The following is a 288358-nucleotide window of genomic DNA, read 5'->3' on the forward strand; positions in this document are numbered from 1 at the left end:
CAGAGATCTTGAGAATCTTTACTGAGGAAACTATTGCGCCACCTGGAGGATTTCAAGAAATACTGGCATTCAAACAAAGAGCACCATCAAAGAATGTGAGTTCACCAAATGTAGTCTCTTTTGAAAGCGTGTAGTTTACATTATTTGGGTGTTTATTGTAAACATAGGCGTGTGGAGGCTCTTATCTGCAAATGTGTTCCAGTAAGAGGAGGCTCCCCAGCATGGGCTGCACTTCCAGGGACACAAAGCGTCCACAGGAAACAGAAATAAACACTCTCTGGGAGAACTGCCCTGGACCCTAAACAAAACATCTGCCTGGAAGAGAGAGAAAAACTGATGGACTGATAGAGGATTATACGGCGATTCTGTACATTTAAAGAGATAGTACACTCAAAAATGAGGATGAGTATATAATGGCAGAAGTGTAGTTATGGCTTTAGTATTTATATAAACGTTCATATGCTGAATTATTTAAAGACCCTTTGTTTTTTTTAACACTGTTTACATGTGACTCTAGTGTTTGTAATATGTCTAAAGACAAACAGTGTGTTAATTCTTCAGATAACGTAATTGTTAAACTGTTTAAAATGGAACTGAATAAGGCACAGGTGACAATAAACAGTAAACCAACGAGGGAACCAAGAAAAGCTTTGACTTGTCGTTCCTATTTTGGGACTTCAGCGAACTGGGACTTCTTTCTTGTATCTTCAGGATCCACGGTTCAGATTTAATTGTCTTCCTGTTGGCTCTGGCTGTGGTTAGTGCTTTGATTCTCATTTATCTACTTATCACTGCAGTTCCCACAGAGATTTCCAGCCTGAGTCAGCAGTGCTTCCAGGTTTGATTACTTCTGATAACAGACACGGTAACTTGCTGATTTTGCATTCATACAGTAAAATAAAGTGATACAGTAGTCAAAAAGTTACAAGATCTGTCATTATACACACACTGATGTTGGTGTTTTTTTACACAGTTCTTTGCTTATAACACAAATTAATAGTGACCTTTTTTGTCAAAAAGTATTAAATACAAAGCTTGAAACAAGTGGAAGAGTAATGTGAAGCTGCGCCTTCTAAAAAACAAAAAAGGACACTTTAGCATACTTTTAAAAATAGTAATTATTGGAGAATAAGTTGTTTTTGATAATTGAACTACATAATCATTGCAAATTTTAAATAACTAGTTAAAATAACTAGCTGAAACTTTTCCATCTCTTTACTTTTGTATGTAATTTTGCAAATACTTCTATTATATTTGAAACTCGTATCATGAAACATGCTACAACAAGTGTGCTGCTGAATGTGCTGACAAGCATTTAGAGTCAATTAAAATACACTAAAGTGTATTTAATACAGTAAAACGACCAAGTGTAAACACTAAGTGTATTTGATCTTTTGAAACTATTTAAATACATTTGTAATTATGAATTAGCTATTCAGTATATTTAAAATATATTAACTTAGGATTTATTTTTTTGAAAAGCATGCCGTAGTTAACATTATAATGAATGTTGCTCATATCACAGATGTCCAGTATGCTAGTCAACACATCAAAATAAGTGTACTTCAAAGCATGACAAAAGATTGTTAAATTATAATTATTTAAATTGTGATTAAACATGCACTCTCTTTCAATAAGTGCCCCTTCAATTAATATTATATTAATGCAGTTTTCTTAAGTTTGCTTTTAAGAATTCATTCCCTCTGTACAGTATACATTCAATACCGTTAAAGGCACTCGAGTACAAAAATGAAACAAAACTCAAATCTTGTAGCAGTGTAACATGATCGACAGAAATAAACCTGGCCACATATTTTACAATATAGGATATTCCTCAACTATTTCTTCCCTTGCGCTGTATTTTTTAACAGCTTTGTTCTCCAAAGCCACTTACAGTACATGCATTCAAGGTTCACGTTTGATCAGTTCATTCTCTGGGAATCGAATCGAAATTACAACACTATTAAATAAAGAGGGTAAGACTGCTGTGATGGACATGATGAGAAACAACTGTATCAAGGGGAGAATGAGAGAAAGAATGAACAGAGGTTTGTGATGAAACACTTCTCTGAGTATCTCACCCAATAACAGTAAACTCACCCGGGGAGCCATTCCTCAACACCTGACCATAAACATGTCATTGCTTCTGTTCGGCATGGCTCATCTCTCACAACGAACAGATGCGGGTCAGCACTCGCTTTAACCTTCCCGAATACTGGAGTTTATGGTGTGAAAACTGTGCTGAAGAAAACCTTTTATACGCACTAGAGAGTTCGATTCGCTTTCTCAGAAGTCCACCTGCTTCAAGAAATAGCTTCGGTTTAAAAAACATAATGCAAATCATTCAGATACTATCGTTTTATTTGAATGCTGCAGTATTTTGTCAGAGATTTCAGCTAGATAGAGTCTTGTATGTGACGTGGTGTATAATTCTGGCATTTATATAGCTAAACCATCTGCTGAATGTTTGAGTTACAGAGGCCTGTTGGGTGGCTGAAGGAAGCTGGTATTGTGCCCGCTTAGAGTCAGCTAGCAACAGATCTCCTGGCACACGCGCACACACACACACACACACACACTCTAGAATACACTGCCAAAAGTGTCCATGGTAACAGGAAGAGCTGGAAGCAAAATGACGAGACGTTTGTTGAGTAATCACATCGGGTTCCCATTTTGGTCCTGATCAAAAACAGGATACATTTTATATATATTTAAACACTTTGTATATAATTATTGTAAAACCATTATGTATGTATGTATGTATGTATGTATTTATCTGTCATGAAAAAATATATATATAATGATTTGCAAGAGAAATTTATAAGACATCCACGTGAAATTACTAGTATTGATCTGAAATGTAATTTTTATTTATTTATTTTTTTTGTATAAGATTTACTCAACTTTAAATACAAAAGTGGTTATATCACAATAAAAAAAAAAAAAATTGCAGAATCCTAATCATAGGTAAAATCATAAATGAAAAAAACTAAATGAATTAAGAAGAAACGAAGTAAACAAGGGTTTATTTCTTTCTTTTAGTACAGTTCAAACTGGCATTAACTGGAATAAGGGTATTTTTTTTTTTTTCAAAACTGAGATTTATACATCATCTGAATAAATATGCTTTTCACTGATGTATATTTAGGATACAACTATTTGAAAATCTGGAATCTGAAAATCACCTTTAAAGTTGTCTAAATGAAGTCCTAGCAATGCATATTACTACATTTACAAAATATCTTCATGGAACATGATCTTTACTTCATATCCTAATGATTTTTGGCATAAAGGAACAATCAATAATTTTGACCTATTCACTGTATTTATGGCTATTGCTACAAAAATACCTGTAAAACTCATGACTGCTTTTGTGCTCCAGGGACACATGTAGTTTTTACCTAGTCTTTGTACCTAGCTTTATATCGTTCTAGTTAATGATTTGATGCTTGGAGACATTTACAAATAAGGTGCACAGTGTTTCTGAACCACCCAAAACAATTGATTTCAACTGTGATGTTTAGTATCAGTCGCCAGGGGGCAGTAAATCATCAGAATCTCCCCTCTACAGAGACCCCACAACCAGTTGGTTTGAAATGTTCTCAGAAACAAACAATTTCCAACACTAAATAATAAAACCGTTATTTTAAAATGCATTTACGAAATGCATTTTATATATCAATTCTAAAGAACGAAACAAACAAAATCTATTCAAAACAAATTGAACTGTTTCCCCATTATCAGCTACTATAGCTTACGAAGTAATATATTAAATCTATTTACTGAGATAAATGTGCTCAAATGCACACGTGCTTCCTATTTATTATGAAAATACATGTTCTCAGCATTAATAGAACATTCATCAATAGCCTGAAGATTGCTTGAGTGAAGGGGGCGTGATACAGAGGGAGGGTGCACACACACACACACACACACACACGTTTCCCTTCTGCTCTCCATTGTTGGAAAACTAGCCTACACTCCACAGCCGCAAACACAGTCTCTGGCGCTCCGGGGGGCCATCTGAGCGAGAATGCTTATGTTTCTAAAATATCTCATTAACTTTTGAAAGAAAATATTTATAAGAGAGGAAAAGAGTGACCAACAAGCCCTTGCTTCACATTATTCAGGATTCATGACATCATTCGCTTTGACGGTCAGGATCGCGCTCTGTCCCGTCTGACACACTCAGACCGCGCGCCGCTTTGTGTGGAGCTGATCCGACTCGTTTCCGCGAATCGGTTCTTTTGAACAGTTCATTTAAATGTAGAGATTCAATGTAGAGATTCAAAAAATAATAACAATCATCATCATCATTATAGGTAATTTACGTCACACCCGACCCGTAGCATTTAACATTTGGAAATCTTTAATATATGCAATGCAATTATTTATTGTGTTTTAGCCTGCTGTTTTAGCCTTAATTCATCTACAGCATTTTTAAAAAAAAATGCGTTTTATAGTTCACACTAATCGAGATTACCATTAAGTCCTGTTTAATTTACTCTTCTTTGCAAATTTAAAATAGCACTGAGATACGTTGTTTCTTAACTCTACTCACTTACTCTGCGCCCCATTAATCAACACATCCGAAAACTCGAGCAATGAGGATCATGTTCAGCAGCTCTTGACTCAGTCAGCGTCGGACAGGACCGAAACAACAGTTCGGTGCTTTTGAGAACCGCTCCGACCGGATCAGACCAATTCGCTAAAGAAGCGATCAGTCCGATTGAAGAACCAGTTCAAAAGAACCGACTCACAAGAATCCTAAAGAGCGATCGGAGGAGGAGAGGCGCATCTGGAGACAATAGAAGGCGATGCGGAGCTGCGCTTTGTCGCTCTGATCGAGGGCTGTGCCGTCAAAACACAGACATATAGAGATGATGGAGCGCTGAATCTGGATATATCCCCCGTTATCTTGAACTGTGAGATCTAAGAGAAAAGATGAATTCTGCTGAAGCGGCGGAGGACGGACCCAATGATTCAGACACGGATGCCTTCTTCAAAACAGGTAGATGAGAGGAGAGATGGAGAGACCGTGAGCTCTTGTTTTATTTATCATCCCTTCTTCATGATGGTTAACTCCCAGTTACCTTCGCAATGTCGGCTATTCCTCTTGGATTTACCAAGTGCTCATTGTTTTTATTTTCATAGATATTTAGTCATATTTTATTACATTTATTGTTAATTATTCCATTTGTATTTCGTTTATTTGGCGCTTTTTTGGCTGTAGCTGTGTTTGTGGAGAACACTAAATTGAAACCTCATTGAGAATTAGATAGACCTTTAATGAACTCAAAATGAGGTTGAAGAAAAAGACTAAATTGAAACTAATGGTATAAATCATGGTTTGAGGATTCTGAGCTTTACTGTTGTCCTGTTGGGATTGACAGCTCCATTGCTCTGAAAGCCCAGCCCAGCCCATATCTCCTGAACAGCACTGACAGATAACTTCTCATGCATTATTTCTCAGGATTGTGTTTATCAGTTTGTATTCTGTAGTAGGCGACATAGCTGGTTCGTTGCCATATATTAAGTCTGTCTAAGTGTCAAATCACTGTCACTTTTGTGTATTTAACTGGGCTTCATGCTGGGCTCATGGGACAGTGATTGGGAAGGCGCTAATAACAAAAACACCTGTGTTTAATTGGTGTCATTTATCTAAAAGCTCATTGCTTGTGAGTGTTGAAAGTGCCACAGAGTTGTTGCTGGGATGCGTGCTTTACCCCAGTTTAAGAGAGGCTTTTATAGCTAAATTGCTTAAAAATCAGTCTCTTCTATGAGCTCTTGGTCTTTTAAAGATTAGTCAATGAAGTCAGGAGTTTACAGATTTTAGGTCTGGCGATTCTGTAATTGTTGCCACATGCCTATTTGTAACAAGCAAATTCCCGGTAATGTGTATTTCAGTCATTTATGTTGCTCTTATTGTCTTTGCAATGTGAACATAAATATTTATAATGTGTATGCTGAGTTGAGTGCAGTTGTCATATATTAGCAATGATGTCACAACAGTCCTTGACGTACGGGGTCAGAATAGAGGCAAGAGCTTGTATCGTGTGCAGTGTTTCTGGAGTTTACAGAGAGGAAATGGCTGGGAGAAATGCTAATGTTAAAGTAAGTGGTCCAGGCTGTAAGACCCCTGCTGAGGAGTGATGCATAAACCCTGCAGCTTTACACAGCGGGCTATAGGTCAGGATTCTGGTACACTACAATCACTCTCTCTCTCTCTTACACACACACACACACACAAGCAGAAAACACATCTACACACACTGCATAACACAAATCACAAACTTTTTTCCATTTGTTACCTCATCTACACAACTGTGCTGCATGCCTTCTGAATGTGAGCTTGGTTCAAGGTGAGGTTCTTTGGAGGAAGTGTGTGAAGTAGCTCAGTTTTAGAGCTGAAGGTCATATCTTCAAGAACAGGCTGATAAATAACAAAGAGTTTCAGAGAAAACCCGCAAACTACAGAAAGAATAATAGTTGGAACCCACGGACGTTGGGAGTGTGGAAATGTTGAGAGATTGAAACAGATTTGTTCATAATCTGAAGGTTCCCTTTCATGGTTTTGCAGAGCTTGCTGCCATAATAAAGCGCTGCCAGGGTGTTGTTTTGTGGTTGATAGTGTGTTCAAGGTGACCACAACAAAGTCTCTATAATATTCCATCCCTAATTCATGGGAAAACATAGCTATTTTATGAGGCACCAAAGTTGTAAGAATTTGTGCAATGTGAATCGTACGAAAAACATAAGGCATGAGGGTCCACCCCTAAAAATAACCACGACTGGGGTGTAAACTAGCCACCAATTCACCAAAATGTAAAATAGTTACAAATTGCCATGAGATGTGTTGGATATTCTGGCGTCCCTCCATCAATGTTAGTGGGATTATTATTTCATCTGCTTTGTATGTAAAACCAATCACAAAGTAATAGCAAACTTCCTCGACTAGCTGCACGATTTAAATATCGCTCATGTCTGTTGCACAATGGTTCAGATTCACAATTATTTTTTTAACAAAATGAGATTTAAGACAAATTAGAGATTAAATGTATCATTTTATTATTGCTTGGACAAACTACTGCATGTTTCTTTGTGAAATTGAAATATAACGCTATAATAATATACTAATATAGCACTTGCTTATCATTGCTCTTTTGTTGGTTTTGATTGCTTCTTTTGTCCTCATTTGTAAGTCGCTTTGGATAAAAGTGTCTACTAAATATCAAAATGTAAATAAAATGTAAATATAAATAACAAATTTGAATTTTAAAACAAGCCCCAAGTCAAATAAATAAGTAACACATATGAATTAAATATCTTCATATAAACAAAATAAGTTTTTTTTTTTCTGTGCTCTTTCTATTTAAAATTAAAAGCAACCACTGCATTTTATTCATGATCCAAACAAAGATGCTGTATGATGCAACAAGAGCAGTTTTTAATCTAAATTAGATTAAAATTTCAGTTTTGTGAAACCACAGTATACAAAAAAATTAAAAAAAAAAAATGTACATATATATTACCGCTGTAAACAAAGCAGCGCTGCACTTATGAACTTTAATATGCTTTATACAGAGGCAAGAGGAAAATAAAAAATACCATCTAAACTTTTCTAAAGACAGTAAGTTCCCCTCAGACATACATTCGTATAAACTCCTACACCTGACTGAATTGTGATTGTTTGGCATCTCAACCGATTTTTACATCATTTATTTATCGATTTACAACTCCTCCGGGGTTAACTGTTACATCTCTAGTTCCATAGCAATATAAAATAGGCTTTTTCTCACCTAGAGCAAGTAAAGAACAAAGCAGGCTATTTTTAAGCCTGATCATAAAGACATCGTTGAGTTGCGTAGAGCATTGGTTTTGAGATCTCCAGTACCAATGATCAGCAGATGTTTGGAGGTCTTGGTGAGGTTTCAAAGAGCAGAGGGTTTTTTACTGTGGTTTTACCCAGTGGAGGGGAGGACATCTGCCTGCAGAACACAGCCTATGGATATACAGATACATCCTGGCAGCCCGTGCCCCTGGGGCCAACAAAAAGACAGGAGGATATAATGGAGGAAGAGAGGACCGAGTGAATGGGACCTTAAATCCTCCCCCTTCTTGCCACATCCAGTTGTAGTGGGTGTTTGCCCTCCTAAAGAAAAGACGTTACGTGGCTGAGTGAACAGTAATCCATTCACAAGCACCACATTCAGCGATCTGAAGAGGGTTTTATACCTTCAGCAACATGTATTCAGTATTTCTGGTTAGATTAACCTCTATACAAGCACAGGATTATGTGCCCTTGTGAAAAATAAGCACACTTTTAAACAGAGTTTTTATCATGGAAATAAATTTAAAAGAATATACTTTATATTGGAATATATTACAACCAAATGAACATTCTATTTTGTGGTACTGATTTAAATTGGTTGCTATTCTTGGTATGAAGAGGTTAGCTGCTGAGAAATTAGAGAACGACCTCTCTCCTCTCAACTGTGTTGATTGTCATGTTTAGACCCCTCCTTTATCATTCTTCCTGTTATGAGCATGTACTTCCTTCTGAAGTCCTCTTTAGCACTGCTTATTAAGTGACTGTGTGAAACTGCCTCACAACATCAGATGAGGCGAATCATGCACTGATGAAAGGATTTTCGTTGTGAAGCTTTGTGTCCCCTCTAAAGCGTTTATTAATTAATTACATAATCAATCACCTGATTAATACATTGGTTGGAGGTAGGCCAGGCTTTAAGGGCCATGAAGAAGATTATTTAATAATCCAGTCCAGAAGTGCTGCATTGTTTTTGACAGGGTTTAATGATGGCTTTGTTCAGCAGGCAAAAATTTATTGGCGTTTCCAACTCACATACTTTTTGCTGTATGTGGTTTGGAATCCAATTAAAAAATAGATTTCTGGATTTTTGGAAGTAAACAGATGGTCCAAACTGTAACATCATAGTTAAAGTACATTAGTGCCTCATTTCATTCTTTTACACTCACATGTAGCTTTGACTGTGTAATGAATTGAGATTGAGTTCATATAAGCATGCATGCATGTTTAAATACAGATGCTTATGTTGCCTGATGTGCCTCTCTAGTTTATATCACATCTCTTGACATTGTACTGACGCTTATGTCATAACTAAGGCAACTGGTTATTGACTATATCTGAACAAATGATCTGATTTCATCAGTGCAGACAGTCAAAACTTGATTTGTGGTGAGACCTTTGATAACCTTCTGCAACAAATGACAACCCATTCTCACTCCAAAGGCGTCAAAAACCGAAGCATGGTCAAGCGCCCCTAGCGTCACTTTTATGACGCCAAATGTGCCTCTCGGCGTCGACTATCGAAGCACTACGACCTTCATTGCTTTCAGTGGGAAACTTTTGGCGTCAGAATTCGACACGAGGACATGAGATGTTTATCGCTATGAAATCACGTTCAAGAAGTCTCATTCAGCATACATCGCGCGATACTTGCTATCAGTTCCACAGTTTGGGTGAGTAGTCGTATATACGCTCTTTTAATGCCTTTTATCAAATGTATTCTGTCTTCTTTATTAATCAGATTAGTGCCATATGTTTAATCGCTGTATTATATCGGTCATCCGCGGCTGTCTTTGAGTTTCATTGCGTTTAAATAAATGAACACAGCTGCTAATTAGTGTGATTAAACTCTATCTGTCACGTGACGTGCCATAGACCTTCGATCCGTTTTATATTATTATTAATTTCAGGATCAATGATGTAAGTTGTATTTGTAGTAAAATCATGGTAATCACGACACAATAGTAATAAATGAAATGTGAAGTTAAAACAGTAAATGGGACATTAGTAACTGTAACTGTAGTTTTACTTTGATATATTAATAATCAATACAACAATACAATAATCACCAAACCAGCTATGTTTGTATCACTGTAATGTTAGTGTTTTTATGTGCTTTTATATGACAGATATCACAGTAATCATGTGTTCTGTACCATGCTTTTAATACCTTTTAATGTGAAATGTGAAAAATCAAATTAAAAATAAATAATAAAACATGTATTTTTCCATCTTGCAGTTCATTCATATCAGTTTATATATATATATATATATATATATATATATATATATATATATATATATATATATATATATATTTTGCTCACAGATCATTATTAACATTCTGTATATAATTCAATTTTATTTTCTCTCCCCTTTTTTATTATTTATATTTTTAGCTGAAAAGACGTAAAGGCAGTCAGCCCAGTGGTGTTTCTGGAGAGGGATTCCTTCAGAAATGGAGAAGACAGAAAGCTGCGGAGGCAGATATTTGCAGCAGTAAGTCTGTGATAGTTTGTCTCTTTTATCAAAAATTCCTGCTGTTATAATTTGTACAGCATTTGTTGTTTCTTAAACTGTTGCACTGTCCAAATACCCACACTTGCCATCTTTTCACTTGACCACTTGATTACTTATTTGAAGTCTTTCCTGTATTTGGCCTAGTGTTCGAGTGAGCATGATGACCACGAGTGTGTGTGTCGAACTTTTCATGACCTGATGACTGTGTTTCCCAATCCTGATCCTGGAGAACCCCAGCACTGCACGGTTTTGGTGTCTCTCTTATCTGCCTTGGAGTCTTCACTGATGAGCTGATGAGTTGAATCAGGTGTGTTTGATCAGGGAGACATCTCAAATGTGCAGTGTTGGGGTTCTCCAGGACCAGGATTGGGAGCCACTGCCTTATGGGACACTTATGTGTTTAAAGAGATTTTTAATATCTAATTATCAATATTTCACATACTGTACTAAACACATCACAGTCTTAATAATCCAGTTTAACACTTGTATGATATTGTACAAGCCCCAGGACGGTCTCATCTGACACTATCAAAAGAATTCATATGACTATAGCTTGTTATTAATTACTTGCTTTCAATAATGGATTCATTTAACATTTAATTTTACAGCATCTTTACAGAGGCTGCTTTTATGGTCTAAACAAAACACAGTGTAATGTATAAGTTGAATGTAATGTAATATTTCTGTTTTACAGGATTGTTTGAGGATAACGCTGTAGCTCCATCATACACAAGGACTCACCTCGTTAACTCTTTATCCCCCACACACACAGATATGGTCCCTGGATCAGTGATTAGACTTTGCAGTGGTTTGATTTTTGCAGAAGATGTAACTTTGTTTTATTTATAAGCTCATAATGAATACATTACAGAACCAGTGATGAAAACAATAGTTAAAAATAGTATTTTTCGTATTGATAAAGCATTTTGTTCTCTTTTTCAAGCTTCATACAGTGAACTTTTTAGACTTTAATTAAGAGTTTTAGTAAAGGAGATATTCATACACAGTCATCCCCTAGCTCCAGTCATGAAGTGAATTCATGATGTTATTGTCAAAGCTAGCAGGTGTTTGTTTTCCTGAACACTTTCTCTGTCTTCCATTGTTCAGACAATCAGTGTTTATTTGATGCTGTGCTGATTGAGTTTTATAGATGATATTGCACACTTGACATGCATGTCTTCATGGTGTTTTTTGTGAGTTTGAAACATTTACATTGTGTTGTATAACATTTTGGTCAATTTAATTTTTTTAATAAAATTGATCTTTTTCCAGTGTTCTCTGAAAGACATACTGTATTTACTGTTTTGTTTTTTAATAAAAGCATTTTCATTTGCATACTGAAAATAGTTAATGTTTACAACATAACTGCCTTTTTATTCTTTATGGTGGCAAAAACGAGCTTGGTGACAGAGGATGCAGTGTAGTAATTTGGGCATGTTGTCTTTAAATGAGTTTGACATATCAATAAATAATGGAAGATCCTTACAAAAATATGCATGTTTATTATGCTTTATGTATTTATTTGTTCATTCATTCATTCATTAATTTATAATTTCTGTTTTTATTCCTAGGGTTCAAATGGTAGAGAATGGTAAATCACAGAAACACAAATGTGAACAATTTTAACTTTAAAACACAATGTAATATACAATGTAAATTTTAGAAGCACGTCATTTGATTAGTAAATATATTTGTCTTTGGTCAAAAAAAAAATATACAAATCTTAAAAATGTGTCTTATATTTAATGAGAGGAATCTATCTGTTGGATACAACTGCGACTGCTGGGCATGTGCACATCAATATTGCCCAATTTTTGTCAAGCTGAACAACGGAGGAAGGTGAAGACGTTAATAAAACAGAATCTAATAAGTAGCAAGCTTAATCTATTGTTAACCGAATCTATCCCTTCAGCCGAAAAACGAAAGACATCTGTCATACATGGATAAGGAAGTGTGACGCTGCTGCTCAGCTTAGATGTCATTGGCTATGACTTTTCAGGACAGTATGTGGTTGGACTATCTTTTAACCCATATTAAACAGCGCATCATGTTAAAAAGTATGTTTTGCTGCTATCATCACATTAGTAATATATTAAGTCAACAATGAAGTGTTGCTATCTTGAGAAAAATGACATCTTTAGCGAGATCCTAATCCTAACCCTAAGCATAACTTCAATGAACTACAAAAACAGCCCCCTAGTGTTGCCTTTCTATAGACAGAACGACGGAGGCTTGTGGGTAATGTAGTTTAAAACTTTTTATTAACGAAACTAAATAAATTATTTATTTTAAGGTAAACTGGATATCTAAATATGTTTATTGTGCAAACCTCTATGATATATTTGAGAGGCAGGCTGAAATGTGGTATTTTACAGTGAGCAATATTTAAAATGCTTTTATGCCAGCTTTCCACTTATTTCTGAAAACTGAGCTCAACATTATTTTATCAGCATAGCATAAGTAATAATCCTGCCCATTTTCTCTTTGATATGTTAATTGGACTCTGATTTACAGCCATTTGAAATGTACAGTTTTGGGCTCTTCCGGGGGGTGCTACTGGGCCCCTGGGGGTAGCAGGGCAGTAAAACCTACATATATGTATTCTCCTCATCATGAACAACAAACTGAGCTGAGTCACATTTATATCTGACAGTTTTCACAGTCCTCTGTTTTCTATTCTATTCATCATGGCTATTATACCTTTTGACAGGACATTGTGAGGCCATCTGATGAAACATGGAAAAATTATAAAGAAATGATTTAATAATGAAAATAATAGATTATTTCTTTGATTTTTGAAGTAAATGGCAAGAAATATAATGGATGAACCTGCAACAACTTGCCATTATCTATTCCCCACTGTAAAGCAGTAATCAAGGACAATGTATACACATTGTGATACTTCACTATTACACAAGGACAAATTCATGCAGTGCTAAGAATATTAATTTATATATATATATATATATATATATATATATATATATATATATTAGCATTATATATAACTAATTAGCCGAAATCAGTGTAAAAATGTCCTCCTCACCCCCGTATCTTGCTCCTCAGGTGCTGGACATCAGTAATGTGCGTGCTCTTGGTTTTAATGCAGTACAAGATCCACGTTGATCATTCCTGCTACATTCTCAGTTATCCGTCAAGTGCTTGTAACAATAAAGCCCATGGCACCATCTTGTAATGCAGAATAATTAATCTTGTAACTCCCTGTATTTCACAAAAAATGTGCATATTTGTTACTAAAATATAAAAAAATTACTTTCTGGTGTACTGATGTCCCAGATGTTATTAATCCGATCAAAAATGTTCATGTCTTAAATAAAAAAATAATCCCAATAATTAATATGTCGTTTTTCCAAGTCTAAAATAAACACATATGAGCCTATCTAGTAAAATTATGTATTTACCAAGAATCTTCAGAACACAATATTCACCATTTTCATTTTATTGAAGCATAGACTATAAAGTTGATAAAGTAGCATCAAGACAAATAAGATTCAATGAAAATAATTATCATCAAAGATACATTAACCTCATATATAAATCAGTTCACACAGATGAGTGATGAAATGTCCTTAAAAGTCACACAGTCCCATCCAGTCAACTGTGATACAGATCATGTGATACATATAAGACATGTGATACTGTTTCAGAAAATAATGATTCCCATCATCACATCTAAACTGGTTTCATCTCCCCATCGTGATCTTCTTCTCTCGTGTCTGGAAACAGTTTGTGGTTGATGTCCAGCACTGATGAGGTGTAGCTTGTTCTCAGCCAGATGATCTCTCAGTCCTAAGATCCCAGACCTGGTCAAAGTGAAACAAACAATGCAGAAGAAGTTGTTTAATGGACAGAGAGCGCAGCTTATGTTCTGTGTGGTTTTAGCAGGGTGAGTAACTATGACCCTTGTAGTACTGTACACTTACCATTCTTCAAGCTGTTTTAAGATCTTTTGAGAAGCTTTTCTCTGAAGACAATTTACCACATCCTCTTCTTTCACTCCTTTCAAGAGCATCACTTGGTCAAAACCCCTCATTTGGCTGATAAGATCATCTGTACAAATAAAAATACTGCAATAAATATGTCATTCTGCAAGAATTAAGAAAAAGTTACAGAAGCAAAGGTCTTGCTCATGAGACATTAGCATGTGTAGTTCTCAGAGACTCTAGAATTCATCTGTTGTTGCAGTAAATGTGTTTTTTTCCTCTAGAATCTTTCTCCAAAGTTCCTGACTTCTCTCACAAATGTGTTTTAGTCTGTGCAGTGTAATGCCTGGCTTCAAACCAATCAACTATCAATTCACAATTAATAACATAACATTTACAAAACAATGAAATAATGTCAATTGGTGTTTATATCAACTAAACCAATTTCATGACACTTGTCTGCTAATAAAACAGGTGGTGTGTTTTTAAAAACATAATATTAAAAATGTCCAGTCACACTTTGCTAACATGCTGTAATTGTAATAGTAATCAAGGCTGACATGACCAGTTCTGTGAGAGATCATCATAAAATGTTGTATAACATTGCTTCAACACACACATACCAGAGGACTTCTGTTTGTTTGAGCTCAAGATGGCCATCTTCATTCCTCATCCTGAGCAAATCATATCCTTGGTCTTCCTTCTCTTCTGTGAAACAAGATAATCTCTACTTACTCTCTGTGCAATTAATATTGCTCATTAAACATAATTAAGTTAATTTAAAGTAAGATTCAGACCAGAGCATTTTTGGAGTAAACAAATGTACCTGGGAAGAGCTGATCATGGCAAGATTCGCTGAGACTCAGTAATAGCTCTTTTAGGTTTTAGGAAGGTTTGTGAGGGTTGGCTCTTAAAATAGCTGTTGAGCTCGATATTTTAGACCTGAAAAAGAAGAACAGCATTATCTGGAAAAAATCCTGTAAGACAGAAGGAAGGACATATTATTAATTACGTGCAGCTTGTACATTACACCTCTGTAAAGATGCTGTATAATTAAATGTTAAATGAATCCATTATTGAAAGCAAGTAATTAATAACAAGCTATAGTCATATGAATTCTTTGATAGTGTCAGATGAGACAGTCCTGGGGCTTGTACAATATCATACAAGTGTTAAACTGGATTATTAAGACTGTGATGTGTTTAGGGATCATTTTTAAGACTTTGACCCTGTCCAGATACCCACACTTGCAGTCTTGGCCACTTGAGAGTGTGTGTACGTGACAGTGTGTGCACAAGACTGTCCCCGGTCTTAATAATGCCAAAGCACAGCGTCCTTAACACACACTAAACCTCTCCAATACTGCTCTGGAGCGCTATACAAAGCTTAGTGTATCCCATCATGCATCATGTTTTGGAATAAATCGTCAGACTTTTTGCCGAGATCTCACAAGAGGTCATGGAAAGCTGTCCAATGTACAGTATGTGAAATATTGATAATTAGATATTAAAAATCTCTTTAAACACATAAGTGTCCCATAAGGCAGTGGCTCCCAATCCTGGTCCTGGAGAACCCCAACACTGCACATTTGAGATGTCTCCCTGATCAAACACACCTGATTCAACTCATCAGCTCATCAGTGAAGACTCCAAGGCAGATAAGAGAGACGCCAAAACCGTGCAGTGCTGGGGTTCTCCAGGATCAGGATTGGGAAACACAGTCATCAGGTCATGAAAAGTTCGACACACACTTGTGGTCATCATGCTCACTCGAACACTAGGCCAAATACAGGAAAGACTTCAAATAAGTAATCAAGTGGTCAAGTGAAAAGATGGCAAGTGTGGGTATTTGGACAGTGCAACAGTTTAAGAAACAACAAATGCTGTACAAATTATAACAGCAGGAATTTTTGATAAAAGAGACAAACTATCACAGACTTACTGCTGCAAATATCTGCCTCCGCAGCTTTCTGTCTTCTCCATTTCTGAAGGAATCCCTCTCCAGAAACACCACTGGGCTGACTGCCTTTACGTCTTTTCAGCTAAAAATATAAATAATAAAAAAGGGGAGAGAAAATAAAATTGAATTATATACAGAATGTTAATAATGATCTGTGAGCAAAATATATATATATATATATATATATATATATATATATATATATATATATATAAAAATAAATAAATATATATATATATATATATATATATATATATATATATATATATATATATATATATATATATATATATATAAACTGATATGAATGAACTGCAAGATGGAAAAATACATGTTTTATTTATTTTTTATTTTTATTTTTATTTTTTTTGGATTCACATTAAAAGGTATTAAAAGCATGGTACAGAACACATGATTACTGTGATATCTGTCATATAAAAGCACATAAAAACACTAACATTACAGTGATACAAACATAGCTGGTTTGGTGATTATTGTATTGTTGTATTGATTATTAATATATCATAGTAAAACTACAGTTACAGTTACTAATGTCCCATTTACTGTGTTTTAACTTCACATTTCATTTATTACTATTGTGTCGTGATTACCATGATTTTACTACAAATACAACTTACATCATTGATCCTGAAATTAATAATAATATAAAACGGATCGAAGGTCTATGGCACGTCACGTGACAGATAGAGTTTAATCACACTAATTAGCAGCTGTGTTCATTTATTTAAACGCAATGAAACTCAAAGACAGCCGCGGATGACCGATATAATACAGCGATTAAACATATGGCACTAATCTGATTAATAAAGAAGACAGAATACATTTGATAAAAGGCATTAAAAGAGCGTATATACGACTACTCACCCAAACTGTGGAACTGATAGCAAGTATCGCGCGATGTGTGCTGAATGAGACTTCTTGAACGTGATTTCAAAGCGATAAACATCTCATGTCCTCGTGTCGAATTCTGACGCCAAAAGTTTCCCACTGAAAGCAGTGAAGGTCGTAGTGCTTCGATAGTCGACGCCGAGAGGCACATTTGGCGTCATAAAAGTGACGCTAGGGGCGCTTGACCATGCTTCGATTTTTGACGCCTTTGGAGTGAGAATGGGTTGCAAATGAGCATTTTGGCATAACTGGCAATTTTTGGCCAAACGTTCCAGTAGCTGGAAAATGTTTTGACTGTGGCAGCAATGGACAAACAGTTGTTGTACTTTTTACTAAAGTAAAAATGATTATTGGAAAACCACAAAAAAGGTCACTTTCAAACAATAACTGTTCAGTCCAAAACATTTGGGAAATTTAGATTTAAAAATCGAATTGGATTTCTGTATAGTGTGAGCATAGTGCAAGAGCTTAGTTATGAGGGTGAGCTAATGAGAATTGATTTGGTCTTAAAGCATGAATCAGCCTTTATCCTCTAAATGTGATGCTGCACTGATGGTGCAGACCTGGTTTGGTTTTTGGCAGATCTGGATCTGTTTCCACTCAGTGAAGTCAGAAGGGAAAAGTGGAAACTGGCTTTGGCAAGTAAATAAAGCGTACTCGCCAGTTGGCCAGTCACTGTTATAATGCCGCTATTCGCTGTAAACATACAAGGGAAGAGTGGCAACATAATTCTCTTGAAATGTGATATACATTCCTATAATAAAGTGTGTATTGCAATTTTTTTTATGTTTTCAAAAGAAGTCTCTTATTCTCAATGTTTTTTTTTTTTTTTATTGTTAAAAAACAGTTAAAACAAAGTCATATTGGGAATATTATCACAATTTAAAAGAACGGTTTATTTTGATCAGCTGTTAGTTTTCATTGCCACATGATCCTTCATAAATCATATCAAGTCAAGAAACAGTTTTCATTATTATCATTGTTGAAAACAATATTGCAGCTTACCTTTGTAACTGAATGCATTTACTATTACTGAAATATATTTTAATTTAACATATTTACAAAAGGGACTTTTAAGTATTTTAAGAAACATTGTCATGAACATATACTCTCTTCAAGTGTATTTCATTTATATTTTTATTATAATCTTTGAGAGAGAAAGATAACAATTCAAACATCAGTTGTAATATACATGCTTTGCTTGAATGCTTCTATATGTGTTCATGTGTGCATGAGACAAGGCTGGAAACTGTAGATAAAATCCTACAATGCCACAGTCTGATTCAGCCTGATTAGACTGACACACAGCAAGAGACACGCACAGCCGGTGCTGGAAAAAGCCTTGGCTTCCTGCCAAAGTGTGTGTGTGTGTGTGTGAACACCCCCCTTTCCCCCACACCATGCTGTCTGTGCCCCGCTCTTAGGCTTCAGTGTGAGGAAGAACAATAGAGCCTGATGCTCCAGCATCAGCGTGCACACACACACACACACACACACACGCACACACACACACACACACACACACACACACACACAATACACTCCACTGACGGCCAGCATGTGTCTGTCTGTCTGCCACATCACCTCTTTTGCCTTTCATTTCTTGTGGTTTTCTCTGTTTTCCAGTTTGCATTTTCCATTCATTTAATCTCTTTACCTCTCCATCTCTCTCTTTCACACACACACTCTTGTCTAGCTAACACACTCTAGACTTCAATTGTTTTATATAAAGATCACTATTATTACTTCAGACTAACCGAACACAAACCCCACCCACATTTTTTTCTAAATCAGGACGTCCCCAAACTCACATCTGGGGACACATTTGTCCACAAACCATAGCTAAGGAATCAAACACACATTGCTAAGTAATTACACAGACATACACACGTTTGCCAAATGAGGATGTGTGTCCAAGATATTTTAATTTGCTTCTGGGGACAATTTGATCTTTTTTAGTTTTCTCTTAACTAGAGCTATAAGTAACACCTAACCCCAACAGACACACACACACACACACACACACACACACACACACACAGTGTGGCAGATGGCTAATTGGCTGGTTAGAGGCAGTGGGTGTATAGCGCGAGTGAGAGCAGATCTGAGTGGATTATAGAGTCATGATATGACGTTGAGGGAGTTGGGCTTTAGTGAGAGGGATCCCCATTTCCGCAGTCTGCTCCTGTGCTACGTAAGCGTGGACGGACACTTAGCACTGCAGGCTAATGGAGTCAGATCTCATTAGCTGATCCCCGGCTTTGAATGAGGCTTTTAGATGGATTGAGGCAACTATTCCCTCGAGGCATGTGAGTCTGCATCTGTGCTCCACTGATAAAGATGCTCCACTCGCCATTCCAACAGCTAATTCTGCTTATTCCTAGTGTGTGATGGCAGATTATTACACATGCACATTTCAACTACATGTCTCACCTTCAGGCCTTTAAAAGGCTCAACGATAAATCAGACCCAAGGTGATGTGTGCTGACAAAAGTTTTGACACATTTGAAATAGTTAACCCTTGAGTCATCCTAAACTGTGGGTTAACGTTATTTGCATATTTGTGGCGTCAACAGCCATAACTGGATGACTGCAGCACATGAGTGGTTTAAATAACCAGCTTGTGTTGCGCTTTTGCATCAGTGAGAAAAAATGTTGACACGCTGGCTGTTTTTCAGTGCAAAGGGTTTCTGTGACTGTACAAAGTTTGAGTTTTAAGGCATGCACTCCAGAGCAGGGCTTCATAACCCCAGGTTATGAATCACCCTTCTGAATTACAAAGGTAAAACACTTTACCCAAGGTTAAAAGCGACAGTAAACTGGGGTTAAATGCAGTGTGAAAAGCCCTATACAGTCCAAATCCTGCTTTGTGAAAAATATCAATTCTAGTCTAACAATTTTAGTCTAATTTTGCTGATATATTAAATAAATCTCATTTGTGATTATGGTTTTCTTATGGATAAGACCCTCTTCTTCTCGAGAAACACTTTTGGCTGTGTAAGGGTTGTTGTTGCATTGCATGCTCTTCAGATCAGCTTTTTGATGTCTGAACTGTGTAAAGCCTTGACTTTGTGCTTAGATTGAAGCTAGGAAATTAAACATTTCCTGTGGAAATTATAGGAAACTTGTTTTTTCGCTATGATATGTAAATGTGTCCTGTAGAACCCTTAGTTGTAGTTGGGACCTTTATTTAAAAAAAAAAGTATATATCTGCTGCTAAATAAAACAAAATCACTTAAATGCAGAAAACTATCTAGGGGTTCAGGTGGAAAAAGTAGAGTCTATTTTGGATGCATTTTACACTTCATCAGAACACCTGCTCTAGCTGTTTCTGCTGGATTTGACGTTTCGATTAATCTGTAGTCAATCAACTTTATAACAGAGAAGTTTGAGAACATCTCCACGCTTTCATGATTTATGTTGTTTAATGAAATGAGACACCCAGGCTTTTGAAACTGCTTCTCAGTTGCTCCCCATTGATCTTGAAAAGAAGCACAGTCCCGCAGATCTACTCCAAACATATGTGCAGTCAAATGATGTGTGAAATGCATTTTTTCTCCCCACTCTCCACCATAAGCTTCTCATAAGTTGATCTAGCATCTATCAGACATATGAAAACCATTCAAACATTTTAATTTGAACAGACACAGATATGTTATGTGCTCCGTTCTTTAGGTATTCGCTTTGTCTAAGATGTTTCTCCTTCAGTAAAAATATAAACAGACACAAATGAGGCAAATGTCGACATATAGTCAGAGTATACAATTAATATGAATAGGATCATTCAGATCACTTGATCTTGGAAGAATTTCATGAGAATAGGTCCTATTGAGATCTCTAGCTTTCATTAGGGAACTTTGATTGATAATGTCCAAATTTCAGTTTGAGACAGCGTTGAGATCTCTTCTGAAACACGAGAGCTGGTTACTAGGATTAAGAGATTATGAGAAAGTCTGAGAAAGAGTAGAATTGAATCAAAAGGCCTCCATTCATTAAATCTTCATGTCTAGTTGAAGCAGTTGAGATCTCATGTGAGATGTTTCTTTCTTATGGATGTCTGTGTCTGGCAGGTTTCTCTGAAGGTTGCACAGCTCTGATAGAAAGAGGAAATGAAAATACCTGACCTATTGAAACAGTTCCATTGGAAAGAACATGATTCCTTCTTTATTGTTTTCACCGGGTGGGGGGTGCCATGAGCTAACCTCACCTAGGCAGAATGCACACGCTCACATGCCCACAGGCTCCACGAGGATTCATGCAGGGAACCAGAGAGTACTCATGCATATTTAATCTACTGCTAACTGAGAGAGAGATGATTTCAGAGACAGAGACAAGGAGAACAAGAGAGTCGCTTGCAGTCAGCCATTAGTGGCATTTGCTTAGATATACCGTGCTTGAATTTGAACTGTGATTGATATAATGTTGACCCATTTATGATATAGACATAAAGGGCTCCTCAAATCATCAGTGATCAGACATACAGTTTGTAAATAAGTTTGCAAATGGGTGTTTGTGTAGTCAATACGTGAACCATTTTAGTTTCCCCAAGAAACTTTATGTGAACAGTTAAAAAAAAAAAACATTATTAAAAAAATACATTATGTTCTGGAAATCCTCAACACTCTCACCACCCGCTATGAAGAACCTTTTGTGCAATGGATGTTCTTCACAAAACCATCAATGTCAATAAAGAAACCATAGTTTTAAGTGTGTAGTAACCAACCACAACACCTTGCTGTTGATATAAGAAAGGGGCAGTGTTTAAGCAGACTACATGATCTGAGCATATGTCACCAGTCTCTCACTTCATCTGAAAATTGATCAATTTTCAATCAATTTTTTCACCATAAATAACATGCTTTTAAAAAGCTAGATTTTTATTTCATGCCAACTTTAAAACCATTCAGACCACTTTATGACTCCGTACCAATGTGCTGGAACTCTTAGCAACCCTCTCATCTTCTTAAGAACATGTAAAAATGCTATTTCTCTGATTTTACATATGGTAATTTCTTCACCCTGCAGTGCAATGCAGACTAGTTGTGTTCTTTCAGCTACAGTAGTGTTCAAGTGCTCTGTTGTTGAGATGAAATTGTGAGGAGTTCAGCACTGCAGGGCAGGAGACTGCTGTGTTCAGCACACACACACACGGACTCACTCTCACACACACACACACACACACGGACTCACACACAAGCATGAAAGTGTAGGGTAAGCCAGCTAAGGCGAACAGACTGTCTGATGCAAGAAGAGCTGCTTGGCTAATGCATTTAGAGCGTTATATTTCACTGGGAGAGAGGCGAGTGGACAGAGAGATATAAACACAGTGATGCTTGATGGAGGATGTCTGTGACAGAGAGCTCCAATCAGTGGCTGCTCCTGAAAAAGAAGTACTTTAGCATACTTTCAGAAAGAGTACTTAAAAATAATAAAATAATATGCCAAGCAAATAGAATGTTTTTTGCCACATATTTGTATGTTAACAGCAATTCAATGAAAATGTTTTATATTATATGCAATTAACTAAATTTACAGTGCTTTTTTACTCACTTAAGTATATCTTTATATGTAATAAGGGGAAGAGTTTTTGTGCAGGGGACAGAACCACACAGAACCTGTGGCTGGTTTACGATGGTCCAGCTGGTTTCTCAGCCTGGCCAAGCTGACAAGTGCCAGACCAGTTTGGAAGACCAGCTAACCAAGGTAGCAGAGTAAGCATGTTTTAATGTAAAGCATTGTGGCTTCAGTGTGCTGAGCTGGCATGGTTGTGCATATGTTTTTCTAGGGTCAACGCCCGCTCAGCTGAAGACGATAAACAATGACCGTAGCAGTGTGCGAGCATGTACTGTATGTGGACATGGATGACTATTTCTTGGCACTCTTCAGCAGCACACTGAAACTATAAACAGCCTGTGTTTATAAAATCCCAGAAAACAGAAAAACGTGCTGTCAGGAGTGAGTTTTTCAAATTTCCAACAATTATGATGTTTACAAAACATTATTTCCGTGACTCCAGTTATATATTCTGTGAAGTGCATTCAAACCCAGTCCTGAGATTCAGTGTGGTTTGACGAATCTCATGGATATCATGAAGTGAACATCATGAGACTGAAATGCAGTTTTTTTCTGTTTGTTTTTTCGTTACAGAGAGGGGTAGTAATATCTTTTCACATTGTAAAATACACCGGCCAATCAAGTGCCCAGAGCCACTTCTGTTACATACAACTACAGTACAACTTGGTGTCTCTAACTGTTGTTTAAGGTGTAATACTTTTTGCATTCTAACTCCAAGACAGTATCAACCAACATATCCTCTTGGCAATTCAAAGCTACTTTACATTTTGATGAATCAATGGCTAATTGTAGGAATTGTAATGTTTTGAAGAATAGCAGCTGGTTTAAGCTGGACCTGAGCTGGTCCTAACAAGGAGCAAGTTGCTTAGGACCAACTTAGGACCAGCACATGACCAGCTTATAACCTTATAACCAGCTTAGAACTTGCTCCTTTTGTTCTTGCATTTACTAACTGAGACTTGTCATAGCACTTACATATCATTTCTCTTTTGTTGATTTTGATTGCTTCCATTATTCTCATTTGTAAGTCGCTTTGGATAAAAGTGTCTGCTAAATGAATAAATGTAAATAAGCAGCTCAAACCAGCTGACATGCTCCAAAACAAACCAGCATATTGAATGTTTTATTTTATGTATTTATTTATTTATTTTTTTTTATCAGGGGATTTACAACTGCATGTTGCTTAGATGTGTAAGTGGGCAATTTTTGTGTCTAAATATGCTGCAATTTGTACTGACAGTTACAAAATTTTCTCAGTGCTTCCAAAGCACAAGAGTCAATCAACAAATCATGCAGGTATTACTATGCATTAGCTCTAAATGAGACATGAAGGCTCTACGCAGGTGGACTGATGTGTGCAGAGGGCTGTAAATCCCTGCTCCTTCTCTCAGGGCGTTATAAAACTCTGAGATGTGTTTGAGATGGTTTGCAATGATATCACCCTCCTCATGTCTGTCTAGAGAGAGAAATGCGCTCCCCATTGACAAACTCTTCCAAAACCCTCATATATTTCTGCTTTCTGGAAACATCTGGAAAAACTATCCATTCTAAGAGAGAGAGAGAAAGACCCTCTTGTTGAAATCCTGAGGGGAAAATGTCTTACAGATAAGTAACATGCAGCTGGTTTCCTACCAAAAACAAGTGTGTGATTGTGGAACATGGACCGCTGGAGAAGGCTTTCTGTGAGGTGCTGTTTCACTCCTGATTCGCTCTTCTTTAGAGAAGCAAAGAAAATGACCAGCGCTCTGGGTGGAAAATCCTCACTCAACTATAAGAGCACTCTGGCTGTCACTAGTGTAATCATTGATGGTTGAGTCGGACTGAGTCACTGGCATGGAGCACCCAGCCTTTATTTTTTACTCAGATGTGTGAATACTGTGTGTATTTGGGGGATTGTGCTGGAGTGGAGCACAGCTGGTATATTAATGAACTCACCGGGAGCTTTGGCACAGTAAACCATACGGCTGACTGCCAGTAAGAACTAACTGTAGTGTTTAAGAATGGAGAGAAAGACAAAGAAGCTGTCAGAGCCAGCTTCAAACAACCTGATCCGTGTCACTTTAGATATAGGGTTAGAAATGATTCAGTGCCCTTATGAAAGTTTTACATTGTTACTATTAGTAACCAAGTTCAGTAAGGTTTAGATCTACTATCTGTCAAAATAGTTAGTGGTGTCTGCCAAGGCAGCAGTTCACAATGACCAAATTCAGGTTTAGGGTTTGAATGTGCCAGTGCTTCCTCAGAGTTTCTACCTTTTTTAAGCCAAATAAGTAATTTAGTGTATGTGATTTTTTTTTGCAGTTCTTGCTTTGGTTCATAACTTAAGAGTATAGAAGGACATTGTAGTAATTATCAAGCCATATGTAGAGACCATGTGTATATTTCCAGTACAGCGCAGTTTAACTAGCTGCATGCTTAACCAGCATAGAACAATGTATAACTAGCTAGCACACAACTGTCTCCTGAACATAGTCTGATCTCCACCATTTTTACTATGTTGTATCAACAATATAGAATGTGCATTAATGACATCAGACAGACGTTTTGAAGTAGTAATATCTACTAATTAATTCTATTAATTAATCACACACATTATATGCTCTAATTAATCTGAGATAATGACTTATAATTCGCTATTTTTTTTTGTTCCCTGTCATTTTGCTTTATTTAATGATTGGATTCATCACAGTTTCCCTTTTACGGCATACCCCTGGGTTACACATTTGCACCCCTTTTCAAAAAGGGCTCCTATCATAGACACACCAAAATATATAGATTTTTTTTGTATTTTTAAATGGCGTGGATGATATAGATTGAACTATATCTTTATCTTGCTTATTGTGCCCAAGAGCATCATTTATTTAAACCCACATGTCTTACTAACAAGAAACTCTGTTTCTGGCGGCAAGTTGAGAACTGTAATTTCAACAATGTAAGTTTGCAATGCTATTTGCAAATGTTTGTTTGAACTGTGGTTTCAGGAAACACCGAATCATTGAACTATGTTGGTTATGATGGAACTTGTGACCATAGTTAGCTCACAATGCTTTTGGGAAATTCACCCCAGATTTTCATGGGCTCTTTTTATTCAGATAAGTAAGTCACCACCTAGCAACTAACCCTTACACCTTAGCAACCACCTATTATTGCGCTGGCAATCACTCTACTGTGGCAGGTTTTGCATCATTTACTTTTTCTTCTGAAAGTGAAAAACATAGTATTTCTCTTTTTTGTATTACACATGGCTGTAAACGGTTTAAAATATACCAGATTTTATATTATAGTAACAATAAATGTAGTAACTATGGCATTTTGGAGGACACAATGGTTGCTATGAACTGTAAGTATGTGAGAGAGTGTGTCATTGTATGAAGGCAGTAAGTGAACAGAGAGCAGACGGTTCATATAAACCACAAGAAACTGCAGTATTTGGAATCTGCTGTTTGATCGCACTCACATTGCACTTGGAAAACGTATAATATGACTAATTTGAGATTCTTAACATGATACATGTGTAGTGCCTTGAGCAAAGGAATAAAATCAATAAAACTAATAAATTGCATCTCACAAAAACAGAAGAAAAAAAAAACTGATAGTGTGTTGGTTGGTATATGTGGAAATAAATATACTAATGCAAACATTCAGACTGGCTACTGTGATGCATTTAACAATCTCCAGTGTCTGAAATGTTGGAATTTGCATCCTAAAAGTATGTGGTGAGGGAAATAAGAGCTCTGGATAGAGCGGCACTCCAGGACTGATTTCATATTGTACAGTCAGGCAAACGCACACATTCCTACCCCATCATAAAGGAACCGCTTATACAAAAATTGCCATTATTTCACCCCATGACTGCTGTTTTACTGTGGAACTAAAAAGGAGAAATGATTTGAATGATTTTTATTCAGCTCTTTTCCTTACAGCAGCAATTCACTGTGGCTACAATTGCAAAATGCAAAAATTGCAAAATAAAATGTGGTTATATGTGGCAATAAGATTGGGTAAATAATAACATAATTTTAGGTACACTGTTTCTTTAAGGAATAATGCTGAAGTCTGGGGTATGCTGGTTGTTTCATACTGAGGTTGGGATGGCAGACATGCATGTGTGTGTGTGTGTGTGTGTTCCTACTTTGAAAAAGTTTGGACATTTGGCATTCAACTTGGATGTAAAAGACCTGAAATGCTGACTTGTATTAAGATGACATGGGAAAGAATCTACTTTTGACAATGAATCAAGTCTAGTCATGTCTTATTGCGGTGGTCTGTAGCATTTGACTGCTGCTGCCCTACATTGTGTTGGCAAGCACTTGGCCAACTGAATTTTTCCACTTTCTTAACTAAAGGGAAATGATGGATTTCTCAACTCCATTGTGTTTTAACAAGCAGCCAAGTGCCCTTTAGTGTTTGAGCATTTTTAGCATGCATGTGTCTGGATTCTAAAAGTATATTTAAAAACAGATGCCACCAGCAATTAAAGCTCATTTTCTTATATGTGGCCGTCTCCAAGGCAACCACACCACATGCTCTGGATGCATTGAATGAGAAAGACCATTGAACCACAATTGACTAAACAGATTGTGCACACAGTACCACTGTATATTTTATTAGCAGAAGTTGGCTGAATGATTTTAAAGGTGCACTTAGTAAGTTTTATGTTCTCCAGGCACTTCTTCATCTCAGAGGTTTTGGACTTTGTACTGACACCTATTGGTGTGGATGCATGAGGTTTATAACTGTTCATGTTTTGTTACTGTTTCTCTCTGGTTTTATAAAGCACATATCCATTGAATATATACTTCCATCTATGGATGAACAATACTTTTGCCCTTTTTAAATGTCCGCTAATGGAGATCTATGTTATTTTAAGCCTGATGGTGTAGTTACAGCATCTACCACCCTGTTGAAAAAAAACAGCATATGTTGGCTAGGTATGTTTTGAAGCATGGCAGCTGGTTTGAGTTGGTTAAAGCTGGTCCTGAGCTGGTAATAATCTGTTTATGAGCAGGAGCTAGTTGCTTAGGACAAGCTTAAGACCAGCACATGACCAGTTTAAACCAGCTCATAACCAGCTGCCATGCTTCAAAACATACCTAACCAGCATATGCTGTTCCTCTTCAGGAACTCGAGCTGTGTCGGAGGATACTTTGGAAACGCTTTTCCGCGTGACCGATTCTGAGCCACGTGTGTAATCAGTCCAATAGATCCTGTGGAAGGAATGCAGACTGGCGAATCCCTATCTTCTTCCTCAACCATCAGATCCGGTGCCCGCCCTCACGGTTTTGGAAGTCTGCGCTGCGGTCCTTCCTCCCAGGGAGAGGGCACGACAGTCTGCCTGTCTTTCTCCAAGGACATTGATATGAAGGGTGTCAATGAGCTCGCCAGTTGCACAAGCATCAGTTGCACAAGCATCAGTTACACAAGCATATTATGCTTGATATTATAATGAGCAGCATTAACGGGGAGTGAAGCTCGTGCAGTCGGCTCTTGGGGGGCTGATTGTGCTTTTTTGTTTTAGGCTCAGCTCGCAGCTTCCAGTCTCTCAAGGTTGCTGAGACCATCCTCCAATCCAGAGATCCCTCCATGAGGTAACTGTATGCCTTGAGGTGGAAACTTTACACCTCCTGGTGCTGAGACCACCAGCTCGACCCAGTTAACTACCCGGGTGGTACAGTTCTGGAGTTCCTGCAGGCCCTTCTCTCTGCAGGGTTGACACACTCCATTCTGAGGGTCTACGTGGCAGCCATTGCAGCCTACCCCTTCTAGGTGGCAAGTCAGTGGGCAGACATGTTTCCTATGGAGTTCACTGAGGCTGAGGCCTCCCGGCCAGAAGAAGCTTATGCTAAGCGGTGGATTAGGATGCAATCCTGAAGCCTCGAATCTTCTGGTCTCCCCTCTCTTGGGGGTCAAGACTCACTCCTTCTGAAGTTTAACCATTGGGCGAGATGTCCCCGTTTACTTGTCAGGCTCCTGGATTCTCCTCTCGCTTTAGCTGTGCTCTTCTATACTAGGCAGAGATTTGAAAGTCTGGCAGCATGGGCATAGTCGTTCCCATAGCGTCCTCCGATGTAGCTCGAGTTCCTGAGGAGGAACGTCTCAGGTTACGCATGTAACCATGGTTCCTCGAGTGAACAAGATGCTGTGTTTCGGGGCCATACTTCTGGCATCCCTGTCGGTGCTAGCTTCATTTCTGGAGGCTGACGCAGGTTTCACTCCACTTGCTTTTAAGCTTCCTGTTCGCCATGTGATTACGCACGTGGTTCAGAGCCAGTCATGATGAAGGGCATTCCCAAAGCGTCCTCGGACACAGCATCTCATCCCCCAAGGAACCATGGTTACATGCGTAACCTGAGAATTTTTTTTTTTTTCCAACAGGGTAGCAGGGAATAACCAGATCAACCTTGACCCTTTTGGAAGAAACAGACTAAAATAGACCATATAAATAATCTGAATTGGATATCTTCAGCCTTTTTGCTGAACCATCAATATTGATTGTATGGATGTTGTTTGAAATGGTTTCTGCATATAATGTGTGTAAATTATATAATGAACTCATCACACTAATAATACTGACAATGTAAGCAGTGTGTGATGTTAGCTTTGATTAGAATTGATGACATAAACAGGCTGCACCAAGAATCGACCTAGCTGTGTCAATAACAATTATGGACAGAGTGAGAGTCGTGATTTTCAGGTCACTCATATTAGGTCATACAGTAGTGGTCAGGAGGTATTGACATTTGATGTGTATTAAAAATAGGCTATGATTTCGTAACTTTAGCAGCATACAGTATACTGATGATCAAAATGTTTTTGTTTAGTTCCCTCCAGCGGTGAAACTTATGTGGAATGATACTTTCTCTGCTGGATGCTGCATATGTATCACCGAAAGAAAACAAAATAACACTATTTTTGGAAGATAGGCCCTAAAATAGACTGCAGTTCTAAAATGATTGTGTGTATTGGGACATCATGACAAACCGTTATGTTGCAGCATTGTTTAAAAACTGCTTTGTAAGTCGTGAAAAAAGCATATATTGTGTGGTCCAAATCTCTCATTAGTGAGGTTTGCTAAAGCAAGTATTGCTATAAGCTATTTAGGGGGTTTTCAATTATTATATTTTGGACTGTAACTGATCCCACAGTGCTTGTGCTACAAAGTGCATGATACCGCAAATAACGTGATGTATTTGCTTCTTGACAATGCAAAGCTATATTGCAATTATGCCTTTATTAAAAAGAACAAAACAAAACAACAACATTATTTTAATAAATATATTTTTTTTTTATTAAAAACATAATTTCAAGAAATGTATGTAACAATATATTAATGGATTTATTTATTTGGTCTCATTTATTTCAATGTATTTTTTTTTTCTCTCCAATTTTCATATAACCTGTTCAGTTGTGCTTTAAATAGACGTTGGTTGTAGGATTCTTTAAGAATCAATAACTATAGGAGCTTTAACTAATATTCTTGTAAGAGTAGTATAATTATCTTATGCAGGTCCAAATGCCAAAGACCAGGTTTCAATGCTTAGATCCCAAATGCAAAGTTAAAACTGTGCTAAGATGCATTCACTGTGTCCTGTAGTACAGTATACTGAAAATTCATGATTGTAACCTTTATCTTCATATTGAAATCTTACCAGACAGCAATTCTTGTCTGACAAGAGTATACAGTGTAAAAACTTTTATGAATGAATAGAAAACAATGCATGAATAAATGAATAGTGCTCATAAACAGCTGTTGAGATCATATTCTGACTTGAAATGGACCAGAAGGTTGGACTTGGGAACAGGAGTTGAAACATAACGTCTCATCAAGAAGATATGGCAGACAGCTTAGGAACAGTCGCTAATGTGATCTTTACATATAGATTTGCATTTAAAAATCATATTTTAAATACTTTCATCGTCTTAAGTCTTTTTAATAAGTGTATGCTGAATTAATGCGTACAAAGTTTATCAGAAGTGTGTTTTCCAACCATTGTCTAACAATGACTCATGACATTTAGTGAGATAAATTGATTGTTATCTAATAAAGAAAAGCAGCAATCAGAAGCCTTTTTCCATCAATCATGTCTGTGAAAGCTATTCTCACTAAAGAGCCGCCTTCACTTCCTGATTATATTACCACTGGAGCCCTAAACTTTCTCTTGCATTCTGCAGTACACTTGAGATGCTATTAATAGCGTTATTTAAAGTCTTCCTGTTTCCTAGCCTAGTGTGCTTTAAGTGGTCTGGGTGCGTTTTGTGGGCTCTTTGTGTTCTAGAAATCTAGAACTGCGGTGAGGGAACGGCTGCTGACTCAGGCTGCTCTCTGTGACATCATCGGTAGCAGGCACTGAGGTCATCACTCCAGCCACAGCATTAGCTGAGTGAGTGAGAGTGGTTTAAGGATAATGGAATTATATCCCCGCCACAGAAAGGAGCTAGATATTGATGGCTTGCCTTTACTTACGACACATACTTACCTATGAGATTTGATGTCCTCTGGGACTGTGGAGACAAAAAGACCTGTTTGTTTTGTGTAGGTTGTGCTTGTGCAACACCATGTCTTTGTGTCTGCTGAAAAAGCTGCACATGGGGCTCAGAGTGGAGTGAAACACGTACTTGTCATCCTGTGGTAATGGAGGAGGGTTGGTCATTGCAAATACTGTAGCTGTGATTTATTTGATTTATTGTCCTCAGCTGTGTATCATTTGGTGTAATGGCAGGAAAGAGAGCTCTGCTAATGCCATGGAAACAATGGATTAGGTCTCTCACTTTAAAGCAATTATCCAAAAATGTACGCTATGCAAAGCCTGGGTGTACGCTACCAAAAATAGCCGGAGCTCATGGAGGTAAAACAATCACTCACTCTCTTACCACAGGAACCTACGGCCTCCAACTGCTGGTGCTGGAATCTGTTCCAAGACCTAGCTGCCTACCAAGACAGCATTTTGAGGTATTATCGTCCTCCTAACACAAAGATTGTTTCAAAAAGTTAGCAGTATAATTATTCTGGCTTTTAAGACACTTTATTTTGGTCAAATTTGGTGTAAGGTTGCAATTTAACTACACTGACTTCTTCACTATATTTTTAGAGTGACAGTAATTTAGCCTTTCCAGCAATGAGTTACTCTGTAAGTCAACATATAATCAAACCCAACAATTCATATATTCATGCCGTGGCTTGCAAAAGTATGCATTGTTTAAATTACCTTTTTTCACATCAATATATCCTTCATACATCATAATGATGAAGCAAAAACAGATCTGTGATAATTTTATTAAATATGAAAAAGATCCTGAAGTTAGTAGATTGCATAAGTATTCATCCCCTTGACTCAGTTCTTAGTTGAAGCCTCAAGTATTTTTGGGTATGATGCGACAAGCTTTGCACATCAGCATTTGGCAATTATCTGCCATTCTTCTCACATCTTTACCTATCAAGCTCGGTCAGGTTGGAAGGGGCACATTTTCAGGTTTCTCAAGAGATGTTTGATTGGGTTCGAGAACGAGAACGAGTCAGTCTTTCCTTCATTATCTACCTGGGCTCAGTGTTCATCTTCAGTTCTCTCTTCACAGCAGTTCAGTCAGTGTACTGTTTGAATAAATGAATTACTCCGGGATATTGGTTTGTTTTAACTTAGAAGGAGTGTCAGCCACATTAAAAAAGTTAACAGCTTAAGACATTTGTGGATTAATGCGTATTGGAGACACGAACCGTTTAAAACAATTCAGTTAGATTTGGTGAACTGTTTCAAAAAGATCTGGTTACATCGAATGATTCGTTTGCGAACCGGATATCACAAACTGCTTTGTTTTGAACTCTCTCTCACAACAGACACGGAAGAGAAGACAATGCTGAATAAAGTTGTAGTTTTTGCTATTTTTGGACCAAAATGTATTTCCGATGCTTCAAAATATTCTAACTGACCCTCTGATGTCACATGGACTTCTTTGAAGATGTTTTTCTTACCTTTCTGGACATGGACAGTATACCGTACACACAGTTTCAACGGAGGGACTGAGAGCTCTCGGACTAAATCTAAAATATCTTAAACTGTGTCCCGAAGATAAACTGAGGTCTCATAGGTTTGGAATGGCATGGAGGTGAGTTATTAATGACATCATTTTGATTATTGGGTGAACTAACCCTAACCCTAACATGGTAAAGTCAAAGTGTATATTTGTCAATGTGAATAATTTTTGGTCTCATTTTATTTAATTTTTTTATATTTTACTGGTTGTCGACTGTATAAAGTTTCTTTCATTTGGATAAACATTAAGGACACCGACAGCAGATAGTAAATTAAGCACAGTTACTTTAAGAGACAATGTATCATTATAATTATACACATCCAAATTCTTTGGCCACTGTTTACTTTCACTTTAGACATAGCTGCCAGTTATTTCAAGGATACTCTCCAAGACGGGTATTTTGACATAATTTTCTATGCATTTATCGTTACAAGAGCAAGAAGAGGCAAATTTCGGTGTTCAAGCACTTTAAGACGCATTTCTCTCTCTGTGCCCTCAAACTGCAAATTGTATTTGTTCGTTTAGGTGAAGGAGAGCTCGGTTCGGTGTCGCTGACTGTGAGACGTGGCTCTCTGTATGCGCAGCGAACACGGCGCACGAGTACTCAGTTTAGTTTTTCCACATCTTGTGTTTGAATGCTTTAAACTCTTTTGAATGTTTAAATGGGCAAGGCTTAAAAACATGTTTAAATGATAAGATTTTGTGACGATGCGCAGTCCATTAACTGTACTGTGGCCCCACCTCAGCTGTGGGCCCCTATAATCGTCACCTCCTTTCACCCCACTAGCGACAGCCCAGCTTCTGTGAACCTTCATTGTAGCATTTTTTTTTTCTGAACTCTTCTCCAGGTCTGTGGATTGACACAATCCTTTATCTGAGCTTTACCATCAGTTTTTGACCTCAAGGCTTGGTTTTTTGGCTGTTGTAAACTCCTGAATAAATTTCTTGAAAGTGACGTTACACCAACAGATTGTTCTTCGATTCCGCATGAAGTATATCTATGTAGGCATTGGACGGCAAGACAGCTCATTAGAGTTTGTGAATGCTGGAGGCTTTTCCAGAGGGCTGTGTATTAGAAAGGCAAATTCTGTGAAGAGCTTGGAGTTCCAGAGAGACAGAACTGATGTGATGTGACTATAGAAAGACTGTGGATGGGTTGTAATTTGCATTGCAGAGTCAATCTCAGATTACCTACATTATGCATGAACCCCCCAGTGGATGTGTGCAGCTGATATTCTTTGGCATTTTGAATGTGTGTGTGATCGTGCTTTGGATAGGCTTCAGTGAGTGTGTTCTCATTCATACTTCGGCCCAGAGCACTGCTAATGCCATTTATCCCTTTCAAGTGGCTCTGATGATGAAATTAGTCTATTTGGCATGTTTTAGACCTGGCCTGCTCTCAAGCCTCAAACATGAAAGACAGAAAGAGAGCGCGGGGCTGAACAAGAGATGTAAAAGTAATAATGAAGCTGTGTTTCCAAATTAGCTGCTGGTGAAAAGATGGAATTCTCATTTGGAGCTCCAGAAAGTCTGAAGGCCTCAGGCGGAGTGAAATGCCATCACCTGTCTGGCAGACATCTGCATTAGATCTCTTTCCTCATTTACAGAAAACACACCTCAGCTTCAGCCATCAGGACATCTGGAAATGAAGGAAACTTTCAGAGAGAAAAATAATGAAGACTGATGTGAATGAGCCCTGAACATTTGGGTGACAGTACTATAGCCCTCTCATTTAACTCTGCCTTGTTCTGTCTGTCGTAAACACTTTCATGTGCAGATGGTTTTGTAAAAGCATTAAAATCGAATTAGCAAAAGTAATATGAAATTCATTTAGGCAGTCTGCATTAACTATAACAGTTTCCTCTGTGCTGCAATAACTATAAAATTAGATTTTGAGACCTTTGAGAGCTGTCAACTCAGTGTGATGTTTTAATGCCATTTTTTTTTCAGTCATATTTCCTGAACAAATCCTCAGTCTGTTGCTGACCAGAAAAAGCAGAGACTCCTACCCCAAACTCATACCATTGGTTGTACCAATGTTACTACACCAAGCTGGGGTGCACTTCCCATACAACCAGACAACATGCTGATAACTAATACAGTACAAAGCAGCTGAATGAATTAACAAGCTCTAAACTGCATGTTTTTGTTTATTTATTTCTTTGTTTGTTTTGCTGAAGAGCATGCCCTTCACATTCTCATGTCATGCTAACAATAACTAGGCTAGTAACCACAGGTCAGGAGCTGTAGCTAACACCACACAACTTTGTGATGTTTGCAAATGTTTGTTGGAGCAATGGACTTGGGATACTCAGACATTGAAAAAAATGCAATATTTACTTAAAGTCGTCAGTGCATATCAAGCTGCGTGTTAATATTAGTATTAGTAATAAGTATTTTAACATCATAAAAATACATACAACACTTTTAAAGTATACTGTATCTTTAAATGCTTCCAGCATCTGCAATAAATATTACATCTCATTAACTTATACACTGATGTGTAGGCGTTCTCAATGCTTAATAAAATCTGAAGCATAAAGGATGACAAGGGTGAAAAATAATATAATAGTTTACTTGTAAACTTGTTTAAATGTTAATAAGACATTGGCTGAATCCAAGAAATAGTGTGTACCCCGGTGGTGATACAGTACTAAAAATGTCATCTCAATACCGCAGACATCTTCACAAACTGTTTGTGCTTGTAAAAAAGCTTAGCATCTAGGTAGCATTACCATTTATTGTACTAAAATGTATTATATAACTGTTAGGTTCAAAGATTTGAAAACGACTGTGGCAGCTTTGGCATCCTCACCATTTATTTTTTAAAAGTTTGTGGGCAATATTAGTCCAAAAATCATGCACGGTTGCCAACATCTAAAATCCTCTGGAAACCGTATACCATTCAAGAACTTTAATGTACTGTTTCCAGCACACTATGGCTTGGGACTCACTAATTCTAATTAATGTACTCACATACTAAGTTAGACAGATGTGAATTGGGATTTAGCCACAGGCTAAATGATGGATCCAGGCTAACTCTTTTTTAAAACAAAGACAGAATCAGTAACTCAATTCATTAATCATCCAGATTTGAGCTACTGCCGAGGGGCTGTCTGTGTCCTGACCTGAGATCAGGTCCAACTTGTCTCTTTTGTTTCCTCATTTAATCGTTAGGCTATTGAAGCTATTTGGCTTTCTGTCTACAGTGGAGAGGCTCGAGGAAGTGGCTTCTCAAACTTCTAAATTATTCTGGTGCAAATCTTGCTCCTGAAGAGCTACCATCCTTCAGAGTTCAGCTCCAATCCCAATCCGAAAGACTTGAACCAGTTAATCAAGCTGTTCAGGGTTACTTAAAATTACAGACAAGTGTGTTGGAGTAGGGTTAAAACTAGTCTCAGCCTCAGACATCACACCCACAGCTGTTGGCTAAACGTCTGATGCATGTGGGACACAAAAGTCCCTTCAGGAACACTTGTGTAGAAGTCGTCATAGGATTGGTTTAATTCTACAGGATTTCTGCGAGACGTGTGTGTCACACTTTAATGTTCCACCTTGAAACAAAGATAGCATGGTGCCAAACCCCCTCACGAAAGAAGAAACTGTGATGATGAGTTCTTATCAGGATCAATTAAGGGGGGGGGGGGTGAAATGCTATTTCATGCATACTGATTTTTTTACACTGTTAAAGAGTTGGATTCCCATGCTAAACATGGACAAAGTTTCAAAAATTAAGTTGTACGTTTGAAGGAGTATTTCTGTTCCAAAAATACTCCTTCCGGTTTGTCACAAGTTTCGGGAAGTTTTTTTCGAGTATGGCTCTGTGTGACGTTAGATGGAGCGGAATTTCCTTATATGGGTCCTGAGGCACTTCTGCCGGAAGAGCGCGCGCTCCCGTATAGCAGAGCACTGAGAGCACAACAGACTTCACTGATCAGAGCCAGAGCGTCGCGAAATGTCACAAAAGAAGTGTGTTTTTGGTTGCCAGGGCAAGACAACCCTGCACAGATTACCAAAAGAGAAAAAAACAGCATTAAGGGACCAGTGGATGGAGTTTATTTTTACAGAGCATCAACAGAGTTGTGCAAGTGTTTGTGTTCCCTGCATTTCGAAGATGCTTGTTTTACAAACAAGGCACAGTTTAACGCCGGATTTGCACATCGTTTATTTCTTAAGGATAATGCAGTCCCAACGAAAAAGGGTCACAATCGTGTGTTGGAACCGCGTGCGGTGAGTAAAACTGCTTCAAATATCTCTGTGTTGTTAACTTAGCTATCGGCGCGTAAGCACATCAAGTAAACAACATGCGATGTTGTCATCAAACTGCACTTTCCACATGTACAGCTTAAAAAAAAAAAAAAAAAAAAAAGACGACATAAAGTGAAACTTAGTCATTTTCCAAAACCGCTAAAGGCTGGTTCACACGGCAGGATAATTGGGCCGATTTTAGCCCCGATTCAGCCCTTCCGACAATCTTAGGATGCTCCGATTATCGTAAAATAATCTGATCAAATATTCCTGCCGTGTGTGGTGTGTTAAGACTAATCTCCTCTGCTCGGAAGAATGTCGGGACCGCTCCGATCTCAAATCGGGGATATCCAACATGTTGGATTTATTTTGCCCGATTTCTTCTCGTGTGTGGTGTCCCCCGAGGACAAACAATCACGCAGCCTGTGGACTGTGGCGTGTAGCCAATCAGAAAGCGAGGTGACGAGGCAGTGATAGTACCGGGAAACAAAATCAAAACAGCCGGCGTATATAATATAACAAATACAAATAAAGTCGATGGGCATAACTACATCCACAACTGCAGTCCACCAGAGTACATGGAAACTAATATATGAACGTTTATTTCAACGGTTATTAATCTGTGTAGTACGTAACAACATTTCTATGAGATAAAACAACAACTTATCTCCATATCATGATATAGCAAGTATAGTCCATGCTCGCGTCGTCTCCACCTCTTTGACCATCGCCTTTTCTTATTTTTCTTATGTTTTTTTCCCCGTTAAAAACAAAGCACAAACAATGGCCACTGCATCCTCTTTGTCCGCCATGAATGTTTACTCTAAAGTCACGTTTGATCTCGAGGGATTTTGCGAGATTTCCCGTCTGACCTGGGAATGCTCGGGAGTCAAATCGGTTCGTGTGTGATGTGTTGATATTGCCGTGTGGCTGCACACCACACACGGAGCGACCAAAACTGTTAGACCCGTGATTTTTTATCGCCGTGTGTGGGGTCTCTCAGGTTTGGAAAATCTGCCGACAATTTTAAAATCGTCCCGTGTGAACCAGGCCTAAGCAAATATATACATAGAGACATCATTGCTGATGCTGCTCATGTTAAATTTCAGCCTCTGTATCTGATTTTGGATCATAAATATACGCTGAATCTGACTGTTAGCCATGGTTTGTTTTGGATGATTTTTTTTTTCCCTCACGGTAATGTCACAGCTTCCAAACGCTATCAACGCAAAAGCCTATTTGCGCTTGTGATTCTTTAGCTCCGCCCACACGTCACGCCTCCAGGCGCTCGTGTTTTTCCGGGAAAACCGGTACAGACTATCTTTCTCTTATAAATATAATAAAACTAAAGACTTTTTGGAGTTATGAAGGATGCAGTACTACTCTGTAGGTACTCAAGATTAACAGGATATTGAGTGAAAATGAGCATTTCACCCCCCCCCCCCCCTTTAAACTCTGGATTTTCAAAAGTATGTGAAATATTTAAAGATTGTGCCATAGAATCTTTAAAATATGTCTGAGAGTTTTACACACGGTCTGTTATTGTGGTGACATTTCCAACCCTTGAAACGTGATGATGAATGAAACGAACTGTGATTTGTTGTTTGACATGTTGGTCAAACGACCTCAAGGGTGGGCATTAGGCAATGAAAGCTGCCTTGAATTACAGACCTTCAGCTGAAGGTCTGGCTACGTGAGAATAGTTTGGAACTGACATCTGCAGGTAATGCCCTTACAAAAATTAACCATGTTTTTACTAAAAAATGAAACCACAAAAAACATGGTTACTATAGTTAAACCATGGTAACCACAAATTAACAATGGCTGTGCTACAATGGTTTTGTAGTAAAACTGTGGTTAAACAAATGGTAAATAATAAGCCAAAAAATTAGTAGGGTACATAGTACTATGTGGTACTAATATGCACCCATTTGGGTTGATAAAGTACAGAGCTGTCCCTGTAAGGGAGGGATGCGCAAACCTGCAAAGTTTAGATGCAACCAACTCTAAGACACTTGCCTGAAAGTATATAGTGAGTCTGAAGACATTGAATAGCTGGTTCAAGGGTTGGAGCTAAACTCAGTGGTCCTCCAGGAACATGTTTGGACACCCCTGCCATAAGAGTTGGGGGATGCTGAAAAAGCTGATGACCTAGCAAGGTGATAATATGCTCCATCTGAAAGTTTAGGTGGGTTCACTCCTATTGAAATAACATTTAAGACCTCAATTAGGCCACATAAATCTTGCTCTTGATCCTATTTTGGAAACCTTGGCCTAGTGATTTTCTCTGGAACTGATCTTGTGTGGTTTTTATTTTTGTGGTGAAGAGGAGAGGTGCTTTTATTCCTTTTGGATTGAGGGCTGATATATGTAGGCTGTCTCTGTGGAGAAATTGAGAAAACATTTAGAAATATTTACATTTATTCATTTAGCTGACGCTTTTATCCAAAGCGACTTACAATTCCTATATATGTCAGAGGTCGGACACCTCTGGAGCATTTAGGGGTTAAGTGTCTTGCTCAGGGACACATTGGTGTCTCACAGTGGATTCAAACCCGGGTCTCTCACACCAGAGGCCACCCCTGTAAGAAATATGTTTAATCATATGTAATTATAAATGTAGATTATGCATTATTTCAAAATATCTACTGTTAGAGTTTATGTGTGACTAACGGAAGATGTTTGAAGATGAAGTTGTCCCACAGCTGTGGATGTCTGTCTTGGAGTCTCTGAGTTATTCTTCCTAGCTGATTCTGGGGGCGGCTCTGATACCCATCAGCCAGCTAAAGGACTGTGGTACAAGTGTCTTGGTGGCAGCTGAGAGACTGTTATCTGAGTGTGTTTCTGTCTGCGGTTCTCAGCAGCTGATACCCTGCACACAGAGGAAGTCTCTCAACGCGTGTCTCTGTCTTGCTGCTGGACGCCAGACTCTTTTTAAGAGTCCACATCTGACACAGGACCATTCACACGTGCCACTGTCAAGTTCAAGCGTGGGAGGAAATTAACAGCTGAAACTGTTAGACTTTTTATCTTTTCCGGATGGGACTGACTAAATTAGGTTATCATCTGTTCAGGCTTTTACAGTTTTTTATATCAACTGTGCACCAACTGCAATTAAACAGAGCATTACAATGAATTATAATTATGATTATTTCAAAACCATGGTTGGAAATTTGGTTCTCCATAACAGCTTCCACTCCTTTACCTTCGATTAAATGCTGGAACATAGCATTTGGGATTTGCTCATATTCAAGAGCATTAGTGAGGTCAAGAAGCGATGTTGGGTGATGGAGTCTGGCTCACAATTTCAATGCATCCCAAATGTGCTCAGTGGGCTCTATGCAAGGCCAATCATGTTTTCCATGCCAAAGTCAGTAAATATTTTTTCTAATGGACTTAACTTCTTACACAAGGGTATTGTCATGCTGAAATGGAGAGGCCAAACCAAGTCAGAAGGCACAATACTCTTAAATGCCAATGGGTTATTTACCTTTTATTTTAAGGATTATTTGCCACGATTACCTAGCATGCATATGACTAGAATCGTGGCTGTTAATTAATACTTATAAAGCACATATTAATGCCTTATTATACTGCATGAGCATATTTTAGATCCCCTGAGCCTAACCCATATCAAAACTTGCTGCTACCTTTCGAAATATTGATAAGTAGCAAATTAAGAGCTTAAAATGGAGATAAATGTTGTAGTTAGTGGTTTGTTAATAGCGAGAATTGGACCTTAAAATAAAGTTTGACCGAAAGTTTTTCACTCTAAAGACATCGAGTGTTAGAGTCAATTTAAGACCCAGGGACATGCTTTCCCTAAAATATCACTAGGTTAGAAATACATACAAGCCAACTAGACCTGTGTCAAAATGCACTCTCAACTTTGATTTAAATTGCTTCCTTAATCCAGAGCTCGGTGAAACGAATGTGTGTGTGTTGTGACGGGGAGGCCGAAACAGCAACTACAGCTGAATAAGCATGCAACACGCTGCACATGGTTTTGGTTTTCTTCATGTTGTGCTGTACCTTTTGAAATGTTTTGAGGTTAATGTCTTGGTCGAACAGGGGGGATTATATTTTAAATAAACAGATCAGTAACTCTAACAGCTTTAAATGTGTGCCTTGGGGAAATATGTAAAATGTTTATTTTTCATTTTCTTATTGAGAAATTTGAAGAACTGTTTGTGCTCGGGGCCGTTCCTCTAATGGCAGGCACAAATGCACACTGCTCAGAGTTTAATGGTCTGAGGTTGTTTTGGATTTGAGGTATTTTTGAGGTACCTGTTTAAGCATTCCGTGTTTTTGTTGCCCGCTGATTCTGAGCCTGTTAGCATAGTTGAGCTACAGCTCAATCTGAGACACTGGTGTAAAATTGTTATAATGGTAAATTCTAAAAGGACTGAAATAAATTTTAGACCCTGTAAGGTATTCAGAGTAACTCAGATATGGGAAAATATGCCGTTTTATAATGAGCTTTTAAACTTGATGCCTCGGGCCAGGCGTGCCTTATAGAGATATTACTTTCAAAAGCCTATAAACTCTTTAGAAAATGTTTGAAATACTTTCATGAAGCTCCATCTTTACCCTGTAAGTGAACATTTGCAATTGTAAACTTGGAAAGTTGGCTGAAAATAAGCATGCCTGCTTGGCTGATTAAGAAGTGTTACTTTTCCCTTTTTTAATAAATGGAACACCCTTGTCAATGAATCAAAGTCATTTTCTACTTGAAATGTTTTAGTGAATTTCAAATAAGTATTAAAAGAAATCAATGTCACTATCCTGCTGCACACGGTTATTGTCCACACTGCTTTGTAGAAAACTGCATCAAAATGGTTTGTCATGAATAAACCAAGCTTTCCATTGATGTATGGTTTATTAGAATCAGACAATATTTGGCTGAGATACAGCTATTTTAAATATTGTTTTGATATATTTATGGTAGGAAATGTACAAAATATCTTAATGGAACATGATCTTTACTTGATATTCGAATGATTTTTATGAGAAAAGAAAAATCATTAATTTTGAACCATACAGTGTATTTTGGCTATTGCTACAAACATACTGTACCTGTGTGGTCCAGGGTAACATTATTATTATTATTATTATTATTTTATATTATTGGATGGAATCATTTTGGAGAGTAGGGGTATTTATAGAAACCCTACAACCACATAAAATAAGAATCAAGCAAAGAAATGAACTGACCTTTCATTAGTCATAGTGAGGCATGTGCTGGTGTGGAGGCCTCTGTTCATCTAACACAGAGAAACTAGACCCTAGTGGATAGAAGGAGGGTCAAAGGTTGCCTGCCGCAGCTGTCACTCCTGCACCACAGCTCCCACCTGCCTGTCCTCCTGTCATTAATAAAGCCACATGTGACAACTGAGAACCATACAGTGATTGGGGTATGATATCTCTCAGTGACCAAGGGATGGAAATAACCACCTCTGTGACTCCAAGAGACAAAGTACTAAGGACAGGGATGTGGAGGCTCACATAATCATATCCATATATTCTATTGTCAGAGTTAGGAGAGTCAATCTCAAATATGTACAGAGAAGACATATATTGCTCAGGGGTTGCTTTTCATACACCCTTAAAACTAAAGGTGCTTAAAAGGTTCTTGACAGCAATGCCATGGAAGAACCATTTAGTCAAAGGTTATTTAAAGAACCATCTCTTTTTTACCATTTTATAATCTGAAGAACCTTCTTTCGCCACAAGGAAGCTTTTGTGAAACGGAAAGGTTCTTCAGATGTTAAAGGTTCTTTATGGAACCATTTAGTCCAAAAAGGTTCTTGTATGACATCGTGAAGCATCGTGAGTGTACAGTATATCAGGAGAGTCAAAGCAGGTTTTAGGTATGTTTCACAAGTTTGACTTAATGGTAAACAAACTTGGATTGCCGTTCTCAATGAAGGTTTGAACCCGAGGTTTGTCAAGCGAGGTTTTAATCTTCAAGTCTATTGAAATATTCCCATTTTATTAAAAATTTGTACTGCTTCACTACTGACAGAGATGAAAGCATTAAGTAGTTTTGGTTTGAGTTCTAATGTTTCCAGTGGGATCTTAAAAGATACTGACATCAGTAATGAGGGTGTAGAGCAGTGAGAATATACTTATATTAATCATAAATCAGTTGCCTGTATCACCCACTGTCTCTTGTTTGCTTCTGTGATCTGCTATTAATGAAGTTCTCATAAAACAACATCAAACAGCAGAAGTCTTTTGTTTTTCCGTCTTCTGTCGCAGTAGTCTGATCACTCAGAACGATGTCTTTGTGTTTTGTTCTTTTGTGGATTTTATTTGGAGCTGTTCATCTGTCAGAGCCCTTTGAGCTACTCTGTCTGGCTGATCTCTCATTTTCTTGAAAATGCTATTAAATTGGATAAATGTGTTACTAAAGGGATACTCCACCCAAAAATGAATATTCTCTCCTCATGTACTCACCCTCATGCCATCCCAGATGTATAGGACTTTCTATCTTCATGTAAAACTCAATTTCACTTAATTTGAGAAAAGGATCTCAAGTAGGTCACATCTTCTATCAACCGAGGTTAATTATAAAAATGTGCTTTCACTCCAGCTTCCATCTGAAATGAACAGCATTGGCAGTAAAAGACCAACAATGTTTATTACTTTTCCATTATGATTAGAGGATGAACTATTAATTCATAAAGAACTGTTTAAATACATATGTTGATGCTTGCATCACATAACAAGCTTAATCACTTAATCACTTACCCCCCAAACTTAGTTTGTCTTCTGAACACAATTTCAGATATTCTGGATGAAATCCGGGAGGCTTGTGACTGTCCCAAATAAACTACACTGTCAAGGTCCATAAAAGAATGAAAAGCATCGTCAGAATAGTCCATCTGCCATCAGTGATTCAACTTTAATGTTGCTTCATAATGTTACGGTTGAGAGTTTTTTTTTTTTTTTTTTGTTTTTTTTAAACAACTGACATTACAATTTTAGCACCATTAACACCCCACCCACCATTGATCTAGGATCTACAGTTTCAATGCGACTGTAAACTTCTGTGAAGTAATGTTCCGTGATGCTTATAAAAGACAAAGTTTTAAACCCTTATTGTAGTGTAATGGATGATTGACAGGTGGGCACTGTGGTCCAGAGTGCATCAGTACAGATTAGCATTTACCTTCCTGTCTACAGCAGAGATCTCGACTAATTATGGCATCCAAGGGTGAGAAGTAGTTATTTGATCTACATTTAGTACTTCATGCTTCTAAAACAGGAAGAACAGTACTCATACTACACCTAAAAAAGTGTAGAAAAATGCACATTTCAGTGTGGAAGCATATATGCATGTGTAGGCCTTATGAATATTTTAAGACGCGGTGCATCTGGGCTGCGATGGCTATTTCTTGTCACAAATGAATCAGAAGCCTCCTCTGAATCTGACATTTTACAGAACTTTTTCACGCTCTATGTGACATATCTGCATATTTCGTGGCAGTGATTATATGGTTGGGCAGCTGTGGCATTTATGAGACTGGCCATGTACGAACTGGATGAGAGTTCAACCGCATTCTCCGCATGAGACTGTCCAAACCGAGGCTACGCTCACACAGCAGGAGAACACGCTTGTCAGACTCGTTGTAGAGTGATACATTTGGTTACATTCTCACACGCCACTTGATGCTAATGTGTTTTTATTTTTTTATTTCAAATGGGGTTCTGGTAACTCTATGATATGGGAATATGAGTCATCTGAATGTTTCATATCCAGACGCTGTCATCTACCAGAACTGCTCCCATCATTTTTGTTTCCTGGCTATGAGACAAAAACTACACTCTACACTCGTTTTTAAAACCACTATCTAGTAATTACGATTTGACAAATAAACTTGTGCCCAGTAAGAGATAAACTGGTTAGAGATTTTCTCTCTAGGGGGTTTTATCAAGACACTAGTATTATAGCTCTAATAACTGTAATTACAGCACATCAGTGAGCGTTCTCTCATATATAAAACTGTGTTAGCATGACACATAATTCAAGTCTGAGGATATAGCAGTGTGCTGGACACATGATGTGATTCATTACAGAGAAAGATGTGAATTCAGCCATCTATTTAATTATCTATGTCTTCTATCTGTATCTGTACTATTTCAAATGATTCATTTATGAATTAACCTAATAAGTTTGTGAATGTGCAATAAGGGAATTGTGGGAAAACTCTTACTCTCACAATACTGTTCTGAAGGAAGGAAATATGTACAGTATTTGATAGAAGTATTATGCTCCCAAAAGATGCATTTATTTGTTTAAAAATCAGTATTTTTGTTGTTGTTGTTGTAACGTGTGATCAAAGCTGAATTTTTAGTGAATTATTTTTTTCATGAATCATTCTAATGTGCTGATTTTCTGCTATTTTTTTTAATTGTTGTTCAATTCAATTAAGTGTTCTTAGTATTATCAGTCTTAAAAACTGTGCTACATTTCTTTACATGATTCTATGATGAATAGAAAGTTAATTTATTTGAAAATGAATTTAGGATCTAAGTTGCTCTACAATGGATTCGTGACTGTTTTCCAGTCAGACTTTGTGGTCTAGACCTGCCTCTCTTTCTGTGTGTGTGTGTGTGTGTGTGTGTGTGTGTGTGTGTGTGTGTGTGTGTGTGTGTTATGGCACTCGTGTGTATGTGTGTATTCATGTTCTAACTATGAAAAATACTTCCCCTCAAATTCTGCCCCAAAGCAGAATTGTAGTTTACATCATTGGTAATACCATAGGATTTTAATATGGACCATGGTTTTGAATTATTACCACAGATATGAATCCTTGTATTTACATGGTACTCTTCAAAAGAATGCCAAAAAAATGTTAAATGTAATATCAAACATTTAATGTTATAATAAAGTACATTACATATGCTTTAGTAAGTTTTCAGTTGCTTACAAGCATTGTTGGATTCAGACAAAATGCATTCAATGACCACATTTCTCAAAATCCATGAACACTTTTGTCATTCGTACTACACAACTTGCAAAACACTTTTCAGCACAAAAGCACACACCAAATCTGCAAAACCTACACTAATTATCGGTTTACATAAAACACTTACAAAACACAAAACACAGATTATGCTTCATTTTGCAAGAGATGTTAGGCATTCTGCATTTTTTGTGTGCAATTCTTGAATTTGTGGGTAAAGATTTGAGAGAAGAAAAAAAAGATGCTAAGTTTTGAAATTGTGTGAAGCTGTTGAAAAAAAAAGCAGTTGGGTGGGAACCTGGTGGTCAGTTAATGAACAGAGATACCTTGATGGCTGTATTTAGGAACAAATTTATCATCAAGATTAGAAGTTGGGCTCATTTGGCTTGGGTCAGTAAGGAATAAGACACCCTATCAACCTACAAACCTCTCTGAACGCTGTAGCTGCCTCACAGAAAGCAGCCAGGACGTCCTAGCACACAGCGGCAAACAGCACTTCTTCAGAGAACGTGAGACTCTAGTTTAATCTGCAGCTTTATAATCTGATAGCCGTGTCTTTTTTCTCCCGTCTGATTGTGTTAATGTGTTCTGGGCTTCTATTGGTCTGGGACACTCACAGATGCATTAGGATAATTTAACTGCCAGAACAGGAAATAATACAATCTATCATTACACACACTGGTCGCTCAAAGCCTGTCTGAGAGCCTTTCTGAGTCGCGCGCGTGTGTGTGTGTGTGTGTCCTGAGGGACTGGAGGAGAGAAGACTCACGATCTGTCCATCCTTTTGTTTCCACACCGATCTTGTTCATTGGTGAATGGCTAAATGCCCCTCTATCGCTGTTCTTTACCCAGCATGCATCACTGTCACAGGTCTCGTTGGTGCACAAAGGCAAATGTGTACATGCATGTATCCCAGCATGCTCTCCTTGTCACTGCAGTGCTTGTAAACTATACTCTTTACAAGGTTCTGTCTGTTTATCTGTTTTGATTCATCTACATTTCTCTTTTCCTCTGTTTTCTGTCTATTTTGCGCTCTCTCTCTCTCTCTCTCTCTCTTTCTCTTGTTCGCTCTCTCTCCCCCTCTGAGCTTCAATAATGGAATAAATTGACCTATTTTGTCTTGATTATGTCTCTTAGCAACAGATCTCCATCAGTATGTTTCAGACAGGTGCAGAGACAGCAAGCAGCACTTAAGCAGCACTCCTGAATCATGTTAAGTTTCATTTCCACCTGTGTGTGTGTGTGTGTGTGCGTGTGTGTGTGTGTGAGTGATGCACTACTCTGAAGAAGTGTGTGTGTTTTGTGTGCATGAATACGAAATGGTTTGGATTTGGCTGGTGACACGCAAACTTTTTAAGCATTTCTATGACGCGGATTTTGGAAATTAAAATAGCTGTATCAGATTGATGTGTCCTCATGTAAATGAAAAATGAAATTGTATAATTTCTGTGCCCTAAGGGAATTTTTTTTTTTTGTTTTTTTTTGGACCTGAACATGTCCAGTTCATATTTCACCCCAAGTTCAAAATAAATTATACAAAATCTTTAAAGAAATATCATGTGAAACATTATTTATGTAATGTAAAACAATATAATATATTGTTTTAACTGAAATAATATTAATTCCAAAGCAATATGTAATATATATATATATATATATATATATATATATATATATATATATATATATATATATATATATATATATATATATATATATTGCTAGAAAAAGATAAGTTTAAAGTTATGGATCATTTTGATAAGATTTATATCTGTTAACCTTATTTTATACTGAAAATATAATAATGCTTAATGACTATTTTAGTTTTATTATTGGCTCATGCACCTCCAACATTCAAATAAGCTTTATAAAAATATTCAGGTGACTTAACTATTGTGCTATTTGTGATATCATCTAATCAATAAATCGATGAATAAGCGAAAAAAAAAAAAAAAAAAAAAACATGCATACATACATAAATACGTGAGACTGAATGAAACTTTAGCGGTTATAGCAACATGGTTTGTGTGTATCTGAGCAGTCATCTGTTGAATTCCTCTCAGTGTAAGTGCTGTATGATGATTTTATCTTCCGTGAGCTCTGGAGGTGAGACAGGTCAGTGTGGATCTTCTAGCTGAGCTAATGCAAACATCTCAGTCTTTCCACAGCGTGATGTGAGCTGAATGAACACAGCTCGACGGGGTTATGAAGGGTGGGATAATATTGTTGTAGCATATGCTGACACTCGTCTCTTTGCTTTCTTTTGGCCAGGGTGCATTCTGGGTTTCAGTTTAGCTTCCTTTGATATACTGTACAAGTGGCGTTTCGTGATGGCTAAACTTACCAGCACAGTCATTTCAGCTGAACATGTTTAATCTTCATTCATCCTCTGCAGAATTACATTTCACGTCTAGAATAAATCTCTGAACTGCTCTGCATGTAACATTATTATTGTTGAGCACAACACTGTTTAGAGTATAAATATAAGTATTTGATGACACAGTAACATTATCTGTGTGTAGAGCAGTGTGTGTGTGTGTGTGTGTGTGTGTGTGTGTGTGTGTGGCCTCACCTGGTATAGTCTGGTTTTGTTTGGCTAATGTGGGGTCAAACGATCCAGGAAGCACTGGTCACAGCTGTGGTCCACACACACACACACACACACACACACACACACACACAGACAGAGAGAGAGAGAGAGAGAGAGAGAGATTGAACCAAATTTCTCAACAATACTACATAGCAAAATATAACACACATCTGCCCTTTTACATTTGCTGACAATAACACAGATATTATTCCTGCATGTATTCAGACATGAACTTATTCTGTGCTGTGAAGATGTTCCACGTCTGAGATTTCAGATTCCAAAGCTCTCTTGTGTGCTGACAGTGATATTTGTTGTGCTTTCAGAGGTTCGGGATCATTTTAGTGTGGTGCTTTAGTACAAGCACGCTGTTATGCAAATGAGCTGTTACCTTGGTAATGAGTGACAGCGAATGACAGTGTTGCGGTCTGCATGTAAATGAGCAGAGTAGGCAGGGTTTGTTTGCATCTAATGGCACTAGCTTGCTCTCCTCACTGATCAAATGGATTTAAAGTGGTCAGATTCAAATGCATTGGGCATTCAAAACAGAGTTTCTGGAAAATGGATCAAACTACTAGGTCAGTCAACTACATGAACATTGTGTTACCAGTGCTAGTATTGGGAAAATATCATTTCAGTGTAGATGTATTATGGATGAGTGAAATAAGACAACGAATCTAATTTAAAACAACTTTTTTTAACATGAAATATGGTATTTGTTTAATGCTGGTTTTGTTTTATTTTTTAAAAAAAATCCTTAGTGGCATTTTGTACAAAAATATTATAAAGTATTGAAATGTTTTCTTGTTCCATCAACTTGAGTGTACAAAATGTGATCATTTAAAAATCTTTTTTTTTTAAATATAAATGTCACAAATATCATTTATTTTTGAGTCAGGAATACCATGGTTTTCTTAGGGTAAGTGCATTCGAAAGAGCTTGGCATATCCGATTATTATTATTTTTTTTTTTTATTTTTTTTTGTGGAGAACTGAATATCCTTGACACACATTCATTGTGTTTATTTCATGGTTTTCTTGTCATATGACAACTAAACATCTATTGAACATATGTTAAAACAAATCTATTCAGTACATTCTCCTCGCTATTTTTTAAGCCAGTCTAAGAGATTTTTTATGTGTTTTTTTTTTCTTTTTTTTTTTACAGTCTGAGAGGGTTAACAGACAGTTGCATTGTTACTTTGTTACAGAATATATCAAAGTTGTGTCCGTCAAACACGAGCTGTGCTATAAACCATTATATGGATATATCCGCCTCCCAATGGTGCATTATCAGAAATAAACAGTTTTGTTCTCAGTCATTTCATGTTGTCCTGCTTGCATTGTTAAGCAGAGGCCATTGTTTCATAGTTTCTGTCACTTCAGTGTTTAATCCAGAAAACAAGAATCTGCTCGTTCCTGCGTTTCTGCTTGTGTTCATCAGCAGAAGCACGCTGTGGCCATGTATTCTGCTGTTTGTGGTGGGGAAAACCCAGAGCCCTTGATTTAGATATTTCACGGTCACTGTATGCCATTTATCACTGCGTGTTTCCTGAAACTGATTCTAGGATGTGTCATGCATCTCCATTCTGCTATTCTTCATGGGCCTAATTAGTGGAGGGCTCTTTTGTTCTTCTGTGTGTTCATTGTGTGCAGAATGAGTGTAGAGTCACAGATGCTTTGTGTTGAATGCGAGGCTGAGGATTGTGTGAAGTTACTTGAATCCCAGTCTCAAAACAGAGTCATCTGCCTTCCCTTAATTGTACTGAATGTGCACTTGTAGTGTCCTTTAAAGCTTTAAAGTACAGGCTATATATTTTTACGGTTAGTATTCTGGCTGTGCAGGCAGCTCACTAGTGTTTGGAACAGAGCCAGCGTCCGTTAGCGTGAGAGTGAGGGTTAAATGAAACGTCTCCTGGATGACTGCTGCTCAGTATATGAGTGTATATGAGAGTGACACTACATCCTTCTCTCTCGGTCTGTCAGTGATGGAGAGATGATGACAGATGAGGTATTGAGCTCAGTGTCTGATGGAGTAGAAACATCTCTGCTTTCTCTGCAGCTCTTTCTGAAGAAAAGCTCCGCTCAAGTAGTTTACAGAGAGAAAATAAATGAACGGTCGACTGAATGTAGTCTGGGTTATAAAGTGCACCTTGAGCTGATGTATATGGATCCTGTTTCTGCCACCAAAGAAAAAAAAATCAAAAGGGCAATTGCGACTTTTTCTCTCACAAATCTGATTTTTTTCTTCTGCTTCTCAGAATTGCATGAAATTCAGAATTGTGATATATATTCTCAATTCGGATAAAATCATAATTCTGAGGAATAAAGTCAGAATTTCAAAACTTATTCTCACAAATTTAGTTTACATCTTTATATGAGTTAACATCTCACAATTCAGATTGTGAGATGTAAATTGCTACACAATTGCAAGGTATAATATTTTTTATATCTAGCGATTGTGTTTACATCTCTCAGTTATGAGAAAAATAGTCTGAATTGTTAGTTTAAATCATGCAATTCTGAAAAAAAAAGTCTGAATTGTGAAATGTAATATATATATATATATATATATATATATGTGTGTTTTCATTGTAAATACTGGGTGCAAAGCTTGTTATAAAAATGCTTCTCAGTCCAGACGGATGTGTAACATTCCTCCAGGATTTATAACTGGGATAAAAACACAAACAGAAGACTGAACTGAATGGCAAAGATTTTTAGTGAACCCCCAGACTCCTGGAGCATTGAGCGATAGAAAACAAACACTACTGCCCAGTGAGAGAGAGAGAGACAGGAGGGAAATAAAGTCATTATCCATAAAGTCTTCCCTGCTATGACAAGGCAATACACTTTGATGAGACATACACACTCAAACACACTGTTAAATCTCTAATAGGCTCTAATAAGTTCATGACAGGGACAAGTGTGAAATTTGCTCTAGGAATAGTGTGAATGGTTTAATTAAGATCATTAAAACTAATGAGATTTGGAAGAAAATGTGAGTTACACTGTGTAAAATTCACTTCCATATTCCCAGTGAGAAGTTTTCAGGTGTATGATTTGTTTACTGGGTTTACAGTATATTGGTGCAAAAACTGTTGTGTGTGTGTGTCTACTTTGGTGAATAAGTGTGTATTACTGTATGTGTTTTTAGGTTTTATTTTGCACAGAAGTACGCATTATGTAAATAATATCCTTAACTGCAGACTGAATGTTGTAATTTAGTACATTTAAGATATCAACTTTCAATATCAGGTAAAATTATAACTGACTTGTCATGGTTTAGTATGTTAGTCAGCACATCACAATAAGTATACTTCTTTTAAAGCATGACAAAAGATTATTAAAGCAATGATTTAAAATGCAAATATGATTAAAAACTCTAACCCACAGTATCACAGACCAAGCTTAAGCCTAGTCCCAGACTAAAATGCTTGTCTGAGCTGTTTTAATTGAAAGAAACTAGCACTGGTGTATCTTAAGATATGTCAGTGCCATTGGTTTGTCACTGATTCACACCAGTCAGTAATTCTGAACCCTAGCCCTGTATATTAAATCAGGCCTAAAACCTTTAATTTAACATTACAAAATGCACTTTATACGTATATAGTGTTAAAAGCTTTTTATACGTATTTTATCAATATTATATTATCTGCAATTAGAGCATTTTTAAGTATGCTTTTAAGATTTGAAGTACACTTTCATTGCAGTTAAGCACATCTTGTCACATAATGGGCAGGATTTGCTGTTTTGTGTTTACACGACTTTTAGAAGCAAGTTCATGAAAGCAACGCCATGATGGCAGACTGCTGTTAAAATAATACTGCTGATATGTTTGTGTGCAGATTGCATCAGACAGTTAGTGGATGTAATATGTGTAGTCTACGGCAGCCGCAGACATTTATTGCGGTGAAAAAATGTGAAGATTTCTCTTAAAGGAGGTTTAAGTTAAAGATCTGGTTAACCTCTTGGGACGTTTTCCCAGCATTATTGCCCGAAGTACGGCTAGGTTAGTAACACACATATGCTCATTTCTCATTAGAAGACACAGTCAGACCTCACAAGAGGATACAGGCCAGTGTGTGAAGAAATATGTCAGCGTTTAACACATTGAACTCCAAATCAGCAACGTGCTAATTTCCCAGCAACACCTCTTCATATGCTGTTGACCCCTTCCCCCTTTCCCCCAGTGGTTTTTCATGAGCTGTCTTTACATGGCTCAATCTGTGTGTCCTCTCTGTCTCTCTCTAAGTGTTGTGTGTGTTTTTCAGGTCTCGGCTGAGGTGCAGCGTCCTGGTTTTAAGGCTCTCTAAGGAAATCTGTCAGTGCTGTCATTAGATTGCCACTTCTTGGTTTCTGCTGCTCGCGTGCGCTTCATTCACTCTCAGCTTTCACAGCGTTCCTCTGTTTACAATCTCACTTCAGCAAAGATGGCGGTTGGGGATATTGCTCCCACGCTGACTCGCATCAACACGGCTCTCCTCTGTTGTTTTAAACAGATACAGCAGACGAGATTTTGAAAAGGGTCTTTTAGGGGGTTAATGGACATTCTTTGTTTCTCTGTGTGTAGTGTATGCAGTATATTGAGTATAAATGTATTTTTATGTACCTCAGCGGGTCAGATCACCCCACACTGTTTCACTAGCTGTGGTTCATTACTATTTAAATGAGTTTATTACTGTGGAAAATACAGCTTGACCGACCTGAACTCACTCACAGGACCCGATACATTTAATATGTCTCATCCATGATTCATGTATAGGGCCGACAACAGTGAGTGAATCTTACCTGCTTATGGATAGACTGTATCTTGCACATATTCTGTGGGCCTTCACCATGTTACAATAAGTCACTTTAATTGTATATTACATGCCATCATTAAGATACAACTGATACAAGCAGCGATTACCGCGGTGCAAGCACCTGAAGGCCTTCATGGCTTCTATGCTGTCAGGGGTCTCAGCTAAAGTCTAATTATATATTGAGAATATGATGACACACACACACAGAGAGAGAGAGAGAGAGAGAGAGTAATGAAAAGGTTGAACTATATTACTTAACACACACTCTATTACTTAATATAGACTAAGCGTGCTCACACATTATGTTGTAGATATAGATATTTGAAATAACTTACATGTTATAAATTGCTTACCACAAGTGTCCCCTTTTATAATATTTTGTCAGGTTTCAATTTAATCATAATGTGGCATATTTGTTAAAACTGATATTTATGTATAAATGAACTGGTAAACTGTGACTAAACGTAATTTAAAATGTAATAATAATGATGATTTTAAACAGATTTTTTTCAGCACTATGTGTAATAATGTAAAATGTTAAGATACAGTTGGATAAAGTTGAAGGAGATCTTGGGTTTGAGACTTTATTCTTTGCAACTTTACAGATCTTCTTTATGCACCAAGAGCTTGTAACACTCCAAAGAGAAAGAAGAAATTGAATCGAAATATATTGCCTTAAGATATTATAAAATATAGATTCTGCAACAATTTAGGCTAAATTTAACACAATAAATAAGCCTTTACAGAGTAAATTATCCTGTAAAATTACAGGATAAAGTTATGGCAGAAAGTTACCAGTACATTTTCTTTTCTTTTCTTTTATTTTCGTTTGAGTTAACAGTAACACAATAATAGTATATCAGTCAAATATTTGTTTATTAGGAATAGGAAACTGTTTTACTTGTAAAACACATCTACTAATTCTCATCTGCATCTCATTTAATCTTTGCACTTATTTAGCAAATGTTTTCATTTGTATTTATTTATTTAAAGTAACAAGAAAATGACTTTTTCATGATGGTTTTCATGAGATTTACACAAGTGGTTTTGAACTAAGTTTGTATGTTTCTTAATTATTGCTGTATCTTATTTGTGTAATTCAGTTAACAGCAGAAATTAGTTTCACATCTCTTTGGCTTCTTATGAACAAGACTTCAGACTTGCTACTCTGATCCAGTGTGTGTGTGTGTGTGTGTAATGTCTCTCATGCTGTACTGATGAGAAAGCTGTGTCTCGTGACCCTGAGATGTAGGAGTCTGGCTGGACCGCTGTGATGTAGCCGCAGTATTTGACGGTGAGGGTCGACTGCGGTCTCATCGTGACCAGGCTGTAATTAACACAAGGCTAAAAGACAATGAGGGACAGCAGACAGAAAAAGACCTCCATTCTTCACAGATAATTACAAAGCAGACAACAAACAAGCAGAAAGTTGACTTTGAACATTGTTTGTGATCTTACCCCACAATACAATGAATGTGCATCTGATGGTCTTCGGAGAGACTCAGAGACAGACAGATGTTTCCCATGAGCCCACAGACAGACCTTTACCCTTTGTCTTTTAACTTGCAACGGCATGAGGGCTGCAACAGTAAATGATTGTCATAAAGTCCATCTGTTTAGCATCAACATTATTCATTTGGCAATTGTGTTTTAAGAGATCTTCTGCTGAAGGAATAAAATATAACATAGACTAGAGTGCACTTTTGATATAAACATTAAAAGATAAGATCAGCTGTATCTAGTATTTGTGTTTGAGTGTGTTAGGAGCATTAGGAGATGTGTGCAGTAAGAGACCAGATGTGGAAACAAACAGATGTGCATCCGGGCCATACCCAAAGAGAAAATATAGAAAATATAGAGTCTGAATAAATCATTTTGGTCACACTTTATTTTAAGGTCCAGTTCTCACTATTAACAAACCATTAACTTGGTTAACCAAAGTTGAAGTATTGGGTAGGATTATGAATATAGAATATGCTCATGCAGAATATGTGCTTCTATAAGCACTAATAAACAGCCAACATGTTAATTATAGGCATGCTAATTAACAACTAGTTAATAGCAATGATTGTTCCCTATACTAAAGAGTTAGCTTCATTTTTGTAATAGTCTGCCAATCACAAAAAAGCCTTACCTCCGGACATATGTATGACTTTTTTTAATATAGTAAACTTGCTTGGTAGCCCACCTGGTGCAGCACTTGCAATGCAGTTCATTCAGGTACACGTCCAATGAAATCATGATAAAAGAGCTAAAATACTTGTAGAAGCAAGCTACAATGACATGGTTGTTTCAGCAAATGCATTTTTACCGCCACATTTGCTTTTCCTGACATTATCGTTTTGGTTTTGTCGCAGTGCATTCATGAACCGTGACAGGTTTATCATGCTTTTAGTGCCACTCACTCAATATTTCATTTTGAAAGTGTCACAAAATATGCAAGAAACAGCGTAATCACATTTAATCGCCCCAGGCATGTTTTTCTAAAGAGCTAGTGCCGATTCATTCTTGTGGTGGTGCTGTGGAAGCTGAACAGTTTAAATGTTAAATGCATGTCCAGGTCTTGTTTAGGGAATAGGGTAGTATTTTTCTTTCTCTGTTCTTTGTAGGCATCTCTCTTGAGAGCAGGTCACCCTGTGAGATGCAAAACATGTCTCAAATCTCAGTATGAACACCTTGCGAGTGCTTTGGAGGATTTTCTTAACAGATGTTTCTCAATAAATCCATCTTACAGCCATCCAGTAGCAGACCCACCTGTGCGATACAGAACTGGCAGAGAACCATCCAATCAGTTGATAGAAACGGAGCAGCTCTGCACGAGTTGGCACCAGGCTTTCGCTTCGATGTGTATGTGTGATGCCTTGGTATATGTGAAACACGCAGGATTCCCCCTGATCATCTTTAGAGCTCCATGTCTGTGTTAAATAAAGCAACACCTGCTGTCTTGTTGCAGTCATTTAACTCCCACGTTTGTCTCCGGGGATGGATAGGGCTGCTGGAGAGATCAATCGAGTCTCTTCTGTCGTAGGGAGGCTGCGAACAAGCGTTTAACCACCTGGCCACTCTCGGTAATTGCTATAACAGTATCAGTGCTTCAGCTGGGATGAATCCAGGATGTTGCATTTGATGTTTTCATATGTTGTCTACAACCATTACAAAACTCTGATTCAAATTTAGCTAATGATGCTTAACGTTACTCTGTTGTAGGGTTTGATAGTCAGTTAAATGAATCATTCACCCAAAGAGAATTCTTTCATTATATACATTTTGTGCAAAATCCGATTTACACAAACACACAAATACACTCACAAAATATTTAAGCTTACATAGAAGGTGTATGTATTTGAATTACATGTACAATAGACATTCATTTTAATTGTAATTAATTTGTAATTGTAATTGTTTTAAAGTAAATAATTAACTTTATGTGATGCATATTTGTTAGTCATGCATTCATGAAACAGGTAGAATTATTGCCCTAATAAAATGATGGCATAGTTAATTATTAACTATTTGCATTTTTTTAAAATAATCATATTTTTCAAAATGGATTTGCTTACATTTTGTTTATATATTACATAATGCATTTTACAATCCACTTACATTCCATGCTTACATATGTGTCCATGTTGCCATTTGTAAATATTGTAAAAAACAATAGTTTGGTGTCTTATATTTGTGAAGTAATTTAATAGTTCAGTGGCATTTTGTTAAGCAGCATTGAAAACATCAAAATAAAAACAGATTTGAGTACATATTTTGGCTTTAATAATAAGTGACATCTGTGCTTCAGCACCACCAGCTGCTACATTTCTATTCATAAAACCGTTTTATGTCACTAATGTCAAAAGTAATTGGTTGAGAATTTGCATTTTGGAAGAAATTATCCCAAAAGCTGGATTTTCCAAACTAAGGTCTGCTGCTTGCTGAAATTATTGAAATGTTAACAATTATTAAAATAAATGAATGAAAAAAACAAAAATGAAACATCAAGGAACCATGAATATGCAAACATGTTGTAAAATTACAGCAATCTCAAGGTTCTTCAAAGATGTAAGGTAGACACATTTTTAAGCATGGAAACCCTGCTTGCTATATGTTTACGTTAATCAAAAGCATTACTTTTGGTAATAATTAGTAAGTGCTAACAATAACATAAGCTTCACATTTCTGCTTTTAAACCCCTGAGAAAGCCTCATCTCACATATTTGAGGGACTAGTCAATGAGGGACTAAATTTATTTAAAAGTTTATCCATACTTAATGTACTCATGTAGCTATAGTAATAGAATGATATCTTTCAAGCATTTAGGCTCTAACATTATGCAGGGCATGCACGTGCTCTTACATCAGTGGCCAGCTCTCTCTGTTCACTGCTATATGATCTCAGAGTCAGGCTGCTCTCAGATCAGTGCCGGCTGTCTGGCAGCCGCTCGGCCAACAGATGGACGGCAGACTGAGTTTCACAGAGAACACGTGTGTGCTGGAGGGAGCGCGTCACGACAGAGCCAGATCCTGATCTCAGAGCAGGACTGTCACAACAGGGTTTGATTTTCAGTAATAGAGCAGAGGACTGTGATTATGCAAACCAGTGCCTGACAATGATGTCACACACACACACAACAGCTCGAAGCCATGTTGTTCATTGCTGATTGATTTAGAGTAAACTTTATTTTATTCAAGCACAACAGTGCGTCTTGCAGTATTTTGGATATTCGTGTTACGTCAAGTGTTCCATTACAAAATCGCTTACTTATGATCACCATAATTTCTAAGGATGAATGGACCACTGACTGCATTGCTTGCCAAATTGCAAAACATTCGGTCGGGTGCGACTAATGTTGTGAATGCTATATGGGTACTGATGCTCTGAATGGTTTTTACCACTGTGCCCCAGTAAAATATCACTCGTAAATTCGGTCACACTTTATTTTATGGTAAATTTTTGCTATTACTAAATAATTAACTATAATTTTTCCTCACTAATCTCCTTATTTACTGCTTATTAATAGTCAGTAATGGTACATTCACATGGCGCATTGGCATCGACGCTTGATAGAGGGCGTTTCTGAAGCTTGGTGCTGACGCAACCATCATAGTGCAAGAGCCAATCACATTAGTTTTCTGGTTCTGCATGATGGCGATTGGCTAGTGTCTGCACCAGGGTATTTACATGAGGCAAAGTGATTGGCTAACGCCTGTGTTGGCGGTTGAACATTTTTCAACATCTGCCCTGATCAATGGACCCAACGTGACGCGACAGACCCACAGTTCAGTTCGTCAAAGCTTGACGTTTACTGATTGTGATTAGGGATGCAGAATATCGTCATGCAGAATGTTTTATAAGTACTAATAAACAGTCTATATGTTAATAAAAGGCATGCTAATAAACAACTAGTTAATAGTGATAATTGGTCCCTATACTAAAGTTTTAGCATAATTTCTTGTCTGGCAATGGAGATGCCATACACTGACCTTAGAGCGTCATGCTCTTTTAAACTGTTGGAACATTTCTTTGTTAAATCTTGTTGTGAAGAAGGCTTGTCTGACTTGTTTAGTTCAGAATGGTTTGTAAGCTCTCTAACAGTGGATGGCAGGTGTCTTCTGTTAAGGATGAAGTCTTACAGTCTGGATCCAAGGTGGTGACCTACTGTCTGTGTTTCCTGTACACTTCCCCCTTCCTCAGTCGGTTAACTCCAACATCTCAAACTAAATTGGAAAGACATGTTACAGATGCTTATGAGCAAATTCTACAAGATAATGATCTGAATGACTAAGCATTTTCATCAAAAGCGATTTTCCAGAAAGACTCAACTCATAGCATAAATTATTCAGGCGTCTGACCTTCTGGACTGGCATTCTCTGACACGACAAGACTTTGACAATCCTCCTCCTCATCTGAATGGGGAAGACCACTGCTGTATCCATGGAGATTTCCAGTATTCCATGAAGTGGGAGGAATTGAAAGATGATTGACAGGTTGTGAACGCTCCGCTGCCCTGTTACCAGATGATTGACACAAATGGTGAAGGGCGTAGTGTGTTAAAATGGATTTTGTGAGGTGTGTGTGACATTTTTGAATTACACACACACACTGGCTCAATTTAACCATGCCCCATTTGCCATCTGAGATTTATCCTCTAGGGCAGTGAAGTTAAGTGTCAGTGTGGGTAAATACATGCTCTCTCTGCTTTAGAAAATGTTCTGCATGTGTCCTCTCCCTCTGTGTATGGTCAAGGCCCATTAACTCCAAACAGCAAAGAGGCTTCAATATGACATCGCCTGAATAACAATAGCATTGTGGCTCATGCCTCAATGTCAGCTATATTTAGACAGCTACCTTCAACCTCTCACAGGCGTTCATTCTCAGCTCTTTTTAAAGGTGTTTATAAATGGATAGTTCCAGCTGTAAAACCTGAATGGATGAACTATGTTGTGACATAGCACACCATAAAAGCTTACAGTTAGCCTATAGCGTTTAATTTTTTTTTCTCCAAAATATAACAGATATAACAAAATAAAACAATTTAAGTATCATGGATGGCAGTTAAAATGCATTGTTTTTATAGTAGTTTTGCTTTGGTTAACACTTACGGATATGTTTACAGTTGGGTTTTGGATTAGGTATATTATTTTCCAACATGATGGAACCTTTTAGAGGCACTCACTGGACATTTTAATTCTGAACTGCTGCAGTATATACTGTACGTAAAGCAGCGTTTTAAAAATGCAGCAATGCTTGCATGTACCAATGTAATAAGAATATGCCATGGACACGTTTATTTTGAAACTGTGTTGCAGAAATGTAACCAAAAAACACATTTTTAATGAACCTAGATTGACATTACTAGGTGTGGTTATTTGGTAGTTACATAGATATGGCTCTTTCGATGTAAATTTATCGAATTTGTAATCATTTTTAATCATATTCTAGATGAAATTTGCCAATCTGAATGCTTGAAAAAGTAGTAGAATATCTTTTTCAACCGGCCACCTACGGGGGCAGTTACACACCATAGTACAATACAGTTTTTATCATATAGACTTTACCATATTTAAAGTGGTCATAAGAATCACTTTTACATATTATTTGACCATAACGGTGTCTACACAACAACCCTATAATTATAAAAACCCAGTTTTTTTTTTTTAATTCCCAATAATCAAAAGCACTGTCATGCTGCTCCCAGGTTCTTAGCAGTGTGACATCACAAAGACCAGCCCCTCCCACAATTGTTGATTGACACTGACCACCCTGAGTGAGCTGTAAACAGTCCACAATAGTTTCTATGTTTCTAAAGTTCACAGTCTAGATAACTGCTCTTCATCCCATAGAAGAGAAGGCAGGGTAAGCAGAGCTCATTAGTATTTAAAGGGGCATTCACAGAAATGGGTCACTGTGAACAGAGCTGTTTTTGACAAGGTAAAAAGGGTGTTGTTTTGCGCTACCAATTTTTACCCAAAGCATGTTTTAGACTTTTCATGACGACCCTAAAGGATCATATTAACTTGTGGGAAATGGGCATCCAATGACCACTTTAAGGTGTTTTTAGACCTAGCAATACCCATCAGTCATGGTAAAATAAGCATAATGCATGGCCTCTCATGCTTGTTGATTCAGGAGTCTGTTTTGTGTCAGAGGTGTTGTGTTTTTGGCTGTACAGTGTTACTGCAAAATGACAAATGACTTCCTCTCTACTCTTGGGGGTTTTCACCCTTAGTCAGGACTGCTGCTGTCACACGTTTCATTATAACTATGGTCTAATGTCCTGAGAGGGCTGGTGAATCTGATTAGTGTCCAATTAGTTTTCATGAAGACAATGAAATTTTGCACATGTGTAATTCCAGTTGTCAGCTTTCCCCATTTCTCCAATGGGCATCGGCTCTTATTAGCATGACTACAAATGAGCTGAAATTTGCGTTAGTGGTCTTGTGGGCTACTTGGCAGCATTCCAGAACTCATTCCTTTAATCTCAGTGGCTGCCAGGGAAATCACCTGCATACTGCATATGTATAAATGAATGACGGCTCAGCGCTCAATGATTTTAGATGAGCGAAATTATATAAAGTTGTTTCCATCCCTTTTTTAGTATTAAATTTTTTGGTATTTATAAACAATATATTTTAAGCAGTGCTTCACTAACCAGGGAGGATTCACTAAAAATCCCTTGCACTGATTTAGTTCCCTATAGTAACTGCAACAGTAACTGCCACATTTTTTACAGCTTCCTCATTCGTGAAGTATTTATCCCATGTTCCTAATTTGTTTGCCGCTAGCTCCCAGTTGGTGTAACTTTATCTTTAGGATGTTGTTGATACAGTTCTGCAAAACAAAAAAAAAGATTGATGGCTTCAACAAAGGCATGCATTGATTAATAGTAGGTCTCACAGTAGGTCTGTCTTAAAGACTGGAATGAAATCATTAAAAAACAATTACTCTATGGAGAAAATGAAAAAAATGAAAAGGACTTTTAATTCTGGAACCCGGCTGTTGTGTGTTGTCTTCTAAATGAATTATGCAAATCAGTTGATGAAGAAAAGAAAATAAGCATGCAGTTCTCTTCAAATGTGTTTCTGCCCTTCGTAAGCAACAGAAGATACTTGCATGTTACGCGGAACACAAATTAAGTACAATTTACCTTAATCTTCAAATTCCAAAAGTTTTCATCGCCAGTTCTTAATTCATCTTGTTTCCTTCTGGAGCATCAGTGATAGTTTGAACCTTTTTTAATAATTGTGTTGGAGTGCCTCAATTGTCCTCAGTGTGAAAAGATGCATCTCAAAATCATACAGTCATTGCTGGAAAGGGTTCAAATATGCAAAGATGGTGGAAAACTGAAGAATCTGCAGGACCTTAAATATTTTTCTCAAGAGCAGTTCTCAGTTTAACTGTTCAGAACAAACAAGGGAGTCATGTACAACCATCACAAAACAGAAAGACAGTCGTGGATCATCCAGGTAACAGCACACAGTAAGAACCGTACTACATGTATTCAATAATAACATGTATTCCAATCATTTAGTATGATATCTCTTATTTTGTTAAAATTATTCAAATTTTCACAGATTCTGCAAAGGGTTGCCAAACTTTCGCATGCCACTGTATAGTTTTGCCACATAGCTAGAATCTAGTGAGAGTAAGTGTGGCCCCTGTGTTGATCAGAAATAAAATATAATGAGATACTAGGTAGAGCAGCCTTACTATCCTTTATCTTGAATACCAACATATTCTCAAAGCTTACAGATAGTGATAGATAAGAAAATAATTAAACTGGTGTAATTTATCTCGGTTGACATCAGTCAGCATTTCTTAAAGGGGTCATATGATGCGATTTCATTTTTTCCTTTCTCTTTGGAGTGTTTTGGTCCATAAAGAAGATCTGTAGAGATCTAAAATGTCCCCACATCTGTAGGTCACTGTGTGGGAAGATTTGCATAACACCGCTCAGATGTTCATGCAAAGAAAGAAGGCATACCTTTTATTCTCATTGTAGTGTTGGTGCTGCATGTCCTATAGACGCTGTGTGTTTCAGTGTGAATGCAAAACTACTTTGTTTAGCCTTCCAATAGAGGGCGATATCCGCTTCATCATGTCTGGAGCCAATCTGTGCTGGTCGCTGAAAAAATACATAAACTTTGCACTGTGGATCGCCGGATCGGCTTTCACCATGGATGCTCCAGCTGGACAAGACATCACAATATGTTAAGAGGTGTAACATTTCCATTACATGCTTGATGTATTTGGCCAATCACAATGCACTGGATAGCTGGCCAATCAGAGCACACCTCACTTTTCAGACTGATAAGCGTTTTAAATATCAATGCGTTTCAAAAGACTGGGCATAGAGGAGAAACAATAATGTACAGTGGAAAATAATGTTTTTTTTTTTTTTTTTTTACCTCAAACCTCATAAACACATTTCATTACACCAAATACACCAAATAAAAATTATTTTTAGCAGCATCATATGACCCCTATAATGAATAGTTGATATCTGGGAAACAGATAGTAGTGCAGTACAGCTAGATGGAATAGTTTAAGTCTGTGTGTGTGAGTGGGAGTATGTCAAGCCTCAGAAATGGTGTAGCACTAATGAGTGTTGACAGTGACTCGGATAACGAGCATTTCCCATGAGGCTGATTCCCACTTGGGATATCAGGCTCCCGCAGGTAGCAATCCACTCCTCACCAGCAGGAAAATCTAAAGACGTGCGATCCGGGATTAGCATAGCGTTCCATCTAATGTTGACAGTGCTGTACATGCATTCACATGGGAATCCCAATTTATTCAGAGTGCTACTGAAAACCAGCAGGACAGACTGAAGCTATTCATGACCATTGGCGACTCTTGGGTTTTAAAATAGAGGAGGCACACTTATTGTATTGGTCTGGGGATCCCTGCCGATTGTTATTATTATTATTATTATTTGCTTAACCACTTTAAAATGGCTTTTTGGTGGCTTTTAGTCAGAAAACGTAAAGAAAATATATTCAGTATCGCTACTCATCATAAATACTTGGTAAATTGTCAAATAATCAGCCCAGCTGCTACGGGAGATGTTCAAACTAATAGCACGTCGTTTACGTCTCTATGATGATTGGTTGATATACAAGACGGGAGGCTAGCCTCTTCTATGATGTTCCTTTTCTCAACACTCCTCAGCGCTGAAAGTGAACACTCAATGCTGATTAGCAATTTATTTATTTTTTTAACAATGGAGGCACGAGCACTCATCTCTTCCCCGGCCTCCCCCTCCCCTTCTCTATCACTTAATGGTTGTAATTACATCAGCAGATTCTTGGTTACTCTTGTGTTTTGTAGATTCGGCACATTCGCGATAGAAAACTCTAGATGTTCCCTGAAATTATTCTTGGAATATTATATTTTCTGTTGTGTAGTAGCTCTATGTATTTTTTTTTATTTTGTATTTATTTATACATCATCTGAAAGCTGAATAAACTTTTAATAGATGTATGGTTTATTAGTATAGGGCGATATTTGGCTGAACTATATGAAAATTTGGAATCTGAGAGCTCCAAAAAATCTAAACATTGAGAAAATTGCCTTTAAAGTTGCTCAAATGAAGTCCTTAGCAATGCATATTAATTTAAGTTTTGATATATTTTCAGTGGGAAATTTACTAAATATCTTCATGGAACATGATCTTTACTTAATATCCTAGTGATTTTTGGCATAAAAGGAAAATCAATATTTTTGACCCATACAATGTATTTTTGGCTTTTACTACAAATATAACCATGTGACTTAAGACTTAAGGTTTTTGTAAGGAGCTTGTAGCAGGCAATATGTGAACAGATTTTTGCATGAAGCCATCATAACCCTCTGAAGATCTGAAGGGAATATCAGATATCTTGTTTGGGGGTTTTGGTGCAACAGCTGCAGTGAACTAATTTATTTTTCCTGTGTTTCCTCTTGAGCGAGGAAGATTCCCTAAAACACAGGAGAACACGTGTCTGGCTAGTTCATCGACTGTGCTACTTAGTGTGTTTACACCTGCTAGAAACATCTATCCCAGGTGGTCCGATCCAAAATGGTCAGCAGAGACGGATTACAATTTACACCTGGTATTAACACACATCTCAAAGCCTGTCCATTGACCACTAGTGATTCAATTTGCTGGGGTCTTTACGCTGATGTCAGGCATTCTGGAGGTCTCTTGTGTTTTGTAGATGCATATGCATGCCCTTGGGAAAAAATAATTGTACTTAATTGTTCTGACTGTGCACTGGATGTGCTTCAAACAGTACTTAACAGCACACTTTTACTATATTTATAAGATAAGAAATTATATAGATTTGTGTGTACTTAAGGCCCACTAAAATGGGCGGAAAAAAGCACTCTAAAGTTTAGCTAACTGCATTAAATATACATTAAACATTTATTTTTTTTTCAAGTGGCCAAAATCATTAAATTTAGTTTGCACTTATGTATAGTATTTCCATAATAATTGCTATTTTTGAAAGCATGTTAAAGTGTATTTATTTTTTTTACAAGGATGGCCAAGATGTCAAAATATTACTTGTTGCAGCTTTACTAAGATTTTAGCTCTACACATTTTATAAACAGAGTTTCATTTTTGTTACATTTGTGTTTACAAATTTGTAAAGGGATAAAACAAATCAAGCTCAGTACCTTTATCCATAAATCTCCTTTTAAGACTACCTCAGCAATCCGTAACTGATGGCTAACTGTATCTTGGATGGTTTTCATGAAGAAAGGAAACACGGCTGTAGACGAAACATAAAGAGATCCAGCTGGAGATGTTGTGATGAAAACAATCAGAGAATTGACTGATTATTAATGAAAAGCATATGGATTTCTCCCTCATTCGGATAATAGCTTGCAGACTCGTGGGTATCCCTTTGTTTTGAAGTTCACATACAATATGTGGTTTTGTCATTTATAAATTGTCTCCTGTCGGTATAAGCGGTGTCTCTAATGGCAATAAAGGCTTTTTCGCTGCAAATCAAGATGAAATAAAATCATATCAAAGCCAGTGCACCGTTGTACAACTTTTTCCTCATTAATTAATAATTAACTGTGGTTTAAGTGCTGGAAGGAGAGTGTGTTCTGGCATAATGAGATGAACATTCTTTTTGTTCTTATTCGTTTGTGTGAATCAGTCCATGCCACTGGCCTGTGGTGCTCTGTTTGGGGAATGATGGGATCACCTGAAGTGTGTCTTTGGCAAAGACTTTGTTTGGATGTCTATTCAGGTCAGGAGTACTGTGATCTGCATTAGGATAAATGCATTTACACACAAACACGCACCTACAGTATTAATGCTGTCAGGTGATATCCACTCTAGCTTTGTTTAACTCAAATTTCATGTGCTTGAAAATGATTCCAGGCAACCCGTAACCCGTGTTTTTCCAGCCTTAAACCCGTGAAAGTGCACTGGAACGTCAAACCCGTCACACAGCACGCGAAACAACGATGGCAGCCACTACGAACAATATTGCCTACCGTGTTAATGCAAGTGGTACATGTTGAAAAAAATATATATTAGGACAATGTAACGTTGCAATAAAATTAATAATCTAGCTACAATTCCTTGCGCTTGAGGAAGTTTGGCGTGACTTGCCTGGAACGATACAAAGTCGTTAGTCTTGGTTTGAAATCGTGACTTACGAGCTCACAAACCTGACTGGAACGCAGCATCAGTATGGTGTGTGCATAAATTATTCAATTGCATTAAATTATCCTTTGGGATCTCATTAGTATTCCAATATGGTTGCATTAATATTCAAGAGATGTGGTGTGATTCTTGTGTGTATAATGTGTGTAATGCTGTTGTACTGGGTTTGTCATGTTGTTTTTTTCGGTGACATTAGTGAGGTTTGGTCATATTGGCAGTCCTGGTGGCACATTGATTCTCCTCTCAGCTTCTAATTAGCAGTGTGCCATGCATTCTCCATCAATAGTTCATTGATTTTTAAGTGTTTTTGCATGTGACGGGAATGTCATGAGGTTTTGGTTGGAAAACTTTCAGAGAGAAAAACAAGAAGCCATGTAATGAAAGGGTGAAGGTTGCATGTGATAACCGTTGCTGACATGCATATGGTGCAGCTCCGTGCATTTAGAGGATGTATGTTTGTGTGTGTGTGTGTGTGTGTGTGTGTGTGTGTATTTGCATCGTTTGTTAGATTGTTAGATAGCAGGAGTCAGTTATGAGTTAAAATTGCCAAGCTCACTTTTAATGATATTTGTATGTATATAGGCCTGAGGATAATCATTCCCTGATTTATTTTGGGTGTAAACATGCCTTTAATTAGTGCTGTTTTCTAAGGCTGTTGGATTTCAACTAACCATTAACCCTAAGTATTAAACCAACTCTAAGTCATGAATGATACTTCAGATCATACAGTTTATACTGTTTCTTTTCTAAATACAGGTTTTTTTTTTTTTGGTTTTTTTTTTTTGCCATGTTGAAGAAAAAAAATCTGATAGACTTGTTTCGAAAGTGGGGACCTGAATCATATTGAGAAGCCAGAAAATAACAGAGATTTTAAAGTGCGCGCTTTTGAGGTGGGCATTAAGCAACTTTCAAAAAAACCCTAACAACCACATTGTACCACCCTAGCAACCACCTAGAACTCATTAGCAACTGCACAGCAGCACACTAACAACAATATGAGATTATAGCAACAAAACGCTGAGAAACACCAAAAACACACTATCTTCTGTAGTTGTGCTGCCTTCTCTTACACAGAGCATGGAACAATCTGTGATCCGTCTTGTTGCGAGCTTTGATTTCTATTCATCTTCCTTCAGTACAAAAGCAGAACTCTTTAATTTGCTGTCTCAGCTCACTGACTGTACTTAGTAAACGTACTTAGTATCTTTGTGCTTATTATCAAAAAATACTTAAAAACAATAGTAAATAAAAGTAGGACTCAAGTACAATTTTATGTGCAATTTCAATATTACATCTGCTGTCTTTGAAATATTTTTTAATTCAATGTATGGCTACCTTAGTGTACCTGTAGCTCAATTGGTAGAGCATTGTGTTATCCAACGCAAGGTTGGGGGTTCGATTCCCCGGGAACACATGATAGGTCAAAAATTGTTAGCCTGAATGCACTGTAATTCGCTTTGGATAAAAGCATCTGCTAAATGCATAATTTTAATTTAATGTATAAATGCAACATTGAACAACAAATGCTTTAGTATGTTAGTCAACAAATCAAAACAAATTGACTTTTATTTTTTTTATTTTTATTAAGTCAACTTAAGTGTGTTAAGAAACATGAAAGTATGCTTTCTTAAGTACACTTAAGTGGCCTTTTATCAATATTATATTTAAAAAATATATTTTACAAATTATTATTATACATATCATACTAATTATTAACGAGTAACAAATTTGTTTAATGGGTTTATTGAGGCAAAAGTCAAATTTAATGGTATCTTAATGACGAGAATTGGACCTTAAAATAAAGTGTGACCAGCACATTCAGTACAATTAAGTGCACTTCTTTTTCACAGTGGAGAGCAGGAATGATCTTACAAACTCTCTATTTGTTTGTAATGTCTAAAAGATTTATGGCATTAGTCATCTTGATCCATAATCTCTTCCATTACAGAACATTAGCAAACATGTGTGTCATTGACCTAATAGATGTGCACTGAGGCATGCAGGCATATTTCAGACGTCAAGTACAGTACAGAGACCCCGTGTGTCCCCAACAGCTTGATTTACTGAGTCGATATGGAGATCCGTTTAAATGGGATTTGTGTTTTCTTTAATCCAATCTCTGGATTCTGTGTTATGGAGTACCTGGACCTCCTTTTTGCATTTCTCTCCAGGGAGAAACAAAGCATCTGATCAGCATATGGCCACTTGCCTACATCACTATAAGCCATATACTGAGATTGCTCTGAAGATATCAGTGTTTAAATGTGTGCGTGTTATAATAAATGTTTCAGCTGTACTAGAGTCATGCTGGAGAAAGCTTCTTTCAGTGGGTTGGGCTTGACCTGGTTTCTCTGTAGAAGAGTAGCTGGGGGTCACGGTGTCCTTAACAACAGGAGGTGGGGGTTCGAGCAGATTTCTGTGCTGCTACTGTTTGGTGTGAGTGTTTATTAGAGGTTTCTTGGCTCATTATCTCATAGTAACAAATACCCAGATTCTAGTGAAGACAACTCTTGGAGTTGGTATGTCAGTGTGCACGCAAGATCTGCTTACGCTGCTGTTGCAGAGCAAATTTGGAGACTTGCTACCAGTAGAAAAAAAAATCATACATGCTGCTTGTGCCCAGAAAAATAAAAAAAATAAATGTCTCCCCAGCAAAGAGTGTGTACATTTTAACATGTGCACATGGAAATACTAGTGCATTTCAGTCTGTCTATTTACTGCCATTTCTTTGATATTTATTATGAAATTTAATTGCAAGAGTCAAAATAGTTTTGTCTCCAAATTCTTTTTTTCAGTGTCACTATTAAAATAACATTAAGCATAAAATCTTCTGCAAACTGTGGTTTATTTCGTGACAAAGAGCTCATTGTTCTGCTTTCAGTTCTGTAGACGACTCTTAAGAAATGCTCTTTCCTCGCGATACACATTCAATATGGTGAAAACATTGACAGTAAATGCTTGACATTGATTCAGTGCTTGCCAGCTGTCTCTTAACAAAGAATACATCTATGCTGTGTTAAATAGATGAAAATGAGGCTCTATTCAAGACACAAAGCCGGATGATGTCACATTCACTTGATTCACTTTTTAAATAAGGAAATCTCAGGAAATCTTTACAGGGTCTGAGCTATTGCACGCAGTAGGATACTGCATTAAACTTCTCTGAGCACACTTTAAACTAATTTAATTATACTTCCGGTTTATTATTAGTGTATCGAAGACTATAGTGAAAAGGGAGTGAAGACGCTTTAAATGTCAGGGATGTCAGGAAGAATTACCGAAAGCACAAAAGACAGCGTTTGTCAAATAATGTCAGTCAGCACATACAGGCTGAATACTATTTGAAAAGTACAGCCAAAGTTATATAAAAGTTGTATAATATTTCAACACAAATGCTGAGATCATATTACAGTTTTTCACTTACACAGAGAAAAGTCCAACCACAGGAATTACAGTATGTTAGTATACTTGAAAGGTATCCCCACCTCAAAAGGACAATTTAGGCAAATTTAAAGCTCAGATAACACATTTTTACTAAATAATTTAGCCAAAATATCATGTTTCTGCTTTTAGAGTCCTTTATTGTACTTGGCCCATAGACTCTCAATGTAAGCGTGTTACTGTAAAGATGATAAAAATAAGGACAAGTCAAAGTTATTTTTCTGATGATTGATATTTTTCCACTAAAACATGTTGTCAATAGAGTTTAAGTTATGTAGCAAACTGCTTCATTAACACTATAGAATGAGGTGAGAAATGCGAAAGAGCAACTGAGAAGAAACACAAAAAAGGCTACTGATGTTCCTAGAAACATGATGAGGTGCTATGAAAACAGGGCTCTATTGATGACATATCAATGTCTTGCTCTGAATATCTAGAGAGAGAGAGAGAGAGAGAGAGAGAGGTACAGGAAAGTGCACTTCCCCTCTAGCCTTCATAAATTCTGCAGTCGCTCTGAAGGAGGACAGATAGTTTGAGCACTAATGCAGGTGTTTGAATGATCTGAGCGCAGACAGACGGCCGCTCTTTTATCTGATGCTGTCTCTCATTTTAATGGGGCTGAGCTTTAGTCTTCCTGTAATCCAATCCCTCATTTCTGCTCCATTACAGCTCTTCATCTCTCAGTCACATCCCTCACTTTTTCTCCTCATTTTCTCATCCACTCTTTCGTCCCACCTCTCAAACACCACTCACCCTGTTATTAGAGGTAGAAAGAGATGACTCTCACCTGATTTAGCAAGCATTTTCAGAAGTTAGGAGCCATGTACTAAAATAGTGTTGAGGTACTGTATGACACAGTATGCAGCAAAGTAAACATTTTAAACTGTAGCATTCATGTCATGTACATTTTAAATAAAAAACGTTATTTCACACTTTTTTTTAATGCAGTTTTTTTGTGTGTGTGTGAAAATGTTTTCAATGTAAAGGGTTAGTTCACCCAAAAATGAAAATTAGCCCATAAATTACTTATCCTCAACTCATCCTAGGTTTATATGACTTTTTCTTTCAGACGAATCCAGTAAGAATTATATTCAAAATTGCCTTTGATTAGCCAATGGCACTCAGTGGGTTTTGCACTGCTTTAGTCCAAAAGAAGTTAAATAAAAAGTGCCCATCCATAAAAAAAAAGTATCTCACAGGGCTCCAGGGGGTAAAAAAAAGTCCTCCTTTAGCGAATCATGTGTTTTTGTAAGAAAAATATAAATTTTTAAAATGTAATAATCACTTGAATCTAGCTTGTGCTCACTGTTGTACGTGGAAGCATTCCGGGGGAATGACAAATGAGATCGGTTTTGCACATGCACTGCTCAGAAGTGACGAACACAGAAACACAGAAACACAGAAACAAAGAGGAAAGATATAAACAAAATAATGGTCACTTATTAGAAGTACAAAACAAGGATTTTTAAAGAAGAATATCGGAGGATTTCGAAATAAGCCAAGAGGAGACTGTTTTTCCTTTGCAAAAGTAAGGAAACTTTGCTTCCTTTGCTCCTGTTAATGAACGTTGTTTTTCAGGAGACTCACCGGTGCATGCACAACGCTGACCTCATATGTCATCTGCCCAGAGCTTCTTCTGTGTACAACTGTTGGCGCAAGCTAGATTAAAGTGATTATTACATTTTGAATATGGATATATATTTCTTACAAAAACACATCAAAACTCTACAGGAGACCTTTGTTGCTACAGAGACACTTTTTTATGGATGGAATTTTATGGATTTTTTTAACTTATCTTGGACTCATGCAGTGCAACAACCAACGAGTGACGTTAAACAGTTTGAAAGATCAGAGACAATTTTTTATATAACTCCGACTGGATTCGTCTGAAAGAAGAAAGTCATGAACACCTAGGATGACTTGAGTGAGAGTAATTGATGGGCTAATTTAAATTTTGGGTGGACTAACCCTTAAAGCATCTGGTCAAATAACAGGGAAGAAAGAGATGCCAATGATGTCAACCATTAATGGACATTTGTGGTTTTGTGGTTTTTAGTCTATGTCTGTTAATCTAAAAAAAATACTGAGAGAAAGCATTTCACAGGCTTTTTCCTTCTGATAAAACAGATCAGAAACAGTGCCACAATTATATTACAATGCCTCTTGCAGATTGTGCACCAATTTCGAAGTGAAGCGTCCATTGGCATTTCTCTGAAACAGATAATTTGCATCAACAGATCAATGGAACAACATTGCATTATCGTGATACTCGGTCTACGTATCTTGGCAATTAGGAAATTTAATGTCCAGTGAATTGTGCTCAAATGTTAATAGTCATTTTGATTTGAAAATAACACACCACCTAAACTAACCTAACAGTTAACAAAAGCAAATTTGAGATAAAAATTAATTTGCAAAAGCAACCATGCAGTTTTAGTTTGCTTCTACAAGTTTTTATTTTTTATTTATATATATATATTTTTTTATTTTACTGTCATTCGAACCTGAGCACATTGCGCAGTGCTGTACAGGGTGAGGTACCAAGCAAGTTTACTAAGTAAGAAAAGCAACTCATATCCAGCTGGATATGTGATGCAAATTTCAATACAGTTTAGTTTGTTAATCATGCTCTAGAGTAATATTCTTTTGATGTCAAAATAGCATAGTATTGTGCAAATAACTGTATAGAAATAAGTCTTTATTACTCAATAGCCTGCCTTTGTAATAATATTTTTATGTTTTACTGAAACTAGCATTAATTTCAGTTTTAAAACTGCAGTGATAGACGGAGAGTTTTGCAAAAAATTATAGGTAGATGAATGTTTCCAATGAGCCTGATTCAAATGTGAATGTTACTCACCATTAATTATACTAATACTAGCTATAGCAAGTACCAAATCTTTGGTTGCGCTTAATTATCCATGTTCGAATGTTTCTAATCATCTGCTGAACTACATCTGCCTTTAATCTGATGCAATCTTCAAGCAGCTCTTACATGATCATGTTCCTCTCTGAACCTCGTTGATTAGCAGAGTCGCCAGCATGTCTTTGATGTGAAGAATCGGCAGCATTGATCCGCTCCTCAGGGAGGAGGAGTCTAGTACTGAGGAGACACCTCGCTTCAGACGGCTTCATCCTGAGTGTTTATGATGGCTCTTATCATCATGATAGTAAGATTAAAAAGTCCAGACTGAAAGAGAGAGGGGCTTGGCCATGATAAATGGAGATAAGGAGACAGAAAGAAGATTGTTTATTGTAGACCCAGTGGAACCTTTATTGCTGGGTTGTGTTTTCATAGCCCAGAAAACCTAATGGAGCTCTCAGTTATCTTTATGGTATCCTGATCTTAAGGATCAACTTAAATGTTTCATGCATGTCTCCCAAAATCCCTTAGAGGGGAAAAAAACCCTAATTGTTGTGCATTTTATAATTGCTTTATATTAAGTGAAACACTTCTGTTGAACTGATGTTTTTACATCATCAGTGTTACTGTATGATGACCAATCAACATCCAGAATCAGTGCTACAGTATACACATTATACTACAGGGTATGAGTGCTTCTCAATGAGAAAGTTGCATCCTAGTAGGGTCAAGCATCTGCGATACAATCAGCCACCATTATAGACTGTCTCAGTTTGAAGGATCCTATTTTGCATTTGCAATTATGCATATTTTGAAGCATACCATTGGTGATCCAATCACCCACAATCCACTGAACACTTTCCAATTAATAAAAAAGAAAATAAATAACTTGCAGCAGTAAATTCGTACTGAGCTTGTCCAATTTCATTTCAATGCAAGTTTTTCTCCTGTTTTAATCTAAATCACATAATATTAATTTGGCCATGATGGAAACCACTGGGAGGCCACCAATGGTTCTCAATTACTGCGTTGCATTAATAGAAAGTTGGTTAATATAAAGATTTTTAATATAACGAATTATAAATCTAATTAAACTTTATTTTACTTGTGCTTTATGTTACTTTTTCTTTTTTTTTTGTGCACAATGAAAATTTTTTATATGAAGCCTAAAATGTGTTTGATGAGCATCGTATGATCTTTGAATAATATCTGAATAATCACTAGGGTGTTTAATACTGTGGAAATGTAATGAGTGATGAGATTACAAATGAAAATAACATCACTTTTTCTTATCTTTCATTCTCAGGGTCTTTCAGAAGTGAAGGAATTAAAGCATCTGATGTCCTTCCTGTGCTGAGAGAAAAAGTAGCGTTTGTATCAGGTGAGTGTGAGATCTAAGAGATGTTTCGAGTGTGAGTGACAAAAAACCAGCACATTTCACTCTGGTTATTTGTTATTTCTGACACTGGGCCTTTCTCATTTGGCTCTGGTGTTTGGTGATCTGTAATGATCTGCTCTTAACTGACACTGATGTGATGGGCCTCTCCTCACTTCTATCAAACATCTGTCTGTCAGGGTGGGTGCAGAGGGGTTTTCTCGAAATTTCACAGATTTTAACCTGCGGCTGTTTCACATGTTAACAGCTGGCTGAATTTAGGGAGCTTGTTCAAGCATGCCATGCAGAAGTCAAAATATTGTATTTGAGGCACAGTGATTTGTGTGCTAGTTAATCTTGTGACATGTGAGATACAGCAGTCATCAAATGCCTACAATCCAACCACTGTCTGTCCGTCTGCAATCAAAGTTGAATGCTTTGTGATGTGAAACTGCCATAATGAGTATTATATGAGTTCTCTCTTACCTACATGTATCAATGAAATGTATCTCAAAATCAAGGTGTTCAGGACACTTTATTTAGGGGAAAAATGAGGGATGAATCTCTAGAGGTGTCAGCACAATCTCTACCGTTTGTTATCATGGTTCCTGTTCTCTAGTCACTATTTGCTATAACTGCTTCTAATGCTCTCATCTAATGATCTCATCCTCACTTTTCCTCAAAACCTGCTTGATTAGAGTTGTCCTTCATTTCTGTAGCACACAGAGTTAGTTATAAACGTTTAGTAAGCCTAAATAGAAGCAATGGTAATAGGTGAAATAGATAACCTGTTTGGTGATATCTTCTCAGTCTTATTTAGTCCAAAATAGTTGATGGTAAAAACAATTGTGGTGGCTAGAAATTAACCATGAAAAAAGTATAGTGAAAATGTTTTCAGTATTACAGCATGGCATAATGACGCCTGTATAAATCATAATTTATAACTAAATGTTTCATTACAGATAGCATTTGCTTTTCCTCCCACCTCATATTCTTTCCATCACAAAAGTCTACTCGAAGTTTCTCAGAGCAAGCTAAAGTCTTGGAAGTGAATGCAACATTTCTCAGGGGAACAGAAAGAGAGGATGCAGATGTTTTAAATAGTAATGTTTCAAAACATTAAAGTAATGACAAAAATAAGAAGAAACTGAACAATTTAAATTTAAATATATGTAATTTGTCACTCAGGGTCTTCTGGAAATCTCCTTTTACTATGTTTGACAATAAACAATACAGCGATTCATAGTTTGTACTTCCAGAACACAGAATAAAATTACATATTTGATACTATTTGCTTTTTTTTGTTTGTTTTGCAGGAGGTCGTGATAAGAGAGGTGGCCCCATCCTGACCTTCCCTGCCAGGAGTAACCATGACCGAATAAAACAGGAGGACCTGAGACGACTCGTCACGTACCTGTCCACTGTGCCCAGGTCAGCTTAATGTTCATGTGTGGATCAAACAATCTGCAGAGCATTATGGATGTAAATGTGTCTTTATTCTGTATAAACGGGTCTCTGCTCTGCCCTCCTGGGCTGTTTTCAGAGCAGAGAGTCTCAGCTCTTGCCTTACAAGAATCATACGGCATAGTACAATATTAGTCTGCATTATGTATCTTATTAAAGGATCTCAGTGTAAAATATTCACAGCACAGGAATTTGAATAAACTCTGCCATACTGTGGTTTTGTTCTCTAAGCTCCACACTAAGAGAATTATTCAAGAACAAGCATTTACATTCCCACAGTGCAAAGTTGTGTTTGCAGGATCGGGAGCTGAGTGGCGTGACTCTTGTTCGACATGCCTCTGATTAGCTGTGTTGCTGGGTAATTGCCATGAACTTATTTTATATATAATTATTAGAAATGCAGTTTTGATAAGCTCATAGCATCTAGTGTACTATTAGAAATTAATCTGTACAGTATTTGCAGGTTCTTATGTAAATGTATATTAAGGCCCAATCCCAATTCTATTTTCGACTTTTATTAAATTCAGTTTAAATACTGAATCGCTACATTATATTTTCCAGCAACGAGAGGATAAAATCGCTGTTTTTACGTAAACTCACTCTAAAAAGAGAAACGTGTATACACACAACTTCCATCTCTCTCTCTCTCTCTCTCTCTCTCTCTCTCTCTTTCTCTCGAATTGGCAATATTTGAGAAAAGGGTTTAGCGATTTCTAATTATTGGGGTGACTCGCCCCCCTCAATGTCTACGGTGGTTATCGCCCTGATCAGACATGAAAATATGTTGTGGTACTATCGTGCAGTCTATAATGATATGACGTTAGCAAATATTATTTATTTTTTCTTTGAGTAACATGACCGTTAATAACTTCAAACTATCTCAGGCTACAAACCATTAAACTTAAAACTTAATTAAACTCCTAAAACTTCTTTAACTTTTTAAACTTCATATTTTCTGGCCTGGCTTTCTCAAGCCAAATTAATTTCTATTTTAAACCATAACATTTTAAAGTTCTTGAAGGAGCCTGTCCTCCAACAAAAAAACGACCATATAGGTCGTTTGTGCAAGCATTTATTACGACCTATATTTACGTTCTAAAGTTAAGCGGCCTCTAGCATAAAAATAATGACAGCATTGCATTGCGTCTGTCATCATGAATTGATGTATAACATCATTACCAATCAAAACGCATGTTTATTTAAATGCAATGTGTGGCCGTTTTACACCGATCTCACAGTATTTCTACATATTTTACTACTGTAGGTGGCTTATTCGTTCGAATGACCACACCTAACCCCAGCCCTAAACCTAACCCTCACAGAAATCATGCTAAATTATGATTTATTGAGCATATACATTTTCGTGCATGTCTGTTCCCTGGGATCAAACCCATGATAGCATGATTACATATCAAGGTATAACGCAATAATCTACTAACTGAGCTACACGAATCACAAACCAGAGGGCGAATAAAAGAGTACAAAACATTAATATGAAAACGACCTTTTGCCGATAGGGGCACAATTGTAGTATACGCTCTGATGGGTCGTATTTCAGGGATTTGGACAAAAGACCTATACTGTACAAGCGTATTGGTTAGAGGACAGGTTGTCTTGAAGTTATGGTGTCCTAAAAAAATAAATATTTCTTTCTTTCTTTCTTTCTTTCTTTTTCTGTCTCTTTAAAATGATCTGAATTGCAGCCTGTAAATGATATTGACAACCTTAAATCCTTGAAAAGTCATGAATTACAAAAGAATTATGTCTTATTTATTTGGTTAGCTTGCTGAAGGTTAGCTTTTATCTCTTTAAAATGATTCACAAACCACTAGAAAAGGCATGACAGTTCATTGATCTGAAGGAGTTTGACCCCTGAATAGACTGAAAAAATAATGACATCTTGTCTTCTGCTGCGTTACTGCTGTGCTCTTTTGTAAAAGTGTATTACTTGGGTGTAAACCTGTCAACATTAATTGAAATATCTTGTTAGAATATTTAGATGAACTGGCTCCTTTGCATTAAATTGTCAGGTCTGGTATGGTGCCAGTGTGTTTCGGGCTGGTGTTATAAACCTCACTGGGCCACTGATCAGTGCTGTCACTGCCCTCAGATGTCAGCATCAAAGCCTGTGAGCTAAGCAGTGAACAATGATGGACTTGATGCAAGTTTAATTAGGAGAAAGAGAGAAAGAAACTGAAGAGAGGGAGAGCCCCATCTCTTTAAGCTTTTCCCACAAGCCATGATTCATCAGTGTTTTGATGTGTTTTGAGCTTCTGTCCCCTTTAGCTGTACTTTAACGCAAAACAGCTTTCAGCTCCACACAGATGAATTGAGAGAAGCGATGCTGGTTCTCTGAGAGGTATCGGTTACCCTGTTTCATGACGTCATGTGGTTAAGTGTCTTGAACTTGTGTGTTTAGTATAGGATCCCTTTGCATTAACTAGACCTTCCATTCTGTCAACCAAAAGATATCCTCATCAGCAAAGCAGAACAAGTCATCCACGTCCATTATGGGTGTATAAATATCACAGTAGACACAGTCCCGGCCCAGTTCGATTTCCGCTCGGGAGCAGCGCTTGCATCATCAGTGTCAGATGGATCAGCGTAAAGAAGTGCAGGCTGCTGGTTTGGTGAAGAGGGGGAATCAATGTTATTGAGTCAGCTTGCTAACCCCCTTCAGGCTATGATTCATGCCCTGTGCTTCCTGCGCTGGCATATGATATAGTGTTTGTGACACGCTCTTTTGATTCTTGTCTGCGTTCATGTTGGCCTTAAAATGAGTATTCTGTCATCGTTTGCTCACCATGATGCCGTCATGACTGACTGGAGAACAAAAATTGATTTTTTTAAAAGAATGTAGGCATATTTTAAAGCTTCAAAAGGACAAAAGGCATCATAAATGTCCATCCATCTTGTGCTCTACAAGTTCCAAACAGAACAAAATGATATGGGTTTGGAACAGTGGGTTTATTAGTGGCTAAGCTGGATTTGAAATGAACATTAAACATGATTTATAAATAAAACTGGACAGTTTGCCAAATATAAGATTGGAAAAATCAAATATGAAATACAAATTTCTCAAAGTTTGGTACAGAAATCATCACAAGCGAAAGAAAAATGAGATATAATGGCTGTGAATTAACAATTTTTTTACAATTTGTTTCAGCATTTTGGTTAAATCATGGCCACGTTTTAGTTCAGATCAAGTTTTAGGTGAATCGTGGCTATGTTGAACTAATTTGCTCCCTTGTTAATTTGGTTTAAACAAGTCCATGATTTACAAAGAAGCAAATTAGTCCAACCATTAGGCTGTGATTTAACAAAAGTGAGGGAACATACTGATAAGGTTGAACTGATGATAGATGGACATTTTGTTCTACAGTAGGTGTTCTGGAGGGACAGTGTCCTACAGATTTTAGCTCCAACCATCTCCAAAACTCACCCAGTAACAACTCTTCTAGTGCATCTAAAGACATTGATTAGCTGGTTCAGGTATGTTTAAGAAAGTTTGGAGTTAAATTCTGCAGGACAGTGGTCCTGGAACAGGTTTGGATATCTACATGCTCATACTGAAAACAACAAAATGTCTAACTATCATTCATTTATGTTTACCACAGACCTTATATTGGAGAATTAGTCTTTTGTGTTTGACCAAAGAGCTGCAGGACAATATATATTTTTCCCCACATATCATGTGCGTCTCTCCGTAAATAAACCAAGTTTTACTTTTTTTTTCTTGCATTTTCTGAGATTTAGATTAGCTTATTAAAATATTATTAAAATATTAGCTTGACTTAAATATGTACTTACATTTAAATTCATGATTTGGTACAATGCACTGATTGTGTACATACTTTTTATTTTTTTTTACATTGTACTTATATTTAAAAAAGAATGCTTGCATATAATTGATTTCTGTAATTAATTGTTTTTATATTATCACTGTTGACCCATCGCTTTCACCTTAACCCACCCTTAAACCTTCCCATAGCACCAAAGCTGTCCCTAACCTTACCCATATCCCACCTCAACAGCAACAAAAGTGTTTTACAGTACAATATGAACACAATAGTATAGTAGTTAAGACCACTTAATATAAAGTTTAACTGAAAAACAAAAGATGAAGAGGTCTGTGATGGCATTTGGTGAACGTGAAGTTCTTTGTTTTTCTTGAGTTAGTTTGTATGGGATGAAGACTGGAGGCGGTGTTAAGTGTTTATGTCCAGCTATTGAATTACTCAACACAGAGTCGACAGTGTGTCTTTGGCAGAAGTTCATCCCATCACAGGAGTAAAGTGTTTAAAATTTACGGCTGTTGTTTTTGACTTGATTCCCACACAGACCTCAGAATGGCAGGAACTGAAAGAGGTTTATGCGTGCGATTATGTAATTCCTAAACACACAGTGTTTTACCGACTTTCTGTCATCTTTATTTCCTCTTTGAGGCATACGGAAATCTTTGTGTTGTTAATTTTACCGTCACCGAAGCACTGGTGAGTTATTTTTATCTTCCAATCTCTGTGCGCTACTTCAAAAAGCATGAGCCAGAAATAGAAGCCGTGCTGTTTCCGCTTAAGCTGATGAGAACAAACCCTCGAGGAATGTTTTAAATGGTGTCCAAACAAATCACACTGTTGTGTTCCTAGATGATATTTTGTTGAAGAGATTCTGAGTGATTGCATTCACATGGGAATGCAAGAACCAAAGTGGCTCAAATGCAATAAAGAGGCCAAATGTGCAGCACTTTATGATCTGAAGGACACACTAGTACTCCTGTACTGTACACTCACTCCTCTCTCTCTTGCTCTCTGTGATTGTCCTTTTCTCTAGGTCAAGTGACTCATTTAATATGAGTCAGACAGGAAAACTGATCAAAAGTGGCCCACACTCTCATCATTTTGTATAAGAAGCTCATAGAAGACAACATTTCAGTTTTCAAAATCATGTCATTATCAGTTCCAAATTCTTTTATAAAGGCTTAAAACTATACATATACATGAGCAGGATATTATCAAAACCTAACCAATAAGTAGGCCTCAGGGAGTCACTAGGCCCCATCTGATATTGGGCAAACAGATTTTGCAGACACAGTCTATTTGTGTTTGAGGTTACTATTTTACTATTAAGTCTTTTTGCTGTGTTAAACTCTAGATGGCGCTGGCTGATGAGTTGTTAATGCAGATTGATGATATTCACTGCTACTTGGCATAAGCTGATTGGTTCATGTTTCATACACAGCTAATGAGCTTACTGCTTTATTTTAAATGGCTGGTTAGCATTCACTAGAGTTCCTCTGAAACCCTCCTCCTTCCCCAGCTCCACCTGTATAGATCTGCCATGGGGTTATTTGATATGCTATTTTTGCAACAGCAGTATATCTTAAATACTCACAGCAACATATCGGCTCATGTTGGCAGTAGCAAGTACCTATACTTGCTTTGTACTTTCTTACAGGACTAACACATTAGAGCATTGTTAAAGTGACTTTGTTTTGTAAGAAGTGACAGAATCAAAACTCATGTTATTGTGTTGCAACTCATGTAGCTCATGTGAAGGTTATCTAGTTACTGTGGAAATAAGGAGTCTGTTCTGCCCTTTTGGGGTTGTTTGGCATTCGGTAGATAGTCCCACAGAATCCATGGTTGGCCTGTTGGTTATGGGGTGTTGGATTATTTGTTAAATATAACAAACAAAAACAACAACAATGACAACAACAATAATAATAATTACTGAAAATGACTGAACATTTCTGCTTCTCTGTCTGTTTCAGTGAGGACGTGTGTAAGAGGGGTTTCACTGTGATTATTGATATGCGTGGCTCTAAGTGGGACCTGATAAAGCCATTACTGAAGACCCTGCAGGAAGCGTTTCCCGCTGAGATCTGCGTAGCTCTCATCATCAAACCAGACAACTTCTGGCAGAAACAGAAGACCAACTTTGGCAGTGCCAAGTTCACTTTTGAGGTACAAATGCAGTTATTGAGTAACCGTCTATCCTTCTGATCCACTTTCTCTCTTAGTGAACATACTGCAGACTGTTATAATTCATTTATTGCTCACATCAAACATCAGGCAGGCTGTCCTTACCTTCAGCCTAAACTGACATGTCTGTTTCTACCTTCTGGCTTACAGACTAGCATGGTATCCGTGGAGGGGTTGACCAAACTCGTGGACCCGTCTCAGTTAACAGAGGACTTTGAGGGATCTCTGGAATATAATCATGAGGAATGGATTGAGCTCCGTGTCGCTCTCGAGGAGTTCCTGGCCAGCGCCATTCACCTTCTCTCCCGCCTGGAAGATCTGCAGGAGATGCTGGCTAAGAAAGAGTTCCCGGTGGATGTGGAAGGCTCTCGGAGACTCATCGATGAGCACACTCAGCTGAAGAAGAAGGTGATGAAGGCTCCTGTGGAAGAGTTGGACCACGAGGGCCAGAGGCTCTTGCAGTGCATCCGCTCCAGCGATGGCTTCTCAGGGAGGAACTGTATTTCAGGAAGTGCCGACTTCCAGAGTGTGGTTCCCAAGATCGCCAGTCTGCTGGATAAACTCCACAGCACCAGACAGCACCTGCACCAGATGTGGCATCTCAGAAAACTGAAGCTGGATCAGTGTTTCCAGCTCCGATTGTTTGAACAAGACGCAGAGAAGGTAAGGGAGCACTGGTTTAACTTGGTATGAGTTGACAAAATTATGGCTGTTTACTGTGTATATCAGTGAGTGAGTGAGTAATTCAGTGGGTAAGTGAGTGAGTGATTAAATAAATAAATAAATAAATAAATAAATAACAAGTAGTGAAACTGAATAAGGGGACAGATACAGTTATGCTAAGGCATGTGTTGCCCCCCAAAACTGGTTTATTTCAATTCAATTAATTTAGTTTGTCTGTGTAATGAGACTGACATATGATGCAAGCTCTGTATTGTTGCTGATAAAATGAATATAAATAATAGTTGTCACTCTATATGTAACATTAATTTGTCTTAAAAAATATGATATTTAAATGCTTAGATTTATGGTCAAATCTCTTTTTTTTATTGTGAGGGCCAAAACATATAAAGCTTGATGTATAATATTTTATACTCAGATTCAATAAAAAAAAAATTGCTTTAGTGTAGTAAGTATTCAATTTGAGATATTACTAACAGTATAAAAGTTGTTCTTATATTCACTTTATAAAAATCATTGAAGATTTCACAGCCACAAGACAAATGTCTAAAGGGGACATTTTAAAATTATACTGAAATGCCTTTTTTTTTTTTTTTTTTTTTTGCTAAAACAATTTAATCAATCAGACGACAGAAGACGTAGCAGATTGTGGGCAACGATATTTCCAGAAAGGTTCTGATCATGTTGATAATTGCCTTAGAAATTAGCATGAAACTGTAGGTTTTATAAGGTTAAAAGTGTGACCTCACACTAACTCCACCCACTTCATGATAGCAGTGAGTTTGAGATTAACGTTCAGAGATAAGGTGAAGGACCGGAGGGGCCGCTCACAGGGGCCCGTCTGATGCTGAGTACACATAAGTGCTTTGTGTTGATGACTTCATTTCGTTCAAAGTGCAGGCGTTTATTTTTATCTCCCACACACAACCTTTCACTCATCGCCGGTGAACATGATTGAATATCATTTGTCTGTCAATGTGCCAGGCCTCCTTGTGTCAAAAGGCTAAGAGCGAGCAGTCATTATGCAAATTAATACCTCTGTCCAACTTCTCTTAGAACGAGCTCAGACCTATTAGATTAAAGCGGCCATTTAATGTAATAAGAATGCCGGCAGTCAAATACATGATCAGTTATGCTGTCTCTCAGCTCTTATCTTGATTACAGGTTCAAACTCTAATTAAATATTTATTTGGGACAGTTATTGGGTATTGGAGGATACATTGTTTATAACTCAGTGGAGGCCATGGCGGTGAAACATGTGGACAGAATTTTAATGACTTTGGTATTTGCATATTTGTTTATTATTCATTACGGTGCATTTCCATCTATTAATTAAATAATTCTTATGAATTAATTAATTCAACGCATAAAGCTCTGATGTGCAAAGTATGTACCGTTGCAACAGTATAAGATTTAGAATGGATTTGTGCATTAATTGGAAATAAAATTTGATTGTCTTATTGTTTGGGCTCCAGGTAAAAGAACTATTGTAGAAGATTTAGAATTTAGAATTTTCTGCATAAATTAAATTAAATAAAAAAAATAAATTAAATGTATGCATTTAGCAGATGCTTTTATCCAAAGCAACTTACAGTGTATTCAGGTTATCAATTTTTACCTATGATGTGTTCCTGGGGAATCAAACCCCCAACCTTGTGCTAGCTTGCTTGCTAACGCAACCCTTACCAGTTGAGCTACAGGAACACTAAATTGTTCCTGCAATTAATTAGTCTTAGTCTATATCTTTAATGGCAGAAATAATAATTTAATGGCTAAAATTACTACTACTAATAATGGTAAACCTTAAAAGGATCACATACCTTTTTTTTTTTTGCTCCTGTATGTAGCTTATATGATGTCACTGGTGGGAATGGCAAACACTGACATTGACATAAAACCATTTATGATGCAGATTGTGTTGCTAGATGAATGTTCTAGACAACATAATCCTTTAAAAGGTCCTACAACTGATATCTGTGCTTTAGCGCAGCACATTATCAACACGTGGATTAATCTAAATTAGACGGCCTGTCATGACAATATAGCAAACCCTGCTGATTGTACAAAATAATCCTTCATTTTTCCTACTAAAACTAAAACACTCTTATCTAAATGGATTCCTTATCGTCTGTTGAAACAAAATGGTTAAGATTTGTACACTTGTCATTCTGTTATCTGTTCTTAGGCTGTCGTGTGTTAGTCTGTGTGTTTTATTAATTATGCATGCTGTCAGGTTCATAACAAACCCCCAACTGTGGTGGTATGTAAACTTCATAAAGGAATGGTGCAGGATTGTGTGTAATGACCCTGTGTTCTCGTCTCTCTGTAGATGTTTGACTGGATCAGTCACAATAAGGAATTGTTTCTTCAGAGCCACACAGAGATCGGCGTGAGCTACCAGCATGCTATGGAGCTGCAGACTCAACACAACCACTTTGCCATGAACTCCATGGTATGTCATGCTGATGCTCGTGGAAGTCTTTTAACTTAATGTTCAGTGAATATGTATTTATACCAAATCGCCAATTCTCTAAATCATAAAATACACGACTTAAGAATTATTACAATAGTGTGACGTTTATACCATTTAAAGGGATAGTTCGGGGAAAGAAATATTCTGTCATCATTTAAGTCTTAAGACTCATTGAAACATGAACATCATATTTGTCTGTGCATTGCACACAGCCAAAATTTTCAAGCTTCAAAAAGTTAATATAAATACTCTGTAAAAGTAATGCAAATTAAACAAGTGGAATTATCCAAATCTTCAGAAGACACACAATCAATTTATTAATTTCAGCTTAAATGCACTTATGTGTAGAATCAAATATGTGTATCAAGCAAGCACATCATTTGGGCTTCTTTTTTATATATATTGGTACGTTCAATTCATGTAAGAAAGATATTGTAAAGCATGAGTTGAATGAACATGAACGTTACCACAAAATCATAATTATATGTATGAGTTTCTGAGTTGAATTCCCAAAAATTGCTTAAAAATTAAATATTTATTTTACTTTCATAATAAAAAATACATGTTCAAATTATATTAGTATTAGCATTGGAAAATTATGAGATATAAAGAATAAAGAATATATTCTTTATAAATAATAAAGTCAAACTACTACGATAATAAAGTCACAAATATTGTGAGAATAAATTCAAAGGGCCCTATTTTGATGATCTAAACACAAAGTGTAAAGCGCACGGTGCAAGTGCACTCAAGACGTGTCCAAATCCACTTTTGCTATTTTAATGACGGAAAAACGGTTAGTGCCCGGACACATGGTCTAAACAGGTTTTCCCTATTCTCTTAAAGAGTAATGGGTGTTTTTTGGGCATAACATTCGATAAACCAATCAGTCTCATCTTCCATTCCCTTTAAGACCCAGTTGCGCTCATGCCATGATGGACTTGCTATTTACACGGTGGAATTTGACAACCCCAAATACAGAAAGTATCTCCGAGATGAAACGGAGCTGCTTGTGTGCGAGCAAATAGATAAACTAATTCTGATGCATGCAATGACTATCCATTATGACATGTAGGCATTTATATATATATATATATATATATATACATATAAATTTTTGCAATCCTTTAATTTTTAATATTTGCCATATTTGTGTGCTGCTGTGCGTCCCTGTGTTTAATAAGCAGCATGTACGCTCTTTAAATAACAAAGAAGAAACCTTGATTTTAGACTTTAGACCAGGTTTGAGTTAGTCTATGGCACAGTCCATTTTCAGCTCCTTCAAATAGCAATGCGCCTGAACACACCTCTTTTTTAGACCAGCATGCTCATGGGCGCACGAATGGCTGCAAATGCATTTGCTAATTAAACGACGTGGCCCTGGACGGGAAAATGCGAACGGCGCCGGACTGAATCTAGCAAACACACTTGCTCTGCATCTTGCGTCCCATTGCGCTGGGTGTATTATAGTGCCCAAAATGTTTTGAAGATAAAGTCAAAATATTACAAGAATAAAGTCTAAATGTTTTGAGAATAAATTTAAATCTAAGATTTAAGTCATAATATTTTGAGAGTATATTCCAGCTTTTTGCACATGCAAATGACCCGGATTGGGAGCACTGGGAGATATTCCAAAATCTCAGTTTTCATTTTTTTTTTTTTTTTTTTTTTTTGCGGAATACACACAATATATTAAAATAAGTTTCCTGTTCTTTAATGTGGCACGACAGATCGCTGTATTCACTTCCGTTTAAGCAGCATGTGATTATTTTGATTATAAATTAAGCTATACTGTTTTGTCATGCCTTCCGATGTTTCTACACATTTATCTTGCAATAAACTTGAAATAAAGAGAAAAAACACATTTATAATTTGTATTCCGCGATAAAACTGTCAGAATTAGAAAGCTGAGCTGTGTTATATTAAAAGCAACAAAGCACAAAATTATTACTGTAATTCCTGGGTGGCTGGCGTGCTACAAATAATGAATGAAAGACTTTAAATATTATGTCCAATCATTTACTGTATTATACCATAAATAAAACAGCTTGTGATTCGTCACTTACATGTTATAGCCTACAGACGCCACAGACATTTTTACGGAGCAGGTGGTGGAATTTTAAAAAATTTTGAATTTTTGCATTTTGTCAAAGAAAACGGTAAACTATATTAAAGAGCTTGAAAAACACATTATTGGGACCCACTTTATATTAAGTGGCCTTAACTACTATGTACTTACATTTTAATTAATAATTTAGTACAATGTACTTATTGTGTACATACATGTTTTTACATTGTACTTATATTTGTAAAAAAACTACATGTAATTACATCTGTATTTAATTTCTGTAATTACATTTATAATTACACTGTTGACCCATACTTTACACCTTAACCCATCCTTAAACTTACCCATACCTCCAACCCTCTCCCTAACCTTACCCCTATCCCACCTCAATAGCAGCAAAAGTGTTTTACAATACAATATGAACACAGTAAGTACATTGTATTTATTTTCTTATGTAAGTACATAGTAGTTAAGGCCACCTAATATAAAGTGGGACCCATTATTGTAAAACACATTATTTGTGTTTCACTATAAAACTGATTTTGAAAGCTGAGACATTTAAAGTCGGCCTACCAAAAGCACAAAGCTATTGTTGCTGCAAAGCGCACTACAAAAAAATGAAAGACATAAAAAACATGAAATATTTATTTCACGTAATATTTCGACTTTATTATTGAAACATTTCAACTTTATTCTCAAAACTTTTGGACTTCATTCTCGTAATATTTTGACTTTATTCTCAAAATATTGCGACTTTAATCTAGTAACCTTAGATTTTTAAAAAAAAAAGTAAAATGGCACTAAAACGCTGTCGTACTATTGTGTCTCTTTTAAAAAAGGATTAAACGGTTTGATTCATATGGGTTACATTTACATTGTTTATATGAACATTTCAAATCTTTTTGGTTGTGTGAATTTTCAGTTGGATGGACAAAAGTGATGAGAGAATATAAAAAAATAGCATTATTTGTGGTCCAAAGATGAGTAAAAGTCGTATGAGTTTGAAACAACACTAGGGCGTGTAAACTATTATTATTATTTTTTTATTATTTATTTTTTTAGTTGATTTAACTGTCCCTTGGGGTGGCTGAGCTGGTCCACCAGTTTCCCAGAATCATAGCAAAGGTGGTCTACCAGCCTGTATGCAGTTTATTCAGCCTGATTGGTTCTCTGATGCTCACAGTATGTCGTGAAGCTCCTCGTTCAGAGAGCTGTCTTCTGCTCAGCTAGGATTCCTCCTACCACTTTCATCAACCTCCCAAACACACTCACGCTGCTCGTTCATCCTCCCCTTCTTTATCCCAGCATGACTGTTGTTTTATGCTTCATTAAGCTGTGATTCCAATATGAGTGTGTTTGTGTTCACAGTGTCATTAATCTGATCAGGTTAAATGAAAGGCTTGCTCTTTTGTTATTAACGCATTTGAATGGCTATAGTTCAGACTATAAATTATAATTGGATGAGAGGTGTTTGAAGCTATGTGCATACTGCCATTAAAAAGTTTAAGAAAATTTTTCATTTTTAATGTTTTTATTTGATAAAAAAAAAATACAGAAAAACAGTAATATTGTGAAATATTGCAATTTATTTCTGTAATGCAAAGCTGAATTGTCACATCTTTTTTAACAATACACACATAAAATAACTTCTGGTAACACTTTATTTAAAAGTGTCCCATGTTGCATGTACTTGCTAACATAATAACAATTAATAATGCATAAGTACATGCAAGTAACCCTAAAACAAACCCTAATCCCAACCCTAACAATATAGTAAGTACATGTAGTTAATTAATATTACTCAGTACTAAAATGTATAATTACACTGTTAAAAGGACACCTTACAAAAAGCGTAACCATACTTTTTTCTTTCATTTAAAGAAATTAATATTTATAATGTTTAATTGATAAAAAGTGATAGTAAAGACGTTTATTGTAAAGTAAATGCTGTTCTTTTTAACTTTTTGTTGATCAAAGAGTCCTGAGTATCACAGATTAATATTAAGCATCGCAACTGTTTCCATCATTGACAATAAATCAGCACATCAGAATGATTTCTGAAGGATCATGTGACACTGAAGTCTGGAGTAATGATAATACTGAAAAGTCAGGAATACATTTAATTTGAAAGTATATTCAAATGGATAAAACTTTATTTTAAATTGCTTATTTTAATGACATGCACACTGTAACATACAACCTCCAGTGATTTATTGCGTTATTCAAATACTCTGAAGTTGGATTCTCTCTAGTTTATATGACTTGCTCTTCTGCAGTGTTTGTTAATGTTCAGATGCTGTCTGATCTCATGTTTCCCAGAATGCATATGTGAACATAAACCGCATCATGTCGGTGGCATCGCGGCTGTCGGAAGCGGGTCACTACGCATCTCAGCAGATCAAACAGATCAGCACTCAACTCGATCAGGAGTGGAAGAGCTTCGCCGCTGCTCTCGATGAACGCAGCACCATCCTCGCCATGTCAGCCGTCTTCCATCAGAAATCCGAGCAGGTGCCTGATTTCTTATTTCTCATCTGTAGCTCTCAGATACACTGGTGGCCGTGGTGTTGTAGTTTCTAATGGCCTGTGTCTGTGCAGTTTCTGTCTGGTGTGGAAGCGTGGTGTAAGATGTGCAGTGAGGGCGGGCTCCCGTCAGAGATGCAGGATCTGGAATTGGCCATTCATCACCATCAGACACTATATGAACAAGTCACTCAAGCGTATACAGAGGTGAGAACTCAAATCTGCATGATATCCTGTATTTGAATTTACACCCGATTTAGGCTGTTTAGCAGATGCACTTCTTAGCATCTGATTTCCTTTTAGTAAACATGACATAAAAATGACAGAAAGTGGTTGAATGACACAAACAGAACTCATTCATTCATTTTTTGCCTGTTTTAATTTTTATTTCGATTTCAATAAATAAAATACTGGAATTCTTGGGAGAAAAGTGAATGAGTGTTACTTTAAAATATGTTGTATTTGAGAAGAATTTAGTATGTAAAACAGTTAATTAGTGAACCATAATTTGATGGTTAAAAACATAGACTACGTTTACAAGCTGTTAAAATTCGGGTTATGGTCGGGTTAAGGTCACTATTTGGGTTTCTGAAACATTTGGGATAACCCATTAACACGCGTGAGCAGAGAGAGTTACTCCTGTATACATGGAATGTGTAATCAGTCGCCAACATCCCGATGTAAACGGCGACGCACGGTTAGCGTCTGGACATACGGACAACATTCAACTTGTTTACTTCCGCTATACTGCACGCAGGGTTTTTTTATGTGTAGTCTCTACTCAAAAGACCAAGATTCCTTGCGAATAGAACATGCGCAGAACACACATTTTGATGGGGATATGCCGAAACGCGTTAACAAGACCAAATATGCGGGTTAGAAAAGGGGTACCCCAGGTATAATAAAATATGAGCATATCCGGGTTTTTGCCGGTGTTTACATGGCCGTGCGCGTCCGGGTTATTGCTAATATTCCGGTTTTGAACGGGTTATTGGCTGCATGTAAACATAGTCATAGTTAAACACCACTGTATTAAAGGGATAGTTCACCCAAAAAATGAAAATTATGTTGTTAATGCAAAAAAAATGATTTATATTGCATCCACTAATAATTTGATATAAATAAATAAATACAAAATACTGTACCAATGCAAATATGTTAGAAATTATGCATAGCGATATAAATGCCCACTGGAATCCAATGCACTACTTTTAAAATAACACTAATTTGAAAGGACAGTTAAAGGGATAGTTCACCCCAAAAATTTAAATGCTGCCATTAATTACTCCCCCTTGTGTCGTTCTAAACCCATAAGATCTTTGTTCATCTTCAGAAAACAAATTAAGATATTTTTTGATGAATTCTGAGAGGTTTTTGACCCTCCCATAGACAGCAAGTACACTACCACAGTCAAGGTCATCAGTAAAAAAAGTCCATGTGGCATCAGGGTTCTACTAATTCTACGAAGCATTTACAAGAATGCTTTTTTTGCGCAAAGAAAATAAAAATAAGGCTTTATTCAACAATTGGTCACTTCCCTGTGACCCTATAGCACCATTTTGGAGAGTATCAAATATGTAAACAACGTACGTACGCGAATACATTGTTTTAGTTCAGATCAAATCATAAATAACATAGACAACATATCTGTGTTTGCGTTCAGTGGATACTCTCCAAGGGAGGAGAAGGGAGTAGAATGATTTCTGGATAAAGTTGTTATTTTTGTTTTCTTTACGCACAAAAAACTATTCTCGTACCTTGGTAAAATCACAGTTGAATCCCTGATGACACATGGATTATTATACCAATGTCGTTTCTGCATTTCTGGACCTTGATTGTGGTCGAATGCTTGCTGTGTATGGGAGGGTCAGAGAGATCATAAATATTGTGTTCTGAAGATAAGCAAAGGTCTTACGTGTTTGAAATTACACGAGGGGGAGTAATTAATGACAGAATTTCCATTTTTGGGTGAACTATCCTTTTAACTGTCCTTTCAAATTGGTGCTTCATATCATTGATATAATATAATTTTTGTGTGGTAAGATTCACCTATTTGCATTGGTGCATCAGCAACAATGATGCAATGTTAAAATGTGCAATAAAAAAAGCTGGCATTTGTATCACAATGCATCAATTCTAACATATTTGTATAATCAAAATTTAAATCGGATTGCACTGCATCATAATAGGGGTGAATCACATCACGTGGGTAACTGCTATTATTTGTATGCTTTATTTTAAATGTTTAGTTATATTTTAATTGATTTCATCAACATAGAGCACAATTACTCAGGTGTGGGTCGTGTCTAAAACTGTTCAGTCATGATGGAAAGTCTCTGTGCTTATGTTACATAATCATCTTACAGATGTACTAATGTTGTTTGAACTCAAAGAAATGAGTGAACCAGCCCTAATTAATCTGAAGACACAACAGGAAAACAATGCCATGATGTTGTTGTACCTCTACCCCTCAAACTAAGATTGTCCTGTTCATCCTTGTGTTTCCAGGTCCTCAGTCGTTTACCCATGACTCTGTTTATTGATCTGACATTAGAGATTGTGCTCTGTTGTAGATCTCATTTAAAACATAGCGTCATTCACTGTCACACTGTCATATTGAGCTCAGTACACAATACAATATTAAGGTTAGTTTCACTCAATCAAATAAGCACTGGGTTTCTGCTGGTCTTTCAGTTTCCAACAAATGGCAGTGAGCAATGCTGAGTGAGTTATACGCTTATAAATCATTTTTTTTGTTAGGGGTTAGTTGTTTTACAGATCACAAACACAAGTAGTACTTGGCTAGTAATGCTTATCGCTTTAGTAGTTATGTTTATCTCATTAAACACTAACACCTTCAGTAATGAAAAGATGACTTAAATTAACTGTTGAAATTGTATTTTAATTGTTTATACTTATTTAGAGAATGACAGTGTTTTAGTGCTACTTAAAGAAAAAAATCAAATATTACAAGATTCAAATTGTAAAAAAAAATAGCAGACGCTTTTATCCAAAGCCACTTACACACACACACACACACACACACACACACACACACACACACACATATATATATATATATATAAAGAAATTAAGAGAATAAAATGAAAATATTTAGAGAATAAAGTCGTTTACCAGAATAAAGTTTAAATTATTCTCGTAATTTAGATTTTATTCTCAAAATAAGTCTCGTATTGATGTGACATTATTTTCATTATTTGGACTGTTTTCTAAAAATATTATGACTTTAATCTCGCAATCTTATATATATATATATATATTGTGACGAGTCAGCTGCCTCCTCCCTGATTGTCACCGGCACCCCGTCCTAAATCGCCGCCCTTCACCAGGCTCCCGACTGGAGTGGGTGTGTGAGAGGAGGGGCGCTGGACGAGTCAGGGCTGGCGGCGTGTGATGGGGCACACCTGAAGGGAATGGAGCCTCATCACCGCCGCTGTTTAAAAGCCCAACGCGCCTCTCCTCGGGAGACCGGTCTCTTCCCCGTGCATGCACGCTGGTGTCCTCGTGGGTCCAGGAAGGGTGCGTTGAGGGACTCCCGCGCCACAAGAGACGTGAGCTGCCGGACCCGCGATCCGGAAGAGAACCGCACCCGTTTACACGGCCGACGGGCCAGGATGCCGGGCCGTCCATCCCCTGCCAGCGCCGCGGCCAACGAGAGTGATGCGGCCGCTAGAGGAAGCCGCCGCCCCTCGCGCCCCGGACCGAGGAGGGGAGCGCGTGCGGCCACCGGACTCCGCCCCTTACCTGGACCCTTCCTCGATGAACACTGCCCGACCCACACAAACCCCGCAGCACGACGAGGACACCAGATTCCCTGTTTATTTTGGACACTCTTCCCCTTTGGCCACTTTTATCCCCTTGTTTTATTTGATTTTGTGTTAATAAAAGCCTCTCCGAGGCCTGACGCCACGCCCACTGTGTCTGTCTTGTGCTCCTCCCGTGACACTATATATATATATATATATATATATATATATAATTTTATCTTTTTTTTTACCATGGCACTAAAACGCCGCAGTATTATAAAGCAATCTTTGAATATGTGAAAATTACACACGCAAAAGACAGTATTTATACATTTGTGGCTCTGGAAAGAAAACAACAAATAGAGATTCTAGAGCTGATTCTTTAAAAATTAAGTTTGTTGTGAAATTAAATTATTTTAGACAGACACATTTAAAATAATAACAATAATAATAATAATAATTTGGTGCCATTTCTGTTTGGTCAACATGATTATAAAGATCTCTTAAGCCGTTTAAGACAAATACACTACAGTTCATAAGGTTAGGATCGGTAAGATTTTTAAAAACAAGTCTCTTATGCTCACCAAAGTTGCATTTATTTGAACAAAAAATACATGAAATATTGTGAAATGTTTTTCCAGCTTAAAATGTTTTGTGTAAGCCGTGATGCAGTTTTCAGGATTCTTTGAAGATTAGAAAGTTCAAAAGAACAACATGTTTCTGAAATAGGAACCACCTCTAACATTATGATTGATCTCCTTTGCTCAGGTTATCCCTGCTGATTGATAGTTCTCATTTCTTTCTCTCTCTGCAGGTGAGCCAGGATGGCAAGGCTTTGCTGGACGTTCTTCAGCGGCCGTTGAGTCCCGGTAACTCAGAGTCTCTGACTGCAACTGCTAACTACTCTAAAGCTGTGCACTGTATTCTGGACGTGGTCCATGAGGTCCTGCATCACCAGAGACGTCTGGAGAGCATCTGGCAGCACCGCAAAGTCCGTCTGCATCAGAGACTGCAGCTCTGTGTCTTTCAGCAGGACGTCCAACAGGTAGATAAATGTTCACATATGTCTAGACTCTCTCACTAACTTGGAACTTAGATGCAGCAGTTTTGCATTGCAATGTACAGCGAACACTAACTATAAATATGGTAAAGGCTCTGATATACTGTATCAGTATACCATGGTATTACCATCTGATGCCATAACTTTACCATGGTTCCACCCCAGTACTTAAAGGTGACACATCATGCAAATCTGATTAAAATGATATAATTGGGTCCCCGGTGCAGCTACCAACTCTAGAAAAAAATAAATAAAATAATGATAATTCCTTGCAATGTCTTTCCCAGCTGTTTACCTTCACAGACATAACTGTGTGTTTTTGTAACTTGCGTGTTTTTAACAAAAACTTGTGTGTATATGATAGTTTAAGAGCAATAAGATATGAAAGAGAAGTTAGTTTAGTACTCAAATGCCATGTGATAGCCACTTTCTGTGTGTGTGTTTTGGATGTGTGAACTCAGGAGACCGTCTATGGGTAAGAACGCATGATTTCAGCATGATAGACAGACAGAGTTTATTTTTTATTTTTTTTTAGCAGAGTATCTGAGGTACGAGACATTTAAAGAGACATGCACGAAAACAGCATGTTTCTGCTTCCGCTGAAAATAGGCATTTTCAAAATGATCTAATTAATTATCTGTGGGTATTTTGAGCTGAAACCTCACCTGGGACACCTGAGACTTACATTTTTTAAAAAGGGGCATAATAAGTCTCCTTTAATGAATGAAAAATAGTTTTCATCCATAATTTTAAAGTGCAGAATGCTGAATGAGGAAATTTGTCAACACTTCAGCATAAATTCAGAGATGTACAGTTTTCTGCTCAGCGTCTACTTTTTCTTCGAGTTTGTTCAGTGTTGGAAATTTGCCCAGAGGAGCAGTTAATATCTCTACATTAGCCTCTTTCAGCGGGTCTGTGGCAGCTCTGGGCCTGGATTCAGCTCAAGCTTTATCAGGCCAAATCAACATCTGAAGCAGAACCAAAGAGCTAAAGAGCCAATGAGGCCAAACCCAGCCCAAACAGGGGCCAGATTCAGGCCAGATGCAGGACAGAGAGCGGCACAGATGATACCCTTCATTACACTGACCATAAAACAGACATTACTGCACTCCTGTATCGTATGTCATTATGAGCACTGTATGTTTGGCTTTTAGTCCACTCTGTTCTCTCTTCTGAATCTTCTGACTCCAGAGTGATAAACTTTATGCACTTGTAGTGTACTTAAAATTTCAAAAGCATATATTCATAAAACATTCAAATAAAAAACTCTTAAGTGCACTTAAAGAGAACACACTTTTTTAAAACCATGCACTTTGTTATAATCTTAAATTAACTAAAATGAAGGTATTGAAAGTAAATATATTTCAAATGTACTAAACTGCAACTTTATCTTTACTAATGTGCAATTAAAAATATATGTGAATGTAAGAAAAAGTACACTTTAACCATATTTCAGAGGTAATAGTAGTAATTATGAAGTTATTTATAAAGATGTACTTAAGTTGGTTTAAAAAGTACTCTTAAATTCAGCTAATTGCATTTAATTTAAATTTAATTTACCCTACAAAACATTTACATTAATTGCAACGAACATCCAATGAAGTGTCCAAAAACATTAAGTTAATTTCAAACTTAATTATATTATTTTAGTAAGTTTGGTAAGTATATTGTTACCCATTCCTGCATAATAAAAATATTACTGACAAATATTTGTTTAAACATTATTGTAAAACATCTATGAAGTGATCAGAACCAGAACCCATGGATATAAGATAATATACAGTAAATGTTTTTGTCTGCACACGTTGTTTCAGATCTGTTCACCCACTGCTTTGTAGATTTATCATGGAAATAATGTAATTTTTCTACTGCGTTCGATGAGTGTTTAAAGTTGATCTGTCCTGCTGATTGGTTAAAGCATCAGATTTTCTGATATGTGTCGATTGGAGTTAGATTTCACCCTTCAAATGCTGATCAGGTGAAACACACTAAACACTTTAAACACAAGCATACAGCTCTGATAAACCTGGATCATTGATTTGAATGAGATATCAACATACTGGATGTTTTCTGAGAGACAGGTTGTTATTATTACCCATATTTGGTGATGTTAGTTTGCCTAACCTTGAAATGTTTGCAATTCTTGAGTAATGGAGGCTGAGAGGTGGCCAAATGTCTTGAAGTGTGCAGTTAAATACGGGTAATGAGTAGGTTGAGTTATTTAGAGTAAATGAACAGACCTCCCACGCTTGTACACATTCAAGCCCTGTTTGTGTACAAATGCTACTAGTTGCAGTTAAAGGAAAAGTTCACCACAAAAATGAGGACGTTCATCCTGAAAACCAAGCGGCAACCTCCTGCTCTCTCTCATGAATCCAACACAGAAGTGACTTGACTTAAACTGTAATTCGACAACTGACCACTAGATGATGGCTGCAAAAGGGAGTCAATCCCGCAGACTCCCCATGTTAAAATGCCCAACTTTACAGCAGAAAAAAAAAAACATGTTTACAGCCTGGTTCAAAAAATTATTTTGGTCTATATAGCTAATTCTGCCATTCATGACAACTCTAATAATTATTTATTTTTTTTAATTATTTTTTATAGTTCATCCATTTAAATTATATTATGCTTTAAAGTTCTGCATAATTAAGGGCGTGGCCGCTTGAGTGACAGGTGGATATGATGGCCCACTCTGCCCACTTTGCTCTTCAGAAAACTACGGGTGACGTCACGGACACTACATCCATGTTTTTATACAGTCTATGCTGAAAGTGTTCTTTTTTAGAGCTTGAGAGTCAACATTCTGCTAAACATTGGTCTTTATATTCTTTTAGGAGGAATGCTCATTTCTGCATGAGCTGTTTCTTTTTAAAACACTCTTGTGTCTGTTGGCATTCAACACACTGTTCCCTAGAGCTCTTCCTGTGCCCCAGTCTGTGCCCGTTGGGGTTAGTGGTGAATTGGCTGTGGTTAGAAGTGGGTCATGAGGTTATCAGCAGAACACACGAGTGCTCTTGACTCGATTACCTGGGAAACCATGATAACTGCTGTGAATGAGGGCTGTGAGTCATAGCGAGACAGACTGCTTTACACCCATGAGATCCTGGTCCACTGCTATCAGTCTGACATTATACATGTATATCTTAGAGTCGCTCTTTTATACACATACTTAAATTTTCCTGTGTTTTTCTGGTAGAGGTCAAAATGGTTTCTTGCCATTTATTTTAGACCAATGTGTCAGACAAGTTTCTTTATGAAAATGTCATCATTTACAACATTCAGTTGCAATTATTTGGGCAACCCCAAGGGTAAATTAGGTCTTCTTCTTCTGCTTAGTTTCAATTAAATAGATCAATTTAGTTATTTAGTTAGTTACAAATTTCAGGTTAGTATAACTATACATTTAGTTGAAGAGTCTTTCTGCTAATCTGAAATTGCTTTTATGCATCTACTGTACATCCCTAATCCTAACCTATACCTAATCAAATGAAAAATTAAAAAAAGTATTTTTATATCACAATTCTACGTTTATATCTTACAAATCTAAAAATTTTCCCCTCACAATTCTGAGAAAGAGAGAGAGAGAGAGAGAAAAAGAATTCCGAGATATTACAGAACTGCTAGATGTAAAGTCATAATTTTGAGAAAAATTTCAAAATAGTGAGATGCAAACTGCAAGTCAGAATTGTGAAATGTAAATTCCCAATTATGGGTTTGTAACTTAGAATTATGATATATAAGCTCAGAACTGTGAGGGAAAAAAAGTGGGAATTGTAAGATATTCCAAAAAAAGTCAGAAGAAATAAAAGGTTGCAACTATCTTTTTTATGTTGTATAAGTAAGCTATCATAATTTTAAACCAATTTTTTTACAAAGATTTTTCCTTATCATCATCTTGGACATCATTATTTGTTTTCCCCTAAAACAGGAGAAATTGTAGCAGTTCTGAATGTTTACTAAATACTCCAATCTGTTCAGTTTATTATGTATTTTCCTTGATTATTCCTAGTACTTGATTATTATCATAATTTTGATTTGCTTTATGTAAACAGCCATTACAAACACAATCAATAGTTCAATGAAGACAGCACAGATTTCTGGAGTCAATCATCTTGCAAGTCACAATGACTGATGGTCGTACACAAATGCCTGATTGTTATTGAATTATAAGTTTATTTATTTGGCCAAGCAGGTGTTTGGACTGATTGATGTAATGGGTGCCATCTGTGAACTTCAGACTGTTGCCTTGAGCAGCCGTATCCTGTGATGGACTCATCACGCAGAGCTATATTTATCTCATCAGTCTCTGTTAATGTGCGTGTGAAAGAAGGAAGCTGTTTTTAGAACATGTACTGGATGCTTTAATCAATTTAGCCGAAACAAGAACTCATTGACGCAATGAACACGCAAATACGCAAGTGTAGTAGAAGAACCACAGATACCATGACTGTAACTTGAAAAAGTGGTCAGATTCTTTGTGGTAATTCCTAAAGAAAAAAGAAAAAAGAAACTGTAGATACATATCGGTTTTATTATTTAACTAACCCATAAGAGCAGACCTTTTTGTTTATGTTTTACACCTAGGTACCTGCATAAAAAAAATAAATAAAAAAAAAACACTTATGAGATTAATTTGAAAGTTTCTCCCTAAACACCAATGAGAACAAATTGAGACTTTTACTTCTCAGATCTTTCTCTGGGAGGAAAATAGCCCACTAATATTGTCTCCTCTAGAGTTCAGGAGAAGGATTATAAAGTAAAGGATATCTATTTAGAGGTTTTACATTTAAATGTATTCATTTTGCTTTAGACATGCTAAATTGAGCAGCAATTGTTGGATCATCAGGATAGAATGAGAGGTAGAGTTGAGTCTCATTAGCATAGCAGTGATATGAAAAGCCATGTTTTTGAATGACAGAAACTAGTGATGCCATGTAGACAGAGAAGAGAAGTGGTCCAAGAACTGAGCCCTGAGGTACCCCAGTAGTTAGATGTTGTGACTTATATGCCTCACCCCTCCAAGTTACTGTACCTTAAGGGAATCTAGGAGAAATATAAAAGACAAAGTTGACATGTAACTTAATCTAAACTGACAACTGCATTATGTCTTCTTTTTATGCGTATATAAATACATACAGTATATACATAAATACACTAAAAGTAAACAGTTTGTTCTTTGATTATATATTTTCAACCTTTTCTCAGTGTTTAATTTGAGATTGGCAGCAGTACTGGAGCTCTACATGTTGATTGTGTTGTCTGATTGACAGTTGTCACTCTAATCAGAGGATGTTTTTGGAGTAATGTTCTTGGTAAAACACTGTCCTTAGGGATAAAGATAAAGCATCTTTAAATCACTTTTGGACAGAAGACCAATGCTGATTGATCACTCTCTCTTCATATACCACTGAGAGTATACGAGCAGTCACAGGAACTGAGCATTAGCCTGTTTGTGTGTTTTCCTAAATAACCGCCTTTCTATGTGTCACATCAGTATGTGTCTCTTTCAGCTCTGTGTTGTTGTTGTTGTTGTTTTTTTCACGCTCTGAATGGATTGTTTGTGTTTGTATGTTGCAGGTTATTGACTGGATAGAGAATCATGGAGAAGCTTTCCTCAGTAAACACACAGGTGTGGGCAAATCCCTGCACAGAGCCAGAGCACTGCAGAAACGCCACGATGACTTTGAGGAGGTGGCACAGGTGAGATATCAGCCGCATTTGATCAGATTCATCCAAACCAGACATATTCAAGGCAGTCATCATTCTCATCTAAACCACTTATTTTTAGATTGAAAGTCCTGACATTTGCCAAATATGGTAACCCATAATCAGATCTGGTGCTCTGCATTTAACACATCCAAGTGCACACACAGCAGTGAGTAGGGAACACACTGTGAACACAAACCTGGAGCAGTGGGCAGCTATAGATCCAGCGCCCGGAGAGCAACTGGGGGTTCAGTATCTTGCTCAAGGGCACTTCAGCCATGGGTATTGAGGGTGGAAGAGAGCACTGTTCATTAACTCCCCCCGCCCCAACTACAACTCATGCCATCACCGAGACTCAAACCTGTGACCTTTAGGTTGCAAGTCCAACTCTAACCATTAGGCCACCGCTGCCCCATCATTGTTAGATCCATCCAAAAACAGTCAAATACAGAGTTTATCAGACAATGTGTGCAGTACCAGCAGGCCTCAGTGGCACAGCAGCACATCCATTAAACAGGTTTAAAAAAGGATCTTCAAAACTTTCCATTGTCTATTATCAATAGTAGTGATGCACTGAAATGAATTTTTACACCAAACACCAAAAATGAAATAAATGTATCTGATTTTTATTTTTTATTTTTTATTTAATAGTCAATTAAGTAATCACGTTTATTTAACAGACAACCCTGAAATAACAAGTAAAAAGTAATATATAAATGTTTCAATTGAAATGAAAACTCAGATTAACATGGAAGAGACGTAATTTATCGCTTATCATGGTGTGCCTAGTTTAGTCACAGTCTAACAGTACAACTGGAATCAGATGCTGACAAATGTAAGCCTGAGTCTTATGTATCTCACTAGCACACATCTGCTGTGACTTCTGCCATTCAAATACATTGTTTCTATCATGAGCATTTCCCATACTGCATAAATCTCAAACAGACCCCACTAGCCACAAGAAGACAATCCTCTCGATAATTACAGGAAGAGTCTTTTAGTGTCTGTCCCTTTAGTGACATTTTCTCAAATTATGTTGTGAAGATGTCAGCATATGCAACGGTGGTAGCGCAGCGAACATAAGAGCTTCAGAGGACAGCACACACTTCAGCTCCATCAAAAGAGCTTCACAGATGGTTTCCTTTACTGGATGGGCCATGAGTTCAGAAGATATTGTATACTATGACTATAATACTAGTCGCTTTTTGGGTTTGCAAAAGAGATATGTATTTTCAGGCTGTTGCTTCTAAGTTGCACTCAAGACAAAGGCCAACTAAACCTATTTGAATGTTGATTTTATTGGTACAAGCCTCCCTAATTTTGTATTGTTGAACAAAGAAAGCAACTGGACTACTGGACTTGTTGATTCTCCTTTTTATGGCTAGTATAGCAGGATGATGCATTAAGGACATATTTCACACTATTCTATATTTTTAGTTCACTTATAATATTAGTCAAGGTTTATAGCACTAAAACAGCCGTAATTCAGTTAGTCATGACTATTATACACCACTTACTGACCCTAAGAATTAAAAAATCCTGTTTTTGCTGCTGTAACATTAAGACTTCTGTATGTAAACAATCTCTATTGTGATTGGATAACCTCGACGTTCTAGTGTCATTGTACTCTTTTGCAGTCAAGATCCCCAAGTCAAAATACATTCATTTTCTATGGTGAAACTGATTTTTAGTCTTTCAAAAGAGACTTACCATAAGCTATTAAATTAAATATTATTTGCCATCATATAAGTATTATTATCATTATTACATTTATTCAGTGAGGATGGATTAAATTGATCAAAAGAAACATCAAACATATTTTTAATGTTTTTTATTTTATTTTTATTTTTATTTGACATTGATTATAATAAAAAAATATATATATATATTGAGCTGCAATTAGAATCAATTGTAAAGGATCATGAAGACTGGAGTAATGATGCTGAACATTCAGCTTTAACATCACAGGAATAAATTACATTTCAAAATATTTTTAAAAAAATCGCTTTTTTTTTTTTTTTTTTTTTATTATAAATGCAGCCTTTGCGAGCATAAGAGACTTTGTTCACACATTAGTTTATGTGACTAATTCTCACTATTAACTATTAACCTATGACTTTTGCCTCAATAAACTTCGAGTTTGCTGCATATTAATAGTTAATACGATACTTTTAAGTCGTTAAGTTTAGGTATGGTTTAGGATTAATGGCACTAAAATATTGTCATGCAGAATAAATAATATGTGCTTTATAAGTGCTAATAAACAGCCAATATTCTAGTAATATGCATGCTAATAAGCAGCTAGTTAATAGTGAGAATTGGTCCCTAAACTAAAGTTTTACTGAGACAAATTGTAAGCCATGTTGACCAAATTACCAGTGAAGAACTACATAACCCATAATCTAAAATTAACCATTCGGGGTGTTTTCGCAACTTTAATTACAACTCTCAACTTGTAGTTAGAAGCACAGTTTGATGCGGACATCAAGAGATTATGCTTGATGACATGACATGATTAATTAGTAGAAGTTAATACTTCACCACATGTACATGCATAATATAATCAATCATAGTTCTATATTGTTGAACCGATGTGGTTTGAATGACAGAGATGTGACCATGTTCGGGAAAAAGTTATGACCAGCTAGTTAGTTTCTACAGCGATGCATCGTCCTACACTTGTTAAGCAGTAAATTACTTCATTGTACGGGAAACAGAAAATGTTAGAATCTTACTACTCAATGCTTCCATGTACAAACCTGACTCCAAAAAAGTTGGGACAGTGTACAAATTGTGAGTAAAAAAGGAATCAAATAATTTAGAAATCTCATAAAGTTATATTTTATTCACAATAGAATATAGATAACATATCAGATGTTGAAAGTAAGACATTTTGAAATGCCATGCCAAATATTGGATTATTTTGGATTTCATGAGAGCTACACATTCCTAAAAAGTTGAGACAGGTAGCAATAAGAGGCTGTAAAAGTTAAATGGGCTCAGGAATACTTCCAGAAAACATTGTTTCTGAACACAATCCACAGTGTCATTCACTGTTGCCGGCTAAAACTCTATAGGTCAATAAAGAAGCCATATCTAAACATGATCCAGAAGCACAGGTGTTTTCTCTGGGCCAAGGCTCATTTAAAATGGACTGTGGCAAAGTGGAAAACTGTTCTGTGGTCAGACGAATCAAAATTTGAAGTTCTTTTTGGAAAACTGGGATGCCATGTCATCTGGACTAAAGAGGACCAGGACAACCCAAGTTGTTATCAGCACTCAGTTCAGAAGCCTGCATCTCTGATGGTATGGGGTTGCATGAGTGCGTGACATGGGCAGCTTACACATCTGGAAATGCACCATCAATGCTGAAAGGTATTTCCAAGTTCTAGAACAACATATGCTCCCATCCAGACGTCATCTCCTTCAGGGAAGACCTTGCATTTTCCAACATGACAAACCAGGACCACATACTGCATCAATTACAACATCATGGCTGTGTAGAAGAAGGATCCGGGTACTGAAATGGCCAGACTGCAGTCCGGATCTTTCACCCATAGAAGACATTTGGTGCATCATAAAGAGGAAGATGCGACAAAGAAGACCTAAGACAGTTGAACAACTAGAAGCCTGTATTTGACAAGAATGGGACAACATTCCTATTCCTAAACTTGAGCAGCTTGTCTCCTCAGTCCCCAGACGTTTGCAAACTGTTATAAAAAGAAGAGAGGATGCCACACAGTGGTAAACATGGCCTTGTCCCAACTTTTTTGAGATGTGTTGATGCCATGAAATTTAAAATCAACTTATTTTTCCTTTAAAATAATAAATGTTCTCAGTTTAAACATTTGATATGTCATCTATGTTGTATTCTGAATAAAATATTGAAATTTGAAACTTCCACATCATTGCATTCTGTTTTTATTCACAGTTTGTACAGTGTCCCAAATTTTTTGGAATCGGGTTTGTACAAACTAGACAAATTTGAATAGATCTCACACTTTTTGTCATTTTAAATAGGATTAGATCCTGCTGAACTGATATTTTTTAAACAAAGTGGTGTTAAATATATAGCACGATATTAATCTGACAGCGCACCGAAGAGATGAAGATCACTGGACGCTAAGACCTGCCTCTCACATCCTCATAATTCCCCTGAGAATAATTCATAATATCCCAGATGACAGATCGTGAGTCTCAGTGTCATGAGAAGGGCTCGAGACAATCTGACTCCGTCTAAATAAGCCAAAGGGATTTGTTTTGGCTCAGCCATTATTGGAAACCAGCGAGACATATGCAGCTTTTGTTATTCTGACATAATATCCAAGAACAGACTGATGAAGATGAAGAGCTGAGACTAAAACACCTCTAGACATTTTCAGGCCAAATGCTGCTGGAGTGAGTGATTCATGTCTAATTTGTCTTAGTTATGTACGTGTGTTTGTGTGTGTGTCATCAAGAGGAAATCAGGAATGTTGCATATACTGTATAATAGATTTTTAGTGCTATTAACACCAAACCAATCCCTAGTGTATTTTAAAGCTGCAATATATCACTCGATGTGGAAAAAACAGTCGCTAGTTCTCAGCTTTTTTACTGTAATATTATTAGACAAGTTTATGGATTACTGTATGTACAGAAAACGAAGGAAAAATGAAGATTCACTTCATCAATCAACTTATCAAAGATGGTACAGAAAGAAGATAGCACTGACTCAGTAACACCTATATTACAGGATTAAAGGAGTTATGCAAATCTTCTAACATCGTGATGTAGACATGTGGGGGTGTGTTAGAATGAGCCGTTTTAGGAAGGTGTGGTTGACTCTTAACTTTTAAAAAATGTATAAAGTCTCTTTGGATTTGAGACTTTAGGCTTTGCAACTTTACAGATCTCACTCCATAAAGAAAGGAAAAATCGAAGTTAGGACTATGGTTAGGTTTAAGGTTACTTGTGTGCAATTATGCATAATTAATTACTATTATAATATTAAAGGCAGGGTAGGTAAAACATGTATAAAAAACTTTTTTTCCAAATGTGTTTAAACTTTATTTATATATCAATACATAATTAAAATGTAAGTACTCTGAAAAAGAAAGTATAAAAATCGAGTGTCTGTAGACCTCTAACGACTGTTTTAAAGACAGCTCATTATTTCCATTCACACCACCCCCTCCCTTCTGGGCGCCTTCTAAAGCCACGCCCCCAAAACACATGAACGCGCGACTCCGACCACTGAGCTGGAAGACGCATTATTTACCTGAGACGAGCGGAGAGGAAGGAGCAGAGTGCATGTAGTGAAATCATGTCAGAATCACATGTAATAAAAATAACTTTATAATTATGAAGATAAACAAACAAGATGTATTTTAGTACTCACTATCAAGCTAGCATATTGATATTGGTAAAGTTTAAAATATATATTTTTTGATTCGCTAATGAGCTAGTTATCTATAAGGCAAAGCTAAAAACAGGTTGCATGATACACGTTTTTCCATTACCATCATTTACACTGTGATGAAGATGAATTTCGTGTAAGATTCATAACATATACGTTGTTCTGCATGTAAGAGTTTCCATGATGAAAGCATTGTTGACTCTGATGAGGACTACACTCCAGAGGCAAGTACCGCATCGTCAGCTCGAGGACAGGTCCGGGGTCGAGGGCGAAGCAGAGGAGGTCGTGCAAGAGGCCGTGCAACTAGGGTCCGAGGAAGTAGAGGCCGAGGACGGGGTGGTCGAAGTGCAGGGCAGGGCAAGGAGCACTTGAGTTCCCTCAGTTCCAGCCATCGCTGGAAAGGCACGCCGATATTAACTCGCGTTTTATTTCTTTGTTTATCCAAAGACTTTTTGTTCATTGCCTTTTCTTGTACTGTTACTGTCTTCCTTTTTTTGCCTGGTTTGCCTTCACTAACTGCATAGGCCGGTACAGTGAATTTTGCTTGCTGTTTCTCTGCCATTGTTTTGGTATTCCTAGGATCCGTGCCTCTTGAATTCCTCAAATCAAACGTGCGTACGCAAGTGGGCAGGTCATGTGTGGAAAAAGGGTGGTTGCCATGGTTGCGAGAGAGTGACAGTCGCCTAAGCCAATCCTATGTTTCGTGCCGAAAGGAAATAATGAGCTGTGTTTAATACAGATTAAACGGTCTAGAGTCACTCGATTTTTATACTCTTTTTATCAGAGTACTTACATTTTAATTATGCATTGATATAAATAGAAAGTTTAAACAAATTTGGAAGAAAGTTGTTTATAAATTTCTTACCTACCCTGCCTTTAAGTACATGTAACATGTTACCAAAAACACTTATGTTATAAACTTGAGAGAAAATAACTCTGAACTATTATATCTGCAAGGCTGTATTCATGCGTACTCAGCTAATATTTGCCAGTGAAACAGATTCAATCTCTCACAAGAAATGAAATGTTGTAACTGTGTTTAATGAAGGATTGAAACCCTCTGGAGCTGTGAATGTGTTGCCGTTCTCCACAGTCACAGCAGGTGAATACATATGTTATTATCTCATGTTAATTAGCGACCTCTCCTGACAGCGCCTTACCTTGTGTCTCACAGAGAGGAACAGTGGGGTCTAGATGCTCCTTTTCCAGCAGCCAGTGCGCTTCTATGCCTCTGTTTTTGGCTGTGTTAGGGCCACAGGGTGATAATCCATGATAAATGCTAGTTCTGATGGGGTTCGTGCTGATTGTCCTTGTGAGGCATTAAATGTGTCTTGGCTTTTCGGCAATGCTGTAGCATAGGGACCAATTCTTACTATTAACTAGTTGCTTATTAGCATGCCAATTAATAATATAGTCGTTGTTTATTAGTACTTATAAGACACATATTCTGGATGACTGTATTCAACGTCCATAATCCTATTTAATATCCTATTTTAATGCCAGAAGGCTTTAATCTGGACATGTAGCTATATGTAAAAATTAAATTAAATTACAAATTTAATAAAATCTACGCATTTAGCAGACGCTTTTATCCAAAGCGACTTACAGTGCATTCAGGCTGTCAATTTTTAAATGTGTTCACGGGGAATCGAACCCCCAACCTTGCACTTGATAAAGCAATGCTCTACCAATTGAGCTACAGGAACACTGTATATGTATATGTACAGTTAGGTCAATACTCTGTATATATTTGGACACAAGCACAATTTTTATTATTTTAGCTGTTTGTCAAAACATATTCAAGGTATACAGTTGTATAATGAATATGAGCTTAATGTGATTAATAGAAAGTTTGAAAGAACAGCTTTCGTTGAAATACAATTTTGTATCAGTGAAAAAAAAAATATGAGTAAATTATTTTAATTACTGCAAGAACTTATGAGTAGGGCTGCACGATGTGTCGTTTAAGCATCGATATCGCGATGTACGAATCCACGATAGTCACATTGCAGGATGTGCGATGTAGGCTGTCGTAGTTGATCCGTTATTCATTAATTGTATGGGCAGCTGCTCCCCGGCCCTCGACGAATGTGATTCGCGGAGAGCGCGCGAGAGAGAGATCAGGAAAGAGAGAGAGCACGAAAGAGAGAGTGCGCGAGACAGCGAGCGCGAGAGAGAGAGAGAGAGGGAAAGAGAGAGAGAGAGAGAGAGCGCGACAAACAACAAGAGCGCTGTCTTGCTCTCTCTCCCTAGCATATATTAATCAATTGACACGATGGTGTCGAATCATTTAAAATGAGAATGTAAATCTGCTCATCCCATTTTTGTTTGTAAGAAAAAATTAGACTAGATTTCATATCGCAATATATATCGCAGAAAACAAAAATATTGCAATGTCATTTTTTCCCAATATCATGCAGCAATCTGCATTGTATAAAGCACTATCTAATGAAATGTATCTGTATCTGAATGTAAAGATTCATTGATCGAGTTTTGCCTTTTCTTCTCTCTCCCGGACCAGAACACCTACACTAATGCAGATAAACTCCTGGAGGCGGCCGAGCAGTTGGCCCAGACGGGCGAGTGTGACCCCGAGGAGATCTATAAGGCGGCGCGGCACCTGGAGGTCCGGATCCAGGACTTCGTCAGGAGAGTGGAACAAAGAAAACTCTTGCTGGACATGTCCGTCTCCTTCCACACGCACACTAAAGAGGTAAGACTGACACACATGCCAGGTGGATTACAGAGGAATGCTGGGAGGTTTTGCTGAGCAGTGCCAGATGTGCTAGAAGACCTATCCAGATGCCAATCAGGACCTTGTGTGAAATGTTAAATGCGTTTGCCATTACGTAATTCATGACATGTTTAAGGCACTTTGCTGAAGCAGTCAATAGCCGTGATTATTAGTGATTTATTATGCAGTAATGTGACATCACGCTACATCCATCACCTCATGCACCCTGCGTTTGAGAAGGACAGAGAGTGTAAATATGTTGGAGGGTTAAGTGGCACAATCCATCTTTCTGGGGGGGTTTGGTGCTGCGCTTGTCTCATGGAGCTCTAGCGTGAGCTATAGTTTTGTTGATGTATGGTGATCGTAGGAGTGTGTTTTTCTCACGACTGACTCTCATGTCCTGATATCACTCGCTCTCTCTGTGGAGACTAAGATCTTGTAAAACACTAATTTATTTCAAGGTGAATAACAACATGCTTAATGTATGCTTATGCATAAGCATCCTTACTGAATACAAGTTTTCCTCTCTATTAGAATTCATTCTAATATGCTGATTTGGTGCTCAAGAAATATGTCTTATTAAGGGTTCATTCTTTTATATTTTCATAATAGACTTAATGAAGTTCATTGATTTAGTTCTCACTCAGTAAGTATCAACTTTAGCCCTATTCAGATGGTAATTGTTCCTCATGTGGATGTCTGTAAAAATTAATTAACATGGCACCTCAGCTATAAAACTCAGTTTCTTATAAATATCAAACTTGGATTCAGTAACACAGTAAAGATGCAAGTTGTGTGATCCTATGAGGACTGCACTGCTCACGTGGCCAGTCACATTATTATCTGCTTTAATAAAAATATCATATGAAATAATGAGAATAAATGGATATTTAATAATATCCTATTAATTAATTAATTATACAATCTTCTGTTTAAAAAAATGAAAATAGATATGCTATAGTTAATGGTGAGAGAGAAACCCCAACATCCTTGATTCGGAGCGCAATAAAATCACAGAATAACTCCTGTAAATGTTAAAAATAGTTTGCATCCCCATGATAAACAATTACTGTCTGAATCGGGTTTTGTTTCTGAGTGCTCAGAGTGCTTATTTGTCATATGGTGTAGCATATGAAAATAGAAAGATAGTATTTGCCAGTTTTAATATTTATTTATCTTTTTACATTTTTATGTAATACATAAGTTATTACCTTATAATAAATCAAATAACTGTAGTTCTAGTAAGTGGTACACATGTAAGACTCGGCCTTGCTCATTAGCTGCTATCTGTTTGGATTTTTTTTGTTTGGTTAAATGTGTTACAGTAGTGTTTATACTCAACACATTCCATTTCACAGCTGTTTGTGTGTGTTGAGAGTAAAAAGCGCTACATTATATGAGCTGAGACTAACATCAGCGGTTCTTGGCTAAAAGAGGTTCTCCTGCAGGCCAAACATTTACAATGTTTCACACTGGCCTGGAGAGTTTCTCCACCGTCCTACTGAAAGAGGTCATAGCACAGGCCCTCAGAAGTGCTCAGGTTTAGCAGCATTCCAGAAACACTTCATTTCAGCCGGGAAACCCACACACATTCTTAAGATCAGTGTGAGGTGAAGGCAGACTCTGTAAATGGTTTAGACACAGAACAAACTCAGCAGGCATATTATACTTGAGCAGTTGTATAATATAGCTTGATAGTACACATACACTGTAAAAAATGACCATGGATTTAACAGTAAAAAGCTGTAAAAATGCTACAGTAAAAATCCGTTCAATGATTAACAGTAAATTTCCCTACTATTTATGGTGAAAAACTTTTTGGGAAATTACATGCTATTTTACAGTAGAATACCATTTTTGGAATTAAAAAATAATGTATAATTTACAGTAAATAACTGTAAATTTACATTCCCAGAGTTCCCTGCATTTCAAATTTGATGTTTGTTTTTTGTTTTTCTAATAACTGATTCTTCTTATTTTTATTTTATTTTATTTTATTTATTTTTCTCATCGGTTGACTACATTAGGGTTGTATGTTACATCTAATGTTGTTAAATGAATGTTTATTGCATTATTAAAGTTTCATGTGTGTCACCATGATGGTGTTCAGTGTTTGTGTGAATGACACTGTGCACCTTCTATATATTTTATTATTTAAAAGCTGCTTGTGATAGGCTGTGGTTCACCGTGTGACTCTCATCAGCACCTGGTTTTGGAGATTATTAGTGTATTACAAAGTTGCAAAACAGATTTCATTACTTCAGTAGATTGGTGTATTTACATTGTATCTGTTAATTAAATTATGGTATTTAACTGTAAATTTAAGGTAAAACCGTAAAACCAAAAATGTTGCTACCATACGTATATATATATATATATATATATATATATATATATATATATATATATATATATATATATATATATATATATATATATATATATATATATATATATTCTGGCAACCACTGCTGCCGTTTTTTTTTTTTTTTAACCCAAATTTAACATTTTTTTTACAGTGTACATATTTCAGGTTTATGCTAGATAGTTTTGTGTCTGAACAAAATATAATGATTTCATGTTCCTTAAAATGGGTCATGAACTAAGAAATCAAATCTCCCTTCATCTTTTATAACAGGTCATTGTAGTAAAACAGCTTATATTGAAGCCAGTCTTGCAAAATCACAGCTTGTGGAATGTGCCACTTTATGACTTAATAGTGTGGATAAACACCAGCTCCGCAGAGGAAGATCAGCGCCTGCTTCTACATCACTGCCTGTTTAGCCCCACCCACTAATTCGACATCACTGCCTGTTTAGCCCCACCCACCAATTCGAAATTACCGCCTGTTTAGCCCCACCCACCTATTCTACATCTATAACAATTATATATATATATATATATATATATATATATATATATATATATATATATATATATATATATATATATATATATATATATATACATTAGGTTTATAATTTCCAGCTGCAATGGAAATAACCCTTTTTTATCTTGTGGTTCTGCTTCAGTGGTCTCCTAGCAATCTGAAGTGTATTTTTAATTCATAATGTGACCAGATTGCCCACAGATACAGTTACTATGGAAACCACAGGGATGGCAACATCACATTCGTGCTTTTTAACTCTAGTAACCCTTTAAGAGAGGCATGCCATGTCAACTGTGTTTGAAACCAATGTAAAGAGAAATGAACTCTTGAAGTGGCATGCAGGCCATGTTTATTTCTGTAAGGAATCCCTGTATGTCCTTGCTGTGTGGTTTGATTTAATGTATCCATTGTGTTTAGCTTTACCCTTACGTGGGCGATTTCCTGCATTCTAAAGCTTGTCGTATGCATTGCTGTTCAGAGCTCTCGTGTGTGATTCACATGAAAAATATTCCTGCGTGTGTCTCAAGCCGCTGTTGGGGGAATCATCTATCATAAATATCACATCCTCCTGCAGAGCTGCTCTACGCCTGCAACATGTTAAAGCTAAACACGAACAGCCTCCTCACGGTAGATTTGGAAAGGCCTTATTCATCATTACAGGCTCTCGATCTGCATCTGGCAGAGCTGATGTTCCCACGCTCATGGAGAATCTGGGAATGTCAGGGATTGATCGGAAATTCTTAAAACATCATGAGAATTCTATACTCTTATCAAATAATCACGAGCGTCATGGCAATTCATTGTTCAAAGGTGTAAACACTGTGAAGGGAAATGTGTGTTTATCAAACATGCCTGTGTGACTGATATTCTCTGGTCCTGTTCAGTAACTCAATCCATTAGCAAGATTGGCTCCATGAGTTGTTTCTCATAAGTGAATTAATTGCGGGCAAAATTAATTCAAAGCATTTTAATTCCTCCTCATGGAACAGTGAGAATGTGTTAACAGAACCGTCAAAAGCAGCACAAAGGTGACATACGTTTATTTATAGGGGAACCCCAATCGTGGCACTCGCTGCATCAGTTCTGGCGGTTTTTGCTCATTCTTGATTTAAAAGAAAATGCACACAAATTGTCATGATATTGGCTCATGAAACTGTATATGTTATGATATGATTATTTGGACATTATTTGGAATTAAATGTAGGGGTCCCTTCTTTCTTCTTCACTTCTGCTTATCAAGGCTAAACATATTTATTTATTTATTTATTTATTTATTTATTTATTTAACCAAATACACCATTCAAATAGTTGGGGTTATTATGCATAAATAAATAAATAAATAAATAAATTATAACAAAACCAACAGGGTTTCATAAAATTGGTAAAATTGTAAATACTTGTATAGCGCTACATCACTGCTACATCATGACATCATTGAATCAAAAATGAACTGACTTTAACTGGAAAACTGACTTTTTTTTTTTTGTATTCTCTTTGTGTATTATCAGCACGATTGTTTCCTGTTTAAGGTAAAGGTGGCTTGACTTAAAAGCTTCAAAAGCTTTCTGCTTTAAATAAATACAATCTATTTCATTAAAACTGTTTCCAATATTATTAATAAAAATAACTATTATTAATAACTGAGCAACAATAACAATTGATAATAGTAGCAGTGCACCAAATGATTTCCGAAGGATCAAACCAGCAACCTTATGTGTCCTGCACTGACCTGGAAACACGACACAACACAGCACTCCAGTGTTTGAGGGAATTTGGTTCTGGTTTTTAATGAACTCTCTGAATCATTTCTATACTGTTTAATCTTTTAGACTGATATGTTAAAAATGGAAGCAGCTTGAGTAATGAGAGCGTATATTTCTGGCTGCTTTCTAATATTGGATTCAGGACAGATTATTGTTAGATGAGCGTTATAATCTGTGCAGACAGGTCACTCCATCTCTGTAGAGAAGTTTAGAAACTTTTTTTAGGTCTTTGCCGGCGTAAGTGTGTTTCTGTGCTTGTATTTGGGTCAGGTTTGGACTCCACTGTAGAGAATAAATGTTAAATAAAAAGACAACTAAATAAAATACTTAAGTCTCAATGAAAATATAAATGCGCATTATATTTAGGAGGAATATCATGAGGAAATACTGTCACTGAAAGCCTGTGCATGTGTTGATGTGTATATATGTGTGTTTCAGTTGTGGACGTGGATGGAAGACCTGCAGAAGGAGCTTCTGGAAGAAGTTTGCTCTGATTCAGTGGATTCGGTTCAGGAGCTGATCAAACAGTTTCAGCAGCAGCAGACGGCCACGCTCGAGGCCACACTCAACGTCATTAAAGAGGGAGAAGACCTAATGCAACAACTCAGGTATCAAACACACACAGTTTCACCCACGAGTTTACACACTTAAAAATACTTTTCAAAATCTCTCTTTAAAAGGCTTTCAAAAAATAGACAAAATAACTTATTTTACACAAATTATCCTGCTCAAATGTTTACATACCCTTGACATAAACCTGTAAAGGCAATGATCAGTATCAATAATCAAATGCGTCTAGACTTTTAAACAGAATTAAATATCTGCACTGTAAAAAAAATTAAGTCAGTACAACAATAAAAAACTTGGTACTAATTTCCCTAAGCTTTTTCTTGTTCACTCAACTTTTGTAAAAAAACAGTTATACTGACTGAAATTAAGTTGTCAGTCATACAAAAAATATTTAATTGGGTTAACTTAAGATTGTTAGTTTTGTGGAGAGGTGCAACTGTTTTTTTAACAAACCTTTTTAAGTTGAGCCAATTCAACATTTTTGGTCTGTAGAACTCAATGTCTGAAGTTGAGTGAACAAAAAAATACTATTGGAAATTGGTACCAACACTGTAAAATCTAATAAGTTGGGCTTACTTAAAAAAAGCATGCAAACCGATTGCCTTGAAAAAACTAAGTAAAGTGAAATAGGAATAGTATGTTGTACTGACAAATGCTTAGTTAGTATATTTAACTTACACAAGAGTTCTAGTAACTAAAAAAGAACTGTAGGGGGTACTTGATCCTTTCATTTAGGTTTACTCATGACTTAGTATAGATACTCACTGACTCCCAGAATGCATTGCGCAGAATAAATTATGCAGTTGCTTTGTTTTAAAGTTGTTGTTTTTATTTGCCAATTTTATTTGCTGTTTTGTGTCAGCAGTAGCACAACAAAAAGAGGAAATACAATGGCTATAGTTACAATTAATGAATATAAATTTAATTTAATTGTTACCATTGTTGTGATTCATGTGATGAATGTTTAAGTGTGTGTGTGGCTTCAGCATATTACCACTCACTATTTAAGGATTATATAAAAAGCATATCAAGTTATATATGAAAAGTAAAATCTAAAAAAGGTCATTATTAAACACACACAAAAAAAATGCTTTAGTTAAAATATAGGTCATTTTATGAAAGCAACCTATTTATTACTTTTAGTTGAAATCAAATAACTCTGATTTCATGATGCATTTCTCCATTAATAGAGAGAAAAGTTTAGTAACATAAATAAAGTTTCAAGTGCCCAACCAAAGGGGATGCTAATCACTATAATGGTGAGATAAAAACAAAAAAACGGCAATTAGCAACATATTAGTGCACTGCTGCCTCTCACTGGTTTATTAATGTCATTGGTTCCTTTGTGGCTACTTGAATATTTTAAGTAAGTGTCACTCAAAACAGTAAGTAAATTGTTTTATTTGCCTTGAAAGTAGCTGAAACTTAATAAAACCTAGCAAGTATAACAACTAAGTTAAGATAACTAATTTAATCTAAGTAAGGTAAATTATTGGATTTTACAGTGTACAGTAAGTAGCTTATTCTTCAGGGACTGAACTCTGCTGGTGCACTTTTCTCCCAATCCCCAATCAAAAACATGCTTCTAATTCTTTTTAAATGTATGTTTTATTTAAATGTAACACTTCAATAAAAAATAACTCTTCCCTAGGCTAATTGAGTTCTGTTTTGTCTGTACAGCGTATTATGCAAACTAGTGAGATGAGAGCATTGGCGCCCACACCTGTTGTTAAGGAACTTCACAGTAAAAGTCTTCCTCCAACAAATTAATGCTGCCTTCACGTGCTATACCAATTTTCCTCCCGCTTTTGAAATCGTGATTTTCACTTGAGAGGGCGTTCATTTTTTTTTTTTTTTAAATAAACTAGTATTTATCAGAATTCATCAGAATTTCCAGGGTTTACAATATACTGCTGTGCACAATATACTACTACTACTACTACTAATAATAATAATAATATAATAATAATAATAATCATACATTATTATTGTACATTATCTGTACAATATATTATTATTCATACAGTGGCCATGATTTAATTGATAATAATACTATTATTCAATTCAATTCAACTTATTTCCAGACTCAAGGTAAAAAAAATATATATATATATATAATATAATAATAATTATTATTATTATTAACTTTTACAGTTAAACATTAGGTTCATTTAAGTTATTTAAAAAAAAGTGGGAGGGAAGTTTCTAACTTAACTTAAATAAATTGGCAGACGTTTTTTAGGATGAACTTGCAAAACCTTGTTCACAAAACTAAACTTTTTAAGTTTATGGAAAGAAACTTGGTTTAGGTTGAATAAATGTATTAAACATAGTTATACTGACTTTTCCATAGATTTTTGCTGAGCCAACACAACAAAACCAGTAATTTGAACCTTTTTCAAGTTGGGTTTTTTACAGTGTGTAAGCTCAATTATATTTTGTCTTGTTGGATGTACAGGTATGTAAATATATGTAATAGCTTCATTCATACTTTTAAATGTACTTACTATACAGTAAATTATGCATAACTACTTATTAACATAGTTACTTAAAAAGTAACTAACCCTAAACCAAACCCTAGCACTAATCTTAACCCTATAGTATTTGTTTCTGTAATTACACTTGTAACCCAAGTTTAATGACCTTCTATTCATCAGAATATGTAACAGCTTTGAATGGCTGTCAAGAAATATTACTAAATGGTGTAGTTACAGCAGAAGCTTATTGAAATGTGCTCACCTGTCAAACATTGAGCCCTTGAACAACTAGTAAAGTGTATTTACACTTTACACCCGGCAGAAAATTTTATTTTTTAAGTGTGCAGCATTATGAAAAAAATTGTAAAACTTTATTTAAAGGTGTCTTTGTTACGCATGTTACATGAACTTACTAATAAAGTAACAGTAAATTATGCATAATTACATGCAATTAACCCTAAGCTGGACTCTAACCGTATAGTAAGTACATGTAGCTCATTAATATTACTCAGCACTTAAATGTATAATTACAATGTAACAACAACACCTTGTTATTACCCTTAACATGTATGCAACTGTAACACTGTTTTGACAGCATAGCCATATCAATAAAACATCCCATGATACTAGAGTGTCATTTACTAAAGCCATCTGCATTAAGTTACATTCAGGCTCACAGAAAATTCCAGTGATAAGAAGACAGATTGAAAAATAAATGTATGTAAAACTGCCCCAGTTTTTGCAATCAGTTGTAAGTGCATTAGTGCAAATTTGTTTCCAATTTAATTTTATCAAGTCTGTGCTATTTTTTTGTGTTTTACAAACTGTCATAGATATGATGTTAATGAATATTAAGTTGTGTATTTGCCAGAATATTTCTTTAGTATAAGCAAATTGTAATGGATGTAGATTCCCCTAACCACCTAACACACTCTTAACACAGAGATTCAGCGATGAGCAGTAATAAGATGCCTCACACCAGCTCTATCGCTCACATCGAGGGCGTCCTACAGCAGCTAGACGAGGCCCAGGGCCACATGGAGGAGCTCTTCCACGAGAGGAAGATCAAACTCGACATCTTCCTGCAGCTGCGCATCTTTGAGCAGTACACCATTGAGGTGAAGTGTGTGTGTGTGTGCGTGTGTTTGCATGCTAGATTAATCATTTCAATCGTTTTCCCCAGAGATTTAAGAAAAATTAACAAATAGCTCTTGATCTTGAATAAAAACAACTGACTCTGAGATAAAAAAAAAAATATATATATATATATATATATATAAGACCATTTTTAAAAGTGAATATAATACTTATCCCACAAAGCATTGTGAATGATGAAATGGACACGATAGAACCAACCTGTCCTCCAACCAATATGCTTGTATAGGTCTTTTGTCCAAATCCCTGAAATACGACCCATCAGAGTGTATACTACAACTGCGCCCCATCGGCAAAAGGTTGTTTATTAATGTTAATGTTTTGTACTCTTTTACTTACTCTCTGGTTTGCGTTTCGTGTAGCTCAGTTGGTAGATTATTGTGTTATACCTTGATATGTAATCATGCTATCATGGGTTCCATCCCAGCAAAAAGACGTGCACGAAAATGTATATGCTCAATAAAACATAATTTAGCATGATTTCTGTGAGGGTTAGGATTAGGGGTGGGGTTAGGTGTGGTCATTCGAACGAATAAGCCACCTACAGTAGTAAAATATGTAGAAATACTGCGAGATCGGTGTAAAAAGCCCACACATTGCATTTAAATAAACGTGCATTTTGATTGGTAATGATGTTATACGTCAATTCATGACGACAGACGCAACACAATACTATTATTAATTGTATGCCTGCTAGAGAGCGCTTCACTTTAAAATGTAAATATAGGTCGTAATAAGGTGCTTACACAAACGACCTATATGGTCGTTTTTTGTTGGAGGACAGGCTCGATAGAACTGTTGACGCTAAATATAAAATACTATAAATTTAAAGCCATAAAATTCTCAAATATTATCTAACATATAAGTAGTTTGAAAGATTAGCTATGTTTCCATTCACCTTTTCTTTATGCGCATTTTGGAAGATCGCATCAAACAATGCTGGATGGAAGCGTGAAGATGCTCAGAAAAATTCTAAAGATTTGCATTTAAAAAAAAATTATGTGCACAACTAAATGTGATAAAACTTTTTATGATAGAAACACATTTACAGAATAAATTGCACCATGCATATTGAAAATGTCATGTGTTTTAGTCGTTCTGAAATGACTGAGGAAAGTCTGTCATCAAAGTATTTCTTTATAATTACTTTCTTATATGACTGCGTTCCCAAACAGAAGGCATCCACCTCTAAAAGCAATGACCACATTTATTGTGTAATGTTTCCTAGTTTTCTTAGAGATAAGAAAAGTGCCAGTGCCAGTTTATCAGGAAGTGACGATTTTGTTCTCTTTGACTCATTGAAGCAGTGCTTTATTCACAAATGTTTTATGCAATATTTAAATTTTGTGCATAAGTTAAATTTGCATCTTTGGCTGGAAACGTAGCTAATGACAGTTAAAAACAAAACAAAACTGTGCTTACAGATCATATATTGATGAAACCACTTAACTGTACTTAAAGAAATGATACTGTACCTTCATGATTATGTTTTTTTTTTTTTAACACACTTAAGTATACTTGTAAAACGTACACTATGATGTAATAATGTGAAAGTGTCTCTCTAACTGTCTCTCCTGTCCTGCAGGTAACGGCGGAGTTAGACGCGTGGAATGAGGACCTGGTTCGTCAGGTAAATGAGTTTACCACAGAAGAGCCCAGTCTGGCTGAACAGAGACTCCAGCGGCACGCAGAGAGAAAACTGGCCATGAACAACATGACCTACGAGGTTATGCAGCAAGGTCAAGACCTGCATCAGTACATCATGGAGGTCCAAGCTTCAGGTGAGAGAGAGGTTCTCACCCACAGACCAACCACAGTGTGTTCCTGATGTATTTTGCACACAAAAATGCCCAGGGGCTGGATTCACAAACTTCTTCTTAAAGAAAGAAGTTAAGGGATTTCTTAGGATAAATTCCAAGAAGTTTGTAGTGTAATTCTTAAAAATTCCAAAAACATTAAAATAAAAAAATGTCACTCCACACTTAATCATGACTGTTTATTGTTTCTTTCATCGTATGATTTCCGAGCACTCTTGCACATCCCTAGTCAGAGTATCATGTATTATATATAGCTAGTGCAATGCTGCAATGCCTAATTTTAAGTTAATTTGAAACAAACCAATAAATTCATTAAACATCACATCAATGGAGACAAACTATAGGTTTTCCTGACTTTAAGAAGTTATTTACAGTAATCCTTCACAACTGTTTAATTACTGTTAACTAACTACTAACTGTGACATTCCCCTCAATAAACACCTAATTTGCTACTTATTAATAGTTAGTAAGGTAGTTATGTTTAGGTATGGTATTAAGGCATCAAAAATATGGTACTGCTGAATAAGGTATCCATGTGTATGCATGTGCTTTATAACATTATATATATATATATATTTATATTAGTGGCTTCAAATCACCCTTAAGTGATTCGATCAACTATAAATATCAACACATAAATATTTACATTTTTGTGAACTGGTTGCAAAATTGTGCATATTCATTTGCAAATCTGCTCACACCTCCTGAGGGTTAGATTTAGGGGTGGACCTTCAAGATGAGGTTTACCTACAAATATATATGCTTTCACACAAGTCAGATCATGCAGGTTTACATGAAATCATACACTCGTACAATACTCATGAACTCGGTTGATAGAGATATAGATGCAGAGGAGAGAGATGGAGACAGGAGAGTCAGGTGGCAGTGTGTCATTGATATATGGCAGTCCACAGAAACACAGCAAGATCAACCAATAGGATTCCGTCTCCTCTGTGCTGTGATCTCAAATGTGCGGCACTAATGATGCTCAGTACAAGCTTTCATTTCAGTGTAAAGAAGTGAGTTATTAAAATGAAATGAGACAAAATGTCACCCCTTTATTCAGGGCTGTGTCTGTCTTTAACCCACATTTTCTCTTCCTCTCTACTCTTATCTTCATACCGTCCCTACGTTCAGCCCTGTGTCTCACAGATATTTTTAACACTGGGAACAGACTTCCTCTCCTCAAACTGCTGACCCAGCTCTCACCCCCCTCTTTCTCACACATGGATCTTGGCCGAGGACACGCTCTTCTGTCCAGGCTTTGGACGCCGTCTGTTCCAGACATTACTGTGACAATCTCTCACACATGCCTGTGTGTCCGATGGCTGTGTCTGATTCTGCTGCTGGGACAACATTTACAATCACAGAAATCAAAGAAACTTTACTGGATGCTCTATATGCATATCAACTGTGATTCATTAATTCATACATTTATTCATTCCTAATTACTTAACTAATCATCCCAACTGTAGCTCTAGTAAGAAGTAAACATTTTAAATATAATTATAAATTCAAAAATTAGGCAATTAATTTATTTGAATTATTTTTCAGTAAAATATATATAAAAATGAAAGATAGATCCGATTAGGAAAGGTAGGTCTGATAAGGTTATGGTAGGGTAGGTTTGATTATGTTAGGTTAGGGTAGGCTAGGTTAAGTTAGGGTAGGGTATGTTCGATTAGGTTAGATTAGATTAGGTTAGGTTAGCGTAGGTTCGATTAGGTTAGGTAAGGTTAGGTTTGGTTAGGTTAGGGTAGGGAAGGCTAGGTTAAGTTAGGATATTGTTGGTTCGATTAGGTTAGGGTAGGCTTGGTTAAGTTAGGCTTGGGTAGGTCCGATTAGTTTAGGTTATGGTAGTGTAGGTTATTTTATGTTAGATTATTGTAGGCTAGGTTATGGTAGGGTAGGTTCGATTAGGTTAGGGTAGGATAGGCTAGGTTAAGTTAGGGTAGGTTAGGTTCGCGTAGTTTCAATTAGGTTAGGTTAGGGTAGGTTCGATTAGGTTAGGTTAGGTTAAGTTAGGGTAGGGTAGGCTAGGTTAAGTTAGGGTAGGGTAGGTTCGATTAGGTTAGGGTAGTCTAGGTTAAGTTAGGGTAGGGTAAGCTAGGTTAAATTAGGGTAGGTTCGATTATGTTAGGTTAGGGTAAGCTAGGTTAAGTTAGTTTTGGGTAATTTCGATTAGGTAAGGGTAGTCTAGATTAAGTTAGGGTAGGGTAGGTTTAAATAAGTTAGGTTAGGTCAGGGTAGGCTAGGTTAAGTTAGGGTAGGTTAGGTTCGATCAGGTTAGGTTTGGGTAGGTTCGATCAGGTTAGGTAAAGTTAGGTTAGGTAAGGTTAGTTTAGGTTCGGTGAGGTTAGGGTAGTTTAAGTTAGGTTAGGTTATGGTAGGGAAAGGTAGGGTAGGTTAGGTTAGGGTAATTTAGGTAGGTTTGATTAGGTTAGGTTAGGTATGTATTTTCTATTTTAGTTTATTTTTAAAGACATCTATGCACATTTAATTCTGAGTTTTAATTTATTGTTAATTCTCTGGTATACCTCATTCTGAATGATCAGTTGGATCATTCTGTTGTCAAATATGTTCTTAGATGTATATGTTTTAACTTATTTGTATATGTTTTTTTTTTTTTTTACTTGGTTATTCTCACATTCCTATATCACTTCACACACTTTGAGTTTTATTTTGCTGACTCTACATTGTCCCAAAATTAAATTAGCCTTGAATGTGAATATATGATATACTTTAGAATCTGAAAGAGGAGAGTGGATTTGAAGTGGATTTGAACTAGCTTCCACACTGCCACCCAGTGGTGATGAGCTATAAACGTGTTCAGACAATAACAATTCTACAGGAATATCAACAGAAATGTGTATTTGTGTGTGACATGCAGGTATTGAGCTGACTGGTGAGAAGGAGGTGGATCTAGCCACTCAAGTTCAGGAGCTGTTGGAGTTTCTTAATGAGAAACAGCATGAGCTGGACGTGAGCGCTGAACACACACAGAAACATCTGGAGCAGTGTGTGCAGCTGCGCCACCTACAGGCTGAGGTTAAACAGGTAACACACTGAATAATCAACACCCCGAATGACACTCAGAAACTTTAGAAAGGAGACAGAAGTCATGCACAGTCAGTGACTTCTATAGCAGCTCACTAAACACGTTCTCCAATATCTGCTTATCCTTCTCAATGCCAAAAGTGAAACTTTATCAATGGAAAATGCTTCTGCTGTTTGGCTACTCAAAGTTATATTTATTGTTCCGTTTTCTTCATATTCTTAGTGCAGTCTTGGGATAAAGTTCAATGTAAAAGTCTTTACTGTCACTTCAGTTTAATCTGCCCATTGCTTAATAAATAAATACATACTGTGCATATATACATACATAATTAATCATCCTGACCCCAGACTTTGGACAGTATTGTATGTGTGTTTTCCCTTTACCCATATGGCCACGGCTCTTTAAAGAGGACTCACCCTCATTGATCCATTTATCAAAAATAATAAAATATTGGTTGAATCTGAGGTTCCTCCTCTGCTCTCTCACGCTCTTGATGTATCACAGATCTGGGCTCTCGTTTGAGAGACATGCAGTGTGGCTTTCAGAGCTAATCTCAACCACAGGGCCAAAGTGCTGTCGCCAGGAACAGCCTTAAAGTGTCTGCCACTACACGAGTGCTAATGGAGAGAAATGAGCAGAGAGAGTTATGAATTCTGCTCAGTCTCCTCAGGATATCAGTCCACTCTGAGAGTCACATATTCAGATCAGACTGACAGACTGTAATATCATGCAGATGATCCAATCTAACTTCTCGCAAACACTTATTTCTGAGTGCACTTCAGATCAAATAGATAGATGAAAAAGTACTGCATGCACATGTGAAGTACTTCAATCAAGCAGCGTCTAGTGCATTATTTGACATTATATTTAAAGTCTATATATATATTAAAAGTACCAAATTGCAACTTCATCATTATACATGTGCAATAACAGATATGTTTAAATATATAACGTACAAGTTTAAATTGACATTAAAGTATGCTTAGTTAACCTTATATGTTTTTCAATACATTCAGCAGTACACCTTGACTTTATTCCCAGCACGGTCTCACTCCATCTAATTATTTTGATGCTTGGTCAGGACACCTTGTCGTCTCTTTTCGAAGCACAGGCTCATCCATTGTTTTCAGTTGTTTGTCTTAATTTCATGGTTTTCATGAATTGTATTAAATATAAATAATTTTATGTAAATGTATACTTTCAATATAAACAACATATAATATAAAACATGTAACAGAAAAATAAAAGTACAGTCACAGGTATTTCTTGCAAAAACCCACCAAAAACAAACTGTATAAAAGCATTACAAACATGTTGTGTTGCATTCCAAGTCTTCTGAAGCCATGTGATGCCTTTATGCGAAGATGAGAGTAAAACATAAGGTTTTAATTGCTTAAAATGATCCTGATCTATTAACACGCTCACATCACGTCTCATTCAAAAAGATACTCCTGTAGCATCATGCAGTCGGTCATGAAAGGATACACAAGAGCCGGTGGCTGACGAAGGCTTCTTCTGGCAGCATTTTCTGAATTTGCACACAGTTTCACGGCAGACTGAGATGCCGATCGTGTCTATTCCATTCACAAATCAATCGTTCTTCCTCAAAATACTTATTTTTGAATAAATCTTGACAGTAGTTGTATCTGCCCGTTATATATTGTGTCTTATTGACAAATGGTAGGTTAAGGGGCAGGGGTTGGGTTACATTTTAAAATCACACCACAACATATATGCAATAATGACAATATTATTGCCCAATATATAATTTAATCATGACGATAAGCCTTTTGCGTCAGCATATTGATGCTAAGAGTTTCTTATTTAAAGCAATGGAGGACCCTGCACGCTGAAAAATAGGGGAACCCTGTACGTCATAAGTGAAGCCAAAGTGTCCTGACCAAGCGTCAAAATGTGACAAGTTGGAGTGAGACTGTGTTGGTATTTCAAAAAAATTTGAATTATAAACTTGCATTTAAAGACATACTTAAGTCATGCGTATATATAAAAAAAAGAAAAAGAAAAAAACATGTTCAGCTCATTGCATATAATGTAAATGTCAAATGTAATACATTTTAATATATTTCACTTAATACTGCTTGCAACAAATGTACAAAAAACACTACATTTACTGTAGTAATTCACATGCATGCATATTCTTAGTATATTATATTATGTAAAGTATATGTTTCCGTACTCTTTACTCTTTTTAAAAGTATTTCAAATTGTAATTCTTTTTCACAAAGATTTGTTGATGTATTGAATAAGGGCATGTTTATATTGTGTGCTGTGTTTCAGTGCTAAAGTCGTGTGTGTTGTGATGTGTGTTAGGTTCTGGGTTGGATTCGTAATGGTGAGTCTATGTTGGATGCCAGTATGGTGAACGCAAGTTCACTGTCAGAGGCCGAACAACTACAGAGAGAACATGAGCAGTTCCAACTGGCCATAGAGGTAAACACACACACACACACACACACACACACACACACACACCACACATGAACACACAGGCTCTATCCCCCACTGTCTCGGTTTCTCTCTTTGTACATTCTGAACATTTTTTTTTTTTTTCGAAACTTTTATCTGTGAGACATCTATAGTATCAGTACTTCAGCCCTGACCCTTACATAGATGAGTAAAGTCCATTCAACCATCCTTCTCTCTCTCTCTCTCTCTCTCTCTCTCTCTCTCTCTCTCTCTTTCTTTCAATCTCTCTTGTTCTTTTTTTAAAGGGCATATGAAGGAAAAAGAAAAACAGGAGTAGTCTACTATATGCACATCTCCTCTCTTGAGTTTTAGTCCAAAACCTTCCTTCTCTGTGCCCTCGGCATACAGTTTAACACTGAGGGATGTATGGAAGTGATTACTCTGAGGATATTCCAAACAGATCCAGCAGGAATTGTTCATTCATAAAATTTAACACAGGGATCAAAAACATTCTCCTGAAGGATTTATGACCCACAGACAGTCTAGAGCGGCTCCACTGTTTTACTGTAATTCACGGCTTATTCTTTTGAGAGTGCTGTGTAAACTTGGTGATATAAGAGCAGATTCTGGCAGACAATATTCACTCTCAATCATTTTAGTGTTAAGATTTTTTTCAAGTAAAGCAAAGGTATGACTCATGCTTTATGCAATCAGTCTGTGTCTCTCAGTACAGTAGTCGTGTCATTCATCACAGGACTTGGCAGTGGTCTCTATTTCCTGCTTTGGACGAGGTTCTACCTGCACAGCTCTGCTAGTAAATGTCCATAGCTGACTATTAATATTTTCCTTCACCATGACAATGCCAGCAGACAAAACACAGGCCAACGTTTGACTGTAGAAAACCTAGTCAGCTGTCAGCCATCCGGAGTAGGAGGGCTGCTGGACGATGTCCCATAAAAGATGCTCAGATGATCTACTCTAATAGTTATTTACTTTTAATTATCTGTCTCCTTTAATTCTTGTGATTTAAGAGTTTATTCAATTTTATTTAAGTCAACTATTGTTTTATATATATGCTGCCTTAAAATGGGCTGGAAATGAAAAAAATAAATAATCACGATCAGAATTACTAGAGGCAACAGCAATAATCAAAAGTTTATTGTCAAGCAAGAACATATTGAAAAATACAAGACAAATTGCATTGGTAACACTTTAGAATAGGGAACACTTATTCACTATTAACTATGAATTTCCCCCCATAAATTCCTAATTTGCTGCTTATTAATAGTTAGGAAGGTAGTTGTTAAATTTAGGTATTTGGCAGGATAAGGGATGGAGAATAAGGTCACATAGAATAAGGCATTAATAAGTATTTAATTAGTACTAATAATTGGCTAATATTATATAATAGTAATATGCATGCTAATAAGCAACTAGTTAACTCAGCAGCAGCTTTATTTTGTTGGAGACAGTCTCAACCCAGCAGGTTGGGTAGAAAAAAATAACCCACCGTTAAAAACTACCCAGCACCTGCGAAAAAATATAAAAAATAACCTAATAAAATGACCCAACAGGCTGAACCCAGCATTTTTCAATGTACACAGTGAAAATCTGGGTATCTTGTGTGTGATCTAAAGTAATGATTCTGTGATATTTCATGAGAAATTGGTTATCTGAATCAATAATATGACCGTGGCGTGGTCAGTGCCACCTCCAGGCTAAGGTATATTTAACTTGCTGTTCTTTGTCTCTCTTCTCTCCCTGTAGTCTTTGTTCCACGCCAACTCTCTTCAGAAGACCCATCAGAGCGCACTGCAGGTGCAGCAGAAGGCCGAGATCTTGTTACAGGCCGGACACTTCGACCCGGAGGCCATCCGCAGCTGTGCTGAGAAGGTGGCAGTACATTGGCAGCAGCTCATGCTGAAGATGGAAGACAGACTCAAGCTGGTTAACGCCTCTGTAGCCTTCTACAAGACATCAGAACAGGTGATGAGAAACACACACACACACACACACACACATATCAGCTGATCCTCCTGGCTTCTGCATCACTTCACCATTGCTGATACAACCCTAGAAGACTTACAGTACTACAAAAGACAGCCAGGTGTCCCAAGATTAGTTTCAGTGGCACATTACCAATGTGAAAAAGTGGGTGCTTTATTTTGTTGAATACACATTACAGGTGTGGACATTTCTGCAGGTGATTTACGAACAATGCGCAAATTACAGAACACAGACGCAACATCTAATTTACATATCAACCAACGTAATATACCAAGCACAGCGCAAATTATCATAGTTGCGAATAGTGTTGTCACGGTACCAAAATTTCATTATTTGGTACCGACACCAGTGACAATCCACGGTTTTCGGTACCAATTTTCGGTACCAAAGCAAAACACAAAAATATGCTAATTAAAAAAAAAAAAAAAAAAAAACTTTTATCACTAAAAATAAAACCAACGATATTCTTTATACTAATATACAATTGTGTTTAAAGTTTTTCTACAAGTAATATTACGAAAAAAAGTAAACAAGTTTCACCCACATTTAATTTCTTTTAATTAATGAAATTTAAACACATTTAATTTTTTGTAAATAAAGGGGATTTGCTATTAAAATTAAAACATGGAAGACATATTGTGTGATTTATTTCTTTAAAAATAAAGTTTTATCAATTCTGTCAACAGTAGTAGCAGTATCACATACATTCTACTAAATAATAGTAATATTTCTAGCACAATGCCTTTATGTAAAAATGAACTTTTATTTGGACACTGGTTTTACTCAAATGAAACGGTAAAATGCTTGTGAAGTGACTCAGAACAGTTGTGGTGTTGTTTATGTATTTATGTCCTCATTGAGACAGCAGATGCTGAAATTACTGCAAGCATCACGCGCTTCAGTCTATGTAGCAAACAAACCTGCACATCTCTGCCATTCATTCATTCACACAGAGACGCCCAGAACATGGATTCATATTTCAACCAACCTTTGCGGCTTAACATTTACAGATACTGGTCCATATGGAGATTTGATTTGATTAATTTATGCTAACTTTGACAAATTCCATGACTGTCCATATTCATATGTAAGTTTAATTTTAATGACTGGATTTTGTGATTCTGTCCATGTTTTCTACTTCGCGAAAATCATAACGCTGTATGCGTTAAGAACCGGGTTCACCGGGTACTCTGTACCACCGGTACTTAAAGAAACCTGGTACCGTCACATTTTCATTTTTTTAGTACCGACTTGGTACCGAAGTACCGGGTATTTTGACAACACTAGTCGCGAATAAACAATAAAGAAATAAATAAACCACAATATGTACCAGAGGCCTAAAAATGAAGAATAGCTAGAAGTTTTGATTAAGCTGGTATTGCGTGATTCCTAGTTGAGGGTTCCAAGTCTTCTATTTCCTGAAGCAAATTAAAAATAACATGGCTTGGCAAATGATATGTTTGGACAATGTGTTCTTCTTGCTTTCTAAATAAATTAATACATGTGGAAAAAATCCTTTCCCTTCTACCACACGCTCTCTGTAACAACAATAATTGCAGCCGTTTCAAGCACAAAATAGAATTCTTCACTGCACATCTTTAGTAAAACCTGACTATTTTAATTCCAGAAGATGGTTTGCACTGGCACAAGCTTTTAGTTAAACTGGCCCTAACTTTCCAACAACTTTCCATTCAGATTGTACTTAAGTATATTCCTTCCAAGTATATTATCTCATACTAAGTACTCTTTTTAAAAGTATGCAAAAGTGTACTTATTTTCACATTTTGCTAGAAAATAAAGGCAGATTATGCATAGTAAGGGGACACTTGATGGTTCAAAAACTCTTCCATTAAGCAAGAACCATGCTGGGGTCTGGTCTCCAAAACAATTTCATAGTTTTATTATAAAAGATTCGATTTAAATTAGTTTTAAGGTGTCCTTGTTACACATATTTAATGTAATTACTATTATAATTACACTTAATTATGCTTAATTAGCTGCAAGTAACCCTAACCCTAACCCTAACCACATAGTAAGGTCAGAAACCTGCGTCATGCTAAATGTCATGCGAATGGCTTATTCACAGGTGTGCAGCGTGCTGGAGAGTCTGGAGCAGGAGTACCGCAGAGATGAGGACTGGTGTGGAGCCCATGATAAACTGGGATCTTCAGCAGAGATGGATCATGTGCTGCCGCTCATCAGCAAACACCTGGAGCAGAAAGAGGCTTTTCTCAAGGTCACCATTAAACTGAACTGAACTGATCTCTCAAAATCTCTATCAGTATCAGTCAGCACAAAGTTACCAACTTTAGAATGACAATCAATCACAAAAGAGTCTCTTGCATACTCCTGTTGATAAATCCAGCATGTTTTGAAGCATGAATGCTGGTCTAAGCTGGTCATGTGTTGGTCATGTGATGGTCCTGAGCTAGTTGCATAGGACTAGCTTAAACCAGCTCAAGCCAGCAGCCATGCTTCAAAACATACCTAACCAGCATATGCTTGATTTTTCAAGAACATTTAGATCAGAGGATCTCTAATGCAATAAAGGGGCTCTGTTTTAGATCTGTAAAGTCTGCTGTGTTCCTCAGGCATGTACTCTGGCCAGGCGAAATGCTGAGGTTTTTCTGAAATATATCCATCGGAATAATGTAAGCAGTCAGGGATCATCCAGCAACCCCCGCGGCCCTGAGCAACAGGTCAAAGGTCAGAGCTTCAAAGCCGATTAAATCACATTCTGATGAATATGTCTCCATCTTTTAATATTCTCTTTTTTCAGCTTAGAATTCTTTATTCTTGATATATCCAGTAATTCATTTATTAATGTTTATAATTTGTCATGTGTGATGTGTTGCGTTTGTACAGCCATCCTGAATGAACTGCTGCAGAGGGAAAACAGAGTTCTGCATTTCTGGACCATGAAGAAGCGGCGTCTGGATCAGTGTCAGCAGTATGTGGTGTTTGAACGCAGTGCCAAACAGGTGAAAACACTTCACTGTTTGTGTGTGTGTGTGTGTGTGTGTGTGTGTGTGTCTTTGCAGACTCTATACTGCACTTTTTTTAGTTTGTGTTTTTATCTTCATCTGCATGAATGAGTATGTGGTGTGCTTTTGTGAAGACATATAGAAGACACATTATTGACATCATTGTTAGACAGCATAGTATGGAGTTGTATTTCTGTGGAATGTACAACCAATGCTGTGAGACGCAAAGTGACACACTGGGTCAAATGATGTAGTTCAGATTTAAAAACTTCCATTGAGAACTTCTCTATTTTGTTGTGCTTCTTCTAGCTTTTTGTAAATGGTGACAAACAAAAATATTCTTCCTATTTATTATTATTTCCTATTTAAGATATTAAATGAGCTACAGTAAGTATTTAGCTTCTTAAGATATTTCATATCTTATATGAATAATTCATAAAAATAATGAAAAGTCAAGATTTAAAAAAATAAATAAAAATAAAAAGTTAGATTGAAGTCATTATAATATGTTCAATGTTCACTTTATTTATAGAGCACATATTAATACAACAGATGTTGACCACAGTGCTGTACATGAGACAATGCAGAATAACAATAAAAACACACTTTCAAGTACTATATCATAACAACACACAAACACAAATAAAACCTCAGACTCAATGGGCCAATTGGTAAAAACCAGTTTCACGACTAACACCGCTCTCATGTTGTCACACCCCTGGGGTCTCATTTATAAAACTCTCCATAGATGTCATCCTAAAAGTGTTTTAAACAATTTCAATAAAATTAAATGTATGCAGTTTTGCTGATGAACATCGTTTAGCTATTTTTAGTGGAAACAGATAGGCCCATATTTATTGTGTAAATACAATTGTCTGATTTGGCTCATCACTGACAAAGTATTTTAAAAAGGAAATGTGCAAATCTTACTTTTTTCTCCTAGTTATATCGTTCAAACATAGTGGTATTTCTCATTATGTTGTGGAGATGCCTTCACATGACATCAACACCTCTGTGCAGCTGCGGGTTTAGAATAAGCTATCATTGGTCCTTTACTGTACAATGGACCGTTCAACCTCTGAATCAAGCAATGTTTGCCATAATATCGAAGTAAGTGCGCATTATTGTTCTCCTCTGTCACGCTGTCAGTCTCTGTTTTCCTGGGTGTTCCCTAGTGAGCTCACTTCACCATAGGCACTTCAATTCCTCTAGTCTGGTTCTGTCTTCACAGTAATTGCACTCCAATTAAATCGCACAGGTGCTGACAATCCTTTGTCATTAGTCTCCCTATGTATAGCTGTCTTTCTCTGTCATCTGTATGGAGTCCTTACCCTATGTGCTTATGTTCTCGTCTCCCGAGACTTCCCCTTACCTTCTCGTTCCTCCGAGTTTCCTATCCGTTTCCCTCTTTTGTTTTGTTTTGTTTGTCTCTCAAGACAGTTTATTTTGTATTTAACCTTTTTATGCAATAAACCATACCTGCAATTGGATCCTACCCTCTCCTTGTGTTTTTCCCAAAACCCAACCGTCACAGAAGGACTCCATCCACAAGGATCCAGCGGTATGTCTTTTCATGTCTCCTCCCCAACCAGCATGGTGGAGCGGAGGGAGAAGTATTTAAGATTGACCTCCTTCCACCAAGAGGGCAATGACGTGGGAGTCATGGCACTGGTGTTCTGGTCCCTGGCCGAGGGCATGGGGTACAATGATGCGGCCCTGAAGGAATATTTTAACTTTGGACTGGATGACCCGGTTCCTCAGGAAGAACTGGATCAACTGGACACATTCGGGTTATGGGAGTTTGTGTGCTACTTGCAGCATCGGCTTCCGTGGGATACCCCAACCACTCCTGTATCTTCCGGTAGGATGGCCGCCAGCTCAGAGCCACTGCCCAAGTTGGTCACCAGCCCAGCACCACAGCACAAAATGGCCGCCAGCCCAGCGCCACAGCACAAGATGGCCGCCAGCTCAGAGCCACAGCACGAGATGGCCGACAGCCCAGCACCACAGCACAAGATGACCGCCAGCTCAGAGCCACAGCACAAGATGGCCGCCAGCCCAGCGCCACAGCACAAGATGGCCGACTCAACGCCTGAGTCTCCAGACAAGGTGCCACTGGCTCGCCATCGTAGAGGGCGGAGGAGGAGGAGACAGGTGTCTACCATTCCTCAAAGCCTGGAGGATGTTTCCGAGCGGGCCGCTGCTGTTCCGGAGGCCGAGGCGGTGCCCGCTGCTGTTCCGGAGGCCGAGGCGGTGCCCGATGCTGTTCCGGAGGCCGAGGCGGTGCCCGATGCTGTTCCGGAGGCCGAGGCGGTGCCCAAGGCAGTTCCCGAGGAGGTGCCCGATGCTGTTCCCGAGGCGGTGCCCGATGCTGTTCCAGAGGTCGAGGCGGTGCTCGATGCTGTTCCGGAGGCCGAGGCCATTCCCGAGGCGGTGCCCGCTTCTGTTCCGGAGGCCGAGGCCGTTCCCGAGGAGGTGCCCGATGCTGTTCCAGAGGTCGAGGTGGTGCTCGATGCTGTTCCGGAGGCCGAGGCGGTGCCCGCTGCTGTTCCGGAGGCCGATGCGGTGACCGAGGCCGTTCCCGATGCGGTGACCGAGGCGGTGCCCGAGGCCGTTCCAGAGGCGGTGCCCGAAGCAGAGGCGTCTCACGTCTCCACAGGCAGTGCAAAGTCAAGTCAGGTGCCCATTGACTGTTCAGAGTTGAGTCAGTTCCAGGTTGACCCTCTAGAGTCGAGTTAGGTGTTCATGGACCCTCCAGAGTCAGGGTTAGTCACCGTCGACCTTCCAGAGTCAGGGTTAGTGACCGTTGACCCTCCAGAGTCAGGGCTAGTTTCTGCTGACCATCCAGTGTCGAGTCATGTTCCAGTTGTTCCTCCTGAACCTAGTCAGATCCCTATTGATCTTCCCGAGTCAAGTCAGGTGCCCGTTGACTTTCCCGAGTTGAGTCAGTTTCTGGTTGACCCTCCAGAGTCGAGTCAGGTGTTCATGGACCCTCCAGAGTCAGGGTTAGTTACTGTTGACCCTCCAGAGTCAGGGCTAGTTCCTGTTGACCTTCCTGAATCGAGTCAGGTTCCCGTGAACTCTCCAGAGTCGAGTCAGGTTCCCGTGAACTCTCCAGAGTCGAGTCAGGTTCCCGTGAACCCTCCAGAGTCGAGTCAGGTTCCCGTGAACCCTCCAGAGTCGAGTCAGGTTCCCGTGAACCCTCCAGAGTCGAGTCAGGTTCCCGTGAACCCTCCAGAGTCGAGTCAGGTTCCCGTGAACCCTCCAGAGTCAGGGCTAGTCACTGATGACCTTCCTGAGTCAGGACTAGGTACCATGGACTTTCCAGAGACAAGGCTAGTCACCGGTGATCTTCAAGGACTGAGTCAAGTCACGGGTGATCTTCGTCCTCCCATTGGGCCAACCACAAAGACGTGGTGGTCTTCCGCTCCGCCCTGGGAGACTCAGGCTTCGACCACGAGGACGTGGTGGTCTTCTGCTCCGCCCTGGGGGACTCTGGCATTGACCACGAGGATGTGGTGGTCTTCCGCTCCGTCCTGGGGGGGCTTCTTCCTTGACCACATGGGTGTGATGGCCCTCTGTTCCGCCCGGGTGGGCATCACTTAATGTCCTCCAGGGACCCATGTTTTTGTGTTTTTGTTTTCATTTGTTTTTCCATTTATTTTCCTTCTTTGGACCTGGCCCTCCGTCCCTCCCCTTCATCCTCCGCCGGTCCACCACCCTCCTGGACTCCTTGTTTTGTGTTACACTTTCCTGTCTCTGCCTTTCCATCCCATCTGGTTGTTCCGTCTCTGTTTTTTCCATTTTACCTGGTTGTCCTGTCTTTGTCTCTCCATTCCACCTGGTTGTTTGTCTCTGTCTGTCCATTCTATCTGGTTCTCCTGTCCCTGTTTTCTGACCCTCCGTCCCTCCCCCTAGTCCGCCGCCGCTTCACCTCCCTCCTACCTCTTTTCTGTTGGGTTTTCCGGGGTTTCAGGTGGAGCATCTGGGAGCTGCTCCGTAGGGGAGGGGGTAATGTCACGCTGTCAGTCTCTGTTTTCCTGGGTGTTCCCTAGTGAGCTCACTTCTCCTTAGGCACTTCACCATAGGCACTTTAATTCCTCTAGTCTGGTTCTGTCTTCACAGTAATTGCACTCCAATTAAATCGCACAGGTGCTGACAATCCTTTGTCATTAGTCTCCCTATGTATAGCTGTCTTTCTCTGTCATCTGTATGGAGTCCTTACCCTATGTGCTTATGTTATCGTCTCCCGAGACTTCCCCTTACCTTCTCGTTCCTCCGAGTTTCCTATCCGTTTCATCCGGTTCCCTCTTTTGTTTTGTTTTGTTTGTCTCTCTAGACAGTTTATTTTGTATTTTACCTTTTTGTGCAATAAACCATACCTGCAATTGGATCCTACCCTCTCCTTGTGTTTTTCCCAAAACCCAACCGTCACATCCTCGCTGTCATTAAAGGGTTAGTTGGCCCAAATAGCAAAATTATGTCATTAATAACTTACCCTCATGTTGTTCCAAACCCCTTGTGAGACCTCTGTTTATCTTCGGAACACAGTTTAAGATATTTTAGATTTAGTCCGAGAGCTCTCAGTCCCTCCATTGAAGCTGTGTGAAGGGTATACTGTCGTGTTCATCTTCAGTTCTCTCTTCACAGCAGTTCAGTCAGTGTACTGTTTGAGTACATGAATTACTCCGGGATATTAGTTTATTTTGAACTCAGAGGGAGTGTCAGCCACATTAAAAAAGTTAACAGCTTAAGTCATTTGTGGATTAATGCTTATTGGACACACAAACCATTTAAAACAAATCAGTTCGATTTGGTGAACTGGTTCAAAAAGATCCGGTTACATCGAATGATTCGTTCACGAACCGGATATCACAAACTACTTTGTTTTGAACTCTCTCACAACAGACACAGAAGAGAAGACAATGCTGAATAAAGACGTAGTTTTTGCTATTTTTGGACCAAAATGTATTTTTGATGCTTTAAAAAATTCTAACTGACCCTCTGATGTCACACTACTTTGATGATGTATTTCTTACCTTTCTGGACATGGGCAGTATACCATTCAAAACCCCAGTCCATTCTGTTATTGTTTGTTGGTTCTTTAATGTCTTCCATGTGCTCTATAGTCTTGTGTAGCCAGACTTTAGACTGAAGGTCTGAAATTCATGGCAGCTTTCATTGGCTAAGGACCTCCAATGAGGCTGTTTGACTGACATTTCAAACAACCAATCACAGTTCGTTCCGTTTATCATCACGTTTCAAGGTGTGGAAATGTTGCCACAATAACAGACCAGTGTGTAAAACTCTTGGACGTATTTTAAAGATTCTGTGCCATGAACTTATTCTACTGGTAAGGTACTGGCAAGCTTCACCAACTACCTGGAGGTGTGATCTGTGCGCTCTACGATGGCAGTTTGAATATACAAACAGAGCACCATCGTCCAAGGAGGGTCCCTAAGCAAATTTCAGTGCCTTTGTGCCACTCCTGTCCCAGAGCCAAACCCACCATCTCCTCGCGGTACAGAGCATAAGCCCGATCCCACCAATGACCGAGACCCATTTCCCACTGCAATCCATAAGCCAGAGCAGAGCCAAGCTACTGAGCAGAGGATTGCCCCGGAAGTTGAGCCCAACCCGTCAGACCAGGTGCGGGAGCCAGTTACAGAGCCAACCATGCGAGAAAAAGCCACAGATGGTGTGAGCTCGGAGAGGAGCTCTGCCCCCTGCATAGCAGCTGAGGGTGAGCTGTGTATGGAGCGGTGTTGGTGCTAAAACCGGGAGGGGGATCTTATAGACTATGAGTATTAAATAGAGATCAAATTGCCCACTTTCCTCACTCCGTCGACTCCGCTGGTCCTGTTCAGCCTTGGTTCCCTCGTCCAGCCCTGAGGGGGCTTCCGGTCCTCCAGTGCCCTCTCCTCGAATGTGCCCTCCCGCTTCTGCCTCCTCCGCCGCTGTCATTTGGCAGCCCCTCTGCTCTCCCTCAGCCCACCATCATTGCAGTGTGAGCCCCACGTGACTTCTATCCTCTGCCAATATCTTGAGGAGAATATGTCGACTTAAGCTTGAGTACAACGTCTAAAAGCATGGATAAAGAAACGGGCTCAAAATCAGGCAGCACAGCAAGAGTTACAGTTATATCCATAGGCATATATGAACACTGTTGCATATTCTGTCGGATGTCTGACCTACGCCCTACAAAAAAAATCTAAAAGACTCACATAAACCCATAGGCATATCTCTAGGCACCTCAAATCTAGGATTCAAGAAGGAATCAATTGTTGAGAAAAGGACTCTTGAATTTTAAAGTTTATTCTCAATAAAATCTGAATAGTATGTAGACCATTATCACAGCCTCAAAATAATAGAATAAACTTGTTAAATTAATATACGTTAATATACATTAAGCTCTGATATATTTGGAAGAATAAAGGTGAAATGCTGGCAGAAATACTGTAGTTCCATTCCATTCAGATGATTTGTTCACACATTCACTTTGTTATAATATTAGAACATTCTTCATTGGGTTCTTTGGATTGGCCGAATGCTTGGTGTGTGTGAATCCCAGACCTCACAGGACACTTCAGCTGTACAGACTGATCTGTGTGTTGACTGGGATCATCTGATGGAGTCTGTCTCTCTCTGTCTCAGGCGTTAGAGTGGATCGAGGAGGCAGGAGAGGTGTATCTCGCCTCTCACACGTCCCCTGGAGACTCGGTGGAGAAAACTCAGGAACTGCTCAAAGAATATGAAGAAGTCCGCGTCTCTGCCAAGGTACAGAGACACAAACACTTCCTCCTGAAATTACAATTACTCTAGGGTGACCATACGAGCCATTTTCCCAGGATGCATCCTTGCCAGGATTTCTATTTTGCCTACAAACATCCAAAGTAGTTTGACCAATAACATGCAGGTATTGTACATAATCGACCAATCATGGTGTGTGAGAAGGTGAGAACGTTCTCTACAGAGAACGATCAAAGCAATGCAAATACACGTACATATTAGGTTTGCTCGTTCGTTTCACTTGAAGCGTTGCTGTGCACCGATCATTGTATGAAACCAAAGTACCAAGAGAGATTTGAATGCATAAGAAGCCATCTGCTCTGCTCTATATAGCTTTTATGAATGTCATACAATGATCGATCAGCCAAAACCTGGATATTTTAGGCAATATAGAAATCCTGGCAAGGACAAGTCATTCTCTCTGAGGAACTTTAAAAAGATGCTTTGGTCACACTTTATTTTAAGGTCCAATTCTCACTATTAACTAACCATTAACTATGACTTTTGCCTCAATTAACTCCTTATTTGCAGCTTATTTATAGTTTATAAAGTAGTTGTTAAGTTTAGGGTATTGGGTAGGATTGTGGATGTCATGCATTATTTGTACTGTATAAGCACTAATAAACAGCCAATATGTTAAAAACAGACATGCTAATAAGCAACTAGTTATTAGTGTGAATTGGACCCTATACTAAAGTGTTACCGAATATTCTTGTCACTTTGCTCGATATGATGCATGTTGAGTATAAATTATCAAACTACACACTCACACACATAATGTTCATGTGTGATGCAGCAAACTAAAGAGAAAGTGAAGATGTTGATCCAGCTGGCAGATAATTTTGTGGAGAAGGGTCACACACACGTCACCGAGCTGAAGAAGTGGGTGACGGCAGTGGACAAGCGCTACAGAGATTTCTCCCTGCGCATGGGCAAATACCGCTGCAGTCTGGAGAACGCTCTGGGCATCAGCTCTGAGGTACTGCACATAACCAGAAATAATAATATTAATTATTATTATTATTAATATATATTTTTTCTTTCTTTATTTATTTATTTTCAAGCTCTTTAACCTGTACTGTATCGCTGATAGAGAAGTCCTTGTTTTATATCAATTAATAAATCAATACATTTTCAGAAACTATGTAGCTACTTTTATACCTAAACTGTATATCAGTATTTTATAGCAAAAGTAAAAAGCATAAGGTTTTTTAGACAAGACAAATTGCTATATTTTAGCATCTCTGTCTGTGATCTGATCATTTTAAGCTGCTTAACTCAAGGAAAGTTTTAGTTTTTATTTAAACTTTTTATAACAAATATATAATTTATTCATTCATTCATTTTTTTTTATTTATTTTTTTGTAATATGAAAATTATTAGGAAATGATTGTGCTTTTAAAACTAAACTATTTCCCAACCTGTCATATTGGTCACAGATGAAATGGAAAGCACATCTAATGCAGTGTGTTATCTTGTGTGTTTTGACAAACGTATCGGTTAATACTGTGTGCATAGACTGAACACACATAGCAGTACATCCTGAACATAACCATGTGGATTTTTTTGTTTGTGTGTCTCTGTGTTTCAGGATAATAAGGATCTGGAGCTGGATATCATTCCAGCCAGTCTGACTGACCCAGAGGTCAAACTGCGTGACCCCAACCACGAGATCAACGAGGAAAAGAGGAAATCAGCCCGGAAGAAAGAGTAAGAGATCCAGACAGCAGCTCCACACACACACACACATCACAGTTTCAGACTTGTATAATCACTCTCTGCTTTGTATTGGTGCAGGTTTATTATAGCAGAGCTGTTACAGACAGAAAAGGCTTATGTGAGGGACTTGCATGAATGTTTAGAGGTAAGTGTTTCATTTTTATTCATATTAATAAATATTTCTTTAAACATTTTTGCAGCTCTGCCTTTAAGTCTTCTATATCTATGTCTATATGTACACTGAAATCCATTGTTTCTTTAAAGAAATACGTTTGCCATGATACGACCAATTTAAGATCCATAAGTCTTTATTGTACATTGAGATATTGCATGCCAATGATCGCAGAGAGTAAACTCCTGCGGCTACTCACTTCTTTTTGTGTGATTTATGTATTAGACGTATTTGTGGGGGATGACCAATGGCGTAGAGGAAATCCCTCCAGGAATCGCCAACAAAGAGCACATCATCTTTGGAAACATCCAGGAGATTTACGACTTCCATAATAAGTTAGTTTTTCTCATTACATGATTAGCACATAAGCTACACTGAGCTTTTTATCAGCATACAAACAGTTTTCTTATTTTCTCAGAAAAAGAGGTGATTAATATGCTTTTAACATTAAATTGATCCATATGCAAATTGTGTATCCCATTTGATATGGAAACTCAGTGATTACGACTCATTTGCATGTTGTTTTGTGTTTATTATAGTATATTTCTGAAAGAGCTGATCAATTATGAGCAGTTACCTGAGGATGTGGGCCATTGCTTTGTTACATGGGTGAGTGTTTCAAAATACTACATTTGTGCAGGAAATTATGTCATTGTTTATGTTAACCTAACAATGAACCTAACAACTTTTTTCAACTATAATTTTGAAAGCAGACAATTAATAAAAACTTTATTTATTTCTTTATTTATGTATTTATTTGTTCGTTGTTTTTGTTTTTTTATTGATTGATTGATTTTACAATGCCCTTATTGTACCTTATTATACGTTATATATTTACCAGAATAATAGCTATGAATTATACGTAATTACAAGCAACTGATCCTAACCATATAGCATGTATGTAATATTATGTATTTTATTTCCAGCTACTCTATATATATATATATATATATATATATTATTATTATTATTTTTATTTATTTTTTTTACAGCTAGAATTCTGACAATCAGTCAAACACTTTGAATATTCACTGAAATTAATTATGACATCTTTTTGTTTTCCTTTGATATGCTGAATTAAAGCTTGTGTGTTTGTGTTTCAGGCTGATAAGTTTAATATTTATGTGACATACTGCAAAAACAAGCCAGATTCCAGTCAGCTCATCCTAGAGCATGCTGGGAGTTTTTTTGACGTAAGTACACATGAGTTTTCGAAATCATCAGTTTGTATTGTATTATGTATCATGTATTTTTACTTCTTTTGCATCTTCAGCAATTTGCTTACATGAGTTTCTTTATTTTTTTTAATTTTTACAGTAGTAAATTTAGCTGAAACGAAATGAAATGACTCATTGATGTTCAGAAGAGCACTATGAAGTGGTCAGTAGATGGTGTCAGTGAGTCACGGTTGCTCTATTCAGATATGATGATCGTTTTTGTCTGCTCTGAACAGGAGATTCAGAAGAGACATGGTCTGACTAACTCTATATCATCATACCTCATCAAACCTGTGCAGAGAATCACCAAATACCAGCTGTTGCTCAAGGTAGCGTGCTTCTCAAAGACATACAGTGTTTGCTTTGAGAAGGTCAGTACAGTACAGTGTGTGCTTACAGGAGCTGCTGTCCTGCTGTGAAGAAGGCAAAGGTGAAATTAAAGACGGGCTGGAGGTCATGCTGAGTGTCCCAAAGAGAGCCAACGACGCCATGCACGTCAGCATGCTGGAGGGTACAACATCCCCGAAAACACACACACACACACACACACACACACACACACGCGCGCACACACACTCACTCACACACACACACACACGCACACACACACTCACAAACACATACTCACACACTTTCCACTGATACGCTTAAGCCTTCAGTCTCTGACCTGATGTTTTCTTTCGTCAGGTTTTGATGAGAATCTGGATGTTCAGGGTGAACTCTTCCTGCAGGACACCTTCCAGGTGTGGGACCCCAAATCACTGATCCGTAAGGGACGAGACCGCCACCTCTTCCTCTTCGAGATCTCCCTCGTCTTCAGCAAAGAAATCAAAGACTCAGCGGGACGATCCAAATACATTTACAAGAACAAACTACTGGTACCTACTTTTATCACTCAGTTTACACACAAATAAAGCTGCTCAAAAGTTTGGGGTCTGAACAATTGTTGTGTTAAATTTAATGTGTGTTTTTTAACTGCTTATAGACTAAATCTTTACTTGCCATACAGTTTCCGAAAGCACACACTCAAACAGCAGAAGCACACAATCTACAAAACCATACACTAATTCTCAGCCCGCGACTCAGTTTTCAATTTCATAAAACACTTATTATGGCAAAGGTGTTTGTAAATGTTTGCTTTTGAGATGTATTTGTGATATTTCAAATGCAGTGCTTCATTTTACAAAAACGTTGTCTCAGATTGTGCAGGTAACCTTGGTTCCCTGAGAATAGGGAACGAGACGCTGCATCCTCTAGAGGGCGCTATGGGAGAACTGTCAGCATGACCGGTGTCTGAAGCATGAATGAAATAACGACAATGAACTTGACATTGACAGGCAGAATTCTATGACGTAAGCATATGAGCAACTGCTGATATAAAAGGGCACCTGTAGAACACGTCATCCTCTTTTTTTTTGTCTGAGGAGACACGGCATGATGCCGAGGCATTGCACAGAGATGCAGCATCTCATTCCCTATTCTCAGGGAACCATGGTTACATGCATAACCTGAGACGTTCCCTTTCGAAAGGGAACTCCACGCTGCATCCTCTAGAGGGCGCTATGGGAACGGTATACCAACGCTGCCATGCTAAGGGATAAGTGCCTAGGTAACTGTGTCCCCAAGTCAGGACTTGAGGAACAGCATCCCTACCAGCGAAACCGCTAGGCTTTACGGCAGGCTCAAGCTCCAGACATCATAGACTAACTCATCCGCCAAAGTCTGGAGCTCTAAGAGTGGAGATCTCAGCATAACGACTCTCTAAACCGAGAGGAGACCCGGCTACCTTCAGCGCCAGAGGCAGTTAGCGAGGCTCAAAGAAAGAGCCTACAAACTCATGTCACCACCCATGATGGAGCTCTGAGAGCGAAGGCTTCAGCAGGATGACTCTCTTAAACAAGAATAACATATATGTGCTTTGTAAACAAAGTCTCTTGAAGACAAAAAAAGAGGATGATGTTTTCTACAGGTGCCCTTTTATATCCACAGTCGCTCATTTGCTTACGTCATAGGCTTCCGCCTGCCAATGTCAAGTTCATTGTCGTTAGTTCATTCATGCTTCAGACACCAGTCATGCTGACAGTTCTCCCATAGCGCCCTCTAGAGGACGCAGTGTTGAGTCCCCATTCGAAAGGGAAATGAGGCTTTTTACATTTTGTGTGTGCAGTTCTTTTTCTGGGATTTGTGTGTAAAGTAAAAAAAAAAAAAAAACAACAACAAACCTTTTGCAAATGTAAGCAGATGGTGAGAAGTCTATTATACTAAGACAGCATAATAGTTAACTATAATCAAAATTAATGCATAGCTGCTGAATAAATGTATTAATTTCTGAATTCCAAGAAATGTTTGAGACATTTGGTATTCCGTCTTTTATTGCACATTTTTGTTGCAAATATGTGAAAATGTAATTAAGGGTAAGTTAACATAGATCAGGGTTTGCCAAAGTTGTCCAGATTTATCAAAGTTTTAAAGCCATTGTTAAAAATTGGTTGAAAACTAAAAACAAATAATTTTTTCCTTCAGGAATTAATTGCTGAATTAATGATAAAACTCTCATAAAGTATCTGGTAGCTATTTCTAGAGAGAAAAAAAAAAAAAAAAAAAAATATATATATATATATATTTTTTTTTTTTTTTTTTTTTTTTTTAAATAAACAAATAAACGAAAGCAAGCCTAAATAAATCCAGTTTGAGCCCTGTTTGAGATCATTTCAAAGTCATAAATGAAAGGAAAGCCCCATGGAAGTTGTATCTGAATATTACTTTTCCATCTGTTTTACCACATTGTGTAACTCTGAGTGTTTCCACACGTACCTGGAAGCAGCCCGTGCAGGTGTGTGGACCAGATGGGTCGTCTGTCGATCCAGATGTGCCTTTGGGTTCCCTCTGGTCATCTGGAGTTGTCTCGCAAACACAATTTAAGACCCTATTTAGGATTTTACTGAGGAAATATTTCCATTTTATTAGAGTTCCACCTTTAGTTAAGTTCACTCTCACTTTTAAATGCTCCATATTAAATACATTTTCAGTGCATACTGAATTCATTTTAATATCTGTTCTGATTTTGTAGACTTCTGAATTGGGGGTGACAGAACATGTGGAAGGAGACCCGTGTAAATTTGCCCTGTGGGTGGGACGCACCCCCTCATCCGACAACAAGACTGTCCTTAAGGTACATTATTGTATTTACCATTTTATTAGAAGTAAATTACTTCTGGGGTGGTAAGTGTTCATATGTCAGTGAAATTAGCAAAGATTTTCATAAACATTTCCCGCTTTTTTTCATGATGGTTGTGTCGTCCTGCTGTCCTACAGTTGGAGTAAAACATGAATCTTCTGTTTGTAATGTGCTTGACTGTGTCTGTGTCAGGCATCCAGTATCGAGGTGAAACAAGAATGGATTAAAAACATCCGAGAGGTGATCCAGGAGAGAATCATTCACCTGAAGGGGGCGCTGAAGGAACCAATCCGGGTCCCCAAAACCCCAGCCAAACCCCGCAACAACAGCAGGAGGTCAGACACTCTCCACCACTGCATACTGAACTTACATACTCTACACACACAGTCCTGAACATTACTATTAACATAATCTCAGCTCTCAAAGATACTGCATTTGTACGCATTGCTGTTTGTAGATCCTGCTTCTTCTTTTTTTTCTTCTTTTTTTTAATGTGATCAGATCATTTGTATGTCGCTTTGGATAAAAAAGAACGAGACCAAACACTATTCATAAATATTTTTATAACCAATATTTGCCATCTTGTCTCTGTTAAAATGTGTACATAATGGAACAAGGATGTGCAGTGAAGCCGATATCTGTTGCGATAGTAAAATGAGTTTTATTTATATTCTGATAAAACTGGATGTGGTCAAAGTAAAAAAACAAAAAAACAAAAAAAAAATGATTGTTTTCCCAAAATAAAGCCGTTTATAAATGTAATTATGTTCTCTTCGTGGTAACCATGTCTGTTATAATTTATATCTTGATTCCCTTTTAGTACAACATTTCTTAAAATATATTTTTCTTTATAGCCATTTATATAAAAATGCACATCAGAAACAGCAAAGCGACTCATTTTTATTCTTACTAGATTTTGTTAGTAAAATAAATAATAGAATTAAGTTGTGCTTTCTAATGAATTTGTATGAAACATACAATTTCAAGAATAAAGCATGAAGCTCCACACATAATTATTACAGTCAGTGGAGTGTAAGGATTGAATGAGATCTTACAAATTCATACGATATGTCAATAGTGAATACAATGAGATTGTGTCATTTTTGCGTTGTCTGAAATACTGTGGTGTCACAGTTATCCAGTAAGAGCAAGGACTGACTGTAATCTAATGAATATTCTTCTTTGTTTGAATTTATTTATTCGTTTAAATTATTCAGCTTCGGGCACATCCCTGATCAGGAGGTCATTTATTTGTGTGTTTGGTTGCAGGGATGCTGGTGAGGATGCTGACAGTCAGGGAGATGGCAGCAGTCAGCCGGACACCATCTCCATCGCTTCCAGAACCTCTCAGAACACTGTGGACAGTGACAAGGTACAAACGCACAGATCTGACCTCTGACCTCTGGAGCTGCTCTCTGTTCTACTGAGCCGAGGCATCAGAAGCCAACCTTTGAGTTATTTAGATATCCTTTATAGACATATTTGCATGTTGTACTCACTATATAAACTTCATACAGTAAAAATAGTGTGAGTAGTAAGTTAACTACTGAATTAATTCTTAGTAGTATGTGGTTCAGGTCAGAATTTAGCTATGTTTTGCACTACAAAGCTATAAAACGAGTTAGAGTAGCATACTAGAATGCAGATCTTTCCAGTAAAAATCAGACCCTAACTCCAGACTCCGCCCCCTGAAGGGTCAGGTGATCCATGATTGACAGGTGTATGTCACACAGGGTTTCCCTGCTTTAGTAATGGAGCAGGTGCTGTCATGCTCCAGCACAGATGATGAGCGGTAAACAGATGTTAGACAGTCATGTTCAACCATGAAAAGTCTCTTCAAACTGTGTGCTGGATTCATATATATATATATATATTATATATATATATATATATATATATATATATATATATATATATATATATATATATTTTTTTTTTTTTTTTTTTTTTTATGACCTTTGTTATAAATTTCGTACATTTCTTTTTTTTTTTTTATTTGTGTTTTATAGTGTCTCTTTTAAAGTCATTCAGGCAATCTGCTGACCGGTGTTGAATTTGCTTTTGGTTTTGACCTCATTTGAAACATGTCTTTAATATACAATTAAAGTAAACACAAACTGTGTCTGTTTCCAACTGTTTCTAATTTTTAACTAGGGCCTTTTTAGTCTAGGTCTCAGCCTGGTGTGTGTTTTCTATTTTAACCAGACAATGAAGATGTTCAGAGCCTTCATTTTCTAATGCATTGTATATTCTGTGATATAACACATGCATCACACAAGTTCAGCTTTTAAAGGTGCATAATGGCTGTTTTCACACAGGTTTCCTGAAGTCGGTTCCCTGATGTTTTCAGGCTGATGGAAGCTAAAGACACATTCACAGTGTGTGTGTGTATGTGTGTGTGTGTGTGTGTGTGTGTGTGTGTGTGTGTGGTGTCTCTCTGGAATAAGAGTTTCCTTCATTCTCTCACAACAGCTCAGGGTCTGTTTATGACTGTACACTGTGGAAATCACATTCATCATACTGCATAATGATGCTTTTATCTGTACAGCTCCTGCTGAACGCATGTCACAAGACCATCATACGGCATTAGATATTTCTTTCTGGATTCGTCTTAAGATTAAACCGTATTTAGATTTTTCATTAAAATATGCAGTTTTCATCCTTTGGGTATGGAATGATTTTAAAAGCAAATGTGAGTTGTGACAGATGTTTTCTTTAGTAGACGATCCATATGCCTTTGATTTAAATCATTCGCAACAGCAAGAGTCACGCAGTCATTCTTACATTGTGATTAAAACCATGTGCCATCTGTTTCAAGGTATCTACATAATAACTGTTCATGTCAGATTAGTTTTCTACAGTATGTACTGTATGACAGGGTATGGAGTTGTTTTGCACGCAATTTTAAATATTACCGGAAGTTTGATTGTCACAATGCTATACCACATGGTTTAGAGTACACACAATATGAAAAGTTGAAAAAAAATCTACTTAACAGTTACACAGCTACACTTGTAATAATGATTACAGAAAGCACAAACTTTGTGCTCAAAATGAGCCTTAAATGCTGTGTATTAAGCCCAAATGTACGTGGTACAGATCCATTTCCAAAATTGCAAACTTAAAATTATAAACAATTTAATTTATATTTTGAACACTGAACTAGGTTTCCATTTCAGAAATCTGTTCACCTTTACATACAGGAATGAGCATGGGTAAACCAAAAAGACAGATTAAGACACATGAGACACAACTAAAGGTGTTCACTAATGAGAAGAGCAGCCTTACTGAGCTTTAACCTCTACTGAACTCAACCAATCAGAGATGCTTCAGAGAGAGAGAGAGAGAGAGAGGGAGAAGAGAGAGAGCGAGAGAGAAAGCAGGGACAGAGTCGTGGAAGGAGGACAGATAAGTCATCATGCCAAAGTGGATGAGTTTTAAACTTTTCAAAGAGAGCAGTCGTGTAAGTGAGCTTCATCTAATCATTTTTCTTTCTTTCTTGACTCTATAAGCCAAGTGCAGTATAATGGTCTCCGTGTGTGTGTGTGTGAGAGAGAGACATCAGGGCTTTATTGACAGAGCGTGTGAGCCGGTTGTCTGGGATCACGCTGGTTGAAGGTGTGGAGACTAGTTATTTTCTGAGCGCTGTGCTGTTACAAAAAAATGGACACTCTTTTTGTGTAGGTGTTACTTCCCATGTTATAAGTTGTATTAATTGTTAAAAGTGATATGTGAAATGAGTGTTACTGAAGCACAAAAACTGTCCCTCAGATGTTAGTTATTAAAGTGTGTGTGTGTGCCTGTCTGTCTGTCTGTGTCTGTATCTGTGTGTTGTCTGTGTGTGTGTGTGTGTGTGTCTGTCTGTCTGTCTGTGTCTGTATCTGTGTGTTGTCTGTGTGTGTGTGTGTGTGTGTGTGTCTGTCTGTCTGTCTGTGTCTGTATCTGTGTGTTGTCTGTGTGTGTGTGTGTGTGTGCGCCTGTCTGTCTGTCTGTGTCTGTGTCTGTGTCTGTATCTGTGTGTGTGTGTGTGTGTGTGTGTGTGTGTGTCTGTCTGTCTGTCTGTCTGTGTCTGTATGTATGTCTGTCCGTCTGTATGTGTGTGTCTGTCTGTCTCTGTGTGTGTGTGTGTGTGTGTGTGTGTCTGTCTATCTGTCTGTGACTCTGTCTGTCTGTGACTGTGTCTATCTGTCTGTCTCTCTGTCTGTGTATGTTTCTGTGTGTCTGTGTCTGTCTGTCTGTCTGTCTGCATGCGTGTGTGTGCATACGTGCGTGTGTGTGTGTGTCACTCAGTACAACAGCACTCCATAAGAACATGTAAATGTTACACTGAGGTTGATGTAGCAGTGGCAGGAAGTGGATTATCCACACAGTCGACTCACTCTGACATAATCTCCCATACACACCCTCTTTTTTACTATCATATTTAAAATGAAAGGAAAATTTTCTTTTTTTATTCTCCCTGAATATTTATTGTGTTAAATCAATTTAAATATGTGAACAAAGTATGTGTATTTTTAAATATACCTCAGAATAATGGGCCAAAATATATATTTGCTAAAACATGTTTCAAAATATATTTATGTAAAACATAAAAAAAAAAAAACATTTAAACAAACTTTATTTGTTAAACATTAATATGTTTTAATAAATATCAGGAAAAAAACATTTTACAATGTACAAAAAATACAACATTACAATATATTAAAAACAAATATTATTATTGCATTATTATTAATCTACTAATCTAAATACTGTAAGCTTGGAAACATGTATTTTCTTTCCCCTGAAATACATTTATGAATAATTTTTTATTATGTGAAGATTAAGACTAAGTATTTTTAGGTAAAATATATATATATGCATGCATCATATATGTATGCATGTTTTTATTTATTTGCTCTATGGGATATGTTTGGGGTTCTCACATGTCTCATAACGTAAAATATATTAAATTTTCTGGATGTCATTGGGTTTGATATTTGTGTAGCTTCACTAGAAAATAATTAGATTTTGTGATATTATAAACGGAGATTAAACTAAATGGAAAGCAGTGTTTAGAAAGCTCCTATAATTGTTCTTTGGAAGTGGCACGTCTACCTGCAGGCTCTTCATACTGCTCAGAGACTCAGTTGATCTCCGTGATAAAGCCCTGCAATCTGTGAGACATTTCCCATCAAGCCCTTGTGATGTTTATGTCCTTTCTGACACGTGATATTCTCCTTCTGAGACCCCAAATTACCTAGCAACCGGCCTTTCCTCTCGATCGCTACAGCGACCTGATACTCTGCCAAGCAGATGGTGCAAGAGTGTGGACGAGGAAGCAGACTGAACGCATCTGCTGAACACCAACCACAACTACATACTCAATGACAAAACCCCCTACATAAAGCTTGTTGCATACGTTTAGTTAAGTCCACTGGTTAACTATGGAAACACGTTTCTGCCACAGGAAACTAATAAATAAATAATTAAATAAATATAAGAGAATTGAAATTAAAGTTGAATAAAGGCGAAATTGCAAGAAAAAGTTTTGTGATATAATTGTAGCTTTTTTATTTTCCTTTTTTTCCCCATATTAAACAGTGACATTCCATTCAATGCCATTTGAATTCTAGAAAATCTGAAAAATTTAAGAGATGTCTTGTACCACAGAAATAGTAGTTTAATAGCAGCAGTGGCAGTAACAGTTATTATTTTCTTTTCTTTCCACTTTATATTATTTGTTCCATTTGTTTATTGTATTCTTTAATTTAATTTTTATTTTTTTTCTTGTATATATAAAATATTTTTATTTTATTTTATTGAATTTAAATAAATTTAAGTTATTTATTATTATTATTATTATTATTATTATTATTATTATTATTATTATTATTATTATTAATTTTTCTGTTCTTTTAACATCCATTGAGTTTAAATAAGTTATAATTGGGTAAAGTATTTTAATTTTGCCTTTATGTCTTTGCGGTACATCCCTGCTAGAAGAGAAATGCTTCTAGTATTAATCATCTAAAAGTGTGGCCAGGATCACTGCAGAATGGAATAATCTTAGACTCATTCTGCTGTCTAGTTCAGTAATCACACAGAGTCTGGAGGAATATGAACTCTTAATTAAACACTGAGCTGTGGCCTGCTGTTACTCTGAGAACTGTCATCCGGGAACATTGTGGACATTTCCTCATTCACTGGCAAGTCAATTCACCTTTATTTATATTGCGCTTTAAACACAATACATTGCGTCAAAGCAACTGAACAACATTCATTAGGAAACAGTGTGTCAATAATGCAAAATGATAGTCAAAGGCAGTTCATCATTGAATTCAGTGATGTCATCTCTGTTCAGTTAAATAGTGTCTGTGCATTTATTTGCAATCAAGTCAGTGATATCGCTGTAGATGAAGTGAACCCAACTAAGCAGGCCAGAGGCGACAGCGGCAAGGAACCGAAACTCCATCGGTGATAGAATGGAGAAAAAAACCTTGGGAGAAACCAGGCTCAGTTGGGGGGTCAGTTCTCCTCTGACCAGACGAAACCAGTAGTTCAATTCCAGGCTGCAGCAAAGTCAGATTGTGCAGAAGAATCATCTGTTTCCTGTGGTCTTGTCCTGGTGGTCGTCTGAGACAAGGTCTTTACAGGGGATCTGTATCTGGGGCTTGGTTGTCCTGGTCTCCGCTGTCTTTCAGGGCTGTAGAGGTACCTTCTAGGTGCTGATCCACCATCTGGTCTGGATATGTACTGGATTCGGGTGACTGCAGTGACCCTCTGATCTGGATACAGACTGGATCTGGTGGCTACGGTGACCTCGGAATAAGAGAGAAACAGACTAATATTAGCGTAGATGCCATTCTTCTAATGATGTAGCAAGTACATCGGGTGTTATGAGAAGTGTTCCCGGTTCCGGTTTACCTAATTAATGCAGACTAAAAATCCTTAACGGATTTGGATATTAAAAGCATATTAGTATGTTATGTGTAAACCAGGTTAAAGAGATGGGTCTTTAATCTAGATTTAAACTTCAAGAGTGTGTCTGCCTCCCGAACAATGTTAGGTAGGTTATTCCAGAGTTTAGGCGCCAAATAGGAAAAGGATCTGCCGCCCGCAGTTGATTTTGATATTCTAGGTATTATCAAATTGCCTAAGTTGTGAGAATGCAGCGGGCGTGGAAGATTATATTGTTACAAGAGCTCATTCAAATACTGGGGTGCTAAACCATTCAGGGCTTTATAAGTAATAAGCAATATTTTAAAATCTATACGATGTTTGATAGGGAGCCAGTGCAGCGATGACAGGACCGGGCTAATATGGTCATACTTCCTGGTTCTAGTAAGAACTCTTGCTGCTGCATTTTGGACTAGCTGTAGTTTGTTTACTAAGCGTGCAGAACAACGACCCAATAAAGCATTACAATAATCTAACCTTGAAGTCATAAGCGCATGGATTAACATTTCTGCATTTGACATTGAGAGCATAGGCCGTAATTTAGATATATTTTTGAGATGGAAAAATGCAGTTTTACAAATGCTAGAAATGTGGCTTTCTAAGGAAAGATTGCGATCAAATAGCACACCTAGGTTCCTAACTGATGACGAAGAATTGACAGAGCAACCATCAAGTCTTAGACAGTGTTCTAGGTTATTACATGCAGAGTTTTTAGGTCCTATAATTAACACCTCTGTTTTTTCAGAATTTAGCAGTAAGAAATTACTTGTCATCCAGTTTTTTATATCAACCATGCATTCCATTAGTTTTCAAATTTGTGTTTCACCGTGCCGTGAAGAAATATAGAGCTGAGTATCATCAGCATAACAGTGAAAGCTAACACCATGTTTCCTGATGAGATCTCCCAAGGGTAACATATAAAGCGTGAAGAGTAGCGGCCCTAGTACTGAGCCTAGAGGTACTCCATACTGCACTTGTGATCGATATGATACATCTTCATTCACTGCTACGAAGTGATGCCGGTCATATAAGTAAGATTTAAACCATGCTAATGCACTTCCACTGATGCCAACAAAGTGTTCAAGTCTATGCAAAAGAATGTTGTGGTCAATTGTGTCAATTGCAGCACTAAGATCCAATAAAACTAACAGAGAGATACACCCACGATCAGATGATAAGTGCAGATCATTTGTAACTCTAAGGAGAGCAGTCTCAGTACTATGATACGGTCTAAATCCTCACAGATACCATTTTTCTCTAAGAAGGAATATACTGTAATTGTGAGGATACCACCTTTTCTAGTATCTTGGACAGAAATGGGAGTAGGGATATAGTTATTTGGGGTCAAGTTGTGTTTTTTGATGAGAGGCTTAATAACAGCCATTTTGAAGGCTTTTGGGGACATATCCTAATGACAACAAGGAATTTATAATTGTCAGAATAGGATCTATGACTTCTGGAAGCACTTCTTTTAGGAGCTTAGATGGTATAGGGTCTAACATACATGTTGTAAGTTTAGATGATTTAACAAGTTTATACAATTCTTCCTCTCCTATAGTAGAGAATGAGTGGAACTGTTCCTCAGGGGGTCTATAGTGCACTGTCTGATGCGATACTGTAGCTGACGGCTGAATGGTTTCAAGTTTATCTCTAATAGTATCGATTTTAGAAGTAAAGTAGTTCATAAAGTCATTACTGCTGTGTATGTTTGTTTTCTTCTAAAAGAGAAGAAAAGTAATCTAGCAGTTTTTCATGCTTTTCTGTAGGATAGGTTACTTTCTAGATCTGAGCATTGTATTGGGACTGTTCTGTCAGTGTTTGTGTGGCTTGTTTGGCTGATGGTGTGTTGTTGAGTAAATATCAGCAGGAGCTGGATTAAACCGCATTCACATTTATAGTGCCTTGTGATGTCAGCATGACATCATGTCCCAGTTTGTAATTTGTACATTTTGTCTTGTGAGGTTTTTGACTGATTTATTGTGGACACAGGTGTAATCACACACAGTAATCACAGCTTTGGTTTATCACATGAACACAACTAGAATTCTCACAACTTTTCATGAACCCCTACCTGTGTTGTTTGATTTATTTGTTTAAATGGCGCTTAAATAATTTTTATACACTATTGTATTATCATGAATATAGCTACTTATTGAACTACTTTAAATATAATTTATTCTTCACAATAATTATTCAACTGTAACTGTAACCATTTGGTTAATAGATCATTGTGTGATATATATTGCATATGATGAATAATAAGACAGACATAATAGTTTAGAGTTTTATCAGCCATTGCATATCATGTAAATAAATGGAATATTAGTTGATCCATGCAGAAAAAAAGACTTGATTTTGATTTTGACCTGATAGTGAGCCTATTATAGTTAGCTAAAACTTCTGTTTTAAAACGGTTATTTTGGTTATTGAAGAGCTCTTCTTGAATAGCTGGATAATTCAGCAGATGTCTGTGTTAATGCATGTGATTAACACCTGTCTGTTTGCCTGAGTCTTTGAGCAGTACTGTAGATCTTCCGCTGATGTTTGATTATTAAAACTAAGCATTGCACAAATATATTACCATAAATATATTAAACTATATTTAATATTGGAGTGTCTATTTGCCTTGTTGGCAGAGTCTATTTGCACCCAATAACTCACTAGGTTAGTGAAGAAATGACAATTTAAGAAACACGGTGGGAAATGACATCTGTTTTGTTAAATACCGCAACTCCTTTTCAGTTCATTTTTATTTCTACCTATTTTCTTTTGTCACAGAGCACTTTATTCTAAAAGTTAAGTGAGAAAGCATCTGTAACTTTGTCCAGATTGGGGGGAACTGTAATGTTTAATAATGTTTTATTATGAATATATGTAAATACATTCAAATTACAGCCCAGTAGTCACACCACTGACCTCATGTCTGATACTTTCACAGCTGACTTGGCATCCATGTTAAATGTCTATAATGATGAAACGCGTGGACTTGCCAAAAACAATAATGTTCATGTGAGCCAGATCAGTCTTTTTGCTGTTAATATTTGAGAGCTCGAGAAGCTGTAAAACTGATAAGAGAGTAGAGTTCTGAGTACACTCTGAGTAGAGTTCATGTATCCAGCAGCTATAACACACACATGCACACACACAAACACACACACACACAGATGTTTGTTTTTGTGAAAAGTGGGTTCATCCAACCCTCACAGGAAACTTTGTGCATTTTTACTTTCTCAAAAAAACTCATTCTGTATGATTTAAAAGCGTTTTGAAAAATGGGGACATGGGTTATGTCCTCATAAGTCACCCTCTCCTTGTAATACCTGTGTCATACCCATGTCATTATACAGAGTTGTGTCCTGATATGTCACAGAAACGAGCACACACACACACACACACACACACACATACACATACACATACACGCACGCACTCACTCACTCACTCACTCACTCACTCACTCACTCACTCACTCACTCACTCTCTCTTCAATCACTGCTGAAATGTCACATCTGATCAGGAATCAGTTTCCTGTTTTTGAAGAGTCCTTACTGTAACAGACGTCCTCCTCCACATCTCTCTTATTCTTAGTGTCTCTCTTGTTTTTCCTAATTTAATTCCTCATGCACTAAATGTCCTTTTTATTTTGAGTCTGTAGTAACACAATATGCCAGTATTGAAACATTTGTATAATATGATATTGTACACTATATTTATTTCTTGACCACTCTGCTATCTGTGACCCTGGAGCACAAAAGCAGTCTTAAGTCTCTGGGGTATATTTGTAACAATAGCCAACAATACATTGTGTACTGTATGTTGTGTCAAAATTATCGATTTTTCTCTTATGCCAAAAATCATTAGGATGTTAAGTAAAGATCATGTTCCATGAAGATATTTTACGAATTTTCTATCATAAATATATCAAAACTAGTTTTTGATTAGTAATATGCCTTGCAAAGAATTCATTTGGAAAACTTTAAAGGCGATTTTCTCAATGTTCAAACCTCAGATTTCAGACTTATTTATTCAGACATATGAATCTGAATTTAAAAATGACCGTTATGACTGGTTTTGTGGTCCAGGATCACGTTTGATTTGTGTGTTAACATCTAACTGAATGCATGAACTGATTTCCCCCTCCCCACTTTTAAACTCACTTACACCTAAAATTTGTCACAAGCCCCCACTAAAACCCTTCTGTGTGTTCCTCTGCTCTGCGCTCCAGCTCTCGGGAGGGTGCGAGCTGACGGTGGTCCTGCAGGACTTCATGGCGAGCAGTGCGTCTGAGCTCAGTGTCCAGACCGGTCAGACGGTGGAGCTGTTGGAGCGGCCCAGCGAGCGGCCGGGATGGTGTCTGGTCCGGACCACAGACAAGACCCCCCTTCAGGAGGGACTGGTGCCCAGCAGCGCTCTGTGCATCTCTCACTCTCGCAGCAGTGTGGAGATGGACTGCTTTTTCCCAGCAGGCAAAGGTAAGAGCAGGAGCTTCTCAATCGACTGAAAAATCCTTGAATCTGCTCTGGTGGTTAGGAGATAAGAATATGATTTTTCTCCACTTACAGTATACTCTGCTGTTCAAAAGTTTGGGGATTGGTAAGATTTGTCTAAATATTTTTGAAAGTAGTCTCTTTTGCTTACCAAGTCTGTATTTATTTGAGTAGAAATACAGTAAAATGGTACTAATGTGAAATATACTTACAATTTAAGTAAACTGTTTTCAAGATTAATATATTTAAAAATGTAATTTATTTTCTGTGAGTCAAAGCTGAATTTTCGTCATCACAGTGTCACATGATCTTTCAGAAACCATTGTAATATAGCTGTTTAAGAAATGTATAATCAATCTTGAAAACAATCGCTTCTTCATATTTGTGCAAAAACAGTTCAAGAGAGCAGCAGTTATTAAAAAAATCATTAATGTAACACAAATCTGTCATGTTTGATCAGTTGAATGCATCTTTTCTAAATACGAGAATCAGTTTCTTTCAAAAACATATCTTAGTGACCTCAAACACTTGAAAGATACTGTACATAAGTTATAGCCTATGTTTTCATTTTGGACATACATAGCTTTTTTTCCCTAACCTGATCAACTAGTGAGTAAAGAAGATGTTGTCGGCTTGTTTGTAGATTGCATTGCATTGTGGGTTACAGTGTTCCAGTTCTGTTTTGTATGCCAGAAGAAGCTTTTGACCAAAAGATTACACAATGACCACGTTGACACTACAACTCTTGACCCCTAGAGGTCACCATAACTCAACTCTGTCATTAGTAGTCACTCGGGTATCGGACAGAAATGGCTCCACTCACAGCATTAGCATGTTTGTCTCCGTGCGAGAATGACTTGATGTCTTGATGGCCTCGGTAAACACATGATGCTAGACACACTGCTGTTTAATTTCGGTAATATGAGATCATGATACACACAGATAGACTGAGGCCGTTTACCCCAAACAGTGCTGTGATGCTATTAGCATCAGCACGGGATACAGCACTGAAAATGATTTTTTTTTTATTTTATTTTTAATAACTGATAATATTATAACTTTTATAATGAGACATATTTCAGAGTAAATCAGGATGAGGCTCTTTCTTCATTAATGGAATAATCTAAAGTCTCGCATTATTACTCACTTTTACTATTACTCGCACTGGAACGCCCAAAAAATGGGAAGTAATGTACGTTTTCTCTGGAATGTGGAACATTCCATTTCCTTATGCATGTTCCAGTTTTAGTGATCTTTTATTTGCTGTAACTCCTGTGATTAATTTGCTGAAGAGGAAATGTCAGTGTCTTCTGTAGCTGTCTACAGCCTCAAGAAGTATAATTCATGGAATGCCGGCCAAGTAAGGTTTTTTTATGTTAAGTAACAAATATATATAAAAAAGTTTTTAAGTAATACTTAATAAATTAATACAAAACAAAAATACTTTTGAATGTCCTAAAATGTCCAAAATGTGTTTTAAAAAGTATTTTCTTGGTTATGCTAATGTCACAGAAAATATTAAAGGAACAAATTTATATATATATATATATATATATATATATATATATATATATATATATATATATATATATATAAAATTTTGCAAATGTTTTAGTAAAAACAAGTTAAGTTAGTAATGTTTAATAAAAATGCAGATTAACATCCAGCTAAAAATGTTTTTTTGGGGAAAAGCTGTTTTATTATTATGTGTAGCTGTATTAATAGCCAGAAATAAAAACACGTGTAAATGATAAGCTTTCGTGACGATGCACGGCAATGGCCTGTCAACTGTCCCAAGCATCTTTTAAGGCTGGTCTCAGCCTCGGGCCCCTATAATCGTCACCACCTTTCACCCCACTACCAACGACCCTGGATAAAAGCTAAAGTGTGATTTATTATGCTCTTTTTGTTTGCTACTAGCACATGCTGATAACGTTTTAATCTATATAGTAACGTGTGTCGTAGCCTACGAGTCACTAGGTGTCATCATTGTACAGTCTGCATGCATGTCCTAGCCAAGTTTATTAGATCCATGTCTCACAGTGTGACATGTAGTGATCTTCTAGAATTGCTTAACAGGGGCAGTGTGTCTCCACGACTAGACAGCTGTGACAAAACACATGCCAAACCAGCACGTGGCCATGTACTCGGAGATGTTGATCAAGATGTTTCCTATAGATCGAATGCATCTCACCGGTCACCGGAGGGTTTGGTTTCATTGCAGTTTGCTGCTGTTTGAGTGGATGTTCATGACCTACTGAACTGACAAAACTCTGGAGCTGTAACCACCACTCTTGTGAGAAATTAAGTACACATTAGCATACTTTTAAAAAGAGCACTTATTTCGGAAATAACATACTTTAATAGAACACATTAAAGTGCAATATTATTATTATTTTTTTTTTTGGGTAACACTTTATTTTAAGGTGTTCTTGTTACACATTACATGTACTTAATATTGTAATAACAATATATCATGCATAATTACATGCAAGTAACCCTATGCCAAACCCTAATCCTAACCCTAACCATAAATTAAGTATATAGTTAATAGTACATAGTTAATTAATATTTCTCAGCATGTAATTTCATAATTATAGTATATAGTGACTTTGAAATGTAAATAAATTGTGCCGACAAGAATTTATTCTAAACTAAATTGTACAGTAATACTTTTTAAAATTATATAGATTATTAAAATGTAATGATTAAATATGTACTTTTAAGTAAATGTTTTAATTTCATATTATTACAAAGTGTAATATACTTTGTATAAAAAAACATTGTAAGTGCACTTTTAGTATGTTATGATACAGTCATGAATGTGTACTCTCTTTTTGGTCTTTTATTTCATCATATATTATATTTTTTTTTAGTTATCATTTTGTCATTATTGACACACTATTTTCCTATTTAACACTTTAAAGTTGCTTTGACACAATCTGTACAATTATGCGCACTTCTTTCACAGTTTTTCATGTTCTTACACCATTTTATTATATTTACAACAATGGCTGATTTGTTAGGTCTATCTGGAATCCCACACATAGACCTTTAACTGCTGCTGTTGATTGATTGATTGATTGATTGATTTTTTGTGGATGCATGACATCAGTGTGGACAATCACACTAACTATCCACATGATTCACATGAGGTTTACATGTCTAAATGCATGTTGGTGCTATTGCACATAAGGGCTGTTTATACTATCATGCAGTTATCAGTTTTGTACATCTCTGACCTGAATGTGTTGTTTATGACTTAGAAACAGACAGGAATGGAAAGTGTTTTTCTATTGTGCGTTGATTCCTGTCATTCCAGTACTGCGTCACACAGCAGGTGACAAGTCTCCCGATAACACGGTTTAACCTGTTGCCACACACACAACAACAATAGCCAGTCTTGTATTGTAATCTTCACTCATTCTGACATGAACTTTAAGCATAAGTGAGTCTTTTCTCTCTTGTCCAGTTCAGAAGTTCAGCTCAAGTTATCTGCACGGGAATGTGTGTTTCAGTTTTCACTGGCTTCTCATTTATAGAGTGTTCAGAGAAGTAAAGGGAGAACAGAGTCAGAGAGAGTATCGACCCCTGTGGTACCCCGTAAGCATACTATAGCTGGACACATTGCCATGGGTTCATGTTATCACGTCCAGCAAACTGACTGCGGCCTTTGTCTTAAAGTGAAACATGAGAGAGTCCTGTTGCTCCGCCTCTCTCTCTCTCTCTCTCTCTCTCTCTCTCTCTCTCTCTCTGTAAAGTCAAGCTGAATGAGAGTAATTACTCATTGGCGCGGGTGCAGTCTTCCAGGAACATCTCTGTGTGTTGAGACATGCATCTCTGAACGGTCATGAGGAGTGATAAGGGTGTGCACCCCTGCTGCGGCTGGATTCTCACTAAATGCTGCTGCTGCTGCTGTCAAGAGGGAGGTGGGTTTCACAGATGCTCTTTCAGACCTGCTCAGTGCAGAACTAATGTACATAGTACAAGTTTGTGGCACGACAAAGGCTTTATACATATGGCGTATACATATACTCAGCTGGTTCACCTAGCGATCTGCTGAAGTGAAGAAGTGTGCTCAACTGAATGTTTATGTGAACTTGTAGTGTACTTCAGCTCTTAAACGTGTATTTGGTAACACTTTATACTGCGGTGCCCTTGTTAAACGTTCCATGTATTTACTTTTCTAACAACAATTAATTATACAGAATTTCAAGCAGGTAATTCTAAGCCAAACCTTAATCATAACCCTAACCATATAGTAAGTATATGTAGCTAATTAATATTACTCCGCACTTAACTGTATAATTACACTGTAACAACGACATATTAAAATAAAGTGTAACAGTATGACTGTAACAATGACATATTAAAATAAAGTGTAACAGTATGATTTTATATTAAAAAGGCCACTTAAGTGTTCTTTAAGTACATTACAGTTAAACAAACTTTTAATAATGTGAAAATAAAAGTTTTACTTTAAAGTACATTTTAAATTATTGTATTAATAATCATTAGTTGTTTTTTGACGCACACCATTTTTGCTGTTGACTAAGATACTAAAGTGTGTATAAAGATGTTGATTTTAATTGTAATGTGTTATTTGATTTGAGATTTCAAGTTAACATATTTTAAATGTACCACATAGCAACTTTGTCATTAAAAAGTACAAAATATTTAAATGCATGACATACAAGTTTCTATTGCAATGAAATTAAAGTATATTTTAGTATACCATAAACACTAAATGTAGATTTTGAGATTTTAATGTTCACTAAATATATTTCAAAGAAATAATTATGAAATTACATATATATTACATATGGTTATGTTCAACTAATTGTATTTGATATGCATTTATTTAAACATTTAATTACAAATAGCATGCAAAAAAGTGTCTGGAAACATTAAATTCAGTGTTATTTAAGTGAATTATCTTCATATTGAGTGCAAAAATATGCCAAAGTGTGCTTCTTTTTCCAGGATAAACGTGATAAAATAAACATATCTTTTAAAATATATTTTTATTTACAATGTGTGCTGTATATGTAACCATTATAATGTTCGTCAGAGGGTTAATTAAGTTTTAGGTGTTGCATATAATAATTATTATTATCATTATTATGTTGTTGTTGAAAACAGCACAGTAGAAGATTTTCAGGTTTCTTGATAAATAGAAAGTTCAAAAGTACAGCATTTATCAGAAACATTATAAATGTCTTTAGCATCACTGCTGATCAATTTAAAGCATCCTTGCAAAATAGAAGTGTTAATTTCTATTATTTCTGTTAGATTTATACATTAAATCTTTCCAGATGAAGTTCTTAGCAATGCATATTACTAATCAAAAATTAGGTTTTGATATATTTACAGTAGGAAATGTACAAAATATCTTCATGGAACATGAACTTTACTTAATATCCTAATGATTTTTGGCATAAAACAAAAATTTATAATTTTGACCTATATAATGTATTTTTGGCTATTGCTACAAATATTCCTAGAGCCACTTATGACTTATTGTTGTGACAAATAAGAATACATACAAGTTTTCCATAAAGTTGCTCAAATGTTATGAGCTCAGAAAAACTCTGAGTTTAAATGGTTTTAGATGAAATATATCGTTTCACCACAGAAACCGATGGCAGCTGAATAGTGTCAGAGTGCAGAGCATTTACAATATTATTGAAATAAATACTTTTGAGTATTTGTTACTTACATAATAAGCTTTATCTTGCATGTCTTTCGTATCTCTGGCTCATGGTTTAAAATGATATTGACTGTAGAGCTGCGGTTGTTTACTCTGTCTTGTGTCATGAGTAGATGATGCACACGCGTGTGTGTTGATGTCATGCTGAAGTTCCTCTCTGCTCCTCTCTAATGTGAACTAAAGTGCTCTCTCTCTCTCTCTCCATACTGATTAACTCGGGAAGTTGTCCTGCAGAAAGAGACAGGGCTAAAAACACAACCTCTGTTGTGTTGTAATTGCATCACATAAACCACTCTCATTATGCTGGAGTTGTTTGGAGTGTGTTCTTATGGTTTTAGTTTCTATGGTTTCTATTTTCAGCTTAAAGCCAAAGGGAAGCAATTGAAATGCTTATTAATTATTTTAAAAGGAAGTATATTGTCAATTAGCAAAATCATGTTAATTATGAGGGACTGACATTAGCTTCTGCATAGAACTTGTGACAGAACTTATAAACAGACAGCTGCAACTTGGGCTTTGTTCAGACCATCAGTCCAAAAATCTGATTTTGTATGCATATCCAATTGGAATCTGATAATATTTAGCAAGTGTGAACGGCAAAACATTATGTGAAATATGATTTTTACAAATCCAAAATGGGATTCCTGTACTCGTTTTCAGTCTGATTAGATTCCAATCGGATACACAAATAAGATCTGGACTAACAGTCTGAACAAGGGAACTTTATATTTCTCGTCACACTCCACCACACTTCTGCAAGATTCAGTCCCGCTCTCGCTAAAAAGGAGTTTTATTTCTTTCCGCTCCCACCTGTAATTGTTACTTTTCATCTCACTCCCACTCAAAAAAAATCCCACAGGTAGAGATCTACATGGACTTTTCAGTCCCTTTAAAGTCTCACTTGACTGTTGTTTCTGTCTAAATAATGCAAGATAAATCTAAAAATAAATGAAAGACAGACAATGCAGTATAATGTAGTGAGCACAGACTTGAAAGACTCTCTAAAATCCAGCATAATAAGCTAAATAAACTTTGATTATTAGACTTAGTTTAATAATGTAAGCTGTATTACACTGTTACTTGTTGTATTGTGTTTTTTCCATTGATTACTCAAATTAAACATTAATTTTTGTATTAACAGTATTGTCATAGTATAGGCGTGAATGCATCTATGCAGTGCACTTATTACAGGTTATGTCCTCTGTAGTAATCTGAGATTCTCATCAGGGGTTATAAAGGGTGATAGTTCATGCTTCACTCCTTGAACTCTTCTTATCTGTTTTATTAAACAGTCTCACTTTATCTTAAGGGCCAGTTCTCGCTATTAACCAGCCATTAACTATGACTTTTGCCTCAATAAACTCCTCTAATATCCTGCTTATTAATAGCTAGTAAGTATTGGGTAGAATTAGGGATGTAGAATTTGGTCATGCAGAATAAGGCATTAATATGTGCTTTATAAGCAGGGTTGCTAATTTTCACAACAAAACTCACCCAATTGCTACTCAAAACTAGCCCAGTCACATTTAAAGCATGACGAGGGTAAAAAATACTTTTTATTTTTAAAAAAATTTGGCGGGGTTCCCCTGGTAAAATTGACATTGCAATGGATAAATATCACTTTATTGGAGCCGCTTCAACACTTACATAAAAAATCAACCAATGGCAACAGTGTTAAAGTAGCCAAATTCTGCGGGAAAACCACAGACATGGCAACACTGTTTATATGTTTTAATAAACAGCCTATGTATTAGTAAGCATGCTAATATGCAACTAGTTAATAGTGAGAATCGGCTCCTATACTAACGTGTTAGCTACTAAACAACTTGTCGTTGCCAAAGGGTTAGGTGTTGTAGTGTTTGCTTTATGTAAATGACCCTCCGTATGTGTTCAGCTTCAGCAGGCTGATGGTCAGCTGGAGACAGTGTCTCTCGGTCCAGCGTCCCGCTGAGACGTGGGGCGTGAGAGTCAAAAGCACCATATCTGTATTGCCAGATTTATGCTGCATCTTCTAGTAGTTGACACAGACTCAAGGTGTAGATAACTAGGGCGTTATAACAGTATATACTATTCAGCGTGTAGAAATGTGCCCAGTGTGCATGGCCTGGATGTTTTGCATGCTTTACAGTCTTACAAAAGACAAAATGTGGAAAAAATTCAAAAAATCAAGTAGGACGTGTCCTTGTCTACACCTCATGGAGTTTAACACAAGGTGAAGATCAGTTTTTCGGGCACTGTGTCACTTGTAGTATTTCGACTGTGAGACACAACAAGTGTGCATCACTTTGGCTTTAGTATCACTAATGAACTGTACTATTATAGTTTTTGTTAATAATCTGAATGAGATTTTTTTTGGTCCCACCTAATATTAAGTGGCCTTAACTACTATGTACTTACATCAAGAAATAAGTACAGTCCTGTTCCTCATGTAAATACTATGTACTTATTATAGTAATTTAAATAACTATGTAATAACTAGGTACTAACCCTGAACCTAACCCTACCCCATATAGTTACCCTGTATTACCAGAACTTTCTTAGATAAATACACTGTAAGTACACTATAAGTACATGTTAGTACACGTACTGTAAAATAAAGTGCAACAATGCATTTATTGTGTTCATACTGTATTGCAAATCACCGTATGCAGATTAATTTAAAAGTTTTAGTAATTTTTCATGTATTTGTCATGTATATGCATTATAGACTTCTATTATAATAACAATTATTTATTCATAATTACATGCAAGTAACCCTAAGCCAAACCCTAGCCATATAGTAAGTACATATAGTTAATTAATATCACTTTGTACTTAAATGTATAATTACACTGTAACAAGGGCATCTTAAAATCTCAATAAAGTGTAACCGTTACTTTGATTACACTTGTTACATAATTATGCAAAATGATCTGTTAATGTGCAGCCTGGTCTGTCTGTCCAGGGGTTGAACATGACTCCTGCGGTCTTTGAAGAGCAAATTAGTTCAAATCCTCTTTTCATCAGAAGAGCTTTAGTGGCTCTTTGAAGGCGGCTCTAAGAGAGAGATAATGTGGGAACATGGGAATGATTCCCTTGTTTTTCTTCCTCTTGAGCGCATGGGAAATTTACAATTTAATTTGCCTGTAATGTACAGTCAGCAGAAATGCGTGGGGAGGTGTGAGGTGTTGTCAGTTTAAAGCATGTGAAACTCCTCACCTATGAATGGAATGCGGTCCGTCTGGACTGCCTTTGTGTTTCAGAACCGGCTCGGCTCAGGAGAATCTGTTTCTGTGAAGTATCTGTAAAAATGGCAAAAGTTTTAAAACATGACTTGGTTTCTATTGACAGCGAGGAATGTCAGTGCAAAGACACAACAGCAGATAAAAGAGGACACATTTGCCTGTTTGCTTCAGTGAAGACTAAACCAAGTCATGTGGGAGATGCCACATTGTTTGACAGATGAGGCAATTTATGAATGGATGGTACAAATTTCTCAGATATGAGTTCCTTAAATTTAAAGTGAAAGCTGAATCCAAAATCAAGTGTGTAATTTCTTATAGTTGTCTCTGCATATTAAGTCGAGTTATGATACATTATTTATACTGTGGGGGGTTATAATTTATTTAATATAAATTATAGATTTAAATATTAAATATTAATTTATAATATAAACTTGCATACAGTATTAGTTGTAATAATTAGTTTACAGCTTTTTGTACCTGTTAGTGTCATTTTTTTCTCTCAGTGAAACTGCATTTCTTGCTAAGTATCATGGTTATGTTCCTCATATTTTAGGTCTGGTGCCTTAAAGGAATAGTTCACCTCATATAAATTCTGTCATCATTTTACTTATTACCTCATGTCGTTCCAAACCTTTATAATTTCCTTTCTTATGTTGAACACAAAAGAAGATATTTTAAAGAATGCTAAATCAAACAGTTGTTGGCCATCCATAGTATTTTTCCCCTTAATAAGGTATTCAATGGGGGCCAACAATTTTTTGATTCAGAATTCTTCAAAATACCTTCTTATAAAGATTTGGGACCAAGATGGTGCTTGATGCTTGAATCCCCAGTTGTTTTACTGTTATTTTAATTTTTTTCCAGTTTTTTTGATTCTCAAACATGATCAGTTTTACCAGAGATTAACTGCTGAACATTAAATCTGCTGAGCTTCCAGCTGTTTAGAGTGGACCGCGATGCAGAAACAACAGGAAAATCATGTGGCGGTAGGACATGCTTCTACATCAACGAAAGGTGGTGTACAGACATAAGTGTTAAAGAAGATGTGTTGTAGTACCTATTTACAGTAGAAGCTCTCTTCAATAACTGTAAACCATTCTATTCACCGCAAGAGTTTTCTTTGTTCCTTCTCGTGAGTCTTTACATTCCTCCGCAAGCATACATTAGCTTGGCTTTGCAAAAACTCTTTAATCATTCACAGAGACAGAACAACAACACCCAGACTCTGTTATAATCGTTCTTGGGGACTTTTATAAAGCAAATCTTTCGCATGAACTTCCAAAATACAGAAAGCATGTTACATGTTCCACCAGAGACCGTAATACATTGGACCATTGTTACTCCACAAAAAAGGATGCATATCGCTCCATCCCACGTGCAGCTTTGAAGCTCTCTGATCACTGTTTGGTTCATCAGTCCTGTATAAAGGACTGTAAAGAGGACTAATGAAGCAGAGCAGGATTTACAAGACTGTTTCAACCTCACTGATTGGTGTGTTTTTGAAGCCATCATTCCCATCCCAAAGAAACCCAAAATTATTGGACTTAATGACTACAGACCTGTGGTTCTAACACCTGTGGCCATAAAATCATTTGAAAGAATAATTGTTGGCTTATCTGAAGGACATCACTGGATCCTTACTGGACCCCCCTGAAGACCGCCTATAGAGCAAACAGGTCTGTGGATAATACAGACAATTTGGGGTGGCATTACATCCTGCACCCTCTTGACAGACCAGGGTCTATGTGAGGATCCTGTTTGTGGACTTCAGCTGGGGTTTTAACACTGTCATTCCAAACCTCCTTTTACCCAAACTAATTCTCTCAGAGTTCTCTCCATGCCCACGTCTGTCTGTCAGTGGATAACCAGCTTTCTGACAGACAGGCAACAGCTAGTAAAGCTGGGAAAATTCTCATCCAGCACCTGTACGATCGGCACTGGAACACCTCAGTGCTGTGTTCTCTCCCCACTTCTCTTCTCCCTCTACGCCAGGGATGGCAAACATCGGTCCTGGAGAGCTGTAGTCCTGTAGAGTTTTCCATCAGCCCTAATCAAACACACCTGAACAAGCTAATCAAGGTCTAAAGGGTCACTAGAAAGCTACAGGCAAGTTAGTTTAAATTCGGGTTAGAGCTGAATTCTGCAGTGCAATTCTGCATTCTCTTGTACTGACGTTCGCCACCCCTGCTTTTCACCAATGACTGTACCTCTAAAGACCCCTCTGTCAAGCTAATGAAGTTTCCAGATGACACCAGACTCATCTGCCTCATTCAGGACGGTGGCGAGTCTGCTTACAGACAGGAAGTTAAAGAGCTGGCTCTCTGGTGCAGTCTAAACAACCTGGTGCTTAACACACTCAAAACAGTGGAGATGATCGTGGACTTCAGGAGAACTCCCCCAACTCACCATCATGAACAGCAGTGTAACAACAGTGAAGTCATTCAGATTCCTGGGCAACACCATCTTTCAGGACCTGAAGTGGGACATTCACATTGACTCCATTGTGAAAAAGGCAGAGCAGAAGTTGTACCTTCGCCAACTGAGAAAGTGAACAAAAGGTCTAGCAAAATCACTCTGGACCCCTCATATCCAACACACTCCCTCTTTTAACTATTGTCATCTGGTAAGCATTTATTTTACACACAGACTTATTTACATTTTAAATTGCACCTAACATACCTGTACATACTAAATTGTTGAATTTAATATTGGTTTTGTATATTGTGTTTTTGTTGTTTTGCACATTGTCTATTTTGTCTATTTATATATTATTATTATTTTTATTATCTGTGTCTTGTCTTGTTATTCTGTCGCACTGTGGACATAATTTTAATTTTTGAGGTGAACTAATCCTTTAATGTGAGAAATATTTGTCTAAATTAAGTTGGGTTAGTGTCAATGGGTAGCTGATTTTGCTTTGTAGTAAAAGTAGTCATATAATGCTGCTTTCTGTGGAAGTGTGATCACTTAAAAGAACAAAGAACTCCCTCTGTCTGTCTCTCAGTTACTGAGGCAGCAGCAGGAGAAGAGTGTGTGTAAAGGGCAATGCTTAATAACTGCTCTCATTAAAGCTCTCATCTTTACTCCACACATAATCACACACTCACAAGACTGAATGAAATGGCTCGTGTTGTATTGAGCCTGGTGAGACAAACACAGAACAGTGTGAATGGCATGTGAAGAGCAGCGTTGGTTCTGTTTAAGCATGATGCTCAGTTCATACGACTGTGATTTCTGCTGAATCAGTGTAGCAGAAATTCAATTATGTTTTTATCACAAGCTTTATGACCAACTCTCACAAGGTCAGTTCTTCTAATGAGTCAGCCATTAAAGGCCGTACTCAACACACAAATGTCATCAACACAATGGGCGTTTGAAGAACAAGTTCTAATGCTGGTAATGATACTTGATCTTATCATGAATCAGGAATGTATGCGCAAGAGAGAAAAATACATGGAATTTTTTCAGTGATGCTTCAGTGAGAGATAATGACAATTTGTTAGAAATTTGAACATGTTAAATAGTGCATGATTAGAATTAGGAATGCACTAACATTTAAAATTAGGCTAATAACCACAGTAATTTCATATGATGAGTAAGTTAAATACTGTTTGTCTGTCTCCTGTTTGTTACCTAGTCAGATGGACACTGATCGTTTTAAAACCTGCTGATATTAGCAGTTATGTTATGTATAATATACCAGTGCTTTTCTTGAAGGAAATGTGAATTTATTAAAAAATAAATGAATGTAATTGTAATTCAGAGATCACCAATTTTTAAACACACAGCAAAAAATACTTTGTTACTGTAGCCTACAATTGTTTTAAATGATATAGCAGTTACAACGTCAAAGAGTTAGATTCAATGTAATGCTTTAATATTGTGGGTAATGAATGCTTGAGCTTCTTCTACACCACAAGAATATTGACTTTGCTAGGTGTGTGATTTGCATTTGTGGAATGTGATCAATAACTTTGAACAAATGTGTGTATACTGTAGTGTTACATCTGAAGAGAATAGCAGTACTGTGGTGTAGGTGTTTTTTCAGTTTTTATTTGAAATGTGACACTGCTGTAAACATAATTCGTTGGATTATTTTGATTTCTCATTTTAATTTCCTTTTAAACAGATAAACCTGTCTAGTAATACACTCTGAGAATGCAGTTGAACACTGTAAAAAGTAATAGAAACTGGATGATATTGTTGCATATATATTGAGAAGAAAGCGGGCCGAGCACTGAACCCTGAGGCACCCCTGTGGAAAGTTAATGCGACTTAAACACCACTGCTCTCCAAAATAACCCTGAATGAGTACATAGTGCAGATTTAAAGGGACCCAGGCTTGAGATGATACAGAGGGGGGTTTGGTAGTCTGTTTTGAAAGCTGGGAGATTGAGGATTGATCATCTGAAAGTGGGTCTTGCAAACTGCAGAGCTTCTGGACTAAGTCTCTATTAAATGTCCTCTTTTGACACGTGACTAAAGCAATTTTTTTCTGTGACAGGAAAGAAGACAGCTGATTGAAATTGAATTAAGTGATTTTGAATGAGCCTGGGAGGAAATAACTATGTCACTAGTTGAGGGTTAATTAAATTAATTCAAACTTAATAACTTTCATGATAAACTTTACTAAATAATTTATAAAGGTTCCTTGTATGTTAGATTTCCATTGTATGTTTATTATTGTAAATGTGTTTTCAGCTTGTTTTCTGTTTAACAATCTGAGGGGAGAATCTTTGAAATATGGTAATCAACAACATGCCACAGATGCTGTCCATAGTCTGTAAACTCCCCAAAAAGAATAAACACTGTGGCTTTTTGGTGCTTTGAAAACATTGTTCTGTTTGTTTGAGCATCCCAACCATTATGTCAACCAGAGGTGTCAGTTTGCGGTGGAACTGTCTGTTTTTTCTGGCCATTGGGTGGATGGGTGGAGTATTGGAGAATCTTATTTTTCCCTACTAGTATTTTTACAAATGGAAATTCCAGTAAGGCAGAAATTACAAATCTTAAGTTGTATTTAACATGGAGTATTCCTTAAAAGTTGTTTTAGGCCTGATCATAATCTTCATAATGAACTTTACTTTCATTCACCCTTCTTCTCTGTTCTTTGTCCTACAGAAAACTATGCGGTTAGCGGCCCAGAAGGGAAGACAGAGTCTGTGACCACACTGCAGCCACAGGCGTCCCTGAACTCCCTGCATAGCAGCTCCCCTGGACCCAAGCGCTCTGGAAATACACTGAAGAAGTGGTTGACCAGCCCTGTCCGGCGCCTCAGTCACGGCAGTAACATCAAGAAGATCCCTAGCAAACAAAAGCAGAAACGTGATGGACGAAAGAGCATAGATCTGGGGCCACCTGAACTACAGGATGACACCCTGGAGGAGGTACTGTACATTTTTTCAACTCACTGGAAAGATAATATTTTTTATACTACACTATGGAAAAGCTTACAGCCATCTGATTGAATTAAATGATAATTCCACAACCCTAACTTTTCACCTTATTTTTATATCATGGCAATCCAGGGAACTTCAAACAGTACTATTATTACTATGGTATGTCCACCAAATTATGATGGTAATTACTCTCCCTGCAATACAGAGAATTGACTGTGTTTTTTTTCTCCATTTCCCACATGGCCAGACCAGCATCTTTTTGCCTATTTAGTTGTTTTGCATAGGTGTTTTTTTATTTTTTTTATTTCAGCATTAACGATTCCCAACGAGTCTTAACACTTAAAAAAAAAATGAAAAAATAAAAAAAATAAATAAACTGATTTGTAACAATAGAAATAATGATTTACAATGTTTTTAACTACACATCAGTAACGGCTGTTACATAAATCCAGTCCAATCTTATCAGTGAAGTCAGGACAGATTGAGCTATCACCATAGTTTGTTTAATTAAAGAATGTTTGGTAACTCTTTAGTGTAGGGAACACTTCTTACTAGTAACTAATTCCTTATTAGCTTGCCTATTATTATCATATTTGCTGTTTATTAGTACTTACATTTTCATAAGAACTCCCCAAAACAAGGTTTGTTGTCAATAGTTTACATTTGTGTAGCAGCAAGTGGTGACGGTAGACAGCAGTTTTTACGTCATTTTTTCTATGCAATCATGACCGTACAGAGAAAAGTAGGCCTGTTGTTCTGTATGCTGTATTAATGGCGTATTAAAGGGCTGCTATGGCTCGGTCAGCAGCCGTTCAGATCGGAGGGTGATGATTAGCCTGACTTTTTAAAGCTGTGCACTATATAATGTGCTGGTACAAAAGAGCCTCTGTATTTCTCAAGCAGGGTATGTGAACCCCACCACAATGGACCATATTAACCATGTCTGCTGTCTTTCAGAGCAAATTCTTCAACAACAAACTCTGAGCATTTAAACTAGTACACTGAAGCCAACTAATATAGCAATAAACCAATTGAGTTACAGCGATTTAAAGGTACAATTTGTAAGATATTTGCAGTAAAATATCCAAAAACCGCTATGCTAGTGTTATATATTTTGTCCAGCTGATTACTAACAATATCTCTAATATTTTCAACTACTTGTACATCATGAGAAAATTCCCATTCTAAACAGTGACACGGGGCAGTTCAGTCACCGGTCAATGACGTTAGTTCTTCTTCTTCTTAGTTTTATGACAGATTGCAATCATGGCTTATCAGGTGCATACCGCCACCTACTGTATCGGAGTATGTAGCATGGATATGAATCTAATGACATTAGTTACCCTTTGTTACCGCCTTTACTGACGTAGAAACCACATGACAACAGTGTCGTGGACAAATGCGGAAGTAGCTTCGCGACAAACTTCAACTAGAAAGAGATGCCGATCTCGCTTGTGTTTTTCTCGAGAGGTGAGTTGTTTTGATTCGTATCTTTACAGAAAATGTATGCTATTATAATGATCAATAAGATTAGTATTATGGGGCATACACGCCAAACGCGGGGGATCACGTCTCTAGACCCGCACGAGGACACGTTTAATCCATAGTCTGATTTCATCTTTGCATTGACTTTGTATATAATCTACTCGCGCAAATCCATGATTTATGTTTCTGTCTGATTTGATGGCCGTCAGTGGTTTGGGTAGAAGACAACAAATCCCATCATTCCACGCCTCTTCTTAGTGTCATCAAACCACGCAATTGTTATTGTTTTGGTAGTGCGCCCTCTAGTGGCAGGTCCTACAACCTGTACCTTTAATCACATGCATAAGTGTGCTAATATCATTGTAATGTGTTGCCTCATGTCGTTTACGGTCCTCAATAATATGATTTCATTAGTATGACATCAGTGTTCCATAAGCAACATAATTATTAATGATTGTTCTATAAACTAGATTTTGAGGTGCATATGCTTTTTTTATTATTTATTTATTTTTTTGGTGTTCTTAGTTCTATTTGATGATTATTCATCTCTGAAAGTAATAGCACAGTTTGAGATATTTATTCTGTCAAGTATTATGTACATTAGCTTCTCTGTCTGACATTCAAAGATATTTTTACAAATGATTAGACCTTGTGAAAAAGTCATACATTTTAGTATACATTTAAAAAAATAATACTAAAAATTACAAAAAGTAGGACTTAAGTAGGTATTTGTATGCAATTTCAAAATTTGCTTCTGTTGTTTTAAAAAAAAAGAATTTATGGTAAACTAATCTAAATAATGTAATTTCTATTCAAACATGTATATCATGTATTTATATTTGTATTTATTAGGCATGGGCAAGTTAACATGTTATCGCGTTAACTTAATTAATGGCAACAATTATTTTATTGTGTATTAATGCAGGTTTTTATTATTATTATTATTATTATTAATATTATTATGAAAGTCCATTGCTCACTGGCTCTGAATACACACAGACAAACCATGGGTCACAGGAGGGGTGGCATGTTGATCAGTACTGGCTTGGGATAGGTGCACGCGTCTCAACCAATGAGAACATTTGGGGAGGGCCTAAGACTGCAGCAGCACTCACATGAACACTCATGATAAAATTATTTAGACTTCACCTCAACATTCACAAACCACTGTTCACTGTTATTTTGAGCAGAAAATTGTCTCGTCTATCAAGTGTTGTCCAACGCCACACTCATGATGGACTCATAGAGCATAACTGTTTTTTTTTTTGTTTCTATAACAAGCTATAAAATATTTTCTATAAAAATGTTAATGCCCTGGCAGTGGCAAATAGCATTGGTTTTATATTTAATTTGATTACATTAATGTTGAAGTTGAGATTTCCAATAAATATTTTAAATGCTAAAGTACTGCTGTAAAAAAAAGCACCTTATTTGTTGTGTTTGCAAACAAAATGTCATTGCATTTTTGTTCATATAGCAGTACTTTTAAATGAAAAAAGTGCACAATACACTGCTTTTGGATTAATTGTTGAATTATGTGCATAACAATGTGATTCGGTTCAGAAAAAAATGCTGCCCAGTACTAGTAGTTATATGTTCACAATAATAAAGTTCCAATTAGTGCATTCAAAATATGTTAACTTAATGTTGGAAAATAACATAAAAAATATCATACTACAGTATATTTTAAATTTATATCAGTTTTTTTTAAATGTGCTTTTTATTATGGTAGTCAACATCCAAATAAATGCTATTCTTATTAAAATAAATGTAAAACATTTTTAAAAAACATTTTTCAAACATTATTTAATACATACTTTAATATGAGCATTTGATTTGACACTATTGCAAAGTACTTTTTTAGAATGAGTGCACTTTTATTCATGAATACATACTCTTTATGCACACGATATAACACATTGTGTGTTTGCTGATTGACTACTTCTTGTGTTTGCAGAGAGTGCGTAAAGTAGAAGGAACACTCTCCAAATCTTCATCAGGGATGCACAGCGGAGGAGAGGAAGAGCCTGAGGATGAGTCCCACACTCCCCTCCCTCCACCAATGGAGATCATCAAAGACCCATCTGCTCAGGAAGAGAAGGTACACACACAACAGAGAGGGAGAAGTGTGAGTAGAGTCATGTCATAGGAGAGGTCGGCGGGGTTATTAATGTGGAGTGAGATTTATTAAATGAGCACTGTTTCACTCATCAAGAGTTCATAACTATCTCCACCTGCCTCCCTCATAGCACCCAGACCCCCCCGCCCACACACACACACACACACACACACACACACACACACACACACACACACCCACACACACAGAGTGGCTTTACTAACACTGTATTTCTTCCCTGTTGTCAATGTCGCCAGTAACTGCTGGGGTGGAGGCTCCTTGTCTCACATTCAACGAACCACAAGTCAACCCTACTGTTGCAATGAAGCTTAAATTATGCAGTTGTGAAACCTTTACTGTTGCACTCAACTCTGTCGCTTTCACACGCTGTGCCTTGAGATTGCAGTTGTAATGCGTTTACAACCCAATGCTGCTTGACATGGTAAATCTCAAAAAGAACCTGACCTTATTTCCCTCCAAAATCAAAAGTAAAAAAGCATTTTAGAATGAAACTAAAGACCTACTCACCGAAACTCCAAGAGCTTACAGAACAGGAGGGATTGGTGAAAAGACCATTATGATTGCTTGCATTACGACATTTATTATTATTATTCATGTAACCCAGATTATCTCTACCATTTTTGTTTGTTTTGTAATAACCTTTATTTTCATTTATTATTATTATTATTATTATTATTATTATTATTATTATTATTATTAGACCTCTGTACGGTAACGTAGTAAGAAATCCAATTCTCACAAGATGTTTTTCATGCTTAAAAATGTATGCTTTTATTTATCAAGGATGAATTAAAAAGTGACGTATGATTTGCATTCCAAAAAAATATGGCTCATTCTGTTCTATTCTAAATTTCTATTAATCAAAAAATCGTAAAAATGTGTCCACAATAAATATTAAGCAGCACAACTCTTTTCAACATTGATGATAATCAGAAATGTTTCTTGAGTAGCAAATCAGTATATTAAACTGTTTCACAAATGAATGCAGCCTTTGGAAACATTTGGAGACTTCTTATATAGAGACAAATATTTATAGACCCCACAGTTTTGAACAGTAGTTTATACAACATATACTGTCGTAAAATATAAATATTATACATTAGATCTGTTTTACCATTAAAAATAATCATAACAATCAAAATTGGGTCAAAATGACTAATTGTCATAAAAATTATTACAGTGTCACTTTGCACAATTTGTAAAGGTCTTAAAAGTAGGTTTCATTTTCTATATGGAGACTATAATTAGTTCTTTTTTTTTATTTTGGGGGTGAAATGTTTGGTTTGTTCTTGGCATGGCCTTTGCTTCTCTTCTCCCCAAAGCAAAGCTTGATAAACTGGGCTAACCCAGCATCTTGAGCACTTGCTGTTCTGATCTGCCTGTGTGTTCTTTCCTCCTCCTCCTCCTCACCTGCTGTCATATAGTCGTCTGTGCTGCTGGCTTCACGGCAGAGCTCGGCTGATGTCCCCAGTGCTGCTGAGCTTGTCAGTGCTATAGAAAAACTGGTCAAAACTAAGATGGTGAGTGTGCCACTGAACCCGAGCAGGGAGGTTTGATAGATTAACCTCCTGCAGGCTTTCCTTGTTTCCTTTCTGTTTTCTCTTGCTCTGAGACAATCACTAACTCTTGCACTACTGAGATCACATGCACAGGTCTTTTGTTCTATACAGCTGTATATTTTCGCTGTACTCTTGGCCTCATTTATAGGTGTAGACAAAACTGCTAGGATGCTGACATGCTAATCTGTGCTATCTAGTCTTGCCATTGTGTTCGTTTCCTTGTCCATCGGCTTGCTCTATTCAAAGATTCAGTTTTCATTAAAGCTGCTATATGCATAAAATGTCTCTATTATCGGACAATCTCCAGAACATGGGTCCTGAGAAAAAAAGTTCCCTTAAATTATTATTATTATTTTTCTTATCTAGAAATTTTCTCTATTAGCTGGACATTCCAGCCACTGAGTAAAAACATTCTTCATACCAGACCTGTTTAACACACACACAAAAAAAGTGTGTAACTTTTAACTTTACTGATCTTTTTATATTTCATTTGATCTTTGACCTTTACCTGAGAATATTTTTTAGAGTGCTGTGTTGTTTACCAATAAATTATATTAAAGCATTTAAGAAATTCTCATGCAGAACAGTTCAGTTCTTTAGAATAATGGAATATAATCGAATAGAATAATGAAATAATAGTAGCAGTTATTGCTTATGAATTCCCTTTTTGATCTTAATTATTTATTAGGTTTATAATATAATATAATATAATATAATATAATATAATATAATATAATATAACAGCACTTCTGGAGCCTCCTTTTAGAGGCATTCATATAGAGCATACATCTAAACACGACAATGATAAGGTGAGCACTAAGTACCAACAAGTCAGAGGGGCTGACCCCTAGGACGTTTTGATGGCTCTTAGTGATATAACCCTGCACAGCCAAAGTGCACTAAAGAGCTTACCTGTAAAGGCTGACTTGTATAAAGCCCGAGCCAAGGCTTGGAATCATAAATAAAAAGGATTCCTTTTAGGGGATACGGCCAAGTACCAGGGCTGAAATAACCCATATCCTGGCCTGTCACACAGGGACTACCTCCTGCTCCGAGAATCATAACATATCTAGGGGACTTAGTAGCAACCCTCTGTATACAAAAGTGTGTACACAGAGAGTGGGGCCCAAGGCAAAGAGTTTGGCCAGAGCCAAAAGGGGACAAGGTCAGCATCGCACCACCCTTACCCAAAAGGGTTTTTAAAAAGGTGCACAAAGGCAAGAGTATGCTACCAGGTGAGTATTACCAGGCTCAACCATCAAAGCAGCCAAGCAGGGAGGCAAAAAGAGTCTACCGACCAGACAAGGCTGCTCACAGGAGCTCCGTAGAGTGGAGGACTCAACTAGAGGAGAACTCAGATGCTCAGTTTAAAGCAGCATGCTCAAAGATGAACCCCAAGCATGAGGGGAACAATGTTAGGCTAATCCCCAAGAGTAGATTAACAGAAGCAGAAAGGGCCTAACGACCTGCCAACTAGCAAACTACTCACCAAAACTCCAAGAGCTTACAGAACAGGAGGGATTGGTGAACAAGCCTATCATCCAGATATGGCTAGATCAAATAGCCCTGAAGAGCATAGGCCTCAACCACAACTGCTTCAGGGAACTCCAGAGAGTGGAGACTAGAACACTAGTGGGGTCAATATGAAATATGAGATATGAGAGACTAGCACCATCAGAAAAAGGGTGGTACAACCCCCCAGGAGCAATATTCTCGACTCTCCACAGAGAGGAGAAACAGACATCCCATTCAGATTGTAATGGCCCACCTACAGAGAGGGGAGCACCATGCTCAGAACTCAAATAGTGCTCCAATAGGGGGAGCTGCAGATTCCCACCACAGAAATTATTGACCAAGGAAGTCACAAAAAGGCTTCACCACTTGGTGTGATCATCAAAGGAATAATGGGACCAGCGCTCTCTGCCCTCAGGCTGAGGCAAGCCCTCAGGCTCAACCAAAAATCCCAGCTCAGGTCTAATGAGACCGAGCAACAAAGGGAGCACATCAGGAGACAGTGCCTCCAGAATAAGCTCAAGAGGTTGCAGCATTTATACTGGGGACATGATTGACCAAGAAAGCTTCTTGGGGAAGCCTAACAACTCAGAGTCAGAGTCCAGCCAGCACGGGGTTTACAAGCCATCGGGATCCTACCAGTCAACATAAGTGATGCATTCTCAGCGAGGCACACTGGAAGAGGAAAAGAAAAGCTTACATCTAGGAATGAAGCCATAATACATACATGTTAGAAAAAATAATCTGAGCAGAGACTGAGATGGTGTAACAATGCAAGACAGGAGACACTGCAAAAAAAAAAAGCTAGTCAGATCATTTACAGCTAGCAATAACAAATGAAGACATGGATCATACTCACCCACCATGGCTCCTGCGTCTGTCTCTCCCGGACCTTCAGTAGATAGTTGAGACACAGCTATGAGACACAGAAGCTAACCTGAACATCAATGGGCCAGCCAGAGACTGCAATACCAGAGGTTCTTAACCCCAATTAGGCGAGGAAAGAGTTAACAGGGAATTTGGAGAGAAAGATTAGAATGGAAGGTCTATCCTAGTCTGGACAAGAGTGTTGGGAATGCCTTGTCTGCATTACCTCCCTAAGGGTCTTGGCTCTGACCCTTCTACTCACGCCACCTTCTAGACCTGCCCGTCTTCTGAACCTGTCTCTGATCCTTAGACCAAGAAAGGCTGGACCCCTTTGTTAGGGCTGAGACCTGGGCCTTAGTGGAATGAAGGACTTGAAAGCAGCTGAGAGGGTCAGCAGGTTGGCCTGGTAGGCTTGCAAATTTGCCATGGTATGCAACAAAGCCACAGACTAACCTGCTGCTGCGTAAGCTTGCCATTCAGACAAAATGTCATTTGAAGGAGTCTGAATGGCAGGGAGGGAGCCCTAAGAAGATGATGTTTCTCCCATAGCAGGCTAGCATCTCTTCAATGGGTAACCTATCATATCCGCATGGGAGAATGGATTTTTCCAAGTCTTCTTGATCTCCACATGAAGATCAGGAAGAAATGGAAGGCTCACCTGAGCTGGAGGGTCATGTTCAGAAAGATATCTCTCATCGAGCCGACCACGAGGTGTCACCTCTCTAGTCCGCTTCCACTGCAAATCAAGCATTGCCATGGTGCATTCCTTAACCTCAAGCAGCTCCTCATACGCAGGGGAGGAGGTTCGAGAGGACTCAGTCTCAACTTCCTCATCCATATCCAACATCTCCTGCTCTTCCTGGCTGGGATCCAGCAGAGCACTAGCCGCTGGATCAGATGACGTCAGAGAAAAAGCGTAATCTTCCAACAGCTCACTTTTGTCCACAACCTTCTTTAATTAATTGGCCAGGTCCACCTGAGAACCCCATGAGCTCAGTTTCCTTCGTGCCTCAGTGGCAGCAGGTCCTGAGCCCTGAGGAACCATGGCTGTCCCTCTTTCCTCGAAAAGAGGGCCAAACGATAGTGCAGCTTTCTCATGGGAAAAAGCTCCTTATGAACGTATGCCACCCTCTTAAGCATGTCATGCATGTGCTCTTCGCCAAACAAACAACGTAAAAATTGTGTGTGTCATCGGGTGTCAAATAATGCAAAATAACACACTTCTTAAACGCCTTGCTAGTGCTAGTACTTTCCATATTAGAAACAAACAGAACAGCGTTCTTACCAGCATGCAGTTCAAACAAACAGTCCTTGAAGACGAAGAAGAGGATGGTGTGTTCTCCTGGTGCGCTTTTATACTGGTCATGCCGGTAATGACGTCATAAGCTTTCACCGACCAATATCATTGTCATGAATAGATGTATGTTTCATACACCAGTCACACTAAAGGCATTGCCCCGTAGCAACCTCTAGAGCATGCAGTTCGAAACTCCCTCGGAAGAGAACCATGTGGATTTTTGGTGATCACATATAAGTCTAATGTAGTCTATCCCTGTGTATAAATTCGCACATCTAACCTAAATAGTGTTCAGGATCTATTGGTGTACTAATCTTGATTGCTTTTTATGGCAGAAGGCATGCAAATGTTATATATATTTAAGATATATTTATTAGAACATGAATTATAAAGAAAGCTGTCTCTATTTGCTTAAAGTACACAAGCTTGTGCATTCATGCATTATGTTCATCCTTAGCTGTCATATATTGCAGGCCTTTTGTGGTAAAGTAATAAAATCCTCCCAAACTTGCTGGTTTATTATGGCTTACTCTGTGGCCCAGAGTGATGCTTTTCCCCCTTTGAATCTTCTGAGTAGTTCTGATGGTGTTTACTGTAGTTTAGGGCCATGTTGCATATAAACCATTAAATTGCTGTGTTTGTTCTCCCAGATCAGACCTGGCTCTTCTAAATAATGACTGTTTGTCTCATCTCTGTTGCTCTAGACGCTGGAGCCAGGCTCATACCCAGGATTCAGTTCAGTGAACCCAGCAGAGCAGAGCCCAGCACCACCCAGAAACCCTGAACTGGAGCAGAAAGCCAAAGCACTGCGTGGACGAATGTAAGACACACACTCTTCACTGATGTGACTTGGTCTGGGAGTAAATTCTACAAACAGTACAGTCTGATTTCAGGTCACAGTGACCAAAGCAAAGGTTGTTTGTTTGTGCTGCAAATGCAGTGTAAGGCAAACTTCTTTATTAATATCTTATTCATAAATTATATTTGTATAGTTCTCCCAGGTACGTTATCCTAATATATAATGTATATGTGTTGGCACACAAATTGTACATGCATTTCCCTGCGTTGCATTATTTCTTTATTTTGGTAAATATTTATGTTTCATTTATTTATTTTTAAAAATCCATATTATTATATTAAAATGTATAAATTAATGGTTATTTGTTTATTTAGTGGGAACTAGTGGGGAAAACATACTGGTTATTTGTTAACTAGATTTTTACCTTATTTACATTTTTACATACACTGCTGAAAAAAAGATATTTGGAAAAAAAATTATATACAGTGTATATATATTCTTTTTATATATATATATATATATATATATATATATATATATATATATATATATATATATATATATATATATATATATATATATATATATATATATATTTATTTATTTTTTAAAGCCATTTCAGAGTGAGCACATACATGCTAAGATATTGTCAAAAGATTGAGAATTTTTCTTTCACTTTGCCCTTAAAGGGAAGTGTGATGTTGCTAAACCTGAGACATTTTCATAGATTATGAAAATGTAGATTAGTCCTTTTGTGCCTGTGCAAAAGTCTTTAATAAAAAATATGTTTGTTCTATTGTAGGTTTGTTGTGAATGAATTAGTCCAGACAGAAAAAGACTACGTGAAAGATTTGGGTATCGTGGTTGAGGTGAGAATAGCTGACATCCTGACAGTATAACATCACTGACCTATCAGTAAGCCACTCCCCCCAAAGCAGATGAGCCAATGGCAACCGAGTATCAGTTGTACAGAGAGCGAAACTCTGACATCTTTGGGTTTTAGCGCCATAGAGAAACACTGGAAGATCTGAAGGTGTTTATGCTACAAAAATGAAAAAATGATGTGTATTTTTATATACAGTATCCCTCTATGGCTTATTTAAGTTCCGCTTGAATGGTGCCCCTTTGTGTCCAAGATCAGTCAAAAACATATAGGGACAAGGGGGCGGGGCTTACTGATAGATCAATTCTGTGGCTATATGCATATTTTGACTTTAGCATGAAGATGCTGAATTAAAATACTCTACTATTGCTATTCTTCTTCATTTGTCTCTGTTGTGATCTGTTAAGATCAAAGCCATTTGCATCTTCCTCATTTGGCATCATCAGCTGTGTAATTACTTATTTGCATTTGCATTGCATCACTGTTTGCTCAGGGTGAATGTGCTCTCATCCTAGTGTTCATTTATCATTTACAGCTGATGTGGTCAGACATGTGAAACACTGTCGCCTTTATGAACTTGTGTGTATATTTGTTATAAGTGGTGACTCATTTATATGAAATCTTTTGTTTGTTTGTTTTTCTGAAGGAGTTTATGAAGATAATAGAGGAGAAAGGAGTTCCTGATGATATGAAAGGAAAAGATAAGATCGTCTTTGGAAACATCCACCAAATCTATGACTGGCACAAAGAGTAAGCACCTCAGATTCTCTCAGCTCCTCTTAATGAAAATTTACCAACATGAAACTAATTTAATATTTACTCGCTGTCTGAAGTTTTTTTGTTGGTGAGCTGGAGAAATGTCTTGAAGATCATGAAAAACTGCCTGGGCTGTTCAGTAAACATGTGAGTATGTGCCCGACATCAGGTCTGAGGCGTTAGCTGTGTAAAGGCATTACTCGTCAAGTGTTTCATTTTTATCTGTTCAGGAGAGAAGACTGCACATGTATGTGGTTTACTGCCAGAACAAACCCAAATCTGAATACATTGTTGCAGAATACGATTCATACTTCGAGGTAAGACACAATTTATATTACTGCAATAGAGTGCTGCAGTGATGAGGGATTTTTGTAGACAGACGTTAATAATAGGATTTTTTTTTTTTTTTTCATTGGCTTTTAGATTATTGCAGTTAAATAAGATCTGTGACCAAAAAAAAGTGTCTCAAGAGGATTAGGGCTGTCAGAAACAAAATTCTAATTTCGAATATTCATTGCATTTAAAGTAAAAATCCACATTCAAATGCCAAAAATTCTAATTTAGTTTTTCAGCTATTTTGACAGCCCTAAAGAGTATAATCTTCACGAATGAACACAACTTTAAATGAATATTGAATATTGTAGCCTAAATACAATTTAAGCAAAAGTGAAAGCTAATCTTATATGTGACCCTGGACCACAAAACGATCACAAACGATACATTTTTCAAGATTGAGATTTATACATTATCTGGAAACTGAATAAATAATCTTTCAATTTATGCATGGTTTGTTAGGACAATATTTGGCCGATATACAACTATTTGAAAATCTGGAAACTGAGGTTGCAAAAAAAAAAAAAAAAAAAAAAAAAATTGAGAAAATCACCTTTAAAGTTGTCCAAATTAAGTTCTTAGCAATGCATATTTCTAATAAAAAATTACGTTTTTTTTATATATTGAAGGTAGAAAATTAACAAAATATCTTAATGCAACATGATCTTTACCTAATCTTTACTTAGCGATATCGTTGACTTGATTGCAAATAAATGCACAGACACTATTTAAACTGAACAGAGATGACATCACTGAATTCAATGATGAACTGCCTTTAACTATCATTTTGCATTATTAACACACTGTTTTCCTAATGAATTTTGTTCAGTTGCTTTGACGCAATGTATTTTGTTTAAAGTGCTATATAAATAAAGGTGACTTGACTTAATATCCAAATGATTTTTGGCATAAAAGAAAAATCTCTAATTTTGACCCATTCAGTGTATTTTTGGCTATTCTTACAAATATACCCCAGTGACTTAAGACCAGGGTCACACATACAAGTTGTATACAAACTACACTACAGTCACTGACACTTACAGTAGCTAGAGTCAACTTCTTCAAACTTTGTTTAGAACATTGGAAAGTGTAAGTTTGTATAGTTTACAAAAGCATGATTGTGAACACAAGACGGCTGCAAATAGATGTGTTCAGTGTGATGACATTTAATGTCCCAACAACTTCTGTATTCCCATTAAGCCACTTGTTTGGGACAAGTCACATTAACTCTGGGACAATGTAATCAGGATTTAATGGGAGTTGGGACTCTATAATATCACTCTAAAATGTTTAAAAGTTTAAAATCGTGTGTCTGTTTTGGTTCAAAGGAGATTCAAAAAGACGTCAGCTCAAGACTGAGCATCAGTGATTTTCTCATTAAACCCATTCAGAGAATTACTAAATACCAACTGTTACTAAAGGTACAGTAAAAAAAAGTTGTTGATGCTAATAATGTTTTATTAATGTGTATAATTTCTAATATAATTAATTTGTTCATATTTTTATCGCTTAAGGACTTTCTGAAGTACAGCGCAAAGGCAGGGTTGGATTGTCAGGATATAGAGGTAACAATGAAGCTGAAGTACATGCCTTATGGTCAGTCATGAACTTCTTGTTGAAGCAGCTTGTGATACAGGTTTCTGTTTGCTTTCTCTGTCACAGAAAGCAGTAGACCTGATGTCCCAGGTGCCCAAGCTGTGCAATGACATGATGAACCTGGGAAGACTGCAGGGATTCGAGGTACACTGAAAACTTCACTGCACTTGTGCTGAACTTTAATCAAAGCAAGCGCGCTGAAAAGACATTGTAAAAGGTTACATTGATTTGACCATGATTAAGAGGTGTACTACTGTCATCAGCTACTCACTTTCATCTTTGAAACATATGGGTTTAGAACAACATGAGGGTGACAGTGGCAGAATTGGACATTTTAAGGCTTTAATCATATCCTTAAATGTAGTATTTTAACACGAATCAAGAGTTCTCCACAACTGGAGGATTTAATGTTTGAGACTCTGTCAGACTGATGTGTTTGTGTGCTTCAGGGGAAGTTGACGAGTCAGGGGAAGCTCTTGCAGCAGGAGACGTTTTTTGTGACGGAGCAGGACTCTGGGGTTCTGTCCCGCAGTAAGGAGCGCAGGGTCTTCCTGTTTGAACAGATCATCATCTTCAGCGAGCTCTTACGCAAAGGCTCGTCCACGCCAGGATACCAGTTTAAAAAGAGCATCAAGGTAAACCACACCACTCTTAGTGGTTTGCTCGTTGCCAAAGTGTTATTATTTTATGCATACCGATTTTTTTAACCCACATATCAACACACACACATGTGCCAGTGCCTTAACGATCTTTTGAACTAATACGTTTGCCCACATGGTAGCAACACTACCTAGTGAGAGCAGAAATGAAACTTGTATTTGTGAAGTTCAGTTGTGCTTCACTCTAAATGCCATCTACTGGTGATGCTTATAAATGCAATGAAAACACAGCCCAAACATGCCTAAAAACAAATCATCTTATACCATTAGACATGAAGTGTCTGTATCATACCTCTAACTTTATCACATTGTAAGTTGTACGTTTTTTTGAGAGAGCTTGGATATTTAAGCCAATATGAGACTATTAGCTACAACTCTTCCTTTTTGTTCTACAAATGTGTCTTTAAAAATATCTTCATATGTATAAACCTGATCAGAGATGAGGTAAAAACCATGTAGACACTAGTTTATGGGTTTACCGAGATCGCCCCCTAGCAGCGAAACGTTGAAAGCAGGTGTGATAGTGACTTGTGTGTGTGCAGGTGAGCTTCCTCGGCCTGGAGGAGCATGTGGAAAACGATCCGTGTAAGTTTGTGCTGTCGTGTCGTGGGTCAGCCGAACGGTTCACCCTGCAAGCTGCAAACACTGACGTCAAACAGGTCTGGGTTCAGCATATCACCAAGCTACTAGACCTGCAGAGTAACTTCTTGTCAGGTAGGACGTCACATCGAAATGAATATAACAAACTCTCCTGAGCTGTTGAAAGCATTGGTGCATCTGTCTACAGCTCTGCAGTCTCCCATTGAGTATCAGAAGGAGCGCAGCGGATCTCAGTCTCTGACCCGAAACTCCTCCAGCGGCGGGCGGACGGGGCAGTCCAACAGCCGGCCCAGCTCCACTGTGTCCCTCGGGGCAGAGAAACCCTCTCTGTCTGGACGGAGCCCCACTCCAGTAAAGCTAACTACCTCAAGCAGTGGTCCATGCCACGACAGATACCACAGGGTGAGGACACAGCACCTCTGCTAACATTAGAGTTCATGGGTGGCTCTATAGAAGTCCCCGGTTGAATGATGTTGTTTTTCTCTGGGTTGTGTCTGTAGAACAATATTTGCGTGACTCATCCATGATTTTCAGATGGATGTTAATCCATAGACTACACAAGTGCGGGCAGAAGCCCACCTGTAGATAGTCACATGAACATATTCCCAAATAATGCAGAGGAACCGTTACAGTCCACCGGCTCATTTTGACAGCTTACATAACTGGATTCAACTGGAACAAGCCTTCTGATGCTTAGTGGTGTTTAAAATATTAAAATCACAATGAAATTGAATAGTGAGAAATCTTTTCTCATGTATTTTGGCACACATATTAACTATGTGTACATACTAACCCTGAGCCTACTCCTAAACCTAACCTTGACCCACGTAGGGGTTACCGTAAGTGCAGTGTACTGCAAGTGCACATTCTGTAAAGTTAAGAAAAGGTGCCAATGTGTTCCTGACTACTGAAGTTTAAGGTTTGGTTGACATATTTTGTTTGTGTGTTTCCTACAGCAGTTTGACGGTGTGGGCTGTAATGGTACGTCGTCCTCCCTGATGGTGACTCAGGACTATAATGCACTGAAAGAGAACGAGATCTGCGTCACGCAGGGTGAGACGGTGCAGATCCTGGCCACTAACCAGCAGAACATGTACCTGGTGTACCGACCCGCTAACAGCCAGTCGCCGGCCGCGGAGGGCTGGGTCCCGGGACACATCCTGGGCCCCCTCGCTAAACCCCTCATAGACACTGCTGCAGACTCAAACATCAAGTAAGTGTCAATCAGCACTCACTGGAGCTCTGGTTGGATTGTTTAAGACTGCACGCCCGTTTTTGAACACCCCCACCCCATTCTGTTGGAACTAACCCGGATGATTTGGACCCTTTTGCACGGGAAGTTTTGATTTTCTTCTTGAGCTGTGTGTTTGTTCTTGGCCAGAAGCTTAAAACAAAGACAGATAAATGTTGAAAGGACTTTAGCGAAGCCACGCCGTTGTTGTTTTGTAGACTGAGGATTTGTGAAGAATCTTACATCAGTGTGGAAACGGACACGTCTGGACACTTATTTCAGTTCCTAACACCCTTTTTTTTGTTGTTGTTTATTTGTTTTTTTGTTGATATAATTTTTGTTTGTGTAAAAAGTGGGAAAAAAATTAAAAGTGCAAGAAAGGCCTTCTGAAGAATTTGGCCTGTTTCTCCTGATGGAGAGCACGTACTGTTGACTATGGCATTTTTATTATTATTTTTTAATATATATATATATATATAGGTTGTGTATTTGTTTTAATTGTATTTTTGTATAGATTTTTTTTCTTCTACAGATCACATGTTGGCCATTTACTGTAAATACTGTTGGTTTGTTTACTGTTTGTAGCACATTCCTGTAAAGAGCTTTTTGCACTATTTAAGTGAACCTTTACTAATGAAGTCAGGTTTGTGCAATAGAACTACAGTTGCAATGTTGTAGTGTAACTAATGATTTTAAATGCATTATATTAAATATGTAAAATAAAATTTTGACATGCGCATGACTTAACACATCAACTTTATTGTTTTGTTTTTGCTTTCGTAATTTCACGAAGTATAATATATTTAACACAGTACATTTTAAGAAATCTTTTTTTGTGTAGAGTGTATAAGTGGTGCACCTTATTTTGATTTCTTTCTTTAATTTGTTTCATTTTGTAATGTAGTGTGTAGAAGACTTATTTTGTGTTTGTACTAACCTCTCCGGTCCTTGACAGTAAAGGTTTGTGTCCACCATGGTGTAAGGATATAGCTTTATACAGTAGATTAGATTTATAAACATAGACTACTGTTCTAAGTTTTGGAGTCTGTAAGGTATTTTGGAAGAAATCTCTTATGCAAATCAAGGCTGTGTTTATTTGATCAAAAATATAATTGAAACTGTATTATTGCAAATTACTAATATTATTATCACAGTTTAAAATGACAGTATTCCATAACACTTAACCTGTTAAATGTCACCCCGTCTCGTATACAGGACGCCTACGTTGACTATACTATATTACAATCAAATCTAATCTAATTTTGACAAACTATATATCGTTGGAAAGGTCTAAGACTACCCAAATATATATTTTACCAATATTTTTTGTTAAAAATTATGTAGGAAAAGTAATAGATTAATTTATGACAAGAGTGCACCCTCAGAAGTCTACATTACAAAAGGAGCTTTGACCTTTGTTTAAAAAAAATACTTCCTCGTGGCCTTTTTCTCTATCACATTTTAGAAATCATCAGAAGTTATATATCACTTGAAAACATAAAATCTCAAAATTCATCCTTTAAAACCCATTTTAAAATCAGACATTGCATTACCATGTACATGGTACATCAAAATCATGTTACAAAATGTTTTCAGTCATGAATTAGAAAAATTTAGGTTTGTATCATGCACATTCAAGTCTATCTTCAAAAACGTGAGTGACAGTTAACAGGTTAAAGCCTTTCTGTATAATGCATTATAAAAATAGTTTTAATGCACTAAATATGCCTTGTATTGCAACTTATAATGCATTGTACAATCTCATGAATAACTGTAACCACAGTTAAAACATTGTAACACTTATCAATTCATTGCTACATTATGCATTTTAAATTCAGTTTAAATACTTATGAATAATTAGAGTTAATTATACTCTTTAACAACCCTTTATAATGCATTACATGCATTAGAAATGTATGGTCACACTTTATTTTAAGGTCCAATTCTCACTATTAACTAACCATTAACTGATTTTTGCCTAAATTAACCCCTTATTTGCTGCTTATTAATAGTCTACAAGGTAGTTGTTAAGTGTAGGGTATTGGGTAGGATTATGGATGTCATGCATTATATGTACTTTATAAGCACTAATGAACAGCCAATATGTTAATAACAGACATGCTAATAATAAGCAACTAGTTATTCGTGTGAATTGGACCCTGTACTAAAGTGTTACCAAATGTATTTACTGTCATTTCTGATCAGTTTAATGCACCATTGCTAAAAGTATTAATTTCTTTAAAAGATAGATAGATAAACAAACAAACAAACACCCGTCTTATTGACTCCAAACTTTTGAATGATCTGATAGATTCTAGAGTACTAAATATGAAGAAAAAAAAATCAGTTATACTTGTGTGATACTGAAATACAGTGCGTTGAAGGATTTCTAGTTTAAGAGGTCTCTGGAAATGGATGATTTTCTGCTAATGTTAAAAATAGGTTAATGGTATAGAGTGTCTTGCTTTCTCTTTTTGTGGACCCCCCTATTTCCCTGCTGAGAAGCTGTTTCCCCTCAAGCACTTTAAGTTGCTTTTCCTCGCTGTTAGATTTGCATTTCCTCCAGCATATGTGGGTTTGATGTGATGAAACTTGATGTTTTGACATAACAGGAAATCTCTCTCGTGGAACACGCTTCGTGCTCGCAAGCGTGCAGAGAAGGACTGTGCGCCCCTCAAAAGTGACATTAAAGTTGAGAATGGACTGCGTAAGCCAAAGGAAATTCTCAGCAGCAAAGTCACTGTGAAAGTGAGTAGGAGGATGAGGGTGTGTGTGTGTGTGTGTGTGTGTGTGTGTGTGTGTGTGGGCTGCATCCTCACCTTTGTGGAAACACTGAACCTATCACTGACCCCGCTCGCATTTGTCCAATGTCAGCATGACACTGACAGTCACAAACAATGTTTCAAATATGAGCTTTTTTATGTGTTTTCCATTGAAAAGTTGAATGATCACTGCATAATCTGCTAACAATTTAAGAGGAATACAAGAATGTGTCACTTAAAATATAAAGGTTGGGTAGGGTTTGTTTGTTTTTTACACCAACATTTCAGTCTTAGTATTTTAATCATCTCAATTATTTTGTCAAATGTATTTAATAAACTTATTATTATTATTATTATTATTTTTTTTTAGTAAAATGCCACAGTATCAAAGTTCCATTTTCTTAATTTGTAATTAATGACACTAATAAGTAATTAATTTTAAAAGATAAGGATTGTTGTCTTCCTGTCATTTTGGCCTGGAATTCTGTGTCCCTTTTTTTACTGTAAGTGTGTAACATTCTTCTCTCTCAGCCCAAACCACAGGATTCCCGCAGCTCAGACGAGTCCGATTATGAGGATGAACTAGACCCCAAAACTAGTATGGAGGTAGAGATACTGATCTCCATGCATGCTGCCCAATAAGATTTATATTTTATTATTTTTTTATATTTTTGTAATTGTTATTTTGTAATAAACTGAATTTATTAGTAAATAGATACTAAAGCTCTTATCTAAAGATATATCTAAATCTATTTTTATATGGGTGTTGTTTTTATTTGGCCTAGTTGTTGTTGGTAAGTTTTTATTTTAACTAATTGTGTGGAGTGACCTGCATTTTCACACCAAGGACAATATCTATAACCTTTTCATAATGATTCTAATTTTATAAAACAAGGGATTTCACATCACAGCTAAAATAAAATCACTTTCATTCACACATCAGAATAAAAGCAATAACCATATCACACACTCATAATAAGCAAGGCAAGTTTATTTACAGTATATAGCACATTTCATAGACAATAATTCAAAGTGCTTTACATAAAAGAGAAGAGAAAAATACAAAATCATCAGTTCAGATATTGCATAATGCTCATTAAATAATGTCACAACTAAACAGATGGGTTTTAGCACATCTGATCTCTTCTGGAAGTTAATTCTAACTGTAGGCGGCATAATAACTAAGTGGACTCCCCTTGTTTTGTGTGAACCCTTGGTATTTCTAACTGACTCGATCCTAATGATCTGAGTGCTCTGTTTAGATAGTGGTTTATATAGTGTTTGGTTTATATTCAGTGAACATATCTGCTATGTATTTAGCTCCTGGGTGATTGAGTGATTTATAAATGAGTAAAAGTACTTTAAAATCAATCCTAAATGTAAATGTAACTGGAAGCCAGTGTAAGGAGCTGAGGACTGGTGTGATATGCTCAGATTTTCTGGTTCTAGTCAGCAGTGTTCTGGATGAGCTGCAGCTGTCTAATGGTCTTCTTGTGAAGGCCAGTGAGAAGCCCATTACAATAGTCCACCCTGCTGGGGATAAAGGCATGAACTAGTTTCTCCAAGACTTGACTGGAAACAAAACATCTAATGTTTGCGATATTTTGTTAGATGATAGTATGCTGATTTAGTTACTGCTTTTACATGATTACTGAAACTAAGGTCTGTCTCCAGAATCACACAAAGATTCCTGACTTGATTTTTAGTTGTTAAACCCCTAGAGTCAAGGTATGCATTCACCTTGACCACTTCATCTTTGTTTCCAAATGCAATGACTTCAGTTTTCTCTGTGTCATACTGAAGAAAATTCTGGCACATTCAACTGTTAATGTCATCAATGCATTGGCAGAGGGAGTCAGTGGGGCTGTAGTCATTTGGAGATAAGGCTAGATAAATTTGGGTATCATCAGCATAGCTGTGGTAGGCAATTTGGTTCTTTCTCATTATTTGACTTAGTGGGAGCATATACAGGCTAAACAAGAGCGGTGCAAGAATTGAGCCTTGTGGTACTCCGCATGTCATGGACGTCCACTTAGACTTATGCTCTCCTAGACTCACATAATAGCCTCTCCCTTCTAAGTGTGACCTGAACCATTTGAGTACCATCCCAGAAAGCCTGACCCAGTTTTCCAGTCTCCAGTCTGTACTATTTCTTCCAAATTGTTGCCATCAATTTCTTCAAACGCAGACATAATAGTTATCTTCTTTTTGATATTGCAGTCTGATCTCTGCATAACTTGAGGATGTACTAATTTCCTTTCTGATATTATTGATGTTTTAGAAAAGAAAGAAGCAAACTGTCAAATAGCACTTCACTGGGAATCTGACTTGGTGGGGGGGGGGGTCTTGTTAGTCTCTCTTCAGTAGCAAAAAGAGTGCAAGGGTGGTTTAAGTTACTGTCCGTAAGGTTTGAGAAGAAAGTTTGTCTAGCTGTGGCAAGTTTCACATTAAGAGCATAAAGGCTGTCTTTATAGATGCTATAGTGAATTTAAAGTTTCCTCTTCTACCACATTCTCTCAGCTTTTCTGCATTGTCTTTTCATTCTCTGAACTGCTGTTGATTTTCTCCAAGCTGATTTCTGTCTGCCAGTCTTCTTGCTGACTTTCACAGGAGCTATGTCATCAATAACATTTTAACTTTTGAGTTAAAGGAATCAAAGACAAGATCAACAGAATCTGCAGAAATGCTTGGTGTTAGAGATATAGCCTCCATAAATAGCACACTGGTGTTTTCGTTAATGCATCTCTTTCTAACAGAGACCGATCTAGATTCAGTGCTAGCAGAGATCAATATATCAAAGAAAATACAGAAGTGATCAGATAGTCCTTAATGACAATGGATGAAATGTTTAGACCTCTACTGATGAGTAAATCTAGAGTGTGTCTACATTTGTGTGTTGGTCCATGCACATGCTGAATCAGCTCAAACGTGTTTAAAACCGTTATAATTTTTTTGTAGTTTTGTTTTCTGCATTATCTATGTGAATATTAATATTCCCTGCAATAGCAAAACAGTAAAACTCAAATCATTGATAACATTTCTGTGAACTCTTGTATCTTAATAACAGGTATCATCTGCTAATGTAGTTATTGTTTTAGTTATCTGTATATTGTTCTTGGTGTGAATGGGCCTTAACCCGAGTGTAAAGCTTTTGGCAATATTCAGAAAGAAATACTGAATTAAAATAAAATCTTAAATCTTACTGTCTAATGGACAGTATATCCAGCACAGAAAAATGTTTGATTTACATAAATAGGATGAAATCTCTCTGGTTCATCCAGAGCAGAAAGACCAGCTGAGGCCTCTGTCAGAAAAAAAATAAAAAATAAAAAAACACACCATATACCTTATAACTCTCATAACTCAAAGAGGGACAGCCACCATATTACATGCTGCCAATCAAATAATACTATATATATGTATATATATAAATTGTGATTGATATCTTTAATAGTTAATCATTTTTATTTCAAGGTCAGTCAGAGCACACTGTGTTTCTGGAAATTCTGGGTGTATTTGGTCTCAATTCAGGATCTGACATACTACACAATAATAGCACGCTGCAGAAATTAGAGTTTGTAGTATGTTAGTATGCTATTTTGAACATACACAATGGCTGAAATCGAAATAGCATACTAATGTTCAACATTTACAATTCCCCCAGATCTTGATATGGAAAAAAACTGAATGAGTTGTATGTGATTTTAAATACAGCCAGTGTCTATCATGTCATGTAAGGGTTCTGCCCTCTGTTGGCTCATGCTGACATGGCACAACATAAAACTTCCTCCTTTTTTGGTAACGTTATATACATTCATTATATGACTCTCTGATAGTCTATAATGCTTAAAGCATGCACCTTTAACACTCATCTGTCTGTTTTGCAGTTACTGAACCCTAATTTCATCCAAGAGGGTGAGTTTATCAGTGCACAGATGCTATGATGTTTAGTTTATTTGTATGTGCTGCTAGTATATGTTGTGATCATACATATGTCACCGGTAGCTTGTTTTAGAAATGGAATTAAAGATTTTTTTGAATGAAGCAAGATGAAAGAGAAGATTCATCAGAGTGACATTGTGCTGTATATTGATGCACAGTGGCTCCGGAGTTCCTGACGCCTCTAGCTGACGTGACGTGTGCTCTGGGGGAGACGGTGGTCCTGTGCTGTAAAGTCTGTGCTCGACCCAAGCCCACAATCACCCTGAAAGGACCCGATCAAAGTCTGCTGGTCAACAATAACAGATTCACGATAAATATCAGGTATAAATCCACAATCAGTCCCAATGTAAATCTGTCACTGGACCAGTACCTTTACAGAAGGGACACCTTTGTACTTATTTACCTCTAAAGGGGGCATATTAGTACCTAAAAGGCACATTTGTGCCTGTGTATATGTTAGTCCTAATGCTGAGAAACAATCAATTGCGATTAATCACATCCAAAATATGTTTTTATTTTTTTTACGTTATGTATATGTATTGTGTATAAATAAATACACACATACAGTATATATTTATGTATATATATTGTATATATTATGAAAGTATTCATGTTTATATATATATATATATATATATATATATATATATATATATATATACACATATATATATATATATATATATATATATATATATATATATATATATATATATATATATTAACATAACATATAATTTTCCTAAATATATACATGTATATTTGTATTTATATATACATAATAAATATACACAGTACACATGCATATGTTATGTAAACAAAAACATTTATTTTGGATGTGATTAATCACAATTAATCGTTTGACTGCACTATATATTTAATATATAAAGCTAACATATTTTTTTCTGAAATATATTCATGCATGTGTGAGTATTTTATTTAATTGCACATATATTATGTAATTTTTATAATGATATTGTTCATCTTCATGATATTTCTGAATGTAGCTTTCTAAAGTAACGCTCTCTCTGTGTGCCGTGCCTGCTCAACCTCAGGGAATCAGGTGATATAGTGCTGAAGATCTGTAATCTGATGCCTCAGGATACTGGCATCTACACATGTGTAGCTGTGAATGATCACGGCACTGCCTCCTCATCCGCATCTATTAAAGTACAAGGTAAAAAGAAACAAAGGGGAAAAAGATGGGGAGTTTACAGCTCATCTTTCCACATGTTTGAATGTCCTCACGTTCTCTGGTTCAGGTATCCCAGCTGCCCCTGCTCGGCCTGTGGCACAGGAAGCCAGCAGCACAGCAGTGATTGTCCACTGGCTTCCTCCAGCCAGCTCAGGAAACTCTGCCATCTCCAGCTACACTGTGGAATACAGGCAGGAAGGTAAACAATTACACAGCTGTAAATTCCCAGCAGTCTCAACATAGCCGAACATCCACTGGGAGAAGTGATAACTACTGTCTGCTTTATGTTCTAATGAGAGAAACTTAAAGTGGTCATGTAATTGCTCTTTTGATGTACAGTGTACATATTAGTAATTTATTGTCACATCACGTTAGTCTTCAATGTCACATGATCCTCCAGAAATAAAAAAAAAACAGTCATATCAAAGTTTTATATGTTTGTAAGTTTTGTGTGTATGTATTTGTGTGCAGACTCTCTGGTGTGGCAGAAGTCGGTGGTATCCACTGCAGACATGTGTGTGAAGATTGAGAATCTGATTCCTGGTGGCCATTATCAGTTCAGAGTCAGTGCCAGTAACCCCTGGGGCATCAGCCCACCTAGTGAACCCTCAAACATGGTGACATTACCCAGCACAGGTCAATACACTCACATCAAACATAAGTACCTTTCCAAATTGTACCGTCTTCCTGTCTATTGTAGGTAGCTGTATCATAACTGAAATGGATTATCTCGAAAGGCTCTTGAAAGTGTATTAGTTTGGAAAGTACATGATATTCTAGAGTAGTTTATCTATAAAAGCAAATTATTGCCGTTTATTCAGTGCTGCGCATAAAATATGTATAGTATGAAGAGTGTATTTAGAAAAAGTGGATAACACAACTGCAGTTTGATTGAGATTAAATGGAATGCACATTGAAAAAACATAATTTTGTTAAAAACTGAGTTCTCTTTCAAACATTTGTTTGGTACCTCACTATGGGAATCGCCTCGGGCGTGACCAGTCCTGGAAGCACCAATTACACAACGTCTGTTGGTTGACAGACCAATCACGACAGTGATGAGGGAGTCCCGCCTCCCCAATATATACCACTGCATAACGGTCCCCACCTCATTCTTGTTATCTTCCCTATGAAGATCTTTTGGAAGCTATCCTCAGCAGATCCTCGATGAGTTGCCAATAAACTGTTCACAGACGAGTCGGCTTTTTTTTCATTTAGCAGTGGGGACCAGTGCGTCAAGGCGGGTTCTCATTTTTTTTATTGAGCGGTTACAGCCTTTTCTCTTAATTATTTGCTTGCTTTAAGTGGTGTACGGATCGGTACGATCCCAGCGCATTTACAGGAATAATTTGCGGTAAGACCCATTGTCGAGAGGCACATTGTGGTGATCTTGTTAATCTCTTGGTTGGCATCTCTGTTATGGCAACTATGAGCTCATCCAGCAGCACAGCGAAAGGGAAAGATCCCTTTCGTCTGTGTGAATGCGGGTTGATGATCTCGTCTAAAGACTCTCACCCTCTGTGCATAGCGTGTTTGTGAGTTAGACATGCACAGGCTGCACTCACTAATCCCGAGTGCTGCCCACACTGCTCTTTCCCATTAAGGGTTTTTGGAGTGCAGAATTGCGGCCGCGAATATACGGGACCCAAGTTTTTATTTGCCTGCCGCGGAATTGAACAAGGTTGCTCCGCAGGCTCAGTACAGCTGGCGAGAGTTAATGGACGAGATATCTCCGGAACTTCCTACCCTCTTTGAATCACACCCTTTGGCAGGGGACAAAGAGGAGGATGAAGATGATGAGATGATTGCCCATCTCTTAGAGGAGGATTTAGAGGATGATGAAAAGGATGCTATCCTCGCTCCTAATATTTCTTCCAGGCCTGGCAGTGCGATCTGTGAGTACCCCTCCCCCATGCCAGGGGAACTGGACCTTATTGAAATGTGTAGAAGAGCAGCTGCTAAACTCTCTATCAACAGGCCAGCTCAGCAAGATGGCCAGGGTACAAAGAGGGATTTATATAATGGGAAGAGGCTGCCATTGCGTTCTTCCCCAGTCAAGCAGCTGCTACCAGCCATCCCAGCATGTGTCACAGAGATGCGGAGCTACTGGGACAAACCCTTCTCACATACGGTTCCTGTTAAAGGTTTTTCTTGGCTGGACGTTCATAATATGGAAGAGTTGGGGATGTCCAGCCCACCTCCAGTCGAATTGTCAGTGACAAGTCACCTCCAGCACAATCAGTAGGCAGCCCTATCCTCCTTCTCACCTTTTCTGCTAGGAAGGACAGAGGTTGTCTGCTTCTCTTTTTCAAAAAATGTACCGCTCCTCTGCCCTGGCTGTCAGAGCCCTAAATGCCACCTCACTGCTCACAGCATACCAAACTGAGCTCATGGAGGAGATGGGGAGGCAGATTGATGCTGGGTCAACCAATTTAGCTTTGTGGGAAGAGATCTGCGTCAATGCAGATCTCAACTTGTGTTCATCAAGGGGAGCGGTCCAGAGCTGCAGCCGCTGTGGTGGGTGAAAGAGCTCCGTGGTTGGGCCTGATGGGCTTATCAGAAAGGGAGAAGGCAGATTTGTTTGATGCCCCAGTGGAGCTGGGAAGTTTTTTAAACTTGCCTTCCCAGGAAGCAGACTGCTCAGCCACCCCAACCTCCTTCCAGGGTACAGAAACCCAGACAAATGCAGAGGGAGGTTCACCCAAAATAGCCCCAGCCTAGAGGCAAGGCCTCATTTGCAGCAGTTAGCATTGCCCAACTAACCCCCAGGTAGGGAAAAAAGGAACGAGCGACCTAACCTGTGGTCTGGCTTTGGGTCAAAAGAGGGGCTACAGCACTCAAGGAGTCTCTGTAGCACCCCCTCTGCACAACGCAGGAGTCTTGTTCCCCCCTCTGCCAAAGAAGCAGAGATTCTGTAATTCAAGAAAAATGTTCTAAGGGCGGAAGTTCTCTTGTTGGATTGTTGGCACCAGTTCATCCAGTGCCCCACATGTTGTTTCTCCCCTTTCCATCCTCTGGGTTATGCAAGAGAGAGGACAAAAGCTTACACAAGTGTTTCCATTTGAAAGAAATAAAAATGTTTCCTGTGCATCCAGGCAGTGGGCCAAGGGCACAGACTTGTGTGAAAATAAAAACAAAAATCCATCCAAATCAGAACTGCACCCCTAGCTCCACCGCTGGATGGCGCTGCCACGCCTACAGTGAGGGAGAGCTGCAGGAATCCACTCTCTGCTCATGCAGATAGTTGGCACGAATGCGCAGTACACCCATGGCTATTATCCACGATAGAATGGGGTTATCGTCTGCAGTTTGCTGTAGAACGTTCATTTCTCAACCGTGTGTTAATGTCAACAGCAGAAGGGGAGTCAGCTCAGATTTTAGAGGAGGAAATAACCTTTCTATTGAGCAAAAGAGTAATTTGGGTGGTGCCGCTGGAGGGCAGCCAGCACGGTTTTTACTCCCGGTACTTTGTAATTTCCAAAAGAGGCGGGGATCTCCTTCCCATCTTGGACTTATGGAACCTCAACAAATACTTCAGAAAATACAATTCAAAATGCTCACATTAAAAACATTATACAATGTTTTTCGTCCCAGAGATCTGAAGGACACTGACTTTTGCATTTATCCGGCGCACAGAGTCTGATCATACCAACTCTAAAAAGAGTAAGAGAAGAGTAAGTTGTGGCTGACGGAGATAACACAGCCCCTGCGCGATCAGCCCTGGCCTCTCCCGTTGTGCAGAGACCTCCTCTCACAAACTCACGGAGAAATTTTTCACCTGGCACTGGAGAAAGTGGCTCTTTGGGCCTGGCCTGTGAGAAGTTGAATTTAAGTGTTACGGGTTTGCCTCCAAGGGTGATTTCAACAATTCAAAATGCGAGAGCGGCTTCGACGCGCTCTGTATACCTTTTCCATGTTTAGTAGCAGAGGTGTTGTGTTTTCCGCAAGAACTTTAAAATAAGGGGAGAGCCTTCTCTACCATTAATCGAGTCAACTTTCGCCTGCTGACAGTTGGATTTACTGGCTCTTCATAGCCCCCCTTTTTCCTCGTTGAAAGATGAGTGGCTTCATTTTTTGTGCCCTGTCCATGTGTTGTGTCACCACGTGGACAGGATGAAGGGATTACATTTACATTTATTCATTTAGCAGACGCTTTTATCCAAAGTGACTTACAGATGAGGACAGTGGAAGCAATCAAAAACAACAAAAGGAGCAATGATATATAAGTGCAATAACAAGTTTCAGTTAGGTTAACACAATACACCTAGCATGGGATTTTATATAATAATTTAAATAATATAATATAAAGAAAACAGAATAGAGCAAGCTAGTGTTAGAGGTCTTTACACACAATCAGCCTTCCGTATTGAGTTGGGGAGGTCATTCCACCAGGAGGGAACATTTAATTTAAAAGTCCGTAAAAGTGACTTTGTGCTTCTTTGGGATGGCACAATCAAGCAACGTTCACTTGCAGAACGCAAGCTTCTAGAGGGTACATAAGTCTGTTACCCAAAGTAACAAATTTAGGTAAATGGGTGCAGAGCCAGTGGTAGTTTTGTAGGCAAACATCAATGCCTTGAATTTTATGCGAGCAGCTATTGGAAGCCAGTGCAAATTGATAAACAGAGGTGTGACATGTATTCTTTTTGGCTCATTAAAAATTAATCTTGCTGCCGCGTTCTGAATTAATTGTAAAGGTTTGATAGAATTGGCTGGAAGACCTGCCAAGAGGGCATTGCAATAGTCCAGCCTGGACAGAACAAGAGCTTGAACAAGGAGTTGTGCAGCATGTTCCGAAAGAGAGGGCTTGATCTTCTTGGTGTTGAATAAAGCAAATCTGCAGGATCGGACAGTTTTAGCAATGTGGTCTGAAAAAGTCAGCTGATCATCAATCATAACTCCAAGGCTTCTAGCTGTTTTAGAAGGAGTTATGATTGATGTGCCTAACTTGATGATGGAATTGTGATGGAACGATGGGTTTGCTGGAATCACAAGCAGTTCTGTCTTGGCAAGGTGTAGTTGAAGGTGATGGTCCATCATCCAGGAAGAAATGTCTGTTAGACAAGCTGAGATGCGAATAGCTACTGTCGGATCATCAGGATGGAATGAGAGGTAGAGTTGAGTGTCATCAGCATAGCAGTGGTATGAAAAGCCATGTTTCTGAATGACAGAACCTAATGATGCCATGTAGACAGAGAAGAGAAGGGGTCCAAGAACTGAGCCCTGAGGCACCCCAGTAGTTAGATGTTGTGACTTGGACACCTCGCGTCTCCAAGATACTTTGAAGGACCTATCTGATATGTAAGACTCAAACCATTGAAGTGTGGTTCTTGAGATTCCTTTTGCCAGTAGGGTTGATAGGAGGATCTGGTGGTTAACCGTGTCAAAAGCAGCGGACAGATCGAGCAGGATAAGTACTGAAGATTTGGATTCCGCTCTTGCCAGTCTTAGAGCTTCAACAACTGAGAGCAAGGCAGTCTCAGTTGAATGTCCACTTCTGAAGCCAGATTGGTTGCTGTCAAGGAGGTTGTTTTGTGTGAAAAATGTAGAGACTTGGTTGAACACAGTTCGTTCAAGTGTTTTTGCAATGAAAGGAAGAATGGAAACTGGTTTGTAGTTCTCTAAAAGAGATGGATTGAGGTTGGGTTTCTTAAGTAGTGGAGTTATACGTGCCTGTCTAAATGATGAGTGAAAAACACCTGTAAGAGCCATATGTTATTCATTTTATTTGTTTTTTATATAGATGTGGAATAAATAAGTAATTGTGTGTTAAGAATTGTAAAATAATTATAAAAGTAAATAATTGAATATGTGCATTATATTTCATATTGACAATGATGTCATTTCCGGCCAGGGCCGTTAGTTTTTTTTTTTTGTGATGCAATATTGAAGCGAAACAGTTTTTTGACCGTGTAACATTTTTCCAGTTAATTTTGTTATTAAACTTTGCCTAAAGAAAGTTTCTGGACTACGGAATGTTATTCGAGTTCAAATCACGCTTACACATGAGGAAGAAGCAAGAAGGATATAAATTTGACGGATTGCAATCACAACACCAGTGTGGAGTGATGTGTTGATGATGTGAGTGAGTGCAGGTACAACTGCAGGAGAAATGGCTTGAAGGAGATGAGATGGAATAGGATCAAGTGGACAAGTTGTAGGGTGATTAGAAAGGATGAGTTTTGAGACTTCTGCCTCAGAGAGTGAAGAGAAGGATGTAAATGAGTGTAATTTTGAGGGTGATATGAGCTTGACTGATTGTGGTGTGGAAAATTGTGCAGTAATGTGTTTAATTTTATTAATGAAAAACGTTGAAAGTCGTCAGCTATTAGAGATGAAGCAGGAGGGGGAGGAGGAGGACAAAGAAGTGAGGAAAATGTTTTAAAAAGCATGCAAGAGTTAGACGAATTGTTAATTTTTGTTATGGTAGTATGTCATTTTAGCAGTGGAGACATTAGCAGAGAAAAAAAGAAAGGAGTGACTGATACATATTAAGGTGAGTAGTATTTCTGGATTTGCGCCACACCCTTTCAGCAGCTCTAAGCTTAGAACGGTGTTCGCGTAGAACATCAGATAACCAAGGGGCAGAAGGGGTGTTACGGGCTGGCCTGGAAGATAAGGGGCAAACAGTGTCTAAACAAGATGTAAGAGTGGAGCAGAAAGTATCAGTAGCACTGTTAGCATCCAAAGAAGCAAACAGTATAGGGGAAGGAAGTGAAGATGAAACCATTGCAGAAAGCCTGGAGGGTGAAAGTGTGCGTAGGTTATGTCGAAAGATGACAATGGGAGGGGTAAGTGAAGTGTCAGGGACCATGTTGAGGTTAAGAGTGAGGAGGAAGTGATCCGACATGTGCAATGGAATAACCAGAACATGATCAGTAGAGCAGTGTCGTGTATAAATAAGGTCCAGTTGGTTCCATGATTTGAAAAGTAGTAGTAGTTGACACTCGGTTGAGATCAAAAGAGGCAAGCAGAGTGTGGAAATCAGCATACAGAGGTTTATCTAGATGGATGTTGAAATCTCCAAGCATAACTAGGGGAGTACCATCCTCAGGAAAGGTTGAGAGCAACACATCTAATTCATCCATAAAGTTACCCAGTGGTCCTGGGGGTCGATAGACAACTACAAAATGTATTTTAAAAGGGTAGGTAACAGTAACTGAATGAGATTCAAAGGATCTGTTGATACCCAAAGATGGTAAAGGATTAAATTTCAAATCATTAGAGATTAGCAGACCAGTACCTCCACCTCTTCCAGTCAAACAGGGGGAGTGGGAAAATGAGAAATTATTGGAGAGTGTCGCAGGTGTAGCAGTGTCCTCTGGTTGGGTCCAAGTCTCTGTCAGGGCCATTAGATTAAGCTTTGAATGACTAATAATAGAAGTAATTAAATCGCTTTGTTTACAGCAGACTGGCAATTCCAGAGACCAATAGAAAAAGAAAGTAGTTTATTAGCAGATATAGGCAGTTTGGAAGTGTGCAGGTTGTTAAGATTGCTCTGTCTACATTGTGTGATGTGTGGTTTGCGAGTGGTAGTGATAGTAGGGATCTGGAAACACATAGTAAGATTTGGTTATAAACAAAAACAACTGAAACAGAAATGAAAAAAGAGAAAGAAAAAGAGATTAATCAAAACAATACTTATATTCCCTGCCGGTGTCCCTGTCCGGTGGAGTCGCACGGTAGAGTCAATGGTCTTTACACTCTTCGGTCTTCATAAGAGGAGGGCTTAACTGGAGGGCTATATATACTATAGCGGTATACTAATCTTTTTTAAACCCGACAAAACGGAAATTTAATTCAGCTGAACACACTTTACTGTTTATCACAACAAAGGTCTAAGCAAGCGCACAACACTTACAATGTATGCGATAGAGTACGAGACCAAACGCAGCACGTCTCAACACAGTAAACAAACAAGTGTTTCCTAGCAATGACAACTGCGCTAAGTTGGGCTTCGCCACACTTTTGTCAGGTTTTATAGGCTGGATGTTACAGAGCCTTCATTAGCTTATTCCATCCTTGTAAAAAAAAAAATACAATAAAAAAACACTTGTTCAGATGTTGTTTTTATTTCACATGTCCCCATCCTATTCTGTGAATAATACATGGAGGCCTCATGTTACTGTTTGCACACATTACTGAATTGGTTGGCATGCCTGCTTCGGACTGCATATCTGAAGTACTGGAGTCTATATCCCATAGTGAGATTACCGAACAAATGTTTGAAAGAGAACTTTAGGTTACTCACGTAACCCCCCGGTTCTCTAATAACATGAGTGAGGTATCTCACCACACTTCCCTCCTTGCAAGTAGCACGGGAAAGAGATATGCTGAGAATGAGGTGCGGACCATTATACAGTGCGGTATATATTGGGAAGGCGGGACTCCCTCATCACCGTCGTGATTGGTCTGTCAACCAACAGACGTGGTGTAATTGGTGCTTCTAGGATTGATCACGCCTGAGACAATTCCCATAGTGAGATACCTCACTCGTTATCACAGAACTGGGGTTACGTGAGTAACCTAAAGTTAACTGTTTTTGTAAATAAACTATTTATTTATCCTTTTTTTTTTTCTCTTTAATGAAGCCTCATCATACGACGGCACTGGAATCCAGTGGAAAGACAACTTTGAATCTGCATTCACAGAATTATGTGAAATTGGAAGGTATAGTCTTTTTATGTTACTTTTCTTTATCCTGTCAGTAACAAATTCCGCTGACTCATGTTTTCTGTTTTAGGGGTCGTTTCTCAGTGGTGAGGAAGTGTCTCAGTAAAGCCAGTAAGAAGGAGGTTGCTGTGAAGTTTGTCAATAAGAAGATGCAGAAGAAAGAGCAGGTGGGCCATGAGGCCGATATCCTGCGTCACGTCCAGCATCCGCAGCTGGTGGCACTGATTGATACCTATGAGTCTCCCATGGCCTACATGCTGGTTCTTGAGCTGTGAGTAAATCCATTTAAAAAGCAAAGACACTTCCATTGACCACCCATTTCTCATTACACAATTATGGGACTAGATGGTGGCAGCGCATCATGGCACAATTCCAGGGGCCCTGATTAGAGAGAGGGCACGATATGGGATTATCCTATGCCTTGATGAACAAAATGAAGAAGGATCATAAAAATCGTGCTTTCTGCAATAATCTAAAAGCCAACAGGGAAAAAAAGCCTATGGACATTTTTGCTAAAGTAACCAGGAAGATGCTCGCTCCCAGAATGACCTACAAAATGATGTTATCCCTGCAGAATTGTATAGATGGCAGTAGAGCTCTAAGATTCAACTTATATTTAATCTATTTATTAAATATTCAGTAAAAAAATAAAATTCCCAATGAGATTTTTGTCTGTTAGTATGAAATGGGATGAACATTCTTGTGGAACACCAATCTCTTTTTCTGCAAACAAACAAACTCAAGCGGAATTTAATTTTAAGAATGACTTGCAATGATATGATCATATTTATGTGTGTTCAGGGTTGAGGATGGGCGTCTGCTGGACTATCTGGTGGCTCACGATGAGTTGATGGAGGAGAAGGTGGCATTCTTCATTAAAGACACTCTGGAAGCTCTTCAGCACCTGCACACATGCAGGGTAGCTCACCTGGACCTCAAGGTAAAACATCATACCACCACATCAGCATGCAAAATAAAATAACAGCTTATTTAGTAAAAAAAGTAATCATTTAGCAGATGCTTGTCCAAATCAACCCACTCAGAAAACCTTATCAACTGCATAGCAATGCTCTAGCAGCCAACATTATGTGTAGCAACCATGCAGCAGTGTTCTAAAACCCTATTGTAAATAAAACCTAATAACCTTAGTGCAATACTCCAGCATACTAAGGTCCTAGCAACATCTTAGAAACTTAGAAACACCCCTGCAGGCTAAATACCTAAATAAAACCAAAGACTGTATACACCAAGATGTGTAAAAGAGGCCAGCTGGTAAGAGCTGTGCATGGGGAGTAGAATGGTAGAGGTTACACTGGTGCCGTGACCCGGATGGGAGTGATATTTAGGGGGGGTGAGTGTTACGGAGGCCAGCTGGTAAGAGCTGTGAATGGGGAGCAGAACCATAGGGGTTACATTAGTGTTGTCACCTAACCCTAACCCTAACCCTAATGTGGCTAAACTTCACTCTCCTGGTTTCAAGAGGCACCCTAGCAAATGACTATGGGTCTTTAGCATCCTTGTTAGCCCACCTGCCATGCCAGAAACACAGGTTCTGAGACAGCAAGACACAATTTGACGGCTCTAACATAGGTATCCTGAGACTGGTGCTTGGCACTGCACATGTGCATTGGCTGGACCAACCTAAAAAATGTGTTTTTGAAATGTTATTTGAGTGTAAGAAATAGCAGTTAAACGATAGTTAATATCAGATTTCATTACTGATTTGAAATATGATATTGAAATGTAGGACGTTTATGAGATTTCTGTATTTCTCCATTCAAGTAGATAGGAGTTGGTCTTACATGTTTAAAATACAGTAGCTTTCTTTGTAAAGGACTTTGATAAAAACCCATCAACCACTCAGCAATGTGCTAAAAGCACTCAGAACACTTTAATAACCGCATAGCCTGCAACACCCTGGCAAACATCCACATTACTAGCATTTTAAGTTTTGTACAAACAAACATGCACACACTACACTCTTAAAAATAATTTATTGGCATCAGTGGTTTCACAAAGAACCTTTTCCATCCATGGAAACTTCCCATTCCACAAAAGGTTCTTTATAGTGGAAAAAGGTTCTTTAGATTATTAAAATGTTTTTCAAACTCAGAAAAAAATGGTTCTTTTAATAAATGTTACATGAAAGTTTTTTTTTTAGAAGAAACAAAACTGGTTCTTCTATGGGTGTTAAGTTGGTGAGCAATAAAGAAGAGTTTTGACACCTTGTGTCTTGAGTTTTCAACTCTTTCTCATTCTTCAGCCTGAAAATCTGTTGGTGGACCTCCATGTGCCGGTGCCCTGCGTGAAGCTCTCAGATCTGGGGGATGCTGTACAGGTTTCGAGTCACCGCTACGTGCATCTCCTCCTGGGGAACCCTGAGTTTGCCGCTCCAGAGCTCATCCAGGGCACCCCGGTGTCCCTGTCCACAGATGTGTGGAGTGTAGGGGTGCTGGCCTACGTCATGCTCAGTGGAGTCTCCCCATTCCTGGACGAGAGTCTGGAGGAGACCTGCGTCAACATCTGCAGGCTGGACTTCTGCTTTCCTGACGAGTATTTCAGTGACATTAGCCAGGCCGCTAAAGACTTCATTGTGTCCACGCTTCACCAGGACCCCAGGAAGAGGCCGAGCTCAGCCACATGTCTGCAACACCCATGGGTCAGCGCTCATAGTGGAGATTACTCCAAAACACCACTGGACACAGTCAGACTCGCTGCATTTATAGACCGACGCAAACAGCTACATGATATCAGACCTGTGACAAACGTTAAAGGACTGGTCAGCAGCAGTATGGGACACACCTTATGAGAGGAGAACATGGGCTGGAGGAAAGAGATCCTAGCATGTTACATGCTTTGTCAACAATAGATATCATTTACATTATATATCATATCATTAGGAATGTGCACTAACTGTACACAGTGTTTCCTGTACCGTTTATTGGCCTGCTCCATTATGACTTGTGGCCCGGGGAGTTAATAGATTCAGAAAATACAAGTAAACTGGAATTGTGGGAATTGCAGTAGTTGCAGAGCTAGGAGTAGTAACATCACTGGATGTCATATTAAAGATTAGGGTGGTGTGTTTTAGTGCTTTCAGAGTCCTAAACAGACCAGTAGTTGGGTGTTGTTGTACATTCAGTTGTATTGCGAGGTTTTAAAGGAAAAGTTTGACCAAAAATGAGAATTCTGTCATCACTTACTCGTGCTGTTCCAGATTCATAAGAAATGCTAAAACAAAACAAGTTTGAATCTTTCCATTCAATGAAAGTAAACCAAAAATTTCATTTATGTTCACATATATTCAAATATGGCACATCAGGTTTGATTTCTATGATTCTGAATGGCTTTGGTTGTCTCATTTATCATAACCAACTGCAACATGCCAGTTTTTTAGAGATCCAATGGGAAGAGAGCAGTCAATTCCTCAATTTTATGAGCCTTTTAGCTCATATTTGGAGCTGAGTATACATCATTACTCATTTAATTTCTAATTCAAACATGGGTTTTGAGCGACATGAGTAAATGAATGATGATTCAATGTAATACAATGTGGTTGACGATTGGATGTGAAAAGAAATGTTGTGATCCTACATCTGGCAGCAGATATATTTTTCACAGGATCATTAAGATAATTTAAAGAATGTAGAATATTTGACAGGTAGGAATTATTGTACAAATACCTGCATGTAGAAATAATGGATCGTCCACCATTTAACCTGTAATGTATTCAGTTTTCATAGTATGGGGTCATGAGTATCATCATTGTCATTAGGCATAATGAGGAATTTGAATGTTTTACAATAGAAAAATATAAATTGAATAGAATGTTGTTGTCTTGAAATGACAGACTAAAGTTATTACAGTTCATCGCCTATTTTAAAAGTCTGCAGTCAAGATTTTTAAACCTTTTTTATTTAATTTTTTTATTTTTTTGCAAGGTCTGTTTTGCTCACAAAAAATATTGTGGATTATTAATGTTCAATATAACTGTTTACTGTAAACAGTTCTTCTTGCTAGCAATGATGTAGAAAACTTGTTGTACTTTTATTTCCAAGACCCATTAATAGACTTTTCTATCACTTTGATTAATTTAATGCATCCTCAATTAATAAAATGATTGATTAGTTTAAACGATAAGAAAACTCTTACTCAAACAACTTTTTAAATCTTCATTTAATAATTTATAAAATACCCACACGATGACCAGGAATAAGCCCCTAAAGCCTTAATAACGATTTCTTGTTTAATTTATTATTTCTAAACACATTGATGTATTGTAGAAATGTGCAGATATGCCATGTGTAATGTGTTCATGTGCGACTGTATAATTGTTCTGTATGTTGAATGTGCCGTCGGAGGTGTAATATGTTAAACTGACACTGCAGCCATGTTTCAGCTTTGACAGGCCAGACGCACATAGTTCAAAAAGGAAGCCTAATAGACCGGTTTAGTGAGTACAGTGAGTTATTACACATAATGACAGTTCAGCATGACGCACCTGTGAATACTGCATTGGGACAATCGTTACATCTCATGTTTAACCTCATCAGCTCCTGCTGTATACAGCTTCTGCTCTGCATTAATAACACCTCCATAATATTTGGCCCTAGCTTCATTTCACCACATTTAAAACAACCAACATCAAACTATCCCAAACGTGATTCAGTTTCTATTTTAACAGTAGTTGTCATCCAAACTAGAAAAACATCTCAGGAGATCTCTGAAAAATAAAGCCAGATCTGCTCTTTACATCTTTACTTCACGCATATACCCCTGCAATAGGATTGTATAGAAGCCTGTGTGTAAATTGTGCAAACAAAACAGAAATATTGTTTTTCTTGATTCATATGGGCTGTTTGTTTGTTACTGAATGTTTAATAAACTGTGCTTTGTTTTTAGAAAAGGTTTTCTTGATGTTGTTTATCTAGAGGTGGTTTTATAAATGCTAGCGAGCATTCTTATCTTAGTATGCTATTTTAATATATTATAAATGTTAATATTACATCCTCGTTCCACAAAATGAAAGTACAAAAGCATATTTACATTTATCTTTGTGGTTCATAACCCAATTCAATTCTAATTATTGTAATTTTTTTGGAAAAGAAAAGGTTTACATTTTGTTAAAATTGCTTTCCTTGATCTGGAATCTGTATTACACTAAATTAGCATGTGATGAGTTCATTTCACTTCATGATTTCATATGTGTGTGCATTTTGTAAGATGTTAACTTTCTAGAATGGTAGCTACAAGCAATAAATGCATTTAGTAATATTATCATTCAAGTATTATTATTATTCCCATGGTGGTTTCTGATCACTTTGGCACCCTAAGAAACATCCCAGTGTCTGTCAGGCTCCCAAAATCCACTGTGGAAAAGTGTCCTTAAGTGAAAGTCAAACTAGACAGAATGGTGAGGTGTGGCATAATTGAAGAAATTATGGAAGGAACAGAATTGTGTTCATCAATGATGGCCAGTTGTGAAAAAAAAAAAAAAAAATAATAAGGAGGTTTGTAAACAATCCTTAAAGATGGTCCTGAAGACACTCTAATGCTGGACTGAAGTATAATGATGAAACATGTCTGCTAAGACAAACACAGATTCAGTTTCTGGGGCATGGCAGAGGTTGAAGCTATAATGAATATTCAGTCTCTACAAAATGTAACTGAAGTAAAGAAGTGATGATGGTTATAGATCATTATCTAGGAAGATTTCTTCCTGGTTTGGCTAAGACAACCCAGAAGCTCAATGATTTCCTGTGCAAAACTCCACAGCCCTAACAAATTTATTTTCAACCCTGGTACAGTCTGGAAAGGGTTCCTCTTCCAACATCTAGATGGATGATTGTGACCCATAGCTTACTGTTCATGTCACTTAAACAAGATACACTCAGACTGAAAAGGTACGTCTCAGCATAGTTTGAGAGGGTGCAAGGTTCTCCAAATACCTTTGTCATTTATATAAACCACAAGCTGTTGATTCCACTCAGCACTGGTTTCACATAGTACAATTTTCAATTTTCTCTTATTGGTGTTGAACAGACTCCAGACTCAAGCTGCTCTCTGCCTGCCACCCACTTGGACACCCTAATAATAACCTCCATTGCCATGGTAAATGCAAGTAGGCAGATAGTGCCTTCTGCCATTATGCCCATCTCAAGATGTCACCATGGGGCGGTAAAATCTGGCCATAGTAGTGGCAAAGAAGCTCCATTCAAGGGATGGTAAAAGTCTTTAAAGGGGCCACTCTATATTTTCCCAAGTTAAAGGCATTTGTTCTTGACAGTGTATATTGCATAATAGTACACACGTCACATTTCCATAGCATCCTCGCTCACATCTAAAAAATGGTGCAATTGTGTAGTGGTAATATCTCCAGCAAAGCTATAAAGACTGCTGACTTCTGGAAATGACCAGAGCAGGGGTGTGGAGGATTGGCAAGCTAAAGCTCATTCTCTGTGAGGAGAAGTCCAGCATTGATTGCTGTGGACAGTTACATTATAAGACATCCCCAGGGTCAGATGAGGATGATCGACCCAAAGGACAGACCAGACCACTATTATCACAAACCATGATGGATAATCAACTATGGAACAGCCAAACAATGTATTTTGGGTCTGTGAATGTGGCAAGATGTATAAAAAAAAAAAAAAAAAAAAAAAGAGAGGGTTTCAAGATACTCCAGACAAGCTGAAGCATTCACAAACCTACAAGTAATTTGCAAATGTGCAAGGCAACCTGGTGAGATGGAATAGAGGCCAAGGCATGAGTCAAGCCAGTCTTCAGAAACTCAAGGCAAATGACGGATCTTTTGAAATCAGTTTATTTCAGCATTTAATATTCCCTGATCTATAAATTCCATGATCCATGAATATTCCAAATATATTTTACAATAACCACAAATATTAATATTTAATTTTTTTCTAGGTTTTTTGTTACTATATCAAGTTGAAAAATTGAAATAATCTAGAAAATGAATACAGGTCAAAACAGGTGTGATTTGTGGAAGTCAAAAACAACATATTTAAAGATCTGGAATAATAAATGATAGAAAAAAAAAAAAAAAAAAAATCAGAGATTTAGCAAAGAAAAACTCACCCATAACTGAAATAACATGAAAATGGATTTGGGCCATATACAATATAGAGTTTGGGTGGAGTCAAACATAAATGACAACATATTTTAAGAGACAAGTTCTTTAAGCATTTAGTCTGTTTTGATAGAGCCAGCAGTGCTTTAAATAAAACATAGTATATTTTTAAACCGTTAAAGGATCAACTATATCGAATGGTTTCAGATTCACCATTGCTTTGTGACTGTTTCGCTTTGTCTGGAACGACTGTATACAATGCTTATTTGAAATGCCAATTTTCATATACAGCCTACACGTGATTGCAGTTGGGAATTTGCCAATTTAATACTTTAACTGAGCCAATCTAATGACATTTCGAGCATAATTAGAAAACAGAATCAAACATATGGAAATTTGATTTATGCACAAATGCAGCAAAAACTCCAGTACAATCGGTAGATATTTAAACACTCATAACCGACCTTACCTGAATTCAGAGGGGGACATGGCACCCCATCTGATATAGTCGAAACACATTAACCAAACAATAAATGCATATTTATATCTGTGCTCTGAGGAGCATCAGAGGTTTACATTTACAATGTGTTGTAAATTTTCAGCGTTGAGCAGAGTAGCCAATCACAGACTGTGTTGATTTCTTGAACACAAAGGCCAATCAGACGTGTTTAGGTTAGAATCCACTCTAGGTTTTGTTCTCTCAGCTCCAAAATAGGCTTAATTTTGTTTGTGGTGATAAATAGATATAACTTAGGCTACATTTTTTTCTATGACATTGGTAAGGTTTGTGCAATCTTCTACAAAATAAGATGAATGATGCCTAACATTAGTGGACAAACTTTTTTGTTGAGTCATAAAGACTTGTTTACTAGTAAATATATTCGTCTAAAATAGGCTCAGAAACCAGCGTGCTTGTTTCAGATAACCAAATCTCACCCAACCACCTGACCTGACCCACCCCACTGTATAAATCAAACCACAAAACCTCGCGAGAAAAACACGAACTACACAAAGTAGTCTTACAAAACCTCGCGAGAAAGACTCTAAACACTCTAACACACACAAAAAATGACATTCCTCGAAGGCGCTTGTTGACTTTTACACCGTTTTTATCCAGTTTGTGGTCGACTTACAAAAATGATGAATCCTCCATTGAAACGCGTTCTTCATATATTAGGACATCTGTGCCATTTTGTAGAAAACTGTACACTAAAAATCTAAAAGCGTTTTAAACTCTTAATTACAAAAAAAGTCCCATTCATCCAAATTGACATTTAACCCAGTAATCTCGCTAAAATCATTTAATAATGTCAGCAATCGCAAACAGCTGATTGGTCAATCTTAACCAGCGCTAAGAAAAGTAACAGTTACCACGTGATAGTGAACACAACAAACGCAGTGGAAAGTTACATTTTTGGTGCAACTGGAAATTTCAAATATTTTGTTCATAGCATTTTAACTTCATCCATATAGAAATATTGGAAGATTTGTATTTTTATTTGAAGAAAATAGTTAGTAAGAGAACAGTGGGAAGTTTTTTATTATATCTGGTCAGTTAGTTTTTTTTTTTTTTTTTTTTTTTTTTTACAATTAAAAGGTTTACTACACTTTATACAAAACCTCTGCTGTAGGATTTTGTATCTTACTTTTTTTTTTTTTAGCAATTTAAATTTAATTCCTTTATGATACATTTATTTTGCTGTTTCTCACGGGATAAAAGCATCTGCTATTTGTAAACGTCTTACTAAATGCAAATGTAATTTCTTTTTTTCTTTTTTGGTAATAATTACAAACAAAGATTGCAGTATCTTCAAAACAAATATGAAATAAAAAATGCTTAAGAAATCGACAGAAAAGGATTAGGCTAAAAAAAAGGAAAGGGCACACAAATACAGATACAAATATATTAAGGAAGAATCATAGACAGTAAAAGAAGGGAAGAATACATGGCACAAGTTCTAGGTGTTTTATAGATTTCTTGATTATTAAGTATATTTACATTTATTATCACATCTGGAAGATATGTCATTATCTCAGAAATGGTTAAGCTGTTTCCAGAGTTTCTCGATATCTCGGTCTCACGCCACTCTCGCGAGACCCGCAAAAGGGCCGTAGCAACAAGATCTCGCGAGAAGCGCCGCGATCACAGCAACAAGACAACCAAAATAAAGTGAGCACAACAAACCCGTAGCGCATGATGGCGGCCTTGCTGCTGCGCCGGGACAAGAGATCCACTGCCGCCCATCTGAAGGCTGACCTGAAGAGGACTGACAACAGCTCGGGGCTGCGGCAGCTGCGGGAGCTGCTGGATAGCGTGCTGCACCCGGAGCGGGGCTCGGAGCCGGAGGCGCTGGAGTGGTGTAAATGGCTGCTGGCTGGAGGCGACGGCTTCGACGAGTTCTGCCGGACCGTCCGATCCTACGATAACGCCACCCTCTGCGGGCTGGTGTGGACCGCCAACTTCGTGGCGTACCGCTGCCGGACCTGCGGCATCTCTCCGTGCATGTCGTTATGCGCGGAGTGCTTCAATAACGGCGACCACACGGGCCACGATTTTAACATGTTCCGGAGTCAGGCCGGCGGGGCCTGTGACTGCGGGGACGGGAACGTGATGAGAGAGAGCGGGTCAGTACACTCACAGACGGACACGGGCTGAGTCTCAGACCCTCCACAGAGAGACGGCGTTTAGGCGCATCCCGAGCCGGCCGCAGATGAACGTTAGGCGGTTAAAATCAGCGTCGTTCTGGAGATCATAATGTCAAACCCTCCACATTATTATTATTATTATTATTATTATTATTATTATTATTATTATTGAGCAGCACAACCATATCACAAATGTGACCCTGGACCACAAAACCAGTCACAAGGGTCCATTTTTGGAATTGAGATTTAGAAATCATCTCAAAGCTGAATAAATAAATTTTAATAGATGTATGGTTTATTAGGAGGACAATATTTGGCTGAGATACAAGTTTTTGAAAATCTGGAATCTGAGTGTGCAAACAAATCGAAATACTGAGAATCGCCTTTACATCTGTCCAAATGAAGTTCTTAGCAATGCATATTACTAATTACTAATCAAAAAAATAAGTTTTAATATATTTACGATAGGGAATTCACAATATCTTAATGGAACATGATCTTTATTTAATATCCTAATGATTTCGGCATAAGAAAAATCAATCAATTTTGACCAAAACAATTTTGACCCCTACAGTGTATTATTGGCTGTTGCTGCTGCTACTTGACACTGGTTTTGTGCTCCAGAGTCACAAATGACCAGCTGCATTTATGGGTCCCAGTCTCCAGCCTGATGTGCTGACTACATAGACAGCATCTTAATAGATTGATACAGGTGTATTCATATCATAGAAATCAAAGTCTCTTAAGTTTGTAATCTAAGTCTGCAGCAGTGTGTTCCTAATCTGTAGCATTCTTGTCATTTTTATAGCTGCATTCTGGGTCTGACAAACAAAATAACTAAAACCGTAATATTAACGTAAAACCAAAATATAAAGGGAAAAAAAGTCATATTTAATTAACAATAATAAATATATAATTTTGTATTTATTATAAAATAACATTGATCATAAGATCTACAGCAGTATTAGTCACAACACCTTGCATGTTGGCTACCCATACAACATTTTAGTTGTATGATATATTAGGCGATTTCTTAATATGCACTATATGGGTGTGTAATAATCTCAACCATGTATGCGGTCTATCTAGTCCTCATTATCAGCACAATCTGTGGTCCTCATAACAATGGCTTGTTGATATCACATTATAGTTTCGGTCTGGTTCAGCAGCATCACAGGAGTTTCACAAAGAAGCAGAAATCTTCGGCATCACTTAATGAGCGCTCTACCTAGACCGTGTTTATGGAAACCATGTTTCGGATCATCCCGACTCGTGTATTTTGCACAAGTCTCAAAACTTAGTGAGCAGCCTCACCGATTAAGGACAGCATTAGTGGATGTCAGTGTTTCTGTATTTCTGTGCATCAGGCTAGTGACCTGAGTGACTTCTCTAGGGCGTCAATACACTGCGTCCAACCTCTTGTGCTGCTTGGGACATCAACTCCAATATCTGTCCTGAATTGACACCGTTTTTGGACATTGTTAACAAACTTACCCAGACAGAAAGAATGAAAACGCTGGTGTGCATCTTATTATAGAGGTGTTTTAGTTCAGCATTATTTTTGCCGGCATAGACACCAGGATTATTAGCTGGTGTGATTCTCAGACTCGACTAGGATTCTCACTGTTTACTCTTCTGAATCAGCAGTATTTTTATGCAAAGCACCGTCAAACCCAGTGAGCTTTGGTTTGGGCCATAGGTGTTTTCTGGGCACCAAAGAGATATATATATATATATATATATATATATGGCGGGTGTTTCCGATCTTCCTGACCTAATAGTGTAGGGTGGGCTGTGGCACCTGATCACTGCCTTACAGAGAGAGTGACACAGTCTGGGTTATTTTTAACCCACCCACAGGGTCAGTGACTGGTGTCTTCCCTTCCTCCTCTCACACTACACACCGCACAGGGCCTTCACTTTAACGCTTGTGGTGTGAGACAGACGGGACGTCGTGTGGAGGTTCACTACTGGGGGCCGGATATGACCGCTGTCAGATGGAGCTCAAACGATTCGCTGTATTTGATCAGTAAAGGGTTTAATTATCACTAAATGTTCTGCTGTACTGGAATGAGGGATATTGGCACATTTGGCAGTTTTATTCTTGGAAGGAGTGTAGTGTGAAAAAAGAAAAGAAAAAACACGCTCCACTAATGCTTTTGCTATGGAGAGAGACATTGGACTACTTGCATGTTCTTTCTGATTCAAAGTGACTGTCCACTAGACCCAGTCATCTCTATTCTTATTTAAAAACCCATGGTCGTCTTAGCCATGTGTCCTCCTTCCAGATTAATCTGTAGGTTATCAGTACTATGTGACATGACCGGTGCTATAAATGCTAATACAGCATTGTGGGCTTCCAGAGCTTAAATAATAAGCCATGCACTGAAATGCTTTGACATTCATTCAGTTTTCATTTAGATTCTAACCGAAATCAAAAATTGATTAAACTATCAAATTGATCTAACAAGTCTCAAAAGTTGCTACTGCTTGAACTGAGCCGGCTATAGCAGTCCACCATTGTGAGCTATTTCATATAAATCTAACAATTGCAATTATTGGATGGGAGAACCACTACAAGCAATGTTTTGGAAATTTTGTTCTACCATCAGAAACTGCTTGAACTAATGGGATTTAAAGGGATAGTTCACCCAAAACTGAAAGTGACCCCATGATTTACTCGCCCTCAGGCCATCCTAGGTGTATATGACAATCGTCTTTCAGATGAATACAACCGGAGTTGTATTAAATAATGTCCAGGCCAATCCATGCTTTTATAATAGAGGTGGTAAAAAATTGCACCCGTCCATTACAAAAGAAATCCACATGGCTCTGGGAGGTTAAAGGTACAATTTGTAAGACATTTGCAGTAAAATATCCCAAAACAACTAGGCTAGTGTTATATATTTTGTCAAGCTGATTACTAACAATATCTCTAATGTATTCAACTACTTGTAAATCATGAGAAAATTCCCATTCTAAACCGTGACACGGGGCAGTGCAGTCGCCTGTCAGTGATGTTAGTTACCGCCTTTACTGACGTAGAAACCACATGACAACAGTGTTGTGGACAAATGCGGAAGTAGCTTCGCGACAAATTTCAACTAGAAAGAGATGCAGATCTCGCTTGTGTTTTACTCGACAGGTGAGTTGTTTTGATTTGTATCTTTACAGAAAACGTATGCTATTATAACGATCAACAAGATAAGCATTATGGGGCATACACGCCCAACACGGGGCATCGCGTCTGCTTTGTATTGACTGTGTATGTAATCTACTCGTGCAAATCGTTGAACCCACGTTAAATCCATGATTTATGTTTCCGTCTGATTTAATGGCCGTCAGCGGTTGGGTAGAAGACAACAAATCCCATCATTCCACGCCTCTTCTTAGCGTCATAAAACCACGTGATTGTTATTGTTTTGGTAGTGCGCCCTCTAGTGGCAGGTCCTACAACCTGTGCCTTTAATAAAGGCCTTATGAAGGGATTGGACAATGCATTTGTGTGAGGAAAAATATCCATATTTACAACTTTATAAACTTTAATCTCTAGCTTCCGCTAACTGTCGTATGAACGTTCACGAGAGAGAGGCATCCAGATCGGTTCACTGCTTGCATTTCATTGTGACTTTAACAGCCAGTACTTTTGTGAGGGGGACAACTCTACCCATAATTCTAAACAGAGATTGACCAATCAGAGCAGTCACTGTTACCATGGAAAAGATAAAACAGCAAAAAATGAACTCTGCAGCAGCCACTGACTCCCATGAAGCATTGTGATTGGTGTAATTGAAACTTACTCTCCACACTCCCAGTCTACTTGCATACTTCTATATGTATAAACATTTTGCAATACAGACAATTGTTTTTATGTTTATAATTTAGAACTGACTTGAATAGAATAGTGAATGCCATTTGAATGTATTTTTCAGTGTTCTCCACTGCCTTACACTCTATTTGTAGCAGCACGCCCCCATATATATTATATATTTAATGTGTGGATTCATTTTCTGCCAGCAGGAGGCACTTTTAGAGCGGGAGAGATAGTGTTTTCTCCCGTAACTGCTGTACACGAAGCAGAGCTCTGCTCACAAACACTGCTTTATCAGGCGTTATATGCAAGATGAAATGAAAATGACATCAACGATTTTCTATAGACAGTCAGTTTCCTTCTGATATACAGTTATATACAAACACCTGCGCCGGTTTTTGAATTTCATGCATGCAGTGCTCAAGTTTTTTCAACAAAGTCAAAGCTTTTTAGAAAATCTATTTGTGCCAGTCAGTTTTGATATTGTGTCAGCCCACCACAAATAAATAAATGTATGGGAAACCCTGGTACTTTATATTATGGCTGTTGCATTGCTTCATGGGATAAATGGTGCATCCCCAATTAAAAACAAAAAAACAACTCTCATCGATGAAAATATATTGTTGTATAATGATATTTTTAAGTGCTAATGTAACACAGATCTTTTATTCCTACACCTCGTCTATGTTTGTGGAAAAACCTGAAGAAGTTTATATTCTGTAGTGCATTGACCTGTCTGAAAACAGACTGGGACCTCAGACATCAGGTAGATAGGATCAAAACGTTCTTTAATGCAGGCAAGACTGGGGTTTTTCCAGTATATGAATTTGTATTTATTACAATAAAAATATAAGTTTTGTACACTAAACCGCAAATTCATGAAATTCTAATTGAAGTTCTCTTGTGTGACAGGTTTTGCAGTAGGCATCGGTTAAAAACGGGAGAGAATGTGCCATCGGTCCCTCGGGATCTGCTGCTCATGTCTGAGATGGTGCTGCCGCGGTTTATCATCACTATCATTCAGTACCTGAGAGACGGCTACACAGAGCCAGGTGAAGACGCCATATCACAAGAAATATTTCACCTAAAAAATAGAATTTGTTGCTATATTTCACCCTCAGGCCATTCAAGATGCAGAGGAGTTTGTTTCATTATGGTAATAGATTTGGAGAAATTGCGTCACTAGCTAACTACTCGAGCTTCTGCAGTGAATGGGTGCCGTCAGAGTGAGAGTCCAAACATCTGATAAAAACATCAGAATAATCCACACCACTCCAGTTCATCAGTTAATACCTTGAGAAGTAAAGAGCTACATGTTTGTAAAAAAAGAAAATATATCAAGACAGTTTAAATTTATCACCACTTCAGACCAATTTATAAGTCGATAATAAACAATGCTTTATCCAGTGAAAAAGTTCTTATTTCAGCTGGATGCAATGGTATGACGTTAAAAGCGTTGTGATGGATTTGTTACAGCTTTTGGCTTCACGTGATTATTCGATGTTTCTGTGGATTATTATAATGATGTTTTTGTCAGCTGTTTGGACTCCACCATCTGTGAGCAAGTGATGCTTGAGGGTGAGTAAATCTGGAGGTTTTTTAATGTCAGAATGTTGTTGATCAAACCCTTTTCTGTACCTGTTGTCCTCTGTATTTATTTTCAATGTCTGTCCATATTGTCTACCCATATTTTTGTCCATAGTTAATGGGAATCGGACCATTCAGTCTTCATAAATTTTTAATGTTCATGTACTGCTGTAACTATTTCAGAGAGCACATGAAATGGTTTCTCGAGCATAAAAGCCTCATATGTTGATGTATTTCCTATTGGAACAGTTGGGGCGGGGTGTATCAAAGGCTTGTCCTTCCATGATGGGGTCATCAATAAGTTTGGTCCGTTTTCTTTTTGGAGAAAAATGTGTTTGTCTGCATAATGCTACTATGGTGATTTATCCATTAGATTGCCTCCAAGCTCATAGACATGAACTAAAAGCCACAATACTCCAATTTTCACTTCACCCAGCAATGTGAAATAACGTCAAAAGCTTTCTCTGTGGTTTTGAGTAGTATTAACCCCATGTGTGTGGTGTGTACTGGCTGAGCATGCTAATCGTGCCCACTGGGGCGACATATGCTGCTTTATTTTGTCACACACACACAATCATCTTATCATGTGCTGACAGAGTCGCCCGCTGACCGAGATCTGCAGAAGGTTCTTCAGCAGTTAGACCTGCACATAACCTTCTTAGAAGAGCTCACGAAGATGGGCGGGGCCATGCGCACCGTTCTCACCAAGATCCTAACCAATCAGCAGACCTTTAAAGAACTGAGCATGGGTGAGTATGTCTGAAGTGTGTTGGGATTGCCTGTAGTGTAGCTGAAAAAGTAAAGTAAAAAACGTATATATGCCAGTGACCTTTATGATTGGCCGTTGTCTTCTAATGTGAAACAAATAGTGGTATTTACTGCATTGAAATGTGCAATGATCATGGATCTTGTTAAACTTAGGATTGTTTGGGAGCCTTAAACATCACAATGTTTGGCATCTTTCTGCTAATCAAATGTGATCCTGGAGCACAAAAACAGTCATTGTATTTGTTGCAATAGCCAAAAATATATTGTATATGGGTTTATAATTTAATTTATAATTTTATAATTATACATTTTTCTTTTATGCCAAAAATCATTAGTTTATGTTGTAAAGATCATGTTCCATGAAGACATTTTAAGTTTCCTACCATCAATATTTCAAAACTGAATTTCTGATTGGTAATATGCATTGCTAAGAACTTCATTTGGACAAGTTTAAATGTGATTTTCTCAATGTTTACATGTTTTTGCACACTCAGATTCTAGATTTTTAAATAGTTGTATCTCGACCAAAAATTGTCCGATCCTAATAAACCATACATCAATGGAAACTTATTTATTCAGCTTTTAGTTGATTGATGATAAAAAAAAAAGTGGTCCAGGGTCACAAATGTTTAGGACAATAGCATGTGAAATCTTAAAAATAAAGGTTCTTTATTGGCATCTTTGGTTCCATTCCACCAAAGCTCCTTTAAGGTGGAACAAGTCTCTTGAGGTTGTTTAGAAATGGTGCTGGAAAAATCCCCCTTTTGAACCTTATTTTAGCACGTGTATCCTACATCCTGCAGTACCTCCCCATCACTTAATGTTTCTGGACTGCTGTTACTGACTTCTGTGCATTGATGTATTTTGGTTTTTAACATGATCACACTTTTTTTTTTTTTTTTTTGATCTGAGAAAGATGTTTTGTGTTCTTTTTCACACTTTATATGACCCCGTTTAAAAAGAGGCAAACTCCTTTTCAGTTTCGTGTTCACACTTTTATATTATCCCACACCCACAGGTCAAGAGGAGAATGTTTATGCGAAGAGGAACTACGAGAAGTATCTGTCAGCATTGAAGAGTTCAGGTCTGGTGTCAGTGGAGGAGAAAGGAGCAGGAGCTGGGGCAACAGACACCCCAGCTGGGGCAGGAGCGCTCGGTCTACTGGGTAACACCTGCTGCCTCCTCTGTGCTTTACTCCTGATGGGGCGATAGGGATATTAATCATATCTTTCTGCATGTTTCTTATTATTTCAGGAGCTACTGCTGCTGCCAGTCTAGAGGACTCTAGTAAAGAGGTAGGCACACAGACTTATGGGATAGATCAAATGTGACCCAGTCAAAACAAGCACAGCAGGGTGTGTCTTCCCTTTGTCATTGTTGAGAACGCAGCCTTCTTTTTTTGGACACTGAACCAGTTTGTTAAAGGGAGTTGTTTTAGCTGTTCTCATTGTTGAGAAGAGCGCGTCAAATTAAAAGTGGTTGACGTCTTTGTTTGACAGGAGGATCAGGATGGGCTGCAGGGTGTGGGCCAGAGGAAAAGAGTGAAGCTCAGTAGCACTACCAAAGGTAGATCCCTAGACATCTCATGAACAGTTATTTCTCAATTAATGTACTGTAGTAACAAAACACTTCCATCTCCTTGCCCTCTTCCTGTTTCGTTAGATCCATCCATAATGGACACCCTGAAACATAAATGTTTTTTAGAAGAGTTGTTGTTTTGGACTATTAAGTATGAATTTCCACAGAAGATGGTCACTTTTTTGCTCAACATGTTGCCAGATCAGGATTACAAGGTATTTAATGCTGTTAAACTCTTACATATCTTGCATCCCTATTAATTTTGGATCCTGCGTATTATGGATTGATAACTGAATTGGCTGATAATGGTTTTAAATAAGTATAGGCCAGATATTACAGATTATGCCGTTATGTCTTGCTAATAAGAGGATTGCGTTAACTCACATGTGCTCAGGGTGTGCTAGTGATCAGTGTGGCTCATTCTTGAAGCAGAGATTGGCCTGAATTAGGGATATGCCGGTATCAAATTTTCCTTTTGGTAATGCTTTTATCACGGTATACGGTATTATCTTACTATTGAAATTTAGTTTAAAAAAAGTGGTCAATACAGTATAACATATTAAATAACTTTTTTTTTTTTTTTACGTATAACAACATTACTGAACATATACAATAAAGCAAAATATATAAAGTTAAAAAGTTTTACACGGATTAAAGTGCACAAGAACTATAAAGACCAATCAGTATCACTTTACAATAAGTTCTCATTAGTAAACCATTAACAATCACAATGAGCAATAGCTACAGTACATTTGCTACAGAAGTTATTAATCTTTGTTTCATGTTAGCTCATTAAACAACAGCGGCAACTTTCGATTTTAACGTGTTATTAAATATTGGAATACCTAAGATTAATGAATGTTCAGAAGATATTCATTGCCAGTTTAACTAATAAATTAACTAATGAAGCCCTAATGTAATGTGTGGATGAACAATAAAGAATCAAAACGCTTTCAAACAATATCTAGGACATGTTGTCGTCCAGATTAAAATGGAAACAAAAAGTAAAAAAAATAAATAGCCTTTTCAAGTATTTGGCTCGGTGATGAACACCATATTGAATACACAAATCTAAATGGCTATTTAAAATTATGTAAATATGTTTTAGAAAGTAGCGCAGCTGCTTTATTTATGGGGTTTCCAGGGTAAAGGCTGCATTTTCTGCAGTTTAGCGCCATCTGCTGTCAGAGCGTGAATGTGATTGCATACAGCGCATCTTGCGTGCTTGTTTACATCAGAGCGCACGTGTCTTTCAAGCATTGTGCATCGGTGTTGTGCATTTTGACCAGTTGATGGGAAAATTAATCTTAAAATGCATTCCAAATTCAGAATTTGTGATCTATAATTATTCACTGTATTTAGAAGTGCCCACGATAACAATATTGTGCATATTAATTACCGTGATATTTTGCATTACCGAATACAGGCACATGTCTGGCCTGAATTAGGGTTGGGCCAATAGACGATGCCACCGTCCATCATGATGTTAAGATGTTCATTGGGCATATTGGATATCGGCAAAAATCGTGCATCATGCATCCCTAAAAATGTAAAAAAAAATTTGAGTTGTTATGCTTTCTGCAACTTTGGGATCGTTAATATTGTACATAACATTCAGCTTGTGCAACCGTTCCATGAACTCAAAATATTATTTTCAGATTTTCTTTTTTAACCAAAATCTGTAACGTGGACTTCCTGCTCCTGTGCCGCAGATCACGTTCACTAAAACATTTGTACAGCACTATGCCTTCATCATGAAGACCCTCATGAAGAGCCACGAGTCGGACACCATGTCCAACCGCATCGTTCACATCAGCGTGCAGCTCTTCAGCAACGAGGAGCTGGCCCGACACGTCACAGAGGAGTGCCAGCTACTGGACATCATGGTCACCGTGCTCCTCTACATGATGGAGAGCTGCCTCATCAAGAGCGAACTGCAAGGTAACACAACAAACACAGTGGATGCGGTGTTCAAAATGGCTTTTTATAGCATGCGCCATTTGCCAAGTTATTGGATTGCTGGCTATAAATTGTCTTGATGCCTTCGATCTGTCCCAGATGAGGAGAACAATCGTCACGTGGTGGTGAACTGTGGTGAAGCTCTACTGAAGAATAACACCTACTGGCCTTTAGTTAGTGATTTTATTAATATCCTCTCGCACCAAAGTGTGGCCAAGCGCTTCCTGGAGGATCAGTCTCTGTTGATGCTCTGGATGAGTTTCGTCTCCTTCTTCCAAGGTCAGTGACTGAGAGAAAATCCTGCGGTCCGAGAGTTTTGGTTTTGAAATTCTGTAGTGCTTTTTCCTTCAGTCCTATAAATAGCAAAATGCACATGAATTAGTGATTGCTTGAGATTGATATTGTGACTGTACTTCGAATACGGCTTGGTCTTGAATGCTAACTACATAGTGAAATGCATTCAGGACTGTTGATTTAAGAAAGGTCATTAAGGTTTATTGATTAGAATTAAAGCGCTTCTGTTACAGCTGACACTTGATCTCAGTGAGTCAGTGATTCACTCTGATGTTAGGGATTTCCTCTCTGTGCCTTCTGCTGTGTTAGGGATGAATCTGAACAAGAGAGAGCTGAATGAGCACGTGGAGTTCGAGTCTCAGACGTATTATGCAGCGTTTGCAGCCGAGCTGGAGGCCTGTGCTCAGCCCATGTGGGGTCTCCTGACACACTGCAAAGTCAAAGTGAGGCTACAGTCATCTCTACACGCATCACACTCCAGCATCTTTTCATTTTTAAAATGCTCTTGTTTAGATGCTACACACAGAGGTCTGTTTTAGCGTTTAATCATGTGTTATTGCACAATTGTGTCTTCTAGAGTTATTGTCGTCGTACAATAGGTCTATGTATATCGGTTTCTTTTAGGGGCCAGTCACACAGAACACATATTTGCTTTAAAGGGGTCATCGGATGCAAAATCCGCTTTTACATGTTGTTTAAACATAAATGTGTGTTGGCAGTGTCCGTACACAACAGTGTGTGTTTTTGGCAAGGTAAAAAGGGTGTTGATTTACACTGCTACTGAGAAATTTTAACCAAAGCATGTTATAGACTCTTCATTAAGACCCTAAAGGATCATATGGACTTGTTTGAAATGGGCATCCAATGAATCCTTTAAAAAAAAAGTCGTGCGCAAAGTGCTGCAAACATCTGTTCGGTGATCAAACACCTCTGTCTGGTGCAGAACAATCTTGTCTAATATAACTTATTTGTTTGTTTGCTGGTTATTATTGTATTTGTAATACTTGGCTTTTTTATGGCTATGGATGCCATTTACAATAAGTGTAAATAGCTACAGGTTCTGTTTACACTGTTAAAACAGCAGGATCTTCTGCTATTCATACTAATTACAAATAGTGTCAATTATCTGCACCACAGTATTGTAGTACACTATAAAACCTTATGCAATAACTTTTTATTCATATTATTAAATGGATGCTCTAGGTATATATATATATATATTTTTTTTATAGAGCGAGAGAGAGAGAGAGAGAGAGAGAGAGAAAACTTAAGTCGTGTTTTATTATTTAATTCAGAAATGGGCCTAAAGCAGATGCAAAAATGTTTAGAAAACATTATAATAAACACAGACAGTTAGGATATTTTAGTTCCCCTCACTCCACAACAATCCTTTCGATTAACAGTATTTAGAAAAGAGTAAGAATTAAAAATATAAGAAGCTATAGCAATATAAATGACAAGCCAAAACTAATTAATTTAGGCTAAAACTAAAATGAAACCAACGTTGGGTCTCTCATTCGACACGAAATCAAATGTTTCCGTATTTGCGATGTATTTGAATGCCACATTATTATTTATGTACTTCACTCGCTTTCTAATATCCATGTAAACAAAATGTTTTGGATAACATCACGGCGGTACGGTGATAACATTTAACGGCACACATTTTACTACCGTATTTTACGGACTAGAAGTCAATTTTTTTCATAGTTTGGCTGGTCCTGCGACTTATTTAGCTAAATTAATTTAACATGAACCAAGAGAAATGAACTAAGAGAAAACATTACCGTCTACAACCGCTATATATATATCTCTTTATGATGTTTTTCTCCGCTCACAGAAGCGCTGCAGGTGCGTGATGTGATATGATGAACTTGTGAATCCTCATGTTCTGTTGTTTGCTGCTTTTTGCGCATGTAAAATTAATTCCTGGGAAACAAATGTTGGTATTTTTAACTGCTCACAGACACTTATCCTTTCTAATTTAATTCAGTTTCCACACCAGCTAACGGTTAACAGTCAATTAACGAGCATCGGTTGTCAGTTAGGAAAAATAACCGAAATTAGCCTCCCTAGATGCCACCTTACTGGGACAATAAAGCCCTCCACAACACCTGACCGTACCTGATACTTCATTTTCAACTTCTCTGATGTGATTTGAAAAGGGAGGAAAAAGACTCGGGTCAGTCGTGTCAAAGTGACTGCGACACACGTTTTACCCTCTGCTCCACTGGATCTGTCGACTGTCTTTTGTAATGTTGACTAGCCGAATCACATGCTGATGGGAATAGCCTCTGCCAACAAGGTGGCCTATTTGTACTTAGTGTAAATAGACACCCCGTTAAATAAAAATATACCACTACTGTTCCGTCTAGTGCAGGTTTACAGTAATAAAACAATGCAATAGCAGTGCAGTGAAATTAATAATGACATTCTGTGTGAACCGCACCTTGTTAGTAGAGCTCTTAAAGAGGCTTGTGTGTGAACTAAACCTCTTGTGTTTTATCAGGAAACCCAAGAGTACACGAAGACAGTGGTGCGGTACTGTCTGGAAACCCTTCAGATGTGGTTTGATGCCATTGGGTTTGTAGATGAGGTACGGTCTTGATGTTTACGCTGTTAGATTGTCTTGATCGATGTGGAACCGGCGAGTAACCCCCTCTGTGTCTCTGTCACAGCCTGCCCTCAACCAGCTGACCTTTCACTTACCGCTCCACAGATACTACGCCATGTTCCTCAGCAAGGTGATCAACCCGTGATGTATTGACCTTTCAATGGGGTCTGTTTGAAGCCTTTTTTTCTTGAGCACTTTTGTGTTTTTCGTTGTTTTGCAGGGAGTGAAGTGTCAAGGTCTGGATTTAGACAGTTTGCTTCCTGATCAGGAGATGCTAATGAAGATCATGGTCCACCCTCTTCAGATACAGGTAATACACAATGATGGTGAATAAGAGATTAATAAGAGAAGAATGATTCTTCTGCTGTGCAGACTACAAATATCTCATAAAAGGAGCCGATATGACTGCAGTTGAATAAAATATGACAGTTTCTACATTTAAAAATAATTAAATATTGAACACCATTTAGTTTGTTTTTAAAAGTTGCTAAACAAAACAGGAAATTGTCATTTTTCATCTGTTCCAGTTTAAAAAATAAAACGGTTTAAAACATTTTGGTTTATGATGTAATAGTGCGCTTCTGATTTGGATCAAATTCATGTGCAAGGCTTCATTTTGCCGGTCGGTGTATTAATGCGGCTGAAGCAGAGGACATTGTGTTGTGTAAGATTGCAGCCGTTTGTCATAAATCTTCTCTGATGTCTCGTGTTTCACTTCTGGCATTGACCGTGTTATGGAGCTAATGCCACAGCGTGTGATAAGCAGGCCATGTGTTGATCTCTCTCTGTGTGTGTGTGTGTGTGTGTGTGTGTGCAGGCTAGCCTGTCTGAGATCCACAGTAACATGTGGGTGAGAAACGGGCTGCAGATTAAAGGTCAGGCCATGACTTATGTCCAGTCTCACTTCTGTAACTCCATGATTGACCCGGACATCTACCTCCTGCAGGTAACACGCTGACACCCTCGCACTCGCTCACTCACCTCACACTTCTGTGTCAAAATTATTGATTTTATATTGATTTTTTGGCACCTCATCCAATTATTTTGATCTAATCAATTGGCAGCTCTAATTTATTATTTGTACCACTTTGCTCATAAGTCAAAGCTGTTTTGACGCCTTTTGATTTTGCTTTGTTTGGTTTTATAATTATTTTTTTTTTAAATACAAAGGTCATTGTCACTTACAGCATCAAAACATCAAAACAAAGCATCATATATATTTTTATAGACAACATGATTGTTTCTCAGATTTCCATTTCCATGGCTTGATGATGTGAGGAATATTCCTTCTTTTTTTCCCTAAAACCTTTCTTTGCTAATTTTCCCTTGAGGTAAAAGTTGTTTCTGAGGCACACCGGAGACGGCAGCACATTTTCTTCAGTAGACCGTTTTTTTGATGATCATTTCTGTCCAGTCTGCTCGTTTTATCACGTTTAGCCATGGCAAGCACATGTGCATCAAATTTCTAATTTGAGGCTGTATTACATCGATTCTGGCACCCAACATCACATCAAGATGATATTTTAAGCTCTTTTTTTTTTAAGCAGTTTCCCCTTTGTTTTGCTGCCTCAGCTGACCTTAGTTACCTGTGAATGGCCTGGCCATGCGTCACTCAGAAAACAACAGGCCAATCAGAAGAGAGGCTCATGAATATTAATCAGATCGGCTAAAATCAACCTGTTCTTAGCAGACCTCCTGAGAAAGGAGCTGTGAAAATATAATGAGATGGTTTTTGGTAATTATACCGCAAAGTGTACAGTATGGGACCTTTAATGCAGTCTTTAGAGTGATATAATTATCTTCAAGAATCAGCTGAAATGCATCTCTTTCATCTTTATCTAACTCTTACACTTTCTATTCTAATTCTATTCTTATGGCCCTTTTAGAATTACACTCGATTCATTTACTGTTCTGTCTGCTTTCTTTAAATGTATTTTACAATGAACACAAATCCAGATTTGTCCCACAATTCCTCTGGCATTAATGAGAGTAGCATGACTTATTTGGGTCTGTTTGTGTTCTTCAGGTGTGTGCTTCCAGACTGGATCCAGATTACTTCATCTCCTCGGTGTTTGAGAGGTGCGTCTCCGTCTCTGTCTTGGTTTGTGTGTTCACACTCAGTGATGGCTGCTGATAGCGATGTTTCTCCGTCAGGTTCAAGGTGGTGGACTTGCTGACGATGGCGTCTCAGCATCAGAACGCAGTGCTGGACTCGGAGCAGGAGAGACCCATGCTGGAGGGAGCGCTCACCTTCCTGGTCATCCTCAGCAGTCTCCGAGTACATTTAGGTGCACAGCTTCTTCATCTCTAATACACTGCTCCTGAATCTTAGGCTTCTTACAGCTTCAGGAATATGACTGAATACCATTACATTCACTTATAACTGGTTCTAAATAAGAGCTGTTAAAAATAATGGGACTCACTCCTGCGAGCGGACTTTCTCGTCATACAGCGTGATGGCATGAGCTTGTCTCGTGTGTTTTGATATTAACTCCTGTCTTTCTCTCTCCGTGTGTCATCACAGGAATGTCTGATGATGAGATTTTGAGAGCCGAGATGGTGTCTCAGCTGTGTATGAATGACCGTACCCACAGTTCCCTGCTGGATCTTGTATCCTTTCATCATGAAAACATGATGTACTCACAGGAAGCTCTGCTTTGATTGTGTTTTTGCAAGCGCTGGTACATTTTGTCATCAGATTGTACTTGGTTTTGTATCATGAGATTCACATTCACCTAGACCCCCGCCCCCCTTCCAAAAAGAGGCACTTTATCAAAATTAAGCACAAAATCATGTGTGACCCTGGAGCACAAAACTAGTCTGGTTGCATGGGTATGTTTGTAGCAATAGCCAAAAATTCATTGTATGGGTCAAAATTATAAAAAAAAAAAATCTGTGCAGCTTTCATATTAATTATAAAACTCGATTTCAAAAAATGTACCCTTCCAGTTTCGTTGTGTAATAGTTGTGGTTAAAAGGGTTCACCATCTGTTTGATGAAGTGTAATTTGTAACTAACTGCATGATTTTTACTGTACATTTCTGCCATAGTCACCACTTATAACCTACTGCTAAATATAATGCAGAAACTTGCCGTTTTTTGTATTGGTAAAGTGAAAAGTGAATTGAATGGAGTTGAACCTCTTCTAATATTTCTAAGACATTAGCTGGGGTTTGATGCTTGTCCTTGACTGCGGCTGTAGATCCCGGAGAACCCCAACCCTAAGAGCGGTGTGGTGCCGGGCAGCTGTAGTTTTGAGGAGATGCTGGCTGCTGTAGCTGATTTTAAAGCCCCGGTGTTTGAGCCTGGAGGATCCATGCAGCAGGGCATGTACACCCCTAAAGGTGACGCACCTTATGCCTTGAGATGTTGTGTAGCTCTCATTACCTGCAGATGGCGCTGTGACTCTATGATTGCGCTGTTGGACACATTTCTCTGCATTAGGACAGAAGCATCTGCTCTCTAGCAATAAGTTGGCTCTTTGTTTCTGTTGCCTGTTACAGAACGTGACCAAACAGATTTCTGTACTTTTAAAATTCAGCTCTAATTGATATTTATTGAGATTTAAAAAATACAAAAAATTCTAAAAGTCTATTAAGCTCACCAAGGTTGCATTTGAACAAAAGTCATTATAAAATATTTTAATATTTTAAAATATTATTAAAATTTAAATTAACGTTTTGTTATAATATTATATATTTTTAAAAAGTCTATTTTAAAAATGTAATTCATTCCTGCATCTCTTTTTTTTTTTTTTTTTTTTTTTTTTTTTAAAGCTGCATTAATCCAGTCTTCAATGTCACATGATCAATCAGAAATTGTTCTTTTATGCTGATTAGACAAATAAATAGTGTTTATGGACATGTTTTTCATCTGTCCAGTCACTGTAACTAATGACACGAGTTTAGGTAACACACCAACTACATATCAGGATATTTCATGTCTGATCCATTCATTCAATCAATGCAATCAAGAGTTATACAGTGTTTAAACCTGAAGTCATTTTCCCAAACATGTTTTTATCTAGAACTATGACTGTATTGTGGTCTGAGCTTATTGCTCTGCTCTCTCCACATGGTGGCAGACTGAGGCTGTTTCAAAACTAACTAACACTGTGTTTATTCCGTGTGTGTGTGTGTGTGTGTGTTCCAGCGGAGGTCTGGGAGAAAGAGTTTGACCCTATAATGGTGATTCTACGCACAGTGTACCGCAGAGACGTGCAGTCGGCCATGGATCGATACGGAGCATTGTGAGTCTCTGAAGACCTCCTCATTTTAACATTCACTTTATTATTTAAACACTATGCACTGTATGTCTGTGTCACTGATTTCTTAATGTATAGCTTATAAATGCACGCAAATCCGGCACAGTTTATACAAACGTGTATTCTATTGGGGCAGAGATTTTCCTGTGACTAGACAAGACATAAATGGACTATAGTTGGCAGTCGCTAAGGAGGAAATGAGACTAGGAATAGTGTAATCTAGTAATGCTGGTAAACCACTGCTGTGGAGCATTCAGTCTCTGAGATGTGCTCATTGATCATCCTGGACCCAAACCGAGGAGAAGACTCTCATGTGGAGCTGTAAATTGCTGAGTTTTGTGTGCTGTTGACCTTGAGTTTGAGGGTCGCTCTGGGATGGAGGGAATTATCTTCAGGGTCACTACTTCTCTTGTTCTGAGGTGTTCGTGGAGGGACTTGCTCCTGAAATGGGTTTTCCCAATTAGAGTCATGTCACGGAGAATCAATGCATCACACCTCAAATACAGATTCCCTCTCCAACCACAGCCTTTTTACACACTACATCACTTCCTGTTCATCTCAGCCACATCAGGATGTTCCATATGCATGGCAGTAAAAGATGACTCCAGAACATGAGTTTATTTGATTCTATTGAATAGTCCTCTTCTTATTTATTTTACTTATTTCACTTTTATTTCATATTTAGTTATTTTATTTGATATATTTTACATATTTAGCCATACAAGTTTTTATTTTTATTTTTTTATTTAAATCAACGTAAAACTGAAACTCATAATACTTCCCCCATGTAATTCCACTTTATTGCACAGAACTTAATTTCTAAACTTATTTGTTTTGTTTTCGTTGTATGTATGGATTACTTGGATTGTTACCGAGATCTGGTGAAAAATTTATGTCAACAGCACCTTTAGAAATATATTAACAGAGAAAAATGGTGATATGTTCAATACTTATTTTACCTGCTGTGTGTGTGTGTTTATATTTATTCATTTATTTATTTTAAATGCACAAATATAGAATGTTGGAAAAAAGATAAGCGTGTCTTATATGAGAGTGAACCACCAGTAGGTGGCAGCAATTCTTAATGAGTGAGTCATTGAGTCATTCATTCAAACGATTCAGACTGATTCATTCAAGAATGAAACAAATGGCTTTATGAGCGGACCACTGAATCAGTGACTCAAATTATTAATTCAAAACCGTTGAATCTTTCAGTAACAAAATGCTCAGAGTTGCGCGACAGTTTTACTGTGATCTTTGTTTTGAACAATTTTCGTTCAATTTGAACTACTCGTTTGAACTCTTGCATAAAATCAATTTCAAATTCGCCATTGTGGTTTTCAGGGAGAACTTCAGTCTCTTGGTCACATTGTGTTGCTTAACTAGGCTATTTAATACAAATATGAAAACTAGGTTACATTTTTACTGCAGTATTTTTTTTCTTCTGTGTGTAGTTGTTCATTTGTTTTGATTTCTCCACAAAACCCTTCAACTGGTGCAACCTTTTCACTGTTGATTATCTGTTATCAGTTACAGTTTAAACCAAATAAAATCAAATCAGAATCATTCTTGCTGAAATGTTGTCCGGTTGGGCAAGTCGAACTCTTCCACTTGTCCCTTCAAAAAATCAGTTTATCCACACAAGCATTAATGTGGAGCTCTGTTACTGTAGGCTATATGAGATTCATGTGGTAATGTAAAGCCCTGGCATTAACATTCATCTATAGCATGCATGGCATTAGTAATGACTGCTGAAATAGAAGTTATTTTTCTTTGTCATCTGTGCTTTAAAAGCGTATTCAGCTCTCTGTGAATTATGCGGCCTGGTTAAATGATAGTTTTGCAATGTCTGCAAAATCAACAAGAAATGCGCAAGTGTTAGAAAGAAAGATGTCATGTACTGTAAGTGGTTTGTCAGTTTGTGAATATGTTTCGGTTGTGCTTGTGTCCGGCCGCTGGATGATGGATTACCTGTCATGGGGTCTAAATATTTAGTATCCCTCGTTCCTTTCGATGCTAATGGAGTCAGTGGTGTCTTTAAAACAGGGCAGCTGTGTTCAGGTCTGATAAAGCGAGAGTATTTCTCAAGCACACGTTTTGTTTGCAGTTTTTGTGTGTTTGAATTGTCAGCTGCATTCATGTCCTCCATAACATCAGCTGTGCATTGTAACGTGGTTTATACACGTCTGTACTTTAACAATACATGAATTACTGGAATCATTCACTTACAAAGTGTGCCATACTTCATCCTTAAACACAAGATGGATCAAAAGCCCAAACATATTGGGAATGTGCTGGTCAACCTTTTCCATATAATGGAAAGTGAATGCAGACTTTTAGTTGTAAGTTGACAGAAGCAAATTCGCTTGATTTTTATCTCCGCAGTAGTTTTTAATAAAGGTTAGCATCAGTGTAAAATATTGATGTTAGTGTTGATGTCCCAAAAAAATTGACATCCACTGAAAAGTTCAGCGAGTAAGACCTTAAATCTGGGTCTTTTCCTCACACAAGCTGTTGTATGACTTCAGAAGACAAGTTATGGACAAGGTTTATACTTTCTTAAAAAAAAAAAAATAAGGAAATGATGCTAGAATGGTTATTTTGGTGTGATATCTTAATGTTGCGTTTCAGGATTACGCTTAAAAATACCCCAAATTATGTTTTCTATTTCGATTTTTTTTTTTTTTTTTACGTATTAGTATGGAAACTATGCTTAAGCCATTTGCATTGTTTAATGATTGTTGTCTAATAAGTACTTTTGGTGTTTGTAGTTTGAAACAGTCAGGCGTTCAAACGGGGAACCCCTGGCCGCCCTATAAGGAGAGGACCCCTCTGCACCCCTGCTATAAAGGACTGGTGCGCCTTCTGCACTGCAAAACCCTACATATAGTCATCTTTACACTGCTTTACAAGGTACAACTTATCCTGGAATAAAACCTGTGTGTGTGTGTGTGGGGGGGGGTGGGGGGGGGGATTCATTTTAAATGCAGATGTCTGGCCATCTAGAAGCAGCAAATACATGGTTTTCCCATTGTCTCTTCACCCCTGTTAACGTGCTTCTTTTGTTTAGATCTGGATGGATCATCAGAACATGTCTGAACATGTGTTGTGTATGGTGCTCTACCTGATAGAACTTGGACTTGATAATCAGGTCCAGGATGACAAAGTGGAAGAGGTAAGCTTTGTTTTCCTAAAAGAGACTGGTCTAGTCTCAGTCGTTTAGCACGTACTTCATTATTGCCAGTACTTCATCTGTAAATTGGACAGTGCTGGAAATCAAAGGGCACAGCGACCTCAGGTTCCTGAACATGCAATGAACACATCCTTAAAATAACACGCGGCTTGCTGTGGTGCTTACAGGCCTCACTTTCAAATAATTTATGTGATATACATATGGTGGCAATAATTACAAATAACTTTTGGCTACCGGCATTAATCTATAAATTACACAATCACACAAAAATCAAATTTTAAATTTAAAACGCAACATTTGAGTAAAGCATTACTGGATGTTCTTGCCGGTGTTTTAACATCTCTAGACAATTTAATAAACATTTTAATGATTAAATATTTAGCTGCTTGCATCTTACCATGCACATGATTGGCAATCAAATAATTGACAATTTTTGACGTACAGACTGCAGCTCATTATGTTATTATTTTATAGCAAAGTTGATCTATAATTTCAAACTAGAGGACGACTGATAATGGATTTTAGGAATAATAATAGTTGGACCACACTGGCCGTTACCGATTAATCAACCAATAGTTTTTAAGATGAAAACTGCAATAGTGCTATACTATTTAAAAACCGTATTGAACCATACTTTGCAAATAAAAAGAAAGTAATGATAAATATCACCTTAATAAATTACCTTTATTTATAATATTAATTCTTTAATGTTATAAATGGAGCATTGAAACATCTACACAAAGGCCTTAGCATTAAACTAGTTTCGTATGGATATTGTTTGTATTTTCTTAGACTTTATTTGCTTTTTTTTTTTAGAAAACCTAATGACTATTAAATCCAAATAATGCACATTGACATGGATTTTTGCCAATTCCAGCTGACGATTATCGGTGCTGATTAATCGGTCGACCTCTTTTACAAACAGTTGGCTAAAACAAATACAGCATACCTGGAATAATTTTTTTAATCAGAAAAATTGCATTGGGTTTCGATTTCCCTGGAAACAAAGTAGTGTCCTAACACACTCAACTGAGCCAGCACACTGTACTAACTCTATCAGCACTTAACTAGTTAAATCAGTGTTAGTCCAGAACAGAACACCTTCAGACTTGATTATTAGTGGCAGCTAAAAGCAGAAGCTTAAGTTAAGGATGCCAGACTGGTGTTTTGTCCGTCTCGCTGAGATGTTTTTTCCTGCTCTGTCGTAGGAGCCCTGTATTGAGGAGCACTGCCATGACAGCTGGTTCCCGGGCACCAGTCTGCTGTCTAACCTCCATCACGTCATCAACTTCGTGCGAGTCCGAGTGCCAGAGACGGCACCTGAGGTGGAGAGGAAGCGAGAGAGGGAGAGAGAACGAGAAACTCCAGCCAGCACCAGCTCTGAGAGCAGCAGCTTCGGACAGGTGAGCCGCACTCTCTCAGGTGTGAGCGTCGTCTGACTGTCACAGAGCTCATCACATCACTCTCGTTTCACAGAGTTCCCGAAGGCTGACGGGAAATTGGAGAGAGGTAGAAGGATTTGGGAATGTGGTGTGAAATGATCTCTAGAGTTCAGTTTGGAATGGTTTGAATGAGGAAGACTGCACTCGTTTTGTTATTCATAGACCAGCTCGTTTCTTGTCATTAATATTTCCAATAATTATTCTGACACAAGTTAGTGGGTCTGTGACAAATAAGCTTGTCTGAGATTCTGAAAACGGGAAGAAAATAAATTGCTTAAATTATATGCCAATATTTTACAAATGTAATGTTTGCACAAAAAAAAAAAAAAAAAAACTTTTAATTAAATGTCAGATGTTGTAAACAAGTAACAATTTTAATACATGACCGTGAGTATCTGATGGATGATTTTAAACATTTAAGTTAACTTCAATTACAAATAATGACATTTTTATAATGGATATTACAGTTGTTGCTTAAAATATTAAAATATGAATATGACCACTTCACTACTTTTTAATAAAATAATTAAGTTTTGACGAGTAACTAGGAACACTCAGTTCAAAAGACTTGGATCAGTAATATCTTTATTATTTTTTTTCCTTACTAAATAATTATTTTATGCTCATCCAGGCTGCATTTATTTGATCAAAAATACAGAAAAAAAAAAAACGAATTACAATAAAAGAAAATAACATTTATATTTTAATATACTTAAAATATATATTTTATTCCTTTTGTGGCCAATCAGATTTTTCATTTTCACTCGTCTTGTGTAGATTTTATGTAACATTAATAATGTGTTTGTCATTTAAAGAGGTTTATTCAAGTCTTCGTTTATCTAAAGAAACTGCACACAGATTCAGAATCACTCAATTTAACAGGATGTCATTGACCCAATTGCAAATAAATGCACAGGAAATGGAGCACTGGTCATAATGTACCTTCTGGTACTTTAGTTTTTCTGAGATTGTGTGTTTTTTGGGTTCTGTGCATTGTAAACTGTTCCAGTTTTCTCCTGCTTGGTTTGTTTGACGTGTTCAGAAATGTTCTTGCTAGAGATGAGTTATGAGAGGTACTTTTCTTTAACTGCATGTGTGATGTATAGTGATCTAATGAGTCTTGAGCCCAGCGGTCAGCGGTTCACTGCTCATCGTTAAATATTCATCCGCTTCAGTGAGACCAGCATGCTAATTAAACACACTGACACCTCCCATAAGAGGAAGCACTCAATATGTGCAAAGGAGTTGATTTCAGAATATGTTCTGCCAATCGCGGGTCAGAAATTACATTTAAAATAGAAAGGTTTTTATGAGCAATAACCTTCACCTTATTACTTCTACTGCACATTCAGATTTTTAATATTAGGACATTTTACTACTAATAATAATTAATAAACTCTTTATTAAATATCAGGCCCTTGCTAAGACCATGCATTAAAATGATTTAACAGCCGGACTAATAATAGCATGTGTATTCCTTGCTGTGAGCGACTGACCAAGCACATTTCTCCTCAGCGGGTGAGCTGTCTGTGACCGTGGTGTCTGTGGTTTCTCCTCAGAACCTGCGTGAAGCTCAGGTGTTCAGTCTAGTGGCGGAGCGCAGAAGGAAGTTCCAGGAGATCATAAACCGCAGTAACCACGAGGCCAGTCAGGCGGTGCGGCCCAAGTCCTCGTCCTCTCGCTCGCTGCCGCCCGGCTCGCCTCCGCAGCTGGTGACCGAGATCCTGGAGATCGGTGAGAGCATGCTGTCTCTCCTGGTCAAGCTGCACCAGAAACTGTCTGGCAAGCAGAACTCTCTGTCTCTGAGCTGGCTGGCCGAGGCGGATCCGGCCCATCATCCGCACGGAGATGGGTTAACAGCCATCGAAAGGATCCTGGCCAAAGCTGCCGCCCGGAGCCGGCACAGCAAGAGGTGCCTTCAGGAGATCTGTGGGAAGGTGTGTCCACCCATACCGCCCAAGAAGAACAGTCCTGGAGATAAGAAGAGCATGGACAAGGAAGAGAGGTGTGTGTGTGTGTGTGTGTGCTTCCAAAAAATCACAAAACCAGTCATAAGGGACAACTTTTCGAAATTGAGATTTCGACATCATCTGAAAGTTGAGTAAATAATCTATCCATTGATGTATGTTTGTTAGGAGGACATTATTTGGCCGAGATACAACTATTTGAAAATCTGAAATCTGAGGATGCAAAACAAAAATCTTATCATTGAGGAAAATCACCTTTAAAGTGGTCCAAAAGAAGTCCTTAGAAATGCAATTACTAATCAGCAATAGAGTTTTGATATATTTACAGCAGGAAAATATCTTCACTGTACATGAACTTTACATAATATGCTAATGATTTTTGATTAATGTACTTTGGGCTATTGCTACAAATATACCCCAGCGACTCAAGACTGGTCTTTTGCTCCAGAATCACATATGTATATATTTTTTCACCCATACTCAAAGCGTCAGAATTAATTAAAACGTTACCTGCAAACCCAACCCACTATACAGTAGTGTGCATGTGTCTGGACTAGGTTCCCATAAAGCATTATTGGAGGACTTTGCTCATTTGTTTGTCCCTGACATTGTCAGCTGGAAACTCTTGAAGCGTGTACTTCCTGTCTGTATTAGTTTATGCCCCTCTATAATGTGTCTGTTCCTCCCATCCAAATAACAAAGGAGAGAGACTGACAATGACACAAGGCTCTCATCTAATCAAGGTTGCAGGTGTTTGTTGTATGCTGGCAGTGGACAGAATGTGTTGTATTGAACTGATCATTAGGGTAAGTGGTATTCTCACATGTTAAGAGTAATGTTGGAGGGACAAACTATATGAGCTTTGGTGCACATTTTCTGAGGTAGAGAATTATACAGGCTTTTCTTCAATGAACATGGTTTTCTGTAGGGGGTGAAAAATGTATTTAATGTGATTGTCTTCGTCCGGAGTCATACAATCCTACTTTGAATTCTTCATCTGACGTTTTCTTCATTTCGATTTCTCTATGGTCCATGTATAAGCCCAATCCTTTCTCACAAATAAAGGGAATTATTTGTTTTATTTATTTTTTTGGAATATAAGAATATGCGAGGCTAGAAGAAAATACAAGAAGTTTAGTGGCTTTCTGCCAAAATGCAGCTTCGTCACGGTACAACTTGTTACGCAAATGTGACTGGAGACACATTGCTGGGAATATTTGTAGCAATAGCCAATAAAACATTGTATGGGTGAAAATTAGAGACTTTTTTTTTATGCCAAAAACCATTATTTAAAGGTGATTCTCTCAGTATTTAGATTTGTTTGCATCCTCAGATTGTAGATTTTCAAATAGTTGTATCTCAGCCAAATATTGTCCTCCTCACAAACCATACATCAATGGAGAGATGATTTATTCAGCTTTCAAATGACGTATAAATCTACATTTTAAAAAAATGACACTTATGACTGGTTTTATTGTTTAATGTAACAATACCAGTATCAATGACTTGGACTGGATGGGGGTGCAAAAAAAAAAACTAATTGGGACATCCCTATTTTGTACGAGTTGTTCTTAATTGAACCACTTATGGAAGTATGTTTTTGACTGCCAGCTTTATAATGTGTATTTGTTTATTTGTAGGTCTGTCAGATGATAAAAGATTTCAATCTAATTAATTACATGTTTGTGCTGACTTTAATCCAATTAACTGATGATTAATCACACATCAATGTGGGCTGATATGCTAAATAGAGTTTTCAAAAGCCATAACAAAAAATAGCTTTAGAAAGAAATGTTTTGATTCAACCTATATTTTAAGGCTATAATATGCCCATAACGTTGTCTTCAGAAGCTGCATCTGAAGTTGTGTTTAGGTATATCTACAAAGACTCTTCAGAGGTGGCATTTCTCCATTTACACAGCAAGTTGTGAGATTAACGGATTGGGTTTGTTTATGAACTCTTTTATAAAATCAGTATCACTTATGCAATCGTGAAATAACAAGAAAAGGAAATTACCATATACCAACCAGAATTTCAACTGGTCCATCCCTAACTAATGAGCATTTCCATTGGATTTAATGATCGACCATTTTCAAAATCCATCCATCCTTCAAACAGTCACCGACTGTAGTCAGGTTATCAACACATGTCAACATTTCAAAACCATTTGACTCTAACCCATCATTCATAGCTTTTGAAAATAAACATTTCATAATTAACAGTTAATAATGAGGCAAATCATTTCTGTTTTGACATCTGCAGGCGTCAAAGGGCCAGAGAGAGACAGCAGAAGCTGCTGGCGGAGTTTGCCTCCAGGCAGAAGAGCTTCATGGAGACTGCCATGGATGTTGGTGAGCTTGAAGTTGTTTGCTGACCTTTATTAAACACGTCTGACGAGTCTCTCCAGCGGTTAATTAGCAGATGATCAGTTTGATGTTTATTTAGATTTTCATTCTGACGTTTGTCTGAACTGAAGACTTCGGCGTGTGATGTTTTCACCTTATCTTTGAGTCTGTCTGTGACTGTTCTGTATGTATCTGGGATGTGCAAGACCGACTCGTGCGTGGGGTGGGGGGGGCATTTAAATGAGATTTGTTCTTGCATTGAAAAATAGCCAAGCAACATAACTAACTGCATACAACATTTTTTTTTAATGTGTGGAATTTAGAATTTCCGTTAAGTTCCGGTTACTCTGTTTAAATGTATCAAAATTGTAAAATTTAATAGGCTAATTAAAAGGTTAATTAAAATAGTTTATAGTGAAAGCACTGCATTTTAATGTATTAATGAATATTATTGTAGCTTCATGTATGGGCATTAAGTGAATAGCAAATCTCGATTTAGACAAATGTGTGTACACTTCTCGTTTTAATGATATGCTCTTTAGTGTAGTGTTCTTAACTCTTAAGTCCATTACTACACCGTTTTGCACGTAGTTTAGAGGACGAGGTAAACCTGCAGAAGTCCTTGGGGCTGTAATCTTACTCTCTTGAAGGAAGGTGACTCTAATTGCCTCCGTTCTGCCCTTCACACTCCCTTCTGTGTGTGTGTGTGTGTGTGAGTGATTCTCGTGGGCCGTACTACTGCGTGCTGGTCCCCGAGATCAGAAGAAAATTCAGTGACACCATGTTTAAGACATGAGTGATGAAGGTTTAATATAAGCCTTACTAAAATATCTCGGTACAGTCAATATCATATCCTACACATGACCCCCCCCCCCCCCCCCACCCATGTACTGTATATGGGATGATTTACAAGAATCTCTTTTGAGATTGTAGCTACTAAGGTTATTTGAGATCTTCAAAACTTTAGTACCAATTGTAATATGTTAAAGAAATGTATAGTGGTCGACCGATATATCGGCAAGGCAGAAATTTGGCATTCATTAAGAAACAAGAAATCAATATTGTCAGCCCAGCAATAGCATCCACACAGCTGACATGTTAAGATGTTGTAGTTTATCCACGTTGTGTGCACAAAATAGACATTGACACAGTCATTGTATCATTGGAGAAAGACTAATTAAATGTTACCGTTTCAGTCAATGATTTTGGCCCTCCAAAACCAAAAATTTACCTCCTGCCAATTGTTTCGGTGGCTGAAATTTCTGTCATACATTCTTTTGAAAAGGTATGATATCTGATCTGTTTAGAGAAACAGGATTGGCTTATTCGCCTGAAGTCAACAACCAATGCTAAACTTATGTTGAGATTTGACTGAAATATTAGCTTCAGAAGCTGACATTGAGCAGTGTCTGTATTATAGATGTAATCTCACATGCCAGCGATTGTCCGAATAACACATTCTCCTGAGCTCTGATGTACAGGCTCCATTTGTTTACCAGATTTGAATCAAAGGTCACTTTGGACAGGAATATTTCCACTGGAATTCTAATGAGATAAATTGGGCCAGCATTTCGAGCATCTGTGCATATGGTTATGAATCTCAGAGCAGAACTGGATGACTTCTCTTAACAGTGAAAGGACTGTCAACAATGAATACAGTAAAAGGGGAATGAGGTTCATAAATGAAAACCAGTTCTAATTTAAGAGAACTTGAGAGCCAAAATATAGTCTCGCATAGTCACTACCTTTTGTTGTCTACATGAAGCTTGACTTAGTCGACTTTCATTTGCTTGCTTTCTTTTGGAAAGTAATATTAGGTGAGAAAAGAAATTCTCCATCAGTGTTTTCACGAGTTTACCTACTTTCAGGGGAACACAAAAGCATTCAAATATGTAATGTTCAATTTGTTTCTTGCTGAAAATAACAATTACCCATTAACAATTTTGACATTTATTATAGGCTTCAGCTGCCCTTTTGCTACCCCCAGGAACACATTGATTTGAAATGAATCTCTTTTTATAATTTTAGGTTCGTTTAGTAAGGTGTAGGATAGTAATTCAATGTCCTAAATCTCTCAGAGTTCACACATTGCTTTTTATCGCTATGATAAAGTCTCCTGTGTTAAGCTGTTTTTTCTGCTTAATTGCTTTGTCTTTATTTATTGGTAATCTAGTGGTCTGCTTCATTTAGCTTGTTCACTGTATGATAAGAGCTTGACTGAGGTGTTGACTAAGGCTCGAGTTTGAACTGTACATCTGGGCAATGGCTTGTGTGTTTTTGATGAACAAGTACTTCTGGATAAAAAAAAAACCAGTAGATGGATTTGAATGAAATTATGGTTGAAATCAACAAGAAGTAGTTTCACCTTCATGATATTTGAGATTTTGACCTGTTTTACTGTGTATAAATGTCATGAATTGTCCGCCCATGAGGACTAGTTGTCACAGTGTTGAGTTGGAGGGGAGCAGATCCAGGCAGGCCGCCTCGGGCAAACACGGTCACATTAACTCCCCAGCACAAACGTTTAATTTCCACATACACTTCTGTCTCTGTCTGAGCACCTAAAGCTATAAATCAATCAAACACATGGTGACATTTACAAAGCCTCTATTTGCTCTGATATTGAACATGTTCTTTAACATTTAGGAGTAATTTAGAAAAGGTAATTAATCCCCAAGAATATGTCAGTCAGGAATGGCGCATATCGGCAGTGTTTGACCAGGAATGCTACTTTTACAGCTATGGAAATATGAGTAACTATTATGCAATACGTCCCTAATTTCTTTCTTTTCACTGGTGAAATGTAACAAAGTAATAATACTTTGCTATTTTGTTGGAAATATCTGTACTTCTCTTGAGTTTTTTTATTTTATTTGTCATTATCTTTATCTAAATACACAGTTGTCATGATGAAATCACTAAGTTTTAGGTACATGTTTTAGGATACTGTGTTTAGATCCTGACCTTCACAGATAGCAGAATGATCTGCTCATTTCGCACATGCCGTACAAAAACAGGGTTTACACACTACATTAGCTTCGTTGTTACTGCGTTTAATGCATGACCGCATTAACCTCCATTTAAATGTTTGTTAATTTAACCAGGAGAGGGCAAAAAATAATTCAAATCCACATTATATAACTAATTAAGTTTTGCCAATGTACCGCACTCAGAATTCATGTGCATTTATTGGATTTTACACCCGTCTTCTCTCACTCTCATGCTTGGCTTCTCTCCGTTTTGGTTTTGTGTAAAACCCTTAGAAAAAGTACTGTGATGAGACCATGGTGCAGTGGGATTTTTTTTTTAAGGGAAATCATGGGATCTACCAGTCTCAGATGTGCTCTATATAATCCTATTTGTTTGTTATCTGACGGTGTTGTTTGGTTTTGTGTTTAACAGAGTCCCCTGAAACGGATGCAGTGATGGACATGGGCTCGGCAGAAGCTCTGGACTCAGAGGTTCTCTATGACTGTGTGATCTGTGGTCAGAGCGGCCCGTCTACTGAAGACAGACCCACAGGACTGGTGGTACTGCTGCAGGCCTCATCAGGTATCACGCATCTTTTAGTATTAACAATTAGGGCTGCACGATGTGTCGTCTAAGCATCAATATCGCGATCTACGAATCCATGATAGTTACATTGCAGGATGTGCGATGTAGGCTGTCATAGTTGATCCGTTATTCATTAACTGTACGGGCCAGCTGCTCCTGGCCCTTGACCAATGAGATTCGCAGAGAGCTAGAGACGATACGATATATCGCAATATATATCCCTGAAAAATAAAATATCGCAATGTCATTTTTTCCCAATATCGTGCAGCCCTATTAACGATGTATCTGTGTCTATCTCAGCAGTGGTCTATAAAGCCAGTCGCACACCGGACAAGAAGCGCAGCACTGTGTCATTGCATTGTTTTGTGTCATTGCCAGGCTCAGCCAGTATGTGTACTCTTATAGAAAACAATGGAAAAATTCCAAACACCCTTGAAGGGCACTTTGGGAAGGGAACGCCTTTTGTAGGGACTTTCCAAACGAAAGTGAACAACTGAATCCCTTCAGTAAGGACACTTCCAGAAGTCCGTTAGCGAAGGGAGTGTGATGGTCACTTCACATTTACATTAAATTTTATATTTATTAATTTAGCAGACGCTTTTATCCAAAGCGTATTACAAATGAGGACAATGGAAGCTATCAAAAACAACAAAAGAGCAATGATATATTACTGCTATAACAAGTCTCAGTTAGCTTAAATGCAGTACACGTAGCACGGAAGTGATTTCCGTTTGTGATCATGTGATCTTCAGACAGGAGATTGAGCAATGCATTTTAAAGCAAAGTTGAGGTTGATGCTCACTTCCGTTTGGAGTTCGCCCAATGTGTTCAAATTTTAAAGACGTGGTGTGACGCGGAGCTGTGCTTCTTGTCCGATGTGTGACAGCCTTCATAGTGTATTTTAGATGAAATAAAATAATCTAAGGAATTGCCTTTGCCTTTGTTGCCATACTAGCTATTGCTTTCTAAATTTCTTCCAAGCAGACAGCATATGTAAAGTCATGATGCATAGGTCACTAGAGAGAAGTCCAGAAAGTCCAGTTTGACATTTTAAATAAACACTTTGAACAAGGTTCTCCAAAAATTTTTAATTGTCATGATTTTCGCATCCCAGACCAAGAATGTGTTTTTTATAATTGTAATCCATTCAATATGATGAACTTATGGTCTTAAATGTACATTTGCATTTATTTGTATAGTGCTTTAAAAAAAACACAGTTTTACAGAAGCACAGTATAGTAAACGTACCGGACATCATTGCTGTGTTTTTGTTTGTGTTAAATTAAGTTTAGTTTCTGCTCTGTTCTAGGTCTGTAACAGGCAGTTAGACGAGCGTTACAGCTTTCCATCTGCAGGTGGCAGATTGCAGTGATCCAGATCACTGGAGCTCTTTAACTCTACATTAACCCACCTATGACTTTAAATCCACCCACTTTACACTACTTGTTTTAACAACAGTGTTTAATTGCTTCATTAATCAAGCATTGTGGACTTTTAGCAGGTAGTTTTCTCCCACCACAATCCTGTGATAAAATTAACCTTCTGTTTTATGAACAATCACTGGTCTATGATTTGTCTGATTTGTGACTTTAGTATTCTTGAAATGCCTCAAGGTCAAGACGGTAATTTTAGCTGTGTTTGTAGCAATCTTGTTTGACCCTATAGACCTGGAAAATCACTTCTTGAAGATTTGATCTATTTTTGGTCTATTTTTAATTTTTATTGCTGAGTGAGTGTTAGGTATGGTGGGATTTGGAGGCAGCGTGATGTGCATTACAGTTTTGACTTTGACATGGTACTTCATTATAGTATGCAAATGGAGAATGTCATAAATGTGATGATGGCAGCTAATTAGCATATGATTGGCATTTCTAAAGCGTGTGTATGTGTGTGTATTTCAGTGTTGGGGCACCGCTGTCGTAGTGACACACCAAAGCGATTGCCTACTACTGATGAGGAGCATATCTACCCCGTGGACACATGTGGAGCGGCCCATGATGTTAGGCTGACCCTTATGCAGCGCTACTTTAAAGATGTATGAACCACATATAAAAACTCTTTCTAAAACATTAGTTTTTTATTGAAGCATATAAATACAATATGACTGTCTAAGCATACAGTTTCATTTGAGTTACGTATATACTTTAATAATTCAATAAACCACAAGGGGCCAATGCATTACAGTGATATTACCATGGCTAAAGGTTGTTAATCACGTAGTAAAAGCACTGTCTTTGGTGTCTTATTGCTTTTATAAAATTAGCAATTACAATAAACAATTATTCTGCAAGGTAATGGAGCTCATTATCCCCACTGCAGACAGTTTACAGCTGCGTGCATGTAAAAATGTGTGCATATACTTTAATGCTATTTTACAGCAGCTTAAAACATTCGTATTGTATATTATTATAGTATTGCATACCTTATTATCCTCACCTTGCAAACTAAAGCTTTATTTTCATTAAAGAGTTCAGTACATCAAGAGTTTAAAACAATCAAAATGTAATGTTATCTCTTTTATTAGCTCATGGATGATGATAGTTTTTTTTTTATTATTATTATTTTCTAATGCTTAATTTCCCAGAGTTCATGTCTGCAGTCTGTGTCTATTGGCTGGGATGGGGGTGTGTATGTGCAGACGTGTGGTCACACTCTGCATATAGACTGTCACAAGTCCTACATGGAGTCCTTACGGGTAAGAATTCATCAGCTGTTCATACTGAAGACTATACTGTAAAGAGTTATAACTTATCAAGTGACTTTCAGTTTTTAGAGGTTCAGACTTGGATATTATATAACAGATCATATCAAACAGATACCATTACATCTATTTTTGAGAACGAGTCCTCTGTTAAACCTCATTAAATGAACAGTGTTTATTTTTTTTCAGAATGACCAGGTCCTTCAGGGGTTTTCTGTGGATAAAGGTGAGTTCACCTGTCCGCTGTGTCGTCAGTTCGCCAACAGTGTTTTGCCCTGTCGTCCTGGCCGTGGGATGGAGACGGGCGCCTGGCACACTCCCAGTAACAAGAGCATGTCCACACTGGTGAGGGAAGTGGAGGACCTTCAGGAGCAGCTGGGCATTTTCCCAGTAAGCGCCAGCCTAAAGCAGAGAGATCCTATACTGGTATTTATTAGAGCGCTCTCCCCTCCCCTTTTCTGTTTTGTGCATCTCATCCCTCCATCCTGATTCAGAGTAAGAACTGGTGTGCCACTCACCTCCATGTGATCCTTCACGCCCCGCCGAACGTTGCTGTGGTTTAACATCTCATAACTCAAGATAGTATCATAGACTTGCATGTCAGGCCATTAAACTCTGCTCTGAAAAACAGAGAAGCCTTTACGAAGTGACTGACTTTTTAACTTTTTCCCCCTCCCAGGCGGAGTCAAATCTGAGTAAAGAGATGGAATCTGTTATAAAGGACATTAAAAACACCACGCAGAAAAAATACATGGATTATGGGAAGAACCCAGGGTCACCTGACAATGACTTCCTGTTCATGTACTCTGTGGCCAGGTAAGAAAGAGCCATCAAATGCATTTTTTATATATAGGCCTAAGTTTGAATTTTTGTCATTATGTGTGCCATAAGAGGAAGCTCAATCTGTTTCGGTAGTAGTTGTTTCCTGGAGGAAGTGTATTGCTTGTGAAATGCATGTTAATTCATCATTGACAAAAGGCATATTGACAATATTAACCTGCTCGTATAGTTTGTTTTCAGATCAGCAGTTTGTCCACATGGGTTTATTAAACAGTATCTGCTTTTTCGATAAGGTCGACCGATACTGAATTTTGCCGATACCGATAGCTAGGTTGGACAAAACTGGAGATACTGATTAATTAACCGATCGTTTATAAAATGGATACTGAACAAAAACTAAAATAGTGCTTTATTTATAAAATAAAAAAAAACAACTAAACCATACTAATAGTAGTAGTAATAATGAAAACAACAGTGATGGTAAATTTTGAAATTACCACACTCTAATAGGGCACTATGAAATCAGTAGAATATTTTCCTAAATTCCATTTTATTTATCCAAATTCTGTTATTTAATGTTTCTGGATTATTTTATTTTTTTCCATTTTAAATTTTTCTCCACTCATTTTTAATAGTTAAAAATGTATAAATCAAGTCTAACTAATTAAAATCATGAAAAAAAAAATTCTTCTCACCATATTTATTTTTATTGTTATCAAATTCTGTTTTAGCATGTCTAATTATTTGAATGCATTTATTTATTTTTTTCAATGGATTTTTTTTTTTTTTTTTTTTTTTGCTGATTAATCGGCAAAACCGATAAATCGGTCAACCTCTACTTTTTTTGTTCTTTGAATCATTCCTTCATTTGTTTATTTGTTCATAAATTCCATTCTTTTGTTTGTTTCTGTTTACTTTTCAGCTTGTGCTCTCCTCTTTGTTCTTTGTATCTTTCAATCGGTGTTAATCTTTTTTTTTTTTTTTTGGTAATTTTTTGGCTTTTGTTATCTTCTATTTATTGTTTGTAATTTTTTGTATTTGTTGTGACTGGTTTGTTATTTCTTTGTGGTTTTGTCTGTCTTTCCCTTCCCTCCCCTCCTAAATATATTTATACCTTATATAGGCTTAAGATAAAGTGTTACTGGATCGTTGGACCGGTTGATCATTTCCTGCAGAGCTAATATAGTCCATATGTTGACTAACTCGCGCTCTCGCTCTCTCTCAGGACTAATCTGGAGTTAGAGTTGGTCCATCGTGGGGGGAATCTATGCAGTGGAGGGGCCAGTGCTGCTGCCAAACGCTCCTGTCTCAGTGAGTGCCTCTATCTTTTTCTCTCTCCCTCTTTCGGTTTTTATACGTATATAAATAGTAGGGTACTATAATCTTTCATACTTGTTTAAATGCAAGAAATATAAGAAACGCATTATTTAATGCATTTTACTTTTGCATTACTTCTAGCCAAAAAGCTATAACCTGTGTGTTGACTATGAAACACACTAGTCTTTAATTATATGCATTTGTGGTGTAATTACTAAATTTTCGCTTCACTCTATGTTCATGTTTACTGGAAACAATGTGCTATCACTTTAATTTGGTGTGTGACGCACCGCTTCTGAACGCACTGCCAACGATATAATGTGAACCTTACATTATGTGTGTGTGCATGAGTGCATGCTAGCATAGCGTTGAATAGTTCAAACTCTGGCAAGAATTAAGAAGACATGCAATTTTTTAAACTTTAGTGTCAAGGCGAGTACTGTCCATGATTCAAGTGTGAGGCGAATGTTCAAATGCTTCAGGAATGCCATTCTTCTGGGATATGATGCATCATGGAGGATGCTGATGGACACAGGGAGAATATCGAGACTGATGTTGGTGTGTTTTTGCAGTCCAGTCCAGACCAGTCAATCAACACACATCCAAACACTGGCTCTGTATAAATAAGTGTGTGTGCAGTCTTTGAGCTCTTGTGAAAAAATCCCCATGCTCAAGCACAGCTGAAGAGATTTCACACTCCAGCAATGCAGCCATTTTCTGAGCTACATTAAACACACATCCACAGAGAGGGCCAGATTTACTCAGTCTCAGTACATTAGAGATCAGATCAGCAAGGGAACAAGAAAACCCAAAGTATGGACAAAGAAAGATAAAGTGAATTCCACTTGCGACCAGTGGTTGCTAGGATGCCATAGTTTTTTTGTTGGTTCAGGTTTTTTTTTTTTTTTTTATGATTTTGGTGTTTTTCACGTTACATGACACAATTTAATTCAGTGATTCTGTTCAAATGTAAGGGGCTGGTAAAATTTAGTTGGCATTTTTTGACTTGTGTAAATGGACCAACACCTCAAACAATAGTGCAGACATAAGTGCAAAAGTGCTCTTCTGTCTAAACGTTCTTCTCGCATGCCTTTGCATTGCTGTTTCTGTGAAGGATTTTGTTGAAAATGTTACACTTAATTGACCAGTAAGCTGTTGTTAGCTGTTCCTCTTCTAATTTTTTGGATTTAAAATGCTGTGAATGAAGGAATAATTTTATCCTGTCGTAGGTATCTATAGGTGGTGCTATTGCTCTCTCCATGAGTCTGTAGATGAGCCAGCTAATAATGCGTATATGGCATACTCTCTGCAGTAAGAACTCAGAGTCTGTAAAGTCTGTGAGATGTCACATCTTATATTGCATTCAGAGGAGATTAAATTAGACATTTTTAAGGCTGAAATAATGTCAAATGACATTAGACCTCATCTAAATTGCACTGTACTGCTCACAGAAGTACTGTAGGTTAATTAGTGTGATTTAGTGTGTGGTCAGAAGTATGGCTCTAGGATTTCTTAGGCATCTTGGGAATAGAAAAGTAAAATTATGTTTGCTTCATACAGTTTGTTTTGTGTAATTCGATCAGTAGTCTCGTGTTATCTCAAAATTGACTCTTTAGCATGTTTATCCAATGTTATACAATTTTGATGATTCAAAATATTTTTGAGCAGAGTAAATATGAAGTTGAAATGCGTGGCTTTGGAAATGAATGGTCAAGTCAAGCATAGCTTAAAGAATACTTGAATTAGCCTCTGTATGTCTATACAAAAGTATACTCAAGTAAAACATTTACAATTAGAAAATTAGAGCTTACAACTCATGGAAGTAAAAAAAAAAATCCAGTATCTCAAGATTTAAATAGCCATGCTATTCGAGTATAAATGTCGAGTAACTCTTGTTCTGTGAAACCACAATAATGGGGAAGACTGCTGACTTGGCAATTGTCCAGAAGACTATCATTGACACCCTCCACAAAGAGAGTTAGTCACAGAAGGTCATCACTGAAAGGCCTGGATGTTCAGAGTGCTGTATCAAAGCATATTAAATGCAAAGTTGACTTGAAGGAAGAAATTGGGTAGGAAAACTGAATCTTGAAAATACTGTCAAGCAAAGCTGATTCAAACACTTGGGAGAGCTTCACAAGGAGTGGACTGAAGCTGGAGTCAGTGCATGAAGAGTCAAACGCTCAGACGTCTTCAGGAAAAGGGCAGCAAAGCCACTTTTTGAAACCGAAACCATGTCCGAAGCATCTTACCTGGGCTAAGGAGAAAAAGACTGGGTTGTTGCTCAGTGGTCCAGGTAAAATAAACCTTGCATTTCATCTGGAAATCTAGGTATAAAGTTTGGAGGAAGACTGGAGAGGCACAGAATCCAAGCTGCTTGAAGTCCAGAGTGAAGTTTCTGAAGTCAGTGATGACTTGGGGAGCTGTGACATCTGCTGGTGCTGGTGCGCTGTTGAGTGCAGAAATGAACACACTTTAAAGAACTTGAACTTTTCTGTTTTGCAGATCCTTTTTGAGGTCCACTGGAGATTGATCTTAGGAAATATTCTAATATTTTGAGATACTGGATTTTTGACTTACATGAGCTGAAAGCTCTAATCGTCAAAATGAAAACAAATAACAATTTGAAAAGTGTTTTTTTTTTTTTTTTTTTTTTTTATCAAATTAAAGTCAGTTATTTGCTAAACTATACAGACCCCAAGACTTTAAACGGTGGTGTATATCCTCCTTCCTCTGGTGTAATCTTTCTGCTGAGAAGTTCATCAGGCTTTGCTTCTGAAGTAGAGGTCTTCACGGGTCCAAAGATTTGAGTCTGAACCCGAAAGAGACCCCGACCCGGACCTGTCTATTATTTCAAAAGCTGGACCCGAACTCACCTTGAAGACACAGACCTGACCGGGCCCTATTGTCACACATTCCATCTTAAATTGCTATTACAAGCCAATAAACCTGTTGTGAAAAATACAACTTTTTGTCTTGCCTAATTTAAGGAGCTGTAGTCTCTCTTCATTGTACCTGACTGCCTGTGATGCATTACAATCCTCCGACAAAAAAGTTATCCATGTTATTCCAAGTCCAAGCTTAATCCACTCATTATTTCAGCTTCAAAAGTCCACTTGATGTCACGGTGATGGATGACAAATGCGTTTGAACTATAATAACCACTGCTCGATCAGTGCCATGGCCGCTGAGGTTATTTATTTGCTATCATCTCTGTGCTCTCTGCTCTGCGTCAAGTCTGAATCTGACCACTAAAACTTTACGATTAAACGTTTCATTTATATTATTATAAAAATGGGAGAAAATGAAAAGCATGGTTTGGCGGTCGAAGTGTCCCTCACTGTTTGCCATAGAAACATGAAACTCGCTTGAGACTGCACATGTTTGCTAGCTGGATCAACCTAAAACATGCTTTAATGCAATTTGAGCATCATAGAAAACATTAATGTGACCGTTCACCTCAGATTGTGTTGCTGATTTGAAATATATAAAATATGAGTGTGTCTACAAGCATTATTCCTGTGCATGCACTTGCATTAACTCTGATAACTATTCTGAAGCCCCTTCTGGTGTCTGGTGGGTTTGTGAGCTACAGGTAGGGGGCAGCAGTGATCCACAGCAAACGTTGAAGGCATTGATCAGTGTGTAAGAGACAGGTTTTCATGAGGTCTGATAATCTGTCACATCCTCCTACATGCCTGGAGGCTCTACGCAAACTCCATTCATCATGTTAGACACACTAACACTGATGTGTGTGTGTGTGTGTGTTTCAGATCAGCTGTTTCATGTGCTGGCCATGCACATGCGTCTCTACAGCATAGATTCAGCTTACAACCCCTGGACCAGACTCACACAGAGCACACACAACAGAGACACCGAGTGAGTACACACACACACACACCATCACATTTCCTGAACTGAGATCCTCTATAAAATGATAAACTACTTAACTCTCTGTGGAGGACTGCACTACTCACAATCCTAAACTGAGATCCAGTAATCAGAAAGGTTACTGTAATCATGGAAATTAAATTTTTGGCAAAAGAAATCCTACTCCCACAATGAAGGAATTTTTTTTTTTTTTTTTTTTTTTTATGTTTTCAATATTGATCATCGGAAATGTTTCTAGAGCAGCAAATTAGCATATTAGAATAATTTCTGATGATCATGTGACACTGAAGACGAGTAATTATGCTGAAAATTTGATCATGTATGTGTATGCATGTGTGTGTATTAATCTATATATATATAAACAGATGATTCTGCTTTCACTAGCTTTTTATGCTGTGTCTCTGCTGCTGCATCTTTTTGAGAGAGAGAGAGAGAGATGAGAGAGAGAGACTGGTGCAAATGGGGTTTCCATAGATACCAATAACTGCAGCATCTGGCAAATTATGGTGTGCAGCAGTACATTTGATGAGTGCTGCGCTTTATTTTGAGGGTTTATAGCTGTGTGGAGGTTACCGCTCACCGCGTCTCCTGTTTAAAAGGCACTTAACACTCTTGGGCTGCTTAAATGGGCTCATTTCTCCAGCGTCGGGGCGGTAAGACAGGGTTTTCACCTGTGCGTCTCTTAGGACTCTTCAGAGGGGAGGCAGCTGTGCCTATAAATACCTTGTTAGAGGCTTTTGAAGGAAAACTCTGTCACTGGACCCCTCAGGCACTTGAGCCGAGCTATTAATACAGGCATTGGAATAAAACCACTGCTCTCCCTGTTTCTGCCTAACTGTGATCACTCATCATCTGTTTTTCTTTTCTGAGAGGTAGAATTCAGACAGTGAAGTCGTTCTTTAAATGTTCAGATGTCATTGCATTATTTCGAAGTATCATCTGCATTCAAATGCTGCACAAGCTTTTTGCTCTGTGTCTTTCGTCAGCTGGTGATGTGGTGATTTTTATTGTGAGTAACCACAGATATAGTGCATCAAGTGAACTGTAAATATAATCCATTAAATTGGCAAATCAGAAAATGTCAGAATAGTTTACTTATAACTTGTGAAATGTTATGTTTGGTGAATTCTGCTCTAATGGACCACAGTTTGTCCCACACACTCAAACTTTCTGTTTACATTTTAATTGTCGTCTTGGGTTTCTGTAGCCTGTCCACCTACTGCACATTTACAGTAAAACCCTTTTGAAAGAACTGGAAGCCACAGTGAACCGTCCTCTTACACGATTTAATGTGCGCTGTTGCATGGGCAAGATAGGCGTTAAAGTATTGCATCATACATTGAAGTAAAAAAATGCTGTGTGTACTGTAGAGGATGTTTTTGTGTTTTCTGTGTTGTATAATTGTGTGTTTTTTGTGCAGGTACTGTGAAGAACATCCTGAGGTGCCCATGCTCTTCAGAGACGTCCCGTCCCTCCTCATCATCTTCATCCTCACCATGCCTCAGCCTTTACGCAAAGGTAACACACACACACACACACACACACACACACACAAACAGTACATTGTTTTACACATGCATGCATAACATCACAAGTACACAAAATCTTCCTCTTTCCCCTCGCATGGGTTTAGTCTTTAGATGGGCCATGACTGTCATTTGGTTGATCACTGGGCATGGATTGAAGCTCAAATAAGAATCGAGTGTTTTGTCGCTGTGAGCAAGGGATCGATTGGAGTCCATCATTCTGAAGACTCGAGACAATAAAGCTTGCATTAGAATAGAAACGTGCTGTGCATGTGTTAGAGAATAGCTTACACAAAGACACTGGTGTGTGTGTGTGTGTGAGAGAGGTGTCATTATCTCTGATGAGGAATGTTAATGGAGTGTGTGTGTGTGTGTGTGTGTGTTTCTCATCACACAGCCTGGCCTAACACCTGCTTCATGCACACAAGTGCTAATTACCCTCTCTTAAAAAATCTGATGTCCTTTTTCTGTACACAGTCACGTAATTGATTTCTGTGTCCTAACAAAAGACCTGTGATTCTCTTGAAAGCTCTGGGGTCTATAGAGCTCTGAGTGAGTGTCTTTTATTGGTGCTTTTATTCAAGGATATAAACAACATTTTTACATTTGGGGAGACTTAAGAACCTGCTTTTTATTTATATATATATATATATATATATATATATATATATATATATATATATATATATATATATATATATATTATATGTATATGTGTGTGTGTTTGAATAGAAAACAGCTATTCTGAGTTTCACAGTATTGCTGTTTAAACACACACACACACACACACACACACACACACATATATATATATATAAATATAAATTTTTGCAAATGAATTCTTCATATATTTATGTATGCATTAGGCTAACTGAGACTTGTCGTAGCATTTGCATATTATTGCCCTTTTGCTGATTTTGATTGCTTCTGTTGTCATCATTTGTAAGTCGCTTTGGGTAAAAGCATCTTCTAAATGACTATGTAAACAAAGGCTATGGCTTCTGGTGATACCCGTGATCTGATATGATAACCGTGCTGTGTGTGTTTGTGTGCAGAGCACTTCACGTGTGTGGTGAAGGTGTTGTACAGTCTGCAGTACACACAGGCTCTGGCCGCTCTGTCCGTCAGATTCAGTCGTGAAGAGAGACTCGCCTGGAGCAACACTGGAGCTGCCAAGAAGGTGCGCAAATTACCTGTCGAAAAACCTGTAGATTCAGTTGATTTTTTGGTCATTAGTAGCAGCATTTCCACTATTGGGCCAGTAGCACCGAGGCCAGAATAGTGCAGGGTTTCCACAGTCAGGGCCTGAAGCACCGCTGCACTTCACTAAAACACGCTCTTTACACGCCTCTCAGAACAATGTCACGCAACCTCCTCATTTCACCAACAAAGAGAAGTTATCAGAAAACTAAGAAATAAGTCTCTGGAACATGCGCGATCACAAAACGAACATGATAAAAGCGGCCGTTTGTTTGCATGCTTTGTTAAATATTTAAATTCAAAGCATTTGAAGGGCTTTGGCCCAAGGTTTTCGTTGGCCCCGAGGAAGCCCCAACAAGGCATGCTCAAGCCCCGAGAAGTGACGGTGGAAACGCGACTGGCCCTTGCACGCACTAGCATGCCCGCTTTTAGCCCGACAGTGGAAACACAGCTAGTGTGTATATTTGTATTGTTTATTATTCAAAGGCTCAATGTGGCTCATCCAGTCAGATTTCAAAGCTGGAACTATCCGTTTTATAATGATTAAATTGCACATTAAAACCCTTGAGGATAAGCTAATTTTATTAAGAGAGAGAATGCGTTATTGGCCCTCAGTGCTATTTGTTTAAGGGGCTGATGGTAATAATGTTCAGATAAGCCAGAGAGAGGAAATCCTTCACATAAATCTCACTTTTCATTAGAGCAGAAGAGATCATTAGCAATGGTTCTGCACTCCATTAAAACGACTCTTTTTGGAGCTTTGTGGGAAATGAATGGAGTAATGTGAAGAGTCAGACTGCTTTAATTCCACATTATAGAGTCACACGTCATCCCTCTCTCTGCCTGAAATTTGCATTGCTTTTGCAGTTTACTGACATTTAAAATAACACGTTGAATGGGTTTCAAACCTTTAGCAAGTTGCCTTCCTAGATAGCATTATAGGTGCTTTCAGATATTAAAAAAATGTTGTTTAAATTAAATGTTCAGTCTCCACTGTGATGGCCAGCAATGGTGTCTAGGTAGTCATGCTCACTAGGATTAAAAAAAATTCAGTCCAGTTGGTAAAATAAGTGATTCCAGTCTGAAGGAAGAGATTTAAAACCCTGTTCTCTCTCATTATGCCGTTTCACACACAGAACACGCCAAACTCTGACAAATCATGGGAGTCGCTCCTGGGTCATGTGATCTCTGAGCTGACGAAGGCCAAAGATGTGTATGACACCAGCTCTGAGGAAGCACTGGTTGTGAGTCACCGTTTAATATCACAGTCTTTCTAGTTTGGACATTATTCATTTATATACAGTGCAGTAGAGTTGACCTAACAAAACATGTTAATAATTTGAATTGCCTTTATGATTAATCTTACAAAGTACATTTACTGGGCAAAAAAAACCGTTCATAAGCAGTTATAATGAGAATATGTTGTGCAGGCAAGAAGAAAAGATGTAGACACTTATCCAAGGGACCCATGGTTGAACTTGCTTTGCAGACATAACATATGAACTGTTTTCATCACATCTTTTTTCTGATCTCCGAGGAAGCTCTTGTGTGCTGTTTTTAATGATGTCTTCTTCTCTCTGTAGTTGAGCTCCAGTGTGTGGTCTCCTCAGTCCATCGAGTTCAGCCTGCAGCAGTTCTGTCTGCCCTTCCTGAGACTGTCCTGTTTACTGCAGCACCACCTGTATGGAGACAGCTTACCCGGCTGCCTGGTACACACACATTAAACCTGCTGCTTAAATCAAGACGTCCCGTAGCCGGATTCACACAGTTGACAGACAGTGTCTGTGTTCACAGGTGGAGGAGGAGTTCTCTCTGCTGGCCGGGTGTCTGGGTTTGGCTGGTTCTGCTCAGTCCAGTGCTGCGTGTCTGGAGTGGAACATCAGTGCTTTCGATCTGATCAGTCAGTGGTGTTCAGAAGTCATCGCTCTGTCTGATGCTCCCACCCAGCAGTCCGTGGTCAGTGTCTCCTGTCATCTTTCTTTGCACCCTGTTTTATTTGGAGTCTTGCTAACACCTGTGATTTAATCACTGTGCGCTAACCAAGCATGACCTGTGACAGTAAGCATCATATCTGATAAAGCAATAAGCTCTGTGAATTCACTGTAAACCACAGCTTCATGGGGCTTATTGCTTTTATAAAACGGTTACTCCATATTCGTAGTAAGGTTTCACAAAATAAAATGGAGCAAATAACGTGTAATGAAATGAATAAAAACAGTGTTCTTCCACCAAACAGAATTTTTGTTTTATACAATGTTACTAAAAAGATAGTTTTGACTGTAAGTGAAAGGTCATTTCATGGGGCATCCGAGTGATTATTTTTTGTCTCTCTTCAGTCTCTTTTAGTTCAGGATCCGCAGTGGGCCGCCCCTCGCCTCCTGCACCTGCCAGACAACTACAACACCATCTTCCAGTACTACCACAGGAAATTCTGCACCAGCTGCGGCAAGACCCCCAAAGACCCCGCGCTGTGCCTGGTGTGCGGCGCCTTCGTCTGTCTGAAGGGGCACTGCTGTAAACAACAGGGCGTCTGTGAGTGTGTGCTGGTGAGTGTGAGGCTAAATCTGCACGCTTCAGTTTGAAAGAGCCTTACACTGGTGATTTATAATTATATATGTGTGTTTATTTCGATCCAAAGCACTCTCAGCACTGCGGAGCAGCGACTGGTATCTTCCTCCTGATTAACGCCTCGGTCATCATTATCATCCGAGGCCATCGCTTCTGTCTGTGGGGGTCTGTGTATCTGGACGCTCATGGAGAGGAGGACAGAGACCTACGGTAATCTTCTCAATGCTCTGATGGACACACATTGCATCTAGATTTAATTCTCAGGTGCCAGCAGCTGGGTCAGAAATGTACTTTTCCATTAAAGAGCTATATTTGCACCCTGGGAATTTACTGAGGGCAGTTTTTATAATTGCCACATTAAATTAATGCTAAAAACTTAAATGCAGAATGTGTGCAGAACAGTTAGCTATCGATGAAGTGGACGGTGACTTGAGGTCTGCACTCTCACAAAAACTCATAATAATTACCGAAGCTGTTTATGCTGCAAAATAAATCTTCTTACATGTGTATCTGAACTTTAATGATGAGAGAATTCACAAGAGTGCAGAATTCAGTCAGTGAATGGAATAGGGTTGCAGAGGGGTGGACAATTCCCAGTAAACTTTCCAAAAACCCTGGAATGTTTAAAAAAAAAACCCTGGAAAGTTTCCAACATTTCTGGAATATTTCTGAAATTTACTGGAAATTTTTCACCTTTTTTGCAACCCTAGTGAAGACACGCACTGAACAATGCTGGCTTGATTGGCCATCACATTGAATAGAATCAATAGAAACACGTGATTGATTTCATTTCTCAGTGCTGCTGCAAAGAAGACATCTGATGCAATGTGAGCCGATCAAAATGTAATTGCTGCTAAATTGGCATTTTTCAGATAAAAATGTAATTCATGTTCACTTTTAATGTCTCTGCACTCTGAGTCGGAAATTTTCGTATGCGTTTTTTTGTTTCGTATTCGAAATCCTAAAAATGTGTCCTGCACAGAAACCTTGCTCACTGAGTCTGATGCATATTAATGAATCAGTTTTGAAAAAAATTCACACAAACAGCACTAAATGGAGTCATCAAGGAGTGAGAAAAAGAAAAAGAAAGGAAAAATTGGGTCCATCCAATCCTGAGACATAGAGAGAAGCTACGGAGAGGAGCCAGTGGGATTATCCCGGGCGATTCAAAGTTCACTTCAGGGTGTCAGTGGCTCAGTTTGATGATTTCAAAAAGACAACTTGACAATCGCCATTCTGGATTTTGCCGTTCGCTTGTACGGTGGCTCTGAACTGTCAAAACACCTCTCAAAATGCTTGCTACGGATGCGAAAAATCAAACCCGATCCAAATTTATTCATGACTGATGAATATTTTGGAGGCAGTGTATAAACGTGATTGACATAATGTGGGGTCATATTTATTTTTTAACGTGCGAAAATTTTGCAGTGACTTTTAATCTTGCATTTTGTTTATTTTGTGCCATTCTTGCCCCCAGTAGTCTTTGTATTTGTGAATCAGCGTTAATTTCCCTGTTAATTTCTCTAATAAAGAAAACGGTTTCCATTTCCTGCTGTAACCTCTTGTTTTTTTTTTCCCTTATCCATAGTCGAGGAAAGCCTCTGTATTTATGTGAGGAGAGATACCGTGTTCTGGAGCAGCAGTGGGTCTCGCACACCTTCGACCACATCAACAAGCGCTGGGGTCCCCATTACAATGGACTTTAACAGCTCAGCCCACGTACGTCCTGGAGAGGACCGCTCTCATGATGTCAGTGCCAGCGTCTGATGATTTCTGTCATGTAATTATAAAGAAAACCTGCATTGAGTTGGCCACAGCCTGGGTTCATGTCAAGTGTACAATCAAGCGTGTGTGTTTGCGTGTGTTTTAAAGTGATTTTTCGTGTGGATTTAGAGGGGGGAATTTAGTTTTGTCCCAGCAAGCTGAAGGTGCAAGCTCACTGAGTGAATCTTTGTCTAGTCTGTTGGACACACAGAGTGGAATAATACTCCCGTTCTTTTAACTTTTGGAAAACTGACATGATTTTTGAGGAAACAAAAAAAAATGTTTGGCCAATGTTAAACAAGTCATGTACAGATATCAGAATGAATATCAAAACCTTAAATGCTAAAGGTACCAAGACTCTCAACATAACATATCCCCACCCCACACCACGACCACATCATGCTATTTGAGTTGAAGCACATCTCATAAGACGAAATATCAACCGATTAGAGCTAAAGCAGGGTTTGTCTGACTCGAGGTGTAGTTGCAGTCATCCTCAGGAATTTTATTTTATATTTTGTTTTCTTTTGTTTGGTAGTCTCAGATAAAAGATTTTAATATATAAGTGCTGCTATTCATTGTTTGAAAAAAGTAAATTATAGCTTTGTAAAAATATTTTTACAATTTGCATCTTTTTTCTTTTTTTTTTTTTTTTTTTTTTTTCTTTTCCTAATGAAGGTTTTGTTTTTGATGGTGGTTGGCTGGTCTGTTAAGTTCATTATGAAAATAATAAAAAATATCCCCTACAACCTTGTAGCACATATTTAATGGCTAGAGACAGAGCTAGTCATTAAATAATGATCTGTGGCTCTTTCCCTCACATAAATTTCATAAGGGTAACATTTTTATATATATATATATATATAATATATATATATATATATATATATATATATATATATATATATATATATATATATATATATATATATATATATATATATATATATATAAATAATAATAATAATAATAATAATAATAATAAAATGAAAATTTGTATTAAGAAAATGAAGTTTATTTTAGAATAAAGTATCTGTGCATCATTTTCTTAACGGTTGAACATAATTTGCCCCAAATTCTTAATGTAAACAATCTTGATGTTTCTTCTCCTTTTTCTTCTTCGTAGTAGGTGTGTGTGTGTGTGTGTGTGTGTGTGTGTGTGTGTGTAAGAGAAGAGAGGAGTCTATTTGTTTCTTTATTGTAAAGAGTGGGCAGATGTGTTTAATTTGTCCTGAAAATAATGCAATACAATTAAAGTTCAGAAAATCTGCTTGTTTTTTTTTTTAGGAGTTAGGTGAAATAACGATCTGGGGATATTATTGAATATTCCTAAAATTCACAGAACAATAACCAGAAAATTTATCTACATAACCACCAAGTCAGTTGTCCCTTAAAGTTTGATTTTCTTCACAATATTCTAATTACATGATGCCTGGACTGGTGTCAGATGGTCCATAGGGGGCAGTGTTTGCCATTACCCAGAGTTCTGGTTCAAAGAGCCATTCGATGGCTGTTCTGTTGGTCTTATACGTCTAGTGGCTTGATGCACATTTGCAAAAACCTCTGAAGTTAAGAAAGTTATTCATAATGGTCTTGACTGAGTTTTGTAGCAGCTGGCTTCTATGGCCTAATTTCTCCTCCTCTAGGGTTTTGCAGGTAGTGACGTTTTCTCTTGTTTAAAGACATTGTGTTGTTGTGACTATATTTAAATGCGCACACCACTCAGGATATTGAATTCCTGATTTGAAGTGTTCCTGAGAAAAGGGTTGTCACTTTGTTCTACTTCTTCGAACTCGGCCAGATTGTGTGTAGATCCTTTATGCAAAAGTATCAAGACCAAATAAAAACATAATAATAATACTATCTGTTTTAATGTTATCAGAAAGTAAAGAAAAAAGATAATTTAGAACTTGATACAAATTGACATTTTAGCTAAGGCTACTTTTCCAGTCCAATACACATGGTGTTCCTCAAAGCTCTGTCCTTGGACCATCTTTGATTTGTGTAATCTGTAATTGTAGAGAGGGCATTGTGCATGCACAAGTTAATTATTTGAAAATGCATTAAAATGGATCACGTCAAATTGAATATTGCAGCCCAGTCCAGTGATGGACATGTATGGTGGGGCACACAATTTCTTTATTTTATGCAGCTCCTGTGTTAGCAAATGGTTTAGTTTAAGTACTTTCTCATTTAATCCTTGTCCCCTTAAAAAGTAAGATCAAGTTTCACATTGACATAAAATGACCCCAATCTAAACCTTATTGTGATTCACCTTGTCGGACTCCACGTTGAGAGTTCTTGGGGGGGAAAAAGACGAGAAAATTGTCCCTTCCTTTTTGTTTTAATTGTATATAGAAATTAAGTACACACATTTAAATGAAGTTTGCAGCAGAGTTTCCATGTGATATTGAGTGTGTCTCTTTTGATTGTGGTTCACAATCAAAACAATGGCATCAGTGGAGCCCTTGCAATAAGAATAATCAGTGTGATTAACAGTGACACATGTGATGTCCATCTATATTGAGGGCATTTTCCTTTTTTTTTTGTTTCCTGCTGAAAACAGACAAGCACCCTCAACACCACACACACACACACACACACACCAGAAAAGCATGTTTGGTTTGTATTGATCAGTTTGATTGGTAGGTATTGTTTATCATTGCTGCGATCATACCATGCTGGAGGGAGGATGTTTTCAGTGCACTTGAAGTTTGCTTTCTTGTCTAATGTTTCTTGATTTCTTGCATGCTGCGCTTAATCTATTTAAGTTTTTTTTTTTTTTTTAAAGAGTTTTTAACTCTCCTTCCCAACTTTGTATAGACAGACAGTTGTGGTAAGTGTGATGGGTGGATAATGCTGGTGTGTTCTCCTGCAGTGAATGCTTGTCAGGCAGGCAGTAATACAGTACATTACTGTAGGTGCTGATTCAGACTTTATGATGTCATCTCTGAAAGGGTGACTTTTAATGACATTTAACGCAAAATGTAACATATGTGAATAAAATATACAGATGCTCTGATATGCCTGTGTACTTTTGTCTTTTTTTTTTTTTTTTTTTTTTTTACTTAATCCAGAAATGTTACATTTGTCTATTAAAAATATTATATAAATAAAACATCATACAAAAAGTAATTAACTAATACAAATTTGTATAAAATATTTATATAGATACATTGTAAAAAAAATTCTGCAAAATATACAGTAAAAAAACTGGCAGCTTTGGTTGCCAGAATTATCCCGTAAAAAATATGGTGTAACAAGTTTTAGGTTTAATGGTTTTACCTTAAATGTACAGTTTAATACCATAAATCAACTGATATACTATTAATATACCAACTTCTTGAAGTACTGTAATCTGTTTTGAACCTTTGTATTACACTGGTACCCACTAAAGACAGGTGTTGATGGGAACGCCACGTGATGAAACAAATCCCATTACAATTAGCTTTTAATTAATAAAATACATAGGTGCACAGTGACATTCACATAGACACTAAATACCATCATGGTGAGACTCATTAACTGAAATATGCAATAAACATTAATTTAACAACATTATATGTAACATACAACCCTAATAAACATAACCGATAAGAAAACAAATAAAATAAGAAGAAATAATTATTTCAAAGAAGAAACATCAAATTCAAACTAATTTGAAATTCAACGCAGAGAATTCTGGGAACGCAAGTTTAAGTTTTTTTCTCTGTGAAGTTTACAGGAAATTACCATTAACCATTTAACAGGTTTAGCATTTTCAGTTTTTTACCGTTAAAATCACAGTATTTTTTTTTTTTTACAGTGTAGTGGGTAAAACAAGTATTTAACAGTAAATATATTTCTAAAGGTGCTGTTGACTTTCTCCCCAGTGTATTACGTTTCAGAAGTGTGAGGTCAGCAAATATTGAAAGAAAATACTTGTATTAAGCAAGAGTATATATATATAACTGTACAAAGACAGAAAATAAAATGCATACTTTTTATTTTTCAAAAAAAAAAAATTAGATATGAAAGCATGTTGCTTTATTTTAATAAATGCAACTGGGAGATAAAAAAAAAAAAGGTAAATTTAAACATTATATTAATATGCAGCTAGAGCAGCACAAATGGCACTGAGAGTTTCCTAAGAATGAGTTTATAGCTTATTCATGGTGAAATCTTTAATCCTCTCAGTGTTTTATATATATATATATATATATATATATACAGTCTTGTTCAAAATAATAGCAGTACAATGTGACTAACCAGAATAATCAAGGTTTTTAGTATATTTTTTATTGCTACGTGGCAAACAAGTTACCAGTAGGTTCAGTAGATTGTCAGAAAACAAACAAGACCCAGCATTCATGATATGCACGCTCTTAAGGCTGTGCAATTGGGCAATTAGTTGAAAGGGGTGTGTTAAAAAAAATAGCAGTGTCTACCTTTGACTGTACAAACTCAAAACTATTTTGTACAAACATTTTTTTTTTCTGGGATTTAGCAATCCTGTGAATCACTAAACTAATATTTAGTTGTATGACCACAGTTTTTTAAAACTGCTTGACATCTGTGTAGCATGGAGTCAACCAACTTGTGGCACCTCTCAGCTGTTATTCCACTCCATGATTCTTTAACAACATTCCACAATTCATTCACATTTCTTGGTTTTGCTTCAGAAACAGCATTTTTGATATCACCCCACAAGTTCTCAATTGGATTAAGGTCTGGAGATTGGGCTGGCCACTCCATAACATTAATTTTGTTGGTTTGGAACCAAGACTTTGCCCGTTTACTAGTGTGTTTTGGGTCATTGTCTTGTTGAAACAACCATTTCAAGGGCATGTCCTCTTCAGCATAGGGCAACATGACCTCTTCAAGTATTTTAACATATGCAAACTGATCCATGATCCCTGGTATGCGATAAATAGGCCCAACACCATAGTAGGAGAAACATGCCCATATCATGATGCTTGCACCTCCATGCTTCACTGTCTTCACTGTGTACTGTGGCTTGAATTCAGAGTTTGGGGGTCGTCTCACAAACTGCCTGTGGCCCTTGGACCCAAAAAGAACAATTTTACTCTCATCAGTCCACAAAATGTTCCTCCATTTCTCTTTAGGCCAGTTGATGTGTTCTTTGGCAAATTGTAACCTCTTCTGCACATGCCTTTTTTTTAACAGAGGGACTTTGCGGGGGATTCTTGAAAATAGATTAGCTTCACACAGACGACTTCTAACTGTCACAGTACTTACAGGTAACTCCAGACTGTCTTTGATCATCCTGGAGGTGATCATTGGCTGAGCCTTTGCCATTCTGGTTATTCTTCTATCCATTTTGATGGTTGTCTTCCGTTTTCTTCCACGTCTCTCTGGTTTTGCTCTCCATTTTAAGGCATTGGAGATCATTTTAGCTGAACAGCCTATCATTTTTTGCACCTCTTTATAGGTTTTCCCCTCTCTAATCAACTTTTTAATCAAAGTACGCTGTTCTTCTGAACAATGTCTTGAACGACCCATTTTCCTCAGCTTTCAAATGCATGTTCAACAAGTGTTGGCTTCATCCTTAAATAGGGGCCACCTGATTCACACCTGTTTCTTCACAAAATTGATGACCTCAGTGATTGAATGCCACACTGCTATTTTTTTGAACACACCCCTTTCAACTAATTCAACTAATTGCCCAATTGCACAGCCTTAAGAGCGTGCATATCATGAATGCTGGGTCTCATTTGTTTTCTGAGAATCTACTGAACCTACTGGTAACTTGTTTGCCACGTAGCAATAAAAAAATATATGAAAAACCTTGATTATTCTGGTTAGTCACATTGTACTGCTATTATTTTGAACAATACTGTATATATATATATACAGTCTTGTTCAAAATAATAGCAGTACAATGTGACTAACCAGAATAATCAAGGTTTTTAGTATATTTTTTATTGCTACGTGGCAAACAAGTTACCAGTAGGTTCAGTAGATTGTCAGAAAACAAACAAGACCCAGCATTCATGATATGCACGCTCTTAAGGCTGTGCAATTGGGCAATTAGTTGAAAGGGGTGTGTTCAAAAAAATAGCAGTGTCTACCTTTGACTGTACAAACTCAAAACTATTTTGTACAAACATTTTTTTTTTCTTCTGGGATTTAGCAATCATGAATCACTAAACTAATATTTAGTTGTATGACCACAGTTTTTTAAAACTGCTTGACATCTGTGTGGCATGGAGTCAACCAACTTGTGGCACCTCTCAGCTGTTATTCCACTCCATGATTCTTTAACAACATTCCACAATTCATTCACATTTCTTGGTTTTGCTTCAGAAACAGCATTTTTGATATCACCCCACAAGTTCTCAATTGGATTAAGGTCTGGAGATTGGGCTGGCCACTCCATAACATTAATTTTGTTGGTTTGGAACCAAGACTTTGCCCGTTTACTAGTGTGTTTTGGGTCATTGTCTTGTTGAAACAACCATTTCAAGGGCATGTCCTCTTCAGCATAGGGCAACATGACCTCTTCAAGTATTTTAACATATGCAAACTGATCCATGATCCCTGGTATGCGATAAATAGGCCCAACACCATAGTAGGAGAAACATGCCCATATCATGATGCTTGCACCTCCATGCTTCACTGTCTTCACTGTGTACTGTGGCTTGAATTCAGAGTTTGGGGGTCGTCTCACAAACTGCCTGTGGCCCTTGGACCCAAAAAGAACAATTTTACTCTCATCAGTCCACAAAATGTTCCTCCATTTCTCTTTAGGCCAGTTGATGTGTTCTTTGGCAAATTGTAACCTCTTCTGCACATGCCTTTTTTTTAACAGAGGGACTTTGCGGGGGATTCTTGAAAATAGATTAGCTTCACACAGACGTCTTCTAACTGTCACAGTACTTACAGGTAACTCCAGACTGTCTTTGATCATCCTGGAGGTGATCATTGGCTGAGCCTTTGCCATTCTGGTTATTCTTCTATCCATTTTGATGGTTGTCTTCCGTTTTCTTCCACGTCTCTCTGGTTTTGCTCTCCATTTTAAGGCATTGGAGATCATTTTAGCTGAACAGCCTATCATTTTTTGCACCTCTTTATAGGTTTTCCCCTCTCTAATCAACTTTTTAATCAAAGTACGCTGTTCTTCTGAACAATGTCTTGAACGACCCATTTTCCTCAGCTTTCAAATGCATGTTCAACAAGTGTTGGCTTCATCCTTAAATAGGGGCCACCTGATTCACACCTGTTTCTTCACAAAATTGATGACCTCAGTGATTGAATGCCACACTGCTATTTTTTTGAACACACCCCTTTCAACTAATTCAACTAATTGCCCAATTGCACAGCCTTAAGAGCGTGCATATCATGAATGCTGGGTCTCATTTGTTTTCTGAGAATCTACTGAACCTACTGGTAACTTGTTTGCCACGTAGCAATAAAAAAATATACGAAAAACCTTGATTATTCTGGTTAGTCACATTGTACTGCTATTATTTTGAACAATACTGTATATATATATATATATATATATTAACTTACTGTGACAAATTATTTTCCACGCAGAATAACGCTGTAATTAAATGAAGTGATTTATTGAAATGAAATATATTAAATGCATTGTCTAAATGTGAGCTGTGTATGTGTTCTGCCATTGAATTTCTCTCATTTCAGTTATATTGTTTCTCTGTTATCGTTTTTAATCTGCAAATGTAGCAGCAGTTTTTTGCTGAGGTTTAGTAACTGACCGCAACCTATTAATGAGTCTTAAAGGTTCACTGTGGCAACAAGGAGTTTATCTCGGCCGAGAGAGAACATAATGACTCTTTCTGTACCAATTAGTTACAGCAGATAATATGAATTCTGCCAAAGTTAACACAGGGCATACCAGTCTTGTTTTCTGATTTATATTTGGTAAAGTCAAACACATTTACAAATGTGTTATAGTGTATCAGACAACAGACAAAGCATTAGATTCGCTGCATTAGATTCAGCGTTTGCTAAATGAGCGCACAGTTCATCTGCCAAATGATTCAATCTTCAATGAAGGCCCACAAACCAAACCCCTGTAAACATGTTTGAGTGCTGAATGGAAAGTGGGTTGGCAGCACAGCAGCTGCATGGATGACACGCTGACATTGTGCAGGACATCATAGCATAGTAGCTTAGCAAACTCTGTTTGTTTGGATGGTTGCAGTTTCTGTTTATGCCAGGTTTCTTGAAAAATGCTTTGTAATGGATGCAGTGAATATTTTGATGCCACATGCATTCCAGCATATACAGTAGGTATCATGATCTTCTGAAATATATCATACATATATTTTCTATCACAAAGTTTTGCATTTTGAACTTACTTTTTAAAGTCTATCTTCCCAAATTCTGAAAAAAAAAGAAAAAAGAAGAAAAAAAAAAAAAAAAAAATATATATATATATATATATATATATATATATATATATATATATATATATATATATATATATATATATATATATATATACAGTACTTTTTTTTATATGAATGAACTCATAATCCAACTTTTGGTAAGTGTTATAGTGAAGGTTTCCTTGGATATGTCAGAAACTGGCTATGGCAGGTAGGTATGTCGAGATGTCGAGTGATCCTGTGTGCTGTGATTATTTGATCATCCACAGAACAGAATCTACACAGCCTGAGCTATACACTTACAATCAGAACGAACAGTTATTGTTATTTCATATATTAATTATATAATAAAAGGTAGATAATAAAGCGGGAATATCAAGGTTTTTTGTAACTTATTCAATATTCTTACAGGAAATACCAACAGAAGAACTGATGTGGTCCAAAGCAGGTTAATAAACATCACCTCGAGCATTTTAGAAAAAATTTTTTTATTGATAATGGGTGTTTTTGGCAGTGTGATGTAGTGTGTGTCCAATTGAAGCTCATGATAAGTGTGTATGTGTAGTTTTTCAGGGCACTAACTAACCCTGAGTGTGTGTGTGTGTGTGTGTGTGTGTGTGTGTGTGTGTGTGTGTGTGCGTGTGTGTGCGTGTGTGTGTGCGTGTGTGTGCGTGTGTGCGTGCGCTGGATAACTCTGAGGAAATACAGAGGACAGTTTTATCATCTCCATGACAGGATATGGTGAGAGAGAGACTGTGATGTTTAATATGCATCACACAAGCTGATGAACACACATCTCTGCACCGCAGACTGAGAGCAGAAACATGCACTGGCATCTAAACACATTTAGCTAGCATCATTTTACATCGACCAAAAAAAATCAAGAGATGCTGTCTTGTGCTATAGTTGACCCTAATTAAATCTTGTTTCGATGTGGATCGATGTGTCAGTGGTCATACAGTAAGAGGTCGTGCTTGTAAATCCAGTGTTTACTGGTGGACGGAGCAGTCTGTCACATTCCTGTAACAGGATTAGATTGGACAGGACTGAATGAAGTCAGTGTGTGAGAGGGGAGCTTCGAAAATGAGATTATGTTGTAAAAGCTTCTTTCTTTCTTTCTTTCTTTCTTTCTTTCTGCCTGTGCTGCTAACTAGTGTACTAGTCATGCCGTTGCTATAGTTTACAGTATTTTTAAAGTTACTGCAATTAAGTTTACAGTAAGCATACTGTGAAATGAACTACAGCAACTTACTTGATAATTGCTGCCGGCAAGTTACTGTAAATTTCACAGTATTCTTTTTACAGTGTAGGGTATCTTTGGTTGTTCTCTAGAAGAGTAATAAACTTCTGCCTATTTTGAAAATATCTTTAAATTAAACAAAAGGTTGCTGCAGGGAGGTAAACTGGTAAAGCCTGACATATGATTAATTAGATTGTTCATTAAAAAATATATATTTTTCATGCTCCTTAAAATTTAGCATATTTGTTTTTGGGTGATATTTTATACATTAGGTATTTATGGCAAAAATTCAGTTTTTTTCACTTGTTTACACACATGAAGTGTCTCTCTCTTTCTATGTGTGTGTGTGTGTTTGTGTGTTTATTTTTGTGTGTGTGCGAGTGATGTGTGTTCATCAATTTTATTCAGAGGCAACAATTTGCAGCAGCTGTTGTTATTCATAAGGCCAAAATGTGAGAAGAAATCCCGTTAGCTTGTAGAGCAGTGAACTCTTTATAACAGTAGATTACGGTAACACTTTAGAATAAGGTTCCATTAGTTAATGTTAGTTAATGTATTAATTAACATGAACAAACAATGAATAATACATTTATTACTGTATTTATTCATCTTCATTAATGTTAGTTAATGAAAATACAGTTATTCATTGTTAGTTCATGGTAATTCACAGTGCATTAACTAATGTTAACAAGCACAACTTTTGATTTAAATAATGCATTAGTAAATGTTGAAATTAACATGAACTAAGACTTATAAATGCTGTAGAAGGATTGTTTGCTTAGTTCATGTTAACGAAAGTAGTTAACTAACATTAACTAACAAAACCTTATTCTAAAGTGTTACCCAGATTACTGATATAAAATGATATAAATATCAGTCATCACTCCATGTCTCCAATATTATGTCTTAGTAAGATAATATTTAAATGCTTAGTTTTATGATGCTCACTAGTTTCAAAACATAAAATGACGACTGAGAGATGAACATGTGTCTTTAAGAGCCTGATGATCATATTTGATACTCACAGTTGAACATGTTTTTGTTTTTAAAAACACAAGTGAATAATACTAAAAAGGGCCTGAACTTGATTTAAAATGTTAAAATATCAGACGACAGGAAGCTAATTACAACAGGTCTTAGGCTTTCATTCAATTTGCAAATCAAATATTATACAGAAGGCTTTATGCTTTATAGTACATTAACAGTTTAGGCTGAATACAGAATATGATCTGTGTGTATCTGGACAGATGTTAGATTGAGCAGAGAATGAGAGTCAGGCTGTTGTTTTCACTCAGGTCCTGTTTCATCGATCTCTGTTTATGACTAGCATTACCACCTCAGGCTAACACGCAAAGAGCTAACACATCTTTCTATTTTTACACATTTATGTTTGTGTTTTCGGTGCGCACGAGGGATTAAAACCTGTTTTTATATGTCTTATGGAGCTTTATACTGAAAGATGTGTAGGTTATCTACAGTCTCATAGTTTATGGCTTTCAGCTCATAATAGTTATTAACAATCCTTCAATATTAAAATAATCAGGTAATATTGGACTCCAGAAGTCATCACCTGTTACCTGTGAGCACATAATCTGTGAATGTGAGTGCTTCTGCATATCAGAATATCATGGGAGTTGTTTGAGTCACATGACCGACTCAGTCCTCTTCTCCTTACCCGTGTGCGCATGTTAGTGTTTTAGAACTGAATGACTGTCTTCCATATAACTGACGTGACTCAAAACACAGTTGGGCAGCATTATTAAACCAAGTCTTACAAACAGCAAGTGACATACACATTCTCACTGCTGAAGAGTCTTTTTGTTCAAACTTCAAACTTTGTTATACAAAATTTCAAAGCAGCATTTAAGGAATTAATAATTGTTGGACTCGTTTAGATACCCGTGTGTTTTCTGCTGCGTTGTAATATAACAGTGTTGGATAGCATTTCGATTCATGAGTGTGAATGTAAATTGAACATTTGGCTGGATGCTGAACTGAAAACTGAATTGAAGTACATTATACTGAAATTCAATTGACTTTGGGGTAAACTAGAGAATTCTTGGAAAATAAGCAACCTTCCACTAAAATATAAAACTAGACCATTCAGAATAAGTCATGCTTTTGAGAAAGGTGCATATGCTCTCAAAAATACATAAAATAAAATAAAAAAACAGTAATATTATGAAGTATTGTCAAAATGCTTTCTTTTAAATTGCACCTTCAGGAATAATTCTAATATGCTAAATATTCTGAAGCAGCAAAAACCTTTCTCAGCATTCATAATGATAAAAACCACTATTAATATTTGAGCACCAAATCAGTATATTAGAATGATTTCTGAAAAAAACATGTGACACTGAAGACTGGAGCAATGAAGCTGAAAACTGTCATTATAGAAATAAATTACATTTTAAAATACGTTCAAAATAGATTAAAAAGAGAATTGTAATAATATTTCAAAACTATTGGTTTTTATTGTATTTCTTTATTTTTCTTTTTTTTTTCAATAAATAAATGCAGTCTGGGTGAGCATAAGTGACTTCTTTGAAAAAAAAAAAAAAAAAACTTAAATAATCAACCAAATTATTCCAACCTTTTGACATGTGGTGTATAAATGAAATAGGTTTTATATTGATTATGAATATCATAAGTGATAATGATTATGATAATTATGATTATCAGGTCATGTATTTATTATTTTGCAGCTTTTTTACTATAACTCAATTCAAAATTGGTTTCAAAAGTAAATTACATTTTTTTAAAGACATTTTCAATTTAATATCTAATAGCAGACAATCGTAGTATTCAAATTATTATAATCTTGAAGTCCATTCTGTTGTCCTTGTGTGGCAAATTCATGTTTTTTCCTAAAAAACGGCATTAGTCGAAATTCAGCTGTGCTCTCTGCCTTTCCAGAAAATAGATGAGAGGTATGAAATATCCATCTCACACGGCACAGGCGAGGCATCCATCGCTCTAATCGCTCATGCTATTCATAATTCTGTGTGTGCGAGGCTCAGAGCCCCACGGGCAGAACACCATTTACCTTTTCCACTTCAACGTGACCTCAAAATAAACGCTTCCCTCCCTCAGGAGTCTGTATGAGAGGCAAAACTCATCACATGTCATATATTAGACTCAGTAGAGCCATTATCATTTATTTAAGAAAAAAAAAAAAAAACAATTCTGGTGAAGGTGATTATGAAATGCAAGCACGTAGAAGTATAACCATCATCTGCAGTGTGTAGGTGGAGGTGCTTCCGGTTTTGCCTTTGCCTTTTAAGAAGAATAAGAGGAGGGGGAGAGAATCATGACATGAGCAGAATACTGTTACATTTTCACCTTTACATGATCATTGATGAGAAAATTATTATGAAGAGGTGTCATATTTTTTTTTTTACTTATATAAAATAAAGTTGATGTTGGCCCATTGAGAAAAAAAAAAAAAGTAAAAAGGATTGCCAACCCCTGTTATCTATAGCATCTATCGGCACCATCTGTGCTCTATACTGTTTTCTAACAGTAAATTTTCTTTACTTTTTGCATTACATATACTTAATTTGTTGCTACACTGTAGTCTGTATTTTGGCACTGAATCCATTCCACTGTTTTAAACTAAAGCTGGGGAACATAGCACATTTTGTGCCTCGTTTATCATCACCTCACAGTGAGGACAGACATCAGTCCCCTGGTATTGAGATCCATGTCTGTGGTATCTCTCTCCATACCTCTGTAGATTATGTTCAGGAATGTAATCAGGAGGGAAGGTTTTGGACATTTCGACTCTAAATGATAAATGAGACAGTCGCAGTCCTGAGGTACATGACAGAGTTAATCTCTGTTTAATCCAATCACGGTGAGCTGATTGTGACTTCTTAGAGCGCAGTGACGGGAAAGTGGTATCTGAATCCGTCAACTAATTCTCCCATTTGCCAGAGAGACACAGGCAGCACTCTTGCTTAGAAAATAATTATAGACCTTTTTTCTTTTCTTTACGAATAATATATATATTGCTATCCAAGTAGGTACACTGTTGTGATCGTAGTGTCTTTTGTGATATTCTTGATTTATTTGTTGATAAATGTGTTTAGATCCTAACTGTCAGATCAATACCACTGTGATTGTGTAATTGAGTACACAAACTTTAAATAAAAATAATAATAGCAAGAACGGTGCACCACAAGGCTCAGTCTTAGGTCCTTTTTAGTTGTATATGCTTCCCCCTGCAGTATGTGATATGTTGCTTTTAGGAAATAGAGCACTGATTTAATTTCTTATGCAACATAAGACATACAGACCATAGCAAGTCAGAAAAACTGATAAGACATGGAAAAATCTGACACCTTTTACAAAACAATAGCATTGCAGCATGACTTTGACAGAATGTCTCGTCGTTCACTGTACTTTCTTGAGAAAGCAATGCTGTTTGCTATACTACCTGATATTTCTCAGCCATCAAGTCAAAGTCATTGTTATAGTTTCGTGTGTGTGTGTGTTTCTAAATCCCCATGTTATAATTGTGATTGTGATCTGATGCAACCCTTTAGCCTGTTTGACATAATGAGACACATTTTAATTAGCTTTGCAAGGTTTAGGCTTCATGTAGGAACACACTATGAAATAACAGAAAGAAGTCATAAGTCAGAAAGAGCTTTATGACCAAGTATGTTTACACACACAAGGAATTTGACTTGATGACAGGACCTTCCAGTTCAGAAGAAATAAAGGTCATAGTGAAACATCCATGATTCATCCATTTCGAATTCTATGTATAAATATAACAATGCCAGTTATGATGGACAGAATTATGAATCAAATTTTCTGAAACAACGCAAATGGATAACAATTTTGAAGTGACCACACAAAACAAAACATTATATTTCAACAAAACTAATTTAAATCATTTAGAGGGATGAGTTCAGCCAAAAGAAAAATGAAAATTCTGTCATCATATTTTCATACCTTCATGATGTGTCGAATCCTCAATGATTTCCCCTACCAGATACAAAGGGAATGATAGGCAGGATGTTCATTGTGTCAGGGACCCTCAAGCTACAAAAATGACAAAAGAGCACCATAAAAGTTTAATATAAGAGTTATATCATGAAGTGTTTTCCAACTCTTCTGAAGCCATTCAGTAGTTTTATGTGAGAAGACTAAAAATCGAGGAGTAGACTGAAAATCTTAGCTAAAATCTTCCCTCTGATGTCCCTTAGTGAAATTTTCCTACTGTGAAATTATGAATATAAATATATAAAAAAGTGCGAAATCTGATGTGGCACATTATGATGTGTGATATTTCAATATATGTGAATGTTAAAGAGGTGCCCCAGATGAGAAATCATGAGGCTAATGAATTACTTTTGTCTCACACATACCGTATCTATCGTATGGCTTCAGAGGATGTGAAACATTTTTGTTGCCCACTGTATTTATTTTGCAGCAGTACAAACATTGTCAAACTCTTATTTTCACTGTATAGAAAATAGCAGTGAACACTAACTGTAAACTGTTGATTTTTCCTTTTGTGTTCCATGAAAAATAAAATGATACAGGTTTGGAATGACATGAGGATGTGTAAATGATGAGAGAATTTACTTTATTTTTTTCTGGTTAACAACTTACATTTGCCATAAAGGCGAAATAACACTACTAACAAGCTTTGTAAAAGCACAGTGACTTCGCATGGCCAACTTACACCATATTAAAATCTGCATGTGGTATTTGTGGTACTTTTGCACTCACAAAAATTCCAATCACATACCGTCACATCCAATCCTATCTTACTGGAATAACTGGATTGCACACAGAATTTTTTTTTTTTTTAGAACAATTTTGAATGTGGCCTTACCTCGAAAAAAATTCCCAATCATATATATTCCTATTCTTATCAAAATGACTCAACTTGTGAAAAATAAATAAATAATGCAAAAAAAAAAAAAAAAAAAAGAAAAGAAAAATATGGTAAATGGAAATCATGGAAATCAACATAATTAATCTAAACTATGTCTTTTAACTATATAAATATAAATATGTTAAGAAAAGGAGTTAAATCTAGCTTTTGAATGACTTGTGATGTTGAGGAGGTCTTTCTATGGACTGGATCCCTACAAGGCAAGCATGATCGCTCTGGAGTCGCTGGCAGATCCATCTTCTGATCGGGACATTGTGAAAACCACTGAGAAAGGAACCTAAGGCAAGGTCTACAAGGTCATCAACAAGAAAGATTGAAGTCAAGCAACCATGAACATTTGGATCCCATTAATTTGAGTCACGTTGGGTCTTCTGAGATTTTCTTCCTTTGTGGCATCTCTTCTGTGTTCAGTGTGCTGGAGCTGTGATGTGAACACATGGAAAGTACTAATTAAGTGGTGGACTTTGGTAATGGCTACTGCTGTTTCATAGAATAGAATCCCTTGATTTTACCCTATTTTCTGTTTCTCTGATGATAAGTAACCACTGTCTCTGTTCTCTAGTCAAGTTCATTTAGGATTCATTTAGGATTGAAGACTCTCAACAATGTTTCCAATGACTTAAAAGCCAACGAAGAGAGAAAACCATCTTTAAAGGTGTTTCTTCCAATCTTGTCCTCTGGCTTTTCTCTTTCTCAAAATCCCAATCACACTAACAGAGTAAGTAGACATTCTTCCTAAATTTCACCCACAGATATTTTCATATTATAGCACTATTGTTTTTTGGAAAACTTGTCAAGATGTTTTATTTGTATGCCTAATGCTGATATTCCTCATTTAGTGCTGCTTGATCCCCCATAACCCCCTGCTGCACATGCATGGCTGCCTCCATCGACTACAACAAGCACATGCATGAAAGCATGCATTGGAGTGTTTTTGCATTCTTTTCATTGTTACTATATTCTGGTACTGTGTATGATACCTTTTTTTTTATCAGCTGCATTGTTCAATTATTTCTAGATTCAGTTGAGGACAGTCCATGTAGTTAGTCATTGAATCTCATAAGAACACCTCGTCATTACACACAACAAATGTAAATTAGGGTGCTGTTTTGTGTAGTAACATATATAATTAATGCTAATGGTTGTGTCAAGATGTGGCTGAGGAGATTGAAGCAGAATACAACATCCTGCACTCGCTTTACAATCAGCCCAACGTGGTGAAGTTCTCTGTGGTGAAGTTAAGTCCATTTTATGGACATGATCCAAATGTAGGTCCTGAAAAATGGAAGCAGTTTACTGAAAATCTTTCAACAGCTTTTAAATGTTAATTAAGTATAAACCCATGTAAGCAAAGGCTATTCAGATCTATGGAGGAGGGTAAGATTTATATGCAATGAATAACAACTGTTATTTTGAACCATTTCTCACACAGACTGGTGCTGATTAGAGTTGGGCACTGCAGGTTTTCCCTGTAGACAAATAAATATTTGGGCCTAAATTTAAGATTCATATATTTGATTTCATTTGTTTGATTTACTTATACAATTTCCATCCATTTGGATTACTCAATTTAAACAATTTAAATAACCAGCTTTATACATGTATCATTGATAAATCTAATTAGTTTCTCATACCGACTGAATATTGTTTTGCAGCTAGCCATATTTTAAACGTTCATACTTTTAACTGAATAAATGTGCTTGTTTTCACATTGAACAGATTAATATATGATTAAAATATAATAAGCAAAATATGATTATATATTGGATTTTTTTTTATATAATATATATTATTCAATGTTCTATCAAAGAAAGGAAGACTTTATGTTTGCAACAAAATGAAGCTGAATAAAAGATGACAGGCTTAACGATTTAATGCATATGCATAATATTATGTCTGATATTATGATATTATTACTGACAGTAGTAATGCTGAATAAAAACACTGCATGGTGTGCTTTGTCATTTTTAAACATTTTATTTTACTAATGTAGTTTCTGTTGTTTGGTTGCCCTCTTCTCTGTAACTGCATTTATCTATTGTTTTTTTCTCATTACTTTCCCTCTGTGTCGGGCAGTTCTCTCTGTTAGCTGTGTAATAGGGGGTCAGTAACTGACCTGATAAAGGGTTTGCTGATGAGGGGGAAAATGTCTTGAGGAGCCCATCATCTCCTACATCCTGTATGGAGCACTTCTGGTGAGACACACACACACACACACACACACACAAACACACACACACACACACACACAGACTGAAGTAATCTGCTCACCCCAGCACTGTGAACGCTGCCTCAGCACTCTGACTGTGCCAGAGTAGTTATTTTGGGCCGTGATAGTGAGGATAGACACAGGGTGTCCAGCTGTAGACTTCAGGGCTGATCAGAGGCAGTCTGGCCTTCAGTCTCTACTGACTGACTCCAGTTTCTCTTGTTTTCTTTTCAGGGTCTCCAGCATGTTCACAACCACAGAATAATCCACCGTGATATAAAGGGCAACAACATGCTCCTCACCACAGACGGTGGAGTCAAACTGGTGGACTTTGGTAATGGCTACTGCTGTTTCATAGAACAGAGATAGGATTATTTTATTTATTTTGATTTAAGAGTTTCATAAGTAGACCCCCCCCCCACCCCACCCCATACAACAATGGTTCAAGGCGACAATATACGTCATGCTCCAAAATGGATAACATACTAATTTGGAGCGTGATGAGAGTCAATAAATAAATAATTTTCTGTTTTAGGTGAACTATTCTTAATGGGACACTCCTGAAACTAAATTTTAATTGTTTACTGATCATTAGCAAAAAAACATTAATGCTTATTTGGATCAGCTTTAGTTCCAAGAAAGCCTGAACTTGTTTTTGATAGCAAATTACGTTTTTATGGACATTAGCTGGTTTTACTTTATTTAATGTACTGCTGCATGTATCTTAAAAAGTGCAGCAATGCTGACATCAATACGAAAGTATCCAGTCTCTTGTGAAAAAGAAGTACACTTTAGCATACTTATATAGAAATATGTACTTTAAAAGAGTGTACTTAAAAATCCAATCTGAATCGAATGCATGTGTGCACATGTTGATTACAATTTTACCTTAAATTTAATTTAAATGAAATTATCTGAACTTAAGAGTGCTTTTTTAACCTTGCCAAGACAGAACTGCTTGTGTTCAGCTGACTTTCTCAGACCACTTTGCTAGAACTGACCAATTCCTGCAGATTTGCTTTATTCAACATCAAGAAGATCAAGCCCTTTCTTTGGGAACATGCTGCACAACTCCTTGTTCAAGCTCTTGTTCTGTCCAGGCTGGATTATTGCAATGCTCTCTTGGCAGGTCTTCCAGCCAGTTCTATCAAACCTTTACAATTAATCCAGAAAGCGGCAGCAAGATTAATTTTTAATGAGCCGAAAAGAATACACGTCACACCTCTGTTTATCAATTTGCACTGGCTTCCAATAGCTGCTCACATAAAATGTACCCCTTTACCTAAATTTGTTACTTCACTGGTGAGAAAACATTATAGCAAATTTATTAAAAGTGCTACAGTCCCAGGGAGGAAGGTCAGGTTGGTGATGTTTGATTTGGATATTAGAAGCGTATTAGTGTATTATGTGTATGCCAGGTTAAAGAGATGGGTCTTTAATCTAGATTTAAACTGCAATGGTGTGTCTGCCTCCTGAACAATGTTAGGTAGGTTATTCCAGAGTTTAGGCGCTAAATAGGAAAAGGATCTGCCGCCCGCAGTTGATTTTGATATTCTAGGTATTATCAAATTGTAGTTGAGTTTTGAGAATGCATTGGACGTGGAGGATTATAATGTAACAAGAGCTCATTCAAATACTGAGGTGCTAAACCATCCAGTGCTTTATAAGTAATAAGCAATATTTTAAAATCTAAACAATGTTTGATATGGAGCCAGTTTAGTGTTGACAGGACCGGGATAATATGGTCATACTTCCTGGTTCTAGTAAGAACTCTTGCTGCTGCATTTTGGACTAAATGGAGTTTGTTTATTAGGCGTGCAAAACAACCACCAAATAAAGCATTACAATAATCTAACCTTGAGGTCATAAATGCATGGATAAACATTTCTGCATTTGACATTGAGAGCATTGAAATTGAAAAATGCAGTTTTACAAATGCTAGAAACGTGGCTTTCTAAGGAAAGATTGCAATCAAATAGCACACCTAGGTTCCTAACTGATGAAGAAGAATTGACTGTCACGATCGGTGTACTGAAAACATGGAGAGGGAACCAATTGCAGGTAAGTCATTTATTAAGGGATAATCCAAAGGGGTAAACAGTCCAGTCAGGGTCAAAACCAGAATATCCAAAACCAACATAAACAAGACACGAAGACAAGGCAAGGCAAGGCAAGGCAAGAAGCGACGGACATGAATAAACTTTCAAACATTAAACAAGGACTCTGTAACACAGACTCAGACAGACAGGGTATAAATACACGGAAGGATAATGAGGGAACAGGAGACAGGTGGGGAACAATCAATTACTCAACAAGGAGGAAGGTGACCAAATAAGGGAACAGGAAGTGATAAGGTGACAGACACCGTGAGAAAGGAGGACATCTAGTGGAACCCCAGAGAACACAATCCAGACACTGTGACAAAACCCCCCCTCTACGGAGCGGCTCCCAGACGCTCCACGACAAGACACAAAACAGACACCAGGAGGGAGGCGGACAGGTGGAGGCTCAGGGGGAGGGACGAAGGGCCAGAAAATAAAAACATGGGGAACAGACACCAAAAGTGTAAACACAAAACAGGGAGACCAGGAAGGAGGAGGACCGGAGGAGGTTCAGGGGGAGGGACGGAGGACTAACTGAGGGGAACAGACAGAAACATAACAGAAACCAAGAACACAAAACAGAAGTCCATGAAGGACATCGTGTGGCGCCCACCAGGGCGGAGCAGAAGACCACCACAGCCGTGTGGTCAGGGCGGAAGCCCCCCAGGGCGGAGCAGAAGACCACCACCACCGTGTGGTCAGGACGGAAGCCCCCCAGGGCAGAGCAGAAGACCACCACAACCGTGAGGTCAGGACAGAAGCCCCCCAGGGCGGAGCAGAAGACCACCACAGCCATGTGGTCGAAGCCAGAGCCCTCCAGGGCGGAGCGGAAGACCACCACAACCGTGTGGTCAGGGCAAGAGCCCCCCAGGGCGAAGCAGAAGACCACCACAGCCATGTGGTCAGGACGAGAGCCCCCCAAGGCGGAGCAGACCTCTGTGCGGCCGGACCAACGGGACTACGAAACTCTGGTAATCCCCTGGTGTCTTTACTGGACTCCAGAAGATCGGTGCTGGCCTGACTCTGCTTGCGAAGATTATTGGTAACTGGCATTTGTTCATGAAGACCATCGGTGACTTGCACTTGTACATGAGGACCATTGGTGACTTTTATTTGCTCATGAAGATCAATGGTGACTTCCCTTTGTTCCTGAAGATCACCAGTGACTTGACTCAGTCCTAGAAGATCACCTGTGACTTGACTCTGTCCTTGAAGATCACCAGTGATTTGACTCAGTCCTTGAAGATCACCAGTGACTTGACTTGAATCTGAAAGGTCAACGGTGACTTGACCTGACTCTGGAGGGTCAGCGGTGACTAGCCCTGACTAGACCTGACTCGACTCCGGAGAGTCCACCGGAACCTGACTCGACTCCGGAGAGTCCACCGGAACCTGACTCGACTCCGGAGAGTCCACAGGAACCTGACTCGACTCCAGAGAGTTCCCCGGAACCTGACTCGACTCCAGAGAGTTCCCCGGAACCTGACTCGACTCCGGAGAGTTCACTGGAACCTGACTCGACTCCGGAGGGTCAACTGGAACCTAACTCGACTCTGGAGAGTTCACTGGAACCTGACTCGACTCTGGAGGGTCAACTGGAACCTGACTCGACTCTAGAGAGTTCACTGGAACCTGAGTCGACTCCAGAGGGTCAGCTGTGACTGTCATCCTGTGCAGCGGCGCTGAGCAAGCAGCCATCTTGGGCCATGACTCTGGACAGGCGGCCATCTTGTGCGGTGGCGCTGGACTGATGGCCATTTTGTGCTGTAGCGCTAGGCTGACGGCCATCTTGGGTTGTGGCGCTGGACCGGAGGCCGGTGTGGGCATTGGCGCTGGGTTAGCAGCCATCTTGTGCTGTGGCGCTTGGCTGGTAGCCATCCTGGGCAGTGGTGCTGGGCTGACGACCACCCTGCCGAATAGTCCTTAAGGGCCGCATCGTTATAGCCCATGCCCTCGGCTAGGGACCAGAACACCTGAGCCAGGGCACCCACTTCATTGCCCTCTTGGCGGAGGGCGGTTAACCTAAGATACTTGGCTCACCTCTCCGCCATCTTGACTCGGGGACGGAAAAACGACATACTGCTGGTTCCTACGGTGACGGAGTCCTTCTGTCAATCAATTACTCAACAAGGAGGAAGGTGACCAAATAAGCGAACAGGAAGTGATAAGGTGACAGACACCGTGAGAAAGGAGGACATCTAGTGGAACCCCAGGGAACACAACCCAGACACTGTGACATTGACAGACCAACCATCAAGTCTTAGACAATGTTCTAGGTTATTACAAGCAGAGTTTTTAGGTCCTATAATTAACACATCCATTTTTTCAGAATTTAGCAGTAAGGAATTACTCGTCATCCAGTCTTTTTAATTTCGACTATGCATTCTGTTAGTTTTTTTTCAAATTGGTATGTTTCACTGGGCCGCGAAGAATATAGAGCTGAGTATCATCAGCATAACAGTGAAAGCTAACACCATGTTTCCTGATGATATTTCCCAAGGGTAATATGTAAAGCGTGAAGAGTAATGGCCTTAGTACTGAGCCTTGAGGTACTCTATACTGCACTTGTTATCAATATGATACCTCTTCATTCACTGCGACGAACTGATTGAGATCATATAAGTACGATTTAAACCATGCTAATGCACTTCCATTAATGCCAGCAAAGTGTTCTAGTCTATACAAAATAATGTTGTGGTCAATAGTGTCGAATGCAGCACCAAGATCCAATAAAACTAATAGAGAGATACACCCATGATCAGACGATAAGAGAAGCTCATTTGTAACTCTAAGGAAAGCAGTCTCAGTACTATGATACGGTCTAAATCCTGACTGGAAATTCTCACAGATAGCATGTTTCTCTAAGAATTAATATAATTGTGAGGATACCACCTTTTCTAGCATCTTGGACAGAAATGGGAGATTCGAGATCGATCTATAATTAACTAGTTCTTTGGGGTCAAGTTGTGTTTTTTGAAGAGAGGCTTAATAGTAGCCATTTTTAAGTTTTTTGGGACATATCCTAATGACAACGATGAATTAATAATAGTCAGAAGAGGACCTTTGACTTCTGGAAGCACCTCTTTTAGTAGCTTAGAAATAATAGGGTCTAATATGAATGTTGTTGGTTTAGATGATTTAACAAGTTTATACAATTCTTCCTCTCCTATAGTAGTGAATGAGTGGAACTGTTCCTCGGGGGGTCTATAGTGGACTGTCTGATGCGATACTGTAGCCGACGGCTGAATGGTTGCAATTTTATCTCTAATAGTATCGATTTTAGAAGTAAAGTAGTTCATAAATTCATTACTGCTGTGATGTTGGGAAATGTCAAAACTTGTTGAGGCTTTATTTTTCGTTAATTTAGCCACTGTATTGAATACATACCTGGGGTTATGTTTGTTTTCTTCTAAAAGAGAAGAAAAGTAATCGGATCTAGCAGTTTTTAATGCTTTTCTGTAGGATAGGTTACTTTCCCGCCAAGCAATAGAACTACCTCTAGTTTTGTTTTCCTCCAGCTGTGCTCCATTTTCTGGGCTGCTCTCTCTAGGGTGTGATTGTGCTCGTTATACCATGGTGTCAAACTGCAGCAAGACAATGATCCCAAACACAACAGCAAGTCCACCTCTGAATGGCTCAAATCTGATTGAGATGCTGTGGCATGGCCTTAAACAGTCCATTCATGCTCGAAAACCCTCAAATGTGGCTGAATTAAAACAATTCTGCAAAGAAGACTGGGCCAAAATTCCTCCACAGTGATGTGAGAGACTCATTGGCAGTTATCACAAATGCTTGATTGCTGTTGTTGCTACAAAGGGTGGCACAACCAGTTATTAGATTTTGTAGGCAATTACTTATCACGTAGTGCCAGGCAGATTTGGACAGGTTTTTTTTTATTTCAAAAGTACATTTTGTGTTATCTTTGTGTAATATTCTAATCTGTTTGAAAAAAAAAATATATACATAAATAAATAAAAACTTATCACAGCACTGTAAATTTTGGATTTTGTTATTTAAAAATAAATACAAATGAGCAAGCTCAGCCCAGGTGACAAAACGTAATGCATAAGTAACATAATGCACTACTTCACACAAAAAGAAACAAAATAATGCAATTAGTTACTTTTTCATGGATAAACTCAATATTGTAATGCAAACGTAACTTTCCCCAAAACTGAAAAGTGTACTCTTTTTAAACACACTTAAGTGTTTTTTTTTTTTTTTTACATTTTATATTATATTACCATCAGCAAATTGAGTTATTTTTTTTATTTTTTTTACTGTTAAGATTTGAAGTACACTATATGTGCACATTCAGTACGTTTAAGCAAACTTCTTTTTCACAGTGGATATCTACTTCTAACCAATAACTTGTATAAGAGTGTAAAACATCATTTGTGTGCCTCATTTTACTAGCAATTATTTAGTTGACCATAAATTAGATTTAAATTATATTGTTTTTATGCAGATACACATCATGTATTATTACTGTATGCATAATAAATTGAACAGTATGCTAATGCTGTACTGTGGTTCATGAGTTATCAGCAAATTAAATGCCACTAAATTGAATTGGAGCCGTTCAGGCGTCTGTATGCTTTATCAAACACACCCTTGTGAGTGAGGTTAAATGCTGTTCTGCATGGAAAGTGTGTGTGTGTGTGTGTGTGTGTGTGAGGGGGAGAGGATGGTGTGTGTGGCGACTGATTCTGCCTGAGGCGTGTTTGTCCCATGTGCATGTGAGAAAGAAGTGGATCCTGCTGGGAAGCAAAATGCCCTCATCACGTAATGTTGATGGATGCCAGCCGCCTGCTCCCTGCCCTAATGTCACATTAGATCATTTGCCACCTCCTAAATGTCTGAATCCATTCAACTGCTATTTGGTCCTCCTATAGCTATAGTTATTGTTGTTTATTGTCACAGATGTTCACAAATTTCATTAAAAAGAAAATAAAAAAACATTCAAGGAAAATAAAGAAAAATAACTCTAAGCTATGATTCTGACACGAGGTCTCTGATTTCTTGCAGGTTCAGCTGACAGGTGCCCATCTGCGCTGAAACAAATCAGTGGGAACACCGTTCTGGATGGCTCCTAAGGTCTGTCCTGTCATAAACCGCACGAGTTTGCTCTCTTTATTTCTCCCTTTAAATCTCTTTTTAGGCACCACCTACCTCTTTCTTTGATACAGTACAAATCATTTTTATTTTATATCATTTTTTTAAACTTTATTCCATGGTCTGTCTGAATACTGGATTCTGATTGGCTGGCAGGTATGAAGTAAAACCGTTTAATGCACAGGTAGTTCCAAGTCAGTTTAATCACTGGTCTATATTAATGCGCTGCTTTAATTGATGCCCACAAACCCCCACACACACAGAGAAAGAAAGCAAAAGAAAGGGAGAGAGAGAGTCAGAGATTGCAGATTGCATTGCACACACACTCACAACCCTAACCGTGTCAACGCTTCCCCACAACTTTTTTTTTTTTTAAAGTAACACAATTATCTCGACCGATTATTCATCGAAAATCAATACTGTCATGATTCTGCCTTCATGTCTTGATTTTCCTCTAGTCTTGAGGCAGGATCATGACAGGCCCGTGTTTTGTGTACAAGCACATGGCCTTGTCTTTGGGCCATGTGCTTGTGTTGGCCATAGACAGTAAAAGAAATGGTCACAACGACCCCATTGGAACTCAACAAAGACAATTGAAGCCACATTTTTAGCGTTTTTTAGCACTTCCGTTTCTGACGCGCAGACTCAAACGAAGCTTGACGACGTCAGCAACCTGTCTGACAGACGTAAATGTTCTAGTAGCTGTGCGTGCAAACTGCCATCGTTAATCTTGCAGAGACGGCGAGCTTGAGCCGTGAGTGAGCAGGAGTAAGTATTCTGATTAATTATTTTGTATAGTATTTTAAAATGTAACGCCAGTACGCCATATTAAGTTAATTGCCTGCGAGCTTCTCCACCTGTCTGTACGGTAATGCGACAGAGAGTCGAGTGGTTATGACGCAATCGTTAGCCTATTTTTTTACAAAAACTGTTTCTACGGGGCCATAATGTAACATAGAAGGTAATGGAGCCCTTTATACATCGCCGTGTATCTTTAGAAATAAATAATGGACAAACGGAGTCTTTAAACGCCTCAGATGTAAAGTTATTCGCTGTCAAAGTGACACCAAAATGAATGGGAGTCAATGGGAATGCTAACGCAAGTGAAGTTCTGCTACAAGATGGCAGCACGCAGCCGACTTCAACTTTCGGTCGACTTCCTTGCTGCCTGGTGTTGTCTCGTTTCCCTTGCCCCGCCCCCTTGTTATCCTAGTTTTGTCATTATTGCCTTACCTGTGCCACCTGTTGTGTCTTCATTAGTCTTCCTATTTATATCCCCTTGTGTTCACTGTCTTGTGCGGTTCATTGATATATTGTTTCATTGTTACACATTGAAGAATGTTGTGAGACCTGTGATTGTATTTCTATAGTGTTAGTACCAAAGTGAAGAGTCTTTTGTTAATTGTTTGTTCCTAGTCCTGTTAAGGTTTTTGTCTTTGCCCTTGTGGTTGTTTTCCCCCTTGTGGGTTTTGTTTTCCCCTTTTCCTACAATAAACCCTGTGTGTAGTGCATCCTGTCTGTGCCTGAGTTCATCCCTACCCTCCACGTGACAGAATGAACCGCCAATCTAAGAACTCAGCAGACAGGATGTCCTCCGATCATCAGCGATGAGTGGAGCCCCTTAGGCACTGCTGGTGGTCATCCCCTACTGACAGAAAGAGGGTCACCCTCCCATACTCGTCCGAGAGTGAGTGGATCCTGCGGAACTATGCCCGGCTGTGGGAGAGTTTCCCCCAGGAGGAGCCGCAGATTTCCCCCTCGAGGTCCCCACCTTCGGCCAAGCTGCCAGTGATCCTAGAGGGTCGTATCCTGGCCGTTGCCGCACTGGGGGATCAGGCAAATCCCTCCCCGAGTCCTGAGGCACCTCCCACGCCCATCAGTCTCCACAAGAAGCGTGGGAGGCGGTTTTTGTGGGAATCTGCCTCGGAATCCTCAGCGTCAGAATCAGCCCCGCCTGAGACCGAACTTCCCCAACCAGTCTCAGACCCAGCTGTGACCTCTGCACCGCGGCCAAGGAGAAAGAGAAAGGTCCTGCGTCTCTGTCTCCTCCTGAGTCTGCGATGCCTCCCGAGCCAGCCGCAGTGAGCGCTGATCCTGTACCAGCAACAGAAAGAACTGTGTCCGAGTCAGCAGCCATGAGCGCTGAGGAGAGAGCCGTGGTCGACACTGCTGCTGAAGCAGTGTTGCAGTCTGTTTCAGCTCGTCAAGAGATGCCTGTTGTCATTGCTGCCAAGACCCTGTCAGAATATTTGTCACGTCTAGTCCAGGTCCTAGAAGTCCCTGCCAGTCCTGTCTTGTCCCCAGACCCTGTTCCTAGAGACCCCGAGCCAGCCGGCGTGAGCGCTGATCCCGAGCCAGCCGCCGTGAGCACTGATCCCGAGCCAGCCGCTGTGAGCGCGGTTCCCGAGCCAGTTTTTGTCTACACAGATGTTGTCATGTGTCCAGTAGATGTTCTCAAGTGTCCAGCGATCACTCCTGTCATGTCCACAGATGTTGTTAGGTGTCCAGAGACCACTCCCCACCCTACACCACCCAGACCTGCCCGGACCCCTCGTCGTCAGCCTTCGTCCCGTCCACCTAAGACTCCTGTCCCACCCACCCACCCTGGACTTCCCCCGATGAACTTTGTTGTCCCGCCTCCTCCCCTTCCTTGTTTGTTTTTTTTTTTTTTTTGATTTGCCACCCTAACCCTGTCATAGTCTATTCATGTTTACCTTTATTGTTATTTGTCATGTCTTGTTGGTTTGTGTCTGTGTCTCAGTCAGTCATGTCCCTTGTTTGATGTTCCTTTGAGGAGCGTCTGGAAGCCGCTCCTTAAGGGAGGGGTTCTGTCATGATTCTGCCTTCATGTCCTGAATTTCCTCTAGTCCTGAGGCAGGATCATGACAGGCCCGTGTTTTGTGTACAAGCACATGGCCTTGTCTTTGGGCCATGTGCTTGTGTTGTCTCGTTTCCCTTGCCCCGCCCCCTTGTTATCCTAGTTTTGTCATTATTGCCTTACCTGTGCCACCTGTTGTGTCTTCATTAGTCTTCCTATTTATATCCCCTTGTGTTCACTGTCTTGTGCGGTTCATTGATATATTGTTTCATTGTTACACATTGAAGAATGTTGTGAGACCTGTGATTGTATTTCTGTAGTGTTAGTACCAAAGTGAAGAGTCTTTTGTTAATTGTTTGTTCCTAGTCCTGTTAAGGTTTTTGTCTTTGCCCTTGTGGTTGTTTTCCCCCTCGTGGGTTTTGTTTTCCCCATTTTCCTACAATAAACCCTGTGTGTAGTGCATCCTGTCTGCGCCTGAGTTCATCCCTACCCTCCACGTGACAAATACTATAATTAATTAAAATAAAAATGTGATCGCACCACACTATTTCACCTTTGTGTTTGATTTGAGGCGGGCAGAATGCTAGCACTAACAAGCCTTAACTGACAAACATATTCAAGTCAAATATTGCACTAAGAAACATTATTAATAGCTTTAACTTGTAAATGCTGGCAAATGACCAAGGTATAAGTGGGATAATGCATGGCTAGCTGTGCATTAAACGTCATGCATTAAAATAATTTAATGCACAGCTAGCCATGCTTACCGATAGCTGGAACAAAAGAAACTGTGAGATATAAACTTATTTGCTAAAGCAAACATGCCATTTTAGTTTACATCTACAAGATTTGCAGCTCTTTTATTGTGACTCGTACCAAGCACTCTGCATCTCAAGTGTCAGGTGAGTTACTGATTAAGTTTACTACATCAGCCATACATATGGAGCTGGTTATGTGATGCAAATGTCAAGATGTATAAGTTTACAAATCATGTATTATGGTAAAAGTGTTTTGAGGTCTTCTTGTCAAAAGAACCATGCAAACATAAGTATTTAATAATTAATAATCTGCCCCATAATCATAATTTATTTGGAACTTAATAAAAGATGTTGGTGTTTTACTGCCGCTATTGTTCATTTCAGTTGCAAACTGCTGTGAATTGTATTCATATGTTATTAGAGTTTTGCTAAATTACATGTAAAGGCATGTTTTTTAACTACATTATCGCACAGATTTATACTCTATATAAAGTATAAGTATATGGTTTTCTAAACTCAGTCCTGGAGGGCCACTGTCTAGCTGAATTTAGCTCCAGCTTGATGGGGTGTGAACCAGGGCTGTCAAAATGGCTGAAAAACTAAACTCGATTTTTTTTTACTTAAATATTATTAAAATTCTAATTATATTCAAATTTAAAATGCATAATTTCAGTTAGGGTGAAGAAAAGATTCTGGCTTCTCTCCTTGAGGTCATTTGACCGACATATCAAACAACCAATCACTGTTCGTTTCGTTCATCGTCATGTTTCGAGCTGTGGAAATGTCACCACAATAACATACTGGTGTGTAAAACTCTCTGTGTAAAATATTCTGGTGTCTTAAAACTTTAAATATTTCACATCATTTTAAAAATCCAGCTTTTAGTTGACCCCAATAAGCGCTCGTTGTCACAGTTGTACACTCGACTGTTTCTTCTTTTGTGAGGGGGTTTGGCGCCACGGTATCTTTGTTTCCAGGCGGAGTGTTAAAGAACGCGACTCACACATCTCGTAGAAATCCTGTAGAATTCAACCAATCTGATGATGACTTCAAAACTCCTGAAGTTTTTCGAATTTTGTGTCCCATATGCATCAGATGTTTACTCAACGGTCCATGGGCATGCCATATGAGGCTGAGACTAAGCATTAGATGACAGACTATCTGTGAAAAAAAAGTGCATAAAGTTTCAAATAAAGTTTATAAACCAATTATAATTAAGTTGCTTAACTATAAAAAAAACAGCTTGTATGCATAGTTTAATACAAAGGGCAGAAAGCCAATCACACAGAGTGAATTTTTCAGTAAAAAAGCATTGAGTTGCAGTCAGACAGGGAGAAAAAAAAAACACCATAAAGTCTTGCATGAATTTTCCATGACTTTCTACGTTGATAGATATCCCTCTAGAAAGTGCACAAAATATTAGTCCTGTGTGAACTTGGTTAGGAGGTAGGAGGTAGCTATTCAAGCTTGGTTTCAGTTTTGACGTAAACAAGATCTTCTCCACATTGATGTTATCTTTTTTCATGCAATATTTGAAATGAATAACACTAGTGTTAACAACGCTACATCTAGTGGCTTCAACATTGATAAACACAAGCAATAAAATCGTCGTCGCACCACTCATAAGGCTGCCTCCTTAACACACACCTAAAATTTGAATGCAACGTTATTTACAGTATTTATTTCAAATTCAACGAATAAGCAGAAATCTTTTTTTTGTTTGTTTTTTTTGTTTGTTGTACAGGCCTATTGGGAACTACACTTTGCAGGACAGTGGCCTGCAGAAGCAGAATTGGACACCCCTGTGTAAGTATATAGAAATTTAACCACACGCATATACTCGCATAAAAAAGATAAATACTATGGTAAATCTCAACTGTTTTAATTTTTATATCATCCCAAAATGTAAACTATATTAACCCTCAACTCTAATCTATCAAATGTAACGCTTAAGATAAAATAAACATTAATATTATTTTTTATTTATTTCTACAATCTGTGTTCCTTTAACCTGTGATTGTGAATAGATTCACTGTCTTTGTGAAAAATTTGTATCGTAATGCTTAGATTGCTTTTGTGTATATTGTATGCATTAGTGAGCTAGATGTGTGTGTGTGTGTGTGTGTGTGTGTGTGTGTGTGTGTGTGTGTGTGTGTGGGTCATGTGAAGGTTAATAGCTGAGTGCCGCTCTGTGAGAGTGAAATAAAGCGAGGTGATGGGGCCAGTGGGGGAGGCCCCTTAGGGCCAATTAAAATACAGTCTAAATTAAATGCTTGGCAATATGCCGATTGGTCACAGTGTTTCTGACATACTGATTTAATGCTGCAGAATAACATAATTGTTGTTATTATTGCAGTTCTGTAATGATTCAATATAACAAATATTGGTTAACTGGAGCTGAAATAATATTAATTTAATTTGGAAAATGATTTGGCTAAGTTCAAATGGATATACTGTGTAAATGAGTTAATGAGTTAATCATTTTAAACCATATAATAATAAAATGAATATGAATCCATTTAATATTTAAAGTGCCTTTAGCTAGAATTGGAGTCCATTCAGTTTTAAAAACCTGAAGTTATCAGTTATGTTTCTTGATGCTCGCTGTGATGTGTGGTCCCTGGGCATCTCTGTTATAGATCTGGCGGACAGAGACCCACCCCTGGCCGAGATGCACACGGTCAAAGCACTCTTCAAAATACCAGGGTGAGACAGCAGGGGGACCTACACTCACACCACACTCGCTGAAGACTGGGGAGATAGACAGGACAGAGTGAGGGAAATAGGACTGAGAATACAGCAAAAGAGAGAAGGACAGATAGGAAATACCTCACAATCCTCATTCACCATGACGCTCTGAATAAGGCTCTCTATAATGGTCACTTTTTAGCTGAATAAATAAGCTTTCCATTGATGCATGGTTTGTAAGCACAGGACAATATTTGGCACATATGGTTGACAACTATTTGAAAATCTGTAATTTGAGGTTGCAAAAAATCTAAATATTGAGAAAATCGCCTTTAAAGTTGTCAAAATTAAGTTCTTTGCAATGCATATTAGTAATCAAAAATTAAGTTTTGATATTATATTAATATCTTCATTGAACATAATCTTTAATTAATACGCTATAGATTTTTGGCATAAAAGAAAAATCTATAATTTTGATTCAATTCAATTCAATTCAAGTTTATTTGTATAGCGCTTTTTACAAAACAAATCGTTACAAAGCAACTTTACAGAAAATTATGTTTCTACAATATTTAGTAGTAGCTAGTAGTTTGTGCACATTTGACAGGATTTTAGAAAAAATAAAAATAATAATAATAATACAAGACGTAGTCAGCTAGACGATGAACTATCAATATTATTAATTAAGTTATTATATGATTCAGTCACACATTTAGCAATATTTGTTAGTTCTGTTTGTTGATTCAGGGTTAGCATCATCTGAGGTCCTCTGAGGGTCAGCATCATCTCTTCTCAGGTGTTCTGGATCCAGACTGGAGCTTGTGTAAATCCTAGTTACCACGGGATGTAAATCCCGTGGCGAAACATAGAAACAAAATACAGACATCATTAGCATAGCTGCTGATCCATCAAAGTAAAATTAGTTTAACCCAAGCTAATGAATAAAAAATGCACCTTTGATCAGATGCAACTACACTCACAATTAAAAAGATACATTATTCGAATGCTTGGCGAAAGAGATGTGTTTTTAATCTAGATTTAAACAGAGAGAGTGTGTCTGAACCCCGAACATTATCAGGAAGGCTATTCCAGAGTTTGGGAGCCAAATGTGAGAAAGCTCTACCTCCTTTAGTGGACTTTGCTATCCTAGGAACGACCAAAAGTCCAGCGTTTTGTGACCTTAGGGTGCGTGATGGGTTGTAAAGTGGTAGAAGGCTAGTTAGGTACGCAGGAGCTAAACCATTTAGGGCCTTGTAGGTAAGTAATGATAATTTGTAACTGATACGGAACTTAATAGGTAGCCAGTGCAGAGACTGTAAAATTGGGGTAATATGATCATATTTTCTTGACCTGGTAAGGACTCTAGCTGCTGCATTTTGGACTACCTGTAGCTTGTTTATTGACGAAGCAGGACAACCACCTAGAAGTGCATTACAATAGTCCAGTCTAGAGGTCATGAATGCATGAACTAGCTTTTCTGCATCAGAAACAGATAACATGTTTCGTAGCTTGGCAATGTTTCTAAGATGGAAAAATGCAGTTTTTGTAACATTGGAAATATGATTTTCAAAAGACAAATTGCTGTCTAATATAACACCCAGATTTCTGACTGTAGAGGAAGTAACAGTACATCCGTCTAGTTGCAGATTGTAATCTACAAGATTCTGTGTAGTGTTTTTTGGTCCAATAATTAGTATCTCTGTCTTATCTGAATTTAATTGGAGAAAATTATTTGTCATCCAATCTTTTACATTTTTAACACACTCTGTTAGCTTAGATAATTAAGAAGTTTCATCTGGTCTCGTTGAGATATATAGCTGAGTATCATCAGCATAACAGTGGAAGCTAATTCCGTATTTTCTAATAATATTACCAAGGGGCAACATGTATATTGAAAATAGAAGGGGACCTAGGACGGATCCTTGTGGTACTCCATATTTTACTGATGATAAATG

The 288358-nt window shown here is 37.6% G+C and overlaps 2 protein-coding genes across 8 annotated transcripts; both read left to right on the plus strand.

The window, feature by feature from the left end:
- Positions 1-4600: 4600 nt before the first annotated feature.
- Positions 4601-205250, plus strand: LOC113109162 (kalirin-like). 4 transcript variants are annotated; one of them, XM_026272756.1, is made up of 60 exons: positions 4601-5011; positions 74144-74218; positions 75529-75643; positions 81447-81639; positions 81808-82320; positions 84668-84790; positions 89199-89390; positions 89478-89609; positions 93984-94214; positions 99810-99932; positions 107858-108049; positions 113162-113331; positions 116714-116888; positions 118511-118706; positions 121633-121799; positions 124132-124251; positions 125995-126213; positions 128321-128470; positions 128826-128940; positions 129100-129215; positions 135873-135995; positions 136804-136986; positions 137599-137717; positions 137805-137871; positions 138124-138233; positions 138438-138507; positions 139002-139091; positions 139352-139444; positions 139515-139626; positions 139803-139993; positions 142186-142287; positions 142486-142628; positions 143563-143665; positions 153458-153704; positions 167775-168040; positions 171495-171638; positions 173102-173197; positions 177617-177732; positions 178514-178580; positions 179241-179344; positions 179428-179497; positions 179581-179667; positions 181012-181104; positions 181198-181248; positions 181346-181423; positions 181729-181914; positions 182481-182652; positions 182726-182940; positions 183495-183751; positions 186382-186517; positions 187063-187137; positions 190419-190446; positions 190632-190794; positions 191529-191650; positions 191736-191867; positions 192140-192304; positions 200260-200338; positions 200412-200612; positions 201143-201281; positions 202605-205250. In XM_026272756.1, exons 1-60 carry the CDS (start codon positions 4945-4947, stop codon positions 203148-203150), a joined length of 8925 nt encoding a protein of 2974 aa, XP_026128541.1. In that variant the 5' UTR covers positions 4601-4944; the 3' UTR covers positions 203151-205250. The 4 variants fall into 4 exon arrangements, with proteins under 4 accessions (XP_026128541.1, XP_026128542.1, XP_026128543.1 ...); XM_026272757.1 differs by lacking the exon at positions 173102-173197; XM_026272758.1 differs by lacking the exons at positions 4601-5011; positions 74144-74218; positions 75529-75643; ... (28 more) ...; positions 142486-142628; positions 143563-143665 and adding an exon at positions 145650-145756.
- Positions 205251-209554: 4304 nt separating this feature from the next.
- Positions 209555-256019, plus strand: LOC113109163 (E3 ubiquitin-protein ligase ubr3). 4 transcript variants are annotated; one of them, XM_026272760.1, is made up of 40 exons: positions 209626-210056; positions 214801-214940; positions 216072-216224; positions 217262-217408; positions 217498-217538; positions 217743-217809; positions 217906-218036; positions 219534-219762; positions 219880-220059; positions 220384-220517; positions 222584-222670; positions 222753-222818; positions 222909-222998; positions 223506-223634; positions 224715-224767; positions 224843-224976; positions 225213-225298; positions 225891-226032; positions 226841-226937; positions 229724-229865; positions 230023-230127; positions 231354-231548; positions 231622-231654; positions 233147-233592; positions 235818-235906; positions 239303-239452; positions 241357-241490; positions 242040-242150; positions 242346-242582; positions 242836-242972; positions 244162-244247; positions 248027-248132; positions 249565-249662; positions 250726-250850; positions 252007-252114; positions 252454-252579; positions 252665-252826; positions 253207-253416; positions 253509-253648; positions 255027-256019. In XM_026272760.1, exons 1-40 carry the CDS (start codon positions 209626-209628, stop codon positions 255142-255144), a joined length of 5595 nt encoding a protein of 1864 aa, XP_026128545.1. In that variant the 3' UTR covers positions 255145-256019. The 4 variants fall into 4 exon arrangements, with proteins under 4 accessions (XP_026128546.1, XP_026128545.1, XP_026128547.1 ...); XM_026272762.1 differs by having other exon boundaries at positions 242346-242546; XM_026272761.1 differs by lacking the exon at positions 231622-231654 and having other exon boundaries at positions 209555-210056.
- Positions 256020-288358: the final 32339 nt, after the last annotated feature.

This window comes from Carassius auratus, chromosome 9 (assembly GCF_003368295.1).
Source record: "Carassius auratus strain Wakin chromosome 9, ASM336829v1, whole genome shotgun sequence".
NCBI classification, from domain to species: domain Eukaryota; kingdom Metazoa; phylum Chordata; class Actinopteri; order Cypriniformes; family Cyprinidae; genus Carassius; species Carassius auratus.

Excerpts from the sequence above, each read along its gene's own strand:
- LOC113109162 (XM_026272756.1), top strand. The coding sequence starts at position 4,945 with ATGAATTCTGCTGAAGCGGCGGAGGACGGACCCAATGATTCAGACACG. Across the intron at positions 5,012-74,143 it reads GGATGCCTTCTTCAAAACAG|GGTCTTTCAGAAGTGAAGGA; the intron begins GTAGATGAGAGG and ends TTTCATTCTCAG. Across the intron at positions 139,092-139,351 it reads ATGCTGGGAGTTTTTTTGAC|GAGATTCAGAAGAGACATGG; the intron begins GTAAGTACACAT and ends TGCTCTGAACAG.
- LOC113109163 (XM_026272760.1), top strand. The coding sequence starts at position 209,626 with ATGATGGCGGCCTTGCTGCTGCGCCGGGACAAGAGATCCACTGCCGCC. Across the intron at positions 220,518-222,583 it reads TGACACACTGCAAAGTCAAA|GAAACCCAAGAGTACACGAA; the intron begins GTGAGGCTACAG and ends GTGTTTTATCAG. Across the intron at positions 252,580-252,664 it reads ACAGCTTACCCGGCTGCCTG|GTGGAGGAGGAGTTCTCTCT; the intron begins GTACACACACAT and ends CTGTGTTCACAG.